Consider the following 227,202-nt stretch of genomic DNA (forward strand, 5'->3'; position numbering starts at 1 on the left):
TGGGTGGGAGGGGGTGTTTGTCATCGTGTTCAAAAGGGGCGTTTCGGTGTCTCACATCATGCATGTGAGGGCTCCAATGGGGTGGCTCTCGGCCGCCTTTGAAAAACGAGTGCTTCGCGCCCGTTGCCTCGAGGGACGGGGCGCACACTCCTGCCCCAGCCTCGGCCGTCAGCCAACTCGCTCCTCTCAGTGGTCGGGAGGCCCAGCGTGGTCGCTAACGGCCTCCGTGGCGTCCCTCCTTCCCTCGGTCTCCCTCCAGCCCTAAGCGGCCCAGGCTCCCACTTCCGGCCACCTCAGCCATGGGCGAACGCTGATACTCACTGTGTGCTCGCCCCTCCACTCTGGGGGCGCTGGGGGTTCTGGAGTGGGGCGGGCAGCGGGGCCCCGGGCTTCTTGACGCTCAAGGCAGTGTTCATGTCGAGTCCACCGCTCCCCGCGGGTCGCAACAGGCAAGGAACCAAGCGAGGTCTTGGCCTACTTCCCCTACCTCCTGGAAAGACAATGAAGACCCAAAGAGTTGGGGGACGGTTAGGGCCACCCCAGGCTGTCACATCCCCCAACGGTTCTGGGCAACACACCCACTTCCACCCTCCACTCGGTTGGGCCTTCACAGCTTCTCTGGGACAGGGATCCGACCCAACCAGAGAGGGAAGCTCTCTGCCCTGGGCGAGGCCGCGGCCTACACCGCCTCCTGGTGGCCCTCACGTCCTTTTGGGGAGCCCACCACACCAGGCGCCCCTCTTGGGGGACGAGGAGACCACGGAGCTTCAGCCAGAGGAGCGGTGTTGTTTTTAAAAAGAGGCAGAGAGGCCTTCCTAACGCAGCGATGCGCCTGAGACATCCACCCCACGTGCTTTCCTGTGAGTCAAGACGTGGTCTCCCAGTCTCATCTAGTGGTCTCCTTGATTCTAGAATCTACCGCCTCCCATGTCGCCTGTGCATTCACCTTCCTCAAATATATTGCATCACTTCCCGTTCAAATGCCTCCAGCGGCACCCGGTTGCCAACGAGAGACTCCATTAGTAACCCAGCAATTGAGACTCGGTTTTATCCTACCCTTCCCACCGACCTCCTTGTACGAACACGAAACTCCCATGAATCTTCGGGAACTTTTAAAAATCATGATATCGGAGTCCTACTCCCAAACAGTCTGATTTAATTGGTAGGGGGTATGTCAGGGGCAGCCGGGTTTTCAAAGCTGCCCAGGTGATTATGACAGGTAGCAAGGCTTGGGAACCACTGCCAACTTCCAAATGGTCCAGGCTGCTGGCTATTTACCAGACGTCGATGATCCTTCAACTTCCAGGGGTCTTTACATGCCCTTCTTGGGATCCATTGCCCATCATCGCCCAATTCTGTTAGTATTGTGGTTTGGATGTGAGGTGCACCACCACCACCCCCCACCACCAAAAAATAAAATCATGTTAGACAATTCTGGAATGTTCACGGGTGAAACGACTAGATGATGAGAGCTGTAGCCTCTCCAGTGGATTCTTTCATTTGATGGATTAAGAATTAGGACGGATTACTGGGTGGTGGCTGGACGCAGGTGGGTCATAGCTGAAGGATGTAGGTGGCTGAGGGCTGCCTCTGGGGTTCCTTTCTCGTGTCCCTCAGCTCTCGCTCACTCTCTTGTTTCCAGGCTGCGGTGAGCCCAACTGCGTTCCTCCACCACGTTCTTCCGCCATGTTTCTCCTCACCTCAGTCCAGAGCAGTGGAGCCCCCTCACGGTGGACTGAAACCAACCGCAAGCCCAAAATAAACTTTTCCTCCTCAAAGTTGTTCTTGTCCGGAATTTTGATCACAGCCAGGAAAGGCTGGCTGACATGGAGAAGACCCACGCCACCTCGCTTAGTACTGCCATTTCCCTGGCAGCTGCCTTGAGTCTCCAGATCCAGAAGGCCTAGCCAGCCTCTGACGTCAGGAGGGCAAGGCGAGGAGGGATTGGCGAGTGAGTCGTGGTGAAGAAGTGCCACTACCCTGGGGCTTTTTCATCAGTTTTCAAAAGCATCTCAAGAGCTTGTCACACTTTCCCTTCTCCTGTCTTTCACCACTGTCCCCGAAACAGTCACACCGGGGTGCTGAGTTTTGTTTTGTTTCACGAGGTCAGAAATGGAACCCAGGACCTTGCACTTATTAGGCTTGCACTCAAACACTGAGCCATCACCCCCGTTGGCTGTGTCTTCCTTTTAAATTTGTTCTTTATTCTTCTTTTTTTTTTTTTTCATTTTTATCACAATTATACATTGGTACAGTTAACAGAGCAGTGCCCTCGCTCCCACCTGACTTTCCCAGAAGCAGTCACTTTTGTTTTTGAGCTGATTATTTTAAATATCACGTTTGCTTACTATTTGTTGTTGGAAGCCTTTCTCCCCATGTTATACATCAAGTAAATTTTTTGAGATTGTTTTCCTATATGAAAACCTCCACCCTTGATATATTAGTTTGTCTAGGTATGAAGTTCTAGGATGGAAATCATTTTCCTTCAGAATTTTGAAGCTCTTGATCCAGTGAGCTCTAAATTCCAGGACTGTTGTTGAGAATTCCAAATACATTCCATCACCAATCTTCATTGGACCTCCTTTTGTTTTAATCTTTCAAAGACTGAAGAATCTTCTTTTTCTCCTCAATGTTTTGAAATGACACAATGATGTGCTTAGATGTTGGTGTATTTGTGCATTCTACTTGGTACCCCGTGGGTTCTTTGTCTTAACACTCAAGCTCTTCAATCTGGGAAATATGATCTTAAACTATTTTGTTAATTGTTTTTTTCTCCTTTATTTTTCTTGTTTTCTTTTTTTGAAATATTATTTAGATATGAGACTTCCAATATTGGTCTCTGTAATTCTGTCCCTTAATTTTCAAATCAATGCTAATTTCCATCTTTTTAGTGTTTTTTTTTTTAATTAGTTTCTGGGAAATTTCCTCAATTTTATATTACAAGACTTTTTTTATATCAAACTTTGACTTTTCCAAGAATTCTTTTTGAATTCTTCCTTTTTTGGAGTATCCCATTTTCTTTTTTATGATTATGTACATTTTTGATCTTATCTCCCTGCAACTCTTAATGGTGGATTTTTTGGTTTTGCCTGCTGCAAAGGCTTTATGCTTCAGGATCCTTTTACTGTTTATGTTTTTGTTTTGTTTCCCTTGTTAAAGATTTTCTTCAGATGCTTTTCTGCTTATGAGTAAGACTATGGAGTGGGCAGGGGCTGTAGCTCAGTCACAGAGCGCTTGCCTTGCACATATGAGGCACTGGGTTTGATCCTTAACACCACATTAAAAAAATAAACAAATAAAATAAAGGCATGCTGTCCAACTACAAAAAAAATAAAAATAAAAAAAGACTAGGGAGTGAGATGTCCATCTGTAGAGAACAGATTGAATAAACTATGGCATCCACACATTGGGAAATTATATAGCTATACAAAGAAATAGGAAGTATCTCTACATAACACTATGGACTGATGGCCAGGAAATATTAAATGGGAGAAATCTAAGTGGGAATTGTGTTTATATTACTCTGCTTTTAGGGTAATACAAAGAGGTAAATAGTTTTATGTATTATTTCTATTTTCTAAAAGACCGAATGGAAAGAAAACCAAATAACATACATGGCTACTTATAAGGAGAAACAGGATAAAGAAGACAGAGGGAAGCTAGGTTTCTTTAAATATGCCTTGTTTTGTAGTTTTAACGTAGTATATCAAGTGGATAGCATATCCCCACAAAAATTCTTTTATGTAACTTTAAAACACTGTTTTTTGACTAATGGAATTTACCTAAGGAATACAAATTTAAGCAAACCAACAAAAAGATCTTGAACTCAATAGTTATTGTTACTAAGTAATATTGGCATGTTATTTTTAAACATTTATTTATGTGTAAATTAGAATAAGAAAAAAGAAATACAAATATAAATCAAAGATGTTAAAAATTTTTCTGTATTCTGAAAACTGAATTGGAAATATCAATAGAACTCATTACTTTCTAGTTCTATTTGTTCTCTCCATCTTGGATGTGACACACTATTGCTAGGTTTGATAATAACGTGCACCCCTGGTACCCAGGAGGTAATCTCCAAACATCTTTCCTCTCTACAAGAAACCAGGACTCTGTAAAGAAAATCACTGGTTCCAAATCTGAGGCAGATATGTACAAATTACTAGGACATTTAGTTGTTCCAGAAAACAAAGAAGTCACCAAAGATTAATAGGGTTGTGTAAAAGGATCCTGCAACCAACTGAAAAGGACTTCCACTACTCAAAGATGGAAAAACAAATGTGAAGGTAGATCTCCTAAAAATCAAAGAGATTAGAAGAGGAAAAGGACCAAGGAGTGGAAGGCAGGGAGGGAGAGGGGAAGTGCTAGGGAGTGATATTGGCCAAAGTATCATGTTATATTGTGTGCATGTAAGAATATGTAACAACAAATCCCATCAATATGTTTAACTATTATGCAGCTATTAAAAATGTGGAAGAAGAAGAGGAGGAGGAGGAGGAAGAGGAGGAAGAGGAGGAGGAGGAGGAGAAAGGAGGAGGAGGAGGAGGAGGAGGAGGAGGAGGAAGGAGGAGGAGGAGGAAGGAGGAGGAGGAGGAGGAGGAGGAGGAAGAGGAGGAGGAGGAGGAGGAGACGTCGACGGCGACGACGCCGGCGACAGGATGGGCATGGTGGTAGCACATACCTGCCTGCAGTCCCAGATACTCGGAAGGCTGAGGCAGGAGGATCATTTGAGCTCATGAGTTCAAGATCCACCTGAGCAACATAGTAAGATCCCCATCGCAAAAATACATAAAATAGAGGACATGTTATTGTATCACAAATTTAGTTTTAAAAAGATTTTGAGAATTATAGTTCAATATTCTCTGCAATCATTTCCATTTTATTTTATGCATTTAAAAATATCCTGAGCAGGGGTCTGTCAGATTGCTAAAGGGGTCCATGACACATAGAAGGTTAAGAATCCCTGTTTCTGATCTTTCTATCAGTTCATAGGATACAAGGAGAAATACATGTTAAAATGACAAAATGAAGATGCAGCCAACCAAATCCACAATGTGAACATTTCACAGGGAAAATTATTTGTTTTTTTCACCAAATAAATGGAATTTTTTTTAAAAAATAGGGAGCGGAGGAGGGATGAGTAACTCATAATGGGAGTATAAGAGATTTAAATGACATGTCAATTAAATGCAATACATTAGCCCTGAGCCCTGAGTCTAACAAGCCAACTGTAAAAATACATTTCTAAGACAATCTAGAAAATAAGAACACAGGAGAACACAGGTGCTTTGATGATATTAAGAAATAATTGTTAGTTTGTTGTGTATGATAAGCATTGTGCTTATGTTTTATAAAGTTTTTTTTTTCCTATCAGAAAGAAATACTTGATATCTCTCTCTTTAAAAAAAAACAGTGCAATGATTTAGTGTATGGTATTTGCTTTAAAATACTCAATCAAAACAAACAAATCAAAAAGGTGGTTGTATAGATAAAACATGTTAATGTTGAAGCTGGGTAGTAGTAGCTCTGTGGAAGTTCATTATAGCATAGTCCCCATCCCCATCCACATTTTGTTTTTTACATTTTCAGTTACCTGCAATCAATCACAATCTGAAAATGTTAAATGTAAAATTCCAGAAATAGATTTAAATTGTGCACCGTTCTGAGTAGCGTGATGAAATCTCAAATCATCCCACTCCATCCAGCCCAGAACATGAATCATCCCTCCTTCCACACAATACCAGTACTTGCCCATTAGTCACTTAGTAGCTGTCTTAGTTATCAGATTGACTGTCACTGTATTCTATGCTTGTGTTCAGGTAACTCTATTTTTTTTCTTAACTTTTTATTTGTTATTTTTAGTTACACATGACAGTAGAATGTATTTTGAAATCATACATACATGAAGTATAACTTCCTATTCTTTTTATTGTACATGATATGGAGTTACACTGGTCATGCGTTCATATATGAACATAGGAAGGTAACGTCCAATTCATTCTACTGTCTTTCCTATTCCCACCCTTCCTCCCTTCCCTTCATTCCCCTTTGTCTAATCCAAAGTACTTCTATTCTTCCCTCTCCCCCTTATTGTATGTTAGCCTCCACATATCAGAGAGAACATTCAGCCTATGGTTTTGGGGGATTGGCTTATTTCACATAGTGTGATGGTCTCCAGTTCCATCCGTTTACCTGAAAATGCCATAATTTCATTCTTCTTTTTGGCTGAATTATATTCATTGAGTATGTATACCATATTTTTAATCCATTTATCTGTTGAAGAGCACCTAGGTTGGTTCCATAGCTTAGCTATTACGAATTGAACTGCTATAAACACTGGTGTGGCTGCATCACTGTAGCATGCTGATTTTAAGTCCTTGGGGTATATATTGAGGAGTGGGATAACTGGATCAAATGGCAGTTCTATTCCAAATTTTCTGAAGAATCTCCATTCTGCTTTCCAGTGTGGTTGCACCAATTTGCAGGCGCTCCAGCAACGTATAAGGAGTGTTCCTTTTCCCCCACATTTTCACCAACATTTATTGTTATTTGTATTCTTGATAATTGCCATTCTGACTGGAGTGAGATGAAGTCTTAGTTTTAATTTCCATTTCTCTAATTGCTAGAGATGATGAACATTTTTTTCATATATTTATTCACTGATCATATTTCTTCTGTGAAGTGCCTATTCAGTTCCTTTGCCCATTTATTAATTGGGTTATTTCGGGGTTTGGGTGTTAATTTTTTTGAGTTATTTATCATGGAGATTAATGCTCTATGTGAGGTGTAGGTAGCAAAGATTTTGTCTCAGTCTGAAGGGTCTCTTTTCACATTCTTGATTGTGTTCAGGTAACTCTTAATTTACTTAATAATAGCTTCAAATCTCCAGAGTAGTGATGCTGAAAATTTCATTATGCCAAAGAGAAGTCATAAAGTGCTTCAAGTGAAAAGGTAAAATTCTTGCCTTACAACAACATTAAAAAAATCATATATTAAGGTTTCTGAGATCTACAGTAAGAACAAATTTTCTATCTGTGAATGAAATTGTGAAGAAGGAAAAGGAAATTGGTGCCAGTTTTGCAATCACACCTCACACTGCAAGAGTTATGGCTAAAGTGTGTAAAAAAATGGAAAGGAGTTAAATTTGTGTATGTATATATAGGAAAAAGCAAAATGCATATATAGTTTCGGTACTGGAGGTGGTTTCAGGCATTCATTGAGGGTCTTGAAGCATATCCCCAGAGATAAAAGGGACTATTTCACTATTCTCTCCATTTTTGTGAAAATAGAAATTGTTCCATAAAGAAGAGTTTAAAGAAAAAAAAAGAATGATGAATTAAAAGCTACTTGGAAATTCAGAAGACATGAGTTCTGGATTAATAAATAGTCTTCAGACCATCAGTGAGTCGTTAGGTTGAGGAACCTTTGAGTCTTCCCACTGGCTGGGCGGGTGGAGCAATCTAAATAGTTTTGGAGCTAAGCAGGTGTAAGGGAATTAGGGGCCTCAGAGTCTGGGATATAAATTGAACATTTGCAATGTGGTACCTTTACCCTCAGTTCTGGTATTGTCAATCCTAAGACCTATTTTTATTTCCTCAAGGGAATAAATAAAGCCTCTTTTGCCTGATGAAGAAGGGGCAGCGGAAAGCTGAGTTGGGATAGGATCTAGGAGTCCTGCTTTTTTGGGGGGTGGCCGGAGGGATCGTACCAGGGATTGAACTTAGGGGCACTTAACCACTGAGCCACATCCCCAGCTCTCTTTTATACTTTTTATTTTGAGACATAATCTCACTAAGTTGCTTAGGGCCTTGCTAAGTTGCTGAGGTTGGCTTTGAACTCGACCTCCTCCTGCCTCAGCCTCCTGAGCAGCTGGGATTACAGGTGTGCGCCACCACACCCGCCCTGTACTTCTTAAACTTTCAACCAAATTTTCTTACCTTTAAGCTGTTTCTTTACCCCTACTTCTAGAAATATCTGGCACCAATGGTTCTGAGCCTTTTGGGGACTCTTCTGTGTAAAACAGGCTGCCTCTCAGCTTTCCACACTGCCAATTTACCATCCATTCTCTTACATCTAAGCCATTTCCCACTCAAATAGGTTCCTAACTTCCAAGCATTTCTTGCTGTTGCATTTCCCCCTGTTATCCCTCTCCGTATGTTTTAAATAAAAGTCCTTTTACACACTTTTTCTGAGGTTTCAGGAGGAAGAAAATGCAAAAACTTGTGTTCAATCCACTATTGTGCTTATACTTTTTATGTACTTTTATATACTTTGTGGGGGATGAGGGGTGGCTACAGGGGATTTAACCCAGAGTTAACCACTAAACTACATCCTCAGACCTTTTTCCTCTTTTTTTGAGACAGGATCTCGCTAAGTTGCCAAGGGCCTCACTAAATTGCTGAGGTTGGCCTACAACTTGCAATCCTCCTGTCTCAGCCTCCCAAGTTGCTGGGATTAAAGGGATCCCATCACTCCTGGCCTAAATGGTTGGAAGGCCTACTTTTTGGAGAATGTGTTTTGTAGTACCGTTCTTCCCATCCACACTTCCACTTCCATGCCCAGCTAAGCTTTTGCACAGTGACACCTATCCCTTTTTTATGGTCTTGGATTGCAGAGCCCGATCAAGGGGTGATTCACCTGGGCAACTGTTATTCACCTCTAGAGAGCCCCCAAAACATTGCTAGAAAACTAAGAAGATGGAGAAGATTTTATCTACCAAAACTCTGGGGGAGTTTTACACAGGATTGGAAAGGGTATTTGGGCATACTAATTGGTTTGGGGGGTGGAAGTAGAAAGGGTGGAGAGCTGCTCCAAAGAACAATGTCACTAACAACAGATGGTGTGTTCAACTGCTTTCTAAGGAAGGAGGGTCCTGTTAGGTGAGGGCTCTGCTCAAGCACAGCACAGCATGTGAGTAAAGTCAGAGATCAGTTCTCTGAACCACAGAAGAGAGACTGCCATTCCAGCAGCATCTTCCTCCTCTGCCTCTGCCCATGTACTGCTCTGCCCCTTCTCTGTGAACATATTAAAGACAGATTTAACGAATATGGTGTCCATGGGTTTCTGTTCTCTGAGTCCGTGGCCCTGCCTGACATACCCTTCTGCTTCTCCCATGTGGTTGGTTGGTTCAAAGAGTGGTAAGCTATTCTGCCTTGAAAATGTCCAAGGACCCATTTTATAGCCTTGAATAACTGAAACTGGTAGTCTTGAAGACATGGGCAGACCAGAATCATTGACAAAAACATTAATGAAACAAATGACTATTGAGATATGCCAAAATGACCACTATGCCAAATGAAGACTGCAGACCTATGTGCCCAGATAGGTCACCAAGTAAAAAGAAAGACAAATATTCAGATAGATGATAAAGAACATTTTGTCATACACCATATGATGGCATTTCAATCAACGGTGGACTGAATGTACAAATGATGGCTCCTTAAGTTTATAATGGTGCTGAAAAGTTTTTATTGCCAAGTGACAGCATATCAGTCATAATATCATAGTTCAATGCATTAGCACTCAACTGTTTGTAGTGATGCTGGTATGAACAGACCTACTATGCTGCCTAGTATCTAGAAATGTAACACATAAAATTGTATATTATACATAATACTTGATATTTTGGCGGGGGATACTGAAGATTGAACTCAGGGGCACTAGACCATGAGCCACATCTCCAGCCCTATTTGTATTTTATTTAGAGACAGGGTCTCACTGAGTTCCTTAGCACCTCACTGTTGCTGAGCCTGGCTTTGAACTCGTGATCCTCCTGCCTCAGCCTCCTGAGCTGCTGGGATTACAAGCACACGCCACCACACCCAGCTCATGATGCTTGATATTAATAAGTGACTGTGTTACTGGATTATGTGTTTACTATACTATGCATTATATCATTATTTTATTTATTTTGGGGGCGGGTGTTACTGAGGATTAAATCCAAGGGCACTTAACCTCTGAGCCACTTCCCTTGCCCTTTTCATTTTCTATTTAGAGACAGGGTCTCACTAGGTTGCTTACAGCCTTGCTAAATTGCTGAGGCTGGCTTTGAATCTGCAATCCTCCTGCCTCAGCCTCCTAAGCCACTGGGATTGCAGGCCTGTGCCACTGTACCTGACTTATCATTATTTTAGAATGCACTCCTTCTACTTACTAAAAAAAAATTACTGTGAAATGATATACCATAATCATACTGACAGCAGCCCCAAACATCTCTTGATTATTGTGTCTCTTGATTGCATCACAAGACAATGTCAGGTGACTGACCTATAGCATCTAGGTTTGTGTACTCTGTGATGTTTGCACAGTGACAATATTGCCTAATGATACATTTCTTGGAACATGTCCCGTTGTTAAGAAATGCATGACTGTACATAAATAAATATGAGTTAACTTTCTTTAAAAGAAAGAGCTTACATAATGCCATGTATATGAGGAAGTACAATTTATTTTTTTCAACATTTGTATAGCAATATTTCTTAAGTCCTTAAGATAATGTATGTAAGTTATTTTCAAAACAGTCCTCTATCAAAACAGTCCTCTAAGAAGGGTATTAATCATATCCATTTTACATAAAAGACAAGTAAAGAAATGAAAGATTAAGCAGTTTACTATACAACCAGTTGGTCAAATTGCTGAGACTAGAACAAAGAAACAAGCTCAGAACGGGCTTGAACTCTGAGCTCAGTCTATCCTGTACTCTGATGTTGAAGAAGGGTGTCACTGGAGATCACTGGGGACATTGTATTTTACATTACATATTACATATGCCTAGCATATGCCGGGAGGTAGACAGGTCTATACAACAGAAAGAAAACAGAAAGCAAATTCTTCCAGCTTCAGTGAAACTGATTCTTACTCCGTGTACCTTTCTGTGAATATCAGTTGTGTCATAGATTAAACTAATTTATCCTGATAACAAAGGACATGCAATATGGGTTATGTACCTCAAGACATATGAATATTTATGCTCTCACACAGATACTGTAGGCATCCAGCTTGATATTAACTACAGCCATCTTGCCTACAGCATGCATTCAAAACCCTTCAGAAAAACAAAGTCAATAAGACAGTCAGCTGAGCATTGTACATACCAGTCACTGATTCCCAATTTTTTTTTTTAAAGATGGGGTCTCCGGGCTGGGGTTGTGGCTCAGCGGTAGAGTGCTCACATAACACGTGTGAGGCCTGGGTTCGATCCTCAGCATCACATAAAAATAAAAATAAAAAATAAGTTCAACTACTTCTAAAAAATAAATTAAAAAAAAAAAAAAGGTGACTCAGGCTGGCTGAGTTCAAGTGATCCTCCTGCCTCAGCGTCCCAAGTAGCTGGGATGACAGGCACATGCCACTGTACCTTGTTCATACTGTTTCATAACTGAAATTTGCCATATGAATAGTTTTAAAGAAAAACCAGGTACATGCTGGTTGGCCACAGCCCTCTTTGTCTAGCTTAGCCTTTTCTCCTTCATTGGACTGTGGGAATCCTCCTGTTCTGCTGCCACCAAAGATATTTCTGTCTAATATTAGTCCCTAGTAGGCTGAACTTTCTACAATCCTGATCTATCTGGTTTTTCCTTCAGTCTTTCAGTGCCTTCTGCCTTTGGCAGTAATTTCTCTTACACAAAGACCTGGTTTTTCTGAAACAGATACCTACACCCACACAGAGAATGGCACATTCTCAAAAACGTATATGCAGAGAGTAAACCCATGATCATCTCATTCAAATCCATGCAGGTTCCCCCACCCAGCCACCCCCACACTGGATACTCTGTTTTTCTCTCATTGTTTTGAATGAATGCAGCTATTCATATGGCACTCACCATACTCCATTCAACTCCTTGCTCATAGCAGGAGCTGCCCCTCTCAGTCTCTGGTCCAACCCTGAAGAGACAGTTATATTATTTTTAGTCTTCACACTCCCAGTACTTACTACATGCACCTGATGCCTTCCATTCCCCTAGAATCAGGGGTGGTTCTCAACCAGGGGTGATTTACCCCTGGTGAACATTTGGCAATGTCTGGAAACATTTTCAGTTGTCATAACTTTTCAGGAGAGGTCAGTGCTGGCATTTGCCAGGTAGAGGCCAAGGATGCTGCTAAACATCCTGCAATGCACAAGTTGATCTCCTATAGAACAGAATCATCCATCCCAAGATGTCAATGTTGGGAAAACTTATCTTTGAAGAACCATTGGACCATTGTCCTGCCTTTAGTCACCTACTAATAAACTACATGGTGATGCTTCCACCAAAGTAACTAACCATGGTTTGTACCATGAGAACCCACTCTGGATACTTGGGCCAGAACGGGCAGGCGCTTATTCTAGGGTCACCAGTGTGCAGGCTAGCCAGTTCCTCCTGAGTCAAACTGGCAAGAAAGCTATTCCAACAGAGACTTGCTGACGGGGCCATCTCTTGATTATTTGAACTGGAGATTAGAATGGAGAACCATGCAAATGGTAGTGATAGCAAAAGTTGAAAATCAATGAGAGAAGGCAGCTAGAGGGGACCATTAGGACTAGAGACAGTGAAAGCCACCAGGTAAAGAAAGATACACAGAATGAAGGCAGTTGATTGGGAAAGGAAAAGGAGAGATGGAGGGGGCAATGGAAGCAGAGGCAGAGGGACTGGGGCATCACGACGTTAGATGATAGCAAAAGTTGATTGTTAGCAAGAGTTAATGAGAACATATTGATCTTGAGGAAGCAATTCACCTTGTTCCCAATCTGCAGGAGCCTGGAGAAAAAGTGGGTTTTGTGAACATGAGTCTTACCTCTCTTGTCACCACCTATGACTCGTTGATATATTCTGTGGTAGGCTGAATTGTTTCCCTCAATAAATATATGTTGAAGTCCTCACCCCCAGCACCTCAGAATGTGACCTTGTTTGGAGATACAATCATGAGTTACTTAACATTGGTAAGATGTTCTGAGAGATAATTGAACAATTTTGTCCCATTTAAACATCATATACTTAAACAGTCCTAGATGGCATAGCCCATTACACACCTAGGATGTGTAGCATATATATATGGTGTCTGTATACACACACACACACACACACACGCGCGCGTATTATTTATATAATGACATATGGTATATATATAAGATGTAATCAAGCAATACAGTAAACACAAGATGTATGAGGATACTATCAGTATAATACAGCACTGTCCTACAGTACACTAAAACAACAACAAAAAGTATAGTAAATACATAAACCAGTAACAGTATTATCAAGTGTTATGTACTATACATAATTGTGTATGCTATAGTTTCATCCAACTGGCAGAGTAGTAAATTTGTTTACACCAGCATCACCAAAAACATGTAATACCTTGTACTATGACATTATGATGGATATAATATCATCAAGTGACTAGAAATTTTCAGCTCCATTATAATTTCATGGGACTACTGTTATATATAACGTCCAATGTTGACCAAAATGTTGTTGCCATGCATGATTATACTGTTATCACAGGTATAATGTTACAATGAGATCATCCTAGAGTAGTGCAGGCCCCTAATGCAATGTGATTGGTGTCCTTATAAGAAGACGGCCATGTGAAAAACACAGACATACAGGGAGAACACCATATGAAGACAGAATTGGAGTGACATATACACAAGCCAAGGAATGCCAAGGATTCTCAGCCGCACCAGAAACTATAGAATAGATCCTCCCTCAGAACCCTCAGAAAGAACCAATCCTACTGATGTTTTGATTGTGACCTTCTACCATCCAGAACTGTGAGAAAATAAGTTTTTGTCATTTTTTTTTGCATACAAAAAGAATATTGTGTATTTGAGAACTATAGTTAACAGTACTGCATCAAATTCTGAAAATCCCAAAGACAGTAGAATTTTAGGTGTTCTTAATACAGAATAAAGTAATTATGTGGGATGATGGATTTTATTAACATAAAAGTATACATATTAATGTGATTCAGTGTAATATTTTATACATACATTCACATATATTAACAATATCAATATACACTTATTACATCTTTGATACCTTATTACCCACCCTAGCTATAGTAATCAATATTCTAACAAAATTTTATTTTAGTTATCATGAATAAAAGATGTAATAGTTTTCTGTGTCTTTCTTTACTTACAACACATCATCCAATTTATTTTTATTTATGTCTGGGTAATACTGCATTATGAATATATATTATACTTTCTGATAGATATATTAAGTTGTTCAGATAAAACTGATTTTTCTCTTTACATGTATTGTTAAGCACAGTTATACAACTTAAACTTATACAACAAAAGAAAGAAACAACAACAACTTAAAAAATAGAAAACTTCTTTTTGGCCTATTTTTATCAAACTTAAAAGAAATAATCCAAAACATAGAAATAAATAAATACATACATACAGTTTCTTTTACTTTAAATTTATCTGTAAACAAGATATCAATATGTTAATTCTCTTTGTGCCTATCACACACAAAACTAATTTTAGAGTGTTCAGTAGATTTTATTATATCACACAGAAAACCTACTCTAGGGCAAACAATGAAATAAAACATCAGTGTGATAGGGAATGTATGATTCATACTCTTTCTGCACATGTATACTTTCAGGGTTACAATTATTTGGCTCAATACTCCCAAGTTTACATCATCCATCAATATATCTATAATTGAAATCTTCAGTTATTTGTGTATGTGTGCATGCATGCATGCACAAGAGACAGAGATAGAAAGAAGAGAGAAAGAGAGATAGAGAGACAGAGAGAGAGAGAGAGAGAGAGAGAGAGAGAGAGTTGGTTCTGAACTTTGTCATTCTATTCTGATAACTACCACAGTCTAGGCAAGGAGTTCTGCCCATGGTGATCCCCAAGTACCACTGCCACGCACATTTCTCTTCAAGCAAGGTTTTCTTGAGCAGAGTTTGTGTGGATGGTGGAAGGAGAGAGGGTCATCATTATACAAAATACATGTATGAAGATGTGAATTTGGTGTTAACATACCTTATATACAAACAGAGATATGATAAATGGTGGTATAAAGGTGTATTAAGAATTGTATGCAAAAAAAAATAAGAGCGCTCATGTATAATGGCATAATTTGGCGTGAACATACTTTATATAGAGTTACAAAAAATGTGCTGTGAATTGATAATTATGAATGTAATGCCCTCCACTATTGTCATCTATGTGATAAATAAATAAAAAGGAAAAAATGTAGACAATGCAGTGGATGCATTTAAAAAAATGATTATTGATAGGACTTGGTCAAATATCTTAAGTTTTTGTCACTTTAAGCCATGCATTTGTGGCACTTTGATACAATCAATCTAGAAAATTAATTCAGGCCTCCTTACCTACAGTAACCCAAGTGCACCCCTGTGCCTGTCAACACTTCAGACCTGATCCTGGACTTTATGAGATTCCAGAATTCTGGATGTCCTCTCATCATACCTATCCCTAGTGGGTGAAGAGTCTACTGCTCTCTGAGGCTATGCCACTCAGACTCTATACTTTCCTTCTAGACCATGTTGTCAGTACCTAGAACCCCATAATTCCCTGAAAAAGTAGCTCTGAGACAGCAGTAAGTCTGTCCTCCTGAAAGTGGACCAAGTACCATTATGATATTCTTTGGTCCAAAGGGTGCCTCAGGGGCAGCTGTGAGTTAGCCAGGGACTTGGGAAACCTTTGTCTATTTGTACTCTGTGCTCCCACGACAGTCAGATTAACCTAAATTCTCACCCTCACAGATCAGGATCAAGTTTCAAGAAATGGGCCCTGAGGGTGTTTATTCATCATTCTTCCTTGTGTGCTGCTGCCTCATTTCTCTCCCTGAGTTTCTACCCACCCCCTCTGAGTCACACTGTACCCAACCAACCTCGGCATCTGGGCCAGCTCCAGCTCCCGGGCCCTCTTTCCACTTCCTCACCACTCTAGGAAAGGGATCTGCATTGGGCTTCTTAAGAATCCCAGCCAACTCTCATAACTGGAGCCCCTAAATGTATCAAAATGGAGGTCACAAATTCAGCTGCCTCAGGGTCCAGGTAAGTATCACAACTGAGTATATCTGGCCAGGTATAAGTACCAGAAAGAGGAAAAGTATTCAGTAAACTGCAATAAGAGTCTAAAAGTCAGCTAGGCTCCTACTAAAGTGGCTCTGGCTAATTGCTGTCATGGAGATGGTGGACTTGATGTTAAAAAAAAAAATCTTTTTTTTTTTTTTTAAAGAGAGAGAGAGAGAATTTTTTTAATATTTATTTTTTAGTTTTTGGCGGACACAACATCTTTGTTTGTATGTGGTGCTGAGGATCGAACCCGGGCCACACGCATGCCAGGCGGGCGCACTACCGCTTGAGCCACATCCCCAGCCCCCCAAAAAATCTTTAGATACTTTTTATAGTCTGGAAAAGTTAATTGTATTATGTGAAAATTCCTATCCAACTAATTTAATACTAATACAATATACACCAAATAACACCCAATCACAGAAAAGCCAGATAAGGTGGAAAGTTTATTACCACTAACGAAAGCAAATACCTAGACTAGGTCTAGTTGATAAGCTGAGTCAAACACGGAGCTTTCCTCCATTTGGTTGAACCTGACCTCACTGAACCCCAGAGAGTTTGAGGAACTAATGGATTTTCACAAGTTGTTATTTTTATAGCCTGATATGACCTTCCCGCCCACTTCTATCTGGCAAACTCCAAAACCCCTGTTATGACTGACTCATCTCTGTCATCTCCTCCCAAATGTAAACCTGGACTGACCCATCCACCCCAGTCCAGCCTCTCCACTGTCACCACTTCCTGCTCAGTGCTCCTTATTTAGCCTCTGTTATAGCTCTTGTCACATTGCTTTATAACTATTTGTCATCTATGCAGTGAGCACCTCAAAGTCTAGGAGTTTATCATAATCATCCTATGTTCCCAGCCCCCTGGCACTCAGCTGACACAATGCCCGTGGAATGAATGAATAAAGAAACTCGATGTATAAGTAATGAGACCAACGTCATGAAACTACTAGCTAAATTCCAAATTAGTATTCATGACAGTCAGTTTATCATCATATGAAATTAGTGCCAGGGCCAAAAAATGTTGAGCAGGATGGCTAAGAAATTTGCATTCAAACTGGGAAACTGATTCTCATGGGAAGGCAAAGGAACAAAGGAAGTACACTTCGGGAATGAAACCAGAAGACTCAAAGGACAGAAAGGATGGGGTGAGCTCTGAAAGGGAAGATGCTGGAGTGGTAAGAAAATCAATAAATGAAATAAAGTGATTGAAAGAGAGGGTTCTTGGAGGGAAAGAGTGGGAAGAGGACTGAGTAGGTACAACTGAAGTGGAGGGGAAAATAAGAACAAGAAAGTGCTGCCAGGATTCTGCTGTCAGCCATCTTGAACAGTGCCACACTGTACCAGGGGTCTACGTCACCTTTTTAATATAGTCCTTGCTGCTTATTTTAAGAGACACGTGTTTTTCTTTTCCTCTTCTCCCTCTCCCCCTCCCTAACCTGGGGGTGGGGTATAAGATCACCTTGAATTATCTGTCCTTGAGCATGTACCTGCCACAGGAAGGAGATGTCACCTGAAAATCTAGGAGGTGACTATCTCCCAAATGAATGAGTGAATTTCAACACACCATTAGGGAACACCTGGAATCCCCTCTCAGGGTAACCTGGATATAGCGTCTGAAGAGTTTCTTTAAAAGCCCTCTGTTGGGGCCAAGGCTGTGGCTCAGTGGTACAGTACTTGCCTAGCATGAGACTTGAGTTTGATCCCTGGAACCATATAAAAATAAAAACAAATAAAATAAAGGTATTGTGTCCATCTACAACTAAAAAAAAAAGGAATATTTAAAAAATAAAAGCCCTCTGTTTTCCCTGATGGGCAGAATCTTAGCCCGTTCTTCTCCTTTGCTAACAAAGCATTAAGTTTCTTTTTACTTTTTCTTAAAATCATGTCCTTATTATTGGATTGGCATCTGAGAAAAGGATGAGCTTTTGGTAACAAAATTGGCATGCCAGATAGGACCCTGCTCCAGCTTTCTTTTGGACAAGGCCTGGCACTCTAAGCAACCCACTTCCATGCTGAAGATGTAAGGTAAATTTGTTGAGAGCTGACTACCAGAGAGTTAGGGGATGGGCAAGTTTGAGTATGCCTCAGGTGGAAACAGAGGAGCCATTCCTGAGAGTAAAGGGAGGGACTGAGGTGGCTTAGGAACCAAATTCCTCAACAAGACTCCTAAAGCACCGAAGTAAAATCAAGAATCAATCAATAAATGGGATGGTCTCAAACTAAAAACCTTCTTCACAGCAAAGGACACAATCAAGAATGTGAAGAGCCTACAGAATGGATAAAATCTTTGCCATCTGTACCTCGGATAGAGCATTAATCTCCAGGATATAAAAACTCAGAAAACTTAACACCAAAAAAACAAATAACCCAATCAATAAATGGGCAAAGGAACTGAACAGGCACTTGGCAGAAGAAGAAATATGAACGGTTAACAAATATATGAAAAAAAAATCAATACCTCTATTAGTTAGCCTCACAGAGTTGCCTTCACATTTGAAAAAATCTTATTTGGGGTCCATTACACTCACTGTCTGATGATCAACTAGCTTTTCTCAGGGGGCTCGGGGTGAAAGCAGCCAGTCACAAAGAACATAGCAATGGGCTCCAGTGCTCTTAAATTATAACCTGGGACAAAATAGTCTCCCATTTTTAGATCTGACAGGATGCCCCATTTGACCAGGGGGCTCTTCTGGGTGAAACCCTGCCGCCTTTTGCCCACAGATCTAAAATACAAGGACCTCCCAGAGTCTCCATATATGGCCCTGATGATTTCTCTAGAGAGAGGTCCATAACAGTCTCCGTATGATCAATGTGACCTTCAAAATGTGTGTGTCTCTTTGTGTGTGTGGGTGTGGGTGTATGTGACATATGGAAATGGGGGGGGGGGGAATATCTCAGGGTATAATTGACAGTGCTTAAAGGTGATACATTATGATGGTGATGAGGGAGACTAGTCAATGATATCCTGTGCTCCAACCCCCAGAATTCAAACTAGGGGAAAAATAAGATAAAGTCACAGTTTTTTGTATATGCCAGATTGTCCTGATCCCTCTCCTAAGATAAAATTTGTTATGTAAATTCAATGTATAGATAACAGTCTCACTCCAAAGGCAACAACTTCATTTGTAAGTGCCTCCCAGGAAAAGAAAAAGGTCTATAGGTCTGCTAAAACTAAGTAAGCTCTTTTCGTCCTGAGAAAGGGACCCTGAGAAAGTTGATCAATGTTATCTGAACTAAGATTCTGTTTTAGGAGAAAATAACTTGCAGGGGTCAGGGGTCACCCCTTAAGAGAGAGGCATTAATGGGGATTCATTCTCTTCTGGACAAATTTTTAAAATGTGAATTGAGTCAGCTTTGCCTGATACCCTACAATAGGCCTATTCTGCCTGTTTAAAAACAAACAAAACCCTCATACTGATGAGAACCAATTTCTGCAAGTCTTGAGAGATAAAAAATATTTCAAGTGTAATGTTCATTGCTTTTAGAATTTTTCTTTGTCAGAGAAACTGATGACTTCCAATTTTAACCAGGCTTGACTTTCATGAATAACCTAAATATATGTGACTCAAAATATGTATGCGTCTGAAACTAAATAGGTTTGTGTGAGCCCTATCTGAATGTTCTGTAAGATTATAAATGAAAGTTCATGTAGGTTTAACCAACAAGTGCTCTATTTTTTACATTGCATCCGGCATAAAAGGGCCATACTGCCATTTGAAAAAATGGTTTATACATGTCTGCTTTGACTAAGTCTACATCTGATCATTAACACCATCTCTAAATGTATAAGAGGTTTAAGGCTATCCTTGATTTTTGCTAGTACTGCTAAACTCTGTATAAAGTGGCACCCCCTTTCTCAACAGAAAATCCCTCTTCACCATGGCTGATTTTAGGACTATCAGCAAAAGAGTCTCTGAGAAAGAGTCCAATGTAAATAAGCTTCCTATTTTCGTGTTGCCCTGTTTTACTTGGCCACTGGCCGGGAAGATACCAGCATTCCAGGTGCTGGACACCCCCTACTAGTTTTTCACAAACATATCCAGTATAGTACTTTGTTGAAATGTGCAAACAAGGCCTCTGGCCTTGAGCTGGACCTCACAGAGATGTCTACATTTTTAAGACAAATTACAAATGGGCCCATGGTAACAGCTGGCAGGGGGAGGAAAGAAAGGGGGAGATGAAGCTCTCCCCTTCTCAGGTGTTGTCCTTGAAGAGTTAACTTGCTCAGAACAGTGAAAGAAAAAGCTGCTTTTATGTGAACTTCTGCAGACTGTGAACTTCTGAGCCCCTCCCCTTACACGCTGGGTATAAAACTCTGAAACTCCCTGAACTCGGGGTTCAGGGGATTGATTGATTACAGCAAAGGCTGTACCCTCTGAACCTGCCTGCAGTCAAATAAAACTGTTTCCTGCTGTCTTCGGTGCCTTGCCTCGTTTGTCCCTACAACATGTAAACCTGTAATTATCCGTGGATTCTGAATTTTGCTATGAAAATTAAACCTAGTTAATGTAAGGACATTCGTGCAATTGTGACGCTATTACTTCTTCATGTATTAAATATATTCATGTCCTTCTAGTATCCAAGTTTTAAAATATAAAGCTTAGGAGAACACTTTACCAAGCTAGGATCCTCCTGTAATGCCAGATTCATGGGACCCCAATAGACCTCCAGGAGCCGAATCCAATGCAATCACACAAGAGTCTTTATTGCAAGCTCGAGCCTGGACTCAACCATTTCTGGTGTAGCAGTCCCAGGGGGAGAGTCCAGGTCCTTTGTTCAGTGAGATTTTATAGGTTTTGGGGGATACTTTATACGTCACAACATCACACAGCAAATCATTCCATACCACAGGAAAATCAAATAACAAACTCTTAACATTCACTGGCAGGAACAAGTTGGGTAGGGGTGATTGGTTAGTACAAGAGGGGGATTCCTTTGAACTGATTGGTTTAAGCCATGAGGGGTGTACGTGATAAACTACATGGTTTCCCAACATGTTATTAACCATCATAAACTAGTGGGGGGTCATCTGGCATCCCAAGTATTTTCCCTGTCTCATGATGATTGGTGATTGCTAGGGGGTTGTTATGGATCCTCACCTAGCCTAACTGAGTCAGGGACACCTGGCGCCACAGATCTCTCCTATTATTTGTAGACAAACAACTCATCAGGGTGGGTGTGTGCTTAGGAGTGCTCTGTGAGTTTGTCCAAGGACAAGGGTCACGCCCCCTTCCTTGGACAGGCTTTGCTCTGAGGTAGGTGCTGGTTTCTCAAAAATGGAGTCACATCAGTTCCTCCCTCCAAACTAAAGTTGTCTGCAATGGCAATTTTGGATTTATGGAAATAGCCAATTTAATTGGCTACTTATGTCATTTAATGTTCTATAACTGGATAAAAGTAACCTGTTATCAACAAGATGTATATAAAATTTTGTGTTACTTTTTACACTGGGGTGGAAAATTGAATGTATTTTTGAATGATGAGAGTCCAATCTGTTTAAAGGTTAACATTGCGAAAAATGAAAATATTTTGCCACTCTCCCACAAAAAGGGGTTAGAAGCTTGTTTGATTCATGTCTCAGATGTAATATTGTATTTTGTTAACAGACATTCATATAGACTCAGGAACCAATATGTGAGAACTTTGTAAAACGCTATTTAAGAAAGAAGCAAAGATCAGCTTCAGAAATAAAATAAACTTTATCTAAGGAATACAATAAACTTTATCTAAGATTTGTCAAGAACCCCACCTCACCATAGTTAGGACTCTGCTTCTCACCTTACTCCATGTTAGAATGGTTCCAAAATAGGCTAGACTTATATTCATTTAAAGTTATGTTCAAAGGATAATTTTTTATTGTAAAGACTACTGTGGTCTTGAAATAAACAGGGGCTATAATATATAATTAAGTGAGGTTTGGGATTATGAAAATTATGTTTCTTGGATCATAGCTATTATACAAACTGAATATGTTTTTGCTATTATGAATTTTATTTTATATTTTTCTTATAAACTGTATAACTGTTACCTGTTGGTGTTTTGCAGAGGTACTCCTTTTTTTCAGGTATAAAGAATATTTTAATAATTAAATATTGAAATTGACTATCATACATATCCATCAATTCTTACATTTTATTGCCCATATCTCAGGAGATATTTAAAGTAAGATTAATTTGGTGAAGCATTCTCAGTAAATCTAGAACATATTTCATATCCAAATTTAGTCGGGCCCTTTAATAATATTCGCTGTTTTGTAGTATACATGAAATAAGTTAGTGCGATACATCACTGCGGTATCATTTAAGAGGTAAATATCTTATAGATTTGGATTTCTCATTCCAATTCCTTGGAATTCAATAATATAAGTGTCTTTAGAGTAATCTTAATCTTCTTATTTCTTCACAGTAAATTTAGCCTTTGCTAGTTGTTCAGCAAAATGTATAGCAGTTTGTGTATGGAGTGTAACTGGTCCTGTTTTTATTCTGGAAACTCCATTGGCTAATGCCATGAAAATAATCAGCTGGTCTTGCAGAAACTCATCCACAGTTCCACCAAGTCTAAGATTAGCTAACAGCATTTCAGCAGCATCAATTCCAACCTTGTCTGCATTTACACCTCGTTTCCCAAGCAATGATCCAGCAAACAGCCTGTGGATGTCTCAGCAATAATTATTATTCCATTTCCATTGCCAAATGCTTGGTCTTTGGGTTCCTGAACAGGCTGGATGTTAACATATAGATCTCTGATCTCCTTTCTGATGGATGCATCTCACAGCCACTGCCGCCATATCTTTTGCTACTTTAAATGGCAGAACACCAGCAACAAAAGCTCTTCCATATATCTTAGTCACAGAGCCACAATCAGTCAAATTTATTGGGTTCAACTGTGTAACTGGTGACATTCGAACAATCACTTCACCACCACCTTTAGGATAACAGCCCCTCATTTTGATGTCACAATTAAAATTAAAACCAAGTTTTTCAACAATTGGCTTGAAGGCCATCACTGTGTAAACGATCTGTGGTGCCATTTCAACATTAGTTCCAACTTTCAAACGAAGTTCTGATGGAGAAGCACAAACAGAACACATGGCATTGAAACCTGCATCAAGAGGCACACACTCCTTGCTGTCTTGGTATCTGCTGTGTGGATTCCACCTTTGATCTTCTCTGGTGTGAAGGTTACTTCAGTTGAACCAATTTCTGGCCCCTCCAGTTGCCCATCACACAAATCTCCAAACATTTCCCATCCAGATAAATGTTGAGGCCTTCAGGTCATAATACTCAGGCCCGGTGTGCTGCAGCCTGCCCGGATCTTCTGCACCTGCAAGTGGAGGCCCAGGACACAGCTGGGGTGGGGGGCGGTGGAGACCCTGAGGATCTGGCTGCCCCCTTCCATGATCCCACCATCCATCTCCACCTGCTGCCCCGACATGAGGGGCACCCTGGGGCCTAGCCTTTGTAGCAGAAAGAATAAATGCCACGCAGCTCTGAAACTTCTATCCAGGCCTGGGCTGCGGTGTCTTGCGCACAGGCAGAAGAAGCAAGAAGCAGAGCCTCCTGCGAACCCAATCTGCCTGAATAAAGGTACTCCTTCTAATAGAACAACCTGAGTTAATTGGAAATAATAAGTCATCATCTGTAAGACACACAGAATATAAGACTGACTTCCAGTGCTAATACTGACCCAAATTAAATGGAAGGAACTGTAAAATTAAAACCCATTACTCTCACTTTAAGACTGGTGAAACCGGCTTACACCAAAAACTTGGAGACTACAGTCAAGGGAAGTAAAAGGGTCAAGGAGAAAAACAGCCAATATTTGGCCCTTGCCCTCTAGGGTTAGCCAGGATCCAAGGAAAGACAGGAACCCTCTCTGTGTCCTACAAGTCTGGTGAGTCACCCAATCTGCCCATCAAGAAGATCAAGAGGACCCTAGAAAACAGGAAGCCAACCAGTGCACATTCTGCAAAGAGGAAAGTTACTGGAGATGGAAATGTCTATAATACTTCTAAGGGAAGCCACATGTAGTCAGCAAGATTCTGACCCATCCTAGCAGATGGCACAATTGGTAGAGGAAGACAAAAGAAGTCAAGAGGCTTCACACATGTTCCCAAGAGTGATCTCTAAGGAATCTCAGCTGACTCTTAATAGTAGATAGAAACAAGGTCAGTCAAAACTGAGCCATAGCCAAAGCAGAGCCATACATGAACATTTAGAAAAAAAGAAAAAAATTTTAAATGCAACTAAAGATGTACACTTGTATCAGCCCTACCAAAAATAAGTAAAGCTGGAGACTACAAAGAAGAGTTCTTATGTGAGAGTACCTAATAATAACCGTCATCAAAGGACTCCAGAGTCACAGGTTTGTCCTGAGTCAATTTGAGCCTGATCTCACAGACCTACAAATCTTCCTAATACCCTAACACAGAGAAACTCAGTCTGTTTTTCACTGTAATAATAATGAGCTACTATGTTCATCAACTCTAGCAATTAGAGAAATGCAAATCAAAACTGGTCTAATATTTCATCTCACTCCAACCAGAATGGCAATTATCAAGAATACAAGCAATAATAAATAAGTGTTGGCAAGGATGTGGAGGAAAAGATACACTCATTCATTGCTGGTGGGACTTCAAATTGGTGCAAACACTCTGGAAAGTAATATGGAGATAACTCAGAAAACTTGAAAAGGAACTCTCCCACTCCTTGGTTTATACCCAAAGGACTTAAAATCAGCATACTACAGTGACACAGTTACATCAAGGTTTATAGCAGCAATTCACAATAGCTAAAATATGGAACCAAACTAGATGCCCTTCAAAAGATGAATGGATAAAGAAAATGTGGTATGTATATATATTTTTTCTCAGTAAAATATTTATATGGATAATTAGCTCACATGATAATATTTTAAATATATTGGATTGAATAAAATACATTACTACTAAACTTGATTTCGCCTTTCTTGGTGTTGCTACTAGAAAATTTAAAATGACCTCTATGGCTGGCATTATGGTTCTCTTGGCCAGTGCTGTTGCAGTGGGGAGTGAATTTCAATAGGGATTTTTTAAAATTTGTTTTAATTAGTTATACATGACAATAGAATGCATTTATGCACTTTGATATATCTTACATAGATGGGGTATAATTTCTCATTTTTCTGAGTGTACATGTTGCAGAATCATATTGGTCATGTAGTCACAGATATACATACAATAATCATGTCTATTTCATTCTACTATCTCTCCTATCCCCACATCCCCTACCCTACCCTTCCATCACTTCCATCTACCTAATCTAAGGTAATGCTATTCTTCCCTAGTGCCCCCGCCTTATTGTGAATTAGCATCCGCATATTAGAGAAAACATTCGGCCTTTGGTTTTGTGGGATTGGTTTATTTCGCTTAGCATGATATTCTCCAACATTTACTAGAAAATGCCATAATTTCACTCTTCTTTAAAGCTGAGTAATATTCCATTGAGTATATATACCACATTTTTCTTTATCCATTCATATATTGAGGGACACCTGGGTTGATTTCATAGTTTAGCTATTGTGAATTGAGCTGCTATAAACATTGATGTGGCTGCATCACTATAGTATGCTTATTTTAAGTCCTTTGGGTATAAACCAAGGAGTGGAATAGCTGGGTCAAATGATGGTTCCATTCCCAATTTTCTGAGGAATCTCCATACTGCTTTCCATATTGGTTGCACCAATTTGCAGTCCCACCAGCAATGTATGAGTTTACCTTTTTTACCACATCCTCACCAACATTTATTGTTGCCTGTATTCTTGATAATTGCCATTCTGAAAGAAGTGAGATGAAATCTTAGAGTAGTTTTGATTTGCATTTCTCTAATTGCTAGAGATCTTGAACACTTTTTCATATATTTGTTGATTAACATTAGCCCATGACCCGCGCCAGCTTCATGAAAGAAGGTTCGAGAAACCACTAAGGAGTTTTGAATTAAAGAGACAAGACTCTAATTACTTTTAAACCAGCTCCAGGACGGCTCCTCCTAGCTCCAGCCTCCAGCCACCTATTGTTATAGCGAGGTTTACTGAAGAGGCTAGCGAAAGAGAGAGAACCCACCAGGGAGTGGACTTTTATTGGGGAACAAAAAATTCTGGGGAAAATCCCATCCAATGAAGATTAAGGGGGACAGCATCCCAAGGTCAGAGGCAATGATTGGGTCTTTGGGATAGTGGCCAGACATGCCTCTGGACGGACAAGCCCTCGGACCTGGAGAAGGGTGGGGAAAGCTCTGACACAGCTGTGCCTAAGCACCTCTCGCCCAGCCAGGGAGGTAACTCAAATCATGTGCAAGGATGGCCTCCCACAATCAACTATATTTCTTCTTTTGTGAAGTGTTTGTTTAGTTCCATCGCCCATTTATCAATTGGGTTATTTATTTTTTGGTTTTGGGGTGTTCCTTCTTTTACAATGTTGAGGTATGTTCCTACTATCCCTAGTTTTACTAGTGTTTTGAACATGAAGGTGTGTTCTTCTTTACCTATCTGTAACTCTTCAAAGTTTTTTGAGTTCTTAATATCTTAATATATCCTAGAGATTAATGCTTTATTGGAGGTGCATGTGGTAAAGATTTTCTCCCAATCTTTAGGCTCTCTTCTCATGTTATTAACTGTTTCCTTTGATGAGAATAAGCTTTTTAATTTGAATCCACCCCATTTATTGATTCTTGATTTTACTTCTTGCGCTTTAGAAGTCTTGTTAAGGAAGTCAGATCCTAGGCCAATGTGGTGAAGATTTGGGCCTATTTTTACTTCTAGTAGGTACAGGGTCTCTGTTCTAGTGCCTAAGTCTTTGATCCACTTTGAGTCTATTTTTGTGCAGAGAGGTAGAGGTTTAATTTCAGTTTGCTACATATGAATTTCCAGTTTTTCCAGCACCATTTGTTGAATAGGCTATCTTTTCTCCACTGAATGTTATTGGCACCCTTGTCTAGTATGAGATAACTGTATTTATGTGGGTTTATCTCTGTGTCCTCTATTCTGTATCATTGATCTACAAGTCTATTTTGGTGCCAACACCATGCCATTTTTTGTTACTATAGCCCTGTAGTATAGTCTAAGGTCTGGTATTTTGATGCCTCCTGTTTCACTTTTCTTGCTAAGGATGCTTTAGCTATTCTGGGTTTCTTATTTTTCCAAGTAGATTTCATGGTTGCTTTTTCTATTTCTATGAAGAATGTCATTGGGATTTTAATAGGAATTGCATTAAATCTGTATAACACTTTTGGTAGTATGGCCATTTTGACAATATTAATTCTGCCTATCCAGGAGTCTAGAAGATCTTTCCATCTTCTGAGGTTTTTTTCAATTTCTTTCATTAGTGTTCCGTAGTTTTTATTGTAGAGGTCTTTCACCTCTTTTGTTAGATTGAATCCCAGGTATTTTATTTTTCTGAGGCTATTGTGAATGGAGTAGTTTTCCTAATTTCTCTTTCAGTGGATTTATCTCTGATGTATAGGAATGTGTTTTATTTATGGGTGTTGATTTTATATCCAGCTACTTTGCTGAATTAATTTATTAGTTCTAGAAACTTTTTTGGATCTTCTAGATATACAATCATATCATCAGAATCATATCATCAGCAAATAGTGATAATTTGAGTTCTTCTTTACCTATATGTATCTCTTTAATTTCCTTCTTTTGTCTAATTGCTCTGGCTAGAGTTTCAAGGATGATGTTGAATAGAAGTGGTAAAAGAGGACATCCTTGTCTTGTTTGTTTTTAGTGAGAATTCCTTCAATTTTTCTCCATTTAGAATGATGCTGGCCTTGGATTTAGCATATATAGCTTTTACAATGTTGAGGTAGGTTCCTACTATCCCAAGTTTTTCCAGTGTTTTGAACATGAAGATGTGCTGTATTTTGTCAAATGCTTTTTCTGTATCTATTGAGATGATCATATGATTCTTGTTTTTAAGTCTATTAATATGATGAATTACATTTGTTGATCTGTATATTGAATCAACCCTGCATCCCTGGGATGAATTCCACTTGATTGTGGTGCACTATCTTTTTAATGTGTTTTTGTATGCAATTTGCCATAATTTTATTGAGAATTTTTGCATCTATGTTAAATCAGGGATATTGGTCTGAAGTTTTATTTCCTTGATGTGACTCTGTTTGGTTCTGGTATCAGGGTGATATTACCCTCATAGAAATGAGTTTGGAAGAATTCCTCCTTTTCTATTTCATGGAATACTTTGAGGAGTATTGGTGTTAATTCTTCTTTGAAAGTCTTGTAGAACTTGGCTGAGAATTCACCTGGTCCTGGGCATTTCTTTATTGGTAGGTTTTTGATGGCATTTTCTATTACATTACTTGAAATTGATTTGTTTAAAGTTTGAGTAGGTCATGTGACTCTAGAAATTTGTTGATGTCTTTGATATTTTCTATTTTATTAGAGTATAAATTCTCAAAATAGTTTCTAATATCTTCTGTATTTCCGACGTGTCCATTGTGATATTTCCTTCTTCATCTTGTATTTTAATAATTCACGTTTTCTCTTCACTAGCATGGTCAGGGGGTTATCTATTTTATTTATTTTTTCAAAGAACCAACTTTTTGTTATGTCAATTTTTTTCAATTGTTTCTTTGTTTCAATTTCATTAATTTTAGCTCTGATTTTAATTATCTCCTGTCTTCTACTGCTTTTGGTGTTGATTTGTTTTTCTTTTTCTAGGGCTTTGAGATTTAGTGTTAGGCCATTTATTTGTTTACTTTTTTATTCTTTTAATGAATGCATTCAATGCATTTCCTCTTTGTAATGCCTTCATAGAGTTCCAGAGATTTTGATATGTTGTACTTGAGTTCTCATTTAACTCTAAGAATTTTTTTATTTCATCCTTGATTTCTTCTACTATCCATTCATCATTCATTTGTGTATATTTAGTCTCCATTTGTTAGTAGTTTTTATTTTTTATTTTATCATTGACTTCTAATTTCATTCCATTGTGGTCTGATAGAATGCAGGGTAGTATATCTGGTTTTTGTTTTGTTTGTATTTACTAAGAGTTGCTTTGTGGCATAAGATATGGTCTATTTTAGAGAAGGAGCCATGTGCTGCTGAGAAAAAATATATTTGCTCATTGGTGGATGAAATATTCTATATTTGTCTGTTAAGTCTAAATTATTAATTGTATTATTTAGTTCTATAATTTTATTTAGTTTTTGTTTGGAAGATCTGTGCAGTGAGAGAGGTGTGTTACAATCACCCAGTATTATTGTATTGTGGTCTATTTGACTCTTGAAATTCAGAAGGGTTTGTTTGTTGTACAAAAATGCTCCATTGTTTGGGGCATAAATATGTATAATTGTTATGTCCTGCTTATATATATATTTCCCTTAAGAAGTATTTCCCTTCTTTGTCTTTTCTGATTAACTTTGGTCCAAAGTCTACTTTACCTGAAATGAGAATGGAAAAGCCCTGCTTGTTTATACAATCCATATAAGTAATAAGTTTTTTCCCGTCCTTTCACCTTGAGCCTGAGGATGTCTTTGCCCATGAAGTGAGTCTCTTGAAGACAGCATATTGTTGGGTCTTGCTTCTTAATCCAATCTGCCACTCTATGTCTTTTGATTGATGAGTTTAACCCATTAACATTCAAGGTTATTGTTTAGATATGATTTGTATTCTCTGTCATTTTGATTTATTTCTGGTTTTTATTTGTCATAGTTTCTCATTTGGTTGAATGTCCCTTTAATGTAGATCTTCCCTTTGCTGGTTTTTCACTTTTTTTTTTTTAGAGACAGAGAGAGAATTTTTAGTTTTCGGTGGACACAACATCTTTATTTTATTTGTATGTGGTGCTGAGGATCGAACCCAGTGCCCCGCGCATGCCAGGCAAGCACGCTACCACTTGAGCCACATCCCCAGCCCCCCACTTTTTTTTTCCACTTCATCCTCATGGAATATTTTGTTGAGAATGTTCTGTAGAGTAGGTTTTCTAATTGTGAATTCTTTTAATTTTTGTTTATTATGGAATATTTTAATTTCATCTTCAAATCTGAAACAATTTTGCTGGATATAAAAGTCTTGGTTGGCATCCATTTTCTTTCAGGCCTTGAAATATATTAGTTCAGGACCTCCCAGCTTTGAGGATCTGGGCTGAAAAATCAGTTGAGATTCAAATTGGTTTCCCCCTATATGTAATTTGATTTTTTTTTTCTCTCACAGACTTTAAGATTTTATTTTTATTCTCTGTGTTAGTCATTCTCATTATAATGTGTCTTGGTGGGGTCTGCTGTAATTTTGTACATTTGGGGTCCTGTAAACCTCTTGTATTTGATTTTTCATTCCATTCTTTAGGTTTGGGAAATTTTCTGCTATTATATCATTGAAAAGATTGTGTATTTCTTTGGTTTAATCTCTGCTCCTTCACCTATTCCAATAACTCTTAAATTTGGTCTTTTCATGTTATCCCATAATTCTTGGATGTTCTTTTCTTGGTTTCTTACCATCTTCACTGCATGTTCAGCTCTACTTTCAAGATTTTATATTTTGTCTTCATTATCTGAGGTTCTGTCTTCCAAGTGGTCTAGTCTGTTGGTGATGCTTTCTATTGAATTTATACTTGGTTTACTAATTCCTTAATTTTAAAGATTTCTGCTTTTTTTCCCCACATCTCTCTTTATTGAAGTGGTCTTTCACTTCCTGTATTTTTTCTTTGATTTCACTCCTTATACTACCCTTTACTTCACATATCAATTGAACTATATACAATCTGAACTCCTTATTGAACATTTCTTCTACTGTGTTATCAGTGGTTTCTGTTGTTAAAGCATTTTGTTTTGTTTGGGGAGCTTTATTCCTTTATTTCTTCATGTTGTTAGTGTGTTTTCCCATCTAAAAGTAAGAAAATTGTATATATACACAATGGAATATCACTCAGTCATAAAGAAGAATAAAATTATGGCATTTGCAGGTAAATTGATGGAACTAATGAATATCATGATAAGTGAAGTAAGCCAATCTCAAAAAATCAAAGGTCAAGTGTTTTCTCTGATAAGCAGATGCTGATCCATAGTGGAACAGGGGAGTAGGGAAGAATGAAGGAAATTTGGTTTGTGTAGAAAGGGAGTGAGGGAAGGAATGGGGCTACGGGGATGAGAAGAAAGGTAGAATGTAATACATGTAATATTACACCACTTGTGTGACTCTACACCATGTACAGCCAGAGGAATGAGAATTTTTGCTCCATTTGTGTACAATATGTCAAAATGCATTTTACTATAACAAATTTTAAAAAATAATAATTATGAGTTACTATCTTTATGGTTTTCAGAGACTGGCTGAAATACTAATTGCTTTTGTATTGTTTACAAAACAAAGTAATGCTTTGCTATCTTGTTTATTGTTGTCTTTACATGATCCCTGCCCCATATATGCTTTGTCCAGTTACCCACCAACCGCCACCATGGACCTCTGGACTGCCAAGATGCTGAATAACCTTAATTGTCCATGCCCCACCTGAAAGAGAACAAGGATTTGTGTCACTTCCCCTCAACTTCACCCTCTCTCAGCAGGAAGCAGCTTAGAGATGTCATATTCATTTTTCCATAGAAATGGCATGTGGAAATTGACAGCGGGGGAAATGTAATAGTGGTCCACTTGACCTTTTGAATTTGTCCTTGCTGCTGAATTTAAAAGGCACATGTTTTTCTTTTCCTCTTCTCCCTCTCCCCCTCCCTAATTTTGGGGTGGGGATAAGATTACCTTGAGTTATCTGTCCTGGAGCACATGCCTATCACAGGAAGGAGATGCCACCAGAAGATCTAGGAAGTGACTATCTCCCAAATTAACAAGTGAATTTCAACACACCATTAGGGAACACCTGGGACTCCCCTGTCAGGCCATGCTTGGAATATAGCCTTTCAAGAGCTTCTTTAAAAGCCCTGTTTTCCCTGATGGGCAGAATCACAGCTTCTGAGACAGGAGTCCCCTGTTCTTCTCCTTTGCTAGCAAGGCAATAAACCTTCCTTTTCCTTTGTCTCAGAACTGTGTCCTCGGTTTTTTGGGTTGGCATTGGGCCAAGAACCGAGCTTCTGTAACACTTGTAGAGGTGTCTGTTTCCTCCAGCGATACGATCTGATATGATCCTTGTGGCTGCTTTTCTCCAGTGTCTTTTCTGAAAGGACTTGTGATACCAGCAGCTGCTCTTTTCTTTTAGGTATGCTGCCACCGGGAGGTGGGAGTGTGTAGCTGCAGGACACACTACAGCTCATGGTTACCTCAATGCAAGTGATGGAAAGGGTACAGTTTCAACTTTAATGACATTTAAATATTATACATTAGCTGAAATCAAGCAAAAGAGAGACCAAGTGCCACCCATTTTACAATCAGGCCCTCACTCCCTAATGTTTACTTTTTTTTTTATTTGCTGGTTTGTAAAACTTTTCAAGAACAGAGGTTTCATTCATCCTTCCAAAGAGCCTTGCACATTGCAGGTGCTTTAAAAATTTCTGCATTAGGTATGGTAGTGCCCACCTGTCATCCCAATGACTTGGGAGGCTGAGGCAGGAGGATTGCCAAGTTCTAGGCCAGCCTCAGCAACTTAGTGAGGCCCTAAAGCAATTTAGTCAGACTCTGTCTCAAAATAAAGAATAAAAAGGGCTGAGGATGTGGCTCAGTGGTTGAGCACTAGAGTACACCTGGGTTCAATTCCCAGTACCAAAAAGAAAGAAAGAAAGGTAAAAGAAAAGTGGATATATATGAAGATTATATTTTATAACAAGTTGGTTTTGTTTTGTTTTAACCTAGGGGTGCTTAACCACTGAAAAAGCCCCAGTCTTTTTTAATTATTTATTTTAACTGCTTAGGGCCTTGCTAAATTGCTGGGGCTGGCCTCAACCTTGAAAACCTTCTGCTTCAGCCTCCTGAGTCTCTGGGATGATAGATACCACACCTGGCTAACAAGCATATTTTTAAGATCCAAAAACATTTTTTTCAAAAAAGTGAGAGTAAAAATGTCTCACACATAATCCTATCACCCAGAAACAGTCATTGATGATTAACAATCAATTCAAAAGAATTAGATGTGTTCATACTCTCTGAGGACTGTTAGACCTATAAAGTTGTTGGACCATATATATATATAAATATAGAAAGAGGTTTATTTCAGTTTAAGTGAAAAACAATTTTGGTTAGAATGCTATTCACTTTAACAGAGAACCCAAATGAAAATTAGTTTAAATAGAGATGCATTGGCACATGTGCTCATAAGTTCAGAGATCCGGTGGGATTCAGATATAGTGTGTTCAGTGCTTCACTCTCAGGAAGAGTCAAGCTTCCTGGTGAGAAAATATCAGCTCCAGAAGATATAGACGTCTCAGATGTAAGAATGTAAGGCCTCCTCTTGATGACATTTGGCCCTTTTCCCATTTCTTACCAATTAAACCAGCCAACTAGCCTAGGATATGTAGAGTCAGCTCGGGCAACCTTCCTAGTTGTTCATTATTAGATATGGCTCCATACAGTTGAGGTAATCCTATACATAAAAGATGGAAGTGAAAAGGGAAAAAATGACACCCCAGGGAATAAGGATGATTGAGGAAATAGGAAAAAATTTTAAAACTGTCCATACACATCATCATTTACAGTCCAGTCACTTCAAGGAAAACAAGAATCTTAGATATATACTTCATTTGGTATGAATGTTTGTATCTCTCCAAAACTCATACTGAAGGGCTGGAGTTTTAGCTCAGTGGTGGTGCACTTGCCTAGCATGTGTGAGGCACTGGGTTCGATTCTCAGCACCACATATAAATAATTAAAATAAAGGTCCAGAAAGAAAGCTTCATCAGACACCAAATCTGCTGGTACCTTGATCACTAAAAAGAAATATCTAAAAAATTCATATTGAAACTTAATCCCTGCTACAGTGTGGATGTGGAATGTCCCCCAAAGGCTTATGTGTTGGAAGTGTGGTTCCCAGTGCAGCAATCACTGCAATAGCCCCTGGAATCACACTGAACATCAGAAACAGATTTTTAAAGGTCTCAGTTCTTTTCTACTCCTTTAATTATCAAAGAGGTGGTAGATTAATCCATTGATGGATTCATAGCTGAAGGGACTATTGGAGGTTGGGCCTAACTGAAGGGAGAGCCTTGGAGGCATGCTCTGGGAGAGTATGTCTTGTCCCTGGCCATTTTCTCTAACTTTCTGCCTCATGTTTGCCATGAACAGAGATGTTTTCTCCATCATATGCTCCCTGCCCTGGTGTTCTACCTCATCATGGGCCCAGAAGTAATGGAGCCAGGTGACCATGAACTAAAGTCTCTGAAACTATGACCCAAAATAAATCTTTCCTCCTTTGTTTTCCTCAGGTATTTTGTCACAGTGACAGAAAGCTAACAATCCTAGTGCAAAACATTCAAGATGGTGCTTTTAGGAGGTGACTAGGACTTGAGGACTCATCTTCATAAATGGGATTAGCACCATTATAAAAAATTTTAAGGAAATCTGTTAGTCCCTTTTTACCTTCTACCCTTCTACCTGTGAGGATGCAGCAAGAAGGCACCATCTCTGAAGCAGAAAGAAAGCTTCATCAGACACCAAATCTGCTGGTACCTTGATCACAGATGTCCCAGCTTCCAGAACTGTGAGAAGTGAATTTCTACTATTTCTACTATAATTACTCAGTCTAAAATTTTTTGTTATAGCAGCCCAAATGGATTAAGATGTTTTAAAAATAATTTATTGAGATGAATTTACATAACTTAAAATTTAATATTGTAAAGCAAAATAATTAAGTGGCATTTAGTACCTTCATCATGTTGTGTAACTACCACATACTATATTCCATAGGAATGGTAAAGAAGCAGGAAAGAGACCATCTCTTTGATAGTAAAAGGAGTAAAAAAGAAATGAGACCCTCAAAATCTGTTTCTGATCTTCAGTGCGATTCTAGGGGCTTTTGCAGTGATAGAACAAGAATAGGTTGTATTTCTCAAAAAAAAAGTAATCTAACAAAAAGAATAACAGCTATACTTAAAAATGCAAAGAGATAATGAGTTTAAAATAAACATTGCTTGAAACCAAAATTGGCAAGTTCAGAAACTAAACTTCATAAAATTAAAAATGAAAATTAAGACATGCTTTACCTATCATTTCATATTACTATTATGCAAAGAGATAATATTTTCTGCCTTGTAAATTGATACAATATTTAAACTCTCAACAGCCCAAATGTCAATCAATTAAAACACACACACACACACACACACACACATACAAAAAGGAAACTGTTTTGTAAAATCAGAATTATAACCAGGCGTAGTGGTTATAGGGAGGCTGAGGCAGGAAGATCACAAGTTCAAAGCCTGTCTCAGCAACAGCGAGGCACTAAGCAACTGAGATCCTGTCTCTAAACAAAATTAAAAAGGGCTGGGGATATGGCTCAGTGGTTGAGTGCCTCTGAGTTCAATTCTGATACCAAAAAGAAAAAGAAAAATCAGAATTATGGGTATTTCTAGGAGGGAACAGGAAACTTATGGTTAGAAAAAGACGAGGGGAGGGGGGAATGAGAGTTTGATGTAGATGTATAGGACTTTATAGGAATTTATAATAATTCATTAAGATATGAATTTGTATTTGTTTTTTGTTCATATGTATTCAATTTCATAATTTTAAGAGTGTTTAATGAATTATTGAAGCAGAACTTTAAATTTCTATAAAAATAATTTTGAAACTAGAAAGCCATACCTACCAAGCCAGCTATCAAGAGTAAGGGCAAACTAAAACCATTGTTTATACCTATAAGGATTTGGAGAGTTTATTTACTATTTACCTGTCCTGAAGGAGATAATGAAAGATATTGGCCAGGAATTCAAGTGTGAGGAGTATGTAGACAAAAAGAAATGATGGAACTAACCATGTTAATTTAATGAAAAGAAACCCCAGATACCTTGCAGTGAGTTTTTAAAGAAATTTGTCTAAATTGAAATAAGAGATAAATAACCGCCCCGATGTCCTTAAGAAGAATTCTAGAACAAATCCTGAGCAGTTTTAGAATAAGAAAAAAAAAAAGCAATTGATATACATGTGATTTGATGAAGGTTTTTACTTCCCCAATTGGGAGAAAATGTTTAAATTCCAAGAAAGTGGGAAAAGCATGAGGTAAATTTGAAGTAAACTAAAATGTGTTATGAATTTGAGCAATGGTGGTAGTTTGAGAAAAGAAAATCCACTTTACAATTTCTAGGAACAGTTATTGTCCTTTGAGCAGTCCTAGGGCTATGACATTAGAAGTATACAAGAAAATGTAATAATATGTCATAACAACTGAATATCATTTAGTGATTTTTAACTTGTGCCATCAACTCATAAACCAAGTATGGGGGTTCAGTTATGATTTCTGTGAAGAATATAAATATTTTTCAACCTTGACCATATAAATATAAAAGTGGAGTTCACCAAAACTTGGGGGTAGAAAAGGGAGGAGAGATGGAGGCAAGGATAGGGGAAAACCAAGGGATACTGATGAAATTTAATGGAATAAAAAAAATTAGTTAAGAAAAAAAATCTAAATTTGTAAAAGTAACCAATAGAAAGAAAACCAATGATACAACTATAAAAAAAAGTCATGTTAAGAATAAGAATAGGAGGACTGGGGTTGTGGCTCAGAGGTAGAGCACTTGCCTACCATGCGTGAGGCACTGGGTTTGATCCTCAGCACCACATGAAAATAAAATAAAGATATTGTGTCCACCTATATAACTAAAAAATAAAAATAAAATTTTAAAAAAAGAATAAGAATAGGGGCTGGGGCTCAGCAGTAGTGCAATTGCCTGGTGTGTGTGAGGCACTGGGTTCGATTCTCAGCACCACAGATAAATACATAAATAAAATAAAGGTCTATCAACAACTAAAAAAAAATTAAAAAGAATAAGAATAAATATGATAGTATAAGTTATCTATATCCTTATTAATAATAGGCAATAGATGGTGTCTAGAATTGATAAACTGAGAATTAGTAATATTTAGAGATATGTATGGGCCAAAAGAACTAATATAAGAAAAGGTCATAAATGGTTGTTACTAAAGGGAACGAATGAGGGAGGAGAGGAGAAAATAAGGGCACTGATGCTTTTCATTTTTTGTTTTGTTTTTAACCATCAATGGACTTGAGTGTATAGTCTAAAGAGAAGCATTTGGTAAAGAGGACTTCTTTTTCAATGTATACTTGCTACAGACATTTCATGCCTGTTGCCTGGCACCAGGCATTAAGAAGACCCTGTTGCCAGGGAAACCAGCTCTTCGCTGATAATGAAGATGACGCTGAGGGCTGCTGTTCACAAAGCAACCTTCTTTGTGAGCTGTGACACATCCCTAAACTATCTCTTGCCTAGGCATGATGCTGTACAGCTACAGGCAGTTTACAGTGTCATCTATTTTACTAGCTAAAGGGATTATACCAGTCAGCAATAATGTGCTGTCCTTGTTTGTTACAAGTAAACCTGCTTATAAAGAAATGAATAATGGTTGTTTTATAAGTGATATGCATCAAAGCACATAGATAACAGAAAAACTATAGTACTTTTTCCATACTTGCCTCATTGTCCCCAGGGGGAGGAGAAGAGCAGGGAAAAGACTTTCTATTCATTTTTTTCTTTTTCCTCTCTTTCAGTGCTTTTATGCATGTTAAACAAGTGCTCTACCACTGAGTTACACCTCTAATCTCCCTTTTAAAAATACTAATTATGTTGATTTATAAATAATATACAGTAAAATTCACAGATCTCAATTCACAAATCTTAAGTTTACAGTTTGATGGGTTATGACAAATATATATACCTGTAGAACCAAAACCCCAGTCAATAGAGAAACACTAAACAATCTTGAGCAAAAGGAATAAAGCAGGATGCATTATACTACCTGGCTCAAAAATACAGTACATACTGTCGTAATTAAAACAGCATGGTATTGGCATAAAAATAGACCCACAGACCAATGGAAAAGAATAGGGAACCTAGAAGTAAACTCATGCATCTATAGCCAACTGATTTTCAACAAAAGTGCCAGAACTCACAGTGAAGAGAGCACAGTTTTTTCAATAAATAATGCAGGGGAAATCGGATATCCACATGTGGAAGAATGAAACTAGACCCCTATCTCTCACTAGTTATAAAAATCAATTCAAAGTGAATCAACAATGTAAATGTAAAACTGAAACTATAAAATTACTAGAAGAAAACAGGGAAATGCTACAGAATGTTGGAATGGACAACAATTTTGGGGGCAAGACCCCAAATTCTTAGGAAACAAAAGCAAAAATAGACAAATTGGATTACCTTAAACTAAAAAGTTAAACAAAACAAAAGAAATGATCAACAGAATGAAGGAGGTACACTGAGAAGAATGGGTGGGGATTGGTTTGTGGCTCAGTGGTAGAGTGTTTGCCTAGCATGTGTGAGGCATTAGGTTTAATCCTCAGTATCACATTAATAAAAAATAAATAAAGTTGTAAAAAAAAGAATGGGAGAAAACATGTCAGCTATACATCTAACAAAGGATTAATATGAAGATTACATAAGAACTCTAACAACTCAATAGCAAACAAAAAACTTGATTAAAAAATTAACAATGGGCCTAAATAGACATTTCTCAAAAGAAGAAATACAAATAGCCAACAAGTATATGAAAAAATGTTCAACGTTACTAATACTCAAGGAAATTCACATCAAAACCACAATGAGATATCACCTCACTCCAGTTAGAATCGACTATTATAAAAAAGACAAAAAGATAACATGTACCAGTGTTGGTAAGAAACAAAGGAGTCCCTTGCACACTGTTGATAGAATGTCAATTAGTTCAACCATCATGGAAAACAGTATGAAACTTTTCGCAAAAAATTAAAAATGGTACTACCATGATTCTGCAATCCCATTACTGGGTATATATCCAAAAGAAATGATGTTAGTATGTTAAAGAGCCATCTGCACTCCCATGTCCACTGCAATATTATTCTCAATAGCCAAAAAATCAAAACAACCTAAGTGTCAATTAATTGATGAATGGATAAAGACAATGTAATACATACACACAATAGAATACTATTCAGCTGTAAAAACAAGAATGAAATCCTGCTATTTGTGACAGCATGGATGTACCTGGAGATCACTATGATAAATGAAGTAAGCCAGGCACAGAAAGTACATGATCTTTCTCACGTAGAATCTAAAAGGGTTGATTTTAATAGAATTTGAAAGTACAATGGTGGTTTACCAGATGCCAGGGAGAGGAGAGGGCAAAGAAGGGACAGAGAGAGGTCAAATGATGAGTACTAAGCTATAGTTAGAGTAAGAAATTATGTTGTGCTATTGCACAGGAGGGTGACTAGAAATAACAATAACGTACAATATATTTCCAAAAGCTAGAAGCATTTTAAATGTTTCCACGATAAAGAAATGATGTGTGAGTAAGTGGATATATAAAATGATTTTAAATACAATGTATACATGTATTGAAATGACATATGGTATCCCATTAATATGTAAAATATTTTTGTTCTTATCTGTCAATTTAAAAAATAAATTTAGCTTAAGGGCTGGGGATATAGCTCAGTTGGTAGAGTGCTTGCCTTGCATGCACAAGGCCCTGGGTTCTAATCCCCAGCACCACAAAAATAAATAAATAAACAAGTAATTAATTAATTAAGCTTAAAATTTAAAAATAAATATTCTTTTCCAACTCCCCCAAGATATAAATACTTTCACCAACTCAGAAAGTTCCTTCTTAAAACTATCTAAGAAGTAACACCCATATATCCCCAATATCTGCACCTTCCCTTTTCCTGTCCCCCCTCCCACTCCCTCCCACTCCTAGCAACCACTGATGCTCTGATTTCTACCACAGTTTAGATTCTTCTGTTGTTGATCTTCATAAAAACAGTGTTTCCTTTGGTTTCTTTGGCTTAGGATGTTCTTGACATTCATATTGTTATGTGCATTTGTTCCAGTCTAGTATTCCATTGTATGGATATAACACATTTTATTTATCCATTTCTTGTTGGTGGATGTTTGGTTTGTTCCTAGTTTTTTGTTATTATAGATAAAGCTACCATGAACATTCTTGACCAAATAATTTTTTGTGACATCATTATCCAAAGTACATGTATGAAGACATGAATTGATGTGTGAACATACTTTATATACAGAGATATGAAAAATTGTTTTCTATATGTGTAATAAGAATTGTGATGAATTCTGCTATCATGTATTTAAAAAATAAAAGCAATTTAAAAAAAAAAGAACTTTTTGTGGACATTTTTCATTTACCTTGGGGAAATAGGAATGAAATTGCTAGAGCATAGGAAAGGTTTATGTTTAATTTTATGGAGTACTTATACTTGATTATTATTAAAATTTATTCTTTATTAGTAATATTGGGATTGAACCCAGGGTCTTATGCATACTAGAGAAGTGCTCTACCACTCATCTATACCCTTTGATTCTTTTTAAAAAAACATATTGTGGTAAAATACACATAAAATTTACTATCATAACCACTTTTAACTGTACTGTTTAGTGGTACTCAGTACATTCAAAATGTTATACAACCATTACCACCATCCATCTCCAGAACTCTTTTTATTTTGCAAAACTTTAAAACTCTGTACCATTAGATAATAAGACTCACATTCCCTTACACTTTCTGTCTCTATAAATTTGACTAGGTAATCCTTCTCCTTACCTGCAGTTTGGCTTTCCATATCTTCACTTTCAGACCTTTTAGTTACCCATAGTCAACTCCAGTCCAAAAATATTAAATTGAAAATTCCAGAAATAAACAATTCATAAGTTTTAAATTGTGCTCTGTTTTAAGTAGTATAATGAAATCTTGCACTGTACTGCTCTGCCCTGGTAGGACATGAATCATCTCTTTGTCCGGCATATCCACACTATATAAGCTACCCATCCATTAATAATGTAGTGGCCATCTTGGTTATCAGACTATCACAGTATCACAGTGCTTGTATTCACATAACTTTTATTTTACTTAATAATGTCAAGGATATAGAAAAATAATCTAATGGAAAAAAGAATAAGAAAACAGAAAAAAAATTAAAATAAAAGCAGAAATCAACGAATTAAGACATAACACTAATATATAAATGAAGAAGTAAGCTCTTTGAAAAAGATTTAAAAAAATCTAGTGAGGCTAAGAAAAAGAAAAGCTCAAACATTAGGAATGGGGGGGAAACATAAGCAGAGATACAGAGGAGAAAAGAGAAAATGCCACGAATAACTTAATACATTGAAAACTTAAATGGAAAATATTCAAAGAAAACTCAAAGATATTAAAATTAGTTTGATATGTAAAAAACAAAGATGAAATGGAAAAGTTGTCAAAGAACATCTAAAGTGACATTAGCCTCTTTCTTTTCAGATAAAAATTTTTAAACCCTCTCTAGATACAGGTAATATTTGTGCTTTTAAAAGCCTTTCAAAATACATATCACAATATGAAAATTTTCTAATTTTTATCTAACATATTGATATCTCAAAGAATTCTAGACTCCTAAAGTATAAAGAGAGATACCCAGTCTCATCCATTAATGACGGGCTAGAAACAAAGGTCAAGACTATGAGGATTCTGAGGTCTTCCACAAAGAAAAGAGGTGATCCCATAAAAGAAATAGAGGCATAGGCCAGTCTGGTCATTACAGAAATGACACAAGGGGGAAAGCACTGAAATAGTTCAGGAAAGGGCTGTTGTCCTGGTTCCGCTGAATAATTCAAGATAACCGTAATGTCTTCTGTAGGATCCACTTTCTTTACATTGTAAAGAAGTTGGAATAAATGATCTTTCTATGAACCATTTTTCTCTTTTTTAGTTCTTACTTCTATGGACCTTTTTAACAAATCCATAAATTCTGCTTCAGAGGGGTCATGGAAAACTTGGACTACAGTAGGTAATAAATTCTTTGGGATTGCTTTGAGTGTCCACCTGGCTCAAAACCTTCCAGAAAGTTTTCTCCCCTTAGGATTCCTTCCTTAGGATTGAGGGTCTAAGGCTATGGTATTATGCATCCCTTAAGAAGAATCATTCAGTCACAACTATGTTTTCCCATAAAGAAAATGAGTAATCAAAACTAGGACAAAGTAGATATACAAAAAGGACAGTCAAGATTCATGTGAGAAAATTTATCTGGATTTACTGCTGAATCTCCACTGCGCTAGTAGGCCTTCAATAAACAATTGTCAATTGATTGTTGAATTCAATACCCTCACACATGGCTTCCAGGGGATTTTTTTTCCCCTCCTGCAGTCCCTAATCATTCCTTCATTTTTCCCCTTTAAGTTAGTACAAGTTGGTTTCTTACAACCAGGAAGCCCCATCAAATACATTATTGGACTCTCCCCTTCATAACCACCACTCACTTCACTATGGGTATATGCCTGGCCTCTGAAAGGCATCATTAAGATTGGACTTCCATGGGGTCCTGCCCAGGAATATGTAATTGACACATTAAGAGAATGTGGCAGTGGCAGTGAAGTGTGGTAGTGATAGAAGCGAGGGAAATGTATGAAGGCTGACTAGTGATAAAAAGAAAGGCTGACTAGCAAAGTGGTAAAAAGAAAGGCAGGTGCAGAGAGAGAAGACAATGGTAGTCCTGAAAGGTATCCCAGTATTTTCTTACTACATACAAAACATCCACCACCAAATTTGTGTGGCAAAATCCTGATTCTCAATGTGATGACATTAAGAGGTGAGGTCTTAGGAAGCATTTAGGTCAAAAGGATGGAGTCCCCACAATGGGATTAGTGCTCTTATAAAGACTTGAGAGCTTTTTAAAAACATTTCTTTAGTTGTAGATGGACAATGCCTTTATTTATTTTTATGTGGTGCTGAGAATTGAACTCAGTACCTCACACGTGCTAGGCAAACACTCTACAACTGACCCACAACCTGGGCTGACAACAGCTTATTTTCTCTTTTCCTGCTCTCCACCACGTGAGAATACAATGCAAAGATGTATCTTTGGTCATCTGTACACCAGAGGAAGTATTCACTCACCAGACATGGATCAGAGGGCACCTTGATCTTTAACTTCCCACTCTTCAGAACTGTGAGATGTTACTTAAGCCACCTATACCATGGTAATTTTTTACAATATGAACTGAGACATCTCTTTTCAACAAAGTCTCCCCACCACCCCCTTAATTTTCCCTTCCCTTGGTCAAAACAAATGCAAACTTTTGAGTGACATTCATTATTATTATTATTATTACCTCCACTTTGTTTATCCATTTTTATGCAGTGCTGAGGATCAAACCCAGTGGCTCCCATACAAGTGCTCCACCGCTGAGCCACAACCCCAGCCTCACATTCATTATTTTGATTATGGTGATTTTATGCACTTTTGTGTATGTCAAACCTAATCAAATTTTAAACGTGTGGCTTCTTATATTTCAATTGCACATCAAAAAAGTTGTAAAAATATGAGAATTTAATAACCAAATTTCATCAGTAACGTTATAACTACCAGTAATGTACCAACAATGGTATATTTAAAGAGGCCCCTTTTATGATTGCTATTTTGGATTTAACTAGTAGTACTTATTTATTCTATTGCCTTCCTCCCTCCTCTATCCCCAATTCCCATGCCCCACCTAGCCCTTGAGCAAGCAAATAACTATAATAGTGTCATAGTCAAGTTGATGAATTCTAATTCACAATAACTAAAATATATCAAAGTTCATACTTCTTTAAATTTATCCAGGTTTTGTAATTTAATCTCTAAATGTGTTACTTGGAGAAATTAATTTACCACAAACCAGTGTTATTGCTTATGTCAAAACTGTTGGGGTAAGGATATAGTTCAAGGGTAGGATCTATTCTTAGTATGCACATGGTCCTGGATTCAGCACCCAGCAATTAAAAGAAACAATTATCTACTTAGATTACAACCTCTTTTAAGGACAGAGCTAAATCATTTATCTTGATTCCCAAGTTGACAAGCAATGTCTGGTATAGAGCATAGTGAGGAGAGGGATAAAGAATAAGATGTAACACAAGAGTAGGAAAAAAAGGATGTGTGTGGGTACTGATTGTGCAGGAACTTGTAGGCCCTGATTAAGACTTTGGACATTTTTTTAAAAAAACAAAGATGGGGTCTCTATGTTGTCCAAAGCTGGTCTTTTTCTATCTTTCTTTCTTTTGGGGGGATGAGGGGGGATGTGGATTTAATCCAGGGGCATTTTAACTCTGAGCTACATCCCCAGCCTTTTTAATTTTTTAAATTTTGAGACAGGGTCTTACAAAGTTGCTGAGGTTGTCCTTGAACCTATTATCCTTTCTCAGCCACCCTGCCCCGCCCAAATCGCTGAGATTATAGGTGCACCTGGCCTAAAGCTGGTCTTGAACTCCTGGACTGAAGCTATCGCTATCCCCCACTTCAGCCTCCAGAGCAGCTGAGATTACAGGCATGTGCCACTATGCCCAGTTAAGACCTTGGATTTTATGGGTTGTGATATGAAGTCAAGAAGAGGGTTTTAAGCATTGAATGGACATTGTCGACCTTCTATTTTAAAATAAGATCATTCTGGTGGCTGTGGCGAAGAACCTGTATGAAGGAAATATGGAAGCCGAATAGCTACCAATGAATATACCAAAAGGAACATGTTCACTAAAAGACACAAAAATTTTCATAGCAACTTTATTCATAATAACCACAAATTGGAAACAATCCAAATTTCCATCAGCATTAGAATAGATAAATTGTAGTAGAGTCATACAATGGAATACAACACAAAGTAAAAATGAATTGCTTCTACTACATCCACATGGAGTACCCTCACAAACATGTTGAACAAAGACACGAAAGAGTGCATATAATTATTCCACTTATATAGTTTTTAAACAGGTAAAGCTAACTGATGGTGATACAGGTCAGAATAGCAGTTATCTGTATGTGAGAAAGGCATAAGGACACCTACTGGGGTGACAGAAATATTTTCTATCATGATCTGGGTGGTACATTCAAACATACACTTAATTTTTGTCAACTTCCAAGTTTTACATCAATAAAAAGGCAAAAATATATTGAAAAAATTGTATAAATGGAGAAATATAATCATGTTAATCAGTAGTGTTATCTTCCAAATATTTCTGGCTTTCCTCCCTTGTTGGGGAAGGATTATGCTCCTAGGACTGAGGTGTGGCTGTGTTACTTTAAGGGTCTACAAGTTATTTGCCAAACTTTTTTCACTTCCCAAATTGAGCAGCCACATCCCTGATGGTAACTGCTTTGTCAGCCTGAGTCCCAGAATGAGGAAAATAAAGAACAAGGATTAAGAAACTTTTTCTGTAAAGGGCCACAAAGTAAATATTTTAGGCTTTGTGGGACATATACTTGCTGTTGAAACTTTTCAACTCTGCCACTGTAAAACACAATCAGCCATAGAAAATATATAAATGGACAAGGCTGTACTCCAATAAAACTTTTAAAAAATAAATAAAACAATTAAAAAATAGTAAAAAAAAAGAGAGAGAGAGAGAGAGAGAGAAACATAAATCAGGATGGATTTTGACTATGTGCTGTAGTTTGCCAATCCCTTACCTAGAACAAAGTCCCTAGACAAGTTATTTGCAAGAGACAAGTTATTTGAAACCCTAAGATTTTGTAGCGGTTACTGAATACTGAACCCAATGGCCTAGTGATTAGTTGGCAGGCATTCAGGAAATTACTACTGGAGGATGAAAGAAATAACTTACACAGGGACAATTGCTATTAAGGAGAGGCCAAACTATTCCTTGAGATAAACTAGAAGGCTGATAATCTACCCTTTACTAAATAAAAAGAAAAACAAATTATTTTGTGGTTGATTTTGGCTGCATCTGACAAAATGTAGAGAAGAAATAACTCAGAAAAGAACTTGTCAGTTTACAGGCAGAAATGGAAAGAAATAGAATCATAAACTCAAATACTTACTGGGTAGAATGAAGCAACTTTTCAATTATAAGACAAAAGTGAAAAATCCTTTCACTTAAAGGTTGATTAAATAGTTCTACAGCAAGGATCAAATCACTGGATGACTGCCATATCTACTGTTAAGATCTCTGAATGAATTAATATGACTCAGATTAAAAATCCAACTAAGAGTATAATGGTAGTTAATCCTGTAAATTAGAACAGTTTAAGGAAAAAGACTAAGGGTATGGCTCCCCTATTTAAGACTGAAGGCCTGTTACCCAGAAATTAAGTTCAGAGAGGCATGGAAATATGAAAGCAAAGAAATATAGCATATCTAAAAGTATGAATTAACTATACAGCACTTTTGGGTCATCTTCCTTGCAGAGGTGATAAGAACCTTATGCAGGTGGGAAAGCAAATGAACTGAATAACTAGTGACCAGAGGATGAAGTCATTCTTCTATTTTGTTAAATTTACTTACTTTTAAATTCCAGAAGAGCCAGAAATCATCTGTAAAGGAAAGTAGCAAAATAAATAGCATGCCATTTTCTCCTAGGGTTGATGCCTACAAAAGGAAAAATGGATATTAACTCTTATGTGGCATTATCTTTCTCTAATACTGAATGTAACTTTTTAATTACCGAAATTTAATCTTAGCTCAATCTAAAAAGCTGTCCAATCTTTTCTCTCTATATGTAGGTTCCTTTGGAAATCTGCCTTTAGAATAAAAGAAAAATAAGACTATATCATGAATGGACGTGATATTACACAGTGGATTTACGTGAGTACAGCTGGGTTTGAATCCTAATACTCACTGTTTACTAGGGAAAATTGCAATCTCAGTTTGTTTCCTTGACAACATTCACATTGTGAACCACATGCTAAGCACTGCACTAAATTCTAGGAATACAATAATGAGGTCCCTAGTCACAAAGAACTTAGCTTTATTGTTAATTTGCAATGTGTTTTACAACTACCTAGTGAACAGGTAGGATGACTGTGAAGGTCAAATGCGACTGTGCTAGAGCTTCAAAGATTGTAAAACACTACACAAATATTTATTTATTCAAACATTTCTTAAAATGCCAGGCATTGTGCTAACTGCTAAAGATAAAATAGTGAGCAAGGTTTATATGGTCCCTGCCCTTGTAAAGCTTAGTCTAGCAGTGATCAATAACCAGTAATAAGAACTAAGTGTATGGCAGGAAGAACATGGTGTTTAGGGAGTTTAGTTCAGGGGAACTAGTCTAGAGGCATCAACAAAGGCTACCTAGATGAAGGTACATATAAACTGAGACCTGAAAGATAAATAAAAATTTATATTATATTCTAAGGGCAATGATTAAAGCATAGGACTGGCATGAACAGAATGACTCAGTTTTTGGCTTGGGTAAGGGCAATTGGATGGTTGGTAGTAGTAATTCTGTTTACTGAAGAAAAGAAGAACAATGAGCAGGAGGTTTGGGGTTAAGATCAATGATGTGTTTTGGTACCTGTGAGGCAGCAAGGTGGATTTGTTAGCAATTAAATATATGACTTGGGAAAAATCCAGAAAAGAAATATGAATTTGGGAGTATTTGCATACAGGTGGTAACTGAAGCCATGGAAGGAGATGAGATTGGCTAGGGAGATGGAAGGGAGATAAGGCAAGGGAGAGTAGGTAGCCTTGAAAAAAAAATAAGAACAGATATTTAAGGGAAGAGGTGCCTACAAAGAAGACTAAGAAAGCATACCTGGAACTAAAATCTCCTCAATCTAAAGTAACAGTTCAAGGATGGTAAGGATATTGACAAGGACTTAGTGAGCTTGATAGAACAGTCTGAGTGGCAAAACAGAAAACAAGGAGAGCAAATTTTTCAAGAAACAAGTGGGAATGGGAGATATGGGGAAGTAATTGGTAAGGACACAAAGTTGTTTTTTTGTTGTTTTTTTTTAAATGGTACTTATTTCATCTATATGCACTGATACAACAGGAACAATAACAGCTATATATTTATAAAAGAAAAGACTGCCATGCAGCTACAGAATTACTTAATACAGAAAACAGTAAAATACACTTTTTTTTTTTTTAAATAAACAAGACTAGTTATAGCAAATTCTTTTTTGCTGAGGATCAATGTTAAAATCCTTGCTTTTATCTCTCCCCACTCAGTTACTATATGGTGCAAACTAATTTTAGTTATCACGTTAAGCAAAACATACTAGAACTTCACAAAATATACAAGATTTCAATATGTGAGGAACTGGGATTAGAAAGCAGAAGCGGCCTTCAAGTCTTACAAACTTTCTCACAAGTAATAAAGCATTTGCTGTGAAAGCAACACTCAAAAACTATCGGGAAATTACCGGTAGACTTATTTTTTTCAGTTTTTCACTGTCATCTTTTCAGATATTTGAGCTTATTCTTTGCTAATCAAAATCTCAACTTGATGTTATTAATATATAAGAGGTTTATCTGCCCTAAACTAATTGTGTATACTAGGAGAGAGCCCTTTAATCTGATTCAGAATTAATTACTGATTTACAAATGCTATTATGTGAGCTACTGGAACCTTTATTGCACCTTACCAGCTAACCTTGGAATACTGAAATTAGTCTCCCCATCAAGTATTCCATCAGTTTACCCAACTTGCCTGTCTAATTTTGCTTCTACCGGTAATTTGCCCTGTTTCTTGACATAAGATAATATGTACACTGGGGGTTTACGGGCAGGGAGAGATAATTCTTCATAATGCCAGGCTGTTGTATATACTGCAGGAGGGAGCGGTCTTTAGGTTGAAATGCCAGCAGAAACCCCCCCAGCAAATAAGACAACCAAAAAGGTGTCCCTTCACATTTCGTAGCATCCTCTAGAAGGGAGGGTTACTGCCTCTGATTGAGAAGCACTGAAACAATTTTGCTTCCTAGGCTCTAACAGCATCCATTAAGATAGCTTGTGCATCACTTCCTTCTAAATTCTTGGTTGTTTCCTGGTTCCTTAAATTTGCTGGATTAGAGACCACAGCATAAAGTGCTGCAATAGTTAAAGACTTAGTAGCACAAGTTTTCAAACTGTACTTGGGAATCTATGATATACAAGTTAAGTCCTGTTTTTAAATTAGTTTTATATATTGGACTTTAATGTGAGATTGCCTTGTCACAATTAATATAAGTTTAAAGTAACTATTTTAGCACAAGACAGATGTCTTACTAGAAATGAGGCAATACTATAATCTGTGAATAAGACCAATTCTTGAAATTTAAATATTTCTACTTGTGCACTGTCTTTACCAAACGTGTGAGATAGTCTTAAATTTTAGAATAAATCAATTTCCAGCAACTAGCAAAATCTGATATCATTTTAAAAGTTTCCTTTAAATAGGATTTCTTTATAAAGCGTTAACACGCACATAAAATAAGCTAAAATATCTCACACCTCCTCATCATGAAGTGCAAAAAGCTGTTTTTTTCCTCACCCTTTTGATAGGGCCAAACTGCTGTCTAGAGTAGGAAAAAGAATTGCTAACTAGCAATGGTTAAGATTCTATACTTACCAAAGTCCTTTGATAGGCAAGCTGATAAAACATCCCCCAGTTGTGAAAAATTCAGGGAAAACCCCCAGAAATTGGTTAAGTCTTATCTCCAAATTGCAGGAAGCCTCCTAAAATCAGCAACCTAAAAACAATTCTTGCTCCTTTGACTAAATTTTTTATTACTTCCTCTGTTAGTAATATCAGATTCACTGGGGTGAATGGGGGAAGGTAAGAGGAAGGAAATCTGGCAATATTTATTTCAGACTCAGAAATGTTTTAAAAATATAGTCTCAAAACATTTTGTTAGACAAAATACCTCCACTGTATGTTATGTTTTTCCTTTTTTGAACTCATGAACTTGCTATGTGAGTTTTTGCAAATTAGTTTAAACACTTAAGGGGTTGCTAACTTCAGACTACAGGAATCAAAATTTTAAAACTTCATTAAAATAAAAGTTAAATTTTTGGCATATATTCTCAGAACACCTTAAAAACAGACTTCTAATTCAACTAATGTTGTCAATATTAAACTCCTTAAAATCAATTATACCATAAAAGTAAAAGACAATGACTTTGCCATTAAACAAAGTTTTTTTAAAAAAGGTGGTATTCTCATGTTTCAGTCCCATGCTGCCATATGAAAAAAAAGGCAACTGTCAGGAGGTTCTGAATTGTGATTGATTTGGATGTCTTGTTTAGTAAGCTTGGTGTTTTCCAACAATCCAAATTAGAAAACTTGGGGGGAAAAAAAAAAATCAAAACAGATTTTTGCTTCTGATATTCTTTCAATGTTGTACTACAAAGGCTTATAGATTAGCTTCATTTATTCCTCTCACAAGATCATCCCAACTGGGAACCATTTCAGTTGTGGCAACCCGAAACAGGGCTTGAAGATGCTCATCTGTCAGTGGCTGGCTCAAAGTGTGTTGGTTTCGAGTCAGATAAGAAAAAGCCTTTTCACAGATTTGGTTACTGTCGAACAAGGATGCCACCTTATAGGCAACCCCTTTGATAATTGGGTAAGATTCAGCAGGCAATCCAGCATAGAACTGTCCCAGGGTTTTGACTCTATATTCATTCCAAAGGCTAGTATTTGCCTGAAGTTTTGTCAGCTCCACTCTTACTGAAATAGGTGCATATTCGGGTTTAAAGTTAAATGGATTTGAAAAAAGTTCTAAGTCCTTTTTGATGAATCTTAGGTCCTTAAAATGTCTCTCAAAATCTTTCTGCAGACGAGAGATCACCATTTGATATCTGTCGGGATCAAATATTTTTTGATCTTCCTTATATTGCTGTTTAAGCTCATCAACAACTTCTTTGAAAGCAGGAAAGTCTGTTAGATTTTTTTCTTCAATATGTCTCTGAAATAAATTCAGCTTACTTTCAAAAGTACAAATATGGTCAAAGGCAGAAGCAGCAAAGACTTTACTAGTTTGCAATTCTTCACTGAGTTCTTGAAGGTAGTTCATAACATCCACCAAAAAGCCAAAGTCACAAAGCCATTGCTTGTCTGTGAAATGGACTGTTGTTGCCCCTACTGAAACCAAGAATGCTTCTATTTCTTTTCGTAATGAAAATATTAATTTTAAAGATTTCCCTCTTCTAAGCCAGTTGTTCAGACATCGTCCATTAATCCTTTCACCATGCTCTGACTCAGATTCAGTTAGTAAAGACTGAAACTCCGGTCGCCTAACGCCTCTGGTCTTAATTAAAACTATCCATTCTGATATGGTATTTACGATCTGATTAATATCTATGTCATAAGAGCTCAACAGTTCCAAGTGAAGAAATCCTGAATAGTGGATAACATTCCAACAGTTGGGACTCACGGCCTTTTCTCTCATGTATGAGACCAGTCCTGAGTTCTCACCAATCATTCTCAAAGTGTGCGTCGTGGTCAGTCCAACCATTCGCTGCAAGCTAAGCCCTGCTCTCTGCAAAGACTCTAGAATGGCCGACATGAGTGCACCAACACTGAAGTGATGAGTCAGGTTGATTATGGTCAGAAGGTCTTCCTGCACCTCCAAATCATGGCCCACGCCACGAATAAAGACCAGGAGATAGTTCTCATAGGCCACAAAAGCCTGGTCGTCCAAGGCAAGAGAATAGGCTTTAAATTGTCTGGCTCGGTTAAAAAGCTGACAACGTAGATTACTGTCAATGCTCAGAATCCTCTGCCTTGTGATCTCTGGAGACAAATTAATTCTTTGCAAGACGCCTACATGCTCCGGCAGTACCTCTTTTAGCAATATCTCCATGCACTGGTGTACAAAGTCCCCCTCAGCCCAGCCGCGACCCTTCAAGGCCAACAGGCGACAGAGCCCGAGGCCTGCACGAGCAGCTTTCTCCTCTGGAGTGAGCAAGGTGCTCAACGACATGTCGCCCTGACGCAGACGCTCCACCAAGGCCGCGCGATCGCCCTCCGCCACATACCGCTCATAGTATTCGTGTTCCGCCTCGTAGTGGCGCCTGACGTCACGTTCGCGGGTAGAAGCGACAAGGCGGCGACAGACCAAGCACAGGGCCCCATCGCCCTCTGGAGGTTCCACCACCAAGTAACGCTGGGTCCATTCGGGCCGGAAAACAAGAGCCTCGTCGACTTCCATCTTGCTCCTTTTGGGCGTCATCCACATTCTGCCAGAGTACACAAGAACAGGATCAACCTCAGAGAGGCCGCAAAGCGAGGGGAGGAGCCCGACTAGCGGCAAGCAGCTCAAGCGCTCTGCGCCAGATCACCTCAGCAGCCGCACACCAGCCTTTGCCATGGAATCTCCGTTCCTATTGGCTGGAGATTTCGTAGTCCCTGTAGCTACGACCAACAAACCAATTGGAAGAGCGGACAGTGATTTCTAACGCGCAAGCGCACATCCTTCTAAGCGAGTGCGAGGCAGCCTTAGGAACAGACGAAGAGGCCCAGCAGCCCACGCAGTTGAGAAACTTGATTGGCATTCAAGCTGCCCAATCAACAGCTGCCACTACAGGGTGGTACAGGATGGTGTAAACCATAATTGAAGGAAGACCAAGGGCTTGAGGGACTGAAGTGATTGGCTGAAGGTACTTCCGGCGAGCATCTAGACGCGACTTGGGCCTCTCTGGCGCCAAAATGTCGCTTATGGCGGGGGTTATTCGGCGGCTAGACGAGACAGTGGTGAATCGCATCGCGGCGGGGGAAGTTATTCAGCGTCCAGCAAATGCGATCAAAGAGATGATTGAAAACTGGTATGGAGGGAGTCGAGCCTGGTTCACTTAGATTCTACGACCTAACGGGCCGCTTCTCTGAATGGCGCGGACACGCCTCCGTGACGAGGGCGGAGGCGCATCCGGCGCAGGCCGGTGTCATTGGAAGCCGCTGGAATCCTGGGCGCGCGTGCCGCCTTTTCCTTTCCCGGGAACCGAGAATTTGTCCACTGCTCTCGCGATACCTAGATTCTAGGGCGTGTGGGGCGCCTGTAGCAGGGGTGTGTTCGGCCTAGCTTTAGTGGTACCGTTAACTCAGAGAGCTACTTAAAATTATGCAGAAGATGCGAAATTAAGGATGTATAAAAATTTATCGTGGGAGAAAAAAAATCTTCTTTCAGTGTATACCATGTTATCAGTTTCTTATTCAAGAAATCAAACGTGTTCAAAGGCACAATTGTTGAGTTTTATTAAAAATAAATCGTTGGGGGCTAAGGCTGTAGCTCGGTGGAGAGCTCGCAAGCACGTGTGAGGCACTGGGTTCGATCCTCAGCGCCATGTAAAATTCAGTGAATAAAACGCATTGTGTCCATCTACAGCTAAAAATATTTTTAAAAAATAATAAATCATTGGAGTTTTAAGACAGGCTAGTGGACATTGGGCTTAACTTTGAATTCCCTTATTACCAAGTCAGTGGCCTCACTGCCTTTGACTTTTTGGAGAGGTGCTTTGAAGATGTCTGACTTATTAGGGCATCTGTTGATTCTAATGCTTAGCCCTGTCTCAAACATGGAACAAAGATGTTGAAAAAATATGTGGAAAGAAAATTGGGCGTGAATTGTAAACCTTACAAAAGACAAGGACCCAAAGACTATGTCATGTCCTTTGTATTAAAATCACTTGATGTTAATAAAGTCCATACATTATTAGAAAAGAAAAATCTTCTTTCTGGTGAAGAATGACAGATTTGTAGAAAGATTCATTGTAAAAACATAAATCATTCAGAGCGATGGGACTGAAAGAGCAGTGGGTCAGAAAGGACCTCAGAGGGAAAATAAGAAAATTGGTAGAAGAGACAACACACAAAAAGAAACATGGAAGCTGGGGACGTGTTTTCATTTGATTTGTGGTGGTAGTATAAGTCGTTGTCTGGCTTTTGTTTCTATAGTGTTAGAATAAACAGAATAACTTAAAACCAATTATTGTACCTTGCCCAAATTCTGTATAACAAAACTAAACATACTAGTTCAGTGGCTTATAATTAATTCTGTAAGCAGAGATTTTATATGGAGTCCAGTTAGACTCTTTTTAATATATGTCATGATGGCTGATACAACGTCAATAAAGGGGCTCCTGAGACAGGTCTTTAATGTTTAAATAACTTATTTTATTATTTCTGAATAAAGAATTTTCCGTGAGCAAGTCAATAACTTCTTTCTCATGCAGCTCCAGGCTGAATTTATTTTCTCTAATAGGTGCTTTGTGTGTATAAGCTACTCTCTGAAAGCGCGAAAGATTTATTGACTTCTTAAAGAACTTTCTGCCTTACCATTTTTTTCTTTACCATAGGTATGTTTTTCTTTTGTTTTGTTTTTGGTGGTACTGGGGATTGAACTCAGAGGCACCCTGCTACTAAGCTACATCCCTAACCTTTTTTGAGAGAGGGTCTCCCTAGTTACTCAGGCTGGCTTCAAACTTATGACCCCTCTGCTTTAACTTCCAAAGGAGTTGGGATTATGTGCCATCACACCTGACTATATGTTCTTAAAGAGAAGGGATAATGGAGAAAAACATTTAGAATTTTTAAAAATGACATTAGAATCACTTAGAAATCTGAATAAAATCGATAGTAAAATTAGTTGAGAAGAGAGAAAGATGTGTTTGCTGAAAGGTTCCTACTTCTGAATTTGACTTTTTTTCCCTAAAAGAATAGAAATAGTTCTGAATGACCTATTAGAAATGATGTTGTTCTTCTTTCTATCTTACACAGTATTTAAATTCATATGATGTAGACATGGAGTGTGTAAAACAAATGAAAAAACACATCACACGCACTCTTTATTTGGAGTTCATTGTTATTGCTTGACATATATTAAAATATATGCAATAGAATAGTTGCAGACTGATAATCTATTTTCTGTTTGATTTGCCAGTTTAGATGCAAAATCCACGAGTATTCAAGTGGTTGTTAAAGAGGGGGGTCTGAAGTTGATTCAGATCCAAGACAATGGCACTGGAATCAGGGTAAGTAAGACCTCAGAAAAGCAGGATGTTTGTGTGCTTCGTGTCATATCTCTGCAGGAAAATGCAGAACCTTTCCCCTTACTGGAAACTTTAGGCTTTTGTAATTAGAAATTTTTGACTGAAGAATTCAATACAAACAATAATTATGTGTTCTATTTTGTGTTGTATATTGTTCAGTGGATACAGCAGTGAATAAAATAGACAAAAATCCTTTCTCATACTACAATGGGTATTTCCATTATAGTAATGGGAAACAAGCAGGTATAATAAGTAGTATGTCATATGGCATTAACTAAAGCAAGGGAAAGATAATGGGGGAGTGGGTAGGAATGCAACTTAAATAATTCAGGAAGGCTTTAGTATGCATATGATATTTAAGGAGAGATGTAGGTAGAGATCAAGGAATAAATCATGAAATTATTCAAAGGATAAATCTTCTGGGCAGAAAGAACAGAAAAGACAAAGATCATGAGAGGAAGAATGCCTGGCATGTTTAAGGACCCACAAGGAAGCAAGTGTGTCTAAAGTAGGTTGAGCAAGGAGCTGAAGTCAGAGAGAGAACATGCTGGACCTTGTGGTACATAGTAAAATCTTTGGCTTTTTTTAGTGACTGTGGTATGATACTACTAGAGGTTTTAAGCAAAGTGTTATATGACTTGGTGGTTTTATAAAAAGTTCTTTGTTTGCCATGTGGGAAAATAGACTGCAGAAAGACAGGGCAGGAACAAGGAGGAGGCTCTTGCAACAATTCAGGAGGGTATATTAGTGCCTTGGATCAATTTGGCTATAGAAGAGATATAAGAAGCAATGTGATCCTGAGTTAATTATGAAGGCAAAGCTCTCAGAATTTGTGATTTTGGGTGTGAGAGAAAAATCAGGATTGAGTTAGGTTTTGGCCTGTATAAATGGTGAAAAAAATTGGCATTTACTGAATGGGAAAGATTATGGAAGAAACAGGTTTGGAGAAGATGGGAAGTTCATTTTGGCACACATTAAATTTAAGATTTTTCGGGCTGGGGATGTGGCTCAAGCGGTAGCGCGTTCGCCTGGCTTGCGTGCGGCCCGGGTTCGATCCTCAGCACCACATACAAATAAAGATGTTGTGTCGGCCAAAAACTAAAAAGTAAATATTAAAAAAAAAATTAAGATTTTTCTTTGTGTGAGGGTCTGAAATGCAGTGTATAGTTTGCAGGTAAAAATTTGGGAGTCGTCTGCATTTTGATACTGTTAAAAAGCATAAGACTAGGGGCTGGGGTTGTGGCTCAGCAGTAGCGCGCTCACCTAGCACTGCAAGGTGCTGGGTTTGATCCTCAGCACCACATAAAAATAAATAAATAAATAAAACAAAGGTATTGTGTTCAACTACAACTAAAAAGATATTTTTTAAAAAAAGCATAAGACTCACCTAAAAAGGTGCTCAGCGTTAGTGAGAAGGAAGTGCAAATACAAGCCACAGTGAGATACCATATCACACCCATTAGGATGACTGTTATCAAAATAATAATAAAATTATTGGCAAGAAGGTAGAGAAATTGGACTCCTTGTGGATTGCTGATGGAAATGTAAAATAGTGTAGCCACTATGAAAAATAGTATGGTGATTCCTCAAAAAATTAAACAGAATTGCCATATGTTTCAACAATTCCACTTCTGTTACACACAGAAAGTGAAAGCAAGAACTTGAACAAATATTTGTATGATCATGTTCATTGCAGCACTATTCACGATAGTTAACTGGTAAAAATTCAAGTGTCTATCAACAGACGAATGGATAAACAAGATGTGATACATATATACACACAATGGGATGATATTTAGCCTTAAATAAGAATAAAATTTTGACAAATGCTACAGTATGGATGAACCTTAAAGACACTATGTTAAGTGAAATAAATCAGTCATAAAAGAGCAAATATGTGATTCCTATTATAAGAGGTTTCTAGAATAGTCAAATGCATTAAACTCAAAGTAGAATGGTGGTTTCCAGGGATTGGGGGAAGATGAAGAATGGAGAGTTATTGATGATTGAGTACAGAGATTCAGTTTGGGGAAGATGAAAAAGTTCTGGAGAGGTTGCTTAACACTGTGAATGAATCTATCACCACTGAACTGGATAATTAAAAATGGTTAAGATGAAAGTTTTATGTTAACATGTATTTTATTACAATTTAAAAAGTTGTAGATATTTAAAAGTTTTTCTAATTAAAAAAGTAGGCTATGAGACCGAATGAGATCATCAAGATAGTGAGTATAGATAAGGATGAGGTCCATGATTGAAATCCTGTGTTACTCCAGGGGTAGGAGGTAGAAAGAGCAAATGACACTGAAAAGGAACAGCCTAGTAAGAAAGTAGGAATGCCAAGACAATGTGGTATTCTGAATACAAAGTGAGGAAATCACCACTAATTTAAAAATACTTCTAAGAGAAATTTATTTCTAAATTGATAAAATGGAAATTCAGGAAGATTTAGAAAAATGGATAACATAATTATTTGCTTTTTTAAAAAATTTTCTAGAAGGAAGATCTGGATATTGTGTGTGAGAGGTTCACTACAAGTAAACTGCAGACCTTTGAGGACTTAACCAGTATTTCTACCTATGGCTTTCGGGGTGAGGTAAGTTAAGGTTTAAAGAAATGTGTAAAATATCCTCACATGATGACATTGCTGTCATTTCAGGATATATTTCTCAATATGAGAGGTAATAAGATTTGGTATTTTTTACTTGTTAAATATATGCAAATTTGAAACAACTTAATTAAATTTAGTTTCCAGGACTGAAAAGTATTCATAAATATTTAATATTACCATGAACTCCCCAGATGTTATGTGTCACTTGATAGAAATACCCAAAACCACTTATAAAGTTTTCTTGTCAAAAACTGAAATGTGGAGCTGGGTGTGGCAGTGCATGCCTGGAATCACAGCTACTAGAGAGGCTGAGACAAGAGGGTTACAAATACAAGTATAGCTTGGGCAATGTAGTGAGACCCTGTCTCAAAATACAAAAATTAAAGAAGATTGGGGGTGTAGCTGAGTGGTAATGCATTTGCCTAACATGTCAGGTCCTGGGTTCACTCTCCAGGACCACCAAAAAAAGAAAGAAACAAAAAAGTGAATCTGGGGGCTGGGGTTGTGGCTCAGTGGTAGAGCACTTGCCTAGCACTTGTGAGGCACTGGGTTCGATCCTCAGCACCACATAAAAATAAAATAAAGGTATTGTGTCCAACTACAACTAATATATATATTATGTATATAATATATATATTTCATTCATATATATATGAATGAAAGTGAATCTGCTCAATATTTGAATCTAAGTAGCAATATAGGAAAAACATAGAAGTCAAGCAATAGTAGAGAAGGATAACAATCACCTCTAGATTAAGAGAGATTTAAAAGGCCTTATGAATCAACTTCATTTACTAGAGCTTATTGAATCCTAATGTGAGCAAAGTGTGAAAAAAAATGAGACATATTTGAGATGTATTTGAACTATTTGATAGCATTAAGGAGAAATTATTAAGTCTCTTGTTATAAAATATCATGAGGTTCATTTGAGCTTGTGTTTTTTAAGATACACTCTAAATTATATGTGGGTAAAATTATAGGAATGTATGATATGGAAAATAGACAAAAATATTTTTAAGACTGAATGGGGTCTCTATTTTTTAACTTAATTCCTATGGATACCTTTTCATCCAATAAGTATAGGCCTACATAATTTTTAATGGGTACACATTATTTTATTATGTATGTATACTATAGGTTGTTTGAGTGACTTCCTATTAAGACGCTGCTGTTTTTTCCAGTGTAAAGCTTTGATGAAATACTGCATTTTGTTTAGTTATTTTCTTAGAATAAATTTATAGAAGTAACATTCCTGGGTAAAAGTAGACATACTTTTAAGACAATTGGTAGTGTTTTCTTATTGCTGACTGCCCAAAATTACCACAAACTTAGTGGCATAAAACAACACAAATTTATTATCCTGTACTTCTGGAGGTCAGAAGACTTGGAGCTTACTTGGTCATTTTCTTTCTGGAGGCTATAGAGAACCAGAGAAACTGTCATGAGTAGTTATTTTGGGAAAACAAGAGTGGAGGTAGAGAAGAGGAAAAGAGCCTATTACTTTTCATTTCAGGGCTTTCTGTAGCTTCTGAACTTTTTATCATCATGGGCATGTATTACTTTTACTTAATTTTTAAAAATTAAAACGTGTCTCTGATCTAATCTGTGTAATGTTGTTCTATTTACTTCAAACCAGAGTGTTCTCAAACATCCTTGTGCTCATAGTGATAGTGACCCGAGGCTGCCTCAGGTCAAGCTCCAGAGACACAGTTTCATTCTGGCTTTGAAATTCCCTGGGTCAATTTCCAAGCCCTTGGTCTCTGGAGCGTTGCCCTAGCTGTGGAACATCTTCAGGGCTATTATCTCACTGCAGTTAAATAGGGAAGATTTATTGAGGGTTTGTGCCAGTCATGGTTCTCAGCAGATGTATGTATTAACTCTTAATTCTGACAGTAGCCCCACAGAGTAGGTTTTTCAGAAGCCCTGTTTTATACAGGGAGAAGTATACAGAGTGATGAAGAATGTAGTCAGGGCACACAGCTAGAAAGTGACAGAGTGGGAAACTGAACCAGGCCCTTGACTCCACAATCTGAGCTCCTGTCTGTCTGTTTCCCTGTCAGCAACAATGCCTCTTTGAAGCAGCAAGACCATCTGCTGGACCATGTGTAGTGTCACTCTCTCTTCCAGATGTTGTGTAGTACTGTACTACTGTACATATGTAATGTTCTTCCTTACATAGGTCTCCAAATAATTTGCTTTTTTTAATGATGAAAATTACATAAACCAAGGATTCTTGACAAAGTAATCTCTGAGCCCGATCCATGTTGCTTTTTTTGTTTTTGCCCAGGCTAGTCACAAACTCCTGAATGCAGGTGATCTTCCTGCCTCAGCCTGCCAAGTAGAGCTATGTTCCTTTTAATGAACTGAACCTCCTTCAAGTGTGTAGAAGCTGTTATGAAGACCCCATTATAGCACAGTTTCTGGGTGGCATCTTTATATACTATGTGGTCCTTGTGAAGAGATTCAGATCTCAAAGGACCAGGAAACCAGTCTGAGTTATAAGGGGAAAGAAATGGTCATGGGTTTCTAAAATATATTTTGATTTAATTGTATCATTTAAATTTTATATTTGTAAACATGTAATTGCTTATTAAAAAAATAGCTTTGCTGGGCACAGTGGCGCGGCACACCTATAATCCTAGCAGCTCAGGAGGCTGAGGCAGGAAGATTGTGAATTCAGAGCTGGCCTTGGCAAAAGTGAGGTAATAAACAACTCATTGAGACCCTGTCTCTAAATAAAATACAAAATAGGGCTGGGGATGTGGCTCAGTGGTCAAATGCCTGTGAGTTCAAACCCTGGTACCTCCCTCCCAAGTTTTGAGTAACAATTTATAGCATCATCTATTTGGAGTGATTTCATTATCCATTTCTGAAGGCAAGTTTTAAAATTTATTGAAGGGGTTACAGGTATGACTTAGTGGTAGCATGCTTTCCTAGCATGCATGAGGCCTTGGGTCTTCAAAAGACAATGTGTTAAGGTCTTGTCCCCAGCTTGGCATTATTGAAAACTTTAAGAGGTGGGCCTAGTAGGAGGTCTTTAGATCATTGGGGGTGTGCCCTTTAAGGAGGTAATGGGCCCCTTCCTCTCCTTCATTTCTTTTGGCATTCCACAGCCATGAGGTGAGTGACTTTGCTTCCCCTATCCCCACCCATGCTCTTCACCATTATTGTGCCTTGCTATAGGCTCAAAAGCACAGAGGCTAACTCACCATGGACTAAGTCTCTGACTGAGCCACAGTAAGACTTTTCTCTTTATAAGTTGTTTATTTCACATATTTGTTCTGTAGTAATAGAAAGCTAACTAATACAATGGCTATAGTTCTACCACCTGAATATAATTGTTGTTAGCACATTAATGCTTTGATGGGTTTCCTTTTGGATTTTTTAAGAAATATATTTTCATGTTCTAGTGATTATGTTACTGATTCAATTTTATATCCTCTCTTTAAATGTCATCAAAGTGCTGGTTGTTACCACAGGTGAATACAGAATGAAAGAGGCAATTTAGATAAGCTTTCCCTTTTGACGAGGTGGGAGATTGAGCAGTGTGTTATTATCTTATTCTATTTCCTTTTCTTTCCTAGGCATTGGCTAGCATAAGCCATGTGGCTCATGTTACTATTACAACCAAGACAGCTGATGGAAAGTGTGCATACAGGTATAGTGCTGACTTATTTTACTCCTGTATGTTCATCTTGTACTTTTTGCCTGGATCTCAGAGTAATCATAACTAAATACCAAGCGTGATCTTTTTTTTGGCTGAGATCTTGGGTAAGTTTTCTTTCCTCTCTGTTGTTAAATTGATAATCCACAGGGATGATTACTAGATGATATTCTTACTTCTTGGATTCTTAAAATATAAAATGTAACATATTAAGTATCCAGCAAGGTGTGTATCTTACCCATAAATATTCTGAGTAAATGGTGGTTGCTGATGTTAATTCTGCTTCTTTATCCTTTAGTAGGATATCATTTGGGGCTGATTACAGGGCTGTGACTGGGATGCTGAAGGCTCATAGTACCGTTGCTGGCTCCTGAGCCACCAGCTCATGCTATCTTTATGTTCCTGGACTGTCTTGCCTTCTCATGAGTGGCTGCTTGCTGGCTGTTCTGCTGACACAACTTCCAGAGGCTGATGAATGGCCTTGGAACAGAACAAAATAGAATTCAGGGAATCAAAATTGCACTTCGTTTTTATAAGCCCTAGCTATTTACTAGATGAAGACAGGTGTACCCAATTCATGCCAATTTTTTTTTTGAAAATTAGACATACAGATTATTTGTCAATCAAAATAAAAAATTTCAAGTTCTAATGGTTATGTTATTGTTTTAATTTTATATCCTCTCTTTAAATATGTCATCAAAGTGCTGGTTGTTATCACAGGTTAATACAGAATGAAAGAGGCAATTTAGATAACCTTTCCCTTTTGATGAAGTAGGAGATTGAGCAGTGTGTTTTTATTTCATTCTATATCCGTTTCTTAGTCTTCTTCAGCAAACAAATGTGCAAAGTAATGAGCGCTTCAGAGTATACAGCGTGTAAGCTAGGGGAGTTGACTAGGTGTGAATTATAATTGCCCCAGCATCTGGGTGGACTGGTATGATTTGAATCATATAAAAAAAACCTTGGAGATCGTTGCGAATTATTGTGTCCCAAATTAATTCTTGACCTCTGGGATCATGTTTTCCCCTGCCTAGGATCTAGTGTCTCCCCTTTTGTGACCGCATGAAATCTGGAGTCATCATCTTGGCAACCAGTACCTTCCCAGTGTGTCTTTAGTCTGCCCTTCCAGCCTCTTCTCGAGACACATTCTCAGCTGCCATGTATTCAGAAGCCTCTATGCTTTTGTTTGTTTTCCCCTTCTTAGATGGTCTTTCTTGGTTTCTCCACCTGAAACCTTCCTCCCTGAAGCCCAGATGAACTGTCCTCTCTTCTTTGATGCCTTTACCAGCCCTCACTCCCACCCAGGCCATATGGCTCCTTCTCTAGATCACTTAGCACATTCTTCTGTCCTTTAGGTAAAACTGTCCCCTCTCTAGGGCAAGTGTTTTCTAAGACCTTTCTTTATCATCAGTGCTTCCATAGGCTTGGTACATGGTTGCTCCTCAATCAGTGATTGCAGAATTGTATCAGACGTTTACTATTGTCTTAGGCAATGGCAAAACTATAGTAGCTCAGAATTTAGCAGCTAAAAAAATCAAAATTTGCTCGAACAGGGACCATTTTTTAAATTTTAATTTGGTTAGAATTAATATGAAAGTAATAGAAAAAGTAAGTAATAAAGAGAATATATGATATGCCTGTATTTTAATTTGTTGGTATAATTTTTTTACAGTTTGGATAAGTATCTCATTTTCTTTTTTTATTTTATTTTTTTTTTATTAGCTACACATGACATTACAATGATCTTGGCAATTCATACATTTGAATCATTGGGGTATCTCATTTTTCTGATTGTACAGATTGCAGAATCACACTGGTCATAGAATCACCTATATACATACCGCAATCATAATGTCTATTCTATCTGCTGAGTATCTCATTTTCTATTAGATATTAATAATCTTGCATATTTTCTGATTAGAGCAACTTACTCCGATGGAAAGCTGAAAGCTCCTCCTAAACCATGTGCTGGCAATCAAGGGACTCAGATCACGGTAAGAATGTAAATTGCTGAAAAAGAGCTTTGTATAAATATTGAAAAATAAATGTCTTGGAGTTTTTAGGCTAATAATAAAATTAATTTTTGCTAGTTAATAGAAGACCAAAGATATCACCCTGTAAGCAAGAAAAATGATTCTTGGGTTTTGTGGCATGGCAGCCTGCCCACCCTTTTATCTTTTGTAAGGAGTTGGGATGGCAAAAATCAGTGGCAGGGTAGTTAGAATTGAAAAAACATTAAGGTTGGCTCCAGACAACATGATTTGGAGTCCCAGCCTGATCAGTCAATGGTTGTGTCTAGAGGCAAGTCACTTAACAAGTTTTCTCATCTATTAAATGGAACAAAGAATATGTGCACAGCTGCCTCAAAGTGTATTTGGTAGATCATATGACTATATCATTAGTCAGGAGGAAGTCCATCATGCTGCCTTATTTCTAGAATGCCTTGGTTAGTCTCTTTCCATTTTCTGACCCCACAAAACATCTGCTGTCATGTTATACACTCTTTCCCGCACCACAAATCCCAACTAGAGCACATCTCCTTGAAGGTCATTCTAACATTTTAACTCCTGGGCATGATGAAGCAGGCAGTAGGCATAAATGAATGTGGTATACTTGTTAGTGCATGTTAACAAGGAGCCTTGACAGGGTGACTACAGCATGATTTCCAGAAAGTCCAAATGATCTCGGAAATTTTGTGATTATCCTTAGTTTGAAAAATATCTTTAAATGCCATGTGATATTGTCATTTTTTATAAATTTACATGTATGACCCCCTAAATTATGATTTCTCCTGAGTAAGACTACACTTTAAAATTTGTATTCATATTTTGAGTAGAAAGCAAAGAGCCTAGAGCCAGGGATGTAGCTCAGTGATAGAGCGCTTCTCTAGCATGCACAAGGCTCTGGTTTGATCCCCAGCACCACAAATTTAAAAAAAAAAAAAAAAAAAAAAAAGCAAAGCAAAAAGGCTAACATACAGATAGCTCTCATAGTTGAGAAATCAGTGAATGAATGTGAGAGGCAGAAAAAAATATTCTTCAATTCCTTTGTCAGTGTTGCCTACTTCCCCAATCAATTCTTGTAAGTATATTGTTAGTAAATATCTTTGGATTCACTACTTTAAAACTCAGGTTTAAGTGAACAATGTGAGCCTTTCTTTCCATGTTCTTCTATAAATTTACAAGAAAAATCAATCTTCTGTTCAGGTGGAGGATCTTTTTTACAACATAACCACAAGGAGAAAAGCTTTAAAAAATCCAAGTGAAGAGTATGGAAAAATTTTGGAAGTTGTTGGCAGGTACAGTCGAAAATGTGGGAGAAAGTCTCTGAGATGTTTCATCAAAGGAATGTTTTGGTGCTAGCAAATTGAAAACCATTGCTGAGCTAAATAGTAAACAGCAATACTAGCGTACATATTGTTCTGATCAAAGCTTAGTCACCAATTCTGAGCTTTTTATCATCTCCTCAGCAAAGAACAATTGGTCTTTATTATATCAGTGAGGCTGCTTTGGTGGCAACCAAAACAAACTGACCTTAGCTACCTTGAGTTGAACATAAATGTATTGGAAGACTAGAAGTGGAAAAAGGTGTGGACAGCTGCTTCTTGGAGATGACAAAAAGCAGGGTGCCTTCAGGATTTTAGCATTATAATTCTGTTTCAGTTGTTTTTATTCTTTTCCTGACCCTGCTCGAGTATCTTGTTTCCTGGAGAGTATATCTGAAATTGGCATAATTTGGGTCATATGAGCTGCACCCATGACTATGGAATGAACACTTCTTGATTGGTAGTCTTACTGAGAATGCATCAGGTGGAATGGGAACAGGATAGAGGTGATTTCCCAAGGGAAGCTTAGAGACTGTTACCAGAAGTAGAAGAGGGAATTCAGAGTAGGTGAAAGCAACATTATGATCTTGACTGACTTAATCTGCTGCTACAGATAGCTCCAGCATGGGCTTTCCAAACCCACATGTTCTTGCATTGTAATAGATATGTTAATTATTTTTCAGTATTTCTAAAGAAACCTAAAGTGAATTAGACTTTTGCCCATAATAAACTGGTACAGATTTATACATTAAGTTTCTTGGATGTGAGGGCGATCTGGCTGCAACATCTGTCACCCAGTTGATCATCAGAGTTGATTTGGCTGATCTGGCTGACTATGCAGGTGTCCCCTTTCTCCCTTTCCACTCCATGTGCAAACCTCCCAAAGCTGCATGCTTAGTGGAAGAGGATAACCTTCCCCAATAGAGGAGGATGATGTTCTTAGATCAAAGGTATATGAGTAGCTGTACTCCCTGCTAGAACCTCCAAACAAGCTCTCTATTTTTTTTTTTTGTTCCCCCTTTAAATTTATAAATCAGTGTCAGAATATTCATTATCTCCTGAAAATAAAGGAAGTTGGGAGTTTGGGTTCTAGGTGTGATAAAGTGAATTTTTTTTTTTTTAACTTAAATGCATTGTGCTAGATTCAGTATTTCAGTTCATGGGGAGTATAGAGAGAGGAGTAATAAATAATGGTCAACCAAGCAAAGGCTGGGAGATACTGGAACAGGATCTAGGGGCAGGGGAGAAGCCCGGAAGGAGGGTCTATTGAGGGATCTGAGAGAGAATAAAAGTGTGCAGGGTTTAAAGTTAGCTTTTTAAGATATTCTGGAGGCCCCCAGGCCCTTCTGGACACTATGAAAATAAAACTGCAAGTAAAGAAGAGACTGTGTTGAAAGATCCTTGAGTCCAGTCAGCAACTTATAAAAACAGAAAGGAACCCTGTATTTTGTTTGATTTAGTCCCATTTTAGCATTGAGATCTCTCTACAGTCTCTGCTGGTTTATTTTTCTGAGGGTAAAATAGGGTGTATTGAGATATTTTTGTTTGTGTGTGTTTGCTTCTGTCCTTTAGCTCTATTGATTTCACTGGTTTACTTAACTAGAGGGGCTCTAACATCTATTTTGTATTCTGCATTTTTTTTTTTTTTTTTGTACCGGGGATTGAACTCAGGGGCACTCAACCACTGAAACACAACCTTAGCCCTTTTTTGTATTTTATTTAAAGACAGGGTCTCATTGAGTTGCTTAGTACCTCACTTTTGCTGAGGCTGGCTTTGAACTCTCGATCTTCTTGCCTCAGCCTCCCACTGGGATTACAAGTGTGAGCCACTGTGCCTGGCTTTGTATTCTGCTATTTTTTGCTTATCATTTATTTTGTTTTTATTTCCAGGTATGCAATACACAATTCAGGCATTAGCTTCTCAGTTAAAAAAGTAAGTTCTTGAATTATGAGGGATGGTTTTGTATTATAACAAAAGGGAATTTTCAATAGTTTGCCTGTGGAGATAAGGTTATGATGTTTTGGTTACAACTATGAGACAGTAAGTCATTGTATCTTCTATTTGTTTATTAGCAAGGCGAGACAGTAGCTGACGTCAGAACACTACCCAGTGCCACAACAGTGGACAATATTCGCTCCATCTTTGGAAATGCTGTTAGTCGGTACGTTGATAACATATATAAAAAGTCTTTTATATTTCTTATCTTAGTTTTCCAATCAATCACACTATTTTGTAATCTCAAGATAGCACCTGACTTAAGAGTTTGTTTTAGTCAAATATACAGGCTTGACTTTATGCTTCAAGTTTGCTAATAGAATTATTATTTCATGTAATTGACATTTCCAGGGTATGCGTTGCCTCTTAGATGCTATGACTGAAATCAGTGTGTTCTCTCCTGGTCTTTGTGTTTAGGATATTCATAGCATAGTAGAATTCTGTCATTCTTTACTGCTTTCTCTTTTCCTTGAACTTACTTTAGAATTCCATTTATTTATTATTCAATATTTATTAATCTCCTCCCATATTCCAGGCTAGAAGTTAAGTGTAAACATGAATAAAATATTTCTTGCCCTTAAAGACTTGTTTTCAAGTGTTACCAAATCTGCATTGTCAGGAAAGCCTAAGAGGAGAGCTTACTTGTGTTGCAGATTCTTCCTGGTGCTCCCATCTGCTTGTAAAGACCACCATTGCCTTTGTAGATTTCTCAGTGAATCTCAGGTATTCAGAAAGTCCAGATTGGCCATGTTATAATCTGAGGGGAAGAATACTGAAACCCTTCCATATGCCACACATGCAGGAGGTGCTGTGGATACATAGATGCATGGAGAATCTGACAGCCCCTGGTTCACTTTTCCCAGAAATCTTAAAAGCAGCAGCAGTTGTCCAAGTACCAGATTTCTACTTTGAAAGACAAGTTATTCATTCTTTTTACCCTTTTATTTCTAATTAAGTATAAATGAGTTACTATTTTTAAACTGTGCTTCCAGAACAGAGAGAGCTCTTTTACAGTATAACTTTTTAGATTATTGACTAAATTTTAAAACTCATAATTAGGGAAATTCCCAGAGACTATAAGAGATTAGAAATCCCACAGAGCAGCATTTTCCAAAGCAGGTTTCCAGAACACCAGCCTCTTGAGACATTTTGGGAAGAAATGGTTTATAGGTTCAGTGTGTATAGTGTGTACAGGAAACACTATGCTGTCCAACTAGCAAATCCTTAGTGAATGCCAGCTATTCCCCTGGTGCTGGGCTAGAATATATGGTGGGGATACAGTAGTAAACAAAACAGAAACAATTCTTGCCCTCTTACAACTCTCCAGGTTGAAAGACACATGAGACTATTATGTCATTCATAAGCAGATTGTGCTTGTTGCCTCAATTAAAAATTCAGGACATAATGGAAAAATCTTGTGTCAGATAGTCAGAGAAGGACTTTGAAGAAGTATTCCTTGAGGTGTGAAGAATAAATAGGAATTATTTAACTGCCAGTAAGTTAGCCCTCCAGGCAGAAGGTTCAGTCCTAGGGAAGGCCTTCAGGCAGAGATAAGTGTGGCATATCCAAGAACCAGTCTTTCACATCAACTTACCCTCCCCAATAAACACAATCTGGGGAACAACACATTGGAGCTCCATTGTGGTGCCAAGCTTTACAGTAAGTTGTTAAGCAGAAATAAGTTCCTGGAATTTTAACTCTGGGATTTAGTTACTAAGATGCATAAAACTTTCAGCAAAACAAGGTCTCAGAGCTTGCACCCATCTTTATACCCCAGCAATTAGAGCAGTCCCTGATGTATAGACTAAGTGCTTCACAACACTGACTGTGTGTTGGGTGGGTGATGTGTGTGGGTATGGATGCGTGAATGGACAGATGGACAGATGGACGGGTAGGTCCAGAGGACCTCAATGAACCAAGTCTCTGAGGTCCTCATTTGGCTGGGTTAGTTTATGGGAAGGAGCTGTGTGTTTTCTAATTCTGATTATTTTATAATGTTTGAGTTCTCCAGTGTTTTCAGAGGCCTCAAAATTTATCTTTTCTAACCAGAGAACTGATAGAAGTTGGGTGTGAGGATAAAACCCTAGCTTTCAAAATGAATGGCTACATATCCAATGCAAACTACTCAGTGAAGAAGTGCATTTTCTTACTCTTCATCAACCGTAAGTGAAAAAGAACTACGTGGGGATATATGTTCACAGAGAATTTTATGGAACCCTGCAAAAATTCCTAACTCAGAGGTTTGATTATATGTGGGGAACTCTGTGCCAAAAATTGTTTAATTAGAAAGCATTTATACTTTTTATCCTAAATCAGTGCTTGGCCCTCTCATTCGTGCTTATTGCTGTCATGGTCTGTGCCGCAGTCTGGCTGGGCACAAAATCACAAGCCACTCAAGCAGGAACAAACTTTATTTTTTGAAACTGCTGCCAATGCCCCGTAAGCTCCCGGGAAGATTGCCGATCGATGCTCGCGGCCATTCTCCCAGCCCCCCGGAACCCAAGAGAGGAAGTTCCTCCTCCAGAATTCCCTCCTACCGCACTTCCCCAACCAATGGGAACTCTCCAGGAGTCCCGTTGCAGGCCGAGGTGGGCAGCAGGAGTCCAATATCCATATGAATGCAAATCTTAACATAATCATATCATCTCAATGGCTTGCTGGCATCACCTTTCAACCAAAAATGCCATGCATCATATTACTTGGCTGTGGCTCTTAGCAGGTCTGGTTCTTGCTTATAAGAGGGTCTTAGGAGAAAGCATCACAGGCCCTATAATCCAGCACCTTACCCTCTGGAAGTGAATCCTCTACAGCATGCCCTAGATCAAGGGCTGTTGTTTGATATTACACAATAGAACACACTGGGAGTGAGACAAAGACAGAAACAGACACCTTAGCTATTTTTACTGCCATTACAGTAAAAGTTACTGTAACTTAAAAGTTAATATAACTTTTACTGTAATGGCAGTAAAAATACCAAGTTTTAATAACCTTAAGATTTTTCTTTTTAAAGAATGAAATCTGTAATACAAAGAGCATTTCTAGAAATGAGAGAGAAAATTAAGTGCATTTGATTTTTCCCAAATTCCTTTTCAATCCTTATCTTTCTGCTGACATTGTTTATGTAATTCTTATTAAGTAATACTATTTTATGTTCTGCTTTTGTAAACTTAATTGTATGTTACAAGGTTGGTTTTTTTTAATAACTTTATTTTATTTATTTATCTTTATGTTGCACGGAGAATCAAACTCAGGGCCTCACACATGCCAGACAAGCACTGTACCGCTGAGCCACAAGCCCAGCCCCTGTTACAAGGTTTTGATAAAGAAAAAACAACACATAATCCAGACAGTCTGACTCAGTTATCTATCCAAAAATAACATGCATCTTTCTATGTGTTCATTTTCTTATGGCTTGTTTACCTTTATTATTTTTAAGTATTTCATGATAACTTTATAATTTTTGTTTTGTTTGCTGTTAGAAATGTTATATTTCCCTCTTCCACTTACAGGAATAATAATAATAATAATAAAAGTCTCAAAGTATGCATGTTTTGCAGCAGTTATTCAAAGCAATATAGAAACAGTGATGGGAGAGTCAGTCCTTTTATAGACAGATTGTGTTAAACTCATATATTAGCAAGGTTTTTTTCCTATTTGCATGAGGAACAATTGAAGCCTGATAGAAAACAAAGCTGGGTGCATGTAACTCACAAAATGATTTTCATTGGGTTTTTTTCTAACTATGAAGAAGAACTGCTTTATAACACACTTGTTGGCTCCAGAATAGACAAGCAGAAATCAGTGTAAGTACCATCTGGCTGTCATGTGTCTGTTTCTGCTAGAGCTGCTCACCATAGTCTCTGTATTATAGCAAATCCTTTCATAATGCCAGGTTCTCGGTAGCAAAGAAAGGTCAGATTCTTACAGTTATACACTATGAAGGCTCACCTAGGTGGCAGAGACAAAGACAACTTGGCTAGTCTCAAGTTTAGAAATTTCAGCAAAAGGGCTCCAGCTGTCCTTTTTGTCAGGTTCCCATTCCAGCTTCAGGCCTGTATGATCAGGGCATGTGTTAAAGAGTACAAGCTCATTATTGCAGAGGCTTTGGATATGGTGAGTAAAAATTATGGTTTCACTTCTTGTTGGAAATACAAAGATGTGCAACATCCTTGGCTACAGTTGGGACAACAGATCATCAGCAAGTTTTCTAAAATCTGCCTCAGAAGAAAGAGCTGTTTTCTGAAAACAGATCTTTCCTCTGATTTTAGTCTTCTTTCTCCCAGTCTTGTTATATACCCAACTCCAAACCTGCATCATTTTCTGAATTACATTAAACATGCAGTCAGACATTTGTACTGCCTTAAATTCTAGAAAACTTATTTTTATCTTTCATTACTTGGTATGGAAACCCCACTGTTGGAACCCCCTGAGAGAGTTAGCTGCTCTCACATACCACGTAGCACACACCTCTGTAAGATAGTGCTGACCACTTGGGGTTGGATTAGTCATTCACTAGCATAGTTTCTCCCAGTACTTGGCACGTATGCTAGGTAGCCAGTATGTTTTTGCCCAATGAAAATCTGAGAGCTAAGGTCATATTTGTTGCTGGGCCCAACAAGGACACAGCTAGTTAATCCACATGGGCTGATTGAAGGAAGGCAAGGGAGGTGGAGAGACATAATTTATTGCCTCTCATCTCTTCTGCTTTTGGATGAGAAGAGCAAGTCCCATGCCCATAATGTGATGCTGGGAAGTGATGACAGGTATAGGGGCCTTTCTCCATGAGAATCCGATATGGCTCTTGCTCTGGAGGTATTCTTCCTGGGAAAATTTCATGGCTTGGTGGGAGTGCACACCTGTGACCTCCCTATAAAGACAGTTTCAAGCATGTTGCTTTCCTTTTCTTTTTTAGATCGACTGGTGGAATCAACTTCCTTAAGGAAAGCCATAGAAACTGTATATGCAGCATATTTGCCCAAAAACACACACCCATTCCTGTACCTCAGGTATGTAGCACCAAACTCCTCACTCAAGTCTCACAGGAACAGAAATTCTGAGAAAGATGTAGGCTTGCCAATTGGCCAATCAGTGAATCCTATCATGGCTGGTGGAAGGATGCTCTGTCCCTTCTCATAGAGAAAAGGCACAGTTTTCCCTTATGTATTTACTAACTTAGAGAATCTCACCGAGAGCCACTGCCAAGTTGGTGGCAGGAAAGTGAGTAACATGTCTTTCCCCTTCAGGAGGATTGGATAGCTTGTAGGCAGAATAGACAGATGTGCTCAAGAAACTCTGAATATTCCTTCTGCTGAGGTCAGTCTGAAAAACTGAAACAGCTACAGTTTTCCTTCCATCAGTGTCTTCTGCTCTATGGAGGTTCTTGTCTTGGCATGTCCATTGTTGATTGTTCACTTAAATAATTTAGCCACTTAAATAATTATTTAAGTTCATTTAAATAATTTTAATGATTATAAATAATTTGGCACTGGCATTTATACAGACCAAATCCTATGGTAGGTGTTTGAAATGCAGAATAAATGTGAAGTGCCCTACCCTAGAGAAAATTATAGTATGGAGAATCTTTTTTCATTGTTTCTTGCTCTACTACTAGCTTGTTTATTTCACAGCCTTGGCATTTTTATCACAACATTACAGAAGACTGCTCTCTTAAGAACAGGGCCCTCCCAGCAGCTCAGGAGGTTGAGGCAAGAGGATTGAGTTCAGAATCAGCCTTAGCAAAAGCAAGGCACTAAGCAACTCAGTGAGACCCTGTCTCTAAATAAAATACAAAATAGGGCTGGGGATGTGGCTCAGTGGTCGAATGCCCCTGAGTTCAGTCCCTGATTGCGGGTGCAACCCCCCCCACTCCCCCCCCCAAAAAAGAACAATATGGCCATATTTGTACAGGGTACGGGTTCATTCTGAAACATCTTAGGTCTGAAATCTTTTCACTCTGAGCAGAAATTGTGTTAGAAAGAAAGTAATTTTCTCTTCGTTCTAGTTTTGATTGAAGTGGGAAGGGGTGGGAATCATGGCCAAAACTAATTTTTAAACTAAATGTAGAATTATTGATTCCCGTTTGTATTCCCTTGCTAGGTGATAAATTGGTCCATTTATCACCTTCTTCTATCTCCATATCAGTCCATGTCTAAACAGGAGATAGAAACTACACAACAATTAGAACATGGGAAGTTTAAAAAAAGAATTACAAACAGGATTAGAGTAAAGGGAGATCAGGTAGTAAGAGGTGAAGTGACAGGGAGCAGCCATTCCACCAAGGGCTAAGATAGAGTCCCTTTTGCACAACCTCCCCCAACACTGGGGGTTGAGGTGCTGATCTTGTTGAGGAGAATGGAAGTGATTCACTGCATGATGGAAAAGTCAATAAGGCATTCCCCTGCCACTCTGAGAGGCTCTAGTGATAGCTGCCTACAGGAAGGGGCCACATGCTGCTTGAGTATGGAGGCAACTCACAAATGCACCCTAACCTGGCAGAGAAACCCTTCTTCCTCCTTTGTCCCTCTGGTGCCCTCTACTGACAAAGTTTCACATTGTAAAGCTTCATTATCATAGAACAAGCAATGAAAGATGATGGACTTGGAGCACAGACAATAAACTGATAGCTGACACAGTCTCTGAACTGATTCTTTTGTTACATTTTACTGATGGAAAGTTCTCTTGCATATGTTCTAGTTTTGATCCTCACATAATACTGAAAAGTAAGTAGGGGACAGATTTCTGGTTACCTTATTGTTACAAATGAGAAAATATCCAGAGAAATTAAGTGACTTTCTTGAGGTCACATAATAAAAAATTCTACTAATTCTAGAATGATGTTGATAATAGCTAACATATTTTAAATATGTTGAGTATGCAAAGTGCTTTACATGAATTTAATTCTGACCACAAACCTGAGACATAAGTAATGCTGTTATGTCTACTTTGCAAATAAAGAAACAAGGGGCAAAGAAATATATTGTAACTTATCTAAAGCTATACAGCTCTTCAGTAGTAAAACCAACATTTGACCACTCACTTGATCTTGAGATTTTTAACCACTGCTATTTGGCTTCCCAAGTCATCTAGTCACCATATACACCATGTGTGGATTCCACCCTCCCTCCACAATCTGTGGTAATTGTCCTCTTTTTTTCCTGGCAGTTTGGAAATCAGCCCTCAGAATGTGGATGTCAATGTGCACCCTACAAAGCACGAAGTCCACTTCCTCCACGAAGAGAGCATTCTGGAGCGGGTGCAGCAGCACATTGAGGGCAAGCTCCTGGGCTCCAATTCCTCCAGGATGTACTTTACCCAGGTGAGGGTGTTTCTTTTCCACCTTTGTGCTTTTGTCACCTGGTAGAGTGCCCTGTCAGACATGAGAGCCCAAATTTTTGCCTTGTGCCTTAGAACTTTCTTTGTAATATAACTTTGATAGGTTTCTTTTAGCAGCATTTCTTTCTTTGGGTCTAATTGTGAAGCTGTTACACTATCATCCTGGGACCTAGAGTCATAGGACTGAGTTATCTTCTTCATCTGCCTCTGTCTGGGACCTTGGACTTCCTAGGAAAATGAGCTATCTGAAAATGGAATAGGTAGCTCCTTCAGTGCATTCTTTTGCCCTTGAGATGCTCAGGAAGAGACCAGTTCTACTCATGCAGGGCTGAATGGAGGGGTTGGGCCCCGGGAGGCAGTAGGTAGAGTGGAAAGAACTTTAATGTTAATTATACAGACCTAAGTTACCAGCCATTGCCTAGCCTTGCCTCCTGGTCTCCCTCAGTAATGATGGAACTGGTCACCCGTATATCTAAGGACAGTTACAGGCAGTAGGTTAACAGTGAACAGAAGATGTCTGGTGTAGGGGCTGGCACTATGTGTCTTGTTAGAATTATACAGGTTCAATTCTAAGTTACTTTCTTTCTTTGGAGCCTCAGTTTTCCTATCTGTAAAATAAGCAATTTGGACAATATATTCTTTAGTGTCCCCTCCCATTTCTGAAATGATGTGATTCTGGGCAGCCCTCCTATTCATGGCAAGGATGTGTTCATTATAAACACAACAGACACTGAAATTAAAATGGAAATATTTTCTCTATTGTATTATACTGTATTCTGCAAACAGACTTTTGTGAGAGCAAGTTTCAAAGAAAGCTTTAAAAATTACTCAGTGGATGATTGCTTCCCATAAGAACATTCATTCTGTAGAGTCCTGACCCAGTATGTCTTCAGAAGGAAAGTGTATTTCTACATCAGAGAGCCTTACTCTGATGATGCAGTAACACCGACCTTATAGACTCCTGCTGTCATGGAGCATGAGGTCCAACCCAGAGTCCTCCCTGGTCTATAGGGTGATCAGAATACCTTCCTCTTCATCAACAGCAGCTGACCTCTAACTGACCTCTAACTCTTCAGCTATAGAAATGCCATCTTCCTGCTCCCCTGCTTGTGCCTTGTGCCCCACCACCCAGGGCCAGGAAATCAAAGTCCCTGGTTTGCAGTAAAGCCATTTGGTTTGGGAATCAGGAACCCTGGGCCCTCTTGCAGATTTGTTACAATTATGTCATATTGCATAAAGTATTCCATTTTTTTAGACTTTAAAATTCCTACCTGCAAAGTGGTTTTGTTAACTTTTGCTTCCCCAAACCCACCTTTGAATGCTGCAAAAGCAAATGAAGTAAATACATTATAGTGGCTTTAATTGTCCTACAAGAAAGGTTGTACTTTTTTTCATTTTTTAAATTTGTTCGAATTAGTTATACATGACAGTAGAATGCATTTTGAGACATTATACATAAATGGAGCATAACTTCTCATTTCTCTGGCTCTATATGGTGCAGAGTCCATGTACAAAGTAACGTACTCATACATTTATATAGGGTAATAATGTCTCTCATTCTACCTTCCTTCCCATCCGCACAGCCCCATCCCTCCCCTCACTCCCCTCTGCCCAATCCAAAGTTCCTTCATTCTTCCCTACATATCCCCACACTATGGATCAGCATCCACTTATCAGAGAAAACATTTGGCCTTTGGTTTTTTGGAATTGGCTTGTTTCACTTAGCATGATTTTCTCTAATTCCATCTATTTATCTGCAAGTGCCATAATTTCATTCTTCTTTCAAGCCAAGTAATATTGCATTGTGTATATATGCCACAATTTCTTTATCCATTCATCTGTTGAAGGACATCTAGTTGGTTCCACAATTTAGCTATTGTGAATTGAGCTGCTATAAACATTGATGTGGCTGTGTCACTGTAGTATGCTGATTTTAAGTCCTTTGGGTAAAAACTGAGGAGTGAGATAGCTGGGTCAAATGGTGGTTCCATCCTGAGTTTTCTGAGGAATCTCTATATTGCTTTCCAGACTGGTTACACAAATTTGCACTCCTAGCAATGAACGAGTGTCTTTTTCCCCACATCCTCACCAACAGTTATTATTACTTGTATTCTTAATAATTGCCATTCTGACTGGAGTGAGATGGAATCTTAGAGCAGTTTTGATTTGCATTTCTCTAATTGCTAGAGATAATGAACAATTTTTCATATGTTTGTTGGTTGTTGATTTGTTGACTGATTGTCTTTTCCTTTCTCTTTTTTTTGGTACCGGGGATTGAACTCAGAGGCACTCAACCACTGAACTACATCAACAGTCCTATTTTGTATTTTATTTAGAGACAGGGTTTCACTGAGTTGCTTAGCTCCTTGCTTTTGCTGAGGCTGGTTTTGAACTCTTGATCCTCCTGCCTCAGCCTCCTGAGCCACTGGGATTATAGGCATGTACCACCACACCCAGTGATCGATTGTGTTACTTCTTCTGTGAGATGTCTGTTCAGTTCCTTAGCCCATTTATTGATTGGGTATGTTGAACTTTTTTGAACAGAGTTGCTACTTTATGTAATTTTATTATTATTATTATTATCATTTTTTTGAGGCACTGAGATTGAATGTACGGTTCTCTACCACTGATCTAGAGCCCCAGAATTTTTTATTTTGAGATAGGATCTCTCTGAGCTGCCCTAGCTTGCCTCAAATTTGATCCTCCTGCCTTAGTCTCCTGCATCACTGGGATTATGGGCATTTACCATGTGCCCAACTATTATGAATATTTCTAAAAATAGAACGTAATCAGTACAACCAATATCTGTGTACCTGTCACTCAGGTTCTACAACTATCAACATTTTGCCCTATTAGTTTTATCTATCCCTGTCTTGCTTAGGGATGGGGAAAGGAGTAATTTAAAGTACAATCCAGACATGTCTCCCCTAGTACCTTTCCTGCATCTAAAATTTTTTTCTTATGTGATCACATAAGAAAATGTAATTTTACACTTAATAAAATTAATAGCAATATCATTTAATTACCAATCTGTATTCAAATGTCCCAGTTGTCCAAAATATTTTTATAGCAGCTTTGTTCAAATCTGTATCCAGTCAAGTTCCATTCATAATATTTGGTTGTTTTTGTTTAATTCTCTTTGAAACTAGAAAAGTTTTCTTTTTCATTGTTGTTCCATTGGCTTGTTGTAAAGATTTCCTATAGAATAATGCACAGTTTGGATAGTCTGATTGCTTCTTCTTAGTGTCACTTAACTTGTTCTGATCCTCCATATTTTCTTTGAATCTTAAATTAGATCCAGAGGCATGATTATATTCAGAGTCAAATTTTTTTGTGGCAAGAATTCTTCTTTTTAATAATTTTTATTCACTTTATTTTACTTTTTGCAGTGCTGGGGATCAAACCTAGTGCCTCACACATAGCTAGGCAAATATTCTACCACTGAGACTCATCCCAGCACTCACGCACATTTTTGATCCCTTGAAAGAAGAAAATGTTCCAAATTGCTAAACCTTGGTTTTCCAGACTGCCAATGGCCCACTCCAATGAAGTCAGAAACTTCCTTACTCCAGTCAAGGAGGTGGCATTCGGTTTTCTTTTAAATTGTGGTAAAAGAGATATATCTCTCTCTCACACACACACACACACACACACACACAAATGATTATTTGAATGTACAGTTAAGCAGCATTAAATACATTTATGTCACTGTTGAGTTCACTAGTCTAATTTTCAAAACAACCTTGGATCATGACCTAGGGTCACAGTTTCACAAATGATAGCCACCTCACCCCCACTCATTTTGTCAGAGCAGCTCTTTATTCAAAGATGCTGTCTGTGGGCTTCATTCATGTTTGTCCATTTTCCTCTCTTTGGTGATGAGGAGACACATGAAATCAGTCAGACTGTTGTAGGGATGCAGAATAGGAGTGAGGAGTTCCATCAGGAAGCAGCTCAGGGTACGTGAACATGTTGTGAAACTTGAAGATGAATGAGAGAATCCTCTACCTAGAGCAGTACTGGCGTAGGAGTGTGCTGGGCCTATAACCCAGGTGGTTGTCTCAGATCCATCCCCTGCCAATCCACTCCTGCCTTTAAACAATGGACTCCAAGACACCGATAGAATCTGCTTAGTGGCCCTTTTGACTCATCCATATTCTAAGGAAGACATAAAGTAAGGTATCAGCACTGATACTCAATGAGTTTAGTGGGGTTTCCTGGGGTAGGAAAAGTAGGGGACTAATTTTTGCCCCAGACTGAGGAGTTTTTCACACATCCTCCTGCAATGGGGAGTGGAAAGCACTTTGGCAAGGACTCTGGTTAGGTGGTACCCTGTGCTTCCTATCATGTCCCAGTAGGAGGCGCAGAGTGACTAGTTGTGTCATTTTGGTGGTAGGTTCATCAGTGAGGTCTTGTGGTGACAGCCTGATTCCCTTTTTGTCAAATTGCCCATCAACACCTAGCTCAGTGATTTCACCATTTGATGACCACTACCTGAACCAGTTATTTTATTAAATTAAAGATTATGATATTTTTGGTTTTATCTGTTTTTTCCCTCTATCAATTGATTATAATTCTTTTATACAAAAGAATGTTGTCTCATTTGTTAAAGCTGTTTGGTTATCCTGAAATATAGTTCATACTAGAAAGTAAGGCCAAATGCTGAACTCTGTTCCTTTAACTATATGAATTTTCAAAGGAATTAGTTGGTATTCTGGCATTTTCCAGTAGTGCTTAATGTTTTTTTTTCCTTTCCTCCTTTCTTACCCTCTTTCCTTCTTCTCCCTCCCCACTCTCTCTCTATATATATATATTTTGTCATAACTATTAACAAAACAACCTATTTTAATCAATTATAATTATTTTTCTTATTGATGTTCAAATGATCCTGTCTTAATCCACTGGAAGCCCCTTCTAGCTGGTGCCCTCTCTTTTTGACCCAGTTCCATTAGGCAGGATCTTGTAGGCATATTCTGTACTTTCCCAGCCTAAGCCCTGGATTAGAAATGGCTACATTTCTCTGAGGAGCTCTAGTTCATTTTATTGGGGATTGGTATTTAGGGACCATAATCTGGGATCTGGGGTCCTCATGGCTTCTGGGAAGCCATTACTTTTTGGCCTTTTAAGTGTGCAGAGCTAGGAAATATGTAAATTTAAAAATAGGGGTGGGGATATAGAGAGCTTAAGGCCATGGGTTCAGCCCCCAGCACTGCAAAAAATAATTAAGTCAAATAAAATAAAAATAGGCTGGGAGGAGGAAGGAATGGGAAGTTACTGTTAAACACATAGAGAGTTTCATTTTGGGAGGATAAAAAAGTTCTGGAGGTGGATGGTGGAGATGGCTGCACACAGTGTGAATGTGCTTAATGCCACTTAACTCTCATTTAAACATGGTTAAAATGGTAAATTTCATGTTATATATATTTCACTTCAACAGAAAAACAAAATAATAGCAAAGAAAGGATGAAAATATGAAAACTTTACAGTGGTATTTTAAGTTAATTTTAATATTATACAGACTGTTGAATTCCTGAATTTTATAGTTGTAAACCTATTTTATTGAATTTTGGTCAAAATTGCTTATAATAATAATTGTGTAATGCTAATCATATCTAGTTCTAACTTCTTTCTCTAAGACTGCTCCATTTTGGCCCATGGGCTTCTATAATTTATATTCTGAGTCTTTCCACTGTCTTCTTTTTTGATACAGACTTTGCTACCAGGACTTCCAGGTCCTTCTGGGGAGGTGGTTAAATCCACAACAGGTGTGACCTCCTCATCTACTTCTGGAAGTGGTGACAAGGTCTATGCTTACCAAATGGTCCGAACAGATTCCCGGGAACAGAAACTTGATGCCTTTCTGCAGCCCATGAGCAAGGCCCTGTCCAGTCAGCCCCAGGCCACTATCCCAGGGGATAGGACAGATGGTTCTAGTGGTGAGGCCAGGCAGCAAGATGAGGAGATGATTGAACTTCCATCTCCTGCTGAGGTGGCTGCCAAAAATCAGAGCTTGGAGGAGGATGCAACAAAGGAGGCTTCGGAAACAGTAGAGAAGAGAGCACCCAGTCCCAGCCCAAGCAACCCCAGGTATGGCTTTTTGAGGAAAGTGAAGCTTACCTGTTTGTTCTGTAATAAAACTACCTTCTAAGTTTGGATTTTCACGAACCACTTGCATTTTCTTTTGCCTGACTTGTCCTCTCCCTCCACTGTGGCAGTGCTGTGACTATGTCCACTGTCTGTCTTTGACCATGTGTTCTCTGAGGTACGTTAAACATCTATGGTTTCCAAGTATTAGTTAAAAACACATCAGAAAAAAAGCAGGTGTATCCTTTGTTTTTAGTAAAGCATTATGATAAAGCTTCAACACCAGAGGTTGCTAAAGACAGAAGCCTAAAATAGCTCTTCTATCCTACAAAGCTGCTATCACTCTGTTTAGAAGAAGCCCACTTTCTGAATCCAGTTCACAAAACTCCTGAAGTATATGAGTGAGTGGTAAAAGAGAGCTAGGAAAAAGGGACAGGAATGATACTAGAATAATACTAGATTCATTTTGTTTGAGCATTTCCTGTGTACACTATGCATATTCTCTAAAAACTGTACCTCACTGAAATCTGTGAGGTGGGTATTCCTTTTTTTTTTTTTTTTTTTAATTGTCAATGAACCTTTGTTTTATTTACTTATATTCAGTGCTGAGAATTGAACCCAGTGCCTGACACATGCTGGGCAAGTGCTCTACCACTGAGCCACAACCCCAGCCCCAGTATTCTTTATTTAATATGTATACATGCTGAACCTGGAGCTCAGATAAAGTCATTTGCCCCATACTGCACATTTACGTGGTGGCTGACTACCAAAAGCCATAGCACTAAATGTCCACTTCAACTTGGACAAATTACTTAACTCCAGTTTACTTATTTCTGAGACATCCTATCATGACAGTTTCTAAGGATTTTTTTCTAGACAATATTGAAAGATGCTGGTATGTATCAAACATTTATTGTGTGTTAGATATTTTGTATACATTGTCTCATTTAATGCTCTAAACCCTGCAAAGGAAGTATTGCATTTTATTTTGGAGGAACTAAGTAATATTTACCACAGAACAGTTAAAGCAAAAGTCATTGCATCACTTCTCTGCCAAAAACCTCTCGGTGGTTTCCCATTGCATTGGGCTAAAACCTAAATCCCTGCCTGCCTTCCCTTTAAACCTCCACTTTCCCTCTTCCTCATGCTGCTTTAGCCACATGGCTCATGTGGTTAATCTGAATTGACTGAGCTTCTTACCCTCTAGTTGCACTTGCTGTTCCCTTAACCTAGAAGGCACTGACTTCTTGCCACTCAGGTCTCATGTCAAGTGTCCCCTCTTGCCAGAGGCCTTCTTTGTTCATTTAGACTAAAGCTTCCTTTCCTCTCACCTTCCCATCATTTTAGTATGTTTCCTTGTTTTATTTTCTTCCTAGCATTTATTGCTACTAAAAACAATCTTTTTATTTTTTCTATTGTCTTTTGACTCTCCCACTGGAAAGTAAGCATCAGGAGGGCAGGTACTGTGTCTGCTATGTTTGTTGCTGTTTGTAATTAGTATATAACAGTGTCAGATAGATGGATGGGTATATGGCGGAATGAATGAATCAGGCTTGACAAGATCAGTTCACTTGCTCAGAACCCTATGGCTTTATGGGCCAAGCTAGATTCCAAATCCTGGTTACATAGCCTGCTGCTAGGATCTAAGGATTGTCAGATAAGGAGTGTACTAGAGAGTAGACATCTTGGAAAGGCCTACCACCAGTAGGGATCTCTCTGCAGCTGTGTAGAAGCTGCTCTCTTTTCCAAAATGCAACATGAAAAACTTGGCTAAGTCCAAAAATTAAAAGGAAAAGCAATGACCTGTTTCCTTTTTTCATTGCAGAAAAAGACATCGGGAAGACTCCGATGTGGAAATGATAGAAAGTGATTCCCGGAAGGAAATGACCGCAGCCTGTATGCCCCGGAGAAGGATCATTAACCTCACTAGTGTTTTGAGTCTGCAGGAAGAAATTAATGAGCGGGGACATGAGAGTACGTAAGTGCTGAAATCTGCCTGCTAACATTAATAGGTTTGAGAAATGCAGAAAGCATATATGTTGTCAGGGTACCCACTGCATGTACTGGGCAAACCTCTCTTCCCTCCCTTAAAGACACTTTTCAGAAGAAGAGAAGGGGGGAAATAGTTGGTTTGTTTTAATTAGAATTAATCGGTTATCTCATTAAACCATAGGAGTCAGAGTAGAGCAGTCATTTCAGCAATTTCTAGTTTGTTTTTGTTACTGTTTTTAGTTAAAAGCAGTTTGACAGTCAGCAAAATTCTTATCCTGTAGCCTGAATGGGATATGCTGTTGCTGAAAGTTCATAGGCTTTGGAGGTTCCTGGCACAACCACTTCTACCATGTGACCTCATACTTGGGACTTGACCTTTCTATGCCTTGGTTTTTCCTCATCTATAAAGTGAGATTAATTTTACCCTGTAAGATCATTGTGCTGATTAGAGATTAAATATAAATAAAATACTTATTATAGTATAAGGAGTCAGTAGATATTTTTATAACTTGAAGAGAAAGTAATAAACTATTATCATCTTCCTCAGAAATAGCTTTTGAGAATACCAAAGTATAGAACTCCATCTTGGTCCCTATTACTTCAAAACTAACTTAATGGTTATAGGAATTAAAAGTGGGGGCTGATCCAGGGATTGGAGTGAGTAACAGCAAACTGGCCTTCACATCATCCTGACCCCACCATCTGAGACAAGAACACCCCAAGTACAGGCTTTATTGAGCAGTGTTCCAGGTGGCAACTGTGCACTTGCATCTGCATAAAATTTAACCATGACCTTTTCATTTTTCATCTACTATATATTCTTGATTTAAATAAATTTCAACACTATTTTTCAATGTATTTTAAAATATGAACATCTGGATTAATTTTTAAAAGGAATGAATAGCTAAGGAGCAAGTTGGTACTTTCCCACTAATCCTTAACCTTTTGAAACAGTTGCTGTGACTCAGCTGCCTCTTAAGGTTTTCCTAGGCTTAGTCACCACTTAGCTGATCTAATTTAGGAAGGCCTCAACTTGCCTTTCCCTGTTCATTCTCTTTTCTTAGCACTCTGGACCTTTGTTTACGTGTAGGAAGAGATACATAGGGTGTCTCTACACTTGGGCAGGGTAAAAACTTCCTATGACTGACTTTTTGCCATTTGTATGGAAATGATTGCCATTTGGATTCTAATTGTTATTTCCATGAAGATTTGCTCCAGTTGCTCTTTCCCCTGTTATTAGCTTTCAAGCTGGGAGCTCTTAAAACAATTTTTAGTAACGTAATGCAACTTGTTACTTGATTTATTTAGCAGTCCTCTTCACAACAGTCTTAGTTGACAGAGTCTCTCAGACTTGGAATTTACTGAGTTTGTCTCCCTCATGCAAAGACTATTAAAGATCATTTCAATAAATGTTTTAATAGTGTCGGACTGCTTCAGTGCAATATAATACCACCCTATCTCAAGCATGGTCAGGTTTGGAGTCTTGCTGAAGCCAAGATGATAAATCTACATGGTATAAAATTATACACACACATTATCTCATTTAATTCTCAAATACTTTTATGAGGGAGGCAGAGCAGGTGTTGTCATCTCCTGTTTTTTTGGCAGCAGGTACCGGGGATTGAACTCATGGGCACTCTACCACTGAGCTGCATCCCCAGCCCTATTTTTGTATTTTATTTAGAGACAGAGTCTCACTGAGTTGCTTAGTGCCTTGCTTTTGCTGAGGCTGGTTTTGAACTCACCATCCTCCTGTCTTAGCTTCCTGAGCCACTGGGATCACAGGTGTGCACCACCACACTCGGCTCCTGTTTTAATGACAGAGAAATAGAAGAGGAAGAGGATAAACTAGTTGGAACAGCCCAATGATCCAAAACTGTCTGAGAGTCAGGTGTGACAGTGTATGCCTATAATCCCAGCTACTTGGGGGCTGAGGCAGGAGGATTGCTTGAGTCTAGGAGTTCTAGGCCATCCAGGGCACCACTGTGGGCACCTGTCTTGAGGGGAAAAAAGGCCCAGGTACTTACCTTGTAGATGGTGGGTTGTTGCTTGCCTTGGCAGTTACCCAGGAAGTCTCACCCAGTATTTAATTGCAAAACCAGGTTATTGGCTTGTACAGGACAAGCACACCCTGTGATTCTGACACCATAGGGCAAGGCCAGTATTTTCAGACATGGGAGGTCTGTAGCATGTAGGGTCTCACAGCAGGAGTAGCTGTAATATGGGAAGTGGGGTGAGCAAAGCTAGAACTCTTATGAAGCGCCTGCCAGCTACACCTTTCATTGGCCAGGCAGAAATTCACTCAGCTATTAGGGCTTTGTTGTGCTGCTCTGTAAAATGTGCCACTATGACAGGCCTTACTGGGCTGTTGTGAATACCTGAGATACTGTGTGCATGCTTTGGAAGCTCCAAGGCACTGTTCCAGGCATCTCATTTATACCTACAGGGGAAAACTGGCTGTCTTTGAGTGGAATGCTGCACCAGGATTTCTCTGAGGGTCACTGACCTTATGATCCTGTTTGAAGAGATAAGAGCTGCTTTTCTCAAGACAACCTTCTGAACTCCAGTTGGCTGTTTCATCATTCATGTTGCCCGGCATGGTGCCTGGCATGTAGACTCAGGAGATACTTGCTATAGGAGAGGTCAAGTGGTTGAGAGGAACAGCTGGGAGGTGAAGACCTAGGATCTGCTCTAGAGAGGTATCCAAGTTGAACACTCAGACAAGTTTCTTAAGCCTGGTGGGTTTACCCATCCGTGGTGAGCACATGTTCAGTTAACAAATGAGGTTAATTTTGGAAGGCCCAGTATCCAGTCAGGTGTTCCATGACATTAGGGATTAGTAATGATTGGATTTATTGCTAGTCCCATAATTTTGATCTAATTAAATGGGGATAATGAATGTCATAGCTGTTTGGTTTTGGTTTGGGGTTTTGTTTTGTTTTGTTTTTGCCCCAAGACAACCACGATTTTATTTTCTTGGTCCTTGTGAATAGACTCAGGTCTAAATATATATACTCTTAACATGGTTTGTCACAGTTGACAGTTTCTTTTGGTATATGAAATCAGTCCAGCAAGCATTTGTCGTGTATCTTCTCTATAAAATTCTTTGTGCCAAGCTCAGAGGTAGAGGATGAGATGAATAGGCCATGAACACTGCCTTCTAGAATACCATGGTATTGTGTGGGGATTGTTTAGTAAATAATTGGCTACCATTGCTATAGAATGAAAGAAATTCTGTGGTAGAGAGAAGGGCAGTTCAGCAGGAATTCACAGTCAGAGCTCCCCAGAGGGCTGGGTAGGCCAGTTGATCATCTCAGAGGTCCTGGCACACAGGGCTCTAGAAGGCAGCAGCAGGGCACTAGCCTTCACCTGCAGATGGACATCAGAAACTAAAGAACTGGTTCCTTTCTTCTGGTGCTTGCTCCTGGGCCCTTCCTTAGGCTTGGTTTTACTTGCTGGCCTCAGTTGTGAATCAGATGTGCATGCAGTTTGGCTTTAAAGCCCAGAAGGGTTTTGTCCCATGTTGCTCTTTGCAAAATAGCGGGAAAATAACACTGGTGGACTTCTAGGGTTGTGGGGAGTTTAGAGTAGGAATGACCTAGAGATGCTGTGACAAGCTGTGAAGAGGCCCAGGGAAGCAGAGCCCTGTGCATGGTGAACACATGCTGCCCTTCCCTGCCCTGCTGGTGGGGCTGCGTGTCAGCAGCTATGGGTGCAGCAGAGCGGGCCATGAATATTCTGCACAGAAAAATCTCTGACCCATTTTTAGTAGATTACGCTGCTTTCTCTTTCCTCCAGTGCCTCATTATTCAAGATTATTTAATGTTCTCCAGCTTTTAAAATAATCATTCTCCGCCCACGCAGAACATCCTGTAGAGACATTGAATTTTCAGTGGGAACAGAGGGAAACACTTATTCTAAAAATGAATGTCTGTTTTTATGGGGGTGGAGGGGTCATCACAGAACTTATATAACACTATGAAAATTTTCTTGTGATGGCCAAGCTTAAAGAAAAAATATAGTAAAAATACAACATATAGGCCTGTTGCTGAGCCTAGATCTTTGCCCTGTTTTCTCCCTTCTTCCTTTTTGGTGGAGATTGATGTCTTTCATTAAAAATAATAACTCGTGGACTGGGAAGATTGGCACACACCTATAATCTCAACTATTTGGGAGACTAAGGCAGGAGAATTTAAAGTTTGAGGCCAGCCTGGGCAACTTAGTAAGAGCTTGACTCAAAATTTAAAAAGGCCTTAGAGGTGTATCTCAGTGGTGGAATGCTTGCCCAGCATGCACTAGGCCCTGTGCTCTATCTCAGCACTGCCAAGATAATAATAATACACACACACACACGCACACACACGCACACACGCATGCACACTAGCATATCCAAAATCATATTACAAAATAATGTAGCATCTACAGAGAAACAAATACCCTTAGAAATAACTGTTGTCCCAAATTGTGCAATTATTTCCTTTCATTTTATTATATTTTTACCACCTATGTTTGTATTCCTTAAAAAACTATTCAGTTGTGAACATACACAGGCATATTATGTTCCTAAAATTCATCCATTTGTTACATACAGCTCTGGTTTACTTTTTCTGTATAATGGATTCTACCTCATGAATATGCATTCATTCGTTCTGTGGAAGGACATTTGAAAGATTCGTATGGCTTCAGTCCCTGGCTGCTCAAATCTTACCCAGCTTCCCCCCCCATGAGTTGATCAGTGGCTTGGTACACTGATTGGGAAGCTCTGCTCTAAGGTGTTTACTTATAAGAGTTTCTGCTGGGTCATAAAATGACAAACTATTTTCTAATTTTCCTTTATACTCCCATCAACAATGTACAGAAGTATATTTGTACCCAAGGAGTATTCTCTCCAATATTTGATGCGGTCAGACTTTTTACCAGTTTGGTAATCATGAAACAGTAATCTGATGATGGTTTTTGTTTGCATTTCATTGGTGACTAGTAAAGCTCAGTTAAATGTATTTCCTCTAATGCTAAGTGCCTCTCCAAGTTTTATGCCCATTTTTCTGTTGGTTTTTTTTTATCTTTTCTGATTTTAGTAGCTCTTTATATATATATTCTAGGTAGTAATCAGTTATGTGAAAATACCTTCAGTTTAGGACTTATCCAGGAACTTCTTTTTATGAACACTCGTTTCATCTCAATTTTGTGTGTACTGCAGTGGTTTCCTATTAGAATTCCCATTTCAAACCATTCTTAAGACTTTTGTCCTCCTTTCTCACTCTAAAAGTTTGTGATTCCTGAGGTTCATCTAGAATCTTTGTATAAAATTGACTTCAGAGCTCTCATTCTTTCTCTGGGTTCCTGCTTTGTCTTTGATTAAACCTTGAGTATTCCTTAATCTTTTAGCAATTCCTCATTACTTTTAAAAAATATTTTTATTAGTTGTTGATAGATCTTTATTTATTCATATGCAGTGCTGAGAATCAAATCCAGTGCCTCACACATGGTAGGCAAGCACTCTACCACTGAGCCACAACACCAGCTCCCTCATTGCATTTTAAAAGATGAGTCTATAAATTCCTCATGTGTGTGTGTTTTCAGCAGGAGGTTCAGTCATGGCATGTTTATCTGTTTGGTGTGTTTAGTGCTGGTTCTTGGTACCTTGGAGTATGAAGAAGTGTTGGTAGGATTTCATTACTTACCTGTTTTACATTTCTCTTTTTTGTTTTCCAGCTCTCCGAGAGATGCTACATAACCACTCTTTTGTGGGCTGCGTAAACCCTCAGTGGGCCCTGGCACAGCATCAGACCAAGTTATACCTCCTCAATACCACCAAACTTAGGTAAGTTAATGAGCATATATAAAAAGTAGAGCCACTTGGGTGGGGTTGTGGCTCAGTGGCAGAGTACATGCCTCGCACATGTGAGGCCCTGGGTTCAATCCTTAGCATCACATAAAAATATATAAAGATATTGTGTCCATGTATAACTAAAAACATATTTAAAAAATTAAAAAGTAGAGCCACTAGATGAATGGTCCAGGGTGTAAAGCTGGGGAGGGCTGTTTGAGGTGGTTGGAAAGGTTTGGGAATCGGCAATTATGATTCCAAATCCATGTTTAACCATTTCCCATTCTGTGAGCCAGTTACTTTCCTAAACTATGTCTCATCTGTAAATTAGGATATTACTATTAGGATATTACTATCAACCTCCTGCTTGAAGGATTTTTTGTGAGGAAAATAACCCGGGAAGCCTAGTCCTCACAATGGGCTTAGTGCTCAGTGTTGAACTGAGTTAGTTCAATGTTGTTGGCTGTGAACCAGATATTGAGGAATTGGTGCTAGTAGACAATTCTGGTATTACTGTGTGCAACAGGGTACTGTGGGGGAGGCAAGAAGATCTTCTGCCATCTGGCTTTGGGGATGTACCAAAGGCATACTGTAACCGCCAAAAAAGCCAGGGGGTATTGATCAGCACAGGAAGATGGACCTCAACAGGGCCATTTGCCTAGCAGCATTTCTATTGATGGTTTCCTGGGACTTTGGTCAATGAGCTGTTGTCTAGAACCATTGCTAAATATGTTCTCAAATAGGTAATAGACATGGGATGCTGCTGCTACCTTACATATATTAAACACCATTCACTAACTGTGGAACTACCCCTTTCCAAAACCTGCTGTGTGGCTTCAAGTGGTTCTCAGCCATGTTGAGTGCAACAGCCAGTATACATTGCTTAGAGTTGGCACATGACATAAAATCTTGTTTCCATCTTTTACTGAGTAACTGCCCCAGTCCAGAAATATACCATTGCCTCCATAGCTCAGATATTTAGAACTCCTTCCTAGGCTTGGAAACCTTTTTGGTGCAGCTCTTTTCCAGTTCCATTGACTTCTTTGAGAATCCTTGGGTTTGTATAGTGAGCTGCCATTTACTAATTTGTTGGTAATTCTACTTTGCTTGCTCTTTCCTTTGTGGCATATCTAAGTACATAACTTTCAAGGCTTCAAATCACACTTGCATTCAGGTTCTTTCAAGTCACAGATAGAAATCCAGGCCAGTTCCAGAATTGCAGCTACAGTTTGAGCATCCCTAATCCAAAAGCCAAAATTCTCCAAAGTCTGACACTTTTTGAGTGCCAGCATAATATTACAAGTGGAAAATTCTGCACTGTGAAACTTTGTTTCATGCACAAAATTCTTAAAAATATTGTATAAGATTACTTTCAGGATATATGTATAAGGTGTAAAACATAAATGGATTTTGTGTTTAGACATATCTCATTATGTATACGCAAACATTCCAAAATTTGGAAAAAGTTCAGAATACTTCTGGTCCTAAACATTTTGGATAAGGGATACCAACTTGTATTAATAAATGTGAATGGCTTCCAGTAAGAAGATAAAAGTCACAAGGAGAGAACTGGGTTCAGTCTAATATCTAGATTCACCTCCTTCCTTTGTCACTTTATTAAGTGACATGGGACACATTAGTTACTCACTTGATGCCTCAGTTTCCCCACTATAATGCAGGTATAGAGGATTCTTTGTCTGCTTTGACTGATAATGAAGTCTTTCAGCAAGATCTCCAAGGTTCAGTTGTTTTAAGAACTGTAAAGGGCAGATCTATAGTAACCAAAACAGCATGATATTGGCATCAAAATAGACATGAAGACCAATGGAGTAGAATAGAAGAGAGAGACAAACCTATAGAGATGCAGGTATCTGATTCTTAACAAAGGTGCCAAAAGCATATGCTGGAGAAAAGAGCCTTTTTTTTTTTTTTTTTTTAATTTTTTTGTAGTTGTAGTGGATAGAATGCCTTTATTTTATTTGTTGATTTTTATGTGGTGCTGAGGATCAAACCCAGTGCCTCATGCATGCGAAGCAAGTGCCCTGCCACTGAGCTACAGCCCCAGCCCAAAAAAAGACCATTAAAAAAAAAAAAGGTTGATGGAAAAACTGGATATCCACATGCAGAGGAATGACGCTATACAGCCCTCTCTCTTACCCTGCAAAAATTCAAATCAAGGGATCAAAGATGACCAGAAACTTTGCAACTACTGGAAGAAAACATAGGGTCAACACCAGTTTCCTTACTGAGACCCCAAAAACTCAAGAAATAAAATGGGACAACATCAAATTAAAAAGTTTTGAACAATTAAGAATGTGAAGAGAGGTCCTATAGAATGGGAAAAAAATCTTTGCTAGCTACTCCTCTGACAGGTGATTAATGTTCAGAATACATAAAGAACTCAAAAAGCTTAACATCCAAAAAAAAATAATAACCCAATCAATAAATGGGCAAAAGAACTAGCAAAACAAAACAAAACAATGTAGTAAATAAATGGGCAAAAGAAATTTCAAAAAAGAAGTAGTATAAATGACCAAAAAATACATGAAAAAATGTTCAACAATTGCTAGCAGTTGGGGAAATGGAAATCAAAACTACACTGAGATTTCATCTCAATCCAGTGAGAATGGCAATCTTCAAGAATACAAATAATAATAAATATTAGAATGTGGGGGAAAGGTAACTGGGACTGCTAATTAGTATAACCACTCTGGAAAGCAGTAGGTGCTTCCTTAAGACTAGCCACATCAACAAAAGAATTAAAATCAGCATACTATCAAAATACAGGTACATCAGTATTTATAGTATGAAATTCACAATTATAGCATTTGCTGGTAAAGAGAACTGGAAAACATCTTGCCAAGTGAAATAAGAAGAAAATCAAGAAAAACAGAAAATCAAGGGTTGGATCATATGGAAGCTAGGGCAAAAGAAGGGGAAAAAATGGAAGGCGAGGATTGGATATTATAAATATATAGGGAAGACCAGTGGAGTGGAAGGAGATGGAGAGGGAGGAGGGAAAGGAAAGGGGAGGAAATACAGGGCAATTTTGACAAGATTATGCGGTGTACATGTATAAATATACCACAGCGAATTCTACCTTTATGTATATCTATAAAGCACCAATTAAAAATAAATAAATGAGTGGAAGGAAGTCCAGTAGAGGAAAGAGAATGGGGGGGGGGGATGAAGGGAAGGGAAAGGGGGGACACTGGAAACTGAAACAGAGTAAATCAAATTCCATGCATGTATGTTTATGTCGAAAAACCTATTTGTTATGTATAACTATAATGCACGAATAAAAGCACAAAAAAGAACTAGAAAGTATCATATAAATGTGACATTTATTCCAAGTCTTTGTTTCTGTAAATAATTCAGTATGTTCTATATTTAACAGCTGCTCTTGGATTGTTGCCAGCCAGTGCACCATCCTAAGCCATATATCAGTGTAGTATAATTCTGCCTTATATCCTCTTTCAATTACTTAGGAAGATTCCCTGTCTTGCCTATACATTCCATGTAATTTTTTCCTATGTAATTTTTGATGTTGAGTTGTCAAAAAGTTGTTATAGGATTCTTTGTTAAGTGGGAAAGGCAAACAAAAAACTTAAATTTCACTACAGGATGTCAGAAATCTTTTATAGCACCCTAAGGCTGGGAACAGCATGGGTGATAGCAAGCCAGACATAGTAAGCTGGACATAGAAAATATTCTGTTAAATTAATCCCTGCCTGTGGAGGCTGGCTACCCAATGCCTTGGTAGAACAAATGTTGGTACTCCCAGCTCTTTGAAGGAAGAAGAAATCTTGTTAGACTGTAAACCAGATTCCACAGCCAGGCAGAACCATCTCTGTCCATGTTTCAGAGGTTACTTCTCCCATTTTGTGCCCACTGTTCAGCCCACAAGCATGGATTCAGCTCTTCATTAAAATTACTTCATTTTTGTTTTCAGTGAAGAACTGTTCTACCAGATACTCATTTATGATTTTGCCAATTTTGGTGTTCTGAAGTTATCGGTAAGTTTATATTCTCATTTCTGGAACTTAAACAGCTGGTCATTTCTGAAAATAGGAGCTCTACACAAATATCTTCTTTGTAGTATATTAAATTTTTCTAAATATGCATAGGATAGTTTGTGTATTGTATCATTTGCTATATAGGAAGTATCTAATTGCCATAAGATGTTTTTTAGCCAAATAGTCATTTAGTGGCCAACTTGAACAAATGTTTATTATAATAGAAATTAATACATATCTATTTAAGAAAGCTTGGAAAGAGATGAAAATAAATATTTTATAAAACTAGTTAATACACAACCCCAACAATTAATTTTAGTCCATTTCTTCCAAGACTTTCAGTACCTAATTTTAATTCAGAGTTAAAACCATACTACCCATCCAGGTAGCTTTCTTTTTCGTTTGACATACTCTATGAAAAACCCTGCTGAGATTTTGATTAGGGTATGTTAAATATATAGTTTAACTTGGGGAGAAAATATTCTGTTAAATTAATCCCTTAATATTTCATATTTTTAATGCTGTGATAAATGGTGATTCAAATCTATCAGATTTTATACATAAATGATCATGTCATCAAAGAATAAGAAGTTTCCTTCCTATCCAGTCTGGATGCCTTTTCTCTTTCTCTTGACTGATGGCACTGGCTAGAATGTCCAGAACAAAGTTGAGTAGAAGTACTGTTATCTATGGTTTGGGTATCAGGGTATGCTGATCCCATACTATCCTCTCCTTTGATAAATATCCTCTCATTTTCTATTTTCTGAAAGGGTTTTTATAGAGTTTCTTCCTTAATGTTTGATAGAATTCATGAGTAATTTCATCTGGGCCTGGAGAATTTGTTTATGAGAAAATTTTAAACTATAAACTTAATTTCTTTACTGGATAAGGAGCTATTCAAATTACCTGTTTCTTCTTGGGTAACACTGGGCATTTTGTTCCTTTAACCTGTTTTTTCCAAATGTATTGGCCTAAAGTTGTTCGTAATATTACTTATTCTTTTAATATCTATAGATCTGTAGTGATATAACTACTCTCAATCCTAATATTGATAATTTGTCTTCTTTTTTAGCTTGATTAATCTACTTAAAGGTTTGTTGATTTATTGATCATATCATAAGAACTAACTTTGGTTTTATCCCTTTCTCTTGCTTTTTGTGTTCTATTTCATTGATATGTGCTCTGACCTTTATTTTTTTTTCTGCTTATTTTGTTTTGTCTTCTATATTATATTCCTTAAGGTAGAAGCTGAGGTCACTAATTTGAGAGCTTTTTTCTTTGCTATAGATGTAAAATACTATAAATTTTCCCTAAAAACTGCATTAGCACAAATTTTGATATTTTTGTCATTTTCATTCAGAACAGAATTCTTTCTAATTTTCTTTTTTATTTGTTCTTTGACCTTAGAATTGTGTCATGTAGTTTCTAATCTCTTGGGGATTTTTCAGAGATTTGTTACTGATTTTTAACTGAATTCCGTTTGGTCAGAGAACACATGTGAATTCTTATACATTTATTGAGATTTATGTCATGGCCCAGAATATGGTCTTTGTTGGTAAATACCCTGTTTGTACTTAACAGAATTAGTCTTCTGATCTTGTTGAGTTCGTTCTATAATATCAGATGTATCAAATTGATATTTATGCTTAAGTCTTCAATATCCTTGCCAATCTTCTATTTTTTCTATTAGTTATTGAGAAATAGGCATTGAAACTTCAAGCTATAAATACAAATTTATCTATTTCTCTTTGCAGTTATCTTAGTTTTTTCCTTTAAATAATTTAAAGCACTGTTATTAGGTACTAAAGTGTTTAAAGTTGTTACATCCTTTTTTTAATCCTATTATTATGAAAAAATAACATCAAAATAATAGTAACGACATCAGAAGGGAAAAAACGGAGAATAGCTTTATGTATCTCCTTTTTGACCATAGATTGCCATCCTCTTCCCCACCAGATAGATGATTTACCTGAAATGTTGCTCTATTTGATTTATTCTCCCTCCTCCCTGATTTGGTTATGGGTGAATCAGTGTAAAGAAATTATCTGCTTAGTAGTTTTCTAGAACTGTGTTAGTTGAATTCCTAGGGCTACATAAAAGAAAAGTACCTGCTGGTAGCTTCAGCCCTCCTGCTGTTCAGCAGGCCTCTTGTCTATCACAGCCTGTCTGTTGAAACACCCATTGACAAAGAGGAAAGAGGTTTTGTGTGGACTCTTCAGGCACTTCCTTGGAGGGAAATGGGGAATGTTAACATTTGTGGTATCTCACCTGCTCTTCTGGCAGTGGTTTGGTGGGAATTTGGGCTTTGTAATTTGATGTCCTTTTAATGCTTGCTCCTTGATGTTCTCACTCCTTCCTAGGAGCCAGCACCACTCTTTGACCTTGCCATGCTTGCCTTAGACAGTCCTGAGAGTGGCTGGACGGAGGAAGATGGCCCCAAAGAAGGACTTGCAGAATATATTGTTGAGTTTCTGAAGAAGAAGGCTGAGATGCTTGCAGACTATTTCTCTCTGGAAATTGATATGGTATGATGGCCATTCGTTGTATACAGCCCCTGCCATATTCTTCAGATTCCTAGATCAAGATGAAAAGTCTGGGCTCCCCCTCAGAAGCAGCATGTGACAGAAATGAAATCTTCTTTGTTCCCTGTTTGCATTTCTTGGATATACAACTGTTTATGCCACTCCTGTTCTCATGGTAAAGGATCCAGACAGGAGGAAGAGCTGAATTCCATGCCCTGCAGGCTTCAATACATGAGATTATGCCACTTGCTTCTGTTTCTTTCTCTTACCTCTTAATCTTAGGGAGTTTCTGTCTCGATGTGTTGATTAGTGAGCAGAGCCAAATAAAAGGTTGTTTTGCTGTACACTGGGACCAAAAGCTTTTTAACTGCTTGGATCTTCCTCCCATGCCCAGTCCAGTCAAGTAACCAGAAACCTTTGAGGATGAGAACTGGGGAAGCACTAATGAAATTTGTTTATACTTTGTTTAAATAAGTTTGTTAAATATTGTCCCCTTTTCTGTCCTTTTTCCCACAAGCAGGAAGGGAACCTGATTGGATTACCCCTTCTAATTGACAGTTATGTGCCCCCCTTGGAGGGATTGCCTATCTTCATCCTTCGATTAGCTACAGAGGTGAGTGATAAGCAGGTACTAAGCATATGGGTACATGCATGGATTCTGGGTAAAGGGGGCATGTGACCGCACCTTCGTTTGGAACTGTCAAGATGACAAGGGTAGAACAGCATGAAGATTCCATCAGCCACACCAATATTTGTCCCCAGCCATACTTATCAGTTAACTATTTCAATGCCTAAGAGTCACATTTTTTAGCTATAAGTAGTTCATGATCCCCATTTACAAATGAAATTATTTAAAGCATGTACCTATCCTAAGTTTTTTAATTCTTTCAACCAGGTGAATTGGGATGAAGAAAAGGAATGTTTTGAAAGCTTAAGTAAAGAATGTGCTATGTTTTATTCCATCCGGAAGCAGTACATATCGGAGGAGTCGACCCTCTCAGGCCAACAGGTACTGTGGCCTAGCACACTAGCACTCCAGGACAGGGACGGGCCCTTATACAACCTTTAAGAGATGAAACTTGCCCATCTCTAAAATCTTGAGTTCTCATATATCTAACAGGGTATGTTCTCCCGTATCAAACACAGTGGTCAGCTTTATTTACGAGTTTTTTTTTTCCTTCTGCTGCTCTAGAACTTAGACCTCTAGAATGATCTCAGAAACTGTCCACTGTAGAAGCACAAGCCATCACATTGAGACAGATTGTCCGAGGCTGGTGGGTCCCTGAGTCCCATTGTCAGCCCAAGTCCTCAGATTCTGGATGTGTTCCTGGTCACCCTTTATTTCTGCCATGTCTACTGCTGCACAGCCAGGAAATAAGACTCTGGAATTCCACTTATAGGTCAATCTGACACAAATAACAACCAGTCAGATAATAATCCCTTTCAATCAGCAAGTATTTCGGGGGAGTGGGGGTCAGAGGAGTGGAAGTAGTACACAAATTAAAGGATAGCCATTTTACTGCATAGCCATCTTAGTGATTGTTCATGGTCACCCTGAGATGAAGTGGTCTGCGTGCTTCACAGGTCAGAAAGCTGCAGGACAGTTGGCATACTCAGGGATCCCCAGTGCCTTATAGGTGTAGGAGATTCAGTCCCAGGTCTTTCTGGCTAAAGCCATGGGAATTTCTCCCTCTGGTGGAAAAGGCAAGGCAGCACACTTACCATACAGTGCTGAGAGTTATCTTATTTGATTGGGAGTATGTACCTCAAGGAAAGGAACTACAGATGATAATGAACATTTTCTCATAGGAACAATAAAGCAAAATTACCATTTTTTTTTCATTTCTTATCTGTGGAGGTTTTGGAAAAACAGCTACTTTCAGACCTCCAAATTTGAAGGTGAGTTAGATACTTCAAATGTTGCCATCCAGATACCAGTCAGGATCAGACATTATGTTAGATCCTGCAATAAACAACACATTCCTTCCTGAGTGGACACAGAAATTCCATAGGAGATGGCCCTGCAAGAGCAATAGCTACTTTGCCCTCTCAAAGACCTCATCTCTTATGTTCAAGCCTCTGGGATTACTGAGAGGCTAGGCTTTAGACAACACAGTCCATCGCAAGCCACCAGGACTGTCTAGGCCCAGTGCCCACCCCATTGCCAGGAAGGCAGTATGTACAGGGAGGCTTATGACATCTAACATGTGTTTTTCAGAGCGAGGTACCTGGCTCCACACCAAACCCCTGGAAGTGGACTGTGGAACACATTGTCTATAAAGCATTCCGCTCACACCTTCTGCCTCCTAAACATTTCACAGAAGATGGGAATGTCCTGCAGCTTGCTAACCTGCCTGATCTGTACAAAGTCTTTGAGAGGTGTTAAATATGATCATTTATGAACTCTGGAGTATTCTATTCTTCCTTTGTATCCCAATGTGGTTGGAAAGACAGGATTGAAAATTTGCATTTGCCTGTCAACTTGTGGCACTTTTTCTTGCATGGTGGATTGACTATAAATAAATTTTCTGATGTGTCTTAACAGTTTCTTATTTAACATCACACTTGAAAAGTTTCCTAGATCAGTTTTTTCCTAGTATATACCAGGTTGTGTTGAAGAATCACCAAAGTTTGAAAGCCCCTGATATCTAATAAGGTGTTCTACAAGCACCGTGAGGAATTCTAAAATGGTCTTGAAGACTTGGCAGATTATGCTTTGATTTGATTCTTTCTGTATTTTGGCAAATTTTTATCCTCTGATACCATATATTGTGTCAGTCCAGCTGCCTTTTAAAATAAGTCCTGAACACCTAAGTCTCTACTGATCAACTATGGAAAAAGTTTGATTTGAGAATCTATCAATATCTTCAGTAGCCAAAGCTAATTTATTCTTAGGGTAAATGTCTTCATGTGTTCTATAACTGGTGTGAGTTTTTAACTTATCCCACCTTGTTAATGGCTATGAGTACTAGCAACTTAAGTTTCTAGGGCTGGGGGGCAGGAGACCCTAGGTTTGATCCCTAGTACTAAGGAAGGAAGGGAGAGAGGAAGGGAGGGAACAGAAGGAAAAAAGAGGTTTCTAAATATTTGTTTTGCAGTACTGGGGATTGAACCCACAGTGCCCTACCACTGAGCTACACCCTCAGTCCTAGGTATGAAGAAATGAAAAATAAAAGTGAAGCCCATCATAGGGAGGAACTACACTAGAAGAAACTTATTCTCTAAGGAGAAACTAATTCAAAGTAAACACCAGAAATAAAGTAAAATGACAGAGAAAAGATCATTTCTTGCATGGTGGATTGACTATAAATAAATTTTCAAATGTGTCTTAACAGTATTCTTTTTGAAGGATAATGTGAGTACACACTTAAACTATAAGTGCCAAAATAAGATACCTTAATATTAGCTTGCATTTACAAAAACTGAGCATTCAGCACAGGGAGGAAGAATGCCTATAGTTTTAAGGTAAAATTCAGATTTACAGGCTTCTGTGAAGAAAGTTCAGTGGAAAAGAACAGAGTATCTCATGAAGAAATGAAACCATTCCATTTAGAAAAGACTAGGACAAAAGAGTGGAAGGGATATGTTTGTTGTGTCATAAAAGGGGCAAGATCAGTTTCTGACAACTAAAACTCCGAACATTGGATTGGGGCATTTCAGAAGTGAGGTTTCATGAGCCCAGAAGAGTGCCAGCTGAGTGATCTCTGGTGGAGAGGAAAGGGGCTTCCCAGGCCCTTCAGAGCTAGATTGCTGGAGGATTCGTAGATAAATCTGCATTTTAGAACATCCTCCTGCCCGTGTCCAACCTCAAAACTATAGAAAGATGATTTATAGGAAATTGTCTCAATCCAGGAGATTGGTTTCCATATATTAAAAATGAAGGGCTAATTACTCTAAAGAAGGGAACAATTATTAAAGATTTTATTCACTTTTGAGTTTATTATCTAGTTTTAAATCTAGTTTTATTATCTTAAGTGGCCTTGATTCATTAGATTTTCCCCCACATCTTTTCTGTGTAAACTTTGAAGCTACAGTAATCATGTCCATAAACACCACCTTGATTCCAATAGTGAAAGAAAATAACAAATCCTGCAAAGTATCTACACTTGTTTAATTAAAAAAAACAAAACAAAACAAAAAAACCCTTGAACTGGATGCCTTTAAAGATGAAATTAAAGTTTGTAGAAGAAAAAGTTCTATATTCCAGATAATTTTTCCTTGAGGAGAGAAAAGAGGAGGAAGCAAGACAGAGGAGAGACGTGGCTGCCATGATTTGTTTCACAGTCTCCTATAATAAAATGAATGTGTCAACAGCCACTTGAGGTTGGCAAGAAGGGTATTTTTAATAGAATTCACAGGCAGATTTCCCACCTGCCTGCCCTGCCCTTCCCTCCACCTTCGGGCTTGTCTGAGGTTCATTCCACAAATAAGCAGCTGATGAAAATACTTTAGAAGGTACAGCATAGTTGATATGGAAGAATAAGAACCCTGCTCTTACTCTAAGAGAATAGGCCTTGGACTTCCACTACCCCCTGCAATAAAGCAAGTTTTATATACATTCCCCATATCTTTTTCTAACATTTTCTTATATAAATTTAAATATTTTACAAAAAAAGGGGTTTTCCTCCAAACATATAAATTTGAGTGAAACACATTGATTCCCCATGCTTGAACTTATTTCTTCACTAAAATATAAACACTATCTCATATGACGGGTAGATGTCTTTTGACCACGGGATACCAGTGAAGTCTGAATTGCTCTGTGGAGAAGGCACTTGTGTTTTCTGAGGTCTCCAGCAAGTATCTCAGCGCAATAAAACTGCTGTCCTCCAGACCCCGTGCCAAGGCCTCCAAGTGCCCAGTCACTGAGGGAGCTGGGGGAAAATGTTGAGTAAACATGATTCTAAAATTATGGAAACAAAACATGAATAGCACAGACCAGTTCTTAGTCTAGAATCAAACTACACACAAAATCCAAAGTGTTCGTTCATGAAGATTCAAACCTGCTTCATTCTCATAAATTATAAAATACAAAGGTGGATGTTTTAATGACAAAACTCAAAACAGTACTGAAAGGGTTTGTGTCAATGTACAAAAAGAGTCAGTCCCTCTGGGCAGGGCCCCACAGAGCAGCACCCAGGTCAAAGGGCAGCTGCCCTATTGCTGGGCCAGAAGTGCTGTCCTGTTGGCCTTCATCTTCTCTAGCCGCTTGGCCAGGTGACTGTTGGTCATTTCCATCTCCTCAATCTTGTCCAGTGCTGTTCGTAACTGGAGACAGGGAGAGAGCACAGTGACTTCATGTGGCCAAAACCTCAGAAACAAAACTCAGTGCTACTTTATTTTCAATTTTCTGGGAAACAAAGCATTGCAAGTTGTGATGGCCTCACACATGATCCCAAAACAGCCTATTTTTTTTTTTTTTTTAGTCACCTAAAGGTATTAAACAATGATTATATGTATTATTTGTTTAAATCACAGAAAGGGTCGGGTGTGGTGGCAAATGCTTGTAATCCCAGCTGCTCAGGAGGCTGAGGCAGGAGGATCACAAGTTCAAAAAAGCTAGCCTCAGCAAAAGTGAGGCACTCAGCAACTCAGTGAGATCCTGTCTCTAAATAAAATACAAAATATTACTGGGGATGTGGCTCAGTGGTTGAGTGCTCCTGAGTTCAATCCCTGGTACCTTCCCCTGCAAAAAATCACAGAAAAGATATAGAGAAGATGCAGAAATAGACCTGATCTGAAACAAAAATGAAAATCACCTTTTTAACTTATTAAGTCTAACTGACCAAGACAAAAAAGTAAGTGGCAGTCAACATGCAGGTAACAAGAATAAGTGACATTCAACTGCTGTTTCCTTAAGATTTGACCCAGTGTCAAGTTTCTTAGGCAGTAAAGAATTTATTTCCAAAGGATTTTTTTTCTTTTTAGGAATGTATTCTCCAAGAGGTATATTAAAATAAGTACCTCTCGTTGTAGCTTCCTCTTTTCTGCCTTCAGTTCATCTTCAACTTTCTCAGCATTCTCAGCAGCAGTTTTGTATCTCAGCACCTGCCCCTCAAGCCGATTAATCTGTGAATATGAGAATACAGGCGTCTAGTATTCACTACCACTATTTGGTAGCCACAATGGAAATATAACATCATTACGATTTCTAAATAATCTAACACTAATGAGTCCCCCTAGGATGAGTCATAGGTCTTCTCAGACCCAGCTACTATTTATAAACCAAGAACAATCCCCAGAGAGAATTACAGATATAGAGTCATTGGGCCAATTTCCCAAGTTTTATGATAACATATTGTTTAAGTGCCACAGTAGCATTGTAAGAGGAAACTCACTGGAGAAGTTTCTAGACTTTTTAAAATGTACACTAAGGGATTTTTGTTAGATGTTATGATCTTGAATTCTTCTGAAACATCTACAAAAAAAAACAATTATTAGGTATTTTTTTTATGTTTTTAGAGAAAACAGAAGGCTAAAGCGCCCTGCCAGGTGCTCTCTGCTGGCTTCTCTATTTTAAAGAGCTTTTTTGGAGACCCAAATAGGGTCTCCAAAACCCCAAATAGGCTGGGTATGTTGATGCATGCCTATAATCCCAGCAACTTGGGAGGCTGAGGCAGGAGGATTACAAGTTCTAGACCAGCCTTGGCAACTTTTAGCAAAAACCCTGTCTCAAACTTAAAAATAAAAAGGGCTGAAAATAGCTTAGTGGTAGAACACTGCTGGATTGAATTCTCAGTACCACCACCACCAAAAAAAAAAAAAAAACAAATAAACAAATAAAAAAACCTCACAGTAACTCTTGCACTCATAGGGTTAGCCACTTAGATGCAGGAAGTGGAGATGTTTTAAAAAAAATTTAAATCACAAAGTACCATACAGAAGAAGTACTTACACTTTGCTCCAAGGTGGTTATATCCTGTTCTGCTTTTGAAAGCTTAAATTTGTATTCACTAATTTGTCTATTGGCATCTCCTAGAACAGAATATAATGATGAATAATCTTCATCTTTTGGATATGCAGCATGCAGAGAAATGTGCCCTCCAAGACTATGAAACACAAAACACAGCAATTGCCACATCTCCAGCAGCCAGGTGATGGGCTGCTGAATCTCCAGCACTTACGTTGCAACAGCCTTCCCTTGAACTAGAAATTCAGAGAAAAGTCTTTCTTCACCCCTTGATCTTTGTGAGCAAAACCTGAAGAAAGAAACCCTGCCAAGGAAGCAACTTCATCTGCAGCCCTGTATCCCACAGAGCCTCCATGCTCACAGAACTGGGCCTTCTGGTTCCCCAAACCTAACCCTTCACCTCCCACCTTCCAGGTTTTGCTTCTGCTCCCCCAAACCTCAAGTGCCCTTTCATCTCCTGCATGACTCTCTTTAGTTAACTGTATCTTCTCCTTCCCTACGGCATTAAAATTTGATTTTTATGACATTGATCATGTTTTCAAATTGTGTGTGTGTGTGTGTGAGAGAGAGAGAGTATATGTTCGTGTATGTGTGTGTGTGTGTGTGTAAGGTAAGGGGCTCTGTCTTAGCCTTGGATGTTTCAGTATTTGCTAGAAGAAATGCTTTTTAATAAACTGTGATAATGTTTGCAAAGAGCTATGAATCATTAGATGTGCATCTGACCTAAGAAATAAATCACTTAAAATGAGAAACTGAGAAATGAATGGGGCACGGAATAAAAATTCCCTCCAGGAACCCAAATTTAACAAAAATTTCCCTATACAATGATTATAGAATCATCTTAGCTTGAAGGAGATAAACTAAATCTAACTTTTAAACAAAAAGAAATATTCAAATAACCTAAGAACTTTTCTATATTTCCACATGGTCAAGATTATAACTACTTAATTATCTTCAATGCAAGAGATGTTTGGAATAGTACAGCTGCTATCACCTTTCATGGGGTTATAAAGTCACCCTGGAAGTGAAGAGAGCTATTCCATTCACAAGCTCTGTAACAGAAGGGTCTTGTTTTTCAATTTTAGGGTCTTGTTTTTCAATTCTTATCCCTAGCAACCTATTGATTATCAAAATATGCTGCTTCCTTCTCACTTTTCAACCCACCCATTCCTTCCTGTTTACAAAAGTATAAGTCCCTTGTCTCAGTCATTTCATGTGTCATTTCATTCCAAAGCACCATGTCTGCCAAGGTGCTTTTCAAAGCCAAAAGTTGCCTGGGCCCCTTTCCTGGCCTTCTGGTCCAAGGGAGCTGCTTGCTTTTGTCTTCACCAGCTGGGCCTGGCATTCCCACAGTCGTCCTGCTCAGCTCACTTTGTTTTATCCCTCCCCACCCCACCCTGCCCCCCCATCCCTGGAGACTTTTTCCTTCTGCAAAAACCAGCTCTACAATACCCACTTGGCTCTAGAAAGTAGCCACGCATAAATGCCAGCCCATTTCTCTTCAATTCCTTCTGAATTTCTCCTGTCAGAAGTCCCTGTACTGATTCAGGCTCACCATCATATCTTCCTAACTAGCCAGCCCCCTCTAATCCTGTCCCTGTTTTCATCAACCCTCCACAGTGAAATGATATTCTGTAACAAAACATTCACCAGGAAATATTATTAGCATTTTAGCTGACTCCAAAAGTAGAAGTAATACTAACTTCAAAAGTTGGTACTAATAAACCCTAATTCAAAAAGTCTTATCTATTTGACCTAATTCAGATTATTTACCTGAAAAGGTCATAGAATAGCCAAGATTTTAAAATCAGTTATCAGGAAAGCTATTCAAATTGGAAAAATCGGTCTTTCCCTGTCTATAAATTATGCCACCACCAACAAAACCAACTATATACCAATGGCTGCTGAAATCTCTGAGCTAGGGATTTAATATGAATGCTATATGTGTGTAAAAATAATATGGGGTCAAAAGTAGAAAGGGCTAAACACTGGAATAATCTGGATAAACAGTACACTAGACTTGTGATCTTTTTAAAATTCCATCTAGAGACTAATTTGGGTTAAAAAATACTTCCAGAAAATGAAAAGCTGTGCTGCAATTGTGTACAATGACTCAAAATTCATTCTGATGTCATACATACCTAATTAAAATAAATTAATAAAAAAGTACTTCTAGAAAAAAATTTGAAACTACTTAACATTAGTATTAGTCCCAAATCTCCAATTATCCAAGATAAATTCTACAAAACTTTAATGGGGGAAGGGTGCTGCATGGGAGCTTAAAGTTACACCTGGGTGTGACAAAGGACAGTATCAGGTTGTCAAAGGCATTTCACAACTTGCAAAAAGCTCCAAGAAACCCCTTTGCCCAGAAACAGCAGGAGAGCAAGATGGTGTCCTCTCACATACCTATAGGCCACAGACCAATGCAGCCTCTGCTCAGCTGCTTTACTGACTGCTGTCTAGACCAACCAATGACCAAAACAAGTGAGTATGAGAACCCAACAACCTGCTCACAATCCCACTCTGGGGACACACCTGTATACAAATGGAGACTGGCCTGTCCCCTAGTACCTACTCTGCATTTCAATAAACTGCAAGTCTGAGCCATTCTGAAGTCCTGCCAGGTCACCCGCTGTGCCATCATTCCTGGAGCACTTCTGCCGTTCTTCTTCTAACTGCAGTTTCAGTTTTCTAATCTGAAATGGAAAATAAATGTCACTGGCAAAATCCACTCTCTCAAATGAAGCAGATGCTTGGCCCAGTGGCCACATCACAGAACAAAGCAGATTCTCATCATATTGGCCATACAAATCATTCCATTCAGAAATTATTTTCTTGAGTGCCTACTAAGGAACACATGATTCTAGGTACTAGAGGTAAGCTCTAAACAAATATAAAAAGAAGTGAGCCCTAGGACCAGGTGTCCCAATAAAAACAGCCATATTTTATTATTTGTGTATATTTATGGAACAGTACATCTTGTGGGTATATTACTTTTATTAAAAATGGAAAGTTTCACAAGCAGTTACAATTTATTCTTATCACCAGTAATGTTTAATTTAGAGATAAGTGAAATATTTAGAAAGCTTTCTATATACAAAAATGATTGGAAATGTCCAAGTGGCTTCCCAACTGTCCTCAACTCTATCCACAGTAGTCAAGAGGAAGTTTGCCACGAACCTCATGGGGAAAGGGTGAGCTCTGCACTGGACTAAACCCACGCTTCCCAGACACCTCTGACTTCTGAACATTCATGGGGTTGCCAGTATTCTCTGCCTTGAGGAAATCATTACAACCATTTCGAAAAGGGACGTCCTTCCTCTTCTGCACTCTTCCCCCACAAGACTATACAGCCCATAACCTTCATCTCCTAACCATTCCCAGTGCCTGGAACTCTTCTGCTGTGCCCTCTGGAAGTGTCAGTCCATCAGTAGCAAGCCCCTGCCTCCTTCAGCATCTTCTCTGAGCTCTTCCTTTACCTCAGTGCTCATCTACATTCTTCTGCAGTCCCACCAAGTATTGGGTGTTTTGTTTTTGTTTTTCTTCCACAGCCTCCTACCACTGAACCTGGAAATTAATAGGTGTCCTCTTGTTTTCCTTGCTGGTACTGAATTATTCTACACCCCATCCTCCTTTAAAGGCACAGTTCTTAATTTCATCTCTTCAAATTACACACACTACCTCCCTCTCCTCACCTCCATCATCCCACTCCATCAGCATTTTAGTTCCTCAAGACCACCCATCTTCATTCTCAGTAATTTCAAGAAACATCTACAGAGAGGCTCTTGGACTCATCTCTCAGTTTCTGGAATACTTCCTCTCCAAGGATCTTGCTATCCACCCTTTCTTGTCCCCAGCCACTCATGCTATAGTCATAGATTAGGATCTCAACATCAGAGAACAGTTCCTATACAATTCAGCTCCATGCATCCTCTCTCACCACGAATCCTAATCTTTCCAACTCATTATCTATAGACCCTAACATACTTCAACTCCACTATACTTCTAGTCCACTGATTCTATCGTATTTTCACAGTGCCTTGATGTTTTCTTGGATGTCCTCTCAATCCTCCTTATCCAGATTAATTTCTAGGTCCAGTAGACTCATCATTCTCTTCTATACTCCCTCACCTCCCTTGCCCCATTATACTTGCCTAGTAAAATATAACTCTACTCAGTCACGACCTCTACCCATGGAGCTGACTGTAGCTAGTGAAACACTTATAATAAATGCATTCACATAAACTTTTAACATAGCATATAATTTACTTCTTAATTACATTCACTATTTATTATCTCTGATCTCTTCTCTCTACAATGTAAGATCCACTGGGACAGAATCAGTTTCTGAACTGATTTATTCACTTAAATATCCCAAGTGCATAGAAAAGTAACCGTTAAATAGTGGTATCTCTCTCAACACTTGATGAATGACTGAGTAGGAGGAGTAAGGGAAAAGTCAACAAAATAATTTAAGAAATTTTCCCAGAACTAAAAACAGAAGTTCCTAGAATTGACAGGGTCCAGTGTCATGCAATAAAACTTCAAAACACATCACTGAAATTTTAAAACACTAATGAGAAAGAGAATAGGACATGAGCTTTCAGAAGCAGGGTAAAAATATGTCACCTAAAAAAGATTTAAAAATCAAAATGTCCTCAAACACTCTTAACCACACTGGAAGACAGAGAAGTTTGTTTAAAATCCAAAGGGAAATGCTGCAGACCAGAAGAATTAGATACCAATAATCAAGCAAGAGAGTAAAATAAAAGACACTTTAGGCCCAGAACATCATGAAAAGTTAACAGCCCACATACCCTTTCCTCAGGAAGTTATGGAAGATACACCAAAATAAAAGAATAAATAAAGGAAGAAGGCATCAGACTAGGAAAAGGGAACTGAGCCCGAATCATAGGCAGAGAAAAGTCCCACGTGCCAAGACAGCATGATCACATCTGCATGTGCAAGGAGAGAGCCATTAGTTTAGAATGGGTCAAGTCAGAGCCAAGACTTCTGAAGATGAAACAAGAGAATACCTGATGTATGTGAAAACAACAAGAATGGGTTTAAACTACTGCTTAAAACTCTGTGGCTAAATTAATGATAAACACAAAGAAAACCAGGAAAATGAAACGAAAAGAAAAACCATAGTATTAACAAATGGTTGTGAAAGAGATGAAAGTCAAGCCTAGAATGTCACATGGCTTCCTTGTGAGTAATGCTCAGAAGTCCTGATGACATAAACAGACTAGAATTACACTGTTCCTTCATTAGGAGGATATGAAGATGGGGAAGTATGCACGTCCAAGACAGGGACAGAGGACGAAAGACAGCTAAGTTCTCATCTTCCACAGAGGAATGTCAACAGAGAATGCCTAAAACAGAATGATCAAGAAGCAACATAAGCAGGTTACAAACCAAAAGAGTCAGCTGTAAACTAAATAGAAATGGTCAGGGCTGATAGAGGAGTCAGGCAAAGGACTGCTGTCTCCACTCACTTTGCGGAACTCAATGACTCACTAGAGATTGTGTCCTATAGTTTTTTAAGAGTAAGAAACAACAAAGACACAAAATATGCACTATCTTTTTTATCTTTTAAATTTCACTTGAGTACTGAGGTTTAAAATAAGCACATTTCCAATTTCCAATGAATAGTTTATTAACAGTCTGCCATGTAACTTAGGTAAAGTTAACAATATCTTCTAAAAAGAAGAAAGTCTTTACCTGTGATAGTAGCTCTTCCTTTTCTCCTGCAAGTTTCTGTAGCCTTACGTCTGAAACAAATGAAAAAGGCTATAAACTAAATTTGTAATGAAGTAGTATATAAACAATTAATTTCTCAAATAGCGAACATCTGATAAGTTACATTACCTACAGCTCCAAGTATGAAAAGAAATAGAAACTTTCATACTATTACTTAATTATCCCAAATGTATTTCCACACATTGATGTTTATCAGGGCACCAAATACAACATTTGCTCCTAAAGCAGTGATTTTTCCAGTTAAGGGGCAAACTGAAGCACAAAGGAGACCACTTCCTTGTTTCTAAAATTTACAAACTTTCACCAGTAGACAGAAAAACTCAAATGCCAATGGGAGTCCCACAGGCTTCTACTCTTAGCAGGAGAGCTCAAAAGTTGTGAAAGACAGGGACTGGGCAAGGGCAAGCTAGAGCCAAGAAAACAGAGGACCACAATGCTAGAAGGAGCAAATTCCCACAAAAGTTAGTGAGTGAGAGTCGGAAAACTCTTAAGATGGGGGCAGCCATGGGCAAATCTGGTGCTGGGAAGCAGCGTCATTAGGGCTTGCTCCCAGCCTGTGGAGTATGTTGCTTCTTCCTAAGCAGGCACCAATATAAGCCCTGTTATAGTTTGGATATGAAGTGTCCCCTGAAAAGCTCCTGTGTTAGAAACACAAACCTCAATGTAGCAAGATTCCAAGGAAAAAATATTGGATTATGAGAGCTATAACTTCATCAGTGGACTAATCCGTTTGGTGGATTAATAATATGAATGAACTACTGGGTGGGAACTGTAAATAGGTGGGGCATAGATGAAGAAACTAAGTCACCAGGGGCATGCCTCTGGAGACTGTATCTTATTCCTGCCTCCTTGCTTACTCTTCTTTCCTTTCTACTTCCTGACTGAGAGGAGCTGAGAAGCTTTCCTCCACTACACCCCTTCCACTATGATGTTCTGTCTCACCATAGCACAACAGAGCTAGCAGACCACAGGCTGAAATTTCTGAAACCATAAGCCAAAATAAGTCTTTCCTCTTCCAAATTGTTCTTTTCAGGTTATTTTGTTCACACTGATGAAAAGCTAAGTAACATAGGCCCCTGGGTCTGAGGAGACTACAATAGTTCAGTTAAAGAAGCACATCCCACAATTAATAAGGGTCACAGCCAAATATAAGTTCTGTTTTCTTCAGCACTTTCCAAACAGGCAGAAGAAATACTCTGAGCTACCCTAGACTCTACTTATTCCATTCTCTAGATCTTCCCTCTCACCCACCCAGCATCTTCTACTTTATCAAAGTGCCCTATAACTACATTTCAGAAATTCTGCACATTGAAGAACCTGCTTACTAACTTTTAAAATACTATCAGCTTGTGCCACTTTTCCAGCACCTCCTGCTCCTTTTTGGAAACCTTGGCATATATAAAAACAAGATGAAAAATGTAAAAGGATTGTTTCTTAATAGGTAAAAGTGAGCTGATGATACAGTAACTATCTGTGTTATTCTTCTTCCTTTAGTAGGACTGTTAGGGACAATGGATGGGCACCCTGGTGGTTTCCTTGGGAGAGGTGCCACTAGGTTCTCAGAGTGACATTTAAGAGGTCCAGATTTTAAGAGGCTTAGAAGCCCTGCTCTAGAAATCTCGGGCCTCTGATACCCATCGTTCCTGATCATCTATTTCTTGCCTTAAGAAATGTGATGGCAAAGAGCTATCCCTGAACTAAGTAGTGAAACACAAAACCAGATGTTCCAGGAAGAAAAAACTAAAAATACACTTGGAAAGTTGCTGCCAACCCACAGCCTCCCTGGGATGGGCATGCTTGACTTTTTTCGTGAAAAGCACTGGGTAGAGACCCATGGTGCTTCCATCCAGGGACCTTGTAGTTACACTTAACTGCCTCACAATGACTCAGATGCTGGTTACCCAATGTCAAAAGATGTCTAAAGATAATACATCCAGATCTTCCTGTTAGGGAGCTAGATGAGTTTCAGATGGCCCTTATCCTGTTTTTATTTTCCAAGCTGGATTATGAACAAGCTAGAAGTCCAACAACATTGATCCAAGATAAAATAGCAACCAGTCTTACCTAGTGGCCCTTCTCCCGCTGACTCCAGGACCTGAGCAGCTTTCTGAGACACAACAGTAATGGCACCAACCACTGGTTCATGATTGACATCACCATTGGGAGTGCCGTCAGGAATTATAACTAAACCATGTTTCTGTGGGAAAGGGAAAAAAAAACACAACCCACCATCACAAAAGATGGCTCATATGGAAGCAGGAAGCTCTGTGAGGTAACTCTGCAACAATGTATGTTTGCCACGGGGAAACCTAGTTAGAATCAATTACATGGAATATATAGACACCTCTGTGAAGAAAATGACTTAATCAAACCAGATCAAATTGTCGTTTGTATTCAGGCTAGGAAAGATGACAGGATAAGAGAAAGACAGAGTAAAGCAGTGGGGAAACTGAGCTCTAGCTCATGCTCACATACCTCTCCTGTCACTGTCTCCTGCAGGTCAGCCAGCTCCTCTCTGAGCGTATCTCGCTCATTCCTAAGGCAGGCAATGTATTCTTTCTGTTTCTCTAGGGCCTGGTTTTAGGAAGGGTAGCAAGGGAAAAAAATGGCACAGAAAAAGAGCAAGTGAAAGGTAACTAATTCAAATAAGCAAAGATAAAGGCATAAAAAGCAAGGAGGCCATTAAAAGCTGGGAAACAAGCAGTCAGGGGAGGAAATGGTTATATGGGTATACATCTGCAGAAGAGAGCTTTAGTAGAAACTGGTTCTCATGCATAAATTTAGCAAAACATGCTTATCACAGTAAGCAGGAAAAAATCTTTCTTTTCCAGTCAAAGAAGAAAATAGGAAAAGGAAGATGAAGACAGCAGCAAGAGTTAAAATTTTCCTCACTGACCTCCTTAGTACATTTTCATTTGGTCAACAACAACAAGAAGTATTTCATGTTTAACTAAAACAATTTATTCAAGAATATATCTGCTCTCTTTAAAATAAAAAGTTGGTTTTGGAAGAAAAATAACCAGTATACGTAAGTTATTTTAATTAAATATTGGCTGTATGATTGTTCTCCAAATAGTGTGGCAAAATACTCAAATACCACTTAGTCCAAAATAGCAAGTCTCCAAAGGGATTTTCCAGGATTTCTGTTAATTTAATAAAATACAATTAAGACTCATTTGGTTTTCTGATGTACTTTCAAAATGTGAAAAGCAAAAATAAAACATTGACAAAATAAATATAGCCCACCTATGGAGGCTGGCAGATTATGGGTTCCAGGATAAAGCTTTTAGGTCCTGGCATGTATTTAATTTACCTATGCCTCAATTCCCTCATCTGATAAACAGTAGAGATAGCAACAGTGCTCACCCCAAGGGTAGAGGTTTAAAGGGGTACTCAGCAAAGAGCACTACCTGCAGCAGCCAAGGCCACAGGAGAGGTTCAGAGAAAGCAGACTGGTGTTTCCACTGGGAACTCCCTGAATCTCAGAACTATCAAAGGTAAGGAGGACAATGCAAAAGCAGAAAAAAAAAATCAAATCTACTATGTAGTAACCCAGACTTTAAAACATTACTACCTTAAGTAATCTATGCAGGGACCTCACAACTGAGCTACTTCAAAAAGTCTCTCTATATACTTATTCTTGTATTTAATGTTTTCTTCCAGCATTCCCATAAACCCAAGAAGTTAAATTACAACAGGTAAACTTATCTCTTAGTTGACTAGGTTTCAAAGTGGGCCAACTGCTTAGTTACTATACAATCGAACAATTTTTAAAAATTATTATAATTCTATTCTGCAGCCAAATTGGGACTAAAAAGGAATCATAGCAATGACCATTTGTGGAACACAAATTATATAGCAGGAGCTATTTTATGTACCCATAATTTCTCCCTTATATGTAATTTTATATATGAAATATCTCCTTTATGTACTCTGCAATGTACTACTTGTCTTATCCTCATTTTATAGATCAGAAAATTGAGGCTCAGAGAAGTATTTTTTTGTATGTGTGTGTGGTGGTGGTGGTGGTGGGGTCTTCCTTTTGTTGATTGGTTGGTTGGTTTTCCCCCAAAGTCACAGTAAGTGGCAAGACCAGAAAATGAATCTAGTTCTTTTTGGTTCCAAAGACCTTGCATACAGTTTTTTTTATATCACAGTTCTATAGAGGTTGCATTATGTTACTTGATTATCATCCCAAATGATGCTAGAAAAGTAGGTCACAGGGCAAGTCTGCTCTTATCCAATTGCAATGTCAATATCCAACTTCCTTTTTTTTTGGCAGGGGCCAGTGAGAGTAACTGGGGATTGAACTCGGGGGCATTCAACCACTGAGTCACATCCCCAGCCCTATTTTGTATTTTATTTAGAGACAGGTTTTCACTGAGTTGCTTAGTGCCTCACTCTTACTGAGACTGGCTTTGAACTTGATCCTCCTGCCTCAGTCTCCAGAGCTGCTGGGATTACAGCAGGATTATGCACTAACCACAGTTGAGCTAACTTCCTTTTATAGTTTGTATTTGTATTATATGATCTACCTGTAAATTAATTTGAGTTTCTAGTACCATATGGTCTTTACTCCAACACTTGGGGATAGCATTAACACTCTATTAGATTATTAACAAATGAAACATCAGGAGAACAAAGCACAGTGATATCTTCCCATCAGCGGATAGCCACACTTTAATTTCTGCTGGGTTAGGTACTTTTAGTTATTGGTATCTGCATGCATAATTATGCCATGCATCACCACATGTAACTGAGTAAATGATCACTGTCACAACATGCTCTATAGAAACAATACCACTGAATATAAAAGACCGCTTAGGAACAGACCAATTTGAAACCAAGAATTCTGGCAAATGCTAGTATATGACATTTTCTCTTCTTTCCACATTTGTACTGCTGGGTTTTAATTTTTACTTTTAGACTTTTTAATTTCATCCTCCCACAATTGTAGATGGGAAAATAAAATATATCCTGTATATCTGTCCATTTCACCACAAAGTTTGAAAACTACCAAAATACCTTCTAATTGGATAAAATGTATTCATGCTGGATTTGCAATCCTGTGGCATTACCTGACCATATATAACAACTACCCTTGTGTTTGCATGCAATAATAGTTCCTACAGTTGATTTTTTTTTTTTTAGAGAAAGAGTACATGTTTGTGGAGATCTAAATAATTCTTTATCCCTAACCTAACCTCAAATTCTGGTCAAAAGGCCAAACAGAGATATATGCAATATATATGGCTGAACTTTGAGGCAACAGGTTAAATCACCATATAATTGTTCTGGGCCACAAATATCTTACTCAGAATGGGAACAAATGTATGATGGGTTAGCCAAGCACACAGGGCCTTTGTATACACTTACTCTACACATGGGCATTTGGGGAGAACTGCAGTGGAACTAGAGGCAAGACCATTGAGCTCATTGAAGGAACAACTAGAAAAACTGAACTCTAACCTGGGAATAACAGACATATTTCAGCAGGAAGTCACAAAATCTGAATCTTGGAAATGATGCTAGAGACAAATGATGTATTAAGTAGTCACTGACCATAACTGAAATGTGTCTTCAAAGTTAAAAGAGGATTACCTTGAATCTATTAGAACGGCTAATAATAATAATAATGGCTACTTACAGTAAGAAAATAACACGTATTGGAGAAACTGTGGAGGAATTGGAATATTTGTGCACTACTAATGGGAATGTAAGAGAACATAGTCACTATGGAAAATGGAATGACTGTTCCTCAAAAATTTACATAGAATTACTATATGATTCAGCAAATCCACTGCTGAGTATTTCAAGACAATTGAAAGCATGATCTCAAAGAGTTAACTGTATACCATGTTCACAGAAGAATTATTCAAAACTTCCAAAAGGGAAAAGCAACCCAAGTGTACATCAATGGATAAATGTGGTATACAATGGAATATTAGTCAACTTTAAAAATTAAGGACATTCATTAAGGACATTCATTCTGACATATGCTACAATACTGATTATTGTAGAGATTATGCTTAATGAAATAAGCCACTTATAAAAGGACAAATACTATATGATTGTACTTATACAGTACAGTACCTACAGATAGAGTAAAAAGATGGCTGGCAGGGATGGCAGCTGTTTGATGGGAACAAAGTATTAGCTGGGGAAGATGAAAAATTCTGGCGGTGGATGGCGGTGACAGTAGCACAACACTGTGAATATACTTAAATGCCACTGAACTATACACTTAAGAAATGGTTAAGATGGTAAATTGTATGTTGTTTGTATTTTAGAACAATTTTTCATAAAACATTCTTAAATGGCAGCAGTATAGAAATAGAAAACAGAGCTTGGGGTGGGAGGGACAGGGGTAGTAGATGTGGCCAAAAGGGAGGAGTGATCTGCTAGGCACAATGGTGCATGCCTGTAATCCCAAAGACTTAGAACGATGAGGCTGGAGGATTACAAGTTCAAGGCCAGCCTTAGCAATTTAGCAAGAACATCGTCTCAAAATAAAAACTAAAAAGGGCTGGGGATATGGCTCAGTGGTAGAATGTTCCTGGGTACCAGAGTCGGGACAGGGAATAGAGATCCCTTTTGGGAATGGAAAACTTCTGTATCTCAACTTATTATATACAGTATCCTGGTTGTGATATTTATTATACTAGTTTTGCAATGTGGGAACATTTGGGAAGACAGAATAAAAGGCATACAGGATCTTTCTGTATTATTTCTTATAGTTGCATGTGACTCTAAAATGTTCTCAAAATTAAAAATGTTTAATTTTAAGAAGTCAAAGGAATGCATAATTGTACAGCCACAGAATAAAGACTTCCAGTTATTCATTCAAAAAATGTCCAGACAATTAAAAAGCCAAGTTTATAACTTAACCATCAGCCTGCCCGTTTGGTAGCAAAGAACATTTTATTGAACTAAATGTTTTAAGAGTTTCTAAGACTGGTCCACAATACTCAGTCTCAAAAACTGAGACAACTATACAAATTAGAAACCCCGGATCTGTAGATTTGTGCTAAAGGAAATTATGTAAAGTCCTAAAAGAAGCCCACTGTAGACAATGACTAGATTTTTAATTATACTTTACAAATTGCCTAATTTGTAACATAAATTTTTCATATCTCATTTTATAGTTCCCAAGTAAAAGTTTAAATAAAATCAGTAGTTCACAACCACAATTTCAAAATGCCTAATAGAGTTGCTCATTCATCCCTCAGAAAGCTTTCCTAGGTTTGGATGAAGTTTCAGAAACTCAGTAACTTAAGCATCAGAAAATTATCTAAAAGTAGTTTAGTTCTTTAAATTCTTGATCTATGAACTCCTTTGTGTTTATTAACTGAAGATGAGGTACCTGGAATGGTGAAAAGAATGGGGTACAGCTGACCACCAGCTGGGCATCAGAATGGCCCTAAAAGGGAAGGATCTGTTGCAGAGCATTCACATCTGAGCATGTCTGTCACATCCACAAGTGCTTTTGTGGATCTCTGCCAACATTTCACTGCCCTATCTAATCTTAAACAAAACAAAAAAAACAAGACTTTCCTCATTTGTTTTTTGTTTCCTTTCCCTAAAAAGGTAAGCCTCTGGCAACTACGTAGGACCCACGGACCCACGGCAGAACAGAAAGCTCATGCCAAAAGACAGGATTGTCAGTTGAAGGACACCTGAGGTGAACTGGTGGGAAATTTTCAGTTTCCAGAGTACTTGGAATCTACCTGCAAGACTAAGCAAAAAAGCAATGAGGAATTTTTCCCTTATCTGGGCTCTGCTTTAGGGAGTTCTGGATTTATAATTAAAGATGATGTCACAGTTTGGCAACTCACCCTAGTCTAACATTCCTATCAACTTCCATAATTGAACTGATTTTAATCTCTTCCCATTTTATTCACTGAGAATTTATAGGAGGCTCATAACTTTTTCCCTATCCCCACTCCCTGTCTTTCTGCTTCTTATTCAGATTCTTGTAAACATATCAAACTACCCACAAACTTTGAATTAAATGCCTGTGGCTGCTTCTGGATATGGTTCCTAGGAGCAAGAAGAACACCTTCTTTTAAAGTTCTACTCATAGGTTTCACAAGCTCCAAGTCGGCTGGAAAGATGAATTCTTTCCAGGCACAGTATCAGGTTTTCCCATGGAAGACCCTCTGTCTTCTGCTAATCATATTTCACTCAAGAACAATCGAAAGGCCAGATTTTTAGGAGTCCCTAAGTTAAATTCTATTGGTCTATTCCTCATCAATGATGAGCTTCTAATCAAAGCCCAACTTCATCTCATACCCCAATTTTTTTATCTTTCCAAAGAAGTGTCTCCTGGAGGTCAAACACTTCTTTTGTCATGGTGTCTAGTTTCTGCTGCATGCGCTGATTCTCCTGCAGAGGAAGAGGGGAAGAGAAGTAATAAAAGAGCAGAAGAAAAAAGGGAAGGAATCAAAGGGAGGAAAACAGATAAAAAATAAAGCTGATAAACTTTTTAAAAGTGTGGGATAAACAGAAAAGGCAAGAGTGGTTTGCTAAAAGGAAAGATGACATCCAGGGTCTTGCAACAGGAGTCTCACTGGCTTGCCCCTACAAAAGTTGGGGTGGGGCTTCTAGGGGTGCAGTTCACTGGCAGAGTACATGTTTAGTATGCACCAGGCTCTGGGCTTGATCCTCAGCATCGCCAAAAAAAAAAAAGCAAAACCAAGCAAGGGGACTGGGAATAACTGTTCCAACCACAGTTATGTGGCAGCAAGCCAGCTAGATTTCTGTGTACATGTGGCTCCATATGTGTACTCTTTCTTTGATAACTGCTTTTCCCAAACATGGAACAACTTACATTTCTAGAATTGTTTATGAACAAATGATCCTTTATCACAGAGAATAAGTAGGATTTTTGAATTTTATATTTTAAAACAGAACTAAAAAAAATAAGACCTGTATTAGCTTGATAACTGATTTTCTGTTAGCAGAATCTATAATAGTAGGAACATCATGAATTATAAAGGAAACATCAGTTAGAAAAACCAGAATTTAACATTTAGCAATTCTCAAAGAATTCTTTTAATTAGGCAATGATACTTACTTGATATCCTCTTGTACTTAAGTTGCTTTGTTATACATTATTGGTAAATTATCACTGCCGACTTTCCCTACTCATACTGTAATTTGTGATCCTCCTGACTTAGCCTCCTGATTCCAGATAATCAGGAGGCTAAGGCAGGAGGATCACAAATTTGAAGTAAGCCTTGGCAACTTACGGAGACCACCTCAAAATAAAATAAAAAAGCCAACAAATGTAACTCAGTGGTGGAGTGCCAAAGGGTTTAATACCAGGTATAAAAATAAAGACGAAAAAGTTCAGGAGATCTCATATACAACAATGTGAATACACTTAACACTACTCAACCATATCTTTTAAAATGTTTAAAATACTGGGCTATTGAAGGGGGAATGTTTATAGGGTTCATAGTCATAATTTGTTTTAAATCTGCCTTTATGTTTCATATTTAAAATTTTTTAGGAGACAGCCAAATGTGAAGACACAATGAACTCTGTAGCATTTTACCTTTCTTCTCCCAGCACACATACCTGCATCCTAATCAACTCATGTTCTATCAAAATTGAGTATTCCCACAGTTCATGGACATACCTCAATAAGCTCATCTCTTTGCCGAAGGCCTTCTTTAAGTTCATCCATCTTATGCTGCAGCACACTACACATATGTTTCTGCCTTTCTAGCTCCTGTTATTAAACAAAAGATATCATCATTTATACGGGTCATGGCAGAGAACATATGTGATAAAACACAGAGGCCAAGTGTGAGTTTCAGACACATGTCTGGACTGCCGGTTTGTAGGAACCTAGAACAACTGTAAATTCCACAGAAAGATTTGAAAATCTTAAAAAGTTTAATCTCATATGAGAAAGCAAGTAAGAGAGAACCAATTAACTACACAGAAATTTAATGGAAAAAATGTAACCAAAGGTAGGGAAACTTTACCTAAAATGATTCAAAAATCTGAAAGCAATAAGGGAAAATGAAGCAATAAATTAAACTACATAAAAATCAAAACTTTTTAGGTTGGCATGGTAGTGCACATCTGTAATCCTAGTAACTCAGAAGGCCAAGGCAGAAGGATTTCAAATTCAAGGACAGCCTGAGCAACTTACAAGGCCCTGTCTCAAAATAAAAAAATAAAAAAGGGTTAGGATTTGGCTCAGTGGCAGCATGTTCTGGGTTCAATACCCAATACTGGAGGAAAAAAAATGATGAAAAAGTTCTAGAGATCTGATGCGCAACAATGTGAATGAATACACTTAACATCACTCAACCATACTCTTTAAAATGCCAGGCATGGGGGCACGTGCCTGTAAACCCAGCTATCAAGGGGCTCAGGCAGAAGAATCACAAGTTCTAGGTCAGCCTAGGCAATTAAGTGAGATCTTATTGCAAAAAACAAAAATAAGACGGGGTGGGACTGTAGCTCAGTGGTGATACTACTATGTTCAATCTCTAGTACTACAAAAATAAATAAGAAAATATAGTAAAATAAAATGATTAAAATAATAAATTTTATGTTGTGCTTTTTACAATAAAAATATAAATTAAAACCCAAAAGCAACACCTACATACATACTGAATATAAAATGCAATGAACCTAACTATATATTCACAGAGAAGATAGAGTAACCTAAGCACAGAGAGAGAAAACTATTTCAAGTAACTTTTTAAAACAATAGTTTGGCTATACATAGCCTAGCAAAAATAAAGGCCATACCAAACCAAACATGTTTCACTCCTTTCAGTAATTATGTATGTGTTGATGTTGGTATTGCTATTCTGAGTAATATGGAATAAAGCAGTGAGAATAAAATGTAACATAACTGCTGTCATCCCCAGTGACTTTGAGAAATAGAAATTGCAGTGTGGGAAAAAGGAGATACAGATATTAAGACAGAAGAAGTTAAGTAAAATCCCTAAGGTCCTGAATATAAACTGGGACTACCAGCATGAACTCATAATAAACAAACAGGGGCTGGGGATATGGCTCAAGCAGTAGCACGCTCGCCTGGCATGCACGGGGCGCTGGGTTCGATCCTCAGCACCACATAAAAATAAAGATGTTGTGTCCACCAAAAACTAAAAAATAAATATTAAAAAAAACTCTCTCTTTAAAAAACAAACAAACAGAAGCCCCACATACATATTTCCCTGATATATCCAATAAATGTCTATACACAGTGAGCAACTCAGGGACAAGAAGCACCCCTATCATCCATACTGCTCCACTGAAAGAGGACCAGGATTCATTGGGGAAATGGCTGATTCCAAGCCTAGGCCAGAAAATATACAAAATGAGGCAAGAACATCTTCTTCTGTCAGAAAGCAAAGATAGCTTCTTTAGACTTCTTTAGACTTTAGACAAACAATTAGACTCATCAAAAATAGTGGGGAATCAATCTGAAGAGGCTCACACTAGCCAAAAGTGGGACAATTTGAGCATCAATAAGAATAAAAGCTGCAATGCACTGAAAAAAATTCAAATGTTTGAATTCATGACTTCATAATGATAATTCCTTGTTTTGAAAACTTGTAAATAAAGGCAAAGAATTAAGCCTTTATCTTACCTTCCTTATGTAAACCCATTCCCTATGTAAACCATCTCATCTGAATAATAAGAAATAAGGAAGTTTCTCTTTAAAGTGGACTAAAGCTAATAAAGCAAAAGAAAGTAAAACGTCTACAGGAGAAGATACTTGCCACTCATGTATCTGATAAGTGACTTGTATTCGGAACTTATAAAAATTCGTATAGCTCAATAATAGACAAATAATCCAAGTTTAAAAAATGGACAAAGGATCTGAATAGACATTTCTCAAAGGAAAATATACCAATAAGCCCATGAAAATCTACTCCAAAGCATCAGACTATCAGGGAAATGCAAATCAAAATCATATCCACTAGGATGGCAAGAATTAAAGCCAGACAATAATAAGTGTTGGTAAGGATGCAAAGAAATCAGAACCTGCATAAACTGCTGGTAAGGAATGTAAATCAGTGAAGCTGCTTTGGAAAACAGTCTGTCATTCCTCAACTGAACAGAGAGTTACTCTATGGCCCAGCAAATTCACTCCTAAGGGTATACTTAAGAGAAAGGAAAACGTGTTCACACAAAAAAGTTTTACAAAAATGTTTCTTGGAAAAAATAAAAAATAAAAAAAGAGCACATGCTGACCAAATGTGCTAAAATAAAAATAGGGAAAATAAAAAATTAAAAAAAAAATTTTTTAAATGTTTCTTGGACCATTAAGTTTTGGCTAACACATCATTCTTTAGGCTGGATTTGGAGATCACAGGGAAAAAAAACTCCAAATCCCTATTGACCTCATCACTTTTTAAATGGCTGGATCTTATTTTCTGATCCAATAAAATGGTATGATACAAGATAGGCAATTACCTTTGATTTTTCTTCATTTTCTCTATAAAATTCCGCCATCTGTTCCTCCTGTTCTTCAATAACATCTTTAAGGGTGTCCACTTGATAGATCAAATTGTTCTTTTCATTGTCTAATTGTGCATTGGAAACCATGGCTTTCTTGTATTTTTCTTCCACTTCAGACAAAGACTCCTAAATGATAAAGTCATCAGCTTGGTATCTTAAATATGTTCATTGTATAGTACATAAGAAATATCACAGGAAATTATAGCACTGGCACAAACATATAAAGATACATTTTCACAAAATAAAAGCAGTCTGGGAACTCCATGTTTAGTAACATGCACATAAAACAAGAAGACGATAATAAGCCAATAGAGCCTTTCTAAGAAATATATTTCCTCTCTGCTCACCAAGAAAACAAATGAAGCAGCAATATAGCTTCTGAAAGGTGTACACGTATGTGGAAAACATATTTGTAAGAGTCACAAAATAATGAATCATTAATATTTTCAGAAATGTTACTCCTGGTAGTGTTCAAAATACAGTATAACAATAACAGAATTTTGCCACTTCCTGAACATCTGTTTTCCATACTTTCCTACTGTGTGTGATAATGCTAATGTAAATATGTAAACTTTCTTCTAGCAATTATTCAAATTTTAATCATTTTTTATAAGTGAGCAATACAAAAACAAATATTTAAAAGAGAGCTACCACAAAATGCCTGATATTTTATATACCTCAAAACTTCTACCTAAAATCGCTTATAAATGTTTTTCTAATAATTATATTTAATTTGGTAATTACTTGTACCTATTGATTTTTTAAAAGCAAAAATGAAAAACATTTCACCTAGAAAAAGAAATTAAGCTCTAGAAATAAATTTTTAAAAATACTAGCACAAATTTTTACAAACCAAGGTTCAAGGGGAAAAGGTCTCCAAATCCTAAATCCTTACATTTATAATCAGTTAATTTTTGGCAAGTATGGCCATATATTTCAATGGGAAAAGAATAAATGATAGATTAAACTGAACACTCACATATGAAAAGGATTAATTTAGGCCCCTATCTTAAACCACACAGAAAATTACTCAAAATGAACAATACAGCTAAAACTATAAAATTCTTCAGAGAAAAAATATAAGTAAATCTTCAGGACATTGGGGTACATAGTGGTTTCTTAGGTACAACAATGAAAGCTTATGAACCCCCTACAAATAAAATTAAAAGATAGACTTCTTCAAAATTAAAACTTTTATGCTTTAAATGACCATCAAGAAAATGAAAAGACAACCCACAGAATGCGAGGAAATATTTGTAAATCCTATAACTGATAAAGAACTTATAGCTAGAATACATGAAGAAATCCTACAACTAAACAATAAAAGACAATATAACTCAATTTAAAAATGGGCACGGACTCAGAAATATCTCCAACCAAGATACACAAACAGCCAGTAAACACATGAAAACCATATTATTAGACTTCAGGGAAATGCACATTAAAACCAAAAAATGAAGCTGGGTGTAGTGGCTCATGCCTATAATTGCAGCAACTTTGGGAGGCTGAGGAAGGAAGATCACCAGTGCAAGGCCAGCATGGGCAATTTAGGGAGACCCTCAGCAACTTAGCATGACCCTGTCTCAAAATAAAAAATAAAAAGGACGGGGATGTAGCTCAGTGTGAAAGGATCCCTGGGTTCATTCCCTAGTTCCCCCCAAAACAATGAGATATCACCTCACATTCACTAGAATGGCTATAATCTATAATCAAAAAGAAAAAAACAAGGTATCAAGTTTTAGGGAAGATGTGGAGAAACTGGATCCCTTATAATTGCTAATAGGAATGTAAAATGGTATAGCTACTTTGGAAAACAGTTTGGCAGTTCCTCAAACTGTTAAATATAGAGTTACCATATGATCCAGTAATTCTATCCCTACTTATGTACCCAAGAAAAATGAAGATAGGTCTACATAAAAACTGTACACAAATGTTCACAGCAGTATTATTCATAATAGCAAAAATAGTAAATGATATGTAGTAAGTAAATCTATATATGAAATATTATCCAGTCATTAAAAAAAAATACCAATACATGTTATAACATGGATGAATCTTATAAACATTATGTTAAATGAAAAAACAACCAAAAAAGATCACATACTGTATGATTCTATTTATATGAAATCTCCAGAATGGGCAAATCTATAGACAAAGCTAGCAGCTGCTCAGGCTGAGGATGGGAGTGGGAGTGGGAGAGGAAGAATGGGGAATGACTGTTAATAGGTACAGAGCCTCTGTGTCTGGGGTGATGAAATGTTCTAAAGCTAGGGTTGTAGTGGTAGGTGCACAACTCTGTGATTATGCTGAAAACCACTAACTATGCACTTAAATGGGCAAATATTATAGTGTGTGAATTATACCTTAATAAGAATACACACAAATACATTTCTCTCTTTCTCTCTCCAAAATCATGCTTCCCCAAAAGATTTAAACTAGTATTAGAAACATTCAGTCTAAATAAAGATTATAAGCAAAGTCAACTGTATAATAGTACATATGTAATAGAATATTAATGTAATGCAGAATTTAGTATGATTTTTGTTCATTTGACAAGCTAATAGTTTAAAAAAAAAAAAAAAAGTTCTTAACACAATTCGGTAGGGTAAAAATGCAAATTTTCAATTTCCTCCCAGACCCACTGAATCAGAAAATCTGGAGGTAGAGCCCAGCAATATCAATATATATATTTTAAAAGGCTCCAGGTAATTCTTGTGCACCCTAAAGTTTTGAAGTCACTGGGTAAAGGCTTAAAATATGACTGTATATACCTATATATTCTTTTCTCTAATAAAATGACAACACTAATTTATTTATTATGTATATTAATATTTATTCACGCCTAAGATTTCATCAATCAGTTGTCCATTCTAAAAAGATGTTTCTGGAAACAACAGTGGAGAAATGCCAAGTTCCAAAAGTAATGTTGTAAAGGGCAGCAGGTCTAGTATTCCAGGCACATATTTAACTAAATTATAGTCCATAACCCTGTGGCTCCAAGTATAAATTCATATTCTTTCTTTTATTTTTAAATGCCCATATAACTCTTAGGACAAACTTTCAGAGCCCTATGACCAAAACCCTCAGCTAGTTTGTGTGCTACTTGATTTAATGGACATAATACCTTAATCATTTTATTCTCAGTGTGTGCCCACAGTAGACACACACTGAGAATAAAATGATGATGATGTATTTTATTTAGACAGGGTCTCAACTGAGTTGCTTAGCGACTCAGTTTTTGCTGAGGCTAGTATATAACTGAACTGGCCAAGTTATAATGTAATACTTATACCCATAGTCTATTAACTCCTCTAGTTCTTCCTGGGATTACTTAAGTCAAACTCATTTCTCTCTTTATTCCTACACTTCTTCTAAGAAGTAAAGGCATGGGAAATATTTGGAAGAACATTTTCTAAAAGGTCTTAATTACAAAATGATCAATAAAAATGAACCAAGTACCTATGTACTTTTACAAAGATGCATGAGTTTTGTTCTTGTCCTCTACATCTCAAAACCTAGTTAATAACCTATGAAACCATACAAATTGATTAACATTTCCAAATTTATGAAGAGACCGAGATAGCAAATATGAAATCCATAAATATTATCAACTATTTGTCATTATATGTCAAGTGTTAGTAAAGGTGATACACACTTAAAGTGTTTGGGAGAGTGGAAGATGATCCATCCATTCAGGCTAAGATCATCAAGGAAGTGGAGTGTGAACTGTTTCTTACCAAAAAACATTTACCAAAGATGGACTTTTTTTGGCTAAATCAAGATTATGTTGGACCCAAGTGATCGAAAAGATAAGCTGGTATCGCCCCTTCCTCGTGGCCTGCTGTGAAGGTAAGCTGGTGTCCTTCCTCATGGCCTGAAAAAATCACAGAATACTCTACTGCTAAAAGTTTGAGGGAGATACATCGAGTATCTTAGTACCAGTCCTGCCTCTCAAATTATCAAGAGGAAGTTTTGCATTCAACATTTTTAGAAATATACAGGGTCAAACCCTGGCCTCTAAGATTAGGGGTGTTGGGTGGGGATGGAGATTAACTGGATATTCAACCAGGAGTACTCCACAATTGAACTACACCCCCATCCCTTTTTAATTTTTTTGAGACAAGGTCCCACTAAGTTGCCAAGACTGATCTTGAACTTGTGTTCCTCCTGTCTTATCCTCTGGAAAAGCTGGGATTACAGGTATGTGCCACCATACCCAGCTTCAGGTAGGTTCTTGACTAATGTTATGACAATAATACCTAATAATAATTGCAAGGTATTATAAAGTATTTACATGTTCTTTATATGCCTTACTGAATATAATCTATGAGTAACTCCATCAGATATTTACCATCATCCCCATTGTGTAGATAACAGATGACAGGGAGGCTAAGTAATTTAAGTTTGGTCAGATAGTAAGCCAAGATTTTAAGAATATTTTTAGTAATTCTGAAATGTTATCTACCAGTTAAAAAAACAACTGCTCCTAAAAGTACCTAAGCAAAACATGATAAGATTTTCACTGCAAGAAAAACAATACAGATAAAGCAAATTTCTTCCTTGACCATGTGCCTTCCAGAGACATCAGTGTTTGGTGGAGAACCTACCAGGCATTTCTTATTCATTCATATGCAGTTATTGCTTGCCTCTGTTTATGTTTTTAAACATAAATTATATACTATACATTGTATGCTACAGGTTGCCTTTTTTTAATGTCTTGGAAAGTTTTCAGTTGCTAGAAACAAGATTTACTAAATTCCTTTATTTACTGCTGTCATTTCACATTAAAATTTAGTTAGGTATCAATTTTAATAGTTTTTAAAACGAACTTAGTTCTTTAATTTATAAAAATCATTAAAAACCTTTTAGTTCACTTGTTTTTCAAAAATATTTTACTGAATTTTATGGGTAAGTACACACTAAACAGTACTATGGAATGTGATAAACACTGTATTGCTGAAGGCTCAACTTTCCTGATTAAAGAAAGGATAAAGGGAAGAAGACTTGAGGAAAACACTCCAAAGGCAAACATAATAATCAAGAATAATGTTGCTGGACTTGGTGGCACATGTCTGTAATCCCAGCAGCTCGGGAGACTGAGGCAGGAGGATCACAAGTTCAAAGCCAGCCTCAGCAAAAACTGAGTCACTAAGCAACTCAGTTGAGACCCTGTCTAAATAAAATACAAAAAACAGCTAGGGATGTGGGTCAGTGGTCGAGTGCCCCTGAGTTCAATCCTGGCACCCACCCTCCCCACAAAAAAAAGAATAATGGCATTTGCAGTGAACCAACATACTTTTTAAAATAGAATATATCACAACACAATGCTTCATCACCAGATAGACTTTCCTCCCAAGGATAAACATAATCTGAAGTCAAGTTCAGTTATATACTAGCATGAACTAAAAAAAAAAAGTGGGGGGGGATCATAACTGTTCATGTCTCAAATCTAAGCTGTTCTTTTGTATACTTCAAAGAATGCAATAAATACAAGAGAAAACATCTTTAAAAAATTAAAACAAGACTGCCTCTGAATCACTTGTTTGCTTTCCTGATGATACACTGTTAGGTATGAGACTTTAATATGCACATATTTATTTAATGTACCGAATTTGCTTCCTGAACCCAAGATTTTTCTACAAATTATGTTTTTAAAAGTTTAAATCAGGATTAAATCCTGAAGACTAGACCAATAAGATTATATGAGAAGAGACAAGGTCCCACTAAGTTTTCCTGATGTTTACTCAACCTCACATGGTCTTTTTTTTTGGTGGGGGGGGGGGGGGTAGCAGAAATTGAACTCAGAAGCACTCTACCACTGAGCCACAACCCCAGCTCTATTTTATATTTTTTATTTAGAGACAGGGTCTCACTGAGTTGCTTAGTGCCTCGCGATTGCTGAGGCTGGCTTTTAACTTTTAACTCCTATCTCAGCCTCCCTAGCCACTGGGATTACAGGCATACATGGTCTTATTAGCAGCTTTCAGGCCTCCTTCATGGATACTCCCTATAGGACTTCCCACCCTTTGTGGTCCTGAATTTGAACTTCATTTAAGTTTCTTATGGACCAAAGCACCGGCATGAAAGTGGTGGCTGGGAGCGCAGCTACTTCAAATCATGTCCTGCTCATGAGGTTCATGTTTTGTCCTTTGAGCATATCCTAAGTCACCTTTCTGAATGTCTTGCTTTTGCTTTTTTAGAGACTTGGTGTATATTTTTATTGCAAATCATGATACTATATGCAGACCTAAACTTTGGGTTTCTTCATAAAACTAGGCTTGACCCTTCATAATGAAACATGGGTGGGGAAAGAACATGGTAACAAATGCTATTTACAACCCACATGCTAGGCAAGCACACTATCACTGAGCTATACTCCATACCCCTTATCTCATATATTTATATTGAAAGCTACTAGTCATCCTTGTTGAGAAAAGATAAAGCCCACTTAAATTTACCTCCAAATTCTTTAAGGCACTAGAGATCTTTTTGGCCTAAGTAAAAACAAAAAGAAAATATAGGCCTCATATCTTCTGATTCCTTCCTCCAAAGGGGATATTTATAATAATACTTTCTCATTTGCTTTTTTATATATATATATATATATATATATATATATATATATATATATTTTTTTTTAGTTTTCGGCAGACACATCATCTTTATTTGTATGTGGTGTTGAGGACTGCGTGCATGCCAGGTGAGCGCTCTACCGCTTGAGCCACATCCCCAGCCCCTCTCATTTGCTTCTTATGCTTGCTTTTAATACTGACTGAATTTGATGATAGAAATAAGTAAAATCCTTTCATTTAGCTTGGAAGAATTTTAAGGTTCAATTCTCAATTTAAAAAAAAAAAATTCTTGAAATATTTTTAGGTGTTTGCCCAATTAAAATTTTTATGGCTAAAACACAAGAGATGTGCAACTATTTTACAAGTCTTCAGAACTGTAAGGTATAATTATTTGCTGAATATTCCAAAAATTATACTCAACATCTAAACAAGCAGAGATTGAAAGTTTGCCTTTCCTATGCTTTGCAGGTTAAGCACATGCTTGAAAGACAAACACTGTTAGTAAAGCTATGTGCAGTGGGTTAACAGAACTTGTGAAGTCACCATAACCAACACTTCTGCATACAGAGCATGCTTGGGCTGCAAAATGGACCCTGATACCTTTAGTTCTTTAAGCCCCTGCATGTATCTCCCTTCTACATCCTGTATCTGGTCCTTAAGTTCATAGATATCCTGCAGGACATAGGAATGAACCATTGCATAAAACCAGGCACAAACATATCTTAAGTCTTAAAAGAGTCAGATGAAAATACGACTTATTTTTGTACATTCCAAACTAAAAGAAACCAAAGCTATTACCCCAAACCACTAAAAGGGCAAATAGGTTAAATTGATAGTGGGGCTGGTGTAAGGTCTGGAGAAATCAAGCTAATGTTAAATATTTTCTTGGCACTAATTCTACTGAAAACAACATTAGTAAATGGGGGTAGGGCTGTATACAGAAAAAAGGTATATAAATTATAAAATTTTTAATTTAATAAATCACTTAAATAATTTTTAGCCTGCAACTAGTAAAATATAGAGTAAAATCAATTATTAGCAACTTTGATTCATGTGTAAGCTTCAAAAATATTATGAACAAAGTTATCTTTCAATGACTTGGTTGCTGACCACAATTAATTTGGGAAAAAGAGAGGGAAGTTAAACATATTTTGAATACAATGTTAAATGAGACATTTTAACCTGATGATACCACAAAAATGATAAGAAAAGCATTTGCTCTGAATATTACCACTGAATTATTAAAAAAACTAAAATAGGTCAAATTTTAAATGGAAAATATTATTTCCCTTGTGCCTGACCCTGTTATATAAGGTCTATTTTGGATACTCAGTTCAGGTGGGACATAACTGCCAGAGGGCCCCAAATGCAACTCTGCTATTATAGGCAGGATCAACTGCTGAAGGCCAATCATACACATTTTGGGTATTATGCTTCCCCTGCCCACTTCATTCCCTCCCTGGGAGATTTGTCTTTTACTCATTGATTCATTCAACAAACATTTACTAAGGATCTATCAGAAACCAGGTGCTAGGGCACAAAATCTCATTCCTTCAAGGTGGTCATTTAAAGAGAGAGTTCAGTCTGAGAATGGAAGACCTTATTCTCATGTCCTTTTGTCCCACTAGAATGTAGCATCCAAAGGCAGGAAATTGTCTTATTCAAAAATGCACCATCAGCACTCAACATCTTATAAATAGTAAAAGCTCAATAAATACTGACATTTTCAATGCCACAGCTATGCTGGACTGATCAACTCTTCTTCTGTGTCCAGCCCATTTCACAAACCAGACTCCTGTTCCAACCTTACCTACAATCTTACTTGGTCACCACCTGTTCTACCTCCTCCACTGCTGTGTCAGTGGAAGGGACTTTCAGACTAGGCAAGATCATCTGAACCCTGGACTTTGCTCAGCATTTTGCTCTGTCATCCTCTTCTCTTTCTCAATCTTCAACCTTACTCTCTACTGGCTCAATCCAATCCATGAAAACAATAAACACTCCCACTTTTTTTTTTTTTTTTTTTTGGTGCTGGGGATGAATCCAAGGCCTTATGCATGTAAGACAAGCACTCTACCAACTGAGCTATATCCCTAGCCCAACACTCCCACTTTTAAAAGAAGGTTAAAACCTCTTAATCTCTTCTCGCCCACCTCTACTTACTGCCCAACAAATTTCCAGCCTCACATATTCACTTCAGATTATGTTTCTTACATTTTCTCCCTTCCATTTTGACTTGCCCATCTGATGATCTTTATTGTTCAACCACAGGGTTATTATTTTTCTCTATTGTGATGCTTCCTTTGAACTATAGCCAAATTTATTTTTAATAATTCAAATCAGAGAATACTGGTCCCCTACTTAATATAACAGAATTGACAAGGGAAAACTGAATTCCTGGGCTGGGGCTGTAGCTCAGTGGCAGAACGTTTGCCTTGCATATGTGAAGCATTGGTTCAATCCTCAGCACCACATAAAAATAAACAAATAAAATAAAGGCATGCTATCTATCCAGAATTACAAAAAAAAAAAAAAAACTGAATTCTTTTCAGGCTGGCATAGAAGATGCTTTGTGATTGGGCCCTCATTTCTTCCCAGACTTCCCTCTCACCCACCACTGCTTCTTACTTCTCAGTCTATCCTGTGGCAACTTCGATATAACATTCTGGTCCTCTGCATGCATCTAAGAAAATCCTCCCTCTTCAACTTCTTTGCTTAATTAATATTTATTCTCCCTTCAAACTCTGGCTCAAATTTGTTCTTCTCTGAAAAGACTTTTATTATCTCTTCTCCTAGTCTAATTTAGATGATGCCTTTCTCAATTAACTTAGCCTATTCTTGGTATTACTATAGTATCACACAATCTGGATTTATTGCTTTGAATCAGTTTGTCTTCTCTATGAAACAGTGTGGCCTCTTGAAGGCCAGAATTTGTTTCCTTTCTCCAGGACCAAGTGTTCAATAAATTTTGAATGAAGAAAGGAAGAGAGGAAGGCAATTTCTTTCAGTATCCTTCTCTGTTCCTCACAAATTTCAGATTGAGCAAGTAGACTTTCAAGTATATTTTTTTAAGTTTTCATTTTATAAATTAAAAGGTTAAAAAGACAAGAGACACAACTAACGAGTCAAATAAGTGTTTCATTATCTCATGTATTTTGGTTGCCAAAATATTATTATTACTTCAAATATTATTATGAAAAAAAGATAACTATATTCAAGTAGCCAAATACTACTACAATGGCTCAAAAGACGAATATTTCCCAGTCTGTTTCTTTGTAAACCCACATATTTTCCATTTAAAATATGGCCAGTTAATTCCGATAGAATTGCTTTTATACACGTAACAAAGTTGGGGTTTTTTTTGTTTTTTGTTTTTTTTTTTGCATTTGTAGAACTTATTCTAATACCATCAAAATTTCAGGAAAGAGAACAAAAAAAGGAATAATCTAATCTCTTTCCCTGCAGGCTCTGAAATATCCAAGTCAAATTTTTAAACTGTATTATTAATTATTTTTAAGGAATTTATAGTCACTTCTTTCTAATAAGTCACGTTAAATATTAAAAGTTCCAGTACACTACAAAGAAACCAGAAGACTTTTTAAAAAGCAAACCAAAAATTGCGGTTTACCCGCAATTCACTTAAAGAGGTGTCTGGATCTATTAAACTGCTGGTGTCCCCACTTCCTCGTCTGGATGAGTTTCCACTTAGAGGAGTTGTTGCTGAGGCAGAATTTCGAGATGAAGGCTAGAAAGAGAGAAATATGATACTTGAATCTTATTTCTTTAAAAATATATTTGCTATGGAAACTAAAAATGGGGTGGTAGAAGGGTGGTAGAAGCAGATGTGCACTTCAGATGGATATACTAAAACAGTGTAGTCAGGAAGTTACCAAGTACCATCACAATGGGCAATTTAAGTTGTTCTGGGAGAGAGCCATCAGAGAAGGGTACAGGCCTACTAAGCATAATTTTCTTAACTCAAACACCTTATTAGAATCTAGAATTAAATAACCAAGAAGGAAATTGTTTTTAATGGGAGGTGGTTCTTTTCTTTCTTCCTTCCTTCCTCTCACAATCTTTTTTGTGCCCCTACCACCCAAGCTACATCCTCCCCCAACCTAGTTTGTTTATTCTCTAAGTTAATCATTGCTATATTCAAATAGCACTCGTGTGATCACAATATACTAATTTAAGGCAGTTTTAGACCTTTATAACTGATATGCTAATTGGCACTTCCCCTATTTACTTCCTAAAACTGCTTTAAGAATCTCTTCTTTTTCTAATACTTTGCTGATAAAGACAGAGATTCTATTTGCAGCTGAAAGCAACAACACTGCCTATCAATAGGAATTCAGATTGCTCTTTCCAAAATTAATTTCATGTGAGTATGCTACTGATTAATAAACGATATAGATCTGTGTTGTCCAATATGCTAGCTACTAGCCACATGTGGCTTTTGAGCATTTGAAATGTGGTTAGACCAAACTGAGATTAAATATAAAATATACACCAGATTTCAAAAGCTTAGTGTGGAAAAAAGGAAGAAGTATATATATCATTAATTTTTCACATTGACTCTATGTTGAAATATTTTGGATATTTGTATTAAATATAACATAACTTTGCCTCTTTTAATTTTTTAATGTGACTACAAGAAAATTTAGACTAATGTATATACTTAAAACAGTGGCTTACACTGTATGTCTTCTGGACAAAGCTGATGTAACTTTCTTGGATATAATATAAAATTATTCCTAAAAAGTGATTTCCTTAACCAACTTTCTAAAGCTACTTTTAGAAGAAAAGTTAAAGTTAGAAACTAACACAAAAAAGTTACTTTATTTAAAGAAATAACTTATACATAAAGAAATCAAATCCTCAGTTTGTCACCACCACTCCTAAACACATTTTAATTCCAGTGTTTAATGGCTTCTCAGGATAAATTTCTAGAGGAATGAAAACCAAAAGAAGAACCAAAAGCTAAAGAGGTGACATTCAATGAAATAAAATGCAGTCTTTTCTCTTCCCAGGGTTTCACATGATTTAACTAAAGAGGAATTCTGAGGGGTCAAGGACAGGAAATAGATGAAGGGAGCAAGAGTAGCTCCATCAGGCCAATTGTAGTAAAATAATGAACAAGTCATAGAAAAGTTTAATTGACCTTGAGAACATAATTCCCTTAGGAATTTATATACTCACCCTTGTATAATTTTCAGCATACTGTTTGTCAGATTTTTCATCCAACTATAAAAGAACAGAGATAAAAATCAGAAAAGATGCTTAGTATGTTGATTTTTCTTTTAGGAGCCAAAAGAAGTGATCTCATTTGAGTTTCCCAAGTTCAGTGATGTTTAAAACCTAAAAGTAAATATACTAAAACCAATATAAGACAAAATGTCAAGAACTTTATTTCTTATCCTAAGAAAGACATGCATTAAGCAAGCAATATTCATTAAAAGGATAGATTTTTGGATAGATTTTCTTTTCATGGTATTTAAAATGCATTAAAGAAAACTATATATAAAATTAGGTTTTAGTACTGCAAATGTTAATACAAAAAGTGTATACATATCAAAAGAAAAGTCCTGATAAACCAAAAGCCAAAAAAAATTTCTAAACATTAAGACACAAACAGATAAAGACTAGTATACTTAGCCAAAGAAGTTCAGATTGAACTAAAGCACATTAAATATAATCATCAAATATTTTTTCCTCACATCATTAAGAATGTTTTTGTTCTGTTTTAAGTAATATTTGCATACATGGCCAAAGAAAATGGGGATAGTGATATCAGAAATAGGTCTTTCTCCCTAACATACCATATTCTGACCTCCAATCACCAATGGCAACCAATCCGTAAATCATTAAAAATTCTGATACTAGTGTCCCAGATATATTCTGTTTCTTCTATTCCCTTACCAAATTCTCAATGTTTTGAGAAAGTATTTCATTTTTCTTCATAACATTTATCACTCTATACTATATTTATTCACTTACTTAGGGTCTGATCTCTCTACAGAAGTCCTGTTTTTCTCTGTATACCTAGTACCAATAATAACATCTAATATATAGTATTTAGTATAAAATTTGTTGGATATATGAATAAGTACATCCTATACTCCATCTGTACTTATATATTTATTTACCTCATTTATTTGAACAGCTTTATAGTAGTCTGTTATCCTGATATATCATAAGTGAATCAACCCATCTCTGCTGAAAGGCTTTGGGGTTGTTTTGGACAATGTTTCAAGAAGGGAAGAACCTCAAAGTTCTAGTCTAAATTTCTGATTTTAGAGCTAAGGGGGAAAATTCAGAGGTGAAAGATTTTGCTGAAGGTTGAACAATTACTAAATGTCAGAGTTGGGTCCAAACCTCAGTTTTATGAAATGCAGTGTTCATGTTATTTACTTGCATATACTATCCCAATTACCGCTAGGGGGAAAAGGCACATAAGGGTTTAACTAAAGAAACATAAAATATACCCAGACTCCAAACCCTACATCAGCCTTCCCAGTCCAAACTAGAGAAGAAATCTGAAAACCTTCATCAGTTAATTATTAAAATACAAAACATTATTATTACTGGTTCTACTCAGAACACTTTAACTTCCTCATATTTTTTTAAAAAGTTTTTAGTGTTCTTTTTATTACTCACATTCATCATGTTTATAAACACCTTTTATTATACCAGTAACTGAAATATTAGACATTTAACTCTAAATGTTACTTCTTGCTACATTACTCTCAAAAAACAGTTTTATATGGATTTTTTTAAAACAATATATAAAATGTTTTGCAACAAACAAGTAATAACAGTAAGCAAAAGTTGTTTTTTAATGTTGTCAATTATTGCCTTAAAAGATAATAGTCCTTCCTCAAATCTGTACTAGTAAAATGCACTGCCTGATATTTAACCAGTTATTCTTCAAGGAAAAGAATTATTATATCTGAATAAACTGCCTTATTTTTCTCAGAGTGTTTTTGAACTCATTTCTGCTAACAAGCTAAGGAGAAAAGCAAGAAATATTCAAAATAAAAATATTCGTCTATTTAAATCCTTCTTCCTATTTGCTGTTTACAAAAATTACCCCCAAACTCACCCATTTTGTAGCAGAAGGTATCACCTTGGAATAATCTTACATTTCAGAAGTTGGCATCACCAAACTGGGCCATCACAACATTGAATCTTACCACTTTCTCTATCTTCTGACAGATCCCAACTGTCGCAACTCAAAAGAGATCATGCGCCAAACCTCAGGGATTGTTAAGCCAGCAAAAAATGCCCAGAGCAGTCATGCTGCAGTCCAGTTATTGTGGCTGCAGTGACTTGGCCAGAGATGCTTTGGCTCTCACTTCTGAGACTTTTACTGTAAAGCTAGGTGAAATCTGGTATTCTAAAGCCCCAGGGGATTCAATAGCCAGGATGTCTAACTAGCAGCAGTGCAATGACAAGTTAATATTTATAATGAGACCCAAAGAGTCTGCCAAGATCCTGAAAAAGCTTTTCAAGTTTAATAAAATGTAATCATGTTTAAGATATAAAACTATAATCTACAAAGGTATTCATAGTGTATTTGTTAAATGTAGTCAGTAGATCAGAAAGAATCCTCTGTTTAGTGTGTGTGTGTGTGTGTGTGTGTGTGTATAAAACCTGTTTATATATATTTAAATATGTATATTTACATATACAGATTAAGTATCCCTTCTTTAAATGTTTAAGTGTTAAGATTTTGGATTTTTTCAGATTTTAGAATATTGGTATATACATAATGAGATATGTTGGGCACGGGATCCAGTCTGAATATGAAATTCACTTATTGTTCATGTACACCTTATATACATAGACTGAAGATGATTCTACACTTTATTTTTAGTGTTCCAGAGTACTGACTGTGACCTCTCACAAAGTCAAGAGTGGGATTCTTCATTTGTGACACTATTTTGGTTCTCCAAAAATGTCAGTTTTTGGAGAATTTCTGATTTTTTGGATTAGAGATGCTCAACCTGTATTGGCTTCTTATTGCTATTCAAATATTGTTTGAAAAAAGAAAAAACAAAATGGAAGATCTGATTCCCCAGCCGAAGAAGGGAAGAAAACAATCATTTTTAATAAGTTCCTAAAGCAAAACTGGCTGACAATTCCAATCAGAAATGGATTTAATTATTAGCAATCATCAAAATTTTAGTTAGCACACTTACATTATGTTCCTTTATTCCAGTTAAACCTTTAGAACAAAAATGAAGCCAATAAAGAAAAAAAAAATGCCATAGAGCTAAGGTGACCATAAATAGTATACAGACTTGCAGAATCAGGACCTGACTTTCAACACCTCTTAGCTCAGAAGTTATAAAACTATTAGCTATAAAAACATATTTGGTACACACAATGGAGCAGTCAGAAAGTATCTTCTAGGGTCTGGGGCCGTGGCTCAGCGGTAGAGCGCTTGCCTAGCATGTGCGAGGCCCTAGGTTCAATCTTCAGCACCACATAAAAATAAATAAAGTAAAGGTATTATGTCCATCTATAACTAAAAAAAAAAGAGAGAAACAAATATTTTTAAAAGTATCTTCTAAAAATTTGAATTTATTGTCAGCATTTTAAAATCAGAATATTTCACAGTGAAATTGCAGATTTCCAACTTATCTTTAAAAATGGGTGAGGGGCCTATCAATATCAAGCCAGCCTTTTATTTGTCTACAATGAAGTGAATCATAGCATGCTCTGTGAAATAAATACTATTAGGAAAAATTACTTGCTCTAGATGGAGAAACAGCAAATGTTTTAGGCTTTTCAAAGAGACAATATTAAAAATATCACATAAGTCCTTATATAGTCATTAATAAAAGCCAGTGAATTGAAGACTGTAAAATAACAAGATTTGCAAGCTCTACTCTAAGACATTTTTTTTTCCTTTCATTAAAGAGTTACATGTAATTGGTAGAGATAGGGAGAGATTTAAATAACTGTCAACTTTTTCATTTCTGTGTAATTACTAAGTAAATTTCCAAGAAATAAATGTAAGAAGGACATAACCATTAACTCAGACACCCTAAATTGAAGAATAACAGAAACAAAATCTGTATGAGAACAAGTATACAAAATAAATGTAACTGTCCATATCTGGGGGGGGGGGGGAAGAGGCTACTAAGCAAATTAATATTTCAAAATGACTTGGGAGGTAATCGTCTAATTTTATATGTAGAGAGAGTCCTTGATTCAACCCACAGCAAGCTGATACTATTGCATAGGCAGGTTTGAAAGCCAACAATCAGGAATATTTAAAAGGCCACATTTGAAATTATTTTCTAGGATTAAAATAGTTCAGAAATAGCTATTTGAAATAATCCCTGAATTGCTAATTATAATTAGACATTAGAAAACTAATGTCTAACTTTTCTAGAAGGAAATGCTACCATTCATCCCCTCCAAAGTGCTTGATAATCAGGACAGCACTGGTCAGTGGGCAAAACAACACTAATACCAGCAACAAAGGGCAAATGTCACAAAGATGAGATCAGCAGGTAGATCCTAATCTGATGGTTAGAGCTCCTTTAATAAGACAAATGACCCAAGTTATCTCTGCTGGACAATCTTTCCTTAATTCAGTTCCTAATGAATGTGAAAACAATGGATAGACACATTTCTTCAAAACAACACCATAATCTACATGTTTAAAATCTACTCAGATTCATGGGGCTGGGGATATAGTTTAATTGGTAAAGTGCTTGCCTCACATGCACAAGGCCCTGGATTCAACCCTAGCACCATGGGGGAAAAAAAAAATCTATTCAGATTCTTCCCAGTTGTTATCAACTAATGACATTTTACTAAGTAGTATACTTTCTTATTCAACTTTTAAGTCTACTTATCACTTTATAGATTCAGCAAAGCCAAAAGGGGAAATTTTTTAAAAATTTTTTTACATTGAGATAGTCACAAAGTTGCCCGGGCTGGCACTGAATTTTCAATCATCCTGCCTTAGCCTCCCAAGTCTCTAGGATTACAGGCACGCGCCAATACTTCAAAAAGGGGGAAAATTTGTAAGATCAATCAGGAATATCTGGATATAGGGTAAGAATTGGATGGCATTAAGGAATTGCTTTTTTATTTCATTAGGTATGATAATGGTATAGTACATCTGAAAAGATTTTGAATTAATGGAAAATGACAAAATGTGTAGAATTTCCTCTAAAATAATTCAGGAAAAAGAGTAAAAAACAGATGAGACAAATTGGCAAAATAGTGATAATTGCCTGAAGCTCCTGATGGGTTCTATGAGCAAAAATAATCACAGGAAAAATAATTTTTTCAAAAGGACATAATAATAAATACAGTCCAAAACAAATAGCTATAGTTTATGTTAGTAGATTCAAATAAATATTTCCTAGGCAGTAAATTAAAGTTCCTAATTTTTAAAAAGTTACCATATTAACTGTTAGTCACAAGTGTAAGACAGAATCATTGTGACATGCGATACACTCACACTGGTCGTATCTGGGATACTGATGTTATCAACCTCAGAGACAACACTTCCCCTACGATTGGAGCGACTAAAATAATCAGCAGCAGAAACCTTTCAGTCAGAAAAAAAATGAGATGCTTTAAAAGTTAAGAAAAAAGAGAAGAAAAAGATAAAAACATTAGCCAATAAGGAGAAAGTTTGTTTAAATTTTGGTGTGTGATAAAATACCATGAAATGAAATAAGAAAATTTCACAATTAATACTCAAAAAAGTAAAAAGAAAAGAGAAGGGGTTCCTAAGTGGAATCACAGTTCCCTAAAATAAACTATTTTATTCATTTTAACTTGAATTCTATACTATAGATTGTTTACTGCCCGAGGGCAAGAAAATGTATGCTTAAGACATCTGTTACCATCAACAGGGGGTCTCTAGAACACTACTGAAAGCCTTTACTGTATTTCACAAAATTTATAATTCATTATAATACTCACTCTGTTGAGTACATACATGTTGAATACTATAGTATTTTCAAGGTACTTGCCAAAAATTTGACTCAATTTCCACAATACTCTTTTTCGTATTCCCCACGCCAGGGATTATAGGACAAAATAATGAAGGAAGGGAATCACACTGGTCTTTTTTGGGTTCCTCAAATTCACCAAGTTCTTTCCCATATAAATACTCAGCACTGGCCTAGAAAGTTCTTCTCCCAGCCCACTGAGCAGCTGACTTGTCCAATTTCAGGTGTCAGCTCAGAAGTCACTTCCTCGAGAGCTTTCTCTTACCACTCCATCCAAAGGACTACTCACATACAAACCTACACTTGTATGTTCCCTATCATATTGCCTGCTTTTTCTCTTTATAGTCACTATAATTTCTTTTCTTTTTGTTCCTTTCTTAAAAGCTTATTTCCTAATTTTTTTCACTAGCACATAAACTCCAATCATGTCAGAGGCTGACAACATTATTTGTAGCACTTAACACACTGCCTCAAATTCAAAAGATACTCCATTAACACTGAATTAATAATTTTTAACCTTGATCAGCTATTTCTTACCTCAGCTGACCATTTACCTTGCTTTAAAACTATTCTCCTTAAAGGAATTCAGAAGCCCAATTACAGAGACAAAACAGGCTTAACGGTATAAAGTTTTGCTAAGGATTAATACAATTAAGCAATGCTATTTTTATTCAAAACAATAGCATACTTGGACTCACATGTAGTAATTATCGGCACCTACTATTTCAGAATCTTGATAGGTATTTTCCACCTTGTCATTCATTTAATCCATATTAAGCCTGACTACAAAGATAGCCATTAACATCTCCATTGTAAATATTTAAAAACTGCTATCGGCACAACTATTAAGTAGCGAAGTGCATATGAGACCAAGCATCATTACATCAAAGCCCCTGCCTTTTCCACTCCATTGCCTTCTGAGGTGCTTTCAGATGTTTCGGTTTCTTCTTTCTCCTTTAGCTGTATGCATGAGCATTAATTAGTTGGCTAAGGTATCACAACTACTTTAATTAGGTAAATCAAATTTTGGCAACAAGTCTCAAAAACATTTGGTGTTCCCTTTCTTTATGAAAACTTTGGATTTATAATCTTTCACATAACGTACTTGCATTAAATGTCCTTGGTTTTTTTCTAAAGAAATCACAGCTTCCTAGGGCTCTTTATTCTAGCTCCAAGCTAACACACATCCTCAACAATGTAATTTCCAAATCAGTTCCTTAAATATCACAAAAATGTCATTAATTCTATAAATTTTCCTGCTTCATAAAATAACCTTCAACTATATCATTTGTATTCTAAAACAGATATCTGTTGCCTCTACAATTAATAATTAGTTGAATGTGTCAGACAAGAATTTTTAAAATTTGTGGTATTGGTAACTTTAAAAAGGTCTATTCATAGTCTCAAGAGCACACATTATTTGGCAAATTATTCATACAAACTAAATTTAAGGAAAATGTTCTTTCTGTCAAATGCAAATTTTACCAATAGATTTCATGTGATCACACACTGTTGTCATTTTAAAATTCATCATATTTGTTTGCATGCAAACCATGCTCACCACACTCTCCCTTCGCCCATGACTGGCACGATCAGAAGATAGAGAAGATACAATGCTCGCGGTGTCATCGTTGACCAACTATAGATATTAAATGCAGATAATGAAAAAGATTGAGTTTCACTACAGGTCTTACCTGATTGTAAGCATGATAGAGAAGGTTTGAGAAGCATACAAACACTCCATATAATTGGCACAATCTGTTGTGTGTCATTAAATAGAAAAGCTATTGCAAAGCATAATGAACTATCATTAAAAATCAAAAGCTATTTCCAAAAAGCATAAAAAATAAAGCAGAATTTTATACTGAAATTAAACAAAGTGGAAGACATGAGTAAAAGCCAAAACTAGCTAGGGATTTCATGCTTTTTAAACATCCAGATCCTTTGGGATCCTATCACAGAGCCAATAATTATATTCAATGTTTTAGTTTGAGAAAGGGGAAAAAAAATTTCAACATTCAATAATATGTATCAAAGACAGAATTTCCTACCAGCAAGGACACTGAAGTGATGAATCGTTTTTCCTTTTATTCATCCCTATGTAATTTGTAGAGATATATCTAATATTACCCTACATGGATGGGGCAATCTTCTTCCTGCTTCCCCATTCTGACATCACTAGGAAACCTTTCTGGCATCACAAAGTAACTCTGAATCCAAGTTGCAAATGAAATAGGATATAGCCAGCTCACAAGGGCAAGGTCCTACACTTTTGACTGAAACTACATTATCAAGTTCTATTTGCAAGGTGCCACCAGTCCTGGAACATTAAAAAAATGTTACCAGGCCCAAAAATTGACAAGCAGAATTTTATTACTAAATGGGTTAAAAATAAACTTCCTCCTTATGTGAAAAGTCTTTATATCCTTAAACATCTATGTATAATTTTTTATAAATATAGGAATGGCATTTTTGAGAACTGCCACTTGGACATGGCAGAAATGAACCAAAGATAATTTTAAAAGAAAGCCCACAGAGCTCATCTATTCCATTCCACAAAGTAAATCTTTGATAATAAACTGATTAAATAATTTCCCCAGTTTTGACATTATTGAGAATAATAAGGTAGATTCTAAAGTCATCATTTACCTTTGGGAATGTGAATGAATATAGCCTTTTATTGACGATATGGTAATATGCATCATAATTAAAAGCATATACTCTTTAATCCTATTATTTCATGATGTGCAGATTACCTTGAAGATCCATTCATAGAAGTACTTAATAATATAAATGGATAAATGTATATTTATAGATAGCACATTTATTTACATGTATTATATAAAGTGTACATAGCACATTTATTTACATGTACTATATATAGTGAACACAGAAGTCCACAATAATACACATAGATAAGTATATATATAGTTCATTATAAAACTGTTATAGGAGCAAAAATCTGACAACCTTAATTGCCTATGAATAGGGAATGATTTTTAAAATGTATACCTATGCATTAATGGAATAAAACTGCCATTAAAAATAATATGCTAATATGAAACTATCTCTAAGAGGCATTAAGTGAAACAAGTAAGGGACATGGCTTACTTGTTAAAAAAAATTTAAAGTCAAAAAAAGAGTGAAATAAATCTCTATGTTCTGATATACAAAGATACTTTAGAGAAAACGTCAAGGAGCAGTATGTGGTATATAGGAATCTATTTGTGTTCAAAATAAAAAGCACTCATATGTGCAGAAAATATCCTGAAAGGTATTATAAAAACAGAGGCTCCTTTTGGGTATTGGAAATGGGGAGGAAAGGACCTGGGGAATTTTACTTCAGACTTTCCTTAACTGATATTATTTTTGTAAAGTCTGATATTCCACAAAGACTAGGTAACTAGATTTATTCCAGTTTTATTTTCCATAAATATATGAAAAATTATATATATATATATATATATATATATATATATATATATATTGGCTTGTTTTATTTCTTTTCCTTCCCCTCTACTTACAAAAGTGCTGGTGAGCAAGTGAAATGGCACAAGACAGAAGTTCAGATAGAAATGAAAAACAAAAGGTAACCAACCAAACACTGAATTATCCCCACTTAGAAGATAAGAAGTTTCACAGAAATGAGAAATACACAATCTTAAAATTTTCTTAATGACCATGATTCAAGACTCACTTGAGAAATTATGTGCTAAGGAGAAATTAGTGCTTCATTTTGTGCAGTGAGGGAGCATCATAATCCATGCTCAAAGCAGTGAAACACACCACATTCTTAATATTCTAAACTGTGAATGCAGGTTAACGAAACAACCAAAAGTTTCTATAAAACATGCAAAGAAACTAGACAGCTCACCACAGGACTGCTTCGGGCTGAACTTGTTCTTGATGAGTAAGAACTGTATTCAGATGGCTATAAAGTTTCCAAGAAGAAAGGTTTTATAATAATGATCAGGTCCTATTTCTGCTGAGAATACATTAATGGCCCTAGACCTAACTTGACCATGATCCCCAAGGCAAAAGGTAACTATTACTCTCCGGTCTGAAACAAACAGCCCATAGAAAGAGAGAGAGGAGAGAAAGGGGATGCCCTGAGAAGTGCTGCTCAGAACTTCAGGAAGAATTAATGAGCAAGAAAAGAGGTTTCCCTACTTATTTCTCTCATATTTCAAGTCATGACTGCTAGCAGGCACCTTCTCACAGCGTGGGTGAGATTCAAGACTGGCTAACTGAGTGAGTGTTCACAGCTTGTTAAGTAATTACAGGTCAGATTGAGTGATTTTTTCTTTGTAAGTCAATAGTACCCTCCTACATCTCCCTGCTCTTCACGACTTCCCCATTTAGACTTACAGTTCGAGAACTATAAGGGTTATATAATCCACCATCGTAGAATGATGCCTAAAGAACAAAAGAAATACCATTTATCTATTGTACATCAAAGTTATTTTGAAAATGTCTTAACTTTTTTTTTTTTTGAGTACTCAGTTCCCAAAAAAGTTTTTAAAAATGACATAAGGGTATAACTTTCCCAAGTAAAGACTAAAGGCTACCAAAACATTCATTGATATACACACAACAATCTCATCATAACTTTAAATTTGTACTTCATTAAAAAAAAAAACACTGACTTTAGCATTTTCTTTCATCATCATGTAATAAAACTAGAAGAACCAATATTTAGTTATTTATTCTCTCTAAAGAGGAAATAGAGCAGAAAAGGGAAATGAAGTACAGAGAACATTTTGCCCACTATCACAATAAAATTAAGTTTTCCCAGTCCACTAGCATAGGCCATGACACAACAAACCACAGCTTAAAAGCCACCAACCAACAATTCACATATTACAGAGAGCTACTGCTTTTGTTTTTCTAGCCAGCTTGCTTTATCAGATCCTAGATTAATATGGCAAAGGTTGTAGCTGTTCAAACTAAAATATGACATCCCTTTCATAGGCAGCCATCTCACACTGTGAGTACATGGAACCCATGCAAATCTATCTTCTCAGTAGAAAGTGGATTCTAAAAAAGACTACCAACTATCAGCAGTACCTACCTCTGAGAAGGGAATATGCTTATTTTTAATGCCCTACAGTTTTGTACTTTAAACACAGGCAGCACATTATGCAGTACACATGTCATTAAAGCCATGTGTTCTTGACTATTTTGGAGGAAGGCTATCAAGCCACAGAGTTAGCCCATGCCAGCTGCCCCACCAGCACTGCACACACTGGAATAAGAAAATACCAACCAGGCTGGCACTTCTCAGCAGACCAGAATTTGCAGTAGGGGAGGCCTATGAAAAAAGTGCATTATTAAACCTAAAGAAAAGCTACTGGTAACTTGCAGGTAACACACTCCCCCAATAGTACTAACCCTGTGACTCTTAGATGTTGCCAGAGGGTCACTGCATAGGGAAGAAGACTGTTGAGAAAGAAAGACAAAATAGATAAACAAAAACAAAAACAAACTGGTCCCACCATTATGAAAGCAAAAGATTTCAGTTTATGATTTTATACTCCATAATTCATTAGTGATTCCTGAGTGGTTAGGGTAGTTTAGGAACACATGAATTAAAAAAACTTTAGTCCTTAGAAATCTTCTTGAACACCACTGTAAATGATAAGAAAGAAAAACACTTGGACCAGTCTTTTATAAATGTGTCTATGTCCTTTAAACACTATTGTTAGGATATGAGATAGGAATCTAAGGAACCACTGAGAAACAGAGAGCACTGCAAGTGGTAACCACATCCGGTCATTAGCAGCTCCTGTGATATTTTCAGTGATTTCATAACAAGACTCCTAATGGGCTTAGGCTGTTTTGCAAGGAAGCAGATAAATGAGTTTTGAGTTATCACTACACACATTCTTTTTCAAATACATTAGAGAACCTATATTTCAAAACATGCTGTGGACAAAGTGCCTTAGTTTAATCAGCTATAAATTATACCAGTCACAATGAATCCATGCACTACAAGGGCACAATATTTTTTTTTAAAGGAACTAAATCTCTCTTTTCTGATGTCATCTGAGGATACAAGTTCTCAGTTCTTTTCACCAAAACCAATGAAGTTTTGTATGCAGGTTTATAAATTATTCTTTTTCCAGTACTGACTTGCATACACTAAGCAAGCTCTCTACCACTGAACTAGACCCTCAGCCCTGAATTATTTTCAATGTACTGTGTGTCATATATTTAACGTGTTTCAAATGTGTGATCTGTTAAATACATTGGGAAAAACAAGATTCAACACTGGAAACCTAATTACATTCTTCTCATCTCGTGTAATTTATTCTTTCACATGCAAACTTTACTAAAAGGGCACCCATTGTGAAGCACATTGATGCCTACAACTTATTTTGAAATGCTTCAAAAAATAAGATGAATCAATGGATGGATACAGGAATGGAGAAATAAATAATTATGTGATAAAGGAAATATAATAAATTTTATAATCTAAGTGACAGGTATGGGATGTTTACTATATAATTCTTTGAACTTTTGGTACATTTAAAATTTTCACTTAAATTTTTTTTTTGGGGGGGGGGGAAATGGAACTGATTTATAAACAGGGTGATTCAATAATCCCCACTGTTTGAAAGCACACTCACATGGACTACATGAAGTCAGTTACCAAAAATGGATTCAAACACAGTCATTCCCATATTAGTTACAACTAGTCAAAATGCAAATGAGGAATTAGAAAGTTAAAAGTGGATAAAACACAAGAAGTCAAAAAACTTTAGACAGACCCGAGTGTAGTAAGCAGAGGTGGGTTTGCTATGTCTAAGACTGCTATAGTTTCTCTGATCAAAGTAGAGGCCACTCTGAAAAAAGCAAAATGAAACACATTTTTCTTAGATTAAATGCTGTTGACCAAACAACACACAGGGGCAAAACCTGACATTGCCAACTTCCTTCTCCAAAACAATGTCTTTAAAGCATTGGATCATGCTAAAAAAAGTCAAAGCAATAATTATTTCAAGTCTCTCAAAAGAGATTGGTATTAGGGCTGGGGTTGTGACTCAGTGGTAGAGCATTTGCCCAGCATGTGTAGGCATTGGGTTCAATACTCAGCACTGCATACAAATAAATGAATAAAATAAAGGTCCATCAACATGTAAAACAATATATAAAAAAAAGAGATTGGTATTAAAACATAACTATTTTCAAACTAAGTCATTACTAATTTTTTTTGAGAGAGAGAGAGAATTTTTTTAATATTTATTTTTTAGTTTTCGGTGGACATAACATCTTTGTATGTGGTGCTGAGGATTGAACCCGGGCCGCACGCATGCCAGGCGAGCACGCTACTGCTTGAGCCACACCCCCAGCCCCATTACTAATTTTTATTACTTTAAAAAACAAGAACTACCTCCGAAAAAAATGAAATAAAAATAAGCGATTTATTCTCATGTCATACTTAAGAATGTCCTTGAAAACCTAGGACAACTGAATAATTACCACTGTTATAATCCATTTGGCAAAGCCACAGAAATGATTAAAGAGTTATTTGGTTCCAAACTTTTCCTCATCCCATTATTTGTCAAAATAAATTGATCAAATTAAATTACAAGAAAGAGAGTGCAATATGGTTTGGCCTAAAACATCAATGGCAAATTCATTTTTAATACACTATACAATAGTTTTATACAACACAGTTACTTGAGAAATCATCTATAAAATTTCCTCTAGTCATCTTTTTTACTCAAGGTTAAGAAAATATATGCAATCTCTGACTTAAACGACTTCCCTCTCTACTGTTGACACTGCAATCAGGGATATCCCTACTCTTACCCAAACCCTACCCCTCCTGCCCAGGCTTTCCTGCACCACTCCCAACTCACACCCCCCAAGGAAGTGCCATCGCTCACCTTTCCCCAGAGCTCCCAATACCCAACCATCCAAGGCCTCTCTTAAATCTCTCATCCATTACATTCTCACTCCCACTAGACAAAGCCAGCCACCCACCTCCCCACGGTAACCCTAAAATAGCAGGGAGCTTGGGAACTGTGCTTCTTTTACCAGTACAACATCAGCAAAACAGGAAAAAGGCATTCCTAGTGTCTCAGGTGGGCATTCTGAAGATGATTCCCCACTAAACTAGATATTTAGCAAAGGTGGCTAGCATGGAAAAAAAGGTAGTTTGCAGCTTAGTTACATTACAGGTTAAGAAGTTTTCTGTGAACTAGGGAAACTGTCATTACATACTTTATTGTTTCCACCAGAAAACTCATTCCAAGTTTCAAAACAAAACAAATTTTCAAAATGAAACCTACCATAATTCCATAATCAAATCAATTATAAGTTCTAAAATAAGGATGAAAAACCTCACTATTCTTGAGGTATACTTCAAAAGATAATTCATAAATGAAAACACCTCATTCATTAGCTTCTTGTGATACCTTACTAACCTAATTCTAGCCCCAAAGGTTGGCATATGCTAATCCAATATTAAATCTTACAAGTAAAAACAAAATCACTTCAAAAGTTTCTGGTAACTCATCTTTCAGCATATTTTCAAGTTCCAATTATGCCTTAAGGGCATACCAAAACAAAACCAAAAACACCAAAGCAGTCATAATTCTTACTTAAAGTAATCAGTAAATTATGATATGTGACACAACAGAACTAACCAGTGGGTCTTTATGAAAATGAGAAGATCGCTTCTTCGTTCCATAAGAGTGACTGTAAGAATGATTCTGGAAGTAAATATTTTAAGTTAATGTCAATGATCACATAGTCAAGTTTTTTAAACAATTTTTAAAAATTTGTCTTAAAATTATATGAGATACATAGTAGTAGTATTCATGCAATCCATTTCCCATCCATTAATAAATGATTCATTGCACTTGGCATGGCTAAGATACCTGGCCTCTCTACACATCTACATCCACCCTCACTTTCCAGCATCCAGCTTAGTGTCTAGTCAGCTATAAAAAAACTTGATTAGGGCTTAGAGCTAGTCAGGATGATGGTGGGTACCTTTACCCCACATCTCAATTGAGTCCCTTCATTTTCTTTATAAAAGTATAGATAACAAAAGACTCCAACTCCTTCTATAGTCCTCTTTCCTAAAGCCAAAAGCAATCCTTTATATAAACCAAATCAAATTGAAAAACAAACAATGTAACATTTCACTGCCCAGGACAATACTCATTAACTCAGTTAGTGGTCCTACAGCATGTACTGCTCAGGAGGAATAAAGCCAAAATGGTACAGACTGCCCCAAGTAGCAGCAGCATTACTAAATGATCACATTATACAAGGATCCTCAGAAATGAAGGCTGTTTTAATATATAACTTCTCCAAGAAGCATAGAGCCAAGTGTAGAGAGGGGAATACTAAGAAGTCTACTGGCAGACAAAGAAATCCAATACAGGGAGCCAGGCACAGTGGTGTATGCCCATAATCCCAGCAACTCAGGAGGCTACTAAGGCAGGGGATTACAATTTCAAGGTCAGCCTGGGCCAGACTATCTAAAAATAAAATAAATTAAAAAGTCTGGGGATGTAGTTCAGTGGTAGAGCACTCCTGAGTTCAAGTCCCAGTGCCTTAAAAAAAAATGTATATGTGTGTGTATATAGAGAGAGATACATATACATATATAAATGTACATATATAAATATACACATAAAATAAATATATATAAATATATAGGTATGTAAAGTGTGTTTATCTATCAACAGCCAACAACTATATAACTATAAATAGCAAATAAAAAAAATGAAGATATTGTGTCCAACTACTAAAAAATATATATTAAAAAATTAAAATTAAAAAAGTCAACAACAGACTGCTCTAGAAAAACTATTTGACATGCACAGCTAGATCCTGAATCAATAATTATAAACCCAGTTTTCTTTCATTATTGAACATGCACCTTTCCTTCTATACATTAGTGTGACTATTTTAAGAGATGTCTAGGTAATCTAGAAACTCGAGCAACCTGCTTACCTAATATTAACCCCAGGAAAACAATCTATAGCTTAACTACTTAACTAATATGACATTACCAAATCAAGCCAAAATGCCTGAACATCATTAATGCCTAAAACATCATCTATCACTGTTGGATACTTTCTATTCACCAACCTCATGCCCGCTAGCTTGTGACACATAACATGAAACAGGCCTGGGGAGCAGAATGTGAATCAAACACTGTTAGAAACATGTCCTCCAGGACAATGAGTGTTATTAAGGGAGTGGTTCACTATTTTAAGAAATAATATTACTACCAATCTTAATCTTGAATAGGGAATCAAAACATTTTTATATATACTAGAAATTCTAAAGAAAAAAATTACTATTTACATAATAAATTATGCCACCATTACAATAATTTTTGCTTGTTAATCACACATTTTCCCCAGAAAATCATAAGAAAACCATGAAAGTTAGTCAATCTATGCTTACTAATAATTGGTATTTATGAAGCAAAACTCCACACTTAACACAAAGTCATGCACTACATACTAATGATGAAAGTCTTGATGATCTATCCTTGAGAGTATCATACTTGATTTCAGGAAAAGATGAAAGAATGGTTGTATTTCCAAAGTAAAGAATATAAAAAAGAAGATGGGGGAAAAGTAACATTTGCAGGTTAAATTCCAGCATTATTTTAAAGACAAAAAAAAAAAATCATCAAATACAAAAGCTATTACATTTGAATTAAAGAATTTTCTTCCCCTTAATCGTTCCTAGTATAAGTTATTGCTGAACTGTATGTGTAATTACAAATGTATGTTCAAAGATGGGCATAGTGGATCACATTTATAGGCCCAGCTATGCAGGAGGCTCAATAAAGGAATGCTTACGATAAAGGAATGCTTACGCCCAGGAGTTCAAGGCCAGCCTGGGCAATAGAGCAAATATCTTAAAATCCCCACCTCTTAAAAACTATCAAAAAGAAACAATTTATTTTTCTTTCAAATATCAAATTCATAATCAGTAATGGTGAGATGATTCAATCTCAGTATATTATAACACAAAACCTAAGGGAGCCTTCAAAAGTAAGGATTACATATACTGAAGTCAATGATACTTTTAGTTACATGACTATTACTATCACTTCCCACTATTTGAAAAATGGCAAAAGCAGGGAATGAACAGGCAATGAGGCAAGACCAGGCTTACAAAAGAACCACTGCAGCAACAAAATGCAGAGCATTCCCTTGGATCTACTCTAAACACACACCTGATAAACTTATTTCCTCAAGAAAATGCTAAACAATATGAGAAACTTGGTCATAGCAAAATATGGAATGCACAGAATACAATACAAATGTGACATTAAATATAAATCAAAGAAAATATACAAAATTCATGATAAAAACCACAAAATCCACAATTAATCTAGGGTCCTTTAAAAAAGTAAGGGTTGAGGAAGTAACTTAATGGTAGAGTGCTTGCCAAACTACACGCAAAACACTGGGTTCAATCCTCAGCACTACACAAAATAAATAAATAAATGTTTAAAAAAAATAAAAACCACAAATATAAAAATAAGATAGTATGTGTGATACCAAAATTTCAAATCCAAGAAAATGAAGTAAATAGTAACTACACAAAATGGTGGTTTCCTAACATTTTTTAAGCCTTCTAGCTTACATGTTTAAAGTCATCTTACCCAGCACGTCAATGTATAAAATAAATAACAGCAATGAACAAGTTCTTCAATTATTTTAAACACTAATTGTTTGGTTAAAAAAAAAAAAAAAACCTTTATGACTCTTACATCCATTTAGGATTTTATAGAATGCTAATCAAAAATCTGGTCTAAAGTAATGTTTTCCTAATTACAGGTTACAAGCCAGTCATGAAATCAATTTAGTGGTTTCAACTACCATTTTAGAAGATAAAATATTAGAAAGCATTGAGCACATTAAAAGTTAACATTATTTTGTGAAACTTTTGTTTCAATAATATTTTTCATATATTTGTATATTCATATACACACATCCAGGGATCTGCATTATATACTAGATCATGATATAAAAAATATTTCTTATTATAACGGCCGCAATTCTAAAAAGCTTAAAATATATTAGAAGACCAGACTATACAATCTACTTCTTATATAGCATTAATATAATAGTATGAACAGAACAAAGTCACGCCCTTCGTGCATGATAAATTGGTCATTTACAACGCAGATGGCAGAAACATCAAAAAATGCAATTCATAAAGTATTAGGTTAGGAGAACAATTTTACCATTGGTTTAAAATTATTAAAAATGTTATTGCTATATCAAAAAATACTTGAGCAAATTTCTACATGTGTGTGCTTTTTCTTTTTCTTGCAGAAAAGCAAACAATAAGGAGTGTTATTGTTGCATATGTAACAAAATTTTCTAAAATGCATACAGGTGTGCATTTGGTAAATGATGTACAATGGTAAAATATGACTTCATGGTGAGAGATGTTTCTCAGAAAATAAAGTTCCTTTTCTACAGAAGTTTCATTTACTTTTTTTTCTCAATTAAAATATCTTAAGTTAAAAAGATATACCTTTAGTATAACTAAAATACCTTTAGTTTAAAAAAAAATCCATGGCTCAAAAAACATATTACTCAAGTCACACCTCTAACATATAAATGATTCTATCTCATCAATAAGATAAATTCAGCGAAGAGAAAGAACATATCTTCTTATACTCTTTGTTGTACCAATTGCATTTTGCATAGGAATAGATTTTTAACAAACTGAACTGAAAAATTTATCTGTTATAATTCTTTCTCCAAAATATAATGCAAAAGTTCGGCTGGTTTTAAAACTGCTCAGTCTATCTGGTACGGGTATACATCATAACTGCCACCAGAACAACTGGGCAAACGAAAAGAGTTTTGCTTAATAAGTGAAAGTTGCTATTTATGTTGCTTAAAAACAAATGATGTATCAAAGGAAGGAAAATTGGGGATATTAAGGGTGCTAGCTAAAACATTTCCAAATTTGCTATTACAATCTATTTAAAAGAGGAAAAAAAAAAAACCTCCAACTTTCAAGAGAAACCTGCCTGAAAATTTTCACATGGAAACAAAATAAAGTAGAGCAAAAGGTTGTAGAAACAAAGTTCAGCAAGTGTCAGTTTTTATCAGAATGCACCTATTACTCAAACCCCAGGACACTGAAAATCAATGAATGTACAGAACTCTATCACCACACATTTCTGGATTACACACCATGATGTCTCTCCTCTTCAGTGTACTGGTTCTGCTCCAAAGTGTCCCAGTAATATCCTTTGATGGGTTCTTTAGTAATATTAGACAGTATAGCAGTAAATGACAAAAAATAAATTATAAGGATATTTTAAAAACTAAATTCATTGAAATTATATCAAGGCTATTAACATATAAATAGAAACTAAAAGTAAAAATCTTTACCCAGGAGAAATGGCAATTATTCCTCCCAGTGTAATTCAAGATCATATCATTTTCTAATTTTGGATCTCTACCTTATTGCCCTCTAGTATTTCAATACACAAACCAATAACCAAGCATTTCTACCCCATCTTCAATACTGGAACTGAACTCAAGGATACTTGAACACTTAACTGTATCTCCAGCCTTTTTAATTTTTAATTTGGAAACAAGGTCTAAGTTGTAGAAGCTGGCTTCAAACTTGTGATCCAGCTACCTCAGCCTCCTGAGTTGCTGAGATTACAGGCATGCACCACTGAGCTGATCATAACCAAGCATTTTTAAGATTAATTTTAAGGCAGCCTTTAATATTCCACACTGCTAATGATCTCATCATTACACATAACTAATAGATACAGATTGTCTCAATAATAAATTGAGGTTTTGATTTATTCTCCCTCCCCTAGCCCTACCATTCAGTCTTGAACTAATTTTGCTTTTTTTAAAATACTAAATCTATAACATTAACACCAACATTTCGAGCTCAAATAGCTTCTGGCAAGTCACCTTTCAAAAGGGTAATATCTGCGAGGTAACTGAACAAAAGGATAAAATCATAAATGCAGCTGCCTCACATCCAGATCCTATTAAGGTTCTCACACCAAATATGAGGTTCAAAAAAGTATTAGACCTCCTAATACATAGCTTGTAAGTAAAGTTTTTTTAAAAAAATAAGGGGCAGAGGGCTAGAGTTGTGGCTCAGTGGCAGAGTGCTTGCCTCGCATATGTGCAGCACTGGGTTCGATCCTCAGCACCACATAAAAATAAATAAATAAAGATATTGTGTTCATCTACAACTAAAAAAAATATTTTAAAAAATTATATGGTAAAGCAGAAGAAAATTCTGGCCATCATTTATTACATTTATTTACACAGAGGACAAAAGTTGTCTAACATATTCAGCTTAGCAGATAGCTATTTTAAAAAGCAAATAACCAGAGACTAAAGGTGTAGCTCAGTGGTAGAATGTATGTTTAACATGTTCAATCCACACCCAGCACCCTGTCCCCCGAAAAAGCAAACAATCTTACGAAAACTTAGAACTCCCAATATTATCTAGTTAAAACAGGAAAAAACTCAATTGTATTTCTTTTAAACAATATAATGAGTGAGCATTCTGACTTATTTCTGGGAATGTCCACATATCTCCAGTGTGTTTAATGTATACACTTAGAGATAACAGAGTACCATAGTCTCCTCTAGGGTGTAAAACTTCTATTACTCTTCAAGTTCACACATTGATTTTTTTTTTTTTAATATTGAGAACTTTATCCCATAGTAACAGATTTTCATTAATTATTATGGTGGGGGAAAAAACTGACCCGGAACAATGGCACACCTATAATCCTAGCAATTCTGTAGGTTGAGGCAGGCACAAGTTTGAGGCCAGCCTTAACAATTTAGCAAGAACCTCAGTAACTCATTAAGACCCTGTCTCAAAATTAAAAATAATAAGGGTTGTGGGTGTGACTCAGTGGTAAAGCACTTCAGGGTTTAATCCTTAGTACCACAAAAACTGGTAAGTTAAAATTATCCTTACATTTGTTTACTAATACAATTTACACACACACACACACAAAATCAACTTCATTAGTCTACAGACACTCTAGGTAAATACCACCCTAGAAGCTTAATGGTAGATTTCTTTTTTGTTTATTTGTTATTTGTTTATTTAAGTCAAACTTGGTAGATTTTGCCATTTAAGTTATACTAACATAATCAAGTTTCCCTAATGTCATACAAATTTACAAAGAAAAAGCCTGATACCAAATATGTGAAAAATCACACTATGAATATAATAGAAAACAAAGTAAAAAGTTATACATTAAAAACAAGGAGTGGGGGCTTAGGTTGCGGCTCAGCGGTAGAGCACTCGCCTAGCATGCGTGAGGCACCGGGTTCGATCCTCAGCACCACACAAAAAGAAAATAAAGGTGTTGTGTCCATATACAACTAAAAATACCTACATTTTAAAAAGGGGGGGATTATTTTCATAGCCCCTGACATTCAACTTTGAAGCGTTTGTTAACTCACTACATGATTCTTTTCAAAGTATTTAAAAAAAAAAGTATCTCCTGAGGAAAGCATTAAGAAAGCATTTTCTTTCTGAAAAACAATCCACTTTTTTTTGGACTAGGGATTGAACCCAGCGGCACTCTACCACTGAGCCACATTCCCGGCCCTATTTTGTATTTTATTTAGAGACAGGGCCTAATTGAGTTGCTTAGCACCTCACTAAGTTGCTATGGCTGGCTTCGAACTTGAGATTCTCCTACCTTAGCCTCCCAAGCCGCTGGGATTACAGGCATGCACCACCACACCCAGCCTTGAAAAACCACTTTAAGCCACTGATTATCTTGGACTTTCTTGAAGATTTGTTAATATTCTTAAAATTCTAAAAAATATGTAACTAACCAAAATATTCATGATTCAAAAATTAGCCTATGCACTTACTCTAAAAAGAAAAAGATTACATTCATAAACAAAAACAACCAGCATGATAAACTATTTATGAGTACAAAGATGTCAATAACTAACATGTCAGAACACACTTATCATTATCACACATTATAAAAAAATAGGAAGAAAAATTAAGAGTTGGGGGAAAGTAATGAGAAAAAATCATTTTACTAATGAAAAATCTATATGTAAAAAAATATATTATATATGGCATTACCACTGTAAAAATTAAAAGCATTGATTTACTATAAAGCATAATTCCCTAAGAAAAGAGAGATGAGTGTTTAAGCACAATATGCAAGTATTTAAGGAGCAAATTCTCATTTCTTTTGATTTTTAATAACTTATGCTAAAACACCAGAACATTCTATAAACTATTAATCAAAATGTCAAAGCATAATTCCTATACATATGAAAAGCAAAGAATTTTTTAAATCAACAGCTCAAATTTTCCATGTAATAAAATTGTAATTAGCCACCCAAGCCTCAAAGCTACTTCCCATTTAATAAACCGTCACTTTTTAAAATATGAAAGTAGGCCATGCGCAGTGGCACATGCCTGAAATCTCGAAGTTGGGGAGGCTGAGGCAGGAGGATTATGAGTTCAAAGCCAGCCTCAGCAAAAAGTGAGGGGCTAAGCAACTCTTTGAGACCCTGTCTCTAAATAAAATATAAATTAGGGCTGGGATATGGCTCAGTGGTCGAGTGCCCCCTGGATTCAACCCCCCGATTCAGAAAAAAAAAAAAAAAAAGAAGAAAATATGAAAGTAGGAGAAATCTAAAAGTCATACCCAAGCAGATATTATTCTATAAAATCAATCTTATTATTTTGTGATAATTTTCTGAAATCAAAGGGCCTTGTATAGAAAAATAGAATAGATATGTTAATAGATGAAAATATTCAAGATTTTAAAAATGATTTACTTATAGCAATAATTTGAGAGAAAGCATCTTTTTTTTCCAGTGAAATAACTTTGACAATATTTCCACTTTAAAAAAAAAAAAGGAAAAAGAATATATGAACACTATCTGATTGTTTATATAACCACTGATTCTGAAGCAAGCTCACATATAAAAGCTTTGCTACTATGGTATGTAAACAACTTAAAATACCAACCCTGTGACTGCCAGGACTTCGGAAGGACAATGTATCCTCAACTCCCTGATAAAAATAAAAATAAACAGTACAAACTTGTGAGTGACTACATTAAATTAATGAAGAAAAGCATTAGGGACAAGTTTATATGTTATTACAAACCAGATAAGAACGGTGATGACTGGACCGGTGAGAATACCTGGCCCTTTCGGAATCTTCCTGGGAAAGGAGAAAGTACATGGAAGGTTATTCAATGAACAGACAGGTGTTTATCAGAAAAATGGAGCAAAAATCAGTAAATTAACAGTACAACATCTTAGCGCAGGCAGGTTTGGACAACTTCACTTTAAAAGCTGAGTTTGTGGCAATTGCATGCTTTGGTTAGAAAGCAGAAATAATGTTGGCAATTTTTATCATATGTATGTACAACTAACCACATGTAAGGTACTTTCTACATCTGACCAAAAGAGCTCAAGACACCAAGATAAATATACACAGTTATACTTAACAAACAGATGTTGAGCTCAGCATTAAAAATAGATGTTTAGCGGGGTGTGATGGCACACACCTATAGTCCCAGTGATTAAGGAGGCTAAGATAGAAGTACCACAAGTTTGAAGCCAGCCTTGGGAACTTAGTAAGACTCTAACCCAAATATAAAAATGGGCTGGGGATATAGCTCAGTGGTAGAGGCTTCAAACCCTAGTACCAAAAAATAAAAACAAAAACAAAGTAAAAGAAAAAAAAAACTACTTATGCTTAGAAAAACATCACATATTTTAAAGTTGATTAAATTATCAAGAGTCATACCTGATGTGGTTTATAAAGATTGACTATAGCTTAACATTAGTTGACTAAAGCATATATAATTCTAAATTTTTCCATATTCTGTTATTAGCAATGGAGCACTAAAGCCTGACACATGTGAAATCAAATGGCTAGCCCTAAGAACATTGTCACCTAAAACCAAAAGGAATTTCTGATATTTCATAATTTCAAAGTCAAAGTATTAAAGTAATTTATACTAAAAGTCTACACAAAATGTCTTAAGTAGATTCACTTCTGTCAATATTCACAATATCTTTTCCAAAAACAATCAATGCCACAACACCTCATGGCAATCCAGCATGATCATTTCATAAGAAGAACAAATACATGGGGGTATATATGACTATTCATTTCAAAATAGAAACAGTAATTCAACCAAAACATAATAGTATATTATCTCTTTTTGGTCATGATCTTTGAGTATAATTCCAAAAATATCCTGGTTGACATCTGCTATGTACATTGCCAAATTGATCAAATTTGCTCTGACATGTATTGATAAGCACCATTATGATTCAATGTTTCAATTTCCAATCGGGTGTTCTGATCGTTTAGATTCACATTTTCTGCTATATAACAGTCACATACAGGAACCAAGCATATTTCTTCATTTTCTTTATCCAGTTACACCACAAAAGTTTTGGGAGTATATGCATTAGCCTGGCAGGGTATACAGCTTAAACAATAACCAATGCCAGTCTGGTTAACTTGGTTAGTTTAACCAACCAGGAGGCAAATTTATTCTACATGCTCCTCTCAGCGAAATTAATTCTACATGCACCTCTCAATGTTATTTTGGGTATTAGAGTAATATTCAAGGTTTAATGTTCAAGCTTCACTTTATGTTAGCCTTTCTTCTCACTGTACCAACCACATAGGAGTATTTGTTTAAAAAAATCTAAAAAAGCATATTCCATCAAAGATGCAGCAAAGACAGTTGAATTCATATTTATTTTCAATTATTATTATAATTCTAAATTAATTTAAATACCTTATGAAGTTCAGATATACCTCTATATTTAAACAGTTTTTGGGCTGGGGGTGTGGCTCAGCAATAGAATACTTGCCTAGCAAGCAAGCACCAGGCCCCAGATCCAATCCCAGCACCATACACAAAAAAAAAAAAATGAACAGCTTTTCATTTAGCTCCATTTGAAAGCCTTGCTTAAAGAGACATCAGAAGACTGAAAAGAAAACATAACTCCCATATAGGCCAGGCAATTTGAAGAGAGAATACAGTTTATTCCCATAATCATAAACTATACCTTAAATAAGCACTATCCAACAGCCCTTTCTGAGAGAATGAAAGTGTTCTTTATTTGTGCTCTCATTACATGATAGCTAGTAGCCACATGTGTCTACTGAGCACTTGAAACTAAATTTTAAGTTGTACTTATTTTTGGTCAATTTAAATTGAAATTTAACACCTACACATGACTAGTGGCTACCACACTGAACAGAAGAACTTCTCTAAACCTAACTAAAAAATAAATGTTCAGGTAAAATAGTAAGGCAAGCTCAAAGAAACTTATTATACCAAAAACATTCAAAACACATGTTCTACCCAGAGTCTACCAAGAATCTACCAAGAGTCTGCCAAGTATCACCTCTCTTATATTAGGCAAAGAAAGCACGCGGGAAAATTTTAATTACTCCTCATACTTTGAAAACTTTTGCATAGTAGCAAACAGAAGGAAACCCTTGTATAAAAGACTCTAGTAACAACTCTATAATTATGTTTAAGAGTTCAAAGGGTCCTTAGAGACCACCTAGTCTGATCCCTTCATTTTACAGGAAGGAAAGTTATACCACAGAAAGATTAAGTAAGAGGGCTGGAGCTGTGGCTCAGCAGAAGCACACTTGCCTGGCGTGTGTGAGACATTGGGTTTGAGTCTCAGTACTGCATATAAATAAATAAAATAAAGATCTATCAACAACTAAAAAGAAATATATTTAAAAAACAAAAAGAAAGATTAAGTAAGTATCTGCAAAGTCATAAACCTGGGACAGGCATACAGATCCTCAGGCTCACCAGACCACTGAATCTTAAAGATACCATCCTACACTAGCTAATTCTTCATTAATTACAAGGAGCCAGGTGGTGGTGGTAAGGTATTCTGGTTTTTACTCAAGACTCCTCCTTCTCTGGAAGAACAAAAAGCTTCATCTCCCAGGTATTTCTAGAGTAGGATTTAACTGCCAATGGCTTTTCTTGAATTAACAGCACCACTGGCCAAATATAAATTACAGTAAACCCTGTTTTTAGGAACGAATTACAAGGCAGAGTATCCCTTTCTTGCATAGTCAAGGAAAGCAACACACATTGTCATTACTCCAGGAATCCTCCTTATGATTAAAGAAACCTGAGTTAATAGAATGATGTTGTAAAAGATGGATGTATATTTGTTCCAAACGATCTGGTAAATAATGTTTTAACAAATTTAAATTCAACTTATAAAAATAAAACATACTATGTTTTGGAAAAGTTCACTTGAAGTGAGTATGAAATGGTTTCATTAAAAGAAAACCACAAACCAGGCCATGATGGCACACAACTATAATCCCAGTGGCTTGGGAGGCTCAGGAAGGAGGATCATAAGTTCAAAGCCAGCCTCGGCAAAAGCAAGGTGCTAAGCAACTCAGTGAGACCCAGGCTCTAAATAAAATACAAAATAGGGCTGGGGATGTGGCTCAGCAGTTGAGTGCCCCTGAGTTCAATCCCTTGTACCCTCCCCCTGCCCCCCAAAAAAAGAAAGAAAACCACGGCCCCCTTGACTATCTTCTCTATCAACAAATTAAATTTTCTAAGTTCAGGCTAGAGTCACTCCTTCAGTTTCAAATTGGAAAACATTAGAAACTGCATCTACTCCTCCAGACATACACCAACATGTTACTGATTAAAGACAACAGATTTAAAATCAGAATGATTAGGTTCAATGAAAGTTGGCTAAACTAAGATTATCTGGAGGCCCAGGAAAATGTAGGCTCCACCTGGTTGTGTCACTTTGCAAACTACTGGCAGCTGTGGCACTCTCTACCTTGAAAATTCCAACTCTGCCAAGAACTATACAGCAAGTTATCTACTTTAACAATCCTTTATCTTCTCATCTATAAAATGGAAATAGTGTTACCTGTCTTAAAATGTGAAATGGAACCTAGGTAAAAAGCACTAATACAGCACACTGATCGATGCACAGGGGTTTCTCAAGTTAGCTTCATTGCTGAGTCCCTGAGCCCCATGTCCTTTTGTTCCCTAATTCATGTTCCAACAAATCAGTCTCACACAAAAAAGTATTAAAGTTAGGGGAGATTTTCATGGTCCTTGAATATACAAATCAAATATTAGATTTCTAATAATATATGCTTTTCTATTTTTGTTTATTTTATTTTTTTTTTTTTGGTTTGCTCTATAACATTAAAAGCTTTGGCCATTTAACTTTGGAATGATAATACACAATTTAAACAACAAATAAAGCTAATTTTCCTGGGAAAATGTGCAATTAAGTGATTTGTTTTATTTACATGAAGCATTTTTAATGCATCAACAATAATACTAACCCACAGAAGGCACATTAAATAAATTAATTAATTAGGCTAGCTTTAGTTACAATCAGGAACAAACTCCACTCCAAAATAACAAACACATCCATAGGGAATCATGCAATTTAAAGTTACCAAGCATCTTTTTTCTTTCTTTTATAAAACAATATCTCAATGAGAATTACGATAAAGGTTTAAGTTCAAGGGTCATTACATTATAAATATTTTAATTCTGGTTATACCTTAAAATGCTGCTATAGGAGAAATTTGCTTATGGAAGCTGCTTGTTTATCAGCAATCAGACAATGGTTTTTAACCCTGCAGGAGTCATAGACTTTCTCTTATGATAAAAATACCTGTGAGCACTTCCCATAAAAATACACATACTTCTGGTCTTGGGGTATTCAGTGAAAAGAGTACTTGCCTAGCACACACTCAAAGCCCCTGAGTTCAATCCCCAGCACTGTCAAAAAAAAAAAAAAAAAACAACTATACGTACTTTCAATGTCTACACATACTTCCAAAAGTCTGCATGAGATTTTAAGGTTTTATATTCTACCTCCCAAGTTCAGTCACATACCAAGTTCAGAACCCTTACAAAAAGAGACAGAAAACTAATAAACTTTGAAAAACATTCAAATTTAGGAGTGATTCACAATAACTTTTACTGATTTACGAATTGCTTTTAGAGCTAACAAACCTGGAAGCTGTGGTAAAGGACTTGGAAAGGAGCTGAGAGAGCTGAGCTAAAAAGAATCGTTTTCAGGGAACATGGAAGAATGACTTATGTCATCTCTTCACGGAGACCCAAGGGACTCAGTTTTCTTAATGAGGATGGGGGAAAGGAAGGATATGAAGAAGAAAAGGACAAACCCATAAGAAGAAAACAAGCATTCATTTTCTCAATCTTTCTTTTTCAGGGGCACTCATGAAACGAAAGTGAAGTTGCTGATCACAACAGAAAATGGTTGGATTCCAAGTACACATTTGGTCCACTTCAGCCAGAACAGATATTTCATGACCTTTAGGTTCACACAGGCCAAACACTTCTACTTTGCAAACCATTAGTCAATGTTTTACTTCAAAACTGCATTATGTCAGCAACTTATCACAACATGCAGGACAGGCAATTCTAGCCTACCAGCCACTTGTGAATCTGTCCCCATTTCTTGTCAAAGGAATGATGAGAGTGCTACAAATGCAAAAGTTTCATAACTGAACAGTTTCCAAAACACTATATTCTCCAAAAAATTCTTATTCATACATATTTGCCCTAAAGAACATGATAGGTGACTAAAAATTACACATTCACCTATACAAAACTACGAAGCTAAATATGTTCAATAATAGAAAGATGCATGGTTCTCTGAAGTTTAGAAGATCATAAATTGAACTTATATGTAATAACTGTCTCCTGTTTATATTTTAGTAAAATCCTATGAATATAAAAGACAATACATTGTAACATTTCCATTTTCAGTCAAAATTTCTATTTGATATTTGAAACTTTATGAGGTTAAAAAAATTAGCAACATCAACTATTTGTGTTTTTGAACTATGATAAAACATAGAATACATAAATTTCTTTTTAACTCACTAGCAGAAAATCCACCACTAACATAAAACAAAAGTGCTTAATATTTCCCCACAGGTGTTTCCCCCTTATACTAATACAATATCAAAAATATTTTTATGGGGATTTTTAGGGCCAAGTCAATGTCAGAAGGAAAGCATAAAAAGTATTTCATTTTAGTCAGTTCAATTTCCATAAGCCTTTTTCTGCTTTTCTGATGATAATAGCGTATCAAAAATTTGTAAGCTAGGAAAAAAAAGTATGTAAAATCAATCATAACTCCCAACACAGTCAAACCAAAGTGTTGACAGTAATCAATATTCTTTCTAGAAGGTTGACCCTATAGATGGGTACTAATTTTTGTAACACAAAATTGGGTCCTACCAGTTTTACAGTTTCACTTGTTTTTCTTTTTCTTTTCATTTTTTTACATGAATATTTTTAATGATTATTAAATATGTCTCAAAATTATAAGACTGATCTGTCACTGTTTTACTATACAGATATCACAATTAATCCAAATACTAGGACATTTAGGGGTATACTAAATAGTTTTGTCATCTCCACACCTACTTTAGTGAACATAAGTAAAGCACTTATTATAAGAACTTCTAACAATGCATACACAAAAAACAAAATCATTTATTATTTAAAACAAATATTACATTTCATTGATTAACACAGAATGGCTTATTAAAACACATATAGCAAGTTAGACTATTCCCAGTGTTTCAAAAGGAATCAGAATTAAACGGGCCAAGTATTGATTTTTGGGGGGGCGGGGGGTAAGCATGAAATTATGGTTCTATTTCCCCAAATTACCTCTTTTTGTTGTCGTTCCAGTTCTCTCATGCGTATATCTCTTGCTTCTGCCCGGGCAGCGCGTTTTGCTGCTAGCCTTGCCTCTGCCTGAAAAGTAACATAAAACTCAGCTTTACAAAACAAAAACAACTTGTATACCACATTTGAGGATACGAAGCAAAAGGAACATGACTTTCTAAAGGAGGGTTGGAAGATGTCAGCAAGTTTGACTGGCCTCTTCAGTCAACTTCTATACATCTGTTTCTCTCTCTAGTTCCAAAGTCTCTCCTCACAGCTAGATTATTATCTTTAATGGCTTACCTTGCTTACACATTTAACATATTTCAAACAGTTCAATACATATGTCTCCAAAATGATCTTTTTCTAGCATTTCTTTCCCCATCAATTCAATCACACAAAACTAGAAATTTCAGAACCAGCTACTATTTCATTTTGAATATTGACAATATTCGGTCTCTAAATGATACCAATTCTCCATCACTGAATATCTCTCAAACCATACTTTTTTCAGGAACTCTACATACATTCTATATAGTCTCTTTCTGTCTCTTTTTCTAGCCTTGCCTTTTCTTAAATTGGGATATACTTTGCATGTTATCAAATTCGCCATTTAAACAAGCATACCAGCACCTCTTTGTAATTCCAGCTGTTCAAGAGGGTAAGCAGGAGGACAACAAGTTCAAGAGCAGGATCCTATCTCAGAAGAAAATAAAAAGGGTTGGGAGACTAGGATGTAGCTTAGTGGTAGAGCACTTGCCTAGCATGTGCAAGACCCTGGGTTCAGACCCCAGTACAACCAAAAATTTCAAAAAATCACTATTTAAAAGTATACATTCAGTGGTTTTTAATATAATATTATATAAGGACATACAATAATCACTACTGTGATAGGATATTGTCATCACCCCCAAAAAAAACCCTTTATTTATTAGTAGCCACTCCCTATCACACCTTACCTCCAGTTCCTGGCAACCACCAAACTACTTTCCAATTTATCTACCTTCTAAATTTGCCTATGCACATCTCATATAAATGGAAGCATACAACAGGAACACATCTCTTGCTTGGACTTACTCCAACTGCCTCCAAAACCATCTTCTTACCTCCAGAATCTGCCCTCTAATGCATACTAACACACTTCTGTTTATGTCACTCAGCCATGTAAAATACCTCCCTTGCTCCCCACTATTAATAAAAAACTATTAAAGCAAAAACTCCAAGAAACAATACAAAAAGAAGATAAAAGAGGCAAATACAGAAATAAGACTACTCATAGTAAGGTCCCCACGTTATTTCCCAGAACTTGTTACATATGGACCAGGTGCATCCCAACTCTCTCTCTCTCTCTCTCTCTCTCTCTCTCTCTGCCTGGACTCTATAACTGTGTTTGGCTAAGCCTCTCAGACTATCTGCTTGGCAGGAAGTACTCTCCCTTCTCTGATTTAGCTAAAATATTAAAATCTTCTATGAAGATTTCCCCGCATTCCCTCTTTCATAGAGCAATATAATATACCCATGCTTCTGTTGTGCTTTATTAATTGTAAGCTTCCATCATCCCACAACTTCATGCTTTAATGTCTGCTAAATAAACAAATAAATTTCAGGCCATAGGCCAGAGTCACAGTTAGGAAATGAGATAAGGAAATAACTTGAGGCATCCCATGAAACCTTAAAATCTGCTCTCTGGTTTCTATCTTACGGGTTTCCTCTGTCCTTGGCCACATCCTAACTCTGATTTAGATTATTACTTTTGATAACTACAGTAGTTGCTTCTTCCCATTTTATTATATTTGTGCAAGTCTTATAATAAAAGACTCAAACAACAAACAATGTTTAAAAGGATCTACTATGTGTAAGCAATTATGTGAGATGATTAAAATACACAGTAGGATATGACATTTCTGCCCTAAAGCAGCTCACAATCAAAGTTAAGGGAGATAAGCACAAGGATTATGGGGAACAAAGCAGGCTGGAGGAAGAAATTCCTTTTACCCAGCAAGGTCACAGAGGGCTTTAAGGAGAGAAGATAGTTTAACAGTTAACTTCTATTTAACTCCCTCAATTCTGTCAATTTCCCATTCTACTTAACTGGCCTTTTAATAGCAAAAACCATGCAAAATAAATTATAATTTACATACCCTTATGTGATAACCACTAACATATCCATAACAATTAGTATTCTCACATAAATTTTACATTGACTTCTATCTTTTAAAAATCTTATATTCTGGGGCTGGGGTTATGACTCAGTGGTAAAGCACTTGCCTTGCACATGTGAGGCATTGGGTTTGATCCTCAGCACCACATAAAGATACACAAAGAAAATAAAGATGTTGTGTCCATGTATAACTAAAAAATATTTTTTAAAAATCTTATATTCTGCTTCAAGATGTCTTCTTTACCCCTCTGGACTATGAGTAGACAACACTCTTCCTAGCCTTTGTATTTTATAGAAAAAGACTTAGAGGCTAAGTTATACATCAATACATAGCAAAAAATATATATATTTTAAACTACACAGTAACAAAACTTGCAAATCCTTTCTAACATAGAACCATGGCAATAAGCAGGAATTTTCATTGCCATGTGTATTAGCTTTGTACCTCTTTTAGAAATTCAACTCGAAAATGCCTACTCTACCTTCTAGGATCTGTCTATGGCCAATTCTGCACATTATACTAAAATGAGACTTCCTAACAAAACATAAGTTATACATCAACAGAATCTATTCTTTAATAAGACTTCTTTCACAACAAAAGAGAACAACAACAAAATTAAATAAATAAATAAAAACAAAAAAACCTTGGGCTCCAAAGACAAACTTTCTTTCCTTGGTTAGTTAGCCAACTTTATCTAAAACTCAGGAATTACCTCCTTTGGAGATGGTACTGAAGAAAGACCACTAACTACACACTTTAAAAGAAGTAAACAGAATTTAATATTCCCTTATCTGTTTCTTTCTATACATTGTTACCACATAGTAAGCACAGCAAGGAGTAAAGGTTGATTCCTACCTTCTAGAGACAAACATACTTTATAACTGACACATTTTTAAGTAGAATATTTTGAGTACATAAATTATACTTCTAGGAAGTACTACTAACATTTTTACCTCAGAATACAGTGGCATAAAAGAAGTGCTTTAGATTCATTTACCATGTACCTCACACACATAAAACAAACGGAACAAAGTTAAAAAACCAAACACACAATGACCATGAGCCAATATTCCACTTGTGGATATACATACAAAAGAATTAAAAGCAAAGACTCAAGATAATTTAAACAACAAGGTTCATAGCAGCATTATTCACAATAGCCAAAAGGTAGAAACAATCTAAATGTTCATCAATGGATAAATAGATAAAATTGTGATTTATACATACAATGGATTATTATTTGGCCTTTAAAAGAAAGTTTTAATACATGCTAACATGTATGAATCTTAAAAACATGATAAATGACTTAAGCCAGACACAAGAGAACAACTATTGTATAACTCCACTTTAATGAGGTACCTAAAGTAATCAAATTTATAGAGACCAAAAGTAGGTGGTAGTTGCCAAAGACTGAGGGGAAAGGGGAACAGGGAATTATTAATTACTGGGTACAGAGTTTCAGTACAAGAAGAATATTTCTAAGAAATATAAAGGTCATCATTATCAATGGGAAAAATTCTACAAAATCTGATTAGTCCAGCACTGTTCTCTTTGCGTTTATTATTCTAGCCCTTATGCTTTTAGGATTTCCTTTCCTGTGCCAATACTTTTTCATGACAAAAGGAATCTTGAGGCATAAAGGAGGCATTCTATCTACACCTTCCCCAGCTTCTAACAGATCTCCCAATCTTGGAACACTTCCTTTTTACTTTGTCATTCCACCAGAAGAAATGCCCCGCCTCCTGTCATTTCAGGTCAAACATGCCCAACCCACACACTTACTCTTGAACACATCTTCTCCATGATGTGAGCCTCACCTTCCTCAGGGACCTTACCCTATCATCTATCTCCTTAATCTTTACTTTCTCCTTCTATTGGTTTCTTCTCAAAGGTAGGTTCAAAGACTATGCCATCTTTAAAAAGCAGAACACAACAAAAAATCCCACCATACTTCAGTTCTATCCTGTGTTCTATTTACAGCTAAGTTTTCTCACACCTTCCTCCTCTTTTCTCACTCTCTTCAAATGATAGCAGTCTGGCTTCTGCCAAAGTCACTTAACTGAAGCTGTTCAAGGAAAGCTCATGAATGACCTGTACCAAACCCAGTGGAATTTTTAAAATTCTTATCTCAATTTTCCTTTCTGGACTTTCAATGCCATAATCACTCATTGCTTCTTAAAATTTTCATCTCTTGACATTCTGCAAGAGTTTTTGTTTGCTGGTTTTCCCCTTTACTCTGACCACTCTTCCCCGGAATCCTTCATGGGCACATTCTTCTCTGTTAGATCCTTAAATCTGTAATATAACTAAAGCTTCCAGGCTTGATCTACTCTTTTCATTTTAGGTTTTCTCCTGGGAGATAGAGATAGTCTGCAAATCTTTGTATCCAAGCCAAACCTTTCCCCCAACAATTCTGCTCTAACTGGCTATCAAACACTAGAGCTGTCCCTCTACCCACTAGAACCTTGAACTCACTATACCCCCAATTTAATTTATAATCCTTCCTTTAAACTTCGTCTTCCTCTTTATATTTGCCCTTCAAATGTTTCATTAGCCAAAATATGAAATAAGAATCATGAGGCTTCTTCCTTTTTTTTTTTATCTTCCCACCATATTTATTTAGTCTCAATGACCTCACTCCCATTAAGTTCCCATCTCTTGATTATTTCTTCTATCCCAACTTCCCATTCCACTGTCTCTGCCTAAATTCACACTCTCATCACCTCTCACCAAGGTCAGAACAGCCGCTTTCTGTTTTCTGCCTTCTACTAGTCCCTCCCAACAAGGTAGATAAGGTAATTATAGTAATATAATTCAAATCTGATAAGTTATGTATCCTTTAAGTGGCCCCCACAGTATTCAAAATCAAATGCATAAATACTTTCCTGATTGGTCCCTCCTTCCTCCCCAGCATCACCTCCTCCCACTCCAACTCCTTTCTAGCAGCATGAGATTCTCCTATTCTGGGAGTCTTCCACAGTATTCACATACATCCATACAGAGCAGTTACAAACCAATACACAAAAATCCACAAAACAATACTGTTTATGCAGATAAATGTTAGAACTTCAAAAACAGCGACACTTTCTGATTTTGTTAGTGATTCCCCATGATGGGGAGAAAGGGTGAATAAGCCTGGAAAATGAAACAAAGGGCCTTAAACTTGGTTTGTAATTTCATCTTTTCCCTTTCTTCCCTCCTATCTTTTTAAAGAAAAGATCTGAAGTAATTGTAACGAATCGACATTTGTTCATGTTGGGAGTGCTGAATTCGGGAATATTTATATCATTATCAAAACCTTTCTGTATTGAATAAGAATACTACATTGAGCCACTCATTCAAATGCCTTTAGAAGAAGAAAATCCTCCAGTTTAAAAACTTCTGTGACACTGCAATCATGTAACAGTTTTAAAAGCAGGCAAATTTAAAATTCATAATTTAACAGAAATGTACTGAACTGAGTCAACAGAGTCTGGAATTATCAGCCTGCGCTTATATTTATAATATAAAACCTATAAAATTGGCTGGAATAAAAGAGGTAAGGTATAATCTGGGCTTTTACAGACTATGCTTTAACTTCAAGGAATGTTAACTATAGAATTTTAGAAAGTGATACATTCAAAGAAAATGACTAACTCAGGTAACTAAGACTCAGACTTTGCTGTGTTTAATTTGTTTATTCTTCCATGACACTCATGCCAAAAGAACACTGAAAGACAAATTAAGAGACATAATATTTATTGTGTTGCCATGGTTACCAAATTAACAAATAAAAATTATTACTCCATTTCCTAGCAACTTCCTTTTAGTACAAAATCTTAGATACAATTTTTCTTAATTAGATCTTCCAATATATTTAACCATTTTCTAAAAAACTTTTGGTAATTGACAAATATTTAAATTTTTCTGAACATGAACATCAACATGTGTTACATAAAAACCTAGGAATTTTAACTCATCTTTTTTCTGGTGTCAAACAAATATATCTTTCTTTTATTCAGAGGCCTTTTGACAGTGAAAATATTCTTTTGGAATGATAGAGGAAATCTAAGGTTAAGGACTTTATTACTGAGGTCTGAATACAAGCTAATAGAGCAGAAAAAGTGAAACTTTTTATCTACAATGACATATCTAACCAAAATGAATCCTGGTTCTAGTAAAAATGCTTCTGGAGTGGAAAAAGGTGTTGCCAGCACCACCTTCACGTTTAGGTTAATGCTACTGTACTATCTGAATTTTTTTCCCTCTAAATCCTTGTAAATCACAGAATATGGCAAAGATTATGACACTGAAAGTTTCAGTCTGAGACAAAATTAAATCTTAGATCACAAAAATCCTCCTTTAATTCTGAATAGAGAAACAAATCAAGGAACAGTGAGATACTGAGACTAACACTTGCAATGACAGAAAAACTGACCAAGGCCATGCTGCGCATGAGGGTAAGGCAAAGGACAAGAGAGTGCTACCCTAACCACACATCCTACTGTCCTTAACTTTAGTTCAGTAAGTGGGAAAAACATGGAGGAAGGTCTGCACTCACCAGGAATTGGCTAAATTCATGCGTTAATACCACTTGAAGGAATTCTAAATGACTAAAACCACAACAACTTAAATTTGCTCTTTTCAAAAGAATTAACCAAAGAGATGGAAATATGGCTCAGGGGAGAGCACTTGCCTAGCATATACAAGACCCTGGGTTCAATCCCCAGTACCTGCCCAAATAAATAAAAGATCTTCCTAATAAAAACAGGAAAGGGGAGAATTTTGATTTTTTTTTAAAACTGGCTAGAAATGGAAAAAACTTCACTTTCTATATGGATGAATTTTTATGTACTAATACTGAGAACACGTTTAAGTTTTAAGTAACAGTAATTCTCAGTAATTCTGCCTCCTGCGGAGTTTTTTTTTTTTTTTTTTTTTTTTTTTTCCCAGACAAATCCAGTTTACATAGGATAATCTGGACCAAGCACATAAGATAATTTAAAACATGTCAGAGGGCTGGGGATGTGGCTCAGGAATAGAGAGAGCACTTGCCTAGCATGTACAAGGCCCTGGGTGGATGCCTAGCACATGTCCAAAAAAAAAAAAAAAAAAAGTAAGTGTGTGTGTGTGTGTGTGTGTGTGTGTGTGTGTGTGGCAGAACTAAGAAAACCTCTAGACTTGATTTTGAAAATTCTGTAGCATTTTAAGGCTGAGACCAAAGAGGGATCTTCTTGAATGCTATACGTTCTCACTAAATGATCTCATTCACATTTATGGGTTCAATTACTTCTATATACTCACAACTCTTAAATGTTAATCTACAGCCCGAACCTCTTCATTGAGCTCTCGACCTATATTCTCAAATCACTTCTTTATAATGTCCATGTAGGTGTCTAACAGGCACCTTAAACACAACATATATTCATAGTCCCTCCCCACTCCACCATTCATCCAGATAAAAAAGCAAAACGTCTCTCTCTGCCATTCAACTATAATTATTCATTGAGCACTGACTATTTAACTTCTCCTTCCAACCACCTTTCACCAACTCCACTGTCACCATTCTAAGCTGGCCATCATCATCTCTATAGTCTCAGGCTTCATTTCCTTGAATGCACTAAAGACCCTCTGATAACAATTTCCAACCTTCAGTAAGTCATTCTTTTAAAGCTCAAATATGATCATGTCATAACCCTACAAAAAATTTCCAAAGCTTTCCCTTGCTTTTAGTACAAAGAGCAAAATCCTAAATACAGGCTGTAAGAACCTATGTAGGATTCTCAATTTCCTCCCTATTGACCTTTGGGCCAGATATTACCTTGATATAGGAAGCTGAACTGTACACTAGGATATTTAGCACCATTCCTGGCCTCTATCCACAAATGCCAGTAACACGTCTTCCCTACTCTAATCTCTTTTATTGAGACAGGCAAAAATTTCTCCGTACATTGCCAAACATCTCCCAGAGAGCAGTGAGTAGAACCATTGACCTAACTCTGGCTTCTCTATCCTCCTTGCTTCCAGGTTGATGCTATGGGACGGACCACAGTTAAGAGTGCAGAAGCCAAGTGCAATTTTCGGCTCTAGCCATTCTTAAGGCAAGTTACTTCACTTCTCCATACCAAGGATTCATCACTGATAAAATAATAATAGTAGACTAACTCACAGGATTGTTGTGAGGATTAAATTCATTTAAAGTCCTTAGCCCATGCCCTCAATATTTACTGAGCAATGACATCAAAAAATTTGTTTTTTAAAAAGGAACTATATTCTAAAATGAAAGATGGCATTAATGCTCATAATTATTACTGATTATGATAATTCTCTACATTTTAAAAAAGCTTTTATCCCTGCCAAAAGTTTACCAGAGCCTACAAATGAATAAATTACTAAAAGTAGTGAAATTACTGTGAGAAGACCATTCCATAAAGCAGTTAACACTGGAAAGTATTTTAAAGTAAGCAAAATTCTCCCCTGTGTATCTTTCTCCTGAAGCTGTTAATCTAGAATCATAAACCACAAACTTCAGATTCTCCAAGATGCCTAATCTGGCCATTAACTTTCTTAGGCAACAAAATGAAATCCAACCAAGGATGCATCAATAGATAAACATATATAAACAAAAGGTAGTACATACACACAATGAAATATTATTTGGCCTAAAAAGGAATAAAGTTGTTTAAAAGAAGAAAAAAGGAATGAGATCTGGTATATGTTACAACAAACATGAATCCTTAAGATATTATGCTAAGTGAAATAAGATACACATAGAAGACAAATATTGCATAATTTCATTCACATGAAACATCTAGAAGAGACAAACTAATAGAGGCATAAAGTAGATTAAAGGTTACCAGGAGTTGAAAAAGTGAATACTAGGGAGTTATTGCTTAATAGTTAAGAGTTTCTGTCTGCAGTGATGAAAAAGTTTTGGAAATCAATAATGGTGATGGGGTGATAGTTGCATAATACTGTGAATGTGAATGTCATTAATGCCACTGAATTATATACTTAAAAAAAAAAAAAAAAAAGGAAACCAGAACATTCCAGCAGCCACATGAGTTATATAACCATAGAGCTACCATTCTTCCTTATTATCACAAGTACTTTTGTATTCCAAATGTATTTACATGTATCTTCTGGTCAATGTAAAAATCTCTGGACACTATCAACTACACTCCAGTTCTTATAGATTATAATCAGTTCCTATGTCCGACATTCATTCTTTAGATTTAAAAGAACTGTGCATATGAACATCAATTTCTTTTTCTTGGGGGGGGGGGGGGCAAGGAATCAAACTCAGAAGCACTCAATCACTGAGCCAAATTCCCAGCCCTATTTTGTATTTTATTTAGAGACAAGGTCTCGATGAGTTGTTTGGCACCTAGCCATTTGCTGAGGCTGGCTTTGAACTTGAGATCCTCCTGCCTTAGCCTCCTGAGCCACTGGGATTACAGGTGTGCACCATTGCACCTAGCGTCGGTTTTTTTTTTTTGTTTGTTTTATTTGGTTTTTTTTTTTTTTTGTAAGTCATAAATCTTAAAAGAAATCTCAGAATTTTAGAGCCAAAAGAAATCTCAGATCATCAGTTCAAAAACTAAACAACATTCTGATGAATTCCATTGGAAGAAGTGTGCATAAAACATGTTTTCTTCACAATTTCAGCTCAAAACAAGGAAAGCAATAATATTCCAGGCTTTAGTGACACCTTCAAATGACTGTTTGCAGGGTTGGGGTGTAGCTCAGTTTGGAGCACTGGCCTAGAATACACAAAGCCCTGGGTTCCATCCCCGGCACTGCAAAAAAAAAAAAAAGGAGGGGGAAGAGGAGGAGGAGGAGAAGAAGAAAAGATTGTTTGCAAACACTTCAAGAGGCTTCAATTTCTTCTCATAGAAACATTCATCAAACTGAATATGGGAAGGCAGCAGAACTGGCTTTCATTCCACCCTTATCTTTCTCCTCTTGAGACAGAGGCTAGCTGCCTAGAGGTCCCCGATTCAATACACTAGATATATTCTTTCAGATTTTCACTAAAAGCCAATAAGCCTTCAGATTGGTCTTCTGATAATTCTAGTGACCTTGCTGACAACTTCTGACACCTCCAAAAACTGTAAAAGACTGAGCAATGTTCCCATCACAGACATGCAAGGCTCCTAAATCCACCCACGTTCCTACTTCCATGGAACAGACTTCAAACATTTCAACATCTTTTTTAAATGCGTTCAGGTTTTGCAATATAAAAAGGGTTCTAGAGATGGACGGTGGTGATGGTTGCACAACAGCATAAACTTACTTCATACCACAGAACTATACGTACACTTAGTGGCTAAGATGGTAAATTTTATGTGTGTTTTACCACATATTTTAGCATAAAAGTTATCCAGATATGGAACACATTTATATTCTTTGTTTCCTTTCCTTCTCATCCTCTCTGGTTGTCTGCTTTCTTGCTAACTGAGAAGCATGGAAACTTGAACAGATACTAGTTAAGATGAAAAAAAAAAAAAAAGGTTATTTTGCTTTATTTATGGTCTTCCCTATCTACTTCAAAAAACAATCTGAAGTGAGGAAAGACAAACTAAACTCTTAAGATTTAACTGAAGAAAAAAAAGAATAAGCTGTCATTTTTATTGTTGTAGAGGTTTTGTTCATTTTTATTTGTTTCTAACGCAAGTCAATATTTTTTGGTGAAAGGGATGATCACACTGGAGAAAATAAGGATCAAGGACTATCCATGAATGCCAACCGTCCAGTGTATGAGTGGAAGCATATGAATGGCTATGAAAGTGTTAAAGAAAAGAGAAAGAATTGATTAAAGGAGTTATTTTAGAATTATAGGAATGAAGAGGAAACAATTTTCTATACCTAATTCAAGGCAAAGGGGTATTTAAAGTGTCTCAAGACATAAAGCATGGTTATAGTGGGGGGTTTTTGGTACTGGAGACTGAACTCAGCAGTGCTTAAAAACTGAGCTACATTCCCTCCCCTTTTTATGTTTTATCTTGAAACAGGGCTGGCTAAGTTGCTGATGTCCTCACAAGTTTCTGAGGCTGGCTTTAAACTCACAAGTTCTTGCCTCAGCCTCCTGAGCCACTGGGATTATAGGCACACACCACCAAACCCAGCTTTCACTATTTCTTTTTAATAAGCAAAAAAAAATAGCCTCCACAAGCCTAACAATAGCCTACGAGACAGGAAGACAGTATTATTTCCATTTTACAGATGAGAAAACTGAGGTCAAGAGAAGTGACTTCACAAAATTACTCAACCAATTATTAGCCAGAGCCAGAATTCAAAACCATGTTTACAAGTCTGCAAAGTCCACTTCTCTTGGAAGCAGTATGGTAGAGTAGAATAAACAACAGCTTTAAATGGCTGAATCGGAGACCAGATTCTAATACCTTTTAGATAGTTAGCTCTCTCCTTCAGATGATCCCTCAACTGTAAATAACACTAATAATAATACCTATCTTACCTAGATCAAGATTTCTGTGAGAATCAAGATGCATAAATGCTTTCAAAGTCATGAAAAAACAAGCTACGGGGGAGCTGGAGAAGATTAATTAAATAGTGTAGTATAGGAAGTGGTTAAATGCACAGACTGGAGCCAAAATTCATGTACCTAAACCTAAGTTCTTCTATTTCCCAGTTATGTAACCTTGGGAAAGTTATTTAACTTTTCTGTGCAATGGTTTCCTCATCTGTAAAACGGAGATAAAAATAAAACCAATCTCAGAATTTTGCGAGGGTTAAATAAAATAATGTATGAATAATGCTTAGGTTAATATTTGTCATAAAGTAAGGACTCACCAATATTGGATATTAGACTCCAACCCAACTTTTAAAAGAAAGGATCACATCAAAAAAGGGGAAGGAGGGAGGCTGAGGTGTAACTCAGTGGTAATGCACTTGCCTTGCATGCATGAAGCCATGAGTTTGATTCTCAGCACCAGACAAAAAAAAAGGGGGGGGGGGGTCAAATACTTAGTAAAAATACAAAAGAAGCCTAGATGACGCTGGCATTTTCTTCTCATTTAGCCCTCCAAATTTGGAAGTAAATATTTTGAGAAGTTTCAATTTTTAAGTAAAACAATGTGGCTTCCAAAATGTTTCATTTGTGCAGATACTTAAGATTATTGAAACATAATATCTACTTTTTCACTTTTAAATGTCTTTTGTATTTTTATCTAAAAACATGTCATCAGACTGGGGCATAGTTCAGTGATAAAGCTTGTGTGCATGAATAAGGTCCTGGTTTCATCCCCAGCACAACACACACACACACACACACAAAAAAAAAAGCTAAGAATGTCTCATTTAATTTTTTTTAAAGTAATTTTGTTAAAGTAGTATCATGAACTTCTTTAACTAGTTTTGTTAAAGTAATATCATGGGGATTGAAATGAAGAAAATCATGTTACATGAATTTATGAATATGTTAAAATTAGTCCCACTATGGGCTTATTGTACAACTATAATGTAATTTTTAAAAGTATATTTAAAATTTAAGGCTAAACATCAGCATTTAAATATAGAATTTTAGAGTATTAAAGGAAAAAGTAACATCACAAATTTGTTATCAGTTTTTAAATAACTTTTGTTTCATATACTCTTCAAGATTTGGTTTTTGGTTTTGGTTTTTTTGGAGAATCCTTTATTTTTTATTTACTATATATGACTGCAGAAAATTTGGTTTCTAATTCAAAAGCAAACTAAACAGCTTTTAAGAGGAAAAATATAGATCAATTAAAAAAAAGAAAACAGCATTAATAATAAATAAGTTATTTACTAAGAACAAAGAAGTGATATGGGAATAACTCTCACAAAAAGAATATAATTTAATGCTAATCTAAGCAATTCTTGTACCAGATTGGTTTACGGTCAGTTTGTAACTGAAGACAGAGTTGAGGTCTGAATCAAGTTGGTATCTTGCTAAGAAATCCAAGGTGGAAGTTATCTTAAATATCCATTATATAAGGAATTGCTGCTAGTAATTTAACAGGTGACACCGCTTCTTATTTTCTTTTTCTGAATTATTAACAAACAAACAATGCTCCAGAAGCTCTGCTACTATAAGAATTAAACAAAAAATTTTACCACAGGGCTGAGAATGTAGCTCAGTGGTAGAGCGCTTGCCTGGCATATGTGATGCCTTGCCTGAATTTAATATCCAGTACCACCACCAAAAAAAAAAAAAAAAAGACTTGGAAAAAAAATTCCACTTCAGTATTTCAAAAAAATAACTTAAAGGGGTTGGTGTTGTTTCTCAGTGGTAGAGTGCTCACCTAGCATGTATGAGCACCACATAAAAATAAAATAAAAACATTGTGTCCATCCACCTAAAACTAAAAAATAAATATTTTTTTTTAAAAATAAGTAACTTAAAAACTCTGAATAGGCACCAAATAAGAACTATTTCTGTCAAAATTCACATAGCACCTCTTGGAACTACAGTCAAATGAGCATTTCAATAGTTACATCTCCAACATTCTAATTAATTACCCTAAGTTTAAATCCTGAAGATTAATTATAAATTTAAATACATTAGGACAATACCTTGAACTCAAAATATAATGAAAAATTAACGCAGGTGAGGTGAATAGCTATCTAAGTATATTTTATTCTAATACAGTATTTTAGAGGCTAACAATATCTTATTCATAGTAAACATTCTGAAACTAGCTCAATGAATGAGTATCTATATGTCACCCCCACACTTTTACAATACTCTCATCTGTGTAACTTGGTGTTGAGAAGGAGTTTACCAGACACACCTCTCTGGCAATGTTACTCAAAGCTTCATCTTCTGCAGAAAATCGATCTTTCACAGGTGTTCGTTTCCTTCCAGAACCAGGAGTCCCCATCTTGTGTTCTTAATAGCCTTCCAACTCTGTAAGTGATTTCACTGTGTTCAGCCCTGAAATAAAATAAATGCAGTAAGTTAGGATGTTTCCCTTTATGCAGTTTTAATGCCCATTTATACATTCAACTTTAACAGAAGATTTATATTTGTCTTTGGAAAAATTAGTCAATAACTACTTTTGCACACGATCAATTATTCCAGTAAATTTTAGAATATTTAAACTTAAATTAATTACTAAACCTCCTAACTTCACTATGATATTCACAACAACTATGAAAGTATATTAGCCTCAGAAAACGGAAGTCAGCAGCAATTCTGCCTAACAGTTTAAAATTAATACAACTATTTCTAAAATCTATTTCCATTCCTGAGTGAAAGGCATTTCAGAAAAGTCATTCAGCCTAAAGTTTCAGAAGAACATGTTCAAGAGGTTTTAATACCTTAAAATTACATAAAGATAACTTCTTATCTTTATGTAATCTAAGAAATTCTTGTACCAGATTGGTTTACGGTCATTTGTAACTGAAGACAGAGTTAAGGTCTGAATCAAAGTTGGTACCTTGCTAAGAAGGTAGCAAGGTGTAATTTAAGAAACAATGCCAATTAAATCATGACCACATAAAAAAACAAATGAAGGCTTGTTATTCAGTAATTAATAATAACCAACACTGTCCATGCAAAAAATATGTATCTGTTATTTTCAGTTACTATAGGGACTGAAGATAGAGCAGTGAACAAAACTGATGTAAACAAATGACTAAGTATACATATGTGGGCCAGGAACAATGGTCCACACCTGTAATCTCAGTGACTCAGGAAGCTGAGACAGGAGAATCAAAAGTTTGAGGCCAGGCCAGGCAATTTATGGAGCCCCTATCTCAAAATAAAAACTAAAAAGAGCTGGGGCTGTAACTCAGTGGTGCAGCACCCCGGGTTTGATCCCAGGACCACCAAAAATCATCCTCATCATCATCGTCATCATCACCACCTATAACTCTATCATAATTATCATTATTAAATAGACCCATTTTTACAGTTTTGCCATGTATATTTAAGTCTATGATCCATTTTCAGTTAACTTTGGTATTATGGTGTGAGTCAGGGATCCAACTTTATATTTCTGCATGTGAACATGTATTTATCCTGGCACTATTTTTTGAAGACTTTATTCTTGCCCTATTGAATTGTCTTGCCATCTTTTTTGACAATACTGGAGACTGAACCCAGGGGCACTGTACCCCTGAGCTAAATCCAGCCCTTTCTATTTTTCATTTTGAGACAGAGTCTCCATAAGTTACCTGGGCTGGCCTTGAATTTACAGTCTTTCCTGCCTCAGCCACAAGTAACTGGGATTATAGCTATGCACCACATGCCCAGCTTGTCTGCCACCCTTATTGAAAATCAGCTGACCAGAGAAGTAAGGGCTTATAATTCAGCAGAATGGCACACACCTGTAATCCCAGCTACTCAGGAGGCTCAGGCAGTAGAAGCACAAATTTGGGACCAGCAACTTAGAGGCACCCTGTGTCAAAATACAAAATAAAGAAAAGGGTTGGGATACAGCTCAGTGGTAGAGTACCCCTTGGTTCAAACCCCAGTACTTTAAAAAAAAAAAAGGGGGGGCAGATATTTTTTATTTGTAGACATCTTTTTTTGTGTGTGTACCAGTTTTGTACTCAGGTCACTTAACCACTGAGCCATATCCACAGCCCTTTTTTGTATTTTATTTACAGACAAGGTCTAACTAAGTTGCTGAGATTGGCTTTGAACTCAGAATCCTCCTGCCTCAGCCTCCCAAGCCACTGGAATTATGCATTACTGTGCCTGGCTAAGACACCAATTTTTATTTTATTAATCTGTATGTGTATTTTTATGCCATATCACATCATCTTGATTACTGTGGCTTTGCAATAAGTTTTAAAATTGGAAAAAGGAGTCCTCAATTTTTTCTTGTTTAAGACTGATTATTTTGGATCCCTTACATTTCCATATAAATTTTGAATCAGTTTGTCATTTTATTTGCGGGGGGGGGGGGGGGGGGGGGGGTAAATGGTTGAAAAAGAAAAAAGAAGGTAATCAGGATTACAAAGCAGTTACACTGAATCAATAGACCAATCTGAAGACAACTGCCATCTTAATAATATTAAGACTCCAATTCATAAAAATAGGATTCTTTCCAATTACTTAGGTCTTCTTTAATTTCATTCCACCATATTTCATGTTTTCAATGTGCAGGTATCTCATACATGGAAACTGGAGCAGAAAAAGGGAAAGAAGGCTGTAGGTGGGGGGGAAGTGGTGGAGTAGGAGAATGAGGAGGAGGGAGGGAGGAAGGAAGGGAAAGGGGAAGAAATATGAAATGAATTTAATAAAAATCATGTTATATAACATATAAATGTGCCAAAAGGAATTTCACCTTTATGTATATGTAGAAAGTACCAATGAAAAATAAATAAAGGAGCTGGGTGTGGTGATGCACATCTGTAATCCCAACAGCTCAGGAGGCTGAGGCGGGAGGATTTCGAGTTCAAAGCCAGTCTCAGCAACTTATCGAAGCCCTAAGTAACTCAATGAGATCCTATTTCTAAAATATAAATAAGGGCTGGGGATGTGACTCAGTGGTTAAGTGCCCCTGGGTTCAATCCCCAGTACCATCCATAAATAAATAAATAAATGGAAGATCAGTAGATAGAAGAGGAAGAAAAAGAGGAGGGAAGAGGGTAAAAGGGGACGGTGACTGAAATCAAATTCCTTGCAAGTATGATTTTGTCAAAATGAATCCAACTATAATTATAATACTCTAATAAAAATTTAAAAATTTAAAAAATAAAAATAACCATAAACATTTAAAAAAAATTTTTAAATAAAGGTTGGGGATGTAGCTCTGTGGTAGCATGCTTGTCTAGCAAGTATAAAGCTCTGAGTTCAATCCCCAGTAATGCAAAAAATGTTTTTGTTTTTGTTTTTTGTTTTGGGGCAAGGTAAAGCTTTACTTGTGCCAGAAGGGCGTACTAGGGAGCAAAAAATGTTTAAAAGTAAAAAAAAAAAAGTCTCTGGGAATGGTGGTACATGCCCATGATTCCAGCAACCCAGGAGGCTGAGGCAGGAAGATCAAAAATTCAAGGACAGCCTCAGCAACTAAGTGATTCCAACAGCAACTCAAAGAGACCCTGTCTCAAAATACAACATAAAAACGGCTGAGGATGTAGCTCAGTGGTAGAGCACCCCTGGGTGCAATCTCTAGTACCAAAAAACAAAACAAACTTGTAGATCACAAAAAATGAAATTGGCAAGACCAGGAGGGCAATGACTAGACAGATAAATAGACAGACAGATAGATAAAAAGATAAATATAGATATCATTATTCATGACAAAAAAAAAAAAAACACATCTAAAACTTAAATTTTTTCTATCTTTAGTCCTATAATGCTTGAATCACTTAGACCAAATACTTAATTTAAAAAAAAATAGCTACGACACATATGCTTGCTAAACGTATTGTTTGTTATCAGACATAGATGATTTAAACCATTCACAGGAAAATAAGTGTGCCTCTGCAGAAAGTATACTCTTTAACTTTAAAATAGTCAAGATTGCTCCAAGCTGTTAAAATGTTTCTACTTGAAAAGTGGGACTGTAGAAATAACAACAAAGTGTTCAGAGCAATTTAAAAAATTAAACATATTTCCTAAAGCAGTAAAAATATATAAAAACTAGTTAAAATTCTGATGTTCATAATAAAGGTATATATAGGTTTCAAAGTAAAAACAACAGAAAAAGTTGAGCTATGATTCTTTAATTGGGGTAGGGTGGGAGGTGGATAATATTCTACCTCTGAAAAAATAAAAACATTTTGATATGCACCCTAAGGCTTTTCCCAACTGCTTAACCTCTTCTTCTAGGAGGGAAAAGCTGAGACAGGGAAAGAATAATAGGAATAAACCAAATAATAGCATTAAGGAAGAAAAGAAAAACACTACTATTTTATTTTTCCTCCTCACACTGAATCCTAAATATACCATCATCATAAAATGCTACAATACCAATTTTTGAGGACAAGGAGAAACTATATTTCCTGGAGCCACAACCTAATCTTAAACAAAAGAAAGGGAAACCATCTGCAGGCTTGTGTCTATAAATTAAGTCTGCATGCTGAATTCTTCAAACAACTTTGACTGTAATATAGCAGTTAAATACACTAATGTGAACCTTGGTCAAAGGGTGGAACACTAAGTTCCTTAACAGCTTTCTAGTTTAAGAAGTGACATAGCTAAAGAACTATAAACTCAAGTGTTTCATTCACTAAATATAGAAAACATTAAGGTTTTCATGAGGCACCACATGACCCAGGGACACAACTATGCTAGGAGACAGCATCTGGTAACAACTAAGAGTTTAAAGCAAAAACTACATGGTACTCTATACTTTTGTGGAAAAAACAGAATAAGAATTTGAGAAGAAGCTAATTTATCTGAACTCAAAATAATCCTGTAAAACAATCTATCATTCCAAAAGTCCAAGAGTTCACATTTGTGATCCCAGTGACAAGTGTGAAGGTGTCTGAATTGGAAGGCTATTTCAAATTATGGTATGGCCTCCCTGTGTCAGTAAGAGTAATGATTTTTCCCTTGTTGTAAAACATTCCACTGATCCCTGGCAAACACTCTCAAATAACTAGAATATAACATCAGTGCTGTGACAATTCTTTGCTCTCCTTGTACATCTCTTTATAAAAACTTGCTCAGTTTTCCCTAATCATCCTCTTTCCAAAACAATAAATAAATAAAATAGCCAAAAACCTAGATCCTGGGATACACCCTAAGCAGATTTCCAGCCCCAAAAGAGCCTTAATCTTATGAAGACAAATGTCCTTTATAATCCCCTCTTCTGTGGTTGCCACTTTTCCTAAACCACAAGCCTTCCTGACTTGCAGCAGGGCCAGGCCAGATTACAGATATGTGGTAGGTTCTGTCAGATGAGCTTTGACAAGGCCTCAAAATAGATCCCGGGCACCAGCCAGGGAAACTGCCACTCACAAGTTCCAACTTCATCATACTTGAACTTCTCAGCACTTAACTTTTTTTCTTTAGTCTCTCTCATTTAAGAGGACAAAGGATCTTAAACCTCCTCCTGGCCATTAGTGAACTTTTATGTTAATCAAAATTTAAAAACTGGACCTCCCTTATTCTGCTTACAAACGCTTTGCAGAATAAAAACTGAATCTGAAGGTCTGGGGATGCAGCTCAGTAGTAGAACACTTGCCTAGCATGTGTGAAGCCCCAGGTTCAACTCCTAGCACCACCACAACAAAAGAATCTGTACCTTCTTCCTGCCGTGAAAAATCAATCCATCAAAAACACTATGAATTACAAAGAGATTTTTCAGATCCCAAGCTCCAAAGAAGTTGGTTTTTTTGTTTGTTTTGGTTTGGTTTGGGTTTTTTGATACTGGGGATTGAATTCAGGGGCACTCAACCACTGAGACATCTCCCCATCCCTATTTTGTATTTTATTTAGAGACAGGGTCTCACTGAGTGGTTGAGCACCTCACTTAGCTAAGATTGGCTTTGAACTCGTGATCCTCCTGCCTCAGCCTCCCAAGCTGCTGGGATTACAGGCAATGTGCCACCGAGCCCAGCTTCCACAGAATCTATTTGTATTTTTATTACAAACAGATTAGGATGCAGAATGTAAAGGAAGAAGTCAAACTATTTATTTCTCTATTAATATTAATTATTATTATTTATTATTAACTATTATAATTATTAATAATTATAATTATTAACTATTAATATTAACTGTTAATAATTATAATTATTAACTATTAATATTAGCAGACTTCAACAGTACAAAAAATTAAATAGACTATATACTTTTCTTTTTTTCAGTACTGGTGTTTGAACCCAGGGGCGGTCTACTACTGAGCTACATTCCCAGTCCATTTTAAATTTTGTTTTGAGACAGGGTCTTCCTAAATTGTTGAGACTGGCCTTGAACTTGCAAGCCTCCTGCCTCAGCTCCCAGAGTGGCTCAGATTATAGGCTTGGGCTATCAAGCCCAGCAATAAGTCCAGCATATATACAATGTTATTAATTGACATAAAACATAAAATTCTGAAACAACTGAAGAAGATGTAGCCACTTAACTATTACCAAATATAAATGGTTTGTATGTGAAAATACCAGTCTTCAAACTACCGTGTTTCTAATTGAAACAAATGAAATTAAGCATCTGATACTCTAATATGTCTTAAATCACCTTATAAAATACATTTGCAGTTTTTTTAATGAAAAAATGGGTAGAGAATACAAAGTAATTAAGAAGTCTTTTCTTCTACAAGCCTATATAGTCCAATATAGGATTTAAATAAATTTTTAAATTTTCACAACTTAAGTCCCAAACTCCCAGTCATACATTCAAATATACACTATATATACATACTTAAAAACTAGAGCCAAGACTTGTTTTACAAGTTTTTCATTATAGTAGTGCTTGTAGTAGTCTAAAAACAATCTAAATGTCTGTTAGTAGGGAATGGTAAATTATGGAAAATGAATAAATCAGGATCCATCTACACTAAGCAGGACATCCAATCTTTAGAAAAAATGAGGTGAATATATACGTTCATCATATAAATATATATGTATGGGAGGGTTCCAAGATACATCAAGGATTAGAATGAAAGGTACAGGATATTTCTCCTAAACGTATGCTTGTATACATATAATAAAAAATTGAGAAGACACACAAAAACCATTAGCAATGCTTGCTTGGATTAGGAGGTAGGGGTAAGGAAAACCTAGGAGTTTGTGGCAGAAAGGAAACTTACATTTTCTTTTTAAATATTTTATCAATTTTTAAAAATCCCACAAGTTCTACTAAACCCATGAAATCAGCATTATCCTATATATGCCATTTTCCCTCTTCCTAACCATCTCTACTTTTACCTATTGCTTTGTGTATCACTAGAGTAAAACAAATGTATACATATGTAGCAAGTATCAGAGACTATCCAAGAAGTAGAATTCTCTTGGTTCCCCTAACTCCACCAAAATCAATAAATAATAGAACAAATGAAAGAGTATAGCATACAATAAACCCAGTTTTTATCCTAGTATCGCATTCCTTTTAAGTCTAGCCTAATTTATTTCAAGTTTTTAAAAGTGGAAGTGCAAAGTGCAACACTAAAAAAAAAAATCACTTCCAAAGATATCCTATCTATTATCTTAGAAGGGAAAATGGAGAAAAGAATGAAGTAGATTACTCACAAGGTAAATTTTGCTCAATTCCTTCCTTTAAAAGTTTTAAAAGCTCAGTTTTGAAAGATGGTCATAGAGCCTAATCTTTATTTGCAAACTGGAAAAGTATATTACATTTTTTTTTAGTCATGGAATCATCCCTCTATTCAGATTCTCCAGAGAGAAAGTGACTACCTAAAAGGAAAAGGCTATGAAATGGTTTCTATTTTGTAGGTGCAATAGATAGTGCTCCTATGTTAAGGACAAGAATTTTACTTCCTTCTCAATGATCCTCATCAACATTCCCAGCACACTGCAAGAAGAATTTTTTTCCCTCTACACCATGAACTGTGTTCTTTACACTAGGACCAGGATAAACAATTCACAGAGCTTTGCAAGAAAGTGCGCCCTCCCTCTTGCTAAATTCATTTCTAGTAAAAATTTGTTTTTAAGAGATACATTGCCAAATATATTTTGCATATCTCTTTTTTCCTTCATTATTGAGATGCTTAAATTTTGACCTAAGAAGAATTCACTTGCATATTTGCCCACCAAGGCTGTCAGTTATGGTGGTTTCCACAAGGGATTTTCCAAAAGGGAATCTCTATTCGAAAGGAACTGAAACTCTTAAGTCACTTTCAGCTGGACAAAAATCAAAAGCAACATTAGAGAATACTGAAAATAAGAATACATAAAGGGGGGCTGGGGATGTGGCTCAAGCGGTAGCACGCTCGCCTGGCATGCGTGCGGCCCGGATACAAAACAAAGATGTTGTGTCCACCGAAAACTAAAAAAAATAAATAAATATTAAAATTCTCAAAAAAAAATACATAAAGGTAAAAAAGGATGCCAAAGAATTAAAGAAATTTTGTAAGTAAGACCAATTAGATAAGTTTGGTATTACTTTAAAAAAATAACTAATTGAAGGTCTTCATGAGTGAAAAATAAAACAAGCTGAATCCCCCCTCCCAAAAAAAGGAAAAGAAAAACATGGTTAAAAGTATCAAGACCTCTGTGATTCAAAGTTATTTTGCTTAACAACATTTTGAAAGCCAAAAATGATCAAATTACATTTCAGCAATAAAAAGTTATTTCTAGTTTAATATCAATCCATTCCAAAAATAAATCACAAATTCAATACACACTTTCTTCTGTAACAAAACTTAATTAACAGTATAGTCTCATTCTATATTTTTAAGGATAGAATGGCAAAATGGGTAAGGCATTCCACTCAAAAGTCTATTTTGTATAATGCAAATTCTTTCAGTTAACTTTTTCATACCTTAGTGATGGTAGTTCTCCTTGCCAGGGTCATTTATTTTGCTTCTACACCCCTTCATTTATCTTGCCACATCTAGTCCAAAAAGAAAAAAAAAAAAAAATGGGCAAAATCACAACAATCCACTTAGTAATTAAAGCATTTTGCAAAATTTCAATTGTCATTTTCTTAGCATACTTTATGACAAAAACCATTCAGCAACAAACCTAACACTTCCTATAAAATAAGTAAAGGCATCTAATTAAACAAGCAGAAACAAACTTAGTTTTCCTCTATTTCACTGTTAAGATCCATATCAGTGATTCACAAGGTGAGTGATCTAACTTCCTATATGAATCACACTTTCCAAAATTCTTATTCTATACAAGTATAGTAGGTCATCATCTCTGTATTTGTTAAACAGAGCATGACATTGGTGAAACGGGGTTTTACTTCAAGAATTTCAAACCGTGGCATACTTGGAAGTTCCTGCCAACTAACTTTACCTGCAACATTTTGCACTCTCCAACAACTGCAGCTTTTCATATAGATTATCACCAAATAAAGTATTATTTTGAAAAAAATATTTCTTTAAACACTGATTAAGAACTTACTCATCCCTACCCTCCTCTCCATCTCTCAGTTCCACTACTACATCCACATTCTCTTCTCAATGTGATAACATAAAAATTAACAGCAATTCTGTCATCCTTACATACTGCTTTTAGTCAATTAAATTACAGTTTTTCTGTTTGTGGCAGAAATGCTGAGTCATTAAAAGAAAACAAGCTATAAACAATTAAAATTTAGGCTACAGCTTTCCCCCAGCCGTGTCTCAGAAAGCTGATATTTGTAACTCCCACGGTATAAAAAATACTGCAAACACTTGAATCTTTTTCTCCCCAAGAAAAGGAAGGGGGCTTCTTCTGGCTGGATATCCACAGAAAAAGGAAGCCAGGACTGACTGCAACTGTATAACTCAACAATCTGGGTGTGAATAATGCCCCATATTAGTCAAGCATTAACCCTGACCCACCTAGCTAGCTCCTGTTAGCCCGCGCTTCAGTTCAGGTCAAAAGAGCAAAGAGAAAAAAAATTCCATAAAAATGCTACGCCGTCCATCGGCCTGACACCGTTCCCGGGAGTGCTTCTCCCGGGACCGAAACCCTGAGTGTGACGTCGGGAACAGAAGGAGCTGCGGACACCCGTGTCAGAGGAGCAGCCGTCCAATTTAATTTCTCCCACAACTGGAATAACACCTTCCCACCCCGCGGAGGGAGGGTGCGCGACAGAAGATGCCCGAGATCTCGGCAGTCAAGCGGCGACCGGGCCCAGGAGCTGGGCAGTCCCAGGGTAGCCCGGCCCCCAACAGGGGTCGGCGGCGGCGCGGATCCTCTGGGCTGCGGAGGCCGGGAAGAGGGGCCTCCCAGCTCCCTGCTCACACTAAGCGGGCGGGAGGAGCGGCCCTTACCTGCCTCTTGGGCGGGCTGTGGCTGCGGCGCCGCCTGGGAAGGGCCGGAGCGCGGCTGGCCGGCCCGGCACCCGCCCGGCACAGCGACGAAGGGCGAGGGTCGCTGCGGCCAGAGTCGGTCCCGGGTTCCCAGCCAGGAGGGCCGAGCTGAAAGCGGTGGCTCCCAGCACCGGCGGCCGATCTATCAAGCTGGTGCGCCCTCAGCGCGGCGGCTGAGACAGCGGGAACCGGCCCCGGGATGAGCCGCAGCCCCAGCGGCAGGCGGAGGCGGCCAAGGAGGGGCGGGGCCACGGGGTCACCGACCCGCTCACCCGGAAGTAGTTGTGGCCAGGACGGCCCGCGAGCGCCGCGCGCTGCGGCCGGACTAAGCCTCGGCGAGCCAAGTACCCGAGGCTGACGGTAGAGATGTCCCAGGCAGCAGTGTGCCTGCTTCCCCACTCCGCCACCGCGAGCCACTGGGGTGGCGCGGGAGGGAAGAAGGAAGGGCGGGGAGCACGGCCTCCGGTAAGGCGGGGCCTGAGCCACCGGTGGGGCGGAGGCCCAGGGCTCTTCGAGGCAGGCGTATCCCCTGACCCCGGACAGGGACTGACTGATAGGCGAATTGATACGTGTGCTGGCTCACGGTTGCACCTGCCGGGGTCGCCTCTAAACCGCCTGACTTTGTGGGCTTGGGTAAGTGGGCGGGAGTGGCGCTCTGGCTGTAGGAAGCCAAAGAGTGCGGATGGGCGTGGTTGAAACGCTGCAAGCCATATTTACAAAATGGAATTGCATTATTTTAAAATGATTTCTAGAGAAGAATGCTTGGCGGAGTGAGGTGAAAGGAAGAGTTTAGAGTCTGTTAAAAATCGGATAACCGGACGCGATGGTGCGCACCTGTAGTCCCGGAGCCTGTGAATTTCAGGCCAGCTTGGGAATCAACAAGACCCAGTATTCAGGTGGAAAAAATAAAATAAAATCTGACAGACGCGGACCTGTCAGTCATTCATTCCAGAAGTATCTGTCGAGGCACACCAGGTCGAAAGCACTGGGAAAGACCAGGCTCTGCTCTTGGGAATCTTGCTTTCTAGTGAGATAGATACACTGATGTAGATAAACCAGGTGATGACAGCTTGTAAATACGACTCTGCAAGAAACTGTGATGAGAAACATTTTATGGACAAGGCCTTTGGCTGGAGAAGATCCTCTGAGAGGAAGTGATGGTTTAGCAGCCTCCTGATGAAAAAGGCAGGAAATGCGCATACACATAACATATATAGGGACTGCAGGTTCCAGAACTCTCCGAATAAGCTCAAAGATTCCACGTGAAGATCCTAATTGTAGCCCGTGCAGTGGTGCACTCCTGTAATCCCAGCAGCTGGGAGACTGAGGCAATAGGATCACAAGTTCAAAGCCAACTTCAGCAATTTAGTGAGGCCCTAAGCAATTCAGTGAGACCCGTTTCTATATATTAAAAAGGGCTGGGGATGTTTAGTGGTTAAGTGCCCCTGAGTTCAATCCCAGTACCCGCCCTCCAAAACAAAACAAAACCCTCTGCAATTAGAAAGCTTGCGCACCCTTACAGTTCTTGGGTGCTGCCACTATGACACTAATATTGGAGGTTCAAGAGACACAGAAAAATATATCCATCAGCCTTGGGAGACAAATTCTATAACCTTTCGCTGATTCCGTTCCATGTCATTCTTTTTATTGGACTCATGAGTAAACATGAAAACTGATTTTTACCTGCTCTCTGTAACAGGCTGTACTGTTATCTGAATAAAAGGATTAATGACATGTCATCTTTTGTTAAATCAGTTGAAGACAAAATAAAAACCCTACTTGCAAGGAAGAGGATCTAATCAAATATTAATGTGGTTCCAAAATAATACCAATAAATCCAAATATGAACTGTGTGATTAATGGAAAGATTGAATAATATTAGAGTTAGATTCTCTTGCCCTTTTCATTTTACTGCTTAGCCAATTATTTTGACTCATGACAAACTAAATATTTTGCAGTGTCATTTTGGAAAAACTGAGGGAGCTAAACTTATTGAGTATACACTTCTTACACAGAATTGTGTAAGTTGCTTAAATATCTTCTCCAGTACTAGGACTAACCTTGAGATATAGGTATTATTATATCCATTTTAGTTACAAAGACATTGAGGTTCAGAGACATTGTGACTTCCCTAAGGTAACAAAACTAATATCTGGAAAAGCCAGAATTTGAGCTCAGGTTTTTCTTGCCCTAATTTCCCCCTTTCTTCACACCATACTGCTTTGCTGCTTTAATTGTTTGTTTGTTTCAAAAAAGGATCTTGCTCTGTTGTTTAGATTAGCCCCGAATTCCTGGGATCTATCATTTCTGTCTTCTGAGTACCTGGGACTACAGGCCACCAAACCTGGCTTATTTTAATAGTTAAAAGGGAAAGATAAGTGTCCAGCCAAGCAGAATTCTATATTGGTTCGGGGATTTTTACTATGAAAATGTACTTTAAGGTAGAGTGTTATGGAGGAACTTCTCTGTGTTTTTACTTCTCCCTCACAATTTACTGTCTGTTTGGCAACAAGAAAATGAAAACTGTTCCACTTGTTGTAAGAGTTCATCGTGTCATATGATTTGAGTGCTGCCAAGAATGCTGTAAAGTGTGACACTAACATTTTGTCATTGCAAGGGGATTCTGACTAAATGTATAACTCTGAATTATATCATGGGCAGTCTCTCCCTGCGTGTTAACCATTTCACCAGAAAATATGTGCTCTCAGATCTTTATGGAATAGTCTGAGATGTGTATACCCCCAGGAGTGTATGGGCTGGCTGCTCTGAGGACTTATTAATAGATAAAGGAAATTTTTGAAAGTGTCTATGTAGTTCTGGGAATGAGGTGGTAGAATTTGTATATTTTTCTTCCTTTATAACCAATCTTTTATATTTTTCTTTGATGGCAATAAATGTTTCCTTTCTTAAGAGCAAATAATCATTGTTGTGGTTTTCACAAAATTGTCTTTCACAAACAATATTTTTGTCTCTCTAGACATCTTTGGAAACTTTGGTTTAAACATTAAAAATAGGATGCCAGGGGCTGGGGTTGTGGCTCGGTGGTACAGAGCTTGCCACACGTGTGGGAGACACTGGTTTTGATTCTCTGCCCTGCGTATAAATAAATGAATAAAATAAAGGTCCATTAACAACTAAAAAAATTTTTTTAAAATAGGTTGCTACTTTTGCAAGTATAATTTTATGTGTCTGTGTATACATGTATGTTAATGTGTTGGGAGCACTTATTAATTTTGGATAGCTCCTTAAAAGGCTATCTGAACTTGGCAATATAACTGCCTTACACTATGTGTAAGTTCTCTTTCTAAAATTTCCTGTCTATATTTACTATTTTCTCTTGCTGTCATCTCTCTCTCTCTCTCTCTCTCTCTCTCTCTCTCTCTCTCTCTTTCTTCTATGTGCCATTCACCCAATTGTCCCTGTTGGTACCATCTTACATAACTATAATGATCTGGGCGTTTGGTGGTTGTTGTATTTGTTTTGTCTTCTTGCTGTATTGGAGACTGAACCCAGGAGCACTCTATCACTGAGTTACATTCCCAACCCTTTTTTTTATTTTGAGACAGTCTCTCTAAGTTGCTGAGAATGGTGTTAAATTTTTGTTTCTCCTTCCTCAGCTTTCCAAATTAAAACTTAGGAAACTGACATCTTATTATCTTCTTCAGGTGTTTAGTTTCTTTTTATGTTTCATAACATCAAAAGGTTGCCATTCTGGAAACAACTCTTTTATTATTTGATTTGGTTCTTCTCCTATTTCTTAATTAGCAAATATTAATACTTAATAAGTTTGCTAAGGTGCTCAACTCAAATTACAAGTTTATTTGAAAAGTCTGTGGGACAACACAATTGAAAGTGATTGATTTGTAAGGCTTACTGTTTCATATCACCCTGACCTAAACCCATTTATACAACTGTGTATGTATGTATTTTAGTACAATCTCTGACCACTGAAATATTTTCAAAGAGATTCTTATTAAAATTTTTTACAGGAAAAAGAAAACTCCTCACTTGACTGGGAGAAAAATATTTCTAAACACCTAACTATCCAAATGAGAATAATCTGTTCGGTTAGGATTCAGAATCTCACTTGTAGCTAATTCTGGCTCTGCATGGATTATCCTAGCCAGGGCAGCTCACTCTTCACTCAGAGCAGGGGTGGGGGGGGAGGTGTAAATTACTTTCTTTGGTCTTGGCAGTAGGTTGATGAGAGGGGAGAATTTATATTTTAGGTATCAATTATGTATGCATGCTTCATCAGAGATAATCAAGTGAGGGCTCCTCTGCATTATATACTTATAAATGAGTAATAAAACATCCTTTATATTATGGCTCATTTATAGCAAACTATTATTCATTTGCTGTATACTGGCACCTAGTTAGGCACTAGAAACACAGGGACAAAATAGGATTTCTGCCTTAAGGAGGTAGAATTCCCAAGTTTTGTTTCTTTCTGACAGAAATTGGAGATCAAGGTGTTGCAGGGTTGGTTTCTCCTGAGGCCTCTCTCCTTGGCTTGCAGTTTAGCCACCTTCTGTGTCCTCTGTCTTCCCTTCATACCCTGAATCCTTGGTATCTGTGTTATATATATATATATATATGTTATATATATATATATATATATATATATATATACACACATATATATATATATAATTTATATATTATATATAATATATTTAATATTATATATATATATATATATATGTATATATTAAATAAGCTCTTATTGTGTACCAGACACTTCCTAAATGTTAGGGATACAATGGGAAGAAAAAAGAGTGGGATTCTTTCTCTCAAGAGACTTTCTGATAAGGGAATCAATCTCACAGGAGTAACTTCATAATACACCAGGTATTACTAAGGATGATATGTACTGCCATAAGGACACAAAAGATGTGGGACTTAACCCAATATGGGGTGTCAGAAATAGTCCTTAGAATAGATACTTCCCATCAGGATTTAAAAGTGCCTGAGAGTAAATTAGAGGCAGATGTGGGATTATGCTGAAAAGAGCATGTAGACATCATGATGGAACCAGCAGAATCCCAGGGATCAAAAGAAAGAGACAGGGCTGGGATTGTGGCTCAGCAGTGGAGTGCTCACCTAGCATGTATGAGGCCCTGGATTTGATCCTCAGCTCCACATAAAAATAAAATAAAAGATATTGTGTCCAACTACAACTAAAAAAAATAAATATTTTTTTTAAAAAAGAAAGAAAGAGACAATGTGATATTTCATGGCTTACAGGCTAAGTTATCCTGCTGAACATGGTGGTACACACCTTTAATCCCAGCAACTCAAGAGGCTGAGGCAGGAAGATTGCAAGTTTAGGGTAGCAAGACTGGGGGTGGGGGGGAGGAAGCATCTAAGTGAAGGTCTACCAGGCAGGATGTTAGAGGCTGTGGTAAAGATTCTTATCTTCTGAACTCAATGCAAACCAGTTGAAGAATTTTTAGTGAGAGTGGCATGATCTGATCATGTGTATTTTCAAAATATTACTCTGGCTTCAGAACAATAAAAAAGAATTCAGTCTTTAAATAAATGTGTCCTGAAGATCTACTTTGAGCCAGAAACTATTCTGCATACTAAGAACACATGCAGTGGACAACAAATTTCCTATCTTTGAGCACCTTATGTACAGATAATATATAAAAAGTACATAAGATGATAGTGTTATAAAGAATATTAGAAAAGGGTGAGAATGAAATAATGGGGTGGGCTTGCTATTTTATTAGCTTGAGCCATATGAAATTTTTGTGTTTTTTTGTATTGTTTTGTTTTGTTTTTGAAAAGGAATCCCACTACATTGCCCAAACTGTTCTCAAACTCCTGGGCTCAAGTGATACTACCATCTCAGCTTCTCAAATGGTACTATAGGTACATGCCACCCTTCCCAGCTTAATTTTTAAATTATTTTTAACTCAAAATAACATTAAGAGTTATATTATCCAACCCTGTGTGTGGAATGAGGATCATATGATTCAACATAATACTTGAAGAGTCAGAGAAGACCTCTAACGAGGTGATGTAAAGAGAGGCAAGCCATGTGAATAATTGGAGGACAGAGCATCCCAAGCAAAGGAACAGTAAATGCAAAGGTCCTAAAGCAAAAATGTGCATGCCATATTTGAGGAGCAACAAGGAGGCCAATGTGGCTGAAAAGTGATGGACAAGAAAGAAGAATGATGATTAGGACCCAATCATGCCATCATAGGAACTTGGCTTTCCTCTTTGAATAATGTAAGCCATTTTGAGCAGTAGTAGAATCTTAAGTGATGTTTAGAGGTTATCACTGTACAATTCTTTCAACTTTACTGCACTCTTGAAATTTTTACCAATAAAATGATGTGAGTGTTTTAACCTCTGTGCTGTAAGTAGACTTTTGGGGGAGGAAGAATGAGAGTAGGAAGACCAGTTAGGCTATTGCAATGACTCAGGTAGCAATAGAGAAGTGGTTAGACTTTGAATAAATTTTGAGTAGAGAACCAACAAAATTTGGTTATAGAATGGATTTGAGATGTGAGAAAAAGAATAATAGATAGCATAGGTTTTAGATTTAAGCAACTGGAAGAATTACTTGCCATCAACTGAAGTTTGGAAAATAGGGCAGCTCTAGAAGATTTGGAAGAAGACTTGAACAAGGTGAGTTTGAGATGCCTATTAGACATCTAAACAGAGATACAAGTCAGTAATTCAGAGAAACCAGGTAGGAAATACAAATGTATGAATCATCCACCTAAAGATTAGGAGTGCAAGCACCAATGGCTTGACAATAAACCCCTGAGAGAGTTTGGTCTAAAGTCTTTTATTCATGTTTTTGTTATAAGTTGGTTTTGTTTGCAAATATCAATTACTTTATATTGCCATTCAGAATTTTTTGTATTCATTATTGTCTACAGTTCACTTGTGTTCTAAAGGGCTTCTGTTTTTTGAGATTTTTTTCAATGTTGGTCTTGCCTTCCCAAGCAGATTCCATGCTTTTAAGGAAAAAAAAAATATTTTATGTCATACACTCCACAATACCATGTCCCTAGAAGACATTTATATTGTTCATAGAATAAAATAAACTATTTGAATATAGAGGTTTACATTTATTTTCATAAAGTATCAATTTTCTTATAAATATTTAGACACTGCTAACTGTCTTATGAAAATAAGGATAGAATTAGAACTTTCAATCTCTTGCAGCTCATGCTCATCTCAAGTCAGACAAATAAAAGCTAGCCTTTTGCAGCTAATAAATGGCCAGCTCTCCTCCATATTGGCTTTATTCTTAGACTTCATGTGATAGCAAGACAGTTCTTTTTTTTTAAGTTTTGAAAAGGAATCCCACTACATTTTTATTTATTTGTATGTGTGGGGCTGAGAATCAACCCAGTTCCTCACACATGCTAGGTGAGTGCTCCACCACTGAGCCACAACCCCAGCCCAGCAAGACAGTTCTTAATAATGAATTTTATCTGTACTCTGAGTTCAGCAATAAGGAGATCCTTCCCAGTGGATTTGCTGAACCAGTATGGGTTAACCCACCCCACTCCCTCCTTTAGCAGGTTATCCTGGCTATAAAATTCTGTGCTGTTACTGGTCAAATCTGACATATGCTTCTTCTCCAGGTCACCCAAGAAGCATGAACTATTATAGGACAGGAGTGGCTCCCCAGGGGGTACAAAAGGGTTACTGTCACTCAAATGAGAAAATAAATACTGAAGGGCAAAAAACAATACCTACCTACTATGCCAAGTAACTCAAAACCTAAGCACTGTTTCTTCCTTAGTCTTTTAGAAGAAACTAGTAATGCCATGGCACTCATGTTGAATTTCTCCCAATTTCATGCCCAATACTGCAGTTTTCCCTGAATCATCAGGCTGTCACAGATTCCATTGTCATTAATGAATGAACATCACAAAAAGTAAATGCACAAGTATAAAAGTTACCCAGCTGGAAGGGTCAGAATTTCAGCACATTGCTTTTCTGGATACTCCCACCTGGTATTACAGGTTGTTTCTTGTCCTTATAATTCTTTCCTATTATCAGTTTGCCTGAAACATATTCTTTGCCCTCAGTGCCTTGGGGGCAAGGTGGCTGCTAACTAACAGGCCTGGGAAAGACTGCAAAAGCAAAAGACTGTGAATCAGCTCAAGTACATCTTCTGCTAGAAGGACATTTACAGTGTAAAATCTGTAAATGAAAATGTACAGATGTGTCTGTTTTTTCTTCCACCTCTTTTCAGTTTCACTATTTCCTTCCCTTTTTATACTAAGATAGTTTTTCCACATGACCTTTGACCTACTTAATATAACATTTTTTAACATTTAAATTAAATATTTGCCGCAGAATATGGATAGCTTTGGTATACAGAGGATGTTTATATTTCTGGAATTTGGGATGGCTCCTCTAGTTTGCTGCTTCCCTGGACACCAAACATTACACTCTCTGTTCTAGTATGTGCTTCAAATCAGTCATAAGATTGGCAGAATATCAAACCAAACTAAATGAGTAGTTGTTGAAATTACTCTCACATCCTGGAGCCGTACACGCCATGGAGTAGCCAGCTTTTATTAGCAAACACAATTCTGACGAGAATCACTGCACTGTGGTCCTGTTCATCAGAATTAAGTGTTATGGAAATTAGGTTTGGGTGTGGTTACTTTAGACCACTACTGGATTCAATCCCCAATATCTTAAAAAATAAAGTTATAATAATGAAATGATCATGAAATATAACAAAATCTCTATTAAAGGAGATGGATTCATTTGTAAATGAAAAATGGTTTGGGGTTGGGGTTGTAGTTCAGTGGTAGAGCACTTGCCCAGCATGTGGAGGCACTGGGTTCAATTCTCAACACTGCATATAAATAAATACAATAAAGCTCCATCGAAAACTAAAAAAATCTCTTAAATATGGTTTATATCACTGCTATGGTCTATTTGTATCCCTTCAAAACTCATATGTTGAAACCCTAACACCAACCAACAGATGTTATTAAATGGAGCCTTTGGGAGGTGATTAGCAGGAAACCTCTTTGGGGGTGGGAAGGAACCTATAAAAGAGACCTAAAACAGACCTCTTACCATGTAAGATTAGAGTAAGAAAACAGTTGTTTTATTAGGAAGTGGATCCTCACCAGACACCTAATTTGCTGACACCTCGATCTTGGACATCCCTGCTTCCAGAATTGTGAAAAATAAATTTATTTTCTCTATAAACCACTCAGTCTATCATATTTTGCAATAACAGCCCAAATGGACTAACACAATTACCAACACTACCAGAGTCTAACTATGCAAATAATATAACTTTAAAAATAGGTCTAATTATTGTCCTCACTGCTTAAAGCCATTGTCGATTTTTCTCTTATCTTACATAGATCATTTACTTGTTCATTTTTAAAAAAATCATGTACTGGATGCTGGGAGTAAATGAATGGATGTGACTCCTTCCCTCCTAGAACTATCTTAACTGTCTAGTGGAGACATAGCAAGTAAGCTGACAAACAGTCCGGTGTATCACAATCAGTAACTGAGTTTAATACATTCTCCTTGAAAACACCTAACTGTCCTTTTACACATCAAATGCTGACTTTGATGCATAAGCTGACAAATATGTTGAACCCATGCTGCATGAATCATACAGCAGCACTGATCCCTAGTCATTGCTTCAGTTTGAGCAGGATCCCCATTGTTGTCCACATAGTAGTGTTCAATTATTTGAGCATGTGTTTGTTCTTATGTTATGAAAATGAAAATACCATTAGTTATAAGAAAATGGGTCTTATAATTTGAATTATAGCTGGGCTCCGTGGTGCACACCTATAATCCCAGCAACTCTGGAGGCTGAGTCAGGAGGATAGCGAGTTCAAAGCCAGCCTCAACTTAGCGAGGCTCTAAGCAACTCAGCAAGACTCTGTCTTTAAAAATAAAATACAAAAAAGGGCTGGGGATGTGGCTCAGTGATTGAGTTCTCATGGGTTTGATTCCTGGTACAAACAAAATTAAATAAAAATAATTTTAATTATATACATATAGAAATCATTATTAGGTGTACCAAAAGAACAGTATCTTTAGCTTCAATCACACAACCAGATAGATATACATTAGATAAAGCCCAACAGCTGAGTAGTCCAATCCCACCTACTCAAGAGGCTGAGTCAGGAAGATTGCAAGTGCAAGACCAGCCTCAGCAATTTAGCAAGAACTTGTCTCAAAATTAAAAAGTCTGGGATGCAGCTCAGTGTTTAATTCCAGGTTTGTTTTTTTTTTAATGAATTCCAGTAAACTGAAGAGAAGAAGGAAGTAAGAAAACAAGTAAGAATCCATTATTAAAGGTGAGTCTATAAGTTTAGGTATGTTTAGAGACTTGGGGCTTAGAATTTAGTTCTTTGGGAAAGGATTCCTCCTTAAGACAAGTAAGGTTTTTTGTTTGTTTGTTTGTTTTTAGATAGTTTTCAGGTATGCTTTATGTTGAAGAGTTAGAAACTGCCTGTGGTAGTTCACCATTGCCTACAGAATATATTCTAAATCACTTGTCACATAAATTATGTTTAAATCCACGGTCTATAATGACTAAGAAAATATTTACTTGTCACCTATAGAAGTTTCTGTGCCAAGGTGTTTATTATATGGTAAAGGTAGTCGGTAAATAAATAAAGAATCAAAAGTTCATTCTCCCTTTATTGTACGAATTATATTTCATTGTAGTCAATGAGTTTCTGAAAAATTAGTTTTTATATAGAATATTTTCCATTAATAAATAATATTAATGTTTTAATAATAATATTAATATTTTACATTAATAAAAGGAATAATACAATTACAGTATCATTTCAGAAACCTCTAGTGAAATAATAGATTTAAGTAATAATTATAAATAATTGCTAAAGCCATCAAATGAAAGATTGGTGGGCAGAGTTATAATGGATGGATCAGGTTGACAACACCTGGACTCACTGATCAATTTTAAAAACACTAAAACCAAACAGCCATAAATCATAAGCATCCTGATTAGCATACTCCAAAATTCACGAGCTGCTTATGAAATATTTTTGTCACTCTCCCAAAATATTGTTTAATTTGAATGCAATCAAACCTCTAAATAGGAGAACAGTAGAGATGTCAAACAACACCAAGAGAATACAGCCAACTCCAGAATGTGGAAAATTCTACAGGACCAATGACAAGATTTCTTTAACAAATAAATTACCTTAATGAATTAAGAGACTTAAGAAACATAATAATCAAATATAATATGTAGATCCTAATTTGATATATCAACTATAAAGACATTATTGAGATGATGGGGAAATCTTTCTGTATACTGTGTATTAGATGATAAAGGCTCAATAATATTGTTGGTATTATTCAAATACTATGGTTGTATTTTTTAAAACAGTCTTTGTTGTTAGAAATGTACACTGAAGCCAGGAGTGGTGCTGCATGCCTGTAATCCCAGCAGCTCAGGAGGCCGAGGCAAGAGGATCACAAGTTCAAAACCAGCCTCAGCAAAAGCGAGGTGCTAAGCAACTCTGTGAGATAAATAAAATACAAAATAGGGCTGGGGACATGGCTCAGTGGTCAAGTGTCCCTGAGTTCAGTCCCTAGTACACACCCCCCCAACAAACTGTACACTGAATTAATTAGGAATGAAATTAGTTGATCTTCAGTATTTCCTTCAAAATACTTCAGAAGGGTGGAGGAAGAGGCAGGACAGAAGCAGCAAGATTAGATGAGAGCTGATAAGAATGAAAGCTCGGTGATAGGTACATGGGGAGAGAAGAGGAAAACAGTATAAAATCATATCTCTACTTTTTTGTATGCTTGAAAAAGCCCGTAACAGTAAGCTAAATTTTAAGTAAGTAAAGGCTTTAGGAAAATGTATTTCCACATTTGACTTGTGCCCTGGGGAAGCATCTGAGTGAAAAGTCTAGAGAACTTTAACATTGAGATCCCTGAGCTAGTTGGCATTGGATGCACCACCTAAATGTGTAATCATAGAAGAACTGAGGGGACAATCACCAGTATCAGCCACAGTGAGGACACAAGCTCTGACCAAGTCACTTCCTGCATATTCCTATGGCTCAGCAAGCCATCAAAGTAGTGGTAGCTGAGCTTGGGTCTGACATGGGCTATGATTGTTTCAGACAGGGCCTTTATTAGCTATAAGGACACTATGCTCAAACCCCATGGGCAGCAGTGAAGTCTGACAAGTGTATTGCCTCTCAAGGGCATAACTGATGAGGGTATTGCTTTGGAATATTCTGGACTCAGTAGTGACACCTAGTTCCCAACTTCTACAGCAGCTCTTCCAGAGCAATCAGCCATGGATGATGGATGAGATCATTCTGATTCCTAGACATACGGGGAAGGAGGGAAGGAGAAGGTAATGTCTGGATTTCCCATAATTAGGCACGTGGAACACAAGTTGATAAACCAAAGGCATCTCTGTGGAGGGACACTGTGTATTCATCAAGTGGTGAGGCAGGATTTACTCATTACCCATTTCTTGAATTGCATGATTGTATCATTAAGTTTTATGGAAACAACTCTTGACTATGATTCAGAGGTGTGACCGGAGTGTTCCTCCCACTCCCCTGTCCCTTGTGTAATCTTGGGCCAGTTGCTTTAAATTAGGATAATAATACCTTGACTGTGTACCTCCAGGGTTGTTGTAAGGATCCTGAGAGAAATATAGGGAACTACAGTTTTTGTGAACTATCCAATGCTATATAATTGTAAGGCATTGTTATTATACATCGTGATTTATACATCATAAAACTCCTTATTTTCCTTATTCTGTGTTAACAATCAATGTTTAATTAATATACTATGCAATTAGATAGTCAAGAAAACAAGTACATAGACAGTCGCTTATAGTAAGCTCATTCTGCATTTCTATTACATTTCATAGGAATTCTTGTGAACAAGGAAATCTTACCTGTTTAATGTTTTATAGGTATATACTTGACTATATGCTCATAACTTTAGGAGACAATAAGTTACTATATACTCTATAACTAATGCTTATTATTTTATAATCTCAATTTCATAAACCAATATTTCTTTTGATGAATAATATACAATCAATTGGAGGATTAGGGCAGGAGTTGGCACGCTATGGCCCTTAGAACAAATCCGGCCACCACCTGTTTTTGTATGGCCTGCAAACCAAGAATAATTTTGATATTTTTTAAATGTTTTTTTAAAAAAATCAGAAGAAGAATATTTTATGACACATGATAATATTAAATTCAAACTTCAGCATCCATTTATTGGAACATGGCCATGTGGCCATTTCTTTGTATACTGTCCATGGCTACAACAGCAGTTGAATAGTTGTAAGAGACACCATATGGCCCAATATTTACTATGAGGTCCTTCAGAGAAAAGTTTGCATATTTAGGTTAGATAATTCAAAGGGACAGAGTTTTTTTAAATCCTAAATTGGTAGCCATCTCTTAATATAAATAAACCTGGAGCATATGGACTCAAACCATGGATATGTAATAAGAGAAATTCACAGTTATGGTTTTAATATGGCAATGACTTGTTTTAAGCCAATTAAGGAAATTTTATTTATAAAATACAAATAAATAGAATACTGTTAAATCCTTCAAAAATGCTCCATTTTGCTCAATGATTGTGGCAGAATAAGAATAGGGAGATAGTAGGCAATACCAAGTATTCACATAAATTTCCTTTTGGGGGGCATTAAACCCAGGGCCTTGCACATGCTAGGCAAGTGCTCTTCCCCTGAGCCACATCCCTAGCCCCATACATTTTACTTGAACTTTATATCATCCCTAAAATAAATAAATAAGTATGTATCTTATTGTTGTGCTGGCAAACAACCAAGTCTCCAGAGAGATAAATTTACAAAATGTTTACTGATTTAAAGCATGTTTAGCATACACCTTAGACAAAACGAATATACTTCTCTTTTGAATACCATAATTCCACAGCCAATTGATTCCACATGCTTTCAGTGATTTTTTCTGAATGCTTGATTGAATAGCCAACTTATGTTTGCAATTCAATGTTTGATAACTCCAATTTGCTGAAATTTTTTCAACATTTTTCTTGTCATTGAAGTCTGATATGTAGTGTACTATTAAACTATCATTGCTCATCCTCAAACCAAAACCAAAAGAAAAGAATAGGGGAGAATATAAATTTTCTATTAGCACTAGAAACTGGCTCTGTCTAAGGAGTTTATTGGAAAGACTGTTCTTGGATTGTTCCAGTACTAAGGGAAGAGAAAGACCATGGCCTTTTGAAAGACAGAAAGCTGGGGAGCTCCAGGTTCTTACCAGCAGGAGATCCTTGGTCTGTTTTCAGGGCACTTCTTAAAGACTCCAGAAGCCTTCCATGTGAGCTTCAAATTTGGAGGAGGATGGGATTGATTGACCCCGTTTATACCCTGAAACCAAAAGGATGAAATGATATGATGGGAATCTCACCGTAGAAAAGGAACAAAGAAGTAAGACCGGCGCATGCCTGGAACCCCAGCAGCTCAGGAGGTTGAGACAGGAGGATCATAAGTTCAAGGCCAGCCTGAGAAACTTAGTGAAGCCCTAAACAACTTAGTGAGACCCTGTCTCAAAAAATAAAAAGATCTGGGGATATAGCTCAGTAGAACAGCATCCTTGGGTTCAATCCTCAGTACCAAAATAAAATAAAAAGGAATGGAAACGTAGCTCAGTGGTAGAGTGTCTTAGGGTTCAATCCTCAATACCAGTAGGAATAAAAAAAAAATCCCTAAGAAGTAAAGAATAAGGGATGCCAGGCAGATGAAAACCAAGAAAGGGGAGATAACGCTGTAGTGCTATTCACTCTCCAGATCCCACTAGAGAATAAGGCTGAGACAGGCTTCTTAGCTCTGTCTCCTGCTCTATCCTGTTTTCCTCATTCCCTTACAGGTTTCTCTTGAGAGTACTTCCCCAATAAATCACTTGCCCCAGACTCCCTCTGCTTCTAGGGAACTGAGTTAAGTCATAGGACCCATAAGATCCTTTTATCCCAAAGAGCCAGAGAACTTAGGCCTACAGAAACAGAAGCATAGCACTGGCAATGCAACCATGAGCTCCTGGTACTAATTTTCTTGTGAGTTCTGATTATTCAGCTATCAGCTCTCTTTGGATTTCATAAAAGCCCCCAGAAGCTTTCCAAAAACGCTTATTTTTGTTTAAGCCAGGCAAAATCCATTTCTCTTCCTTGAAACTAATATAACCTCAACTAATGTGATGGGTGATCCAGGCCTGACCTAACATGACTTTGGAAATGTGACCCAGTGCTTTGTGGGATAACATCAGTTGGAATCCTGAGGGGAAAATTAATTGATTGCCCTTCCTATTCCCTTGGCATCAGTAACTAGAAGCTAGAAGCATTGCTGAGAACACTCCCCAACCTCTAATCCTCCAGGAATGTGCCTTGCTGGGGAGCTAATTTGTTACCCAGGAGTGAGTTTCCCTGAGACCTTCTTGATTCCCAGGAGGTAGAAAGCACTAAATTCCTTCCATTGGCCATCATCCTCTCACATCTTTCTCTTTTTCCAGTCCTGTCCAAGAAGGCTCTAGCATCCCTCTGAGCCTTCCTCTTCCCTTCTGTCCTGTATTGCTCTCCAAATGCGCATGTGTGTGCACGCATATGTAGTCTATTTCCATGTATGCCAGGAAAGCCAGGAGAAAGAGGAGGAGGAAGGGAAGTCAAAGGAGGGTGGTCAAATTTCGAATCAGTGAACTATGGATTATAGAGGAAGGGTGACATGCACAAGCCTGATTAGTTCCAGTCAGAATTATTCACTGATTCATCAGAAAATTGATCCTTCTGACCCAGACTGTCCCCTCTCAGTAGTCAAAGGCAGCTTTTGTTTGAGCCTGTAATTGTGCCTCTATAGCAATTTTGTGTAGTTTAACCCAAGACAAGTCTTCTCCCCAGCCAAATGTGGATATACTATAGTAGGGTATTACCGAAGTTATCAACCTACAGTTTTCCATTGGGGATGGCCTCTCTCCCTTCCCTTCATCCAATTGGTCACATAATCTCAGGGGAGGGACTACAGAATAATGAAGTTAGAAGTTCTTAAGTCTTTCTGGCTTATTTCTAGTGATCAGTGATGCCATAAACAAGAAGTCCCCCAGCTTAACGCACCCACAGATGAGGTTTGTTTGGCCCACACAGTACTTTTAGAAGTCTGAGTTTGGACACATAGGACTCAGCTGTCCAGTTACAGTCCCTAGCACTTCCTGTTGTGTCACCGTGGACTCTTCCTGCCTGCACTGGAATCTCTGACCCCAGGCTCAGATTCTTTAAGGAAGATGTGTTGCATGCCTAGGAAGCAAATGTTCTCCTCCATTAAGAATAAACAGGAAGATTAGGAGAGGGAAAGTTTGGGGCTGGGGCTGTAGCTCAGTGGCAGAGCACTTGCCTAGCATGTGTGAGGCACTGGATTCGATCCTTAGCACCACAAAGAAATGAAACAAATAAAATAAAGGCATGCTGTCCATCTACAACTACAAAAAATTAAAAAAAAAAGAGAGAGTGGGGGGGCGGTTTCCTCAGAAGAGGAGAAACCCTAGGGTTATTTAGTCAATAATGAGCCAGGACTTTGTCTTAGCATCATAGAGAGCGGGAAGAATCAGATTCCACAGTTCACCTCTGGATTCAGGCCTGGACTCTGCTTTGGTTCAAATGCCTGAGGGGATGGGGGAGTTGCAGAAAAAGCAGTAGTATTCCCAAGACAAGGGAGAGGGGAAAAGGTACATGGGAGGAACTAGAGTCAACATAGGAAATTCTCCCCCTACTCTTCAGACCTACCTGTTAAGTCCCTTCCCCTTTCCCACATGGTTCACCCACTGAACAGATGGTATTTAGTAAGGGTTTGTGGTGTGTCCATCATTATTCTAGAGCTGGGGACACAGCATTGAATCAATTTTGTGAAATTTAAATTTCATTCTCTCTCTCTCTCTCTCTCTCTCTCTCTCTCTCTCTCTCTCTCTCTCTCTCTCCACTCAGATTCCAAACTCCTTCCAAATACTATCACTATGTCCGGGAGTGGTGGCAAGTTATCTCTAATCCCAGTGACTCAGAAGACTGAGGCAGGAGGATCACAGGTTCAAAGGCTTGCTCAGCAATTTAGCGAGGCCCTGAGGAACTTATCGAGACCCTATCTCAAAATAAAAAGTAAAAAGGGCTGGGGATGTGGTGCAGTGATTAAGCACCCCTGAGTTTAATCTCCACTACCAAACAAATTTTTAAAAACCCACTATCAGGGGCTGGGGTTGTGGCTCAGTGGTAGAGCACTTGCCTAGCATGTGTGAGTCACTGGGTTCAATTCTCAGCCCTGCATATAAATAAATAAAATAAAGGTCCTTTGACAACTAAAAACATTAAAAAAAATGTGGGTTGGCCAAGGAAGTGGTTTGTGCTGGCTAATTATGAAAATCTGTCTAGTGATTTGAGGGAACAAAGAGTTTGGAACCATAACTGAAGAAAAACAAGAGCTGGGGAGAAGGGGAGAATAAGAGGATGCTGTAATTTTAAATAAAAGAATGGACTCTTGAGCCCAGTTCTATCACTTACTGCATGTGACCGATTTTGTTACACTTAAGTGGTCCCTGCCTAAATTTAATATAGTGGCTGGGAATTAACAAGCACTCAATAAATGATGCCCACTGTTATTATTTTAATCAATAAAATTTTATTATATTCATCCAAATTGTTAATTATCAATTATCATTATTATTATTATTACCAGTTAAACTGCAGATTCAAAGATACAGACCATGCCTGCATGCACATCTACCCACACATAAAGCACACAGTTATATTTCAGAAATGCCCCGGTACCTAGCCTGAAATTGCACAGTAGTAAACCTGAGATAAAGCCAATAAGGTATAAAAGCAAAGATCCAACAAGATAGAAACTCCTATCATTATATAGAAGGAAAATGTGGTCTAAGAACTATGGAAGTGGCAAGAACTCAGGTGACTGGCAGAATTGGGGCAATAACCTCGGATTGCCTCCTGTTCTGATAGGATGCTTGAAAAGTGGATGCAGATGCAATACATAGTGCTTAAACAGGAGCGTGATGGTCCATGGAGTATGCAGTGAGCCAAGGAACTGAGCCTGAAAACGTAACCATATTATGAAAATGATTACATTTATCACTCTTGGAGAACATGGAGTGATGAAGAAAGTAGTGTAAGAATCAGAAGTCCTGGAGTCCACAGAGGGTCTAGTGGGGACTTCCTGGGAAGTGGTTGATCTTTTCCAACCCTGAGTTTCCCATATCAGTAGTCCCTGATCAGGCATGCATGCCCCTCCTCCATCTTTGTTCCCTGTGTCTGGAACACTGTAATCCACATCTCATTTAGTGACTTGCTAGATCTCTGAGTTTTAAACACAAATGTGTCCTTCCCAAAGCTGGTATTTTATCACAAAGACCAGTTGGTAAACCTGAAGATAGACATTTCCTTGGGTCATTGAGGTGTAAGAATTTAAATTCAAAGGCCATGCTTCCTACCACACTCCTGCAAGGCAGAAGAGACAAACACTACTAATTTCATCACTATAGGCAAGGTAACTGAATCTCAACGAGCAGGGATGACTTGCCCAGGATCACACACCTAGGGAGTGGTCAGTCAACCCTCATCTGCCTCAAATGCAGGGTATTCTTTCTCATATTCAACTGTATCTTCAGCAATCTTATCATATCAATGTTATATGGGCTCTGAGGGGTCTTCTGGGCTCAGATTCTAGAAAACCGTCCCCTCCAGGTAGAGGGGAACACTTGAAGAAAACCTCAAGGCTATGTTGAGAATCATCCTAAGAAATATTTGGATTATATCAGTAAACAAAACACAAAGATTCCCTCCTTGTAGGTGGAACAATCATTCTAGTATGAAGAAAGAGGCATACAGAGAGAGAATAAGCATAAATAAATAGATTATATTAGATGATAAAATGTTAGAAGGGCTACAAAAAAGAAAGAAAGAAAAAAGGGGAGTGGGAAATGAGTATCGAAATGTTAGGAAGTATTGCAATTTTAAATGGAGTGGTCCAGGCAGGTATCACTGAAAAGGTGACATTTGAACAAAGACTTGAACAAAACCAGAGACTCAACCCTGGGGTATATGAGCAAAGAGGATTCCAGGCAGAAAGAAGAGCCAGAGCAAAGCCCCTGAAGGGAGGACAGCAACCAGAGTGTGGACAGGAATGTGAGAAGAGAACAGATAAGGCCAAGGAGGCTAGTATTTGGGGGTGTTGTTTTAGTTACATACTGCTGCATAACAAATTACCCCAAAACTTAGTAGCTTAACACTATAAGCATGATTGTACAGCTACTGAGGGAAAGGAAATCAGCAACACTGGTGGTTCAGACCGGGGTCTTTCATGAGACTGCAGTTAAAATATTGCATAGAGTTGTTGTTCCAGAGGAACTAGGTTGTTCCAACCCTATGAAGACTGGCCCCAAAGTGCCTGGAGGCCAAAGAAAGAAAAGCAGACAGGAATAGCATTGCAGAGTGCAACTTATCACGAGACTTAGTGATGGAAGGATGGTCCAGAGTGGCACTAAGGCCAGTAGAATCCCTGCAATTTGGGTTGGAAAGAAGGGCATATTTCTGGGTTAAGATGAACGTGAACTGATCCTGGTTGGAACATATCTGGTTTATCTTAAGATAATATTGAAGCATCAAGTGCATTCCTGGAGCCAGGATTCAATTGTAAACCCCTAATGGATTTATCTCTTTATGGTTTATTGGGAAACTATGTGGAAAAAAACAACAAGGGTTAATTAGGGGCAATCATGGCAGTTACGACTCAAGATTATTGTAATTATGTTGCGCTGTATCCATTCAACTGGGGTCATCTGAAGGCTTGACTAGGGCTAGAAGACCTGTTTCCAAGGTGGCTCACGTATGTGGCTGGCAAGTTACTGCAAGATGTCAATGGGAAGCCTCAGTTCTTCTCCACATTGACCTCTACATAGGGCTGCTTGAGCATCTTCAAAATATGGCAGCTCGTCTCCTCTAGTATGGGTGATCCAAGAGAGAGCAAGGCAGAACCTGCAAGTGTCTTTAATGACCTAGTCTCAGTGGACATATGTTGTTTCTTCTACATATTATATCAGTCACATAGACCAGTATGGACAAGAACATTACAAGAGAATAGATACCAGGAGAAAAGAATTTTCGGGTGGCCATCTTGGCGACTGGCTACCACAGATTGGAGCCAAGCATGGCTGGGTATTGAGACCTGATAGAATTAATTGGCCTCAGAGTTGCGAACAGAGCTCTGATACAAATACTTCTTTTTCATGAAATCACAGGTCTATTTGGGTTTCTCAGTAGAGTTGTTCCTCAGCATCTCAGTGCTGGGACATCTTATGTAGACTTTGAGGTTGGTACAAAAAGAAGTCTACCAGTGGGCTGGGGTTATAGCTCAGTGGTAGAGCACTTGCCTAGCCTCGATGAGGCACTGGGTTCAATTCTCAACACCACATATAAACAAATAATTAAATAAATAAATATCCACCAACAACTAAAAAAATATTTTTAAAAAATATTAAAAAAGAAGAAGTCTACTGGTATGGATCATTTCTTTTTCCTTTGAGAACCATAAATCAGCCTAGGCTGAGACCTGTCATGCAAACGCGTCATTGAGGCTATTTTAAACACAGACTCCCTACCTTGGAAGATACAGTACACAATAGTCGGACCTGGAAACCTATGTAATCATATGGAAGAAGCACCATGATCAACATATTCAAAAAATATGTGTACACTAATTCAGGGTGAACTTCATACATAGTAAATTCATCTCCTTCTGAGGTTCCTTTTTTATTTTACGATAGTAAAAACTATGACTTCAGGAAAATTTTTTTACTTTCAAAAATGTGTGGCCATCAATCAATAAAGGCTGATATTGGTAGACACAACACCTATTTTGACAGCTAAAGGTCTGGATAAATCTGTGAAAACAACTAGAATTTTCTACTTAGTCACTGGTTGAGAATTCTCTGCTGATGCCATCTTGTGGCCACTTAGAATAATGACAATTAGAGTGTTGGTTTTGGTTCAGGGAATCACCACTGTAAAGTGTCCCCTGGATTCTGGGTGAATATTTCCAGTTAATTATTTTGCAAGACTATACAGATGCTGTAAAACTTTGATTATTAGAAAGTTCTTTTTGATACTAAGCCAAATTCTTCCTTGGTCTAATTTCTACCCACCCCCCCCTTTTTCTTTTAGTATTTGAAGGAAGCTACTTATCATATTTCCTCAAATCCTTTCTTCCCCCCTTGACTAAATAGTCCAGCTCTTTCTCTCTCCTTGAATGATATATAAATAGAACCCTTATCCAGAGTCACACAGGCATTCTGGTGCAAGTGATTTACTAGGGAGTGGTCACATGGAAACCTGTAGGGAAGCAGGGTGGGACAAAGGACACAGCTAAGCAAGGATGTGATTTCGGCTAGAGACCAGCTTCAGCAGGGGATTCCTTGGGGAGCTCTGGGGAATGAATAGCATCAATAAGTTAGTCCCACCTAGAGGCAAAGGGTTCTGTCTTTTGCATTCTGTCACTCAGTCATTAGTTCTGCTGATGGGAGTTAGGGGTAACTTTCCTGAATGAAGAGGTCCCTGTTTGGACAAGGGCAATTCTCAGGCATATTAGCAGCCAACACAACACTGGAGGAAGGGGGCCCAGGAAAGGGAATCTGCATACTTTCTTCTAATATCCCATCTCAGTCCTTTTACCCAGACCAGGATCCAAATGGCCCAGCTGTAGTCTAATGTATAGCATTCCAGAGGACCACTGAGTCACATTATCTTTAGCACAGGATTAATAGTCTGGGCTTACACTTATCAACATAAGTGATGATCTAAATCCCAAGATGTTTTTCACATAAAATTGTTCCTATGACAAGTATCTTCCATTAGTGTTTATGACACAGTGATACCAAATACAAAAGCATTTCTATTCCCTTCAAACTTTATATTGCTATTACCAGCTCATTTCTAGTCACCTTGGTTCTCTTTGAATCTAATCCAACACTCTCTGGTCTGTCATTTGCAGCCTAGTTGAGTGTATTTATTTATTTATTTATTGGTGGCCTTTAACATCCTTGTGTGTTCTTTACAATGGATGACCAGTCATCTCTTTTTCTTGTGAAGGTGGGTAGGTGGGTGGGGGAGTACCAGGGATTGAACTCAGGGGTACTCGACCACATCCTCAGCCCTATTTTGTATTTTACTTAGAGACAGGGTCTCACTGAGTTTCTTGGTGCCTCACCATTGCTGAGGCTGGCTTTGAACTCTCCATCCTCCTGTCTCAGCCTCCCGAGCTGCTGGGGTTACAGGTATGTGCCACTGTGTGCAGCGTCAGTCACTTCTTAATATCTGTGCTTATTACCTCTGTCTGATGATTTCTATTTTGTTGCTGTCCTCCTTTCAGCACCATAGACAGAATTTGCTTGAAAATGACCAATGGCAGGCCTGAGATCAGGGCTGGAGAGAGTCAGCCACATTTCAACAGAAATATGAGTCTGAAATAAGTAAACAGCCTAGAACCGAGGTGTTTAAGTAGGCAGTGTGGGTGATCCAGATAGAAAATTCAAAAATACCAGCACAGTAGCCCTGAGCCTTCTGATAGCTTGGTAGGAAGTAGGGAGGTATCTAAAAATAATTTAGAGAATGTATTCAGCCAATGTTCAACTCATTTAAATGGGTGGCAGAGTGGCATATGATTACCTTGAACTTTATAATCATACAGAATTACCTTTGATAGTTGTCTCCACGAATCCTCTCAGATAATGTATCTATGTATCCAACTGCAGCATCACTTTCAACATTATACCCAGGGGAAGTAGGAATCATGGTGTTTTTTTCCCTCCATCAGCTCCAGGGCTCACACATCTAACAGGCCTTGGAATGCAGAGGTCACCTCTCCTCTCAGACCCTGATGGAGATATTGAGCATGGCCTTCTCTCCCCAGGACCCCATCACCAGAAGGAGACATTAATGTGAGCAGTCCTGCAAGCATGTTTTTCCCATCCCTGTTCAGAACTAGAAAACCCTTTTCCTCAAAGGGCAGTGGGTGACAAGGGTCACCATGAAAGGCAGATCATACTTAGGAAAGACTAGGAACCACCTAAAATCACCTCATGTACCTCCAGAAATGTATGTGTCCTGCCTACCTTTAGGAAACAACCACTTGTAGCATATATGGTGGGGTAAAGAATAATCTAGTTTTTCTACTAATTTCAGCCTCCCATCATCTTGGTCACTCCCCTGAGATTTAAATCCTGAGAGCAGTGAGACTGCAAAGTGGAAACCATGATAGAAAACTATTGTCTTCATCACCTCTGGACCATGAAGTAGATTTCACCCCCACCCCCACCCCAGTCCAAGTAGAACCATAGAGCTTTGTGTATGAGTCTGCTCTCTTTTGTTACTCTGCCACCAATTTCTGTAGGTCCTTACATGATTGTGTTTTCCTTACTAAGCAGGAATTCTAGAGATGAGGGACAAATGGTATTGAATTCCTCCCCAAAATGCAGGCATAAGGCAAATTCCTTACTGGGATGATTCAACCTGAGTACCTGATTTCAAAGTCACCATGCCAGGCACAGTGGCACATGCCTGTAATCCCATCGATTTGGGAGACTGAGGCAGGAGAATAACAAGTTTAAGGCCAGCGGAATCACAAGTTTGGGGCCAGCCTCAGTAACTTTGTGAGGGACCCTATTAAAAAAAATAAAAAAGACTGGGGATGTAACTCTGTGGTAAAGTGTGTCTTAGCTCAATCCCCAGTACCAAATAATGAAAAAGCAAAACAAAAACAGGTAATTATTTTTTTAACTAGGCCAAAACATTCAAATTACAAAAGGTCACCGTGAAAAGTAACCCTCCCCCCTCGTTTCCAGTTCTTTTCCTCAGTGGTAAATTGTGTTGTTGGTTTCTTTGCATATTTTCTTTCTTTGTTTTTAAATTTTATTTAATTTTGTGTGCTGGAGATTAAATCTAGGGCGTTGTGCATGCAAGGCAAGCACTCCCAACTGAGTTAGCTCCTCAGCCTTTCTTGTGCATCTTTAATAATGGTCAACCTTCAAAGTAGACATCAACTGTGCTGTATTAAACTGTACTCATAATTTCTTTGCAAGTTTTCTAATGATAGTTTAAGAAATCTTTGTTCCTTTCATGCCCCCTGTTTTAGTGGTGCAAGTAATATATTTGAGAGGTGATCCAGGGAGCAGAAATGAAGGAGTGACAAGGAATTGAGAGAAATCAAGACAGGAACACAAGCATAGATACTTACTCCATCAAAAATTTGATTTTGGACATATTAAGTTTGAAATATATTTGATTTATTTATTCAAAAAATTATTAGACATTCAGTAAAGAAGTTAAAATGGCAATTGGCAAAAAGAGTCAAATTATTCATTATCAATAAAATGTAACTGATTACTGTTTGGTTTCTCTAGCAACGAGTTTCCTCACTTGGCATAACATCTGCAAAACTGCCCAGGCTTTCAGCCCTGGTGACTGATGTTAGTTAACAGGAGAGTGAGCAATCTATCAGGATCCATTTAGAGTCCAGAACATAAACAACTCGTCTTTCCTCTTGGGGTCAGCTGCTTTCCAGATGCTAAAGTCACTCCCAAGATCTTTTATTGTATTAAAAAATGGTCTCAGATGACACTTCCCACAAATTTCATGCTCATGTCTATCTTCTATAGGTTTTTGACATTTTACTCCACAAAGAGAAAGCCATTATCATGCTCATTTATTTTTCATGAAGTGCTGTAACAGGAATGGTGGTTCAGCCAGTGAAGCTGAAAGCCATATTAATAATGCATGTTAAGTAGGACTGATAGGAACTCTTGTCATCTTAACATCACCGAGAGTGTTAGAGCGAAGAGGCAGGTGTGTGGCAATATGGTCACACACAGCATCCCTCTGCATTGAGACTGGTAAGGAAGGCATTGACAGGGAATCTTTAAGTTTCAGCTTAAGTTAGTGATTAATGAGCAGAAAAGCCATCAGAGGGTACTTCTAACTTAAGAAGTCTTTCCAAAAAATCTCTCTAAAACTTTTGCATGTATCAGACAGTGCCTTAGGTCTTAGAACCTCCATAATAACTAACCCTCTAAAAGGTTTTCGGAGAACATGTGGTAGCAGAAGCTGGCTTAAAGAAACCTGTAATTGATACTGTAGTGAACTTTATCCAGTTCCCTATTCTGTTCACAGATGCTATGCTGTGTTCGGGTTTCTACCCTTCTTCGCCAGCCACCTGCAGCAAAGGCTGGCCACAGGCCCAGCAGGCAGGTCCCCACTGTTCTCAGGCAGTAGCAGTGGTTCTCCCATTTCCCTTTGCAGAGATTGGTTTGACATGGCCATGTGATGTCATTCTGACCAATAAAACAGAAATCTGCAGGGGGATTCCAGGAAAGACTGTCTTGCTTCTAATAAAAGACACACAGGAAAAGATGGTCTTTTTTTTCTTCTAGACATAACTGCAACCAGATGTGAAAGCTGGCACTAGGGGCAGTCAGCCATCTTGTAGCAGAAAGCCAACACCCTAAACTGAATTTGGACCTAAAGCACTCTCCTTCCCCTCCCTGCTCTGCACCACCACCTCCTCCTTCTTCTTGTAGTTCCAAGGACTGAGCCCAGGGCCCTGCCCATATTAGGCAAGTCCTCTACCACTGAGCTACATCCCAACCCCTTCCCTTTCTTTTATGAGACTGGGCCTCACTAAATTGCCCATTCTGACCTGGAACTTGCAATCCTTCTGCCTCAGCTTCTGCAGTAACTGGGATTACAGGCATGCACCTCCATACCCAGCTGGAGCACTTCCTCTAAAATTTTTTTTTTTTTAAATTATGTTTGTTTGTTTATTTCAGTGCTAGGAATTGAAGCCAGGGGCACTCCACCAGTGAGTTACATCTTCAGCCCTTAAAAATATATATATTTTTAAAAAAAAATTTTAAGAAAGGATCTTGCAAAATTGCCCAGGCTGTTCCAGAACATGTGATCCTCCTGCCTCAGCCTCTCAAGTAGCTAAGATTTACAGGCCTGGGCCACCATGCCTGGCTAAAAAAAAATGTTTACCAGAACAGCAGGATAGGAAATAACTTGGTCCTTGACAATGTCATTGAACCACTGAATTATCCAACCTTGGAGCTGTCCTGTCCTTGGGCTTCCAGCTGGAGGATAATAAATTTCCTTGCCTCAGCTAGATGAGCCCAGGATTTTTTCAAAGTTTGTGCTAAAAACATTCTGACTGCTAATAGCCCAGTGCAGTGACGCATGCCTGTAATCCCAGCAGCCTTGGGAGGCTGAGGCAGGAGGATGGAGAGTTCAAAGCCAACCTCAGCAAAAGCGAGGCACTAAGCAACTCAGTGAGACCCTGTCTCTAAATAAAACACAAAATAGGGCTAGAGATGTGGCTTAGTGGTCAAGTGCCCCTGAGTTCAATCCCAAGTAGCCCCCCACCCCCCCAAAAAAAACCATTCTGACTGATATTGAATTTATATGTGCCCTTTTGATTCAGAGTCTAAGCTCTCTGGCTACTGGGGAGGCTGAGGCAGGAGGATCGCAAATTTGGGGCCAGCTTGGACAACTTTATGAGACCCAATCTCAGAATAAAACTTTTTATTAAAAAGGGTGGGGGATGTAGCTCACTGGTAGAGTGCTAGCCTAAGCATGCATGAGGCCTTGGGTTCAATCCCTAGTACCACAAAAAGAATTATAACAGTGCTTCAGGTGGGTTCTTTAGATGCTGAGCCAGAGACAGGGGGTAAGGTACACATGATTTCTTGAGGTTATGCTCTCAGGAGAAACCAGTACGGGAGGGAGTGAAGCAGAAAAGGAAAGGGGGATAGCGATGAGCAAGGTTGTAGTCTCAGGGTAAAGTCTAGCTTTGGCCGGATCCATGGGAGGCAGGCTCTGGAATGTTGTCCAACATGGTATCCACTAGCTACTACATGTAGCCACTTAAGTTTAAATTAACTCAAGGGAAATAAAATGTAAAGTTCAGTTCTTTAGTCATAGGCCAAGTGCCCAAAGGTCACAGGAGAAGTTCACAGGTAAAGTCATCAACCACAGCACTCACAGTGACTCCAAACTTACAGCTCTGGAAAGGCATCCAGGTTGAGTACCAACAATGACCACTGACCACTGCATCTAAGCAGGCACAAGCTGGGCATACAGTGCTTCTGGAACAGTGATTAGGCAACACACCTTCCCTGTGATCTGCACTGGGAATTAATTCTCCAGGGATTGCTTCTAAGGAGCACCTTTAATTCCTGTCAATCTTAAGGGTTCAGACATATGCCAACTATATAAACATATCTGATGAGCAGGTTCCTCCAGTGGTGCTCTTATTGAAGGAGGGACAATGGAGGCTCAAAGTACAGACTCCAAGGGAGAAAGAGATCTGACCCAGTGAGTAAGACCCAGAAAAAATTGCCTGAATATTAGGAGAGGGCTGAGCACTCTAAACAGAACTTGCAGCTTCTGCTGGAACTATCTCAACCAGCCACTGTGTCATACGATAGAAGAGGGCATACTTTTATTTTTTAAATTAAGTACTGATTAAGCTACGTAGATTTTCCTATATTTTATGTCTATTTGTCTATTTTTTGGTTGCCTCTTCATTTGACACCAGTTTTGTAATCCCATCTTCTGTAAACAGAATAAAGTATTTAGTCTTTTGCATGGTTGATGAAAAGTCATTGCTATTGTCATTATAATTACTACTTTAGAAGCATTTCTTTTTGCTTCATAACTTGTTATGGGAGATGCCACATTTCTACCTTTCTCCTTGGTTCCTCGATCAAGTGTTACTTCTTGTCTGGGGGACAATCCTCAGAAACACAGCCATGTGATCTCACACTCCACAGCCTCCCACAAGCTGCTGCCAGGGCAGTTGGTCTAGCTCAAGTCAGATCCTCACTGCCCATTGGTTGAGTCCCAGTCAGGGAAGGGATAGGAGATGGGAGTTTGTAGGAGAAAATGGTCATGAGTCTGAGTCATAATCACCCCTAAGCAGGAAGTCCTTGGTGTCAAAGATAGAATCCAGAAGCTAAATGACACTGATGGCATTATACCCGCCCAACTTCCAACGGCAGTTGGCACCTGAACTCTGCCTAGGGGCTGTTCTCTGGCCCCCGAGACCCACTTTGCTCAGTCTGTGTGGCAAGCTGCAGATGTCCAGGAATTATTGTGCTCCTTCCCCATCCTTCAACCAACCATTAGTGGAAGTTAGTGTATGAACACCAAAGAGCCTCATCCCTTGGATGGGATACCTGAGCATTAGTCCACACTGGCTCCCCAGCTTCCCATCATAATTGAGCTCCAATCGTACCCCTGCTACCTGGCCGATAGTGCCCAGGTGTCCTTTATTTGGCTGCCTTTCCTATCTTGTCTTACTTCTGCTCCTGCTGGGTTTCTCTGTCTCCTTGCCCTAGAGTTGTTGTCTCAGCATTTGGTTCTGGGGATACCCAACTAAGGTACTAGATGAAGTTCACTAGAGCCAGTTGTCACTGGGGACTGTGTGATGTGGACATAGTGCTGGCAGCCAGCATCTGGGGGATGTTGAGGATGGAATCCTATTGATGTGACTAGAGTTCATTTATCAGAACTGGATCACTGCAACCAGAATCCAGTAACATCCATGCTGACACATAGCTCTGGGCAAGAGCTAATGGAATGCCTCCTTGATCAGGCTGATTGGGCCTGGGGGCAGGAGGCTGGGCTGTGGCTTAGGACACAGTAAACTCAGCTGTGGTCAGAATCTGAGGAAACAGCCTGATACTGATGATTAATCCTCCAATCCAGCTTCAGAAGACTGGCACAATTTTGTCTTTCTGGTTTGCAAAAGGGCAACACTGTGCTTTGTCAAGCCACAGCAAGGAAAAGTTGCTTCTTTAGAACCTCTTTTCAGATTTGGCAGACATTAGTTTAAAAAATCTTTCTGCCTGGATTCTCTCTTTCATCTTCTCTGCTCATGAATCACGAGGGAATACAGGCTGCTCTAAAAGACTTCACATTTGTCCTGACCCAGCTAAATTGCATGCCAGGTATACAGGTCAGGACTCTGTCTCTTACAAGTGACAGAAACCCAACTAAAACCAGACTAGGCAGAAAGAGAATTTATCACTTCAGATAAGTGGGAATAGTCCCAGGTTAGTTTAGAGAGTGGGAAGAATAGGAATAGCCAAAAAATCCAGGGACTCATAGCCTGGATACCATTCTTGACACAGGCTATCTCTACTCTTCTTTGTGTATTCATTTTATTCTCTCTCACTGCCCAAGGCACCTTGAATCCCCGCAGCAGTCCAAGAGTCACTGACATGCTCTCAGCTTAACAATGCCAGCAGAAAGAGATCTGTGTTATCACTTCCCTGGGAAGACACTGATTAGCACTGCCTGGGTCTTACATCTGTTTCATGGCCCATATAATAGACAATCAATAAATACTCTTGAATGAATGAATAAGGTTATAATGGCCTATGTATCTGACATAGCACTTATTGCTGCTAATTAATATATTTTAGTTTATGCTTCTATATTGAGATTCTGGTTTATATGCACTTGTTTCTAGGAGATGCCTGCTTCCAGGGTGTTGAGAAGATAGTTTCTGAACCTGCAAGACTAAGAGCTTTGCTAGATTCAGTAAGGTAATCAAATGCTACCCTCGGGGTCCCTGAATGGCAGTCTGTTCTACTGCTTCAGATAACCACCTGGACTATAGGGCTGATGGAGCCAGCTTTATCTAATTGAATCTCTACACTGAAAACTTATCTGTGACTTATTGCATATATTTTTGAAACTTATATTTACAATATCAGTATGAAGTGATTATTGTCTCCATTTAATAACAGAGTCTCCAAGCACATATTGGGTAACTCAGTGTTGCCCAAGATATGCTTTCCAGAACACAAGCCCCTTGGAGATCCATGAAAAGGGGTTCTGTGGTCAGTGATGATTGGGAAGCCTTTGATTGATTCACCATGCATGTTAGTATGTTAAATGTTCTGAAAGAAACTGCAGTTAAGAAATCTATATGATCTGAAATCTGCTTAAAGTTGATCAAAAGGATTTTGCAAAGTTATTGAACATTAAATCTCTTGTTTCTGCATGTGACTTCAGTGTTTCCTGTTGTTTTCACAGAGGATCTATCTCTTTCCACTCTAAGGCTAATTACTGAGTCATCAGTGCCTGTGATTCTACCTTTACCCATTCTCAGGTATCTTCCCTCTTTTTTATTTCATGGTGGATCAACATCCTCTCCCTCCAGGATCTTCCCCATCAACATTTACATAAACTTAATAGTCTTACCAAGTCCTTGTTTTGAATTTGGCCCATGGATCAGGAACATCTACATCATTTAAAAATGCAGATTCTAGCTGGGCACAGTGTAGCATGCCTGTAATCCCAGAGGCTCAGGAGGCTGAGGCAGGAGGATCTCATGTTCAAAGCCAGTCTCAGCAATTTAGCGAGGCCCTAAGGAACTTAGTAAGACCCTGTCTCAGAAAGGGAGGGTGTGAAGCTGGGGATGTGGCTTAGTGTTTAAGTGCACCTGGGTTCAATCTCTGGTACCCCCCTCCCCCCAAAATTGCAGATTCTGAGGTCTCAATCTAGACCCACTGGATTATCTGTATTTTAACAAAAGCCCCCAGAGATCTGTATGCACATTAAAGTTTGGAAGTCCTCCTCTAAACTACAGCCAGATTTCTCTGGTAAAAATGCAAATCAGATCTTATTTAACTTCTGTTAAAAATACCCCTGTTTTCCAAGATTCTTTCCTCCCTCCCTTCTATAACTCCTAACATTTTCTGAAATGAGGTGAAAGTCATCAATGAGCTGGGTAGTCATTGGTTCTACCTTGGTGATAGTGTCTGACTTCTTTGCTCTGAGATTTTTTTTCCCAGTGCTGGCAGTAGAATCCAGGGCCTCATGCATGCTAGGCAAGTGCTCTACCACTGAGCTACACCCACAACCTCTGCTTTGTGAATTTTGCACTATGTAACACAGTCAGATCACAATGCACAGTCTACTTGTAGAGGACTTTTATTCTTATTTGTTGCATAAATAAGATCCTCAGAGTGCCCTGATCAACCCTGCCTGATGTATGAAAGTATTAGAAGATGGGTGATGGAGGTAGGGAAAACACTTGAGAAATAAATTCTACCTCAATGTAAAGTCAACTCAAGAAAAGTAATGGAGACCAGGAGAGGCAATGGCAGTTCATTGATGTTTATTTGTTTTGGCATTGGGGATTGAACCCAGGGACACTTTACCACTAAGTTAGATTCCCAGCCCTTTTTATTGTTTATTTTGAGACAGGTCCTAACTAAGTTGCCAAGGCTGGCCTTGAATTTGTGATCATCCTGCCTCAGCTTCCCAAGTGACTTGGATTACAGGTGCATGCCACCAGGCCCAGCTGACACTGATGTCTATAAGTTTGTACCCAGACAGCACCCTAACAGAAGTTTCCTTTGATAGCTTATATCCTCCACCCTAGGAGTAGGGGTGGGTAGGTTTCATGAATAGAGAAAAGGGCAGGTTACAGAGGACAACATCTCCCAGCACGTGAGTGATACTCTGGTGGTTGTCAGTAAGCCACAGTCCATCAGGGCTGTCGTCTAGCTGTCTGGGGTGAAGTCCAGAGTAGTTGCCTCACAACAGAAACATCTTTATCTGGAAACAGGTTGGGGACAATTCCTTTGGACTGCATCCATAACCTGTCTGGGTTGGGCCAGCTGCTGAGTTGTCAGAGTTGGTGGCTGGGGCCTATTGTTAAATGTCAGTATTTTCACAGTCATCCCACACTGCTGAGCTGTGGCATCTATCCCATGGCCCTGGGAAAACAGGCAATTCTTCCATACCCAGTAGGAAAAGATACAAGAAAGACTGTCTTTTTCTTTCAAAGATTGTTCAAATCAGTATCAGGTCAGGGTACTCTGCATCATGCCCTCTCAAATGGAGAAAGGAGAATTCTGGAATCATACACTTTTCATAACATTAGAGTTGCAGTTTGCTAAGTATGATTTTTGCAAAGATGATTCTGTAATGAAATGAAAGCTTCAAAATGTAGAATAAATAATACATTTATTCAGGATATTGCATGAGTGTTTGTATATGTGGATTAAAATATACCACCCTGAAAGTGTCTCATGATCAAGACAGGATATGAGAATTATATCATGTTTGAAATATAGAAAATGGGAGGCTGAGAGTGCTGAGCAGATGGGAAATTCTATAAGTAAAGATGCCCATCAATGCTGGTGTCTTGATTTCTCCGGAAGTTGAATCTGGAACTGCTTGTCTTTGGGTGTGACTCCTTGGGAGCTGTTGAACTGGTGTATGTAGAAAGATCTGGGTTGAGAGCACTCTTCAGGGGAAGGAATGCTGAAAAACGGCTTGGACTGGAGGTGGGGCAGTTGGAGCTTTTGGCTGACACCAAAGGCCCCAACTGCCCAGTGTGAGGACAGGGTGACCCGACACTCTTCCCCTGGCTGCCAAGAGAACTGTCAAGGGCAGTGTTACCCTGATAGAAGGAGGGCACACATGCTCCTTCTCTGAAGGTCTGAAAGATCAGCTAAGCTCATCCCAGAATGCCTCCAAATGAAAACCACTTGTTCTTTCCTTCCCGGGTGGAAAAGTCAAGCCTGGCTGTCACAGTGGCACATGCCTGTAATCCCATCAATTTGGGAGGTAAGGCAAGAGGATTACAAATTCAGGTTCAGCCTGGGTAACTTAGCAAGATCCTGTCTGAAAGTGAAAAATAAAAAGGATTGAGGATGTGGCTCAGTGGTAGAGTGACCCTCAGCTCAATCTTCAATACTGCAAAACAACAGTAAAAAGGCAAGCTTGATTCTTTGATATTGCCTCAATGACTTGAATTTTCTTCATCTATTCTTAGAGGAGCCTAGCACCCAGAAACCCTGTTTAAGATAAGAAAATCCTTAGCTTAGGTGTTGAAAATAAAAGTCCATGGTTAGGAAAAAGTCAGTGAAAAAGTCTTTGTCCTTTTATTTTTAATTTTCTTGAATTACATGTGTGACCCTTTAAAAATTGGTGGCAGAATAAAAAGATTATTTACAATAACAGGTTCTTTCGTTTGCTGAGGGCAAAATCAATCTTCCTTATTACTTTTGAAGATTGCCTCACCTGCACAAGAAGACAGAGGTGATAAAAGTAGGAATGCAAGATTGGAGAGGTGGAACAAAGAAAGTGCTGTTTCAGGAAAGGAAAGGCAGAGGTGGCCAAAGTCCCTGGACTGGGTGGAGAAGGAAGAGCCAAACAAGGCTGGAGTCGACCTGGAGGATTAAGACAGCAACCCAGAGGGCAGTGATAGGGCTTCTTGGGAGAGAAAAGGTAAGTTTAATGCCAGTATTAGGGCTGGGAATGCAGCTCAGTGGCAGAGCTCTTGCCTCGCATGTGCAAGGAGTGGAATAGTGGGTGCTATGCATGCCCTTTGTTCTCCATAGGAAATCTACCTCTCTAGAAACCTAGATTCCAGAGTAAAATATCAATTTCTCAATATGATGTGAAAGAGTCTGTTTTCTTTGGAAGATTTGTTTCCATTTCAGAAATTCCTGATTTAGCTCCTGTTCTGAGATTGAGGTAGGAAGGGGACATTGCCTACCCCTTGGAGCTCAGCTACGTGTTGGCTGTATAAAAATAGTAATTCCCAATATAAATATTCAAAATTTACAGAAATGCACAAAATAAAAAGTGAAAATTTCACTTCTCCTATTCCGATTAATTATACTGTTTTGAGGTTAACCTATCCTTCAATATTTGGTATAGATCCTTCAATATTTTTCCTAAGCAGTATAGACACATAAAAAATTGATTGATTATTTGGCTCAAAATGAATTCGAGGTTGAAAGGACTTTAGCATTTCAGGGTAATAAAATAAACTTATCTTTTTCCTCCTAGTATTTTAATACCTTACTTGGGGAGGAGTTGGGGAATGAATCCTTCAAGATATCAACCTATTATATAAATATTAATTCACACCTCATAGGAACTTGGTGATGGTCTTTACAGATAAACAGAAAAAGCTAGGCACTAGTGCATGGGACTGTGGTCCCAAGTACTTGGGAGGCTGAGCAGGGAGGATCGCTTGAGTGTGTAAGTCTGACATCAGCATGGGCAACATAGCAAGAGCTGTCTCAAAAACAAAACAAACAAAGAGAGAGAGAGAGAGAGAGAGAGAGAGAAACATACAGAAATTAAACACTTTTCTCCCATCATAGGCAATAAATGGCAAAACTGGGATTTGAATTCAGCCAGTCGATTTTAATGTCAATATGGTTATTCATTTTGCTACTCAGCCTTTCTACATAGAGCCCAATATCAATATGTGGCAAGTAATTCTTTTTCTTCTTCTTTTAAACCATGACATAAATACAATATCCAAATATTTGCAAGAGTGAATTTGTTTACTTAGAAGTCTGATTGACAAGTAGTTATTTAGTAAGGAACAGGGAATTTGACACCTTCCTACTTGCACTGCACCAACCCTTCTCTTTGTTACCAAGAGACCTCATTCCTGAAATGAGATTTATTTCTCAGTCTATTGTTGGGTTTCCCTTCATACGATTGTACTTGTTTAATTATTGAGTTATTGGCTGTGTAAATATTTTTAGGATGTGACATGTAAACAGAACTGATTAAATAGAACAGCTTTAAAAAGTTTAGTAGGGTGTGTCTTAGACAAGTGAAGGAAGGATTAAACATATTACAGTTCAAGACCACAAGAAAATACAAAAAGCTTGTGGTCACTTTCCAATTCTGTAGCTGAGATCATATGACTCTGGGCAAATGTTATTTTCTGTTTGTTTTGCTTTGTTTGCTTATGTTTTGTGCCTATTTGCCAAACAGGGGCAGTAACATTAACAATTGTCCCATTGCTTACTTCCTTTTGGTCTCTGATGTGAGTTAAATCAAAAACAAACATATAAAAACAACCAAACAAACAAAAAATCCTAACCCTCTAAAGATAAGTTATTCCAGGCTGAAAAGTTGGTTAAATTCCAAGGAGAGTCACTGTCTAAGTTTAGACTCTGATGGGTAGATATTTCCTCCAGGGAAGATTTTCCAACAGTTTTATAACTGTAATTTATATTGCCTTAAAATATTCTCTTGCAAAAGTAAATATTAAAAACATATTTCAAAGAATCACAACAAAATTCATCAGAACAGTATAGTACAAGTATTTTTAATTTCAAGATCTTTGTTACTTGCTTAACAAAAGTTATGCTTTCTCCATTCTCTCTCTCCCTCTCCATATAATATATATATATATATATATATATATATATATATATATATATATATATATATATATTTGTATCTGTATATAAATATGTATATGTATGTGCATGTGTGCATGTGTGTGTGTGTGTGTGTGTGTGTGTGTGATTTCTTCCCTTAGACAAGTGCTAGGAAATCTGGTATGTAACGAAAAACACAGCCATTACACTTCCACATTTGAGGATAGAGTTCTGAATGTACAAAATAAAGTATTATCTTTTTAATTTTTTTTGCAACCAAGAAAATATATACTGACAAGGGAACTGGAATATCAGTCATTAAATCATTTTGGATCAAAGACAGATCAGAGATCTGTCGGGAGGAGACTAAGTCACCACAGTAAGTGATTCAGAGGCAGCATGAGTGGTGGCCTGGGCATGGACTTTAGAGCCATGAAAGCCCTGAGTTCAAATGCTGCCTCTACCATGTCCAAGCTGTGTTACTGTGGGTAAGATTTTTAATCTCTCTGAGATTTTATATTTTTATTTTAAAATTTTCATACAGTAAAATTTGGTGTTTGTGGTGTAAAGTTTTCTTTTCTTTTTTTTTTTTTGGTTTTGACAAGTGACTAGATTTGCACATCTACTACCACAGTTATGTTATATGCTGTTTCATGACCCCAAATATATTCTCATTCTGCCCTTGTAGTTAACACTACCTTTCCCCATTCAACTCCTAGTAATTCACCCATGTGTTCTGTCTATAGTTTTCATCCTATAGTTTTCAGAATGTCATAGGAGTCGTCTTTTTTCACTAAGCAAAACCTACTTGAGATCTGTCCAGTTTGTTGCATGTGTCAATAAGTCATTCTTTCTATTGCAGAATAGTATTCTGTGGTATGGATGAATTATGGTTTGTTTATCCATTCACTGGCTGAAAGAGATCTGTTTTTTTCTTTGGGCGGGTGGGGGGTACTAGGGATTAAACTGAAGGGCACTTGGCCACTGAGCCACATCCTCAGCCCTATTTTGTATTTTATTTAGAGACAGGGTCTCACTGAGATGCTTAGTGCCTCGCTCTTGCTGAGGCTGGCTTTGAACTCGAGATCTCCTGCTTCAGCCTCCTGAGCTGCTGGGATTACAGATGTGTACCACCGCGCCCAGCATGATTTTGAGAATTAGCGTCTTCCAGGGAATTTGTTCATTTTTCTACATGGTTAAATTTGTTGAACTCAACTTATTTCCTTATAATACCTTTAAGATCTGTGGTGACATGCCCTCTTCAATTGATATTGATACTTAGTGTTTCTCTTTCTCTCAACAAGCCTTACTAGGGGCTTATCAATGTTATTGTTTTTGAAAGCCAGATCTTAGCTTTGTTGTTTTTTTCTCTATTGTTTGTCCATTTTATATTCCATTGATTTTGCTCTTTATGAATTCACTCCTACTTTGGATTTAATTTGTACTTATTTTTCTAGCTTCTTAAAATAGAAGCTTATCCATTTTCATTTTCTTTTCTAATATAAACATGCAATGTTTTAAGTTTCTTCTAAAGATTGCTTTAGCTGTACCTAACAAATTTTGATATGATCTATTTTCACTTTCATCCAGTCAAAACATTTCTTTCCTTTGTGCTTTGATCTTTTACTCAAGAATTATTTGGAATGGAGAGGTTTAATTTCCAGATATTTGGGGATTTGCTTTCTATCTTTTTTGTTACTAATTTCTTTTATTTTCTTTCTTTCTTTCACTGACAGTCTCACTGAATTGCTCAGTGCCTCACTTTTGCTGATGCTGGCTTTTTTTTTTTTAAATTTAATTTAATTTTTTGAGAGAGAGAGAGAGAGAGAGAATTTTTCAAAATGTTTATTTATTTTTTTTAGTTTTCGGCAGACACAACATCTTTGTTTGTATGTGGTGCTGAGGATCGAACCTGGGCTGCCCGCATGCCAGGTGAGTGCGCTACTGCTTGAGCCACATCCCCAGCCCTGATGCTGGCTTTGAACTCGAGATCCTCCTGCCTCAGCCTCCAGAGCCACCTGGCTCTGAATATATTTTTTTGCAGTACTAGAAATCTAACTCAGGGCCTCACACATGCAAGGCAGGCTCTACCACTGAGCTATAGCTCCAATCCAAGATATAATTTAAATATGAAGAGAAAGGTAAAAGCAGAAAAAAGAATACAACGCATTTCACACATCAAGTTCTCTTGGCAACAGACTGTGAGTTTTTTTTTTTTTTTACAGATTTGTTGGAATTTGAGGAGGGGGAGATTGGGACAGGATGCAAGAACCTTGGGTAATGCAGATTCCTTCAGCTGAGGAGTGAGCCACCAGCATCGAGCACTACCAGTCACTGGGGCAATGAAAGCTTCAGTCCTAAAAATGCATCAAAGTAACACACTGAGAGTCCACTACATGAGATGAAACATGAATCCTAAGAACATTAATATGGTTGCATGAATATTAAGTAAAGTCAACTTTAAGATAAGGAGTAAGATAGGACAAATATAAAGAAGGACATTTCAAAATGATAGAAGTCAACTCATCAAGAAATCAGTGATCTCAAGTGCTTATTTACCCAATAACAGCTTCAACACACATGAAAGAAAAAACTGATGGAACCAAAAGTAGAAGATTTAAAAGCTCCAAATATAGTCAGAGATTTTAACATAATCTCTTCCTGTACTTGAAAGAAGAAGTAGAAGAGAACTTCAGCAAGGGGCTGGGGTTACAGCTCATTGGATAAGTGTGGGAGACCAACCTTGCACATGAATGAATCAGACTCCCCGGCTGGGTGCTGAGATGCTCAGTCACAGAAATGTGGCAGAGCTTTTCCCATCCTTCTTGGGTTCAAGGGTCTGTGTCTTGTGCATGGGTGTGTCTTGCTACAGCCCCATGGGTGAAGCTATGCTCACCTGTTTCTTTGTAATATAACCCCTTGCCCTGTTTAGGATAGAATCTTCCATGGAAGTGTCTTGTGTGTCCCCTTCTCTTACTGTGCCCTTGGGTGTGGCCTACCTACCCAGCTGTCAGTCAACCTGCTGAAAGTGGACATCATGAAGCTAGACTCAGCCCCCTGAAACCTGACCCCTTGCCTCATTTGAAAAGCTTCTCCTTAATAAAAGGGGTCAGCACAGTGCTCTCGCTCTCTCTCTTCCTGCGGACCCTTAAGGTCAGAGGAGCCATCACAGCGACCCCAAAGAAAAGGTATTGGTGTCTCTTGTGTGGTTATTTTGCGCAGCCCAGTTAGCCCAGTTTTCCTGGAGTGACCCCTGAGCCTTTTAGTCGCGAACAGAAATCCAACAGTTAAGCATGTATGTGAAGACTTGGGTTTAATCTCCAGCATCCCCTTACCCAAAATCAGTAGGAATCTGGAGGATTTGGCATAGCCAATTATATTTATTCACTTTTTTGGAAAACATGCCCAACAACAGAATACACATTTTTTAATGAATTCACATAGAACATATACCATATGTTTGTTCATAATATATTTCAAAGGATTAATAGTATTCAGTATGTTCTCTGACCACAAAGGAATTGAATTAGAAATTAGTAACAAGCCAGGAGCAGTGGCACACACCTGTAATCCCAGCAGTTTGGGAGACTGAGGCAGGAGGATCATGAGTTCAAAGCCAGCATCAGCAATTTAGGGAGGCACTAAGTAACTCAGTGAGACCCTGTCTCTAAATAAAATACAAAATAGGGTGGGGATATGGCTCAATGGCCAAGTGCCCTTGAGTTCAATCCCTAGTACCCCAGCCAATATGTTGAAGTTGAACTGATTAATCAATTATATTTACATAATGAAGCCTCCATAGAAACCCAAAAAGACTGGCTTCAGGGAGCTACTGGATAGCTGAATGGATGTTCCTGGAGGGGGCTGGATGCATGGATGTTCCTGGAGGGGGCTTCCCCAGAGAGGGCACTCTTTCCCATACACCTTGTCCTATGAATCTCTTCATCTGTATCTTTTATAATATATTGGTAAATATGAGTAAAGTATTTTCCTGAGTACTCTGTGCCACTCTAACAAATTCATTAAATCCTAGGAGGGGGTTATGGGAACACTGATATACAGCTAGCAGATCAGAAGCACAGGTAAGACAGACTGCGGCTTATGATTGGCATTGGAAGTGGGAAATAGTCTCAGGGGAATAAACTCTCAATGTGTGGGATCTGGCGTTAACTCCAGATAAAGAATTGAATTGAATTAAAGGACAATCAGCTAGTGTCTGGTGCAGACTCTGGAGAACTGACTGATGGCTGTCAGTGGAGAGAAAACAGAGATCACAAAAGCATTTTGTGTTGTGCAAGTTTAGGAGAAACTGAGTTTGTTTTTCCTGTGTCTTACAGACAAGGTTACATGAATTATATAACATGAAGTGAAAGAACTATAACATATACACTTGTAACTGATTTTAATTTTAATTAGATAAACAGAAATTAAGACTAAAATATCAGTTGGAAAGTAAAATATTGTAAAAGTAAAATATTTATGAAGTAAAAATTATCAAAGTAAATATCATTTACATCATATATCATTATATAACATCAAAGTAAAATAACATCTTGTTATTGGCAAAATATGAAAATCTATACATAGCTGTGAAAAAGGTCATTTCCCACACTGTTGTAGAAATAGAAATTGATATACATTTTGGAGATTAATTTTGTGTTAATCATACATATTAGATGGCTCCTTTAATTATATTTCTAGAAACTTATTATTTTCTATAGAAACATACAATACAGTCATATACTTATGAAATTATCCACTTTAATATTTCTTTTAATAACAAAAAATTGAAAGAAGTTAGATGCACACTGATATATAAATGTTAAGTTGGAGTTCATCTGTGGTATAAAACTCTATGTAGCCATTAAATAAACTAAAATACCTATACTGATTAGAAATGATACTCAGCATATTAATTGAGAAAAGCAGAATAAAACAATTAAAACTAAAATATTTTAATATATAGACAGATAATTAGATTCACATATCTATATTTTTGTAAGTACAGGAAAAAATAAAATAAACTGAATTATTAACAGAGGTTACTTAGGGGGATATTATGTTTTTGTTTTTATTACAGTGAATATATATTACTTTAATAATAAAAAAGTTAAAAATAGCTGAGCAGGGTGGCACATGCCTGTCATCCAGGATACTTTGGAGGCTGAGGCAGGAGGATTCCAAGTTTGATGCCAGCCATGGCAATTTAGCAAGACTGTCTTTAAATGAAAAATAAAAAGGGACTGGGATGGGGCTGGGGTTGTAGCTTAGTGGCAGAGCGCTTGCCTCGCATGCATAAGGCCCTGCGTTTGATCCTCAGCACCACATTAAAAAATAAACAAAATAAAAATAAAGATATTGTGTCCATCTACAACTAAAAATATATATATATATATTTTTAAAAAGTGACTGGGATGTAGTTCAGTGGTAGAGCACTTTACCTGGCATGCATAAGTCCCTGGGTTCGGTCCCCAGCAACACACACACACACACACACACACACACACAAATAAAATAAATAAATAAAAGTATGTAAGACAGAGGTTATTTAGGGGAGCAAGATTAACTCCACTATGTGTGTGTATGTGTGTGGGGTATGTTCCAGAATGTTCCCAAGAAATGTCAACAGCATTGGGCGTAAACAAGAGAACTGGAAAAAGAAGAAAGGTATGAAGGCATGGAAAATGATAATATACTTCTTTACTCATTAAAATTTTTTTGTATGTTTTTGTGGCACTGCGCATAGAGCCTAGGGCTTTGTGCATGCTAGGCAAGCACTCTACCACAGAGCTACATCTCCACCCCTGTAGTCATTTAGATTTTAACATCTATCATGGATGAGCTATGTGTGGGAAAAAATTCAAGGAGGTACACAAAAGCAGGATGTGAAAGGCAAGTTAATTTAATATATCTGGATCTTTGATGTGTGTAGAGTGGAAAAGGTGCAGTAAGAAGGAAAGCAGGGACTGGGTTGTGATTCCTGGGATTTGAACACTGTCCTGCGGACAAGGAGGCTACTGGGGTTTCAGCAGGACAGTAATGTCAGCTATTTAGAAGATGGTTTGGAAAGAAGCAAATCTGCAAACTGTGAGGCCATTTAGTGGTGGAATATAATGAAGATTGAAACAGGTAGCAAGGTGAATACAAAAGAAGATGGTTTTGAGAAATATTCAGAGTAAAAGATAGAAGACTTGGTGATGTCCGGATATAGGTGATGAATGAGAGAGATGTCTTGATGGACTTTCACATTTTTTACTTCCATAACTAGGTAGATGGAGATGACACTAGCTCATGAAGAAAAGACAGATGGAAAAAACAAGCTTAGGAAGATAAGGAAACACAGAAAGAGCCGGTCTGATGGTGATGGTGGGTGCTGTAGTATGGATTATTTCAGTTATGGATATGTTGAATTTGACATGTCTACAGGCCATTAACAGAAGTTGTCAATAGGCATTTAAGACCAATAAATTCTGTCAAAATTTAATGTTGAGTGAGTTGCATAACAGGCATAGTTCTTACTGTCCCAGACCTAAGAACCTAGTGGAGGTGCTACAATCTGGAGTTCAGGGGAAAGGTCTAGGCTAGCACTTGCAGCATACAGAAAAAGTGTAGGTGAGTCAGAGAGAATGAAGTTCTTAGTAGTGTTGCCGAAAGTTTGGTCCTTGTCCTTGATGCCAATCCAATAACAAGGACCCAGTTTTCAGAAAAAGGAAAAAGAAGGTTTATTGCTTTGCTAGCAGAGGAGAAGCACAGGGGGATCCTGTCCCAAAGGTGTGATTCTGCTCATCAGCAGGAAAAGATGATTCAAAGGCTACCTTCCATTTTTTTTTCTTTGGAGTTGTAATTGGCTTTTTTTAAAAAAATATACCTTTATTTATTTATTTTTATGTAGTACTGAGGATCAAACCCAGCAGCTTGTTCATGCTAGGCGCTCTACCCCTGAGAGACAACCCCAGCCAATGTAATTGGTTTCTTAATTTGGGAGGTTGTCATTTCTCAGATCTCTGGTACCATCCCCAAAGTCTAGAATACTTTGTTCTGATGATGGGTATGTACTCAAGGACAGATAATCT

General features: G+C 37.5%; 3 protein-coding genes and 1 pseudogene across 28 annotated transcripts; 1 reads left to right on the forward strand and 3 right to left on the reverse strand.

The window, feature by feature from the left end:
* Nucleotides 1-22,292: 22,292 nt before the first annotated feature.
* LOC114090387 (RNA 3'-terminal phosphate cyclase pseudogene) lies at nucleotides 22,293-23,495 on the reverse strand (annotated as a pseudogene).
* A 21,251-nt stretch (nucleotides 23,496-44,746) lies between these two features.
* Epm2aip1 (EPM2A interacting protein 1) lies at nucleotides 44,747-52,305 on the reverse strand. Of its 4 annotated transcripts, XM_027932503.2 has the most exons (3): nucleotides 49,551-52,305; nucleotides 46,499-46,527; nucleotides 44,747-45,544 (listed from the first exon to the last, which is right to left on the reverse strand). In XM_027932503.2, exon 1 carries the CDS (start codon nucleotides 52,159-52,161, stop codon nucleotides 50,335-50,337), a length of 1,827 nt encoding a protein of 608 aa, XP_027788304.1. In that variant the 5' UTR covers nucleotides 52,162-52,305; the 3' UTR covers nucleotides 44,747-45,544; nucleotides 46,499-46,527; nucleotides 49,551-50,334. The 4 variants fall into 4 exon arrangements, with proteins under 4 accessions (XP_027788304.1, XP_027788302.1, XP_027788301.1 ...); XM_027932501.2 differs by having other exon boundaries at nucleotides 44,747-46,527; XM_027932500.2 differs by having other exon boundaries at nucleotides 44,747-46,582.
* Nucleotides 52,306-52,588: 283 nt separating this feature from the next.
* Mlh1 (mutL homolog 1) lies at nucleotides 52,589-96,881 on the forward strand. Its single transcript, XM_027932491.2, has 19 exons — nucleotides 52,589-52,747; nucleotides 54,859-54,949; nucleotides 57,465-57,563; nucleotides 61,163-61,236; nucleotides 63,164-63,236; nucleotides 64,449-64,540; nucleotides 66,458-66,500; nucleotides 66,641-66,729; nucleotides 68,613-68,725; nucleotides 71,476-71,569; nucleotides 73,725-73,878; nucleotides 79,606-79,982; nucleotides 81,805-81,953; nucleotides 87,687-87,795; nucleotides 91,754-91,817; nucleotides 94,178-94,342; nucleotides 94,860-94,952; nucleotides 95,235-95,348; nucleotides 96,558-96,881. The coding sequence occupies exons 1-19, from the start codon at nucleotides 52,632-52,634 to the stop codon at nucleotides 96,723-96,725; spliced, it is 2,277 nt and encodes a 758-aa protein (XP_027788292.2). The 5' UTR covers nucleotides 52,589-52,631; the 3' UTR covers nucleotides 96,726-96,881.
* A 1,776-nt stretch (nucleotides 96,882-98,657) lies between these two features.
* On the reverse strand, nucleotides 98,658-185,085 carry Lrrfip2 (LRR binding FLII interacting protein 2). Of its 23 annotated transcripts, XM_071619860.1 has the most exons (29): nucleotides 184,800-185,085; nucleotides 183,353-183,424; nucleotides 176,284-176,354; nucleotides 174,744-174,886; nucleotides 160,829-160,915; nucleotides 154,228-154,284; nucleotides 154,087-154,131; nucleotides 147,565-147,606; nucleotides 145,725-145,790; nucleotides 143,841-143,915; nucleotides 142,462-142,509; nucleotides 142,337-142,381; nucleotides 141,439-141,486; nucleotides 140,945-141,001; nucleotides 138,632-138,709; nucleotides 136,572-136,661; nucleotides 131,285-131,329; nucleotides 129,714-129,830; nucleotides 126,686-126,757; nucleotides 119,469-119,639; nucleotides 116,659-116,751; nucleotides 115,308-115,400; nucleotides 109,491-109,589; nucleotides 109,080-109,212; nucleotides 106,977-107,026; nucleotides 103,828-103,948; nucleotides 101,235-101,314; nucleotides 100,304-100,408; nucleotides 98,658-99,607 (listed from the first exon to the last, which is right to left on the reverse strand). In XM_071619860.1, the coding sequence occupies exons 4-29, from the start codon at nucleotides 174,831-174,833 to the stop codon at nucleotides 99,497-99,499; spliced, it is 2,118 nt and encodes a 705-aa protein (XP_071475961.1). In that variant the 5' UTR covers nucleotides 174,834-174,886; nucleotides 176,284-176,354; nucleotides 183,353-183,424; nucleotides 184,800-185,085; the 3' UTR covers nucleotides 98,658-99,496. The 23 variants fall into 23 exon arrangements, with proteins under 23 accessions (XP_071475961.1, XP_071475887.1, XP_071475900.1 ...); XM_071619786.1 differs by lacking the exons at nucleotides 109,491-109,589; nucleotides 115,308-115,400 and adding an exon at nucleotides 150,273-150,341 and having other exon boundaries at nucleotides 184,800-185,082; XM_071619799.1 differs by lacking the exons at nucleotides 109,491-109,589; nucleotides 115,308-115,400; nucleotides 126,686-126,757 and adding an exon at nucleotides 150,273-150,341 and having other exon boundaries at nucleotides 184,800-185,084.
* Nucleotides 185,086-227,202: the final 42,117 nt, after the last annotated feature.

The sequence above is a fragment of the Marmota flaviventris genome, chromosome 1 (genome assembly GCF_047511675.1).
Source record: "Marmota flaviventris isolate mMarFla1 chromosome 1, mMarFla1.hap1, whole genome shotgun sequence".
Classification (NCBI taxonomy): domain Eukaryota; kingdom Metazoa; phylum Chordata; class Mammalia; order Rodentia; family Sciuridae; genus Marmota; species Marmota flaviventris.

Coding starts and splice junctions, on each gene's coding strand:
- Epm2aip1 (XM_027932503.2), bottom strand. CDS start 52,161: ATGTGGATGACGCCCAAAAGGAGCAAGATGGAAGTCGACGAGGCTCTT.
- Mlh1 (XM_027932491.2), top strand. CDS start 52,632: ATGTCGCTTATGGCGGGGGTTATTCGGCGGCTAGACGAGACAGTGGTG. Junction 63,237..64,448: donor ATCAAGGGACTCAGATCACG/GTAAGAATGTAA, acceptor TCTTCTGTTCAG/GTGGAGGATCTTTTTTACAA. Junction 64,541..66,457: donor ATTTTGGAAGTTGTTGGCAG/GTACAGTCGAAA, acceptor TTTTATTTCCAG/GTATGCAATACACAATTCAG.
- Lrrfip2 (XM_071619860.1), bottom strand. CDS start 174,833: ATGGGGACTCCTGGTTCTGGAAGGAAACGAACACCTGTGAAAGATCGA. Junction 142,510..143,840: donor CCTCTGCTTACTACACTCGG/GTCTGTCTAAAG, acceptor CTTTCTCAACAG/TCTTCTTCCCTATGCAGTGA. Junction 103,949..106,976: donor AGGAAGAGCTACTATCACAG/GTAAAGACTTTC, acceptor TTTCCATTTCAG/ATTAGAAAACTGAAACTGCA.